Source organism: Lagopus muta, chromosome 16 (assembly GCF_023343835.1).
Source record: "Lagopus muta isolate bLagMut1 chromosome 16, bLagMut1 primary, whole genome shotgun sequence".
In the NCBI taxonomy this organism is placed as follows: domain Eukaryota; kingdom Metazoa; phylum Chordata; class Aves; order Galliformes; family Phasianidae; genus Lagopus; species Lagopus muta.
The window spans coordinates 3,245,254-3,479,138 of NC_064448.1; the positions used below are offsets into that span (position 1 = coordinate 3,245,254).

Sequence of the window (233,885 nt, forward strand, 5' to 3'; positions counted from 1 at the left end):
GGCTGATCCGTAGGGCCGGGCTCGGGCCGCCCCGAGGGCAGGCGTGGGGCAGATCCCCGCAGCCGGTACCCGGAGCGAGGTGCGCGCCGGACCCCGGGGCGGGACCCCAGGGCCGGTCCCGGGCGGGGACCCCGCGCTGCATTCTCAGAGTCTCCAGCAGAGGCTGGGCTGGGCAGGGCTGGCGGGGAAGGAGGGAAGGAAGGGAGCGAAGGAAGCGAGGGGGAGGAAGGCGGCTCTCGCCGCACATGCATCCCCAGCCACACACCCCGCCGCCCGCGCCCCGCCTCGCGCCGTGCCCGCCCGGTGCCAGCAGCCGCCGCGTTCCGCTCCGCGCGGGGCCGCCGGGAGCCGTTCGGTGCCGGGGAGCGGCGCAGGATGCCGCGGGAGGCCGGGAGCCCCGCGCGGGGGGACCGCCGCGGTCGCCGCCCCAGGTAAGAGGCGCTGCGGGCGGCGGGGCGGGCGGAGCACCGCGGGGGGAGCCCAACTTCCCCGTCCATCGCCGCGCCGCAAACTTTGGAGCCGCTCGGAGAGGCTGCGGCGGGCGCTCCCCGTGGGGCTGTGATGGTTCGGCCCTGCCCCAACCGGCCCGGGACCGCCGCGGCTCCGCGCCCCGCCGCCCCTTCGACGCGCCGCGGCCGTAGCGTTGGGCGCTTCAGCTCCGCAGGGCGGGTGAGGACTTGGATTTATGCGCCGTTGGGCATCGCTGGTGGTACCCAGGGCTCCGGCAGCTGCGTGGTTCGGCGTATCCTTCAATAAAGGGCTCGGGTTCTCACGGAGCTGCGGCTCTTTTTAAACCTGTGCTATCTTCTGGCTCCTTCCTACCCAAGAACGATCTCATTTTTCTTAGTGAGACCGGAGCCCTCCATGCCAGCTGCATGCTTAGGGACGTGTGTGAACGTGCGTCTGAGCTTTCCGAGGAGTGCTGCCCAAGTCCCTTCAGCAGGCAGGGGAGCATCTCTCTGCGTGGAGCCACGTTTGTGGTGTTTGTTGTTGTTGGTTGTTGTTTTTTGTTTGTTTTTTTTTCTTTCTCCTAACAACAAACTATAAATAACCACGCTAAAAAAAAATAACGGTGCTAAAACTGGCACTTTCCTAATTGAAAACGTGGTTCCCCAATAGCTGTGCAGGGCCCTGCTGAGGGCAAGGGCTGCAGCTGCGTCTGCCCCTCCTGCGTGCACAGCCACAGCACTCACACCAGCACCGTGTGCTGAGTGCCCTGGGAGCTCATCCCGTGGCAGCCAGGCTCCCACTGCTGCTTGCCGTGCCAACAGGGCAAGGAGGGATGTGGTTGATGCCTCCATTCTTCTTTTGTCTGAATTCCGATCGTCGTAACATTCGGTTGTTCTGTATGGGGAGATCCGCGCTGCCTTTTCTCCTAACCTCATTTTATACATGAGCAAGAACAGTGACAGGCGTGATGGTGCAGGTAGCAGCAGGGAGAGGCAGGCACGGAGTTGAGGGATAACTTCCCAAGACAGCACAGTGCATTTCAGGGAAAGCTTTGCACCTGAGAGGGGTAAGAAGGACACGCCGCCAGAGCTCTGCTTCTCCAGAGCTTCCAGAGAATCAGGGAGATGTGCCTCTCCCTGTCTGCTGCTGGCTTGGTGCTGTGCTGTTGCAGCAGCAGCCAGTCCTGTAATCTTTCATGCCACCAAGGAAATCCCAGGTAAGGAAATCCCGGGTGATGACGATTTCTTTGGGACCTGTTCAGAGGACTTACGATGCTGCTGAAGCCTGCAGAACGTGCTCCTGCACACCTGGTGCCCAGCTCAGAGCCCCGGCTGCACTCTGTTTTTCCTTATGAGACCAGTGGATGCTCTCCACCTTTCTCATGAGCACCGGTTAAGGAGTATGTGCAGCAAACACTTATCAGGGTTGGAGATTGTGATCCTGGCACATCAGTTTTCAAACGCTGGAAATAAATTGCTTGTCTGGCTTTGGGTATCGCATAGCAGGGGAAAATGGAAACAAGAGTCTGAAATGGTTTTGCTGTACTGATACTCCGTTTATTTGTGTTCAAGGCCAAAAGGTGGTTCTGCTGCTTATTGATGAAATCCCTGGAAATGTTGACAGGACTCTGAGAGTTGCACAGGGGAGAGCCCACTGAAATGGGATAAGATGGCCCAGAGCCTGTACTGACCTCAGTACTGCGTACAGCTCTGCTCCAGCTAAGTGGGGGCTGGAGCAGGTGAAACTTGGTCTCTGTATGAAATGGTGATGACACGACATTGAAACTGATGGGCTTGTGAAAGAAAAAAGTGAGTGCTGTTTCATAGGAAAAAAAGCAGCAGCTTTTTTCCTTAAAAAAAAATAAGTCCTTTGCTTTTTGGTGCATTGCCTGTGATGTGACACGGTGGTTTCATACCTAGGACAGACAAGTGGCAACTGAAACCAATCATCCTGAGAGCCCGTGTTTGAAAACTGAAGTAAAGCATGTTGAAGAAGAAGTAGAGTGGCAATAGTTGTTTTCTTTTGCTGTCAGCTCACCGAACTGCATTTGTACATAGGAACACAACCATGCATGGGTTTGCGTGGAGATCTTTCAACCACGCTGTTATGCAACTGTGTTTGAGTTTACAAGGAGTGACACTTCTCTGTGGATTGGTCCACATGTCCCAAGGCATGGCCCGTTTGGAAGGATCTGATTTTTGATGGATTGCATGTAGAAATTGGGTTTGGCCAGCAAAATGCTGCCCGTCAGCTTTCCCTGCTCTCCTGCAGACCAAAGGCATGGGGAGCTCATTTTAGGGCTACGGATCTGTAGTTGGGTGCCCACGGGACATCTGTGCCTGCAGCCACATCCAGTTTGAGCATTGGTTTCCACTTCAGAGGACTGTGGAGGGACAGTGGGAGTTGCTCTGACCCCACCAGTAGCCACTGCAGAGACCCTTCCCCCAGTTCTTTTTGCATTCATTGCTGACATTCCATTATTTGCAAAGCTTGTAAAGGGAACACAGCACACCCCAGTTATTTTCAGCTTGATCTCTTGTGATGACAGAAGGGGAGAGCTGGGGCTGTGCAGCCCAGAAGGGAGGAAGAGAGCTGTGGGGAGAGCTGAGAGTGGTCTGTCAGTGTCTGAAGGGGCTGTAAGGGAGAGGGGATGGGATCTTGAGCAGGGTCTGTGTGATGGGACAAGGGAAACGGTTTCAAACTGAAAGAGGGGAGATTTGGTTTGAATTAAAGGAAGAAGGTTTTACAGTAAGGGCGGTGAGGCCGTGGCACAGAGATGAGGTGGGTGCCCCATCCCTGCAGGCACTCGGGTCAGGCTGGGGGGCTGTGAGCACTGATGGAGCTGCGGGTGTCCCTGCGCACTGCAGGGCATTGGGCCGGATGGCCTTTAAGTGTCCCTTCCAACTCAAACCATCCTATGACTCCATAACACTTTACCTTATGTTAGCCCTATATCTCTTTCTCTTCTGTTTCTTTTTTTTTTTTTTTTCAAGTTTTATTTTGTGTTTATTCTATGCTTTGATTGAGAGTAGACAGTTTTGTGCCGTGCTGTTGGGGAAGCACTGTTGGTTGAGGCTGTGCTGCTGGTTCTGTGGTGCAATGTCTGCATAGCAAAAGCAGATGTCTTTTTCAGCACTTGCTGCCTTTCCCAACCCTCGAGGTTGGCTGGCATGCCTGCAAGGGGTGTGGGGTCCTTCTTTTTCTATGGAAGCTGTAAGATCCCAAAGGACCTCTTTGAACAAAACATGAAGGACACAGAGGTTGAGGCTGCGCAGAAAGCAGCCAGCCCATCCACCTGCAGCCCAAGGGTGAGGTTCTGGCTGGATCATTCCCTGCTGCCCTGAGAGCTGTGCTGAAAATCAAGGTGCTTCCCCGTGCTTTGGTTCACACGCTGCAGGACTGGTGCCTATTAACACTGTTGTGTGCAGGGTCTGCTGTGCAGAGAATTGCCTCACCTCTGTCCTGTGCTGATTTTGGCACTGAGTGGCTGACAATGGAGGGAAGCTGTGGGTACGATGGAGGTGATGCTGGGCCTGGTGTTTGTCTGCAACAGTCACAAGTCTGCGGCTGCAGCATTTGGTCAGGTGCTCACTGAGCAGAGCTGAGAACATCCTGGCCTTCCTTTGGGAAGCAGCGTGCCAGGGCCAGCTATTGTACAGGGTAAGCATCCCTTTGCTGCAAGGGTACAGCTGTGTGAGCCTTGCTGAATGGAAAAGCCTTCCCACACAGGGAATCATCACAGCAGAACTCTGTTCAGTCCCCTTTTGCAGATGCCTCTACCCCTTTCCTGCTCTGCCATGCTACAGTACTTCAGAGGACAATGAGGGAAAAAGGCTGCAGGACCACTCCTTTTTACATTGCTTTACTCACCATCACCACTTCAAGTCGATTTTGCTAATTTTTTTCCTAATTAACTGTGGCTGATGGCAATAAGAAACGCTGGTGATTTGCAGCTTGAAGCCCTCAACCCACCTGAAGATGCTGATGGCCAGAAGCCTTTTGCAGCCAATGATGGGAGTCTCCATAGAAACATCCTGGGCAATAAATAGAGCCTCAAAAGCACTGTATTTCTTTTGGCAGAAGCCCATGCTCAAGTAGGGGCACAGAGACACAGCACTGTGTGCAGGAATGGGGAAAGGTGTGGTCTGGTAGACTGTGACTGATATAGGGTGAGCTGTGGGGGGCTGTGGCTCATTGGGAGCAGCACAGCGAGTTCTTTATGCGCCTGAGGATGCTGCGCTCCCTTTCCTGGTCCCGCTTCCTTCCCTCTCTGTCACACTGGGATTATCTCCCTCTGCTCCTACTGCCGCTGCTTCCTGGAATTTGCAATCCTCAGAATGCTGTTTCTCTGGTAATCCTTGCTGCTAACAGTGGCTCATAAACTCTGAGCACCTCCTCTCAGCGTCCTTTCAAGAGAGATGCAGTTTGAGATGGCCATGTGTGAGAAATCAGAGATGGGACACTGCCACCCCTCATCACCAGAGACCCCACTCTGGTGTTACCCCTGGCCGTGGACTCTTCTGGATTTTCACTGTTCTGTTTCTGAACAGTACAGAAATACTCTCCTGCCTGCCGTCACAGCCATGGCCAGTGGGGCTGCCAGAAGCTGTGCTGTGTGTGGGGGGCAGCTGCCTTCCCCTGCTGCTGAGTCTGGAAGGTGAAGGACATGAAGAGAGCAGTTCCTTGAGGAGCTGGGGGTTGCAGAGCTCAGAGCTTGGCCGGTGGCAATACGGCAGAGCCTTTGGATAGCAGACGAGCATCAGCACAGCCCTTAGGAAGCGATGCCCCAGCTCAAACTTGTAAAAGTCAGCTGAGCACCCATTTCCAATGCCCCCCTGGCCAGTTCCCCAAGGATGTGCTCTTCTCCCCCGCAGAGCTGCAGCAGCGTGCCCAGGGGCAGGGTGTTTGCTCGGGAAGCCTTCCCTGGGTGGGACTCGGGCTGCGCCCCCCGAGGTGCTGCGGGCAGAGCAGCATTGGGGTCCCACTGTTTTTGGGGAGGAGAGGGCGTGGGGCTCCTCGGGCCGCGTGCCGGCAGAGGGAGCCATGCATCCTCCGTTTCTATGCGCAGCCTGACACGCCAATTAACGAATTAATTTGAAAGGTGCTCTGAGAGATGAGATTAGAAGCAGGATCCTCTAGTGGGCAATGGCTGAGGTAGGCTTGCCGGAGGCTGAGAAGCGACCACACCCTTCCCAAATGTCTCTGTGTTGCTGCCTGAGTTTGGATCAGGCAAAGCCTCAGGTGGGTTTGATCTGACTGGGCTTTGGGCAGCTGTGCTGGGCACAGAGAGCTCTGAGCAGCTGCAGCTGGTGTAGGTGCTGTAGGCAAAGCATCCAGCAAACGGGACTGCAGTGGCTGCTGCTGACCCTCACCCAGGGCTTGGTGATGGCTTAGCTGGGGCAGTGGGGCAGGCAGGAGCTCGTGGGTCAGGGCTGTGGAGTCTGACACTGTGAGACCTGCCTTGTCCTGCGTGCTGTGCTGGCAGCTGGTGCTGCTTCCTTCCTTGGTACTGCCACGCAATGGAGGTATGAATTACAAGCTATCCCTGGGTGGAGAAGCAACCACAGGTGAGTATTTACAGGCTTTGGAAAAGTTGTTGGCGTTTTTATGCAATGGAGGATTTGTGTTTGGAAGCACTGGGTTAGGCTACACCTGGCTGCCCGTACACTTCTGTGAGTTACAGATGGACTGTTGGTGCTGCTCTGGGAGGTGACCCCATCTGGATGAGCTGGTGGTTCTGGGCTGCTTGGTGACAGACACGAGCTCACAGCACTGAGAGGCTCGAAGGACTGTGCAAGCACTGTGGTGGCTTCTCACTGTGCTGCTTTCTGGTTAATGGACTGGGAAAAGGATTGATTTGTCTTCCTCCACTCTGGCTGTGCGTGCGGCCAGTGGTGATGCTGCCATGTGTTTTGGGACTCCTAAACACTTCTTACTGCGTGCCTCTTTGGAGTGCCTGCGCTGTGGGAAGATGCTTGGTGCCTTTTGTCAGGGGGCCCTTGTTAACCTGGTTAGGACAGTGGGACACTCTGCCTGTGCTCTGTGAGTTTGATGGCAGAAGCTTGTCTGGGACTGCCTGTTATGCTGCCAATCACATATCTGTTTTGATAAGACAGGGAGAAACTGAGTGCCAAAAAACAAGCCTCGGAGCAGGGCAGTGAGCTACCTCAGCTGTTGCAAATTAGCCTCGGTTTATTGCTGTGGTTGAGCTGGACAGACAGTATCTGACCTGTGACTGCTCTCAGTCTGCTGAATGTCCCTCTTTGGTTCCTGGGTACAGACTTCAGTCCAGCTTGACGCTGCTGGGAAGGCCTTTTCTGAGCCCTTTGCTGTCCAAGAACCAGAAAATCTGCAGCTGGGTCTGTATTGCTCCTGCCAAGCGCTGTCCTGGTTGTGAAAAGCTGCCTGCTGCAAAATAGCAATGAGAGGGAGGGGTTGTGAAGCAGCAGGCTGGAAGGCCCTTGCTTTGAAGCACAGCTGAGCTGGTCTGAAGGCTGGGAGCATGCTGCCTGGTCCTGGCTGCCATAAGGCAGCACGTGCATTTCCCTTGTGAGCACTCAAAGGATGGCACTGAGACTCATCTCTATCTTTATTTTTTTCCTATCTGCTCCATCGCCGTGCTATCTGGTGCCTCCCAAGTATGTTTAGAAATAGTAATGCCAGCTTTTCTTTCTCCTTTTGTATCTGGTGGGTGAGCTGGTTTTGTGTGTGTGAGGTCTGTCTGTGCACCAAGACCGGCAGCTGTCTCCTGAGCATTTGGTGTACCTGCCATGGGCTGTGGCCTGGACAGACCCAGTGCCTGGTTCATCCTGAGCTTCTTGAAGGTCCACTCTCAGCACTGCTCAAGGCAGCTGGGGCTTGTTATTCTGGTTTTGAATCACATTATGTATTCAGGTGTGAGTTTTGGTGTCAATTCACCATGAGGCCGTGATAGGTTTTGGGCAGGAGGTGAATGCAGCTCCATGTGCACCGTGGGGGAGAAGGGCTTTTTGACTGCACGCTGCTCTGCTTTGTGTTCCCAAACTCTGCTGAGGCTGCTGCTAACCCAGCAACCTGGGAAGGTGATTATATGGAGGGTAGGAAGCAAAGAAACACATCTGCCTGTGTGGTATTGCTCCTGGTTGGCTTTAGCCACGTTTACAGAGCTCAGTGTTCACCTTCCTCAGTGTTAGGATTGATGGGGGTTTGCAGATTCCCTGTAGGTGAAGGAGGCGTGCACGGCTGGAGCGGGGCATATCACACTTTTGGCTGGGAGAGAGTTAATTCTCTTTGTAGAGTCTTCTCTAATGCTGCGCTTTGGATTTTTGATGAAAATGATGTCGATAACACTGATGTTTTCAGTTGTTGCAGATTGATGCTTATGCCGAGTCAAGGACTTTTCTGCTTCTTGCACTGTCCTGCTGGTGAAGGGCTGAGGGAGCATGTGGGGATTCCTTTGGCACTGGGATGCTGGGCTCTGGGTGTCCCTGCCCCTGTTTAGGCACGCACGAGGGACTCTGGGCTTTGTGCATGAATTCTGACATGATCATCATGAAAAAAAGCTAGAGAACTGAGGAGAAGGAGGGGGGAGTGAAGCAGCCCAGGGAATAAGGGGAGAAGGAGCAAAGGTCCGCGATGCAATGATAAAGACAGCAGGAAGCGAAGATGCAGTGTGTGAAGATGACAAAGCTGGGGAGAGCTGTGTTTGCATGTGGGCAATGGGAAGTGTCTGTGTGCTGCCAGTTCTCCTCATTTCCAGCATGGAGCTCTGGGGGGAGGGGGTTCAGCTTTGGCTTGGTTGTGAGGATTGTCACTGCCATGGGATGGCTGTGAGGGTCTGCGCTGGATGCAGTGAAGTGGGTCACAGCATTCTATGTGTGCAAGGGGCAGTGCTGCAAACCCACAGAGGGTCTGAGGGGCTCAGGGCTGTGCAGGACTGCACCTGCCTGTGTGGGATTCCGTGCCCCCTCCTGTGTGCGTTACGCTCACGTGTTCCAACACGATCCTGCTTGCTCACGTGTATGCATATCTCTCCTTGGCTCTATTCTTTCACATGCACTTTGTCCATTTGCTTTTCTGTCTTCCCCGTTGCTACTGTAATCTCTCTCTCTGTCTCCCTTTGTTGCCTGGGCTGCTTTGTTGCCTTTCACCTCACCATGTCCCTCTTCATTTCTTTTGATAATAATAACATTAGAACGTACATGCAAGGCCTCAAGGTCCCTGCTTTGTGCAGATACATCAGGATAGACCCTTCAAAGCTCGTGTGTTGGAGAGAGCAGACTCCCACAGTCTCCCTGTTGCCAGGACTGGCGGAGGCAAAGGGCTCAGTAGTGACATGCAACCTGTGCAAAGCCCTGCGTGTGTCCTGTGTCCATCCTGGGATGCAGGAAGGGAAAATGTGTCTCCTGTTTGCTGGAGTTCAGCGCCAAAGCCCTGAACTCTTAGGCCTGATCGATGGATGGGTCAATTCATCTCCTTTCATTACTCGTATTGAGCCCAGTTGCTTGTTCCCAGAGCTCCCAGTCTGTCCCATACTCAGCGTGACATTGGATTGGTAGTAACACGGAACTGAAGCTACCTGTGGATGCCATTCAAATGTGCTGGGCTTTCAGAAACGTTCTGCTTTCCAACTGCACTTTGCACGTGGGGCCTCTGCAGAGAGCTGATGAACTTCAGTGGGATGCTGAAGGAGAAAAGCAGAGCTCCCAGTGACATGCTGTGCTCGCAATGCCCCTGCTGTGCTGGCAGCCCTGTATGACTGCTGGGTGCTGGGCCACAGCCTGCAAGAACAGCACTGGAGATAGGGGAGGAGGAATCCAGTTTATTTTTTCACCTGACAAAGTGGTCAGAGTTCCTCGTGGAGAGAAGGTGGGTTCTGTCTCCAGCTTGCCAAATCATATCCAGCAAGCCAAGGTATTCTTTTTGATTTGTCAGGGAGATGTGGCTCTGCCGTGGCAGTCATCGTGATGTGTCAATGATTCAGGTTTGAACTAGGAAAGGATTCTGAAGTCAGAAAACAGTTTTACACTCTTTCAGCCATCTGAGAAATGTGTATTCTGTCTGCAGTGGTCTCTTCCAGCTTTGTTCAGCTGCGCTTCACAGTTTTCAGGTGCTTCCTTCCATTCTGGCTCTGACAGAGGAGCCTTTTGCTGTGCCTGTGTCAGTTCTCGTGTCCTGAACCTCTTTGCTGACACCTGGATCTGGGGAAGAGCAAGCAATAGGCAGTAAAACCAAGATCCCTCACCTGGCCCTGGGGTTTATGGTTGTCTGCAAAGGTTGCTGAAGCTGCAGGTCGCCTTGGCAGATTTGCTTACCCTCCGCTTTCTCTAGGAGAAATTCTGCTCCCAGAACAGGTGGCCGAGGTCCCTCTTGGTGAGGTCTCATCCTGGGCTCAGCAGCCCAGGAGCAGGGCACGGTGGTGATTTGCCTTCCTCCAGTTGCTGACATTAGATCTGCCCATGGCAATTGGAGCTCCCATCTGCTCTGGGCTGCTGTGCACCTGCCTGCAGCTGTCAGAACAATTCCTCATTGCCAGAGGTGGAGGGGGGAGAGCGTTCCCCTCCTGAACAAGGCATGCTAGTGAAAAATACTGAATCTGGCCAGGTGAAGCTTTTGAGAAGCACATATAAGTATCAGCAGGGCTGTTCTGGATGGCTGCCTCCCGTTGGTTCTGTGTACCCTTGGTCTTGGCCACGAGCTGAATGCAAGGAGTGCAGTGATGGGCATCGCTCTGTCTGGGGGAGCATATGAGAAGCGTGGCAGGGCAGGGGAAAGCTTTATCTGTCCACCTGCACAAGGCATGCTCCCTGGGCAGGTGGTCTGGGAATGGAGTGGGCTCTTGTGACCTGTTGTGGGGATTGCCTGTGTGTAGTATCTGCCTTTGCTTATGGGGAGGTGAAGGCGAGCACTTCTCCCTTTGTGCATGCACGGGAAGGCAGTGGGGCTGGTGTACCTGCCTTCAAACCATCCTCTTGCTCCCGCTCCGCAAAGCCTCCTCCTATTGCTAGTTAATATTAGTATTCAGTTTGTGGAATGGGCTGTGCAATTAACACAAAGGTACAGTCATTCATTCCGACTGGAGGACTCATGGGATCAGATGTACTGGGGATAGGAAGCGGAGGCTTTCTGCTGGGAAAGAATGTCACAGCACAGCGGACACAGAAATGAAAAGCTATTAATAATGATCCCGGAACTTCACTTCCATCAGCTGTTTATTTAAAGGTGCTCCGTATTCAAAGCCTCCTGATTTATGTGGGCAATAACACTCACAGTCCTGGGATCACTTTTTTAAGCAAGGCTAATGGGGTGAAACCATCATACTGCGACAGTAGAGATCAAGCTGGGAAAATGATACTGGAGAGAAAAATAAACTATTGCCTAGATTATCCAGGAGCTACGCTGAGCTGGGAGTCGGTGTGAGCTCCCTGCTCTTCCAGCATTTATTAAGGCTTTTACTACTTCTTTTTTTCTTCTTGTTCTTTGTGAACAGAATTTATTGGGCATGGAAGGATATAAAAATTTGATTCTGTCAGACAAGATGCCAAAAGCTTCTGATTTTGCGTTAGTATGAATTTTTTTTTTGGTCTGTGGTAGGGCTGTGTTGCTTCCCTGACTCAGCCCCATATCTGAGGGACCTGTCCCGTCCAAAGAAAGGGCTTTCTGCCCTTTCTGCTCGTTGCTTGGCTTTTACATGGACAGCAGCATTTCTGGGGCACCTCTGCCTTCAGCTGCGTGCCTGCAGGGTGGAGATGAGAGGTGCGGTGGTAGCTCAACCTTGCTGTGCTCTTTCTGGAGAAGCCAGCTTTCAGGTAGACTTCTGCAGTCCTGATGGCTGACAAGTTCTTCCCAAGGAGGTGACTCAGCCACCAGGGATTCCTGCCAATTCTGGATTGTTCTGAGCAATGCCGCATCGTAACAAAACATATTTTCTTCCCCTTTGAGGAGTGAGGCTGCACGATGTTCACCTCCAGGTCCCAGACTGGTGCGGTGCTGAGATTCCTTTCCCTTCTGTGGTTGCTCAGTGGTTTCTGGAGAACAGAAAGGTTTGGTCCAAGCCCCTTCCCCATACCAACATACCCTGTCCTGAGGTGGTACAGCGCAGGTTGCAATGTGAATGTGGTGGCACCAGTCTGGACATTCCAGGGGCAGCCTGGGAGGCTGAGCAGCTGCAAAGCAGTGGATTTTGGCAGGTTTATTGTTGCAGAAATAATGTTCTTATCTGTTATACTATCTTGCTTCTAATTCTTATTTAATGAGCTCCTCTGAAAATAAGAAAAGCATTGGAACAGTTTTCTTAAGTGTGAAAGATCAGGCTGAAATTGGCGTTAAAGAGACTAATTACTCTCATTCTTCCATCTTCCTGACAGCTGTTTACTGCTGCAGAGCTTGTCCTGAGGAAGTCACTTGCATCTTCACAGGCTGCTTTCGGCCTGAGGTGCCAGCAACAAAGTCAGTGCCTGCTTCTGATCTGGGCTGCGTGCAGCTGATCATCCTATTACATGGGCGGAAAGCACTGTCAAAGCTGCGGGTGTGAGCCCTGTGGTGCAACTCCCCCAAGTCTTGTCCTGCTTTTCGCTGCTCTCTTTTTCTCCCTTATGTCCTCCTGGCTTCAATCCGTGTGACCCTGTGCTGCCTTTGGACTCACCATCTCGAAACGGCACCGTTTTGGATTGAGGGGAGACTTCCCTGCTGGTGCCGTGTGTGCTGGAAGGAGGTGACGTGCATCCTACCATAGGACAGAGAGGTTTCCAGGGACAAAATTGCTAAGAGCATCGAAGAGAATCATGGAATGGTTTGAGTTGGAATGGACCCTAAAAGGCCGTGTAATCTATCCCCAGGCAGTGCGCAGGGACACCTGCAGCTCCTTCAGTGCTCAGAGCCCCCCAGCCTGACGTGAGTGCCTGCAGGGATGGGAGACCCAACTCATCTCTGTGCCACGGCCTCACTGCCCTTATTGTGGGGAAAAAAAGAAAAAAATGCATGGGAAAGAAGAGTTGGCAGCAGCAAGACCTTCCCAAGGATGTCGTGTTTCTGCCATAGCATTTATTTAACCTGAGGACTAAATCTGCCCTTGAACCCTGGGCAATAAACAGAAGGAGTCCTTCTGGCTCAGTAATGCCCACGTGTCGTTTCTGTAGGAATTTGGGCAACTTGCAGGGGAGGTAGGGAGTCGCAGGTAAGAAAGCTGTGAACATCTTCTGTTTAACCACACGATATTGAGTGATAAATAATTCACACATCTGCCAAACATTTGATTAAAAGTACCCAATTCCCTCCACATTTGTCAAAGTCTAAGAATTCCGTTTTGTGTCTTTTATTTTAATCTGTCCTTTAATTCCTATCCAGGTGCCCACTTGTCAGGGCTGTCAGCCTTGATTCCTCTCACCCTGCACTGGGCAGCCCAGTGCTGGGGCTGTTCCTTTCTTCTCTCTGCTGGTTTGCAGGGCATGGAGGGGCAGTGGGCAGGGAGGTGCTGGGTTAATGCCCAGTGCTACAGGTAGGAACAGCAATGTCACCCTGTTTGCCTTCCCATCTACAGACAAGCATCTCCTTCATGTACTCTCTCGGCTTCACCTCTGCGTTAAGGCCAATTTGACACCGCCTTTCAGTCGCAGTTTGGCCGGTCCCTTGGCTCAGTCCAACCCTTCAGAAGTTCCTGATTGGGATAATCTCCTCTCCTTTATGGATTTTGCTACCTACGTGGGCCCCCTTGGCACTTTCTGGCAAGTCATGATTGAATTCACTGCTTGTTTTTTTTCCCTTTCTTTGTCAGATTTGTCAGATCTTTGTCAGATTTGGACTTGTGGCAATGGGATGTGTCTTTTTCGGGTTTTTTCTTTCATTGTGTTTGCCTCCCATCTGCTGCTGAGAGCTGATTCTTCTGCTCCTCAGCCTTTGGGGACCTGCAATGGGAGAAGAGGGAACAGCCTCAAGTTGTGCCAGGGGAGGTGAGGGTTGGATGTCAGGAAGAGTTTCTTCTCAAAAGAGCAGTGATGCATTGGACGGGCTGCCCAGGGAGCAGTGGGATCACCATCCCTGGGGTATTTAAGGAAAAGGTGGATGTGAGACTGAGGGATATGGATAGTGGACAGCACTGGTGGTAGGTGGATGGTTGGACTTGGCGGCCTTAGAGGTCTTTTCTAACCTTAATGGTTCTGTGATTCTCCCTCTGCCAAAGCAGTTGGTGGGTCCTAGGGATGGTTTGCCTATGTGAGGGGAAGACTAGCCATGCCCTGCCCTGAGTGCACCAGTGCCTCGTTCTGCTTTTTTGTTAGCACTTCAGGCAATTGGTCAGATCCACAGGAAGGAGCAACCAGGGGCTATCAGCTGTGTCCAACAGCGCAGGCGCTTGCAGGAGCTGTGCTGAACAGGGAGAACAAGTCTGGATACGCACAGCAATCCTCACTGGAGCCGTGGTTTCTCCTGTCCGACCCTTGGCAGTCAGTGCAGGGATGTCTGTGCTCAGCTGGGACAGCAGTTTGTGCAGGAGGTGCCTTGTTTGCCCAGCTGGGCAGTGCTGCTGCTGACTGCTCGCCTGCAGGGCGCTGGGGGGGGCACAGTGCAGCCAGCTGTGCTGCAGGCACAGAGCCTCTCTCCATGCTTTCCTCTCCCCCTGGCTTGGAGTCGGTTCCTCTCAGACGTGGGCAGAGATTGTGTATGTAGTCAGGGCTGCGGGATGCTGCCTTTGCTTTCACCTCCTCTGAGTTTGTTTTTAAAGGCAAATTAAAAGTATTGTATTCACGTAGACAAGGCATGAAAATTCCGTTTTGGAAAAGAATTGCTGCAGAGCGAAACCGTTATGGCTGTAAAACTCTCTTCCCTAAGGCGGACTTTGAGATTTTCTTTGCAATTAAAATTTCTTTGAAACTTGGACCAAAGATGATTTGGAGGAAAAGAAAAATAGAAAAAATAAATCCAGAACTTTGAAAGTACGTCCTTCCAAACACTGCTTGTGTGAGTGCTTTAAGAAATAACTGTTCCTCCCAGTGTGTCTGATAGCAGAAAGTGGCTGAGCATGAGAAGCCAAGAGGTTGTGAATAGCTCCTGCTCTGACAGTTGCTGCACTCTTTTATTGGAATTTCTCAAGGCAGCATCAAAGGGGACAATAATTAAACTGAACTTAAAAAGGAGGGAGAAAATGGATGCTTAGTCACCCGGTCCCAAGCATTGTTGAAGTAGAACCTCCTTTGGAAAAACAGCTTTACCTGAACTGTGTGTGTGCAGATTCACCTGAGAAGAAAAGAAAAGCAGAGGCTTGGGGCAGAAGATGTGCAGAAAGGCTTCTTGTCATCCAGCGTTGCTTTGCACAGTCCTGCCTTTGGGATCAGTTCATCTGCTTTACAAAGGCCTTTCACTGCGTAAGTGAAAAGGCTCCTATGGTTTTGAATCCCTTGGCCACTTATCTCCGGCATTTTTACGCACATTTATGCTGTGTGCCACCCAGATCAATATCTCCAACCTTTTCTCTATTACTTGATTGGTAAAATGCATTGAGATTCTGGAAGGGGCACCAGATTAGAGTGTGCCTCATGCATGAATGTATTCCAGCGGAAGGATGCTATGGGGCATTCCTGAGCTTGCAGTTCTAGCAGCCTCTCTAGCCTGTGGTTGCTTTCTGTGACACCACATCATTCAGGTATATAATCTCCAGCTTTGTTTCACCGGAATGCTTAAATGGACCTTGAATGGGATCTGATGTGGAATGGGGACTTGCAGTACAGTGATTATGACCATGGCCACTCTCAGCGTGGTTTGGCATCCCCCACCTTTGCTCGTATCTGTGATGATGCTCCTCATGGACTTTGCACTGCCAGTAATATATTCCAGCCAAAGACACTTGCTCGTTGTGGCATTGGTGCTGTAGTGGTATGGAGGGAATGGTGGTCGCCGTTGTGCTCAGCGTGCAGAGCGCTCGCTCCACATAGGGCTGAAGCTGATGGGTGCCCTGGCTGTGCTGTTGTCCAGCCCACAGAGATGCTCTTAAAATGCTTCTTGGAATCCTGGAAGGAACCATAGGAAGATGTCGGCATGTCGGTGGGTGCTTGGGCCTGGCACATTTGTTATGGTTGGTGTGGCACTGAGGTGGATTGTTAGAGGCAGTGTGCGAGATGCTGGTATATGGGAGGTTCTTGCCTTCTGGCCTGCTCTGGAGTTGGCAATATCTCATACATGGTGAGGCTGCCTCCTCCCTCTTCTCTGGATTTTGAGAAATTCATAAAAAAGAAAAAAAAAAAAAAGAAAAAAAAAACCAACCCAAACACTATTTGCCTCATTTTGTCTTACAATATCCAGTAGAGAAAGTGAGCTCCAGAGAGCCTGAGTTCATATCTTAGCCCTAGGCCTGGAGATTATGAACCTTCTTAAAGCTTTGCAGCAAGCTTACCGCACTTGTGTTGCTTCCATATTCCAGACAGCAGTGCTAGCTGGTTCTGTGTCCCAGGAAGGGCAGTGTTAAGGGGCTTTGTATCCTGTGTAACAGGAGGAGCTGTGGTTACTTGGCATGTGCAGAGCTGCAGGCAGTATGAGGCAAGAATTTGCTGGTAAATAACTGCAGACTTTTTGCTGCTCCATCTCCCAGAGAAGTCTGGCTGGACCAGCATGCTGCCTGCTTGTGCTCAGGGATGCTGCCTTGCTCTGAGCTGGCACAAGTGTGGTCCCCAGAGCTGCTGTGCTCCTGCTTGCACGTGGCCTCAGCTATTCCCTTGTGACTGAAGCAGCTGGTGAGTGTAGGTGGTGCTGGGCCCCGTGCTGGGCTCCCGTTCTCTGTTGTCATTTCTGCATGCAAGAGATGGCAGAGCTGTCCCACCCAGCTCTTGGGTAAGGGCACGTTTGGGCAGAGAGCGGAGAGCTCTGCATGTTGCTGGAGCTTTGCCCGTTGTTTGGAGAGGACCTCCAGCCGTGCTCTACTGCTGCTGCAGTGCTGCTGCATGTCTGGCTGTGCACTGGGAGCCCTGCAGGAGCCTTTGTCTCTGCTGTCCTGAGCTGTATCCAGGGGCTGCAGATCTGCCTGCCAGGAGCAGCACTGTGAGCTGTGTCTGAGCTTTGCATCCATATGCAGCCACCTCTTGGTGCACCTTCCAATGCTCTTCTCTCCACCTTCCCTGTGTGGCAGCTATGTGTTGCCAAAGTTAATAAAGCCCCAGGGGCTGGGGCTGAGCTGAGCTTGTTGACTGGCTGCCTCTTGCTGAAGCTGCTGCTGTCTCATGTCCTCTGGGCTGTGGAGAGACAAAGAATGCCCAGGCTGCAGAGAGCTCCTTCCCTGTGCCTGGCAGCTCTGCTTTCCAAGGGTGGCACAGCAGTGTCTGCCCATGCAGTGGAGCTGCAGCCATGGGCACAGCAGGTGCAGTGCTGGTGCGGTGGGTGATGCTCTGCCACATGGGGTGAGGAGCAGAGTGCTGCTGGGTATGCATCGCTCTGGCAGCGAGCTGGGGGAAGGGAGGCTTTCCTGCCTTGTTGCATCCTTTGTAGCTGATGGTCAACTCCGTGTTTTCTGCTGATCATAAAGGCTCATCTCGGGAGCAGTTCTGGTGTGCAGTCCTTCTGACGTGGTTGTGGGCAAAGGCAGTGCTTGGAGCTCCCTGTGTGTTTACCTGGTGCTAGCCGGGTCAGCATGCTCTGCACTGGCGTGGCACTGCTCCCCGGCTGCAGGGCTGTGATGGAGCAAGCAGTGCTGCCTCCGCCTGTTGTTGTCTGCCCATGCCTTCCCCCTCTCCTGCCTGCTTTCCCTTGCACCAGGCTGCATTTGTAAAATGAAATAAATATTGACACGGACGGGATGCTATTCAATTTGTCCTGATCACTGGGCTGCGGTGAGTCCTGACAGAGCAGAGTGTAAAACATAAGCTCAGGATGTAATTTCTACTGTCAACATGATGTACAGTACGGCTGTGCCAAATATACACCGACAAACGGTGCAAGCTCTTGCAGGGAGGAGAAGGGGAGCTGTGCTGATATTTGGGAAGTGGGGATGATGGAGCAGCAGTAGGAGAGGGGGCACGTTGGGGTGGTGTGAGAGCTTGCCTGTCAGAACAGGACCTGGGCACACAGCCACGTGAGTGCGTGCATGCTGTGCAGCTGCAGGCTGCTCGGGGTGCTGTGCTGGGACTGAGTGGTTGCAGAAAGTAGCAGCTCCCACTTTGCTGTTTGTGGCAGGAAGGAGTGGCACCTCCAGCTTTGTGGCTGGATGCTCATCAGTGATGCGGGGAAATAAATGCTGTGCTGGTCATGGTCCCTGTGCATGGGACCTTCTGTGTTGCTGTGGGGTACCTCAAATTCTGCTGTGGAACAGACATGAGCATGGGACAAGGGATGGCACACCTTCCTTACAAGCACAGACTGAGAGCTGGGGCTGTGCAGCCTGGAGGGAAGAGGGCTGTAGGGAGAGCTGAGAGCAGCCTGTAGGTATCTATAGAGGCTATGAGGGAGGGGACAGACTCTTGAGCAGGGCCTGAGAGAAATGGTTTCAAACTGAAAGAGGCAACCTTTGGATATAAGGAAGAAGATTTTTACAGTGAGGGCTGTGAGGCAGTGGAACAGGTCCAGAGATGAGATGGATGCCCTGTCCCTGCACGCACTCAGGCTGGAGGGATGTTCCTGATAACTGCAGGGGGTCGGACCAGATGCCCTTTAAGGGTTCTTTTCAACTCAACCCATTCTATGACTCTGTAACGTGGGGCTCTCAGATACTTTGCCCCTGGAAGAGCTCTGTGGAGTGATAGCCAGAAGGAAAAATGTGCACTGACACAATGCTGGCCCTAGGCATGGCCTGGAGCTGTGAGAGAAGAGGAACAGATGAAAATTTTTGGGTAGAATGCAAAAATCTTGTCTGTGGCAATGAACCTTACCAGAGATATGTCTCTGGGTATGTATTCTTAGGTGGCTCTGGGTACCAAGATCATAGGATCACGGAATGGCTTGGGTTGAATAGGACCTTGAAGATCACACAGTTTCAATCCCTGCCGTGAGCTTGTTGCCCCCCACCACATCAGGCTGCCCAGGACCCCATCCAACCTGGCCTTGAATGCTCCAGGGATGGGGCATTCCATCTAGGGCTTCTCTGGGAAGCTGTGCCAGTGCCTCCCTGCCCTAAGGTCTGGAGCTCGCAGTAGGATGAATAGAATCTGGGATCTGAGTGTCTGGGAGGTGCATTGGGACTGGGACGTGCTCTGCCACCACGCACAGCCTGCGGATCGCTCAGCCGAATGGAGCTGAACTTTGTCAGTGTGAGGTAGCCAGTAGCAAATCACGTTAGTTCAGGCATAGATGTAAGACGAGAATTCTGTTAAATGTAAAACACAGCATAATGGCCGGGACTCAGAGCACAGTGTTGTGGTTCCCACAGCAACGGCAGCCCAGCCCATGCGTGCCCAGCAGGACTCTCCCTGCCGTGCCAGAGCTGCTCTATGGAGTGCTCAGATGCAACAGGGCTGAGCAAGTTGCCTTGGGAACTGTGGGCCAGCTCTGCTGGAGCCATGCTGGCCCACTGCAGCATCTCCTACCCTTGCATAATTTGCCTTGCTACAGTACGTGCATTTAGCTTGTTCTTTTACTGCTTTGTGGATGCTGTTTTGGATTTAGTGGCTGAGGAGCTCTTCAGAACTGTTATGTCTGTAGTGCTGTTGCTGCCTAGTAAGGCTTCTGCAGGGCATTATGAATCCAGTGCAGCCTGGATGGCCTCAGGGCGCAGGGGGAGATGGCTGCAGCTGGGGATGGCCTCTACCTAATGCTCTGCTTATGTGGCAGTCCTTGAGAACACGTACATACACAGTTCTGCTCCTAGCAGCAATGTTGATCAGGTACAATCCATTAGTAGGAGGATTCTGAGCACATCTGGAGGCATTACCTGGGGAGTAGCAAGAGCAGAGATGCTGGATTGGGTGTTCTTCCCATGCATATTGCATGTACCGGGTGCTGACCCAAAGCTCTCACTCTGGCACAACTTCAGTCTGCTGACATCTCTCACTGTCAGGGGAACTCACTCAAAAATAACTACAGATTTCCCAGATATGAGAAATTGGAGAGACGCTGTTTGTGGCAGTGAAGCTCTGTGTCTTGTTATTTGTATCTTCTCTGTATCCACGCAGGAATGATAAAAACAGATTTGTACGCATCCTGTTACTTGGTGAATCTCTGCTCTTGAAGCCTGCTGCAGGTGAGGCAGCTCCTTCACATCTGTGTTTGGCCCACGAAGGGAGCAGTCGCTTTATGCTGCCAGACTCGTAACAGTGGGAGGGAACGAGTCAGCCCATCACCCATCCACAGATCATCCTACTCCTCTAGATGCAGTCTGCCTTGTAAAATGCTTCGTGATGTTTGTTTATAGGGATTCCTGCCCTTTACGTTGGCAGGAATAACCTGTCCTCGTGGGGCAACGGCTGCGAGAGGGAGCTTTGCCATCACTGGCAACCTCACGGGGCCACTGTGAATATGTCTGAATAACAAACAGCCTGGCAGGAATGTTAGCGCTTCTGCACCATGGCTCCTAACAAAAAAATGCACTGGGGACTCTGTGCTTCTTGGAGCATGAAGTGCACAGGGCTTGCACGTGTGAGAGCTGATATGTGCATGTGTGCGTGGAGTGTGGCATGTGTACGTTGAGGGGAACCTGGCACGTGTAGACCCAAATGAGGCACAAATATGGATAGAAAGGAGCGATGGCGTGAGGACTCTTAGCTGTGTGCATGAAATATGAGTGAGCCCTTGTATGCAAATGTGTTTGTATACATTGCCTGACGTGCTGTGCACAAACCAGGAGTAGGCAGCTCTGAATGATGCTTGGCATTCCTCGGGTCAGCAGCCCTGTGCTTCTCAGTGTTTGTCTGGACAGGGAACTGCGGAACTGACAGTTCTTGGATGCTGTAGGGAACCGACTTGCATCGTAGGTGCAGTCACAGGAGGGAAATGGCAAGGGCAAGGAAGGGCTATGGGGATATTTGCTGGCTGCCCATTCTCTGTGCTGCTGGGGCTGTTTGGTGTCCTGCAGGGGGCTGTGCAGGGCATGGTCCATGCAGCTGCTCAATGCCCATCACTGGGAAGCAGATAGCTATACCTGGTGCCTCACACGTGTGATCCAGGACTGACCCCCCCCTTTCTGTCCATCTACTTTCCCTCTGCTATTCAGAGTAACAGATGGCAAGAGATTAACTCCTCCAACCAGTGAAGATGAGCATGTTTTGTGCCTGGTGGGTGTTGTGGAGCTCTGGTGGAAGCTCAGGGTGTTGGTGGAGGGAGGTATGGGTGCTGCATGCCTATCCTTCACCCTTATTGAATTCCCTGTCACTGAATGCTCTCATGTTTTCATCCTCACCACCTTATGAGTGGCTTGAAGCTTACTCCAGAGGCCTTTCTATTAAAAAAAAAAAAAAAATTTGCTTTAAAGTCATCCAGGTGATGAGCCCTTGAATAGCTGCTTTTCTCCAAGCTCATTGGCAGAGAAGTGAGGCACCGGGAACACGGGACTGGTGGCAGGGGCTGGAGAGCCAGCAGCTCCTGCTGAGAGAGCTCTGCCAGCCTCCCTCCTGCAGGACCAGTGGGGCCGGGCACTGCAGTGGGGCACCCCAAGGCAGGGTGGGGGGGGAGGTACAGGGGCAACGGGAAGCACGGAGCCCCGCTCTTGCATCAGCACTGACACTTGGCCTTTTCCAGGCTCCCAGGAATGCTGCTGGCTGCCCTACACCTCTCTGTGTGAGCCAGCAGAGGATGGAAGCGACTGGCATCAGCTGGGCCAAGGATCCTTCGTCAGGTGCTGGGATATCACCCCCCTGAAGACGGGATTTACAAATGGGCTCATGAGCAGAGCGTGCAACTCGGGCCCCTGTGCTGCTGGACCCCTCGTGCAGTGCTGTAGGGCCACCGTGGGACAAGCAAAGGCTGCCTGCAGCACCTGGTCCACTTAACTCATCTGTGAACCTTTCCATGGAGAAGCTGTGCTGTGCTCCCTGCGGATGCTGGCCTGGGGCAGCGGTGTTCTGTGTGTGGCCGTGGAGCTGTCTGCCTGTGGGGTGGGCACTGAGCTGTGTGTGACCTCACTCCCAGGCACGGCTGCTGCAGCTGATCCTGGAGCCCTGCAACCCTGTCCCCAAGAGCAAATGCCAGCTGCCAGACTCTTCTCAGGAGATGCAGGAGCAGCCTGCAAGGCACCAGCGCTGACTGCTCTTGAATCAGCAGCAGGAGGAGGCCCGGGGCTCCTGTAGTTGCAGACAAGACTGCATCCAGCTGGAACAGGAGGCGTCCAGCTGCAGGATGTGGCATGCTGCAGGGATGGGGACACTGCAGTGACCAGTGAATCCCACGCTGCCAATGTTGACTTTACTCCTACTCTCCCCATAAGGATGCCAATTGCCTGTCCAAAATCTGCAGCTCATGCAGCCTCCTAGAGTGCGATGGCAAAGGGTCTGCAGGGCTGCTGCTGGACCATGCTGCTGCTGCTCTGTGCCATCCAGGAGCTGGGGGCCTGGGCCGTGCACACTGCGGCAGAGGGTCCTGACCTGGGGCAGCCGGGGGATCCCACACTGCTGGCCAGCGGGCGAGTGAAGCGTGGCTGGGTCTGGAACCAGTTCTTTGTGGTGGAGGAGTACACGGGCACAGAGCCACTGTACGTGGGGAAGGTAAGGCAACCCTGCGTCTCCCTGGGGCTGGCCGAGCCTGTGCAGAACGGGGCGTGCTGCAGCATGGCTGAGCCTGGTGAGGTGAAGGGACACTGTTAGAGCAGCAGCCAGGGGGTGGACTGGGATAGCATGAGCCTGGTTCTTTCTTGGGTGGGTTTAATGTTCTCCCATAGACCTGGGGAAGGAACGCACCCAAATCCGTATCTGTCATCTCCCTCTTTTGTGCGAAGTTCCCATGAGTGTGAGGAGGGATGCAGTGCTGGGTGTCACGAAGGCAGCAGGGAAAGCTCAGCCTCATCTCTGGGAGGGCAGGCCAGTGGGGTGAGCACCTGCTTACTCTACTCTGCCTTATCTGCATGCTGCAGTGCTGATGGAGAACCCAGGGCCTTCCTGCCCCCAGAGGCTGCTGCATACAGCATAGCCTTGACCTGCTCAGGATGGTCAATTCCCTGTCCTGTAGCTCTTTCAGCATGGGGATGGTGTGCTGGGTGCATTTCCTTGCTTCTCCCTGAGTCTCCCTGCTGGCTCTGGAAGGACTGTGCTGTTGGACCTGTGAGCTGCAGCTGTTTCCATGCTAATCATCTGAGCAGACCGGAGCTGGCAAAGTGGGTGCCCCGCTGTGGTCACGGTGTGGAAATCCTGTGGCCAGGGTGAGGTTGGTGTGGGGCTGAGGCATCTCAGGCTGACCTGCACAGTGTGGTGCAGAAGGAGCTCAGTGCAGGCATGCAGGGGCTCCGAGGGCCAGCACTGGGTGCAGAGCTCGCCAGAGGTGTGCCTGGCATGCAGGTGCTGTGTGGCACTGTGTGGGATCTGCACTGTGCCACCTCACTGACCCCAGTGCCAGAACTGCTGGGATGGGCACACACAGTGGCCCTGGCTTCCTGAAGCTGTCTGCATTGGGGTTGCTGTGCTCTGTCCTTCTCTGATAGCTCTGCTGTAGGGTGTCCCGTGGCTCCCAGGTGCTGGAAGGATGTCATCTGTGTACTAATGAAAGAGCAGCGCTGGCTGCTGGGCCCAGCCCAGGGGAGAGCTGCTCCTATGGGGGCACGGACTCTCCCCAAAAGGAAAACACCCAAGCAAGAGCCCATGCAGCAGGGCTGTGTGATGGCTTCGGCTGTCTGGTTATGAGTCTGGAGGAGGCTCGAAAATGGGCTTTTTGGCTGGAGGCCAGGTGGAATTTCAGCCATGATTTGTGTCCATTTCAGCAGACACTCGAAAGCCGCACTCCTCCGCCGCGACGCTCGATGCGGTTACAGTTAATTCACAGCTCCCCTGGGAGGTGACTCGAAGCATCAGGCCCTGTCAAACTCCAGAGGTAGCCTAGCAACAGCCTCATCTCCAAAATGAACCCGGGAACCTAAAACTAACCCATTTTACAGCCTCTTTCACATCATTCAATGCATCACCCACCCTGCTTAGAACAAGCAGCCGAGCTGTGCTGAAAACAATTCCCTTTTTGGTGATGCTCCCTGGGGCTGAAGGCAGCCAGAACCCACGGATGGGAGACACTGATGCCAGGTGGGGAGGCAGTGCTGGGAGCTCACAGTGCCCATGGGATGCGCCCTCCATGGATGCTCCTCGCACACCTCGTGTGCTCTTCCAAAGGCTGATACCGTTTCCCTGAAATCTGGGTTCTCCAGCTAATCCTTCCTCTGAACTGTAATTTCCCCTGAGGCCGCTGTCAGTTTGATGTGGATTTCTTTGTTTTATTTTTTTTTTTTTAAATAGAATTATGGGTCAGCAGTAGTTACAAACTTCTGCATGTGGACAGATCTATTTTAGATAGAGGGGAGGATTAAAGGGGAAAAAGAGCAGATTTAATTAAGTTGCTAATATTTAAAGAAAATTGATGAACTCAGGCTTTATGAGTTGGAGCAAACAAAGTGTGCCTTTATTACGGGCTAGTTTTTATTTGATTTTCTTTCTTTTCCAGCCCCAGAGTCATTTTTTATTTGTGTATCTGTGCTTTCTGTTTAATCGCTTTTAATAAGGAATGTGCACCTCTGTTCACATTTAATTTCGATTTAATTATTAGCAAGTAATTAATGGCTCTGTGAAATTCCTGGGTTCAGCTCTTTGGGACGAGGGAACTGTTTTCCCATAGAACAAATGGGTGCAATTGGACCCGTGGGTGTGCTGGTGGCTGTGGCACTGCTGTCCCTGCAGTGAGCACAGGGGGGTCCCTTGGAGGGGTCCCATGGCACACAGCACAGCCCACAGCTCCCAGGAAAGGTGCAGCAATGCTGTGGGAGCGCCCTGGGATCCGCTCTGCAGCATTCCCCCTGATGTCTGCAGTCAGTTTTCCAGCCCTCCCCCATTAGTTGTTGTTTAGCCAAGCAGCACAGATTTAGGTCTTTTAATCTTCCCTTGTAAATCAATCTGTACGGCCCCTTGAGCCCAAGCTCCATTTTTCTTCCTTGCTCTCCAGTTTGCGGGGATGCTGGTGTCTGCTCCGAGCAGTCGGCGGTGAGCAAATATGTAAAGAGGATGTGCTGGGAGCTCAGCGTGGTGCTGGGTGGTTGATCTCTGCCCTAATTATTAATCACCAGCCTGGTGTTCAGCAGGAAAGCGCAGCTTTCTGCTACCTGTGCTGAGCAGAACAGGTGCAACTTTGTCAGAAAAGCTCAGTTGCTGACGGGGTAATCATGAACTTCAGGGATATTAATAACATGGTGGGGCTGGTGAGCGCCCCCCAATCGGAGGGGTGTGTGGGTTTCTAGGGCAGGGTGCTCTGCACACCATCCCCTAGGGTGCTCTGATCCCCGTGGGACTGTGATTGGATGGCGTGGGGCTCCCACTGGTGCTGTGGGACCCCCATTGGCACTGGAAGACCCCAGTTGATGCTGTGGGACCCCCATTAGCACTGGAAGACCCCTGTTGATGCTGTGGGACCTCCATTGGCACTGGAAGACCCCAGTTGATGCTGTGGGACCCCCGTTAGCACTGGAAGACCCCTATTGGTACTGTGGGACCCCCATTAGCACTGGAAGACCCCTATTGATGCTGTGGGACCTCCATTAGCACTGGAAGACCCCTATTGGTACTGTGGGACCCCCATTAGCACTGGAAGACCCCTGTTGATGCTGTGGGACTTCCATTGGCACTGGAAGACCCTTATTGATGCTGTGGGACCCCCATTAGCACTGGAAGACCCCTGTTGATGCTGTGGGACTTCCATTGGCACTGGAAGACCCTTATTGATGCTGTGGGACCCCCGTTAGCACTGGAAGACCCTTATTGATGCTGTGGGACCCCCATTAGCACTGGAAGACCCCTGTTGATGCTGTGGGACTTCCATTGGCACTGGAAGACCCCTATTAATGCTGTGGGACTTCCATTGGCACTGAAAGACCCTTATTGATGCTGTGGGACTTCCATTAGCACTGGAAGACCCCTATTGATGCTGTGGGACTTCCATTGGCACTGGAAGACCCTTATTGATGCTGTGGGACCCCCGTTAGCACTGGAAGACCCCTGTTGATGCTGTGGGACTTCCATTGGCACTGGAAGACCCTTATGGATGCTGTGGGACCCCCGTTAGCACTGGAAGACCCCTATTGGTACTGTGGGACCTCCATTGACACTGGAAGACCCTTATTGATGCTGTGGGACTTCCATTGGCACTGAAAGACCCCTATTGATGCTGTGGGACTTCCATTGGCACTGAAAGACCCTTATTGATGCTGTGGGACTTCCATTAGCACTGGAAGACCCCTATTGATGCTGTGGGACTTCCATTAGCACTGGAAGACCCCTATTGATGCTGTGGGACCCCCATTGGCACTGAAAGACCCTTATTGATGCTGTGGACCTCCATTAGCACTGGAAGACCCCTATTGGTGCTGTGGGACCCCCATTGGCACTGGAAGACCCTTATTGATGCTGTAGGACCCCCATTAGCACTGGAAGACCCCTATTGGTACTGTGGGTCCCCTATTGGTATTGTCAAACCCCCACTGGCACTGGACGACCCCTATTGGCACTGTGGGACCCCCAGTGGCACTGCAGAGCTCACAGCCATGCTCTAAGTGAAAGTCTGAGTGCTGGGGGGGGCTGGGAAGCTGCTTCAGATGGGAAGTAATATGGTAATGTATGAGATGCATTGATTTGTCCGAAGTGCAGGCACCTCACTCATGAAATAAATATATAAACTGTATCTAACAAGACAAATATAATGAAGGCATCATATAAAAAAAGAGGGAAAGAAAAGAAAAAAGAGGCAGCTCCGGTATAAATTCTTGCTGGTAGAGCTGTGTGTCTGAAAGGTGGATTATAGAACTGCAGTTTGGAAGATTGAATGGCCCATAAACATTTTCATATTTCATTAGCCGATTAATGGACAGCTTTTTTTCTTCTTTTTTTTTTTTCCTTTTTTTTGAGTTGGTGGGAGAACTTTGCTGATTCTAAGCAGAAATTGCAGGGAGCAAATGAAGACAGCTGATGAAACCTTGCGGGTCCCTGTCCTGTTATGGATTGTCCCAATTAACGCCCGTTCTGCTCTCTGTCAAGATGCATTCTGCCTGTCCAGTTACTGTTAATAGATTTCTCATAAGTGGCTAGATTGTAAAAACCTCATAACTCAGCTTAATGCCACCAATAAAATTATCTCTGGACGTCTGGCCTGGATTCCAGTCAGCTCCCGGTCCAGGAGGAGCTTCTGTTTACCCTTTCTTTTCCTAATTTCAAACGTTGTCTTAATTAGAAAATGAAACGGAGACTGGCTACAAAAAGCACCTTCCCCAGGGTCTGTTTTTCATTCAGCACAGCCCGTCTCGCCTCATTTCACTGCAGGCTTTGCCCAGGAGCGATGTCTGGCAGCGTCAGCTCTGCCATGGGCTCCATAACGCCAACCTGAGCTGCATTCCTACCCCGTTTGCTGCACAGCCTGGGAGAAACGGCCCCGCGTTGGATCTTGGGTCCTTGCAATGGGGTAACCTCTTTTTAGGGGGCTGTTGGTGAGTTGTCCTTCCCATACATCTCCTGGCCTCACTGTGGCGAGATCCGCAGCTTGGTTTGTCGTGTGAGTGGGTACTGGCAGCGTTTGGGAGCTGCCAAGCTCAGAGTGGCAAAGGCAGAGCTGATGGTTCTGTGTGTCGTGCCCTCCTATGTGCAGCATCCCCTGCTGCTCCTACCTCTGCTCTTTCCTGGCAGATCCATTCGGACTCGGATGAGGGGGACGGCTCCATCAAGTACACCATCTCCGGGGAGGGCGCAGGGACCATCTTCCTCATCGACGAGATCACAGGTGACATCCACGCCACCGAACGCCTGGACCGGGAGCAGAAAACCTTCTACACACTGCGGGCTCAGGCCCGGGACAGGCAGACTGACCAGCTGCTGGAACCCGAGTCTGAGTTCATCATCAAAGTGCAGGACATCAACGACAGCGAGCCACGCTTCCTGGAGGGGCCCTACATCGGCAGCGTGGCTGAGCTGTCCCCCATTGGTAGGTGTCCTGGTGGGTGAGAAGCTTCCATCTCTGCCACTAAACCTTGAGCCTGCCGTACCCCACAAACCAGGCTATAAATCATAGGGATTCCCACTGAGAGCGGAGCTGAGGAGCCGAGAGGGATAAATAAATAAGGTAGCTTAAGGAAAAACAAGTGAATAAATCCTCTGAGCTGATTGCCAGCCCGTGGCTGTGTGCTCAGCCCCAGCCCTAAGCTGTGCCCTGGGGATGGGTCAGGGAGGTGCCAGATGCCCGCTGTGCCTCAGCCCTGGCTTTGTTCAGCCCTCAGCTCCCACGTGCTGTGGGTAGGGGTAGGAATGAGCCCTTATGTGCCAAGAAGCCTGTGGCTACCTGTGCTCTGGATTAACCCAAGCACTGTCTGTCCCCCTGTGTCTCAGTGCCTGCTCTCGCTGTCCCCTGCTGCCCTCAAAGCCCTGTGGCTGCCTCTCCATTCCCTTCAGCATCCCTGGGCAGTGTTGCTGCACCATCTCACCCACTTTCTGGCTTCCCTGCGAGAGGCCCAGTATTGCTGAGGTCAGGAAATTCATGCCTGTAATAGAAGTGGTTTCCTCCATGCTACCTCTGGCCTGCCCCCCCTCAACACACCACTGTCAGCCTGGTGCAGTGCTGAGCTGCAGGTGGGATGTGTGCTATAAGATCCATTGCCAGGGATGGCAGCGGGCACTGAGCTGCTCTCCCCAGTGCCGGGAGAAACACAGAGAGAGGATGCAGCACTGCTTGAGCTGGGGGTGGCTGCAGATGTGCAGGAGCTGCTGCCTGAGTTCCTGTTGGTGGATGGGGAGCAGATTCTCCCAAAGTACCCCAGGCTCTCCATCCTCTTCCATTTACCTGCACTAATCCTCTCCTGCGTCAGATGGCGACCCCTTGAACTGCAGCCACATGCTCCTGGAGCAATGAAAGGCAGCATGTGGGCAGCAGAGCAGGAGGCATCCCATTCCCAAGGGGAAGAAATAAATTAATCTATTTTGCTTGAACTACTTTTAAAAAGCAAAGAATCTTCAACTCTGAGTATTAGACAAGGATCCCAATTCTTTAAAAAACGTTAACAATTATGGAGCTGCCTGATCACAGACTGATGTGAACAAGACATATCAAAGGAGACAGTTTCTATGCGAAATTGGAGATCAGAGCGAGAAAGAATCACGGTTTCACAACATGAAAGGAGGCGATTCCTGCAAATTAAAATACTCAGAAGTTAAAAGTAAAGAGAAGTGCTGTGAACGGCGTGGGATGTGCTTCCAAGCTGCATGCTCAGAGCGGGGGGAGCTGGAGCTGAGAGTTTACTGGGCTGAAGTCTGTCTGCCTGTGGCAGCCTCCAAGCCCTCTGCAGCCTGGCCAACCTGTGAGGTGGAGGGGCTCCTCCACGGCAGCCCAGCTAACAAGCAGAGATTGCTTCTCACAGCACCTTCACCTGGTGTTGCTGCAAGCTCCTCTGCTGGGCATGGAGCTTCAGAGAACACGCCTTACTGCCATTTTGGGTGTGGATGAAGGCAACCCTCCTGTAGTGGCAAAGCAGGGAAGGCTGGAAGGCTGGGCAGCTGGAATTGGTTGTGACATCAAGGTCAAAGGCTGGGGACCTGCTGGCAGTACTTGTCCATTGCTCCATTTTCCTGGATGACCAATGTCCCTGATTCAGCTGTGCTCTTCTGGGATGGGTCACTCGGGGAGCAGGGCTGCTCTCCATCTCAGGTGTGGTTTGCAGGGAGCTGCTCTTCGTTCCCCATCTCTGCCATTCTGCAACCTGAGCTGAGAAGTGAAGGGTGACCCCTTCTTGCTCTCCCGGACCCCCGTAGGGCTCGTGCTGAAGGCTGGCCACGTGGGTGGCTTTGCTCTCTCCGGTGGCAGCAATCAGCTGCAGCTCCCTGCCAGAAGCGCAGTTCCACCTCCCGGAGGTGGGTCCCTTCCTGGAGCATAAAGAGAAGTAAAACAAATACGGTCAGATCCGCTCTGTGACAGCAGGAACAGATCAAAGGACATTATTTGCATAATGAAGGAGTACTAATTGGGAGGGAAAGTCATTTGACTTCCCGGTGCCTATGAGGGAATAACAAATAATGAGGGAATTGCACAAACTCCCGCACAGGGGCTGGGAGTGCTCCACATTGGCCCCGTGCTCTGTTCCTGCACAGAGCTCAGCCCTGAGGCTGCAGCCCTTGCTGGGTGCCCACCCTGCTGCCCATCACCCCCAAAGGGCTGAGCTGAGCCGAGTCAGTCTTGAAGGAGGAGACCCAGAGCTGCAGAGAAGGTAGGATGGACCCAACCGACTGCTGGGGAACGGCAGGAGTTTCACCTTGTAACAGGAGATGCTAAAATTAGCTGTGTTCTCCCTCAGCTCCCTGGGGTCTGCTTAACAGCTGTCTGCCGCACACAGGCATGAGCCCAAATCCACACTGCCTCCTGCAAAACATCTCTGCTGCACAGAGCAGGTTGCATAGCCCAGAGCTGGCTTTTGGGCTGGGGAGCACGCAGAGCGACTGGTAGCTGGCATGGTGGTAAATGTGGATCTTTCTGTCAGAACAGCTCTTCTCCCTCGGTGCATTTTGCTTTCATTTCTCTGTGTAGCACCAAGATTAGAGATGATTTGGCTGTGCAGACAGGAACTCGGGGTCAAACTCTGGCTCCATCGCAAAGCTGGCTGAATGCAAAACTGATTACTGTGAAGAGAAATTGTTTAATCTCCACACTAGAAGCAGAGGAAAAGACTTTGTTTAACGTGCAGCCAGAACACTTGCAGGCAGTCTGATGGGTTTTTCTTAATAGAAAATGCTCAAAATGCTCTTGTGTGCATCTGGCAGCAGCTGGGGCAGCAAGTGGGCATGTGCTGAGGATTGCACTGCCCTGGAAGCTGTGAATGGTATTGTTGGTACAGTCGGGTTTTCCCCTTCTGTAGCCTCCAGGTCGCTCAGATGGAACTGCTGCCCTCTGGCATCCGTCCAGGGTACACGGCTCTGCAGGATGAGGTGCTTCTCGTGGGGTCAGGAAACTGATATCATATGCTGTGCTGTGCCTGGAGAGCAGGGCTGGGAGCAGCATCCATGGATCTGGCCCCTCAGGAGGCTGCTGCTGGAGGTGGACCCTCATAGATCTTCTCCTTTCTCAGGGCTGTCTGTAGGTGGGATTAACAGCTTCTTTCTTATTTCTGTTGCCTTTGAGGACCTCAGCTCTTTTGTTCCTGAGGCCGTTCTCATGTCCTGGGTCCTGCTTCAGTCAAATTGAACATGATGTCAAATTAAAGCCATCTCAGGGACAGCTGGAGTGAAGCACCCAGTTTAGTGAGGCAGTGTTGGAAATCGATAACTTAATTGCAGACATTTGATGGACTTTTATCCAATTTATGGTCCTTCTGCCCTGCTACGTGTGGAGCATGACGACACGGTGCAGTGCCTGGCTCTGGACAGGCAATAGCTCTTCCTCCCCTGCAGCTGCCCTAAAATGTGAGATGACTGCTGGGAGCAAAGCTACCTGCTGATGTGGAGAGCATGCCCTGCTCTGAGGTGGCCCACAGTCCCATCCTCCTGTCACTCCGTGGGACAAAAGGGGCCGTATTTCTGGATGTCCTCTGGACACCTCCTAAGAGATCCACGTCTCTCTCCTGTTTTTGTTCTCATCCCTGCTGCAGGCACCTCTGTGATGCAGGTGATGGCCTCCGATGCCGACGACCCCACATACGGGAGCAGCGCCCGCATCGTCTACAGCGTGCTGGAGGGCGAGCAGCACTTCACCGTGGACAGCAAAACGGGTGAGCAGCACCCAGGGAGCTGCAGGGCACCTCATCCTGGGGGTGCAACGCGTGTCTGCGCTGTGAGCAGCAGGCGGAGCGTTGGGATGGGCAGCAGGGCTGGGGGGAAACTGCAGCCGCCAGACCTGCACCCCTCACCTGCACCAACTGCAGAGTGAGCAAAGCTGTGGGCACGTCAAATCTGGGGAAGGTTGAAGTGCTACCAGAGGGGCTTTACCAAAGGCCACGTTGTTATCGCCAGGGCTTTGATTAAAGGTAACACTTCAAATTAAGGAGCGGTTTATAAATGCTCTATTAATATTTAATGAAAGAACAGTGGAAGCTGCTCCATTCCTTAATAACGTATAATAGAGCCCGTTGTAAAATGCATCTCTAATAAATCCCTAGCAGATGATGCTCTGACATACTGGTTAGAGTAGACCATAACCGGGAGATGTTGGGGTATATATTCTCCTTGCCTCCCAGGAGTGTGACTCTCATTACCCTTAATGGGAACCTTGTAAGCTTTCTAAGGAGGGAAGACACTCAAATGCTAATAAGAGATATTTAAGGTACAAAGCATGCAGTAAAGTACCTTCAGTTTAATGAAAAATTGTCAAAAGACAGAGAGCACCGAGCAGCTGCAGCTTTGGTTGGAAAGCTGGGCTGCAAAGTGCCCCCACCCTATTGCTGAACCGAAGGGAACCTTGGGGAGATCTGCCCCTGGCTGCCTTCTCTCCCACATTTGCTTGGTTTTCCTTTTATTTGCGAGGAAACAACGAGCTAAATACTGAAAACTCGAGTGTGTGTGGGATCCTGCTAGTCTGAGACAGCGTTGTGTGAGTGGAGGCTGAGAACGGGGCTGCTGGAATGGAGAGGGACCACTGGGAGCAAAATGCACAAGCCGGGACGTGCAGAGGCTCAGCTCCCTGCAACAACATTAATGCTGCCGTATTAAGGCATAAAGTAAAATGCGCCCTGTGGGACTGTGGTGAGAATTAATGTCACTCCAGGAGACCAAGCTTCTGGATTCCTTGACTTTTTGTGTCTTAATTCTCAAGCTGGCTGTTCATACACTGGCTGTTTCATACACCGCCGGGGTTGATTTACGGTTCTGCTTGCGATTCATAAGAGCAAAACTGCTGACAGTCTGCAGCAGCCATCCTCAGCTCCACGGCAGTGCAGCTGTATGCCCCTCTGCCAGCAGTGCCGTGTGTGGCTGTGCTGCTGGAGGAGGCAGGGACAGGGCTGGCCGTGCTGAGCAGGCTGTGATCTCTGTGTCTGCCTTTGGCACCAGTCAGGAGCTGGAGCATCCCGCTGCTGACCCCCATCCTCCTCCCCCTCCAAACCTGGAAAGGTTTTATTGTTCCAATGGGAGTCCTGCCCTGCCCGCTATGGGTGGCCGGGCTTCTTCCCTGAGCATAAGATTTAATTATCCGTAGCAGAAGCATCACTCTTCAAAGCCACCATTGTTATTAATGGCCATAAAAAGAACCATAAAAACCTGGAATGTTACATTTCTCATAATATACGATAATGAAGAGCAATTTGTTTTCCCTGTTTGGTTTCGACCTCCCCCTCCACTTTTCCTTGCAGGTCCACACACTCCTATGCTCCCTCATGCCCTGCCTAAGCCTATGGTGCAGGCAGTGCTGCCTGGACAGCTATGGGTGATCCAGGGGACAGAGGGCAACCAGCCCACAGCAGGGGGTTGGAGCTGGGTCTTTCTATGACTCCTTCCAGCTCCAGTTCTCCTTTTCTTTGTCTTTGCCTGTACTTCATACTGAGGTTGTTGTGTGTATGGGTGTGATTTGCACACTTGGATGCAGGATGCACACTGTGTGTACGTTGCTCAGTTTGTCTCTCATTCCTGGCTGTTACCAGCGTTAGCATTCAGCAGGTGTGTTGGATTTGACAGAGCTTTCAAAGGCAGATCCTGACCTGCCAGTATACCAGCAGAGCATGCTATGCTCAGTCCTACAGCTCAGTAAGGCCTGAAATCCCGTGTCTTGTCTTGGAAGGCTTTTTGGAGGGAGATGAGCAGGACCCTGCAGGCATCTGTTCTATTTAGGCTTTGTGCTGCCTTCCCTATTCACTCTCATTGTGCCAGTAGGGTGCAGCTGATCTTCACGTGCTCTTTGTCACTCAGAGCTGCATTGCACTGCTCTGTGGCAGCAGCCACAGGGTGCCTCCTTCCTCTTGGAGGAGGCTGCAGTCATTGCACACACGGTGCTTTGCTGCTGCTGTTGGGACGTGGTCACTTCTGCTGTTACACTGGGGAGGCTGCCTCTCAGCATGCTGCAGTCTTTGCAGGGATATTGGCTGTCACAGAATGATGCTCTGGGTGACATCCCCAGCCTCGTTGTGTTTGTTGCTTCCCTAAAAGCTCAGCTTAGGAGATTGTATGTGCATCTTGTTCTTTACTGGAAATAAGAAAGCCGTTCTTAAAATCTGTCATTCTGCTGCATGCAGAGAAAAAACAGAAGGACTCTGAAGGCTAATTGGAATGCAGTCTGGCATTTCTTATTACTTAAAACAACTCCTGAGTTAGAGCCTGTCTCCTGATTTGGAGGCTCAGCCAGCAAGGGCTCAGAGGTCCTCGAGCCAGGGAGAGCAGGACGAGAAATACTGTCCTGCTGGGAGGAAGTTTGTTTTATTGCATGTAGTCATGAGTTGTTTCATCCTTAGCTGCCAGCACTGTTGCTTGGAGACCTCTGGAGACCATAGGCTCAGTCCTGGGGTAGTGCTGGTGGGGTGGGAGCCGAGCTGCTGGGAGCGTGGAGAGCTGTTCTGATGAGCTGTCACTGTGATGCAGTGGTGGGAGGCAGAATGTGTTTCTCTGCTGCTCTTGCCAGTTTGTTAACAATGCTTCTTGGTGCCTGGGAACATAGATACCAGGATAGACCTGTCTCTGTGCTCTCATGGGTTTTAGCAGGTTCATGCCTCATCCCAGAAGATTATACACCACAGCTCTGCACAGGGACAAAGAACAGGTTTTTATGATAGAAGTGGTGAGGCAGTGGCACAGAGATGAGGTGGGTGCCCCATCCCTGCAGGCACTCGGGTCAGGCTGGGGGTCTTTGAGCACTGATGGAGCTGTGGGTGCCCCTGCTCACTGCAGGGCGTTGGGCCGGATGGCCTTTAAGTGTCTCTTCCAACTCAAACCATCCTAAGACTCTGGTGGTGTGTCTGCAGAAGAGCCACCTGTGGGCTTAGTTGAGGCAATTGCTACCATCAGTGAGACTGAATGTTGGCAGTCCCTGTCCAAAACTGGTGCTTCAAAGAACTTCCCTTGGTTTGGGACAAATGGTATGTTTGGTCTCAGGGAAACCAGGGTGTATTTACTAACGTGCAATGGGAATGAATGTTAAATGACCAGGGGAATTTAGCTGCTAAAGGAAGAGTGAGAGTGCTGAGCCCATCCTCCAGAGCTCTCTGTGGGGCCTCACTGATGTGAGCAAACTGGGCTAGTGGAAGGTATCCCTGCCCATGGCAGGGGATTGGCAGTGGAAGACACTTAACCTGCTGAGTGCTTTGTCCTGCTTTATTTCTATCACCCAAATAGTGTCTGCTATTGAGCAGATTTGGTGCAATTTATGCGATGCTGCAAGTGTCCCCTTGCTTGGTAATTACACTGATTAATCTGGATCATGCTGGAAAGCCACATGTGCCTTGTACCGGAGGGTATGCCACCATGTGTCTGTATTGTTCAACTATAACAGATGCTGACAAGAACTGGGGAGATGAAGCGAGCTGGAGGTTGTTCTTGCTGTGTTGGCAGAGTTTGGGAAGGAGAATGTTTGGCAGTTTCTCTGGCTGGAAAGAAGGTGAATTTGTGGATCTTAGGAGATGACAATGAGGTTTTCCATGTTCTGTCTGCAGCACCAGAGGTCCCTCTCTCTTCTGTCTGTGCACCCAGAGAAGGGCTCTGTTCTGTCTCCTAGTGCTGCTCTGTGCATGGCAGGCAGCCCGGACTTGTTCCCCACTGGAATGAGCGACCTTGGTGGTGTTCTGGGAAGCCTGAGCTCTTCCCTCCCATCTTACACGGGGTACTCTGGGCTGTGTCATTACAAGCAGCTCAGTTAAGTCATTACCGCCTTGGTGAATACATGAGCTTTTTCTCTCATCCCAATTCATCACCTCTGTGCTGACATGAATCATTTTCATTATAAAATGCTTCAGACCCCGTTAATTAACAGAATTGCTTAAATTTCAGTGAGATAGCGCTTGCCCAGAAATAACGGCTTTATATTCATAGCAGAGACATGGGAGGCCCATAAACGTGACCAGCTGAGGCCAGCCCTGTGCAGAAGGTTTGGGATGTGCCCTGCCAGGAGCTGTGCTCCGTGCTTCTGACCCGTGTGCTGGCGTGGAGAGTGGGCTTTGGTGAGCAAGCGCCAGGAGGGCTGAGACTTTCTCCTGTGTGTTAGTAGGCAGAAGCTGGAAGTGCCCAAGGAATAGGGGACAAGCCTCCATGGGGCTGAAGATGGTGACAGTTCAAGTAACGATAGAACTGAAATGACAGACTGGAGAGAACTGGGTGAGATTGTGTCTGTCCGTGAGAGCCGGGGAGCTGCAAGCATCTGAAATGGCAGTGATGCCTTTATAATAAATCCCAACAACGATAATTGTTGGAATAATTGCTAGTTTGAGAAAGCAAGGAGAGAGAAACATCTACAGAGCAGCGTTGCCAGCTACTGCTGCACCCGTCATGTCGTGCAGAGGAGGAAAAAAGATCCTTTCTTCCTTTCAGCTCAGTGACATTTGATTGCTATTGTGCCACACCACCAGCAGCTCCTTCTTGTCACCTGTCCACTGCTTCCAGGAGGTCAGGCCCCATAGCTGCAGGCTGCACAGGGCATGGCGGGGCGTCTGCCATTCGGGCTTCAGTAAACCCAAGCAAAGGAGGCTGTGCAGGGCTCGCAGTAATGGGAGGTAAAGCCAATAGTTAATCAGAAAAGCCTGGAAGAGAGCAATTACAAAAACAGAAAGCAGTGGCTAAATCTGTGCAATGTTACGAAACCGAGCTGGAGGGGATTTTAAGCTGCTCTGGGCTGCTGCTGGGACAGTGGGGCTGGGAATGCACCACTAATGACCTTGTACTCATGTACACGTGCTTGTGTGCCCCTGGTGCCACCCCAGGGCAGTCGGTTCTTTCTTGCTTTCATTCTCAAAATGTTTCTCTGTGCTTTGTTTCCATGTAAATGAAACATCTTGGCTGACATACAAAGTCGTAACTTCTGCTTTCACAATGTTTTTTGGGCTTCCTTACTCTTTCCTTCTTGTTTTGGATTGCTGTATATTTTAGTCCTGGTCATTTCTCCTTGCTCAGATGAATGAAAACCTGAAAAGACTTTTTACACAGTGAAATCTAGAAGGAAAAAAGAAGCACCAACATACCATGCATTTTGTTTGGCTTTGTCTCAAGTGCATTCTCAGCCCCGGGACACAGACAGCTTCCCTGGTCTCCTAACTTAGAGACACATTTTAAAGACACGTTTGAAAATGAGGGGGTCTGTGCACCAATGGGAACACCCTTTGGGATGGCAGAGGTCAGATGAGTGGGCAGCTCTGCCCCACATCCCTCCTGCACTGCTCTGCAGCAGCCAGTCCTCCCATGGCTGCAAGCTGTGCTCATCCTTCTGTGGCTCCTGTCTGAGCAGATAAGGATAAGTGGACTGCTGCAGATTGCTGCCAAAGGGGCTTTGTGACTCAGCAGGGGCTTTTACATAGCATTCCTCCACACGGCGTGCAGCTAGCTCCCACCAACCCTTTACCCTGCTCCTGGCTTCCCTGGAGGAAAACACAGACCTCCTCCAAATTTGGGACTATGAGGTTTAGTTAAATGTTAGAGTGCCTGCTGTATGAGCAGAGGCTGGGAGATCTAGCTGGCCCCCTTTGGAGCTCCAGCTTGCTCTAGGTACCCCCCAGCCACCTCTCTCAGCCTCACCTGTTCTGTGACTCTGCAGATGCTCTGCCATGTGCCTGCACTCACTCCACTGCCCACTTCCAGGTGTGATCCGGACAGCTGTGGCTGACCTGGACCGTGAGACACAGGACCGGTACGAGGTGGTGATCCGTGCCACGGACATGGCGGGACAGCTGGGCGGGCTGTCCGGCTCCACCACCGTCACCATCGTGGTCACTGATGTCAATGACAACCCACCACGCTTCCCACAGAGTAAGTTCTGCTCGTGTTGTTGGGCTCCTGGCACAGCCTGCTGTGTGGCTGCAGGCTGAGCCAGCCCTGCTGCTCGGGATGTTTGCGGGGCAGCAGCACAGCACTGCAGAACACACAGCGGTGTGCCTGGGTCTGAGTGTGTCCTTGCCCAGCAGCCCCATGGGGGGACTCCCTCAGCTGAGGGTGCTGCAGCTGAAGGTGTCTCAGCTCTTTTGCTGCTTCTCCTAGAAATTACAATTGCCGAAGTTTGCCAAGAATTGGACAACACTGCTGTGTTGTGTCTGTGTAGAAAAATCATCGCTTTCTCTACCTGGCTCTTTAAAGCATTAGCTCTCCCCGGTTCCCTTCTTGCAGCCCCTGTTTTTGGCTGGGGTTTGTTTTTCTCAGGACATTCTGAACTGCAGACATTGGCAGAGTTTGGACAGTACTTGTGGCCCAAGAGTTGTCCCAAGGAGGTACACAAAGATGTGCATCAAGCTGGGGATGGTGCAGGCAGAGCTGTGACCTTGGTGCTTTTCTCTCCTCTAGAGATGTATCAGTTCAGCATCGTAGAAACTGCCCCTGTAGGCACTGCCATTGGGAGAGTCAAGGCAGAGGACTCTGATGTCGGGGAGAACACCGACATGACCTATCAGATGAAGGATGAGGAAGGGGTGGAGATGTTCAAAGTCACCACAGACAGCAATACCCAGGAGGCTGTCATCACCGTTCAGAAGGTGAGGAGAAAAGCTGGCTGTGGGGAGGGCAGGCATCTCCAGGAGGGCCCTTTCCTTTGTGGGCTTCTACTGCGTCTGAGTTGAAATAAACAAACACTCCTCTGAGCGCAGCTCTAGCAGTAGCATTTCTGTGCCTGCAGATGCAGGAAGAGACCTGTTCTGCCTAGATAGCACAGCACAGACCTGTTTCTGGGAGGGAAAACTAAAAAGGAGCAGCAGTGCAGTGCCTTCTGCTGCCTGCATGGCTCCTGGGAGAGAGCAGTGTACAGATGGAGAGGTGCACAAAGTGATGGAGAGCCGTGCTTACAGCTCTTGCTGATAGCACCTGTTAAGAGCAGAAACATGCCCACTTAATTCCCACACCTGATCAGCAACGCCAGGTGTAGCTAATGGGGGTCCTGGGGCTGGATGTGGCTAATGGGGGTACTTGGGCCAGTTGTGACTAATTCTCTCCTATTGTCTCAGCCTCTGGACTACGAGTCAAAAAAAGTGCACACTGTGGTGGTGGAGGCCCTGAACAAGTTTGTGGACCCACGGTTTGTAGACCTGGGCACCTTTCGGGACCAGACCATCGTGCGGGTGTCTGTGCTGGACGTCGATGAGCCCCCTGAGTTCTGGCCCCCCTCCAACACAATGGAGGTCCAGGAGGATGCTCACGTTGGCTCTATCGTGGGGGTGGTCACCGCCCTCGATCCGGACACAGCGAACCATCCTGTGCGGTAAAGCACTGCTCCAACTCTGTATCCCCTTCCCTTTTGGCAGCGGGGGTCACAGTGTGGGGTTCTCACGGCCACCTCGTGTGGCAGAGTGGGAGTGGAGAGGTGGTGCAGGTGATGAGTGCTTCATGTGTGTGCTGCAGAGCAGGCAGCGAGCAGCAGTCTGTGCATGGGTATTGGCAAGCTAGAGCCACCATCTCACAGGTGACAGACGTGTCGTGGGCAAGTGACAGGCTTGTGAGTGGCAGGGAGTGCCGGGGAAGGTGTCTGGGTGACGCCTGCGTGTCCTTGTGCTGACAGCCAGGCAGCCGCAGTGGAGCCTGACACGGGCCAGGCAAGCGAGCAGGAGTGACAAGCGGGCAGCGATGGGGAATGATAAATGAGGTGAGGCTTGGGAAGTGCGGAGCCAGAGCTCAGCTGTGTGTGCGCATGCGTGCATGCAGGGGGATCAAAGATCAGAGGAGTTATATTTGGGCAGGGGACATAATCCAGGCAGCGGCTTATCTGCACAGGACATTTCCCATTTCCGTTTAATTTGTAGCTAAAGAGATTGTTACCTTGTTAAATTGTTATTACCTAAGGCACAAAGCAGCCTTCTGGCTCTGCCAACTGGCCTGAGTCATGAGCAGTCGGGATGAAAAGCTGGTGTTCTGAAAACATCCTCAGCGTGTGGAGAATTTCCTTGAAATGTGTGTTCTTGTGCCAGGTGACAGCGGGGCTGCAGGCACCTTCCACACAGCCTCACTTCAAGTGAGCAGCATTGGCTCTGCATTGAGGGCTCTCTACAGAGCCCATCCCTGCCTGCAGTAAACTGGGGCAGAGCCTTGGGATGGCGGGTAGAGACCTCAGTGTGTGCATACACCAGTACCTGTGCTTTGCACTGACACGTTTCCAGCAGTGCTACGGAACGGAGATTCTATTTTGTGATCTGCAGCTGTGGGGAAGGTGTCTTGGGGACAGAAGTCTCCTCCTTATTTACTCTTGTTCTCCGTGCCCTTCCCCATGGAGCTTGTAGCAATATTTGCAGACAGAACAAAAAGAGGCAGAGGAGAGGCTTCCTACTGCTGTGCAGAATGCTGAGGACTTGGAGCAGAGAGGAGCAGATCCAAAGGAACAGCAGGAGGGTTAGAGCCCAAACGTTACCATACAGCAAGCTCGGTGCCAGGTGTGGCAATGCCATGTGCTCAGGGACAGGGCACAGCCAACAGGACTCCAGGCAGGGAATTGCAGTGTGGTTTAATAAAAGGCTTTGCTACGCCTGCAGCTTCAAAGCAGCACCCAAAGATGAAGGCAAGCATCCTGCCAGGGCGTGCCACCAGCCCATCAGTGAGAGACAGCAGCACATCACCTCGCATCTCAAGTGTGCAGCTCAAAGCACAGTCACGAGGAGCCAGCACTTGTACTTCACCTCTGGTACATGAGAGAGCAGCCGGTCCTGACAGCGTGACCAGCATTTGATCCTCAGCCCCTTGAAGTCAGTGTGAAGCCTTTCAAGTTGGTGCAGTTCAGTGGATCCCTTTAAGTTCCTGATCCTTGTCTGCTGGAGGTGGGAGCTGGAATGCGGGCTCGTGAGCTCTGCTCCATTGGCTCTGCCGCGTACAGAGGAGAAGGCCAACACCTTCTGCTGTGCCGAGATGCGCTGTCCCCTCGAGGCAGGAAAGAAGAAGGACCCCCGGAGACAGCCCAGCAAAAATCAGCACCGTCAGCGCTCCAACCCTGCTGACACCGGGCTGCTGGTAACGAGGTTTGGGAAGTATTTTAAGCCAAGTGGGACAGGAGGTGCCCTTGTCTCTCTGCATCCATCCCCAGGTGACACAGAAGGCTGTGCCACATCCCAGCTGCACGAGGATCCCGCTGCAGCTCTCCCTGGGTGCCTACAGAGCACCAACGTCTCTGGGGGAGCAGCCCCCAATTGCAGCTGTGCAGAAGGGCCACGGTGCTGCCAGGTGGATCTGGAGCTCAGCATGGGCTGTGTGTCCTGTGGGGAGCGCAGGGACCCAGCAGGGGCAGCTCTGTGTGAGAGAACGGTGCTCTTTTTTTTTCTTCCATCCTTATTTGTTGCCTGACAAAAGCTAGAAGCACTCTTTTTCAGAAAGCATTCAGTTCCCATTTGCCTTTTTGACGCTAGCTGTGTATTTCCTGAACGTAGCACTGTTTCTCATCCAAACCATTGTATTAGGTAATACAGTGATGTGCTGTGTGTGTGTGAGGCTGTTTGGATGGAAGCCTTTTGTTTTTCTCTCTGCAGTGAGCCTGTGCTCTGATTGCGTGCATCCCAGGCTTTATCAGCACTGGGGAAATGTTGCTTGGGATTTAAGGTTCTCAGAGATATTCTCGTCTGGCATTCAGCAAATCCAGAGGCACGTGTTGGACATGGGCATTTCTCAGAGTCCAGCAGCACAGCGAGAACTGCAACCCGCTTCAATACAAAAGGGAGAGGAGGAAAAAACAAACATAACAAAAAGCTTTTCACCCAGTGGTTGAAAAGCTCGCTATTAACAAAACACATGGCATAAAATGTGCTCCTCTTTGCGTTCAGAGGGAGAAGTGAAACAAACTGCTCGAGAAATGCATTCACGAGAAAGATGAGCACCGAGAAAGCTGTCTAAATTAAACAGTCGCTTGTAACATCCAGACCAACAGGCAGTGCCAGCAGGAGGAGAAGAAAATGGTTTACAAGGTCTGCATCCCAATCAGAGCTGGGCACTGCAGTTCCAGATATGGAGCAGCAGCAGCTGAGCAAGGAATATAGTGGCATCCTCCCCCTGAGCACAGGGAAGACATGGGAATGATGGTGTCCCTCCCTGGGCAGAACATCAGTGGGACAACGAAGGGGAAATGAGACTGCTGGAGGGCAGCACAGACTTTGGTTGATAAAGATCCTACTACGCAATATGGCATCAACTGAGCAGAACTGGATTCCTTCCCACTGGAAGCCCTGGTCTCTGTGGGGTTGGCCATAACTCCTTGGGAAGGGAAGGCCACGTGGAGCAGATGAAGGGCTGTAGGTCCACTTGGACTGGCCACATTCAAATCTCAGCTCCACATCAGTGATGAACGCAGGCAGCACCCAGAGCTCTGTCTCCTGACAGCATTGCACTGAGGAGTGCAGCAGCAATGACAAAGGGATCAGATTTCTGCTCCGGTTTGTGTCCTGCTGTAGGATGTGGGCAGTCAGTCCTTCCCAGCCAGCTCTGAAATGACAGAAGACAAGCTCAGCAGTGAAGCAATTAGAAGTACAAGAAGTGCTTACCGGTGACACCACGGTGCTCCCTGCACCCTCTGGCCATGCAGGCAGCTGCTGCCAGATGTGATCACGGAACAGGACGTGTTAGGGGTCAGCAGCAGTGGGAGAACAATTGGAGCAATTACACAAACGTATCAGTTGTGCTATTGGAAGGATGGCAGATTTCGTCATCCCAATTTCTGTTCCTCCTTCTAGCACAAGGTTGGATCTGCAAGGATTGCCAGACCCCTCCTGTCCCTTCACAGTGGGTGAGTGTGGAGTGGATGAGAGGCTGCAGTATGTGCCAGTGTCACTGTCCCTTGGCTCTATGTTCATAGATGCTCCATTTCCAGGTTGGAGATGGGGCAGGAAATGCAGGAGGGCTGGGAATTCCCTGGGATGTGGTTTGGTGATGCCTGGGCTTTGTGTGACAGATCCCCATCACCTCCAGGGGAAGACAGACATGCAGGTGTGGAACGTGATCATTTGTGCATGTGCACCAGTGAGATTTAGACAGCAATTTTCCCTTAACTACAAGCAAATGCTGTTGTACATTCTCACCCCCGTCTGCCTGAGAAGGAGGGAGCTGAGGAATGCAATCTGGTGCTGCGTAACAGTGAGGGCTTGTAGGCACAGAGCCATTGGTGTGCCGTTTGGGTCCCTGAATCAGGTAGGGATGCTCAGCTGTGTGGATGGGTGACCTGGGAGGTGACCTGCCCCCCAGCTGGCTCCCTCCTGGACCTGGATGTGGGAGGTAGGAGGCTGCCCATGGCTCTGTGCAGCATGGCCATGCCTGGAGTGCCAGGCACATGAGCTGCACACCATGAGCTGCACGCTGTGAGCCACAGGCACTTGGAGCAGCCGCCACGCAGCGTGCCTGTGTCACCCCTGAGCATGCTGCCAGCCTGGGGTTGCCCTGAGCCCTGCCCTGTCTGTCAGCTCTCCAGCTTGCTTTGTCCCTACATTCATCTTCCTCCTGTTGTTGGACATGTGACCGAAGGCTTTAATTTATTCCCAGCTCTCCTCTCGGTAATTTATCCTTTGTGCTCTTTGCTGTCTTGTATTATTTAATTCTGTAAAGCGCTCTGGGATGCAGCGCGTATGAAAGATGCCGTACACAATGGCATTATGCTGCATTGTTGTGATTTGTAGGCCTTCTGGATTTCTAATTCCGATCGCGGCGGCGGCGGTGGTTATTTGTGTTACGGCTGCACCTGATGGCCGTGGTTGGGTTGGGCTTCCCTTCCAGCCCTGCCTCCAAACAGGGCGCCAAGGCTCCCTTTGGCACGTCCCGTTTTTCACTTTTTCCCCTCTTGCCTGCACCCAGGTACGCCATTGACCGCAGCACGGACACAGAGAGGATCTTTGACATTGATGCCAACACAGGTGCCATTGTGACAGGAAAGGTCCTGGACCGGGAGACAGCGGGATGGCACAACATCACCATCCTGGCAATGGAAGCAGGTGAGCAGAGGAGCAGCCGTCTGGGCTGGACCACAGTTTGATGGTCATTTCCTATGGCCATCTTCCCTATGGCTGTGCCACCATAGGGCCTGCACTTGCAGTAAGCACAGGATCTGCTCACACCAGGCTGGGAGAGGCAGGAGGGAGCTGAGCGGCTGCGAGGGTTTTGTTGGTTGATCTTCCCTCTGTCTTCGTGATCCTGAGGCGATAGAGCCCAGCTTGGATGTTTCCAGCAGAAGTTCTGTTTGCCGTTTCTATTCCGGTAAAGAAAGAAAAGAACAAACCTGGTCCTGCTGCTCAAAGAAGCTTTGAATAAACTCCTCTTGAGGAATGAAAAGAAAATAATAGAAGCAAAGGGAAGGCTTTGATTCCCTGCAGGTGCTGTGCTGAGGGTAGGAAGATGGTGGGGTTGCCCTGGGCATCCTGCTGCCCTGTAATGTTTGCACAGGGCTTTGGTGCAGGGTCTGTGTTGGGTCCCCAAGGACCTTAGGGAACACTCAGATTCTCTGTGTGTTCCTTTTTCTGAGCCTTAAGATGGAGACTGACTTCCATCCAAGGCACTGTGCTGGGAAGCAGAAAGGCATTGCCAGGTTTTGTGCTTTGGCTGTACAACACCTCCCAGTTCCCGCGGACATTTGCCAAAACCTGCTCATGGGATGAAGCCTTTCCTGGGCTTTTCTCTGACACAGGGTTCCTGGTTCCCTTTTCTTTGCTCATTCTGAATAGGAAGGTGCCATTCAGATTCAATGCGCCAGGGCTTTGGCTGAGGGCCCAGCAGTTCCTTGTGGCTGCAGAATGGTCATCGTGGCAATGATCCGCTCATTTAAGGCTGCCCCAGCAAGGGCAGTCAGTGACCTGGCAGACCCCACTGCCCCAGGCTGGGACCTCTGTGGCTCCGTCACCCCACGGGATGCTCTGTGCCCAGGGGTGGGTGAGCTCTGCACGGCACTGCCCCGCTGCCGGGGGAGGAGAGCTGATGGTGCTCAGCATCCAGAGGAAACGTGAGGTGACAAGAATCAGAAGGAAAATATTTATACGCGGCATCTAAGATTTCAGAGCAAGTCAGTAAATGCTGCAGCTCCCCTCAGGCAGGAGCGCCTGTCAGGCTGCATCGCTTCAAAGCCAGGGAGACTCCAGCGCTTCGACTTCTCCCATCAGCGGGCTCTGACTCATCCATTTTAACTGCCCAGACATTCCTCCCCGTGACATTATCCTTAACGTTTTGTAATCATGAAATATTAATGACTGATATTGAATTTAAAGCACAATTTATGTCTGAATCCTCAGGCAGAAAGGGCAGTTGTAAAGGTAAGGCCTTCAGAGTGACGGGGGGGGGGACTCAGGAGTGGGGCATCGCAGCAATGCCTGGGGCAGCTGGGGGCCCTGTGCTGGCAGTGTGTGCCCCACAGCTTTGCAGCACTGCCCTGGGGCAGTTAGGGGCTCTGTGCTGGCAGTGTGTGCCCCACAGCTTTGCAGCAGTGCTGCCTGGTGTGTGCTCGGTGGCACACATGTGAATGCCCATGCTGAGGCTGGCATGGCACTGCCCAGGGGTGTGTAGCCATTCTCCGCAGCAGGTATTCATCCATAACTGAGGTACAGTGTCAGCTTTGGTGGAGATGTGAGCCTTATAGAGCCAGGTGCCCAGCTCTGAATCTGGTTGGGGCTGGAGGGAAGCTGTGCCCCGGTGAGCAGCTGGGGTGCAGTGTCCTGAATCTTGCCTTTCCATCCCTGGCAGCACTCCCCTGCAGGGGTTTAACAAGCAGCAGCTGCTGGGAACGTGCCAGCTGGCAAAATGTGCTCCTGTGGCCAGGCTGGCTGCTTAGATTTGCACAAGACCTAGCAGCAGGTGCTCCTGCTACAGAGACCACATCCAGGGGGGTATGCCCCACCTGTAGATAACGTGAGAGACTGTTTGCATCCGAGGAGCAGTAAGAGAAGCAGCAGAAGGCTCCTGATGTGCCCCTGCAGGCTGCTGCTGAGCGCAGTATTTGGCCTTGCAGCAGTGCAGCCAGTGGGAAACATGGGAACCGTTCAGCAAATCTGGGCTGGGACCAGGCCAAGCACTCCCAGAAATAAATCTTCATCTCACTCACAAGCTGTTTACCTTCCTTGGGCTAATATTAGTGATTCTCTTCCTGTTTTCCTCTTTGCTCATGTAAAATGATGAGGCCTTGACTGCTGTGTCCACTGCTGGTAATTGAGATGATAAATCTTCCTGCTGGAGACTGGCTTTAATCAGAGCATTGTGTTTGGATGCGATTTAATGACTCTCATGCTGCTGAGTCTGGGCAGGGCTCAGGAGAGGTGAGAGCCATTTGTATGTTACTTGGCTGCTCTGATGTTTCCACTTTGCTTCCCTGGAGCTGCGTCGTCAGCCCCAGCTGCTGGTGTTGGCCCTGTGTCTGAGGAGCTGTGCCCCAGCCAAGCCCCTGCAGTGTCCCTGCTATCTGTGCTGCGTTCCACAGTCCGCAGCTCTGCTGACAGCTGTAGAGCTGCCCTGTGCTTCACAGCTGGAAAGCAGCGGTCTGTCCCAGTCTGCATTTTATTCTCCCAATTTGCTGAGACGGTGAGGATTAAAATTCCACTCCTGGCACTTCTGACTTCTCCACTGATGTAAAAATTCTGAATTCAGTATTGTACCAATTTGGTCTTGATGCGGAAGAGAGCGGTTTGTGTGCTGTGCCCAGTGCAGAGACCCCAAGGAGTGCTGCAGCCACAATCACAGCCCGTGGCCCGGGGGGCTTTCCTGGAGCTGGGCTTTGGGCTTCAGGAGCGCTGCAGAGCAGCTTTCTGTCTGTGATGTGGCCACACAGCAGGGCAGTGCAAATGGTACAGCTGCTTCAGCATAGCTGGGTTTGGGTTTGCACAACAGAGGTTTGGTTGTGAAAGTCCAAAGCACTTCATCGTGAATTTGCATGAGGGTCTGAAGAGGCACCAGCTGGATCCCAGCACAGTGCAACTGTCACTGCCCTCCTTTCCTGCTGCAGAGGGGATGGTCGAGCATCTCCATAGCCTCTTCCCATCATTGCCATCTTCATCCACACAGCTCCCAGTGCTTGTGGAGCAGTGGGGCATCCTGCTGGCAGCTGTGTGGGAGCCTCTGCCTAGGGCAGAGCCCGGGTCCCTTGCATGATTGCACTCCTGGCTAACTGAATTAAAGAAGCCACTTGGGGCTGTAAGTTCAGCCAGGGCATTGATCTCAGTGTCGCTGTGCAGTGGAGCCCTTGGATGACACCCAGCCCAGAGAGTGCTCCCATGGCAGCACAGGGAGCGGAGCTGTTGGGGAGGTGCTGCAGCATGGAGCTGCATGGCACAGCTCGTGATGCAGCATCTCCCACACCATCAGGCCTAGGTTGGCAGAGGCAGCTGCCAGCCATCCACCCGCTGCGTTCCCAGCATCTCCCCTGTGTTCCGCGTGTTTTCCATGTCTCTTTCCTCAGTCGTTTCAGATTAATAGCATTCCAACTCCTGGAGGATATGCAGGAACCCGACATGTTTAATTTTAATTTAGGGAACCGTTTAGGTAGCAGCCTGGTTTCCTCGCTGCTGTCAATCAGGTTTTCTCAAGGCTGACATCAATTAGTTTAAAAATATTGAATGTAATTTTGCCTGACACAACATATTGCAGCCACTGCAAAATATAATTTATTTTAGAAGAAGAAATAATTAAACTAATTTGCATGTCAGTCAGCTGAGCTGGGAGAGACACTGCCACGGAAAATGACTTTTTTCCTCCGCGGTCGCGCTCAGTCCCTCCGCGGCACACAGTGCCCTGTTGTGCTCTGCCTGGTGGTGGTGAAGAGAGCATTCATGTGAGGGGTGGGAGCGTTTCTGTGCACGTGGAGGTGCTGCACAGCTGTGCTTTGGGGATGCAGCAGTGATGCTGGCAGTACTGCAGCGTGCTGTGCGCCTTCCATCACCGCCACGCGCTCCTCATCGCGCTTCTGACCGTCATAAATCCACTTAACGCTCCGCCAGCCGCAGGAAGGCTGTTTCAAAGATGGTTTGGAGATAGTTTTATCAAACGCATCCAAATATTTTTCGTATGTTACGCCTGTAAATTCAGGTGCTGGCTGAAAGGAAGGGGAGGTTTATAAGGAAAGCAACTGAGGAGCCTTCACATAGATCATGGTACCACTGGAATACAGAGGAGCAGATTGCGCTGCTGAGCTCGGTACTCCTGGAGATGGCTGCATCAAAGGGGGTCTGGGAGCACTTGGCAGTGCTGGGATCTGCTCCTGCACTGGGGGAATGTGAGTGGGGAGGGGAGCAGGGGGACCTGGGCTGCTTCTGCGCTCTGCTTCCTCTTTTCTCTTTCTGTCTCCTCTCCTTCTCCCAGCGGGGCAGTGCCAGATTCCTTGCACCATAGCACTGAAGTAAGGGTCTCCATCTTCCTACAGTGAGCTGAGGATGGTGAAGCAGTGCTGTCACCCTTCTCCTTGCAGGAGCTGAATTGATTTCCCCTCAGATCCTTTGCAGCCCCAGTGGGTACAGAGCACTGCCCCCGGGTCCCCACTCCCTCCTGCTCCACTACCTCCCACTGTCTCTCCCCCTGGAAGTGATGGCAGTTTGTTTCATTGCACCAACATGCTTTTTAAAATAACACGGTGTTCCAGGCTTTTAGTCACGACTTCTGCCTCCCTCCCCCAAAAGCAACCATCTAATCACCAGAGCAGCTGCTCTGGGTGAGAGGGAGTGATAATGCACGGGTGAGGTGAAGGCAGCTCCAGGAGGGGGCTCAGGTTCCTGGCTAATTATGGAGCAGTGTTAAATCTCCCCTCCCTTGGGTCCTCCTCTACTGATACATGGGGGACAGTATTAATTTTGTAGACAAACAGACAGCAGAGCTCCTGCCTGTGAGAGGAGAGGCACTGGGTCTGTCTGAGCTGTAACCTCTGGGTGGAACAAAGGAGATGGAGAGTGAGGAATTCCTCATTCCTGGAAGCATGTGAAGAGCTTCAGGAAACATCAGGCCCTCCACAGTGATTTGCTGGTAGAGAGGGCACCCTGGGGCACATGCTGTGATCAGAGCTGTGCGTGTGGCTCCAGGCTCTGCGCGTGTGCCCCACAGCAGCTGCGGTACCCACAGCTCTGACCTGACCGTGGGGCCTTGCTCCCAGCTGGGCAGAATGGGCTAACAGCAGATTGCTGGGAGTCCTGGGCACACAGCCCAGCATTGGGCTCACTTACTGGGAGACACGGGCAGTGAGGCCAAGCGGTGCTCTGCAGGAGCAGCCGACCCGCAGAGGTCACCCAGCATGACCTCAGCACTGGCAGCAGCTGCCTGACCCACCACAGCCATAGGCAGATGGGATGAGGAGGGCTTGCTCCCTACCAGCAGCAGATGGCACCTCCTACTGCAGCTTTGGTTCTCCTTTGTTTCAGATAATCATTCGCAGGTGTCGAGAGCCTCTCTGCGCATCCGCATCCTGGATGTGAATGACAACCCTCCCGAGCTCGCCACCCCCTATGAGGCTGCGGTGTGTGAGGACGCCAAGCCAGGCCAGGTAGTGAGCAGCCCCCGGCCCTTCTCCCAGGGCTCTGCCAGCTCTGTGCCACCAGCAGTGCATGCAGGGCAGGGGCTGGTTTGGTCCCTGTGGTGCTCCACTGTTTCACACCCTCAAATGTGACCCCACCGAGGCTGTGGGGCGGCTCTGGTGCTCACCTCTGCTTTCTCCCCACAGCTGATCCAGACAATCAGCGTTGTGGACCGTGATGAGCCTCAGGGTGGTCATCGTTTCTACTTCACGCTGGCACCTGAAGCCACCAACAACCACCACTTTTCTCTGCTGGATGTTAAGGGTAAGCCCTGCTGGTGGATGTGAGGGGCTGTGGCTGTGCTGGGTGCAGCTCAGGAGCCCATAGGTATCCCTACAGCTCCTGGTTCTGAGATGGGCCCATTGAGTGCATTTTCTTATAGTGGGTCCACCAGATTCCTCCTTTGTTGCAGAGTGCAGTCTGCTCAGCTCACTGTGTTTTCAGGGCTTGTGGTCCCTTCTTTGGTGTGAAATCTCCAACCTGCCTGCAGGCAAGGAGATGAACACGTGCCTGTTTGCAGCATTACCATTCATCCCTCTGCAAAGCATGCCCTAGAGTGTGGGTCAGCCCCAGATTGCCATGAGGGTAACTGGGCAGCGCCCTGCGGATGGGCAGTGGCCATGGGAGCAGCCCCAGGGATGCTGGAGGGAGCAGCAGTCAGGCTGTGTTTGTGTGGATGGAGGCAGTCCTGGAGGGCAGTTATCATGCTGTTCCCTGTCTTTAGTGGGTGTTCTTGGTGAGTTTAGGTGCTGATTTCAGGTAAGGACAGCAAGGCCCCTTGCAGCTAGTGGGGTCTTCTCCAGCCAGATGTGTGTTTGCCACAGGGACCAACCCAGGTGGGGGCCAGCAGACTGTGCAGCAAGGCTTTCTCCCTGTTTGGCATTATTAGGGTTGTTCAAACAGAGCTTGCAGCAGAACTTCCAACAAAATTGTGGAAGAACTGATATCGTTCTGTGTCCTGAAAAGCACAGCTGTCTCTGACCCACGACCCCCCCTGCACTCATAGGGCAGCTGGTCACCAGACTTTTGCTTCTTAGCATGTAAGCAAGCTTTAATCCTCCACAAGATTTTGCCCCACGCCCAGCGATTAACTTCCTTCCCTGACCTCAGGAAAACATATGGGAGCTCTGTTCCGTGCTGGTCCATCCCTTCCTGCACCCTAATGTCAGCTCTGGGGCTGCAGTGCCTGCTCTGAGCTGGGCTGTGCTGGACCCGGCTGGGATCACTGCTGGAGGGACCTGGGACTCGGCAGGGGCTGCTCCACTGCCAGCAGCATTGGGGTCAGCCCTGCTCGTGCAGTGGGGCTCATGGGCAGGGACCCCAGAGCCAGTGCTGCAGGGCAGAGCTGCAGGAGGGCCCAGGATGTGCCCCCCCCCAGAGCTGCTGCTCTCATGAGTGGGACGACGCGCTCATCACGCGGGGTAATCCTCCGTGCTAAATGATCCCACAAACCTGCATGTGGTGCAACACTGCATAAAATGAGTAAAAGCTGGCGTCACCTCCCGCCTTCTGCTCTCGGTAAACAAATGCTGTTGCTGCAGGGTTATTCCCAGGGTGTTTGGAGACCCTCCCAGTTGCCAAGCGGTGCTTTCTGCCACAGCAGGAGGCGGTGGCTGCCTGTGCAGATGGAGGCATTCCTCACTTCTGCTGTGTGTGTGCTTTGCTGTCATCTCCCTTTGGTTTCCCCCTGCCCTGACTCCTCCGATCCATAGCAAGCCCTGGTTGTGCCCCTCCTCTCCCCGGTTCCCCCACTGCACTCCGCATTGCCCCCCACCCTTGCCTCGCCCCTCTTCCACTTATCTCTCCTCCTCCATATAAATATCAGTGGTGACAAACTGCTACCACCAGCCCATCTGTTTCTTTGTACAAATTTGTAGCCAGTTTTGAAACGTGATTTATAAATATTGCTTTTGCAGCCAAAGAGTGACACTGATGGATGTCAGCACAGATGGATCCGCTAAGCTCTCGCTTAAATCCTTCTCATTTTTTGCTTTGCACCTTCTTCCCTCGGCTCCCACCAGGCAGCAGAAAGCCATCTCGGGAGGGTGGTGTCCCCAGGGACCAGTGTCCCCTTGGGAACACTCTTGTTGCAGTCCGTTCTGCAAAGTGCCTGCAGTTACCGCCTGCAGCCCCGCTCATCAGCGCCCAGTGGCACGCATTCCTGCCTGTACTGCCAAGAGCTGCCTTGGTGCCAGGTCAGGGATGTAAGAGCGAAAGGTGACCCTGCAGGACGTTCTGCATTAGCTGAATTACCGCTGGAGCCGCGTGGAGGACTCAGGCTTTTAGAAACAGCGCTGTTTCCTATTGGCATCTCTCGCTTTCTGCTCTCGACCTGTCCAAGTGAGTGCTCGAGCACTTGCTAATTCGTTAGATGTGAATGAAAAGTCGTTTGTGATAGCTGTGAACCCAATCTGGAATGCAGATGCTTTAGCAAATAAAGTGTCCAAAAGAGGAGATAGTGCTGGGGAAGCTGGCCTTGCCCAGGTTCAACCGGTGCCTTTCTAAAGCCATTCACCATGCTGTGACTCCTAACTCACCTTTTGCTGGGCCTTTCTAGCCATAGAATATTGATTACAAAAGGATTAAAGGCAATTAAATCCCGAAATCATGTTCTCCAAGAAATGCTAATTGTGTTGGAAGAGACAGTAGAGAGCATCTAAGCCCAGCAACCTGGAAGGGTGGTAGATAATATGGAGCGACACATGGAGCTATTGACTCCGGAGCTCAAGGGCTAGGCAAGCAGATGTCAGAACTCTCTGCAGGTCTCATTAAGAGCTTGTAATGGCTGATAGAAGATCTAAAAATCATTGCAATCAAAAGCAAAATGTTAGGATTTGGGGATTGCCTCAGGATAGACAAAGCCTCCTCCAGCCCTGTAGGGATGCCTCTCTCAGCATGAGCAGCGCAGATGCTGATCGGATTTGGGGTGAAAAAGAGCATCAAACCTCTGCGAGGGCTGAGCCAAAGGCAAGGGAGCAGCAGTGGTGCTGTGGTCTGGCATTCAGAGAACTGGAGAGCAGAAACAGGCAAAGGGGAAAAAGGGATTCTTCTCATAGCAGCTGCACCCTCTGGGACTGGAGGGGGTCCCAGCAGGGACTCTGCATCCCCCGGGAATGGGACACGGAGGCTGCAGAGCAGAAGCAGAGAAGGGAAAGGTGGGCACCCACTGAGATGTGGGAGAGGGCACAGATAGCAGCACCCAGGTCAGAGGTGGTCACTGTCTTCTGCTGTGCTGGTGCTGATCAAGATTGAGTTATGAGAAGGATTTATTAGCTCTGTCTTTGAAGCTGCCAAGAGCCTCTTTGGAGAGGGAGTCTGAGAGACATAATTATTTCATTATTCCTAGTCGTGTTATGCTCCCGCCAGTGTATATTGCATTCCTAAGCACTCCTCTCTCCGTGCACTGACTGGTCCCTGTGCTCTGCTACGTTGGTTTCTGCCTTTTGTGATTGCTCCTCTAGCAGGTAGAGGTGCTGCTTCCTGACCATTGCATCAGGTGAAACCGTGTGGCATGGAGTAAAATCTCTGCGTGTTCCTGGACCCTGTGCTGCCTTTCTCCTGTCAGCAGCTGGGAGGGTTGTGCAAGGAACAGGGATCCAGAAGGTGCTGGGAGGGGCACGAGGGTGACAGCAGGCGGAGGAGTTGGATGCAGGCACTGCTGGGGCTTGACGGGGGTCTGCCCATGGTGAGCAACATCCCTGGTGTGAACATGCAATTTCTATGGCTCTTCCTCCAGTAGGACGTGCTCACGTCTCCCCATGAGAAAAGAAAAATGTTGCTTTGTGATGACTGAAATAGTTTGGTGCTTGTAGTTTCTGTCTCTCCCATGCACCATTTTGAGTTGCACAGCCCCTTCCTGAGCAGAGGTTTCTCACATGGAGCTGGCTGCTCTGCTGCTTTATTTTTACTTTGTGGGTTCAGCAATGAGAATATTTCTCCCTCCCGCACTGGGCGGTGCGGAGCTCGGTGGTGCAGCGCTGTCAGAGCGAGCTGAGGGTGGCAGCTGCCTCTGCAACTTGCATGTCTATTTCCCCCTCATTGCCACAGACCATTTCTAAGCACACAGCATGCAGTGCTGCGCGGCAGGCCCTGCTCTCAGCAGGCTGCAGACTGAAGGGGATTCCTCGGCCCCCCGCTATGGAGATGCACGCTGGGGCTGCTCCCTCGGTCCCATGGGGTGGATATGGTGCAGGGGACTGGTGGGCCAGATCTGGGAGTGGTGCTTTGTCTGAGCTGCCGTGACCACATCTCCACCATCTTTGGGTGCCCCGTGCTTGCGATCAGCATGGACAGCTGGGAGCTGGTCCTGGCCTCTCGCTGAGATAGCACCATTAATGTTATTTATATCTCCCTGCTACGCTGCAGCAAGCTGAGGGAGCGGCACCGAATGAGATCGTGTTACCTTTGTGCAAACGATTAGCATAACAATTCAATTTTTCCCAGCTTAGCCTTGGTAGGGAATAGGAATCTGCTCTGCTCCTCCCTCCCACTCATTTCTGCACTGGGCTGTGCTGTGCCTGGAGTCACAGCTGTGCTGCAGCCCGAGGGCAGGGACCCCAGGCAGCCTGCGGGCATAGAAGCAGCACAGTCCTCTGCAGGCAGTCCCCTGCCCTGTGCAGGCTGCCCACACTGCAGCACTTGGATCTTTTCTGGTTTGGGAAGCGTGAGCCAGCGCTGTGTGCTGCAGCCCTGCAATATCTGAGTGCAATATCGCCTTATTGCTGCCTTGTGATCTGGGCTCTGGGGTGGTTGCCTTTCTAAAACGTGCTTTGTGGGCAGGGAGGAATGAGGTTACCTGGAAAATTCCATTGGTGGATGAAAGGTGCTACATCCAAAGGAAGAATTCTGCGAGTGAAAACCACAGCACAGCTCTGCATGGAGGGACAAGGTTTGGTTTTGAATCCTGGCTGTGTGCCATTCAGTGCAGCTCTGAACGTTGGTTGGTGTGGTCCTCTGCCCAGCGTCCACGCCTCTCCCCAGCTGGAAGGCGAGCTGAGCTCTTCAGGGCAGACCTGCATTCTCACGTGAACTGGAAGAGAAATGATGTTTTCCTGCCTCCTTTATGCCTGTATCCCAGCCATCCCCAGCAACACAGCCGTGCCAGCTGAGCTCCATGCTATGCTCTGCCCTGGCTGCAGCGCAGTGCCATGGGACCTGCCCACATCCTGCCCGCCCTGCTGCCCTACGTGTGGCTCCTGTCCCTCTGTGCCCCAGTGCTCCCAGGCTGCACCGATCCATACAGCAATTTCCGTGGTGGCAGTCGGCCCAAGAGCCACGATTAAAATAGATGTCTTTTCCGATCGAATTGCTGATTGATACAGAAAGGGGCCAGTCCAACATAAATCAGGAGCAATGAGGAGAGAGGCTGCAGACAGCAGCACCTTGCTGCAAACAGGCCGATCTACGTTTTATTAGATAAAGTCTGCAGACAGTCGGCAGCACCTTCTGACATCTGGCCGCAATCGTTCAGCCACTGTTCAGTCCTTTGCTGTCCATCTGGTTCTTCTGCTGGCCGGCTGTGAGTGGCACACACACAGGTGAGCAGGGAACAGAGCTGATCCCAGGCCCTTCTCCTATCCTCCATGCTCTGGGTGGTGCATGGCTGCCCAGGCTCACCCCTGGCCCCGGAGCCCTGGTGTGTCACACAGTGGCTGTGTTATGGTACTGAGTGGTGCTGCTGAGCCCTTGAAGCAGCCACATTTGAACAGGTGGAGCTGGTGGCTCAGAGGAGCTCAGCCTGCTCCTGCACAAGTTACAAAGGACCCAGAGAGTGCTGGGCTGGGCTCCTCCCCTCTGCCTCTTGGGCCTGGGGATGATTAGAGGTGCACAGCCCCTGCTTGGCTGAGCTGTGAGCAATGGAGTTGGTGTCTGGACAATAATTTGTGCCTCTCTGCACCCCGAGGTTTCATCCTATGAGCAGAGCAGCTCATACTGACCCTGCTGTTTTTATGATGGAAATGACTTTGCTGTGGCTTTACTTCTTCCCTGCAGACAACACAGCTGCGGTGCACACGCAGAGAGTGGGCTTCAATCGCCAGGAGCAGGACGTGTACCTGCTGCCCATTTTGGTGGTGGACAGCGGCCCCCCGGCCCTCAGCAGCACAGGAACGCTGACCATCCGGGTCTGTGGCTGTGACAGCACCGGGGCCATCCAGTCCTGCAACAGCACTGCCTATGCTATGTCAGCAACGCTGAGCCCCGGCGCCCTCATTGCACTGCTGGTGTGCATCCTCATCCTGGTCGGTGAGTGCTGCCCAGGATGCTGCATCGGCTCTGGCACTGCGTGTGCTGGAGCACCGGGGCACAGTGTGGAGAAGCAGAGCAGTGTGGACTTGTCTGTGTGTGGGAATGCGATGGGGATGGAGAGATGATGCTGCAGTGCCCTCCAGTTCAGCGCAGGGCAGCTGGAAAGCTGAGAGCTCTTCAGCAGCGGGGCTGGCCTGCAGCTGGCTGCTGAGGGCTGCCAGGGCTCAGGGGAGTCCCCTCTTCTTGGCACGGCATGGTTCCCCATCTCCTGTCACATCTCCATTTAGAAAACCCTTTCTCATAAGGGGCACTTTACGCTGGTTTCATTTTCCAGTGCAGTGCAAACAAATTTCTGCCTAATTGCCCAAAAGAATAAAGTGCACGTCGGTGCTTAAAAGGTGATGGGCTGAATGGATGATGATCCAGGACACATCTGTGGCTTGCTGCTCATGCTCCGTGCCATCTGCTCCACAATTGCCCTCACAACATTTGGCTGCCGCCGTGATTCATCCCCCCCCTTTTCCAATGCATCTTCCCCAGACTCCATCCGTTTGTCTGTCCAGCCGTGTGCTCATCCATCTGTCCCTCCCGTCTCAGTGGCTGTGCAGCATGTAAGAGGGATCTCCCGATCTGCACTGAGCCAGCACCTCTCACAGGTGCGGATGTGGCACAACTGTTGCTCTCCGGCTGGTGGGAGCCGCCGGGGCTGTGCTCTGTGCTGCCGGTGCGCCCTGTGCCAGAGGGGTTCTGCCTTTGTGCCCTGGTGCAGGTTGAGCGTGCTGCTGCTGCACAGCACGTTGCCTGCTCCGACAGTCTCTGTGCTTCCTCCCCCAGTGCTGGTGCTTCTGATCCTCACGCTGAAGCGACACCACAAGAGCCACCTGACATCCGAGGACGACGAGGACATGAGGGACAATGTCATCAAATACAACGACGAAGGAGGGGGCGAGCAGGACACGGAGGCTTACGACATGTCCGCCCTGCGCAGCCTCTACGACTTCAGTGAGATCAAAGGCGGGGATGGGGGCGGGGGGCCGGGAGAGGGAGGAAACCCGGCCTCTGAGCGCCATGCCCTCCCGCAGTGGGTGCAGAGCCCGGACCTGGACTTCTCCGTGTTCAGAGACTACATCTGCAGGAAGGTGGAGCAGGCGGACGAGGACCTCTCCGTGCCGCCCTATGACTCGTTCCAGACCTACGCCTTCGAGGGCTCCGACTCTCCGGTTCCCTCGCTCAGCTCCATCAACACGTGGTCCAGTGGCTCGGAGCAGGACTTCTCCTACCTGGGGGGCTGGGGGCCGCGGTTCCGGCAGTTGGCAGCGCTCTACGCGGGGCGCCGGGGCGAGGAGGACAGCGAGGAGTCCTAACGGCACCGCCGGACCCGCCGGGGGCAGTGGGTCGGGGGGCTGCGGCGGTGCCGGAGGGGCTGTGCCCTGGGATCGGGGGTCGGTGTGGGCGCTCCTTCGAGGTGCTCCCGGTCGGAGCTGTGCCACAACAACCGCGCTGGGCGCCCGCGGGAGCGCTGTGACCGTCATAATCTCCTTAATGCTGATCTCCGTTAAAGCACTGCACATTAATTTAAGAAAGGGAAAAAAATCTAATTCGAGAGCATTTGGAGGGGGGTTGTCCCCCCACAAATTGTCATTTAAATAGATCCGTTCAGTGAGGCCCATTCAGGAGGAGAAGAGCAAACCGGGAGCCTTTTGTTGTTTAAATTGTTTTTGTCACTTGAGTCTCAGAGCATTTGGAGCGCTTTGATTCCTTTAAGAGCTTTCCTTGCAGAGGGAAACAAGCTTTTAATTCTGTTCTGCTTTTTTTTCGCTTACGTTTGCTCACTTTTCGGAGTCCTCTCTGTGCGCAGGGGATGCTCACGCTGTGGCTCCGCGGGCTCATCCTGCGCAGAGCGACTGCTGCTCGGCAGCTCACTCCAAAGCGCACTTCTCTGCTGAGCTGCAATCGCTTCTCCTCTCAGCTCTTCCACCTTTCCTGCGGTTAACCGAATGGCGGTGACTGGATTGAGTCTCTCCTGCCTTCCTGTGCTGTAGGCACTGGCTGCAACATCCCGTTGTGTCCCGTGGCCCCGTGGTGACAGATGGGGACGCCCTACTGCTGTGGGGGCACGGTGCCGTCCCAGCGGCGGTGCCCTGTGAGCGACCCGCGTGGGCCCCTGCAGCACAGCTGCTTTGCAGGAACCCTCTGGTTCTGCCAGGTGCACTGGGAGGAGGCAGGAGGGATGTGTCGTTGTTCTCAGCTGCAGATGATGCTGGAGGAGAGCGGGGTCTGTGGCTCCTTATCTGTCCGTGTTGAAAACAATCAATGATACAGATAGGTAACTGATAAGGTCTACCAAGGTCTGACACATCTTAGGCTTGTCATTGGGTTTGTCCTTTTTGTTTAGCCACAGGCAGTGTTTTCTATCCTTGGAGAGGGTTTGAACGTAAATGTAGATGCGTGTTTATTTTATGCTGTTTTGCTTCCCGGCCATTGGTGTCAGTCCTCTGGCCTCAGCATGACTCCCAGCAGTGGAGAGGTGCAGGGATGCCCTGCCCCACAGCCCCCATCTGCACTGCTCCTCCTGTGGCCGCTGCACTCAGCTTCCTGCAGGGCTGGGAACTGCTCACTGCTCAGGGTCTCCGGTCCCTGTGAAGGAGGCTGCAGGCAGCCGCACTCGGCGTGCCGCTGGTTCACTGTGATGATGCTGGAGAGGTAGCAGGGCTGATGGGAAGTGATGCCCTGATTCCCGGTGCGGGAGTATGGAGAAAGCCCTCTTTTTCCTCAGGAATGTGTACTTGTTTTCCTTCTGGGCTAAAGAGCTGTGTCCAAACCTCTCCGGAGCCGGCCTTTCCTTTAGCAAAAGTGTTGTGCAATAGTAGGGCTCTGTCTGTAGGAGATGGGGTCTGACAGGGTACGTGTTTAGCCACTTCCCCTTGGGTTTTCCCCCATCCTCAACCAGCCTGTCCTCCCACACGCATGCACGCACGCTTGCGTCTTCATTTCCATCCCCCATGTAAATACACGGGGAGAGCAGGGCCCAGCAAAGCACTGCTCCGCTGCACCGCCCGCGCTCGGCCCTCCGGTGACTGCAGGAGGAGCTGTAGCTGCCACAGTTCTCTATCCAAACTAAATTAGGAGGTTGATTTTCTCACCCTTGTTATTTTTTTCAAGGTCTTTCATGGACCTGGAAATAAATTATTTCCTTGTCATCTAGCCTGAGTCTTATTTCCTTCTTTGCCTGGTTCTGTTTCCTGGTACCGAGCTTCCAACATGGTCCCTGATCGTGTGCCCAGAGGGCCAAGGGCAGGCTCTGCTTATCCACCTCTTCCTGTTTTTCAAAGAAATGCTCATCATAAAAAGCATCTTCATGGGAAAGGTCTATCTTTCTAGGTGAATTGGAAGGAAATGTTGAAAAACCAAAACACACTTGGCTTTCTCCATCTTTTGGACAGGAGAACGCCACTCTGCTCCCACCAGGACTCAGCCGGGACCCACCCAGCACCATCCCCGAAGCAAACTGCATGCCAGACGACAGAAGAAAACCTGATAGAGCATCCTCACCTCATCCTTCCTTAGCCAACAGCGTTCCCGAATGCTCCTGACAGCAGCGACCCTCAGCGCTGCTCTGCCGCGCGGCCCGGCGCCCCGGCGCTGTCCACGCGCAGGTGCTGAACGCGTTCTTCCCGTCGTCACCGGCACCGGGCCTCGATTGCGAGCAGGTTCTGTCACCGTGATCCATATTCGTGTGTATCGCTGCAGCATCCCGTTATCAGCTGCAGGAAAAAAAAAAAAAAAAGAAAAGAAAAAAAGAAAAAAAAAATTCTCCTTCAAACCCAGTTTTAATACTGAAGTGATGTAAATAAACGACGCTGGATCCTGACTGAGGACAAAACAATTGCTGGTGGTTTTCTTGATGGCAAGAGACTGGGAAATGAGCAATGTGACATTTTTCAACGATGTGAGATGCCCTGGCCCAGAGTGCTGCCAGGTTCTGGGTGCAGGGGAATGCACAGCTTGGTGGTGGCATCAGTGTAGGTCAGTAGATAACATGGGGAGAAAGTGAAGCTCTCCATAAAGCAACAGTCATTTAAGTAGCATCTTATGGCCTTGCTTTGGAAGAGGCTGTTGATTCCCAAGGTCTTGAAGTGTTCCATATCCACGGCCATCCCTGTGCCTCCGCTCCCATCCCGCTCCCCTGAGCATTCACTTCATAGCAAGCAAGAGACGTTGGTGGCCTTTGATGGCAGCTTTCAGTGAGATGCTGTACCAGAAGGGAGCATGGATGCTCAGACAGGGAAGGTGCGCTGCCCACTCCTGGTGTTCAGCTGTTTCTCTTTTCACAGTTGCTGCGGGTGCTTTGGTAGCTGCCAACATTGAGGAGGCCTTTTTGCAAACATCGCTGTTAATTGCCCACACGCAGCAAGTGTGTCAGCACTGCACTCCCAGCTGTGTGCTTCACAGCTTTGGACACATTGGCACCAATGGCTGTTTGCAGAGAGCTATTGACAGTTGCTGTGCATTTGCACCTTGTGTTTCCAGCCCAGAGCTTTCCTGTTCAGCTGCAACAAGAGGAAACAGAGTCCCTGAGTCCTGCTGCCCACCAGGCACCTGGACAAGCATTGTAGTTATTGTGGAACATCCTGGGGGCTGGGCTGTCCCAGCAGCTCCCACTGACAAAGGGAGCAGCCTGCAGTTGGTGTGCTCCTAACCAATGAGTGCCCAATATCGAGTGTGTTGGGTCTGGGCCATGTAGGAGGATTTGTGTCCTGATACTGTGGGGGAATGGAGAGAACTCATAGCAACGTGTTGACAGCCAGAACCAGACCCTTCACTACAAGAGGATTATTGAGAGCGCTGATTGCAGAAGCACCTATGAAGATGTTTTGAGAGCTCCATGCAATGCCCTCTCAGCACAGCTCCTTATGAAGAAATGTTTCTATAGGCATTCCTCTTTCCATAGGCACTCCTCTTTCTTCAGCAGTTGCATGGCTGCTCTGTGGTGCTGCTGTGTCTGCTGCTTTTGCCAAAGCAGTAGCTCTGCTGCTGGGGATGGCAGCATTTGCCACAGGTTTGTTCTGAGTGTGTCCTGCAAAGTTTGTGCCCCTGTGCTCACTCACCACAGTGGCAGTGGGCACTGTGTCTCCTGGCAGTGCTGAGCAATGTTATTTTAGCATCTTTTCTCCAGCAGGAGAGGTGGTAGAGCCTCCTCTGGGAGAAGGCAAAAGATAGATGTGATCTGCTGGGATTGTTTAGGGGAAATGAGAAAGACAGTGATATCTGTACCCCCAGGAGAAAAATACATCGCTTGTACCCAAGAGCAAGCAAGGCCTCAAAGCTTCTGCCTCCCGCTTGCCTGGGTAATTAGCTGCTTTTGAAAGTGATTGGCTTTCCCTAAAATCCTCCAAGTAGCTGCTCCATCACCAGCAAGTGGCTGCTTTGACCGCTTCTGCCACAGCTGATAGCATGGCTCCCCACACCCTGCTGGTTACCAAGCCCTCAGCTTCCTCTAGGGCAGGTATCAGATTCTCACTGCTCTGAATAATCTCAGTTTGGGATCTCTGCACTTCCTGCTCGGTGCAGACAGCAGCTGTGCTTTGTTTGGGGTTTCTCCTTGCAGCAGAGAGCTGAAAGGCTGCAGCTGGATAAAAAGCTGTGCTCGCTGCAAGCACCTGCTCTGCAATGTGAGCACTGCCCTGGAGGGGCCCTGCTGGGCTCTCTGCTCACCCTAACAGCTGCAAAGGTGTCCCGAGCTGCCCAAACCCCCAGCACCGCACTGGAGGGAAGCCCAGGTCTGGGATGAGCCTGGTGATTCTCTTCCAGGGCAATGTAGGTTCAATGACAATCCTTCCAGTTCTCAGGGAAAGACTTTCAGCTTTGCAGAGTGGGATCCCACACAGCTGAGCAGGATCTGTTGCCATCGGGAGATGCAGCCATTGTACCAATACAGCGAAGCAGAAAGAAAGAGGGCTCACTGCCCCAGCTGCAGGATGGCTCTCATGTTGTGAATGGGCAGTAAGGAGGGGCAAAGCAGCAGCAGCAGCAGCTGAGTCCCCAGCATTTGCTCCTCTGTTTTGTGCTGCTCGGCGCACTGCCACCGCCTCTCTGCTGCTGCCTCTGCCAGTTGGTGGTGGTGGGATGCCAAGCACTTGTTCTTAGACATCCTTCATCTCTTGCCAGGGACAGCGAGTGTTTGCAGCACAGGGCTGTAGCCACACCGTGCTGCTGTGGACGTTTTCCATCTGTCTGTGTTGCTGCCATAGAGGGGCTGCTCAGGTGAGCCCGAGTTTTGTCTGCCAATGGCACCAGGCAACCCGTGCAGGATGCATCCCCGCAGCGACTGATTTAACCATGGTGATGGGAGAGGATTTAATCCCTCCTCTGCTGGGGAAAGCACTGCTAACAGAGCCATCCATGACCATTACAGCCCCAGCAGCTCCATGCGGTCAGAGGCTGCTTACCTCCAGCCAGGAGCGGGCAGCTGCCGAAATCCCTTCACACCACATGCAAATTAGGCATTGGAAATGCTCATTACAGCCAACATGACACACCTTCATTATTCCAAAATAATTGTCTGAAAGGCTGAGCTCGCTGCTCAAGCTTCACTTGGTGCAGAAACGTGATAAAAAGAAAACAGGAAGTGCAATCAATGCTTGTAATCCTTTTAAATAAAAAAGGTACTTGCTAGTAGCTGCCAACATCTTTAAAAAGCTGTGATTTCCCCAGAGAGAGCCCTTATCAGCCATGACTGCGTGTCATTCCGGCTGTCTGTCAATCCATCAGAATCCAGTGCCACTGACATTAAGAAGCCAGGCATTAAGATTATCACATTTAGCCATAATGTAGCACAGATTGTGTTGACATTTGGAAAATATTCCACCACAGGACCCATTTGACTTCTATACTTCCTACCTAAAGAAAAGAAACGCTTTGAAAAGTTGCCGTGGGGCCCTGCCCTCTGCCTGAGAAGGGCTCAGCTCTGCCCACATTGGAGAGGGAATGAGCCAGGCATGGGCTGGGAGGTGCTTGGCCACGGAAACAATGGTAAACGACCTCAAATGAACTGATTAATCTCTTAAATAACTGTGAAACCATTTTCCAGAAAAAAAAGTTAATCTAGTCTAAATGGCTCTGGTGCTTTTGCTGGGCTCCAATCAATATGTGGTCGCTCGCTTTTCATGTGTAATTCACAGTAATTGCAAAAGAGCGTTTTCTGAAGAAAATGACATTCTGCAAGAAGAAATGCAAAGAGAGATGAGGGCCAATTAGCTTCAAATCCCAGACCGAGCCCTGCTCTTGGGTGCCTGGGAGAGATGGAGCAGCACAGCAGCTCTCTGTCCTGGGTCCTCACCAGGGTGGCTCCAGTGGTGCCAACACCAGAGGTAAAGGAGACCACGTGCAGAGCCTTGTGGTCCAGCTGTGGGTCAGTGCAGTGCTGCCCTGTGCCCTCAGTCTCCTGCATGCTGGCACATTTCCCTCCTTCTCCCCGTCTCTTGCTGTCTCCAGCCTTAATATGGGGCGGGAGGAGCACAGATGTGGGGTGGCTGGAGAGGCAGCAGATGGGTGGAGGGTGATAGAAGCCCCCATAGCCAGGGCTGCCCTAGTGCTGTGGTCTTGCCCAGGCCTGGCAGTCTAAAAGGAGAACAGGCAGGAGGAAGCCATTGCTTTCTGTCATCTGCTGTAAAACCAAAACATAATTTTCCAGGATGTCATTCTAATTCTAGTGGGAAAGCTTATTACGTGTGATTTACCCATAAAAAAGCCTGGTGACTTACGATCGTGTGTCCGTGGGTTTGCCCATCAATCCATCACGGGGCTGCGGGGTGGCAGGGCAGGGAAGCACGGTGCAGGACCGAGGTGAGCCTGCTGCTGTGATTGACATGCTGCTTTCACCATCCATAAAGCTTCTGACATATTCCTTTTGGCTCAGTGCAGATCCGCACTGCTGAGCTCCAGCACAAATGTCATTAAAACATGTTCTACCCATGGTACCTATAAATAATTGAGGCAGCAGGTCTGTGCTGAGCACTGTGTTGCAGCTCTGCTCCTGCACGGAGGGGGGCCGGGAAGATGACCTTTCCTTCTCCCATTTACCACCTTTGAATTCAGGAGGTGTGTGGGGACGGAGCATACTCACATCACTGCACTGTACCCTGGGATGCTCCCAGGGCACTGGGGGTGTGCAACCTGCAGCAGAGTGGGCGCAGGCAGAATGCAATGTGAGATAACAAGGTCCTGTTTGCAGGATGGATGGCCTCAGCCCTCCTGTACATGGCAGGCATCGCTCCTGCGGGCTGCTGGTAGGTGGGGCGAACGACAAGCAGGGCAGCAGCGTGGGCTTGGGTGTGCTGCTCAGCCTGGGAGCAGGTGCTGCTCCTGGCAACAGGGCTCCCCTCGCATCCCCATGCTGGCTCCCACTGTGCCACGAGCAAATTTGCTTCTTTTCCTCCTTCTCATGACAGCCACCAGCTGCCCCGTGTCAGTGGGAGTCATCATCAAGCCTCACGCTGAGGGAAGGCGCGGTGCCAGCATCTCTCCCCTGCCACCCAGCAGAGCAGCACAGGGCGGTTTGGGGGTGGAGCAGCACACCTACACCCAGTGATAGAGCTGTGGCCCTGGCCCCAAACTGTGCAGAACGGGGGTCCATCTGCCGCTGCCGATGCCCACACAGAGGTGGTACAGAGGTGCGTGGCCACACGGCATTTGTACACCTCTGTGCCACCTCCATGTGGGCAGCAGCAGCAGCAGAGCCACGTGGATGTGAGCACAGCCACTGCTCCACACGGCATGCAGATGCCCTGACAGATCATGAAGGTATATTAAATAGCAGCTGTCGGGCTCTTCCTGAACACAGCGGTAACACAGTTGGGACCGTCGTGACGCCTTCTTAATTTCAACTCATGTTGTCTTCCAGCCACGTGCTAACGAGGGCTAATGAGGAGATCAGCTTGCTGTTTGGCCTCATGCTTTGCCACAGAGCTGCTGCTCTCCCCAGCTGCAGGTGCCTGTCCCCTCCTTATGGCTCAGGACACAGGGAGGGATCAGGGGATGCTCCTCCGCGTGCAGAGGCAGAAAGACAAACACTGCAAAACGCTGCTGTTTGCTCACCTTTGTGTCTCTGTGCATGCAAGCATTAAAAAAAAGAGGGATAGCCTCGCTGCACAGCAGCCATAAATGCTCCAAGAGGCCTCAAACACTCACACCGGCGCTTACGCCATATTTGCATACTTGCTTAATAAAAAATTATGACTGTTCAAAGCCCGACCATTAATTACCCAGCATATTTTCTTTTAACTCCCTCCCTTTTTTTTATTACAGACTAAGCTGTTTTCCTGCTTACTCAGCAAAAACTCCTCACAATTCCACCAGGATGAGACGTGCAATAAATATGTACTTATTAAGCGTGCATTACAACTACACAAGCTGGGAGAAGTAATAACGGGCCCAACATAAAGCTGAAGTATTTATGCATGTACCTAGGGCCACTTTAGCTATTTATTTTCACAAAGAAATTAAATTAGATAGTTTGATGGCTCTCAGTGTAATTACGGTGGGAATTTACATAGGCTCCAGCCCGTCAGGAGGAGATGTGCGATGGAAGGACGGGCTGGGGGTGTCCTGCTGAGCCCCACACACACGGCGGTGCCACGGCCGCAGTGCGGGCTCCATGGGAAGAGCTGCCTTGCAAATAGACTCCTGGTAAATGACAGAGCACGGCCACGGTGCCAGCTGGGCGCAGCATCCCGCCGGGTCCTCCCGTCGCAACTCCCAGCTGAGCCGTCAGCTCCCCGCGGGAAGCCCGGCAATTACTCCTCTCCCTGATTAGCGCTGATTGCACACCCGCCGTCCCAGGGCTGTCGACCCCCCGCCCCTGCGGGACTGAGCGCTGCCGGCTCCGAGCTCCCTTCCACCCCTTTCCTCCCCCTCCTCCGGCCCGGCCCCAGGAACCTCCGCAGCCCCCGAGCGGCCGCCCCGGCCTCCAGGGACTGCTTCCCTTTGTGCTCGTCGTCCCGCGTCCCCTTGGTGCTGTCCTATGTGTTCCGACGTCTCTGAGTTATTAAAGATGGGAATTTAAAATAGCACAGAGGATGTACAGGTTTTGTGGAGTCAGCACAGGGGGTGACAGGGAGCTGCCGGGAGCCAGCCCAGCCCCTACAGCGACAGTGTCCTTTAATTACAATTGATAACCTGGCATTTCTCCACCAGCACTCAGCATCACCTTGCCGTGGGGCACCGGGCATCCCGAGCCCTGTCCTGCCCATCCCCACAGCTCGGGCAAGATCTGCTGTGCTCCTCTGTTTGCACACCATTTATCTAATCCAAACGAAACCTTGGCAAGCTGCCTTCCCAGGGAGGCAGGGGCATCTCCTGGAGCAGTGCCCTGGCGCCCGCGCATCCCGCGGCACAGCGCTGCCTGCTCACCCTGCAGCAGCTGCTTCCAGCGGGGGCTCTGGCAGCTTCCAGGCACTGGAGATGGTGTTTGCTGGCAGAGGGAGGGGTGGGAGAGCTGCCTCTGCCCGGAGCGCAGCTGGGCTGGGAGCAGGCGGGCTGAGCGCTGGGACCAACGGCGGGATGTCTGCTTGCCGAGGTGCGTGAGAACCGCTGCTCTCCGGTGAAACAGGAGGGAACACAGCTCAGCAATTACAGCACAATTAGCTCAAACAGCAGGTTGATTGTAAATTGCAGCTCTGAGCCAGCTACAAGTACGGAGCGAGTTGCAGGCGGGAGCCCTTCTGCAGCCCTGCTGCTGCCCGAGCCAGGCTGGAGGTGGAGAGACCCGGTCCCAAGCACCCCCTGCTGGGTCTTCTGGTGCCACCCCACTGCCCCATCGCATCTGGTGCTGAGGACCCACAGAGGTGGCGAGGAGCCCCACGGGCTGGTGGTGCAGTGCCTCTTTAATGCTCCTGCACCAGCTTTGGGGAGCAGCTCCTCAGGGGCAGCCCAAGCCAACCCACCCCAGTGGAGCCAGGGAGTGATGAGGTTCTGCGCGTGGGATTTGTGGGAGCTGCTGTAGCTGAGCAGAGCAGCACAAGTGCTTTGTGCTAAAGAGATGAGTGGCAATTAACTCCAGTTCCTTTTCTTGGAGTGACCCTGGGTCAAACAGCCCCTTTCCTCCCACCATCTCAGGCAGAGCTGTGGGCGTGCAGGCTTCAGTGCTGCTCCGCTGGGGGTAAAGGGGCAGCATTCACCAGTGTGAAGGAGGGGACCTCTGCAGCACAGCAGTGGGACTGTGGTTCTCAGCTCTGCAGCAGGCTCCTGGGGAGCATGGCAGGAACCCCACATGCTGGGCCGTACTGGCAGTATGGAGCTGGGGGTTGCAGGAGACAACGGCTCATCACCCACCTGTGCCAGGCAGGGGGGGCTTCTCCTAGCCAAGCTGCCCCTTCTGCCTGAGCTGCTAAGCAGGCCAGGGGCTGGCAGCAGGCAGTGCCCTGTCAGCCTGCTGAAGCTGATGCCTTTCATCTCCAAGTTACTGGCTCGTGTCAGGGCAGAACTGGAAATGTCAGGGACCGCTGCAGGGTGACCGTGCAGAGTGGCAGATGGTCAATGATGGATTTGTCACTTCGGATTCAGGCAGTTTTTAAATATTCAGCAGAATCGGAGGTGACAGCTGATGGCAGCAGGCAGAATTTCTGTGCATCTCAGTGAGACCTCCTTCTCCCCCGGGAAGGGAGCATGGCAGGACGAGCCCTGGTGCCCGAGGGGGTGGCTGGGGACAGCACAGCCTGGGATGCGGAGATGGGGCTCTCTGTGCTCCTCAGCTGTGCAGGCAAGGATGGTGAAGGGCCCAGCCTGGCCCTTGGTGCAGCCCCCCTGCAGCCCCCGTGCTGCCCTGTTTCGTGGTCGCCATCCATCCTAGGGTGCCTTTGGGGCACAGGAGACTCTCGCAGTGCCATGCAGCAATTTGGCACACCCAAGCCCAGCAATGCTGCTGTGGCAGCCCTGTCCCAAGGAGGAAACCAGAACTGGGGCACGGGGCCGGTGCAGCACGGTGCAGCCTGCATGCAGAGCCTTCAAAGCTGTGCCATCCACCCACCAGGGCGCAGACAGCTGCTCTGCAAATTCATGGTGGCAGCAGCATTATGCGGCAGGCGGCATTACTGCGGTGCTGTGCAGTCGGTGGGGCTGCTCGGGGCCAGCGAGGAGCAGGTTGTCAGAGAGATTCTCCTTCCAGAGCTGCTGGCAGCAGCCCCAACCCCGCTGAGTGCTGCGTGGGAGCAGTCACAGCCGCTTCGTCCTCGAGCTGAGGAGGACCTGATGGCACACGCTGCCTCCTGCAAGCACTGCAGCGATGTGCTGGGGCAGGCAGACTGCTCCCAACCAGTTCCAGCCCACACTCGGAGCAATTTAACAGCAGCAGAAGGGAGTGGAGGATCAGTATTGGCTGCTGCCATCCCTTCTGGGCACAGCCCTCCGGAGCACAGCTTTGGTGCGCCCTGTGCCACGCAGTGATGCTCTGGGGCAGTGCAGGGATAAAGCCTCCTCCCTCAGAAGTGACCGCTTGAATTTCCTCGCCCTGCCTTCATCACTCATTGCATCAATCCTTTCTCAGCTTTCAAACAGTGAAGGAGCTGCAATTTGCTCTGCCCAACAGCCTTTTAGAAAAAAGCATGACGACCTCATGAAAACCAGAGCCATAAATCAAGGGCAGCGGCCGCCTCCTGGCTCTGCAGGGCTTGCTGGCAGTGCGAGGTGCTGATGGTAATCCTCCTCCTGGGTGCTCCCAGTCCTGAAGCGCTCAGAAGGAGCTGCTGTGGTGCAGACCCACAACCTTACAGCAGAGCTGGGCACCCTGAGGCAGCGCCAGGAGCTGTGCTGCAGGGGGGATGCCGGATGGGGCACGCAGCTCTGGCTGGCTCCGAAGAGGTTAAATCTTCCTAATCGCTTCGTAAGACCTTCTCTAAGAATTTATCTACTTTCTGCCTTCCAAGAACATATGGATAAAATCCCCCTGAGCGGGACTTACATTTATAGCATCTATTACTGAGATCAAGGTTAATCCAGAGTAATCTAATGGGGTGAAAAGGACTTCATATAAATCTGTTTTAATCTGCAGGACATGATAGCCTGTCAGGGCCACCGGGGCAGGCAGGGGGCTGCGGGCAGTGCGGGGGCCGGGAGGAGCACACGGTGCTGCAGGCTCCATGCTGCCTTCAGCGAGATTTAGTGCCGCTGTCCCCGTGGGGTTGCAGTGCCACAGGACAGGGATGCTGTAAATGTTCTCCCACTTAGTGACTAGCCGTCCCCGCGGGGTGTGATTGATCGGCGCTCACAGAAGGACGGAGGAGCGGCGCCGAGATCTGCACGGCTCCACGCGCCGCTGTGTGTGGGGTGAGGAGCAGGGCTCCAGACCAGGCTGTGTCCCTGTGTCCCTGCACTGCCCCGTGCCTTCCCCTGGCCGTGCAGCCCTGGTGAGTCCCAGCACCACGCGAGTCCAACCACCAGAGCACGGCACGTCGCTCTACATCTGCTCAGATGGAGATGGAGTTCTCCAGGTCCCCGAGTCCCAGACCCGCCAGAAGACAGTATCTCAGCTAAACGATGCAAAAATGATTTAATGGAGGGAACTAATCAAGGAATCCAAGAGAGACTGCTCACCAAGGGCTGATGCAAGATTCAATTAAACCACAGCCTTTGTGGGCTCACCATTTTAATTTTCCACAAATTAGCTTTAAAAAGGTATGGAAATGAAGATATTAGATTTTTTTTTATTTTTTTTTTTTAAGTCAAAAGGAAAAATCCTTTGAGGATTATGTTAGCAATTTCCCTTTAACAAACATTGTTTCTACAGTCATTTTCTTATTTTAATCTCAGCTGTTGAGATGCTGCTTCCATTCTGGCCCTGGTGTGAGCTGAGAGTTCTCGGAACAAGACGAGGAATGCTGCTAGCTCTGCCAGGAGTGGGCACGCAGCCTGGGGGGCACCGGCAATGCAGCAGCTCGACCTCAAAATGCAGCTGGGTGCAGCACAGCACCGCTGTGCGATCGGCTCCTCGTGGCTTCCAGTGCACGGCTGTGTCCTTGGCACTGCAGGGACGGCCTTGGGCTTGGTGGCTGCTGGGGGCCATGCCACCTCTTGGGGTCCTCTCACTCTGCTGGGCTCCCGGTGACCTTCAGCTGCAGTTCCTGGCAGCAGCTCGCTGCCCCTTCCCGCTGTGCCTCGGCGAGCCGGAGCGGAGCATCATTTGTCACTGTCTCCTTTAAAAGGTCCGATCTCCTCCACAGGGTCACCTGGCAGCTCTGCCAGCGGCTCCTCGTGCTGGCACAGCTCGGCTGCAGGAGCGCAGCTGCCAGCCCTGCGTGTGTCATCCTCGTCCTTGGGTCCCCCACGCTCTCCCCGCAGCACACTGGGATGGAGGAGCAATGGGGCACAGGGGGGCCAGTGGACTCCTGCTGTGGGGCCACCGAGGGCAGGTTGTGGGGGCCTGGGGGGAGATTTGCTCCCATACATCACACTGCACATCTCCACTTGGCCCCATTGTGTTGAGCGGCCGCTGGAGGCTACAAATGGGGCTCAGCCGCTCCCACCGGCCCCTCCCCACTGAATGGAGCTCAATGCAGAATTAATTTGTCATATTGACACTGATCATTTATTACGGAGCAGAGTGGAGCCCATTCATTTGAACAGAAAACATTTCATCTTATCTCCTGCCTTTTCATGCCTCAGCTCTCACTCTTTAACCTTGGACAACGAGACATTCATAATTTCCTCACTGGCTCTATGGCTCCTTCAGATAAGAAACTTATTTTTTAATCTTTCTTGCTATTGAATTTTAAACATGTTCCATCACAAAACCTGATGCACGTAACGACGCATTTCACCCAGAATTAATGTGGCCACATTGTGCTGCCAGCTTGTGTCGGAGTAAGGCTCCCATCCCCACAGGAGCAATGAGTGCATGGAGCTGCGTGGTCTGCATGAGGACCAACACCATTCCCAGCCCTTGTGGCCACTGCCCTGGCAGCCAACAGCCCCACTGTGGGCCCTACAAGGAGATGCTGAGTCTGCTCTCTGCGTGCAGGACAATGGCACAGATAAGGCTCTCACCTCCAAAGCTCTGCTGAGGAATTAGGGAAGGAGGTGGGAGGGAGCAAATGGAGATAAATGAGCCCGCCGTGTGGCACCCTGCCCACGGGATGCTGGAATAAAAAAATCAGTAAATAAAAAATCACCTGTCTTTATCTGGTCAGAGCCTGAATGGGCCGTGCGATAATGGTGAAGGATGAGCAACGCCACAGCGGTTCGGGGAGGGGCCCGATGTCCTCCTGCACCACATGGGGCTGCAACGCCAGGGAACCGCTGTGTCATGGCTGCGTCAGGAGCTGCTGGGTCATGGAACTGCTGTGCCATAAAACGGCTGTGCCATGGAACTGCTGAGCCAGGAACCACTGCACCGCTGTGCCCAGAACAGCTGTGCCATAGAGCAGCTGTGCCATGGAATTGCTGTGCGATAAAACGGCTGTACCATGGAGCTGTGCCACAGAACAGCTGTGCCATGGAATTGCTGTGCCACAGAACTGCTGTGCCATAGAACTGCTGTGCTGTGGAATTGCTGTGCCATGGAATTGCTGTGCCATAGAACAGCTGTGCCATGGAATTGCTGTGCCATAGAACAGCTGTGCCATGGAACCACTATTGCATAGAATCGCTGTGCCATGGAATTGCTGTGCCAGGAATTGTGGCCTCACCCCAACACCGCAGCGATGGCTCTCCCTCTCATGTGCCGCATTGGCTGCTGGTCCTGGGAAGTGCTTGGCTCCTTCCTTGGCATGAAATGCACTTTTCCAAGTTGTCCTTCACAGCAAGGGAAAAGGCAGATCAGATTCCGAATTAGCCTGCAAGAGCTGTGTTCCCGTCTCCCTTATCTAACTCACTGTAACAAGCTCTTTGCATTTATTCCACCAAATGTGCTGCAGAATTGCGTTACAGCTCATGGCTGCGAGCCATCTGTGGAGAGAAATCCAGTTATACCTTGTATAATAAGTTCCTGACAATCTTACAGAGGACTCCGGGTCATAAAAGTCTCCCAGTTTTATCGCCAGTAACAGACACGGAGAGAAATTAAGTTGTCTTATCAAATTTAGATAATATATATCCCTCTGGAGTGGAAGGTTTCTGATGGATCTTTTACAGTATTGGAACATTTAGAGGGGCGAATCAAAATGCACAGCGAGGACGGGCGAGCAGCAGGGTCCCAGCTGCCCCAAAATGGGTCTCCCCTACCCTATCACCCCGCTGCGGCCGCTCGGAGCCCTGCTGCCACCTGTGTGTGGGTCCCATTGCTGTGGGGCCGTGGGCTGCCTGCAGGGCAGTGTGGGATCCCCCACGCGCTGCTCTTTGTTCAATATTTAGTTTTCCATAGAAGCGGAGCTCAGTAGCCATGGCAATAAGGCAGGCAGTGCTGGTGCTGTGTGTGAGGAGCCATGCAGCTCCGGCGCTGGGGACGTGGATGCGCTCCTCCCCTGAGATACCTCCACTTTTCATTAAAAAAGTGAATCCTCGCTGGCTGATCTCTGTATTTTTAAGGAGCAGTCACTCTGTTCTTCTCCATCTTTATTCACTTTTTAAAGATCCACGTTGCCCTTCAGCACGGAACCATCTCTGTTCAGCACCACCCTTACTTCGATCACAGTTTGCTTTCCCCGCTCCGTTCGTACAGCTCCAAAGTGTCGTGGGATCACGGGGTGGTGGGATGGAGGGATGGCATCCTGGAAACCAAGTGTGGAGCAACGGGGCTTCTTTGCCTGCACTCCAACAGGAGCAGGGCCCCATGGCTATGCATGGACTGAGTGCTGCCCAAAAGAGCAGGGATGCTGGGAATGAAGCACAGGAGCGGGTCAGGAGCCGGCCTCGCCTCCCCGCGTCTTTTCTTTCTGTGCATTTGGTGAACAATGCATGCAGAAGGCTTTTTATTTTTGTGTAGAAATGTGTGTCTAATGAATTAGCCACGGATTGGAGCCTAACATGGGTAATTTACACTGAACATTCGCTCGCTCAGAATCATCCATCAATTTCTTACCACATTAAAATCGACAACCCGCTCTGGGAGTGCCTGCCTGGCGCTGCACCCCGCGTCCCTCCCTGGGATCTGCTTTGTGTCAGACCTCAAACCTCCATTGTGGGGATGGAGCTGTGGTCCCACATGGATGCAAACGGGGCCGGGCTGCCCCTGGGACCCGCAGGCATGGAAAGGCCTTGTGTACAGATGGGCACTGCTGCCGTGGAGGGCTGGGAGCAGTGCAGTGAGTACCCCCTCAGCAGGAGCATGAGGCAGGTGGAGGCTCAGGGAGGGCTGGCCCCAAAGCCAAGCACTGCTCCAGGATGTTTCAGCCCCTGCCCACGTGCTCTCTCTGGAATGCAGCCTGTGGGCTGAAAGCTGCACCTTGCTGGGACTGCAGGCTGCACAGCACTGGTTTGCTCACTGGGGAAGCAGGGATGTGCTGGGGTGGCTCTGAGGACTGGTGGGGGCCGTGCACTGCTCAGAGCTCCCAGGGCCTCAGGGACACTGCAGGGGAAGGGTTATGCAGGGGATCATCAGCACGAACCTAATTGTGGAGATAACTGCTGATGGTGGAGTTCGTGGACAAAAAAAGACAACGCAGTGGTCGGGGTCAGTCATAATTGGTAAATATTTGTCTAGCTAATCAAAAGGCCTTTTAATTAACAATTTTGTTCTTGCAACTAGTTTAATTTTTTTTTTTTTTTTTTTAAAGAACTTCTGCAGGAAGTCAATTAGACCCAACAGATGGCGGAGAACATCCCGGCATCAGCACATCGTGCCATCTGCCGCCGCAGGAGAGCGGGACGGCCCCGCCCGAGCCACGCACCGCAGCCTCAAAGCGGGGACCCACAGCACTGCCCCGGAACGCGGCCTGGGGATCCCACGTGCGTTGAGAACGAGCAGGAGCCGAGCCGAGCCGGGCCGAGCCGCGCCGCACGCAGTGCCCGCGCATCCCCGTGCGCAGCCCCGCGCTCGGCAGGTGAGCCGGCAGCTCCGCACCTGCTGCTCGGCGCAATCAGGAGATGCTCGCACAAGAGGCACTGACGCGGCTCTTCCTCAATCAGCGGCTCTTCACGCCCAGCTCCGCGCCACTCTCTGCTGATTGCCCTTTGTCTCCCGCAAGGCCGCGCTGCTCCCGGCGCTGCTCTACCCTCCTCTCCCCGCATCCCTGCAGATCCTGGCGGGGCGCGATGCTGGGAGCTCCCGGGGGTGCGGCGCCGTGTCCGGGCTGGGCTCCTGCAGGGCGCCGGGCACAGCGCGGGATGGGGCGGCTCGCTGCCATCCGCCGTGCTGGAGCGCGGCCGAGCGCCGAGGAGCGGCGCACCTAAATCTCCCCTTGCTGTCCCTCCAGAGATGTCCCCCTTTATTCACAACTGCTTTTTAATTGCCTTTTGTCAATTACGGCAAGATGGATCGGGTTCCTCAGGGAGGCAGTAATTAGCGCGGGGATGAATGCCGAGGCAGCCAAGCTCCCTCTTCACACGGCGGTGGTGATTTGTAAACCTGTCACCAAACCGCTGAACCCGGCTTGGCGTGAGCAGCTCCATCTCTGCAGCACGTGGGTGTGCAGCTCAGGTGCTGGGTGAGGCTCAGGGTGAGGGTGAGGGTCAGGGTTAGCAGCAGAGGGGTCTGGATCCCAGGCGGGGTTGCCCTGCCCCACCAGAAGTGCCCAAACCTCTGCTCTACTGACTCCCTTCCACCCTCCCATTCTGCTTCATGGCTTTCATCTAATTCCCTACGCCCCTCTCCTATTTTTCTTCTTGACAGAAGAAGCAGGCTCATGCATCTAGAAACTCTACGGCCTTTCTTGTAGCTGCAGATTAAATTTCCCTGCTCGGTGCCTGCTGGCCACAAGCTGAGCCACTATAGCTGGGTGTACAGCCCATCCCCAGCCCAGGGAGAGAGGCTCTGTGCAGGGCATGGGGCCATCCAGGCACTGTGCAGAGCCACAGCTGTGTGGCAGAGCTCAGCACCAGTCTCTCCAGCTCCTGTATCTCTTGTTCTGCTCTGCCCTTGACCCTGGGGAGGGTACAGCATGTGGAGGGAGCCCGGCTGTTCTAATTAAACCATGTTTGCCAACTCCCGTGGTAAGCATTGCTAATTAAAATTAGGGAGAGCAGCACTGCCTTCCGTGCCTCCTGGAGACATGAACAAGTTCCCTGTGTGTTGACCGGGCTCGGAGGGCGCTGGGGGCTGCACAGCACTGCTGGCAGAGCCCATGGGCAGCAGGCACAGCTCCATGGGGTGCCTGGCCCATAAGGTGCCATGGGACTGCTGGTGCTGACCCCTCCGTCCCCACGTGGCGTGACTGCGCCCCGCAGCCCAGACACGCTCTCTTCATGCTTGAACCATTGGCCTAACGATTTCACGTTTTTTCCCCATTTTCCTGTATTATTATTTGTCGTTGTTCCTGTTGCAGTTCAGTGACCATGAATTATTGAATGTCTGCTCGTTCAGTAACTCTTTACTTCCACCTCGGCACACTGCAGCCTCGCAGCTGCACAGGACGGCCGCCAGCACCGCTCCCAGCCTGAAGAATCTGCAGCCCCCATCCCACAGCCCCCCCTCCAGCTGCTCTCTGCCCTGTGTGCCCTGTCCCACTGCCCCCCATTCCACTGCCCCCATCCCATTGTCCCTCACTGCACTGTGCCCAGTGTTGCTGCCTCCCATCCTGCAGAATCCATCCCATTGCTCCCCATCCTGCCGCCCCCAACCCCGCAGACCCCATCCCACCTCCCCGCATCCTGCAGACACCAACCTGCTGCCCTCTGCCCTACAGCCCCACATCCTGCTGCCCTGCAGCGCGTTCCCCTGGCTCTGCTCCCATCCATCAGCCTGGCCTCAATGCAATGGGGAGCACCAGCAGCTGGTTGCCTTGGGGAGCCCTGGAGGGGGGTGAGGGTGGCACTGGGACAACCAGGACCTGCGGGGCCTCAAGCAGTAGGGCAGTGCTGGGTGGATGGGACACACGGTGGCCAGGAGCAGCTTGGCACTTCGTCCCCAAAAAGCTGCTAATTTTTCCACGCTGCTTTTGTGCTTAGGGCAGAGCTGAGAAATCTCTGCTGGTATTGTGGGATTTCGCAGAAGTGAAGAATAAAGTCTCTGAACTCCCTACAGCTGCATTTTCTGAGCGCTGCAACACTCTGATACCTCCAAAACACTATTAAGCACCTGGTGCTGGGTTGTCTTTGCGACCGTGTGTCCTAAATAAATCCCTTCCCCATGCTGAGCTGTGCTAATGGCCTATTGTTAAGTGGCCAGCCAATGCAGAGGAATATGAAATCATTCTTTTTTTCCAGTTGTACCAGCAAAAAATAATCTGTCCGACATCTTTCTTGTAGGATGAGGCTGAAAATGGGAAGCAGCACGTCCCAGCTTGCAGGCCCTTGGCCCTTTGCACGTGTGTGTGCAAGGTGCAGCTCATGCCCCAGCCCCACTGCCTGGCACCCACGTGCTCGTCTGTCTCTGCCGCCGCCTTGCACATAAGTGGGCTCCTTGGGAGACTCGCTCCATTTTTTTTTTCCCTTTAACCTTGAAATGCAATTTCCTCCCCCAAAATACCCTTTTTCCTGTAAACAACATCTCTTTAGTGAGATTACAGCAGAAATCCCTGAGCTGCCGGGTCCCGGGCACTTTATCACCCGGTGAGCCCCATCCGTCACGGCCGTGCGTGTGTTCCCACGTCCCGCCCCGGCTGCCGGGCGATGCTCTTTTCATCATTTTTACAGATTTATTTTACAATAATTTAATTTCATCCTCAGCCCTGGGAAGACGAATTGGCCTCTGATGTGACGGGGGGATTCAGCGCCGGTCTCATAAATTTGCTGCCTCTACGCGGAGCTCTTTCCGAAGACACCAATGAGAGCGGCTGAGCGCCGAGGGACGCGCCGTCAATCTCTGGGTGGCTGCAGGGCTGTGTGCTGGGCCGGGTGCTGAGTGCTGAGTGCTGGGTGTGTGCCTGCCTGCCCCCCGTGCAGAGCCGGGCATGGCACGCGCCGTGCCAGCTGCAGCAGCTTTGCCAACGTAATTAAACTCGAGTGACTCCCCTGCCCTCAGGCACAGCCCCTCATTTCCCTTTGATTTATTATGTCTTCTTAATTCATTTAAATGAGTCTCGGGTGTTTGCACAGGCGGAGGGTGCTGGCGGGAGCTCTAATTGCTGGAGCGATGGGAAGGCAGCAGGGGGGCCCTGGGCACGGCCCCGGGATGGCGGGGTGCCCCGCAGTCCCCCTGCTGTCCCCAGGCTGGTTGCTCTGCTGCCGGTTCCCGTCACTGCGCAGTACCTCGCACTCATCCCTGTTGAATTTCATCCTATTCTTTCCAGTCCATTTCTCCAATTTGTCAAGATCATTTTGAATTCTAATCCTGTCCTCCAAGATACTTGTAGTCCCTCCCAGCTTCGTGTCATCTGCAAATTTAATAAGCGCTTTCTCTATTCCATCACCCGGGTCTTTAATGAAAACATTGAGTGAAGCAGAAGCGGGGCGAGCCCTCGGCCATCTGAGCAGCACGTCCAGATGTGCCTGGAGGAGGCAGAGCTTTGCCCCACGCTGTGTCCCCCAGCACGGGTGGGAGTGCTGGGGGTGCTGCCCCAGGGATGCTGGGGGCTGTGGTGTGACATGGGGGTGCAGGGCCCTGCCCCAATGGGGCCGTCATCCATCCCTTTAATTTAAAGCAAAAAGCAATTTACAAAATGCAAACTGCTGCTATGGTGAGCTGTGTGTGTCCAGGCATAGCTTAATTTCACAGTAAGGTTTCAGATGCCACAAATGGCCTTTCTCAGCATCAGCCCGCATCCAAGCCAAGAGCCTTGCTAGCTGCTGAGCAGTCCAGAAACAACTCTTGTGCTGCCTGCACAGCACGCAGCTCCACATGCCGTCCATGCACAGCCGGGCTGATGCTGCCCAGGTTTGGCACTGCCCAGCCAGCAGGGCTCTGCTCTCCTGCAGTAAGAGGGGCTATGGGCACCTCTGTGCAGCTGACAGCATCCTGGCAGCGTCGGCCCAGAGCTGGCTCTCCCATGCTGGCTCCTTCCACGTCAGAGTTATAATTTCATGGTCAGGGGCTAGGAGGTTTGTACACAGAGATGCATTAGTTCTGCATTTAGTGATAGTTGAATAATTGGTGTCACATCAATTAGATCTGTTCTTGGATGCTGCAGTGATAAGTGCTGCGTGGAAGCGCTGCGCCGCAGACGGGTGGGATGCAATGGGATCGGGGCTGGGGGCAGCAGGCAGAGTGCACTGCTAGGGTTGGACCTGCGTGCACAGTGCTGGCCCCACGAGGGGGCTCGGGTGGCACTGGGGCCGCATGGAGAACACAGAGCTCGTGTTGCTGCTGTGCAGCTGGGAGCCGTCAGCCTTGCTCCTGCTGCAGGCTGTAGGCAGAGGTAATTTGCAGATGACAAATATCCCCGACAGTAAATATTTTTCCCACCCTCATCTTTCTACGAGCAGATAAGGTGGCAGCACCGTGGCAATACGGTTCCTGGAGGGAGACAAACTCTTTGGCAGTCTTAAAAGTCTATTGTGTCCCCGCAATTATTTATAGATAAATAGAAGAAAGCCAATAAGCACAGAATGGAGCTGCACAGCTGCATTTGTTACAATGATGATGATGTTATCACTCCCTCACACCCACACAGTGCATGGGAGCTTGCTGCTGGCAGCAGCCAGATCCCATCCAGCACAAGGCAAGACTGCCTGCAGGTTCCCTCAGCCCCCCCACCTCTCTGCTGTCTGGCCATGGGGCTGCTTTGCCCCATAGAGACCCATAACTCTACCAATGCATCCTCTATGTGTGGCTGAGCCATGTGGGCCTGGGGATGGATGGCTGAGGGGGCCGGGGCTGCTGGTGGCACAGCATTGGTGTGACCACAGCCCACCCACAGCACCCTACATGGAACCAGGCAGACGTGTGCCATACAGGGTCTGGGATCCCCCAGCCCTGTACACCCCGACACTGCATCCATGTGGGCTGTGACCAGTGCCAAAGGCTTGGCTCCACATCTGTAGGGTCATCACCCCAACGCACAGCGGGGCCGAGCTGCACTGCCACGCACAGAGCATCACACAGCGCCTGGGAGCCCTTAACTGGACTGCAGGGAGGGACGATTTTTCATTGCTTCCGTGTAATAAGAGGACAGAAGTAAGTGACTACTACAGTTCGTTCACTCGGTAAAGATTTATACAATCACTTCATCCGGTAATTGGTATTCTGGGGAGAGAGGGAGCTGCAGCTCCAGCACCCGCCTCTATTTGTTTTCTCTCTGTCTTTCTCTCTTTCTCTCCCCTTTTCAGAATGAGTAATTTTGTCCCTCACAATCCCATTTAAACAGCATTTGCAGAGTGAATAATTAGTTACATTCAATTAGGTCTCACGCTCTCTCCCTTCTCACTTTGGGGGACAGACACACTAATGAGATGGCACATGCCCTGCATGCAGGGGCAGGCGGGGAGAGGTCAGCATGGGGGGGGAAGGGGGGGAGAGAGCACAGCTGAAGTCTGGGGCCAAGAGCTCCGTGTTTGGGTCCGAGGGCTCTGTGCCCACATGATGCCAGCCCTCTGCTGGCAGTGTCACCAGGAGTGGGGTCACTGCATCCCTGGGGTGGCTGTTGGTAGGGCTGTGCAGTGGGGATGCAGGGCCATCCACCAGCACCGCCGGCAACGCGCAGCTGATGCAGGACAGCCGCTGGCATGCTTTTATCTCCCTTATTAAACCTAACATTAGGTTTTAAGAGCAGCCTTAAATAACGTGCCTCTGCCTTTATGGAAAAAGCTGCTCCGAGTTGCAGCTGCTCCGGGCTTTGGGATTTACTGCCTTCCTGATGCCACGCTGCACGTGTGCAGGTGGTGGGTGGTGGGCTCCGACTGCAGCCCCCGCCAGGCTGAGGGTGGGTGCTGGGTTCCTTCCATCCCTGCCCGGTGAGAGCACGATGCCGGGGTCACCGCTCGGTGCAGATGGAGGAGCGGGGAGGGGCAGCCCAGGCTGTGGGCCATGCTGCTCACGCACACCGAGAGAATAATTAAAGTTTAAATGCCATCTTTTTTTGTCAACGGTGTGGTGGAGAATAATTGAGTGTAATTGTTCCCACTGTAACGGTGATGGCAGAGCTCGGAGAGGAGCAATAACCGCGGAAATGTCAGCAGCCGGCAGCATCGCAGCTCGGGCCGGGCGGTGGGGGCCGCATGCGGCGCAGAGCGCTGCGGGGACGAACGACGCGGGGCCGGGCGGGGCCGGGGGCGGCCGAAGGGAGCGGTGCCGAGCCGGGCCGCCCCCGGCAGAGCCTTCGCCTCGCGCTCGCTACGGGACACGGGGCGCGGGGCCGCCGCAGGGCGCCGCACTCGGCCGTGACCCTTCCGCCCCCCGCGCGGGGCTGTGCGGGAGCGCTCCGCCCGCTCCGCGCCGCCGGCGGCCCCGCAGCGCCCCCTGCTGGCGCCGAAACGGCCGCGCACCGCCTCGCGCAGAACCGCGCTCCGGACACGCGTGGGTCGGGGACTGGGATTTTTGGGTTGGTTTGTTGTCTCCACGCATCCCGTCCCCGCCGGGCCGGCACCGTCACGCCCTGACACCGAGCCGCCGGGTCCCGCCGTGGCGTGGGGCCTCCGAGGGTCCCCCGGGCAGAGCTGCTCTTCAGGTCGGCTCCTGCGTGGCATCCCGTCGGGCTCCGCCTCGGTCCCGCCACGGGCTCTGCCCACCTGTGGCCCTGCCCGGCTCCTCCGCAGCACGCCGCTGGGTGCCCGGCCCGGCTGCGCTGCCCACGTGCGGGCGGCTGTGCCCCGTGGCATCGCCGCGCTGGGGCCGATGCTCACCTCCCGCCCCGACTGCAGGGGGGTCAGTGCTGGCCCTGCCCGCTGCTCCTGTCGGGGGCAGCTCCCGCACTCTCACAGCTGCTCCTGCTCTGCGATGCGGCTCTCCTTGCCGTCCTCCTGCGCTACGGGCTGCCCTTCCAGCAGGGTCTCCTGCACCGGGAAGTCCACCTCCTCCGGCTGCTGCGTCTCCAGCTCTCTGGGCACCTCGGTCTCAATCTATGTGGGGGCAGGAGGTCAGGGCCAGGAGCGGGCTCAGGGGCAGGAGCAGCGGTCACAGCCCCTGCCCACAGCCACATCTCTCCACGGGAGCTTCCTGTACTTGCTCCTTCTGCAGAACAGGGGCCTCACCCCATAGAGGTTCCCTGCGTAGGTTCCTGGTGGCCCTGTCCCCAGTGAGCAGCCCTAGGATAGCCCCTGCTCTGCAGCCCACACATCCCTACCATGCCAGCAGGGACCCCAACCCACAGCTGGAGACAACTCACCTGCCTCGTTCCACGGCGCCTGAGGTCTGCAGGGAAAGGAGAGAAGGCCACCATTGGGGGAGGTCCTGCCCTGCCTGGCCCCCAGCCCTCCAACAAGCTCGGAGCTGGAGAGGCTGGGTGCCACATTGCCACCCCCTGAAGGGCCTCCCCATTGCTGGTAGAACTGCCGCTGCCTTCCCTACTTGACTCCTCACCTGTGTGCACCAGGCAGTAGATGCAGATGCCCACCAGGCAGGTGACAACCACAGCTGTGATGGGGATCAGCACCGACAGCGATGAGCGCCGGCTCGACTCTGCCAGGGGATGGGGACTCAGAGGGCTGCACAGAGCTCCAGCCCACATCAGCTCTGCAGCAGACAGGGTATGGAGCACTTACCACAGATCACATCTGAAGTGTTCGTCCCCTTCACCTTCACCACGAGCCCCTTTTCCTCACAGCTGCAGGCAAAGAATGAGACTGCGTCACCATAGTGGGAGCCCCACAGCCATTGGGCTGGGAGCCAAACACGTGCAGTCAGCATCCCCTGGGCCCTGGGGGTGTGTGGTCGGGGCACAGCAGTGGGGCTCCTGGGGTGAGATGGGGATGGAGATGCCAGGGCCCTGTCAGAAGCTGCTGAAACTGCCAGAGGTGGGCATGTGCCTTGGGTTGACGCACAGGAGGGGGACACTGGGGCTGGGATGCTTCAGCAGCTGCAGAACAGCTCAAAGATCTCTCAATGGCATGCCACAAGTGACTCAGTGGGGAGGTAATTTCTGGCCATAGACAGGAGCAAAGTGAAATCCAATGGCTGGCAGCTGAGGCGAGACTAATGCAGTCCAGAGGTAATGCTCACATTTCTACCAAGGAACATGAGTAACCCTTCAGCTGCTTTTTATAGACAGGAGTGAGCTGGGGTCTGGGCCCCATCCCCTGAGGTCTGGCATTCCACACACACTGAAGGAATGCCACAACATCTGCCACCAGCTCAGCCACCTGGGTCTCACTGCACCCTTCTGCCCTCGCTCCTGCCCTGCACCAGTCTGGGGCTGTGCCCCACAGGGGCCATCCCGGTGCCTCATCCCAGTGCCACAGGGCAGGTGGCAGCAGGGGATGTGCAGAGAGGAACAAGGATGGGGCACAGGGTGCAGCTGACACTGACCTTGTCCAGAAGTGGCACGGCTCAGTTTTGGAAGATACATTGGAGAAGGTGCCTTCTTCACAGGGCTCACATGGTGAGATCATCCGGGCTTCAGCCACGGCTGGAAGGGAGTGGAGGTTGCACAAAGCTCAGCAGCAGTGCAGCCCTCACAAAGCTCTGGTAGAGCTCCATGCAGAGGAAGCCTCCATCCCTGGGAGCACCTGAGGTCGATGCCTCCAGCACATGGGGCCCATTGCAGGGATAGGAACCGGCTGGGTCTCACCTGCCACAAAGCCAAAGCCCTGCTTGCAGGGCTCATTCTCCACGCAGGTCTGGCAGCTGGCATCAGAGCAGTGCATGCCAGCCCGGCACTGACACACAGTGTTGTGCGTTGCATTTCCATGTCTCTTCACGACGAGGCCAGCATCTGTCAGAGGGAGTGGGGACACAGTGAAGGTAAGCCTGGGTGGAGTGCAGCCCCTGCAGCCCCACACGCTGGGGACATGGAACACTTACTCTCCTCACAGATGTCATGGGGCATGCAGTGCTTCTCTTTAGTCCAGCTCTGCTGGTAGTGACCGTTGTCACAGGGTGTGCAGACAGAGCTTTCTGTGTCGTTGCATTCAGAGGCCAACTTCTTCCCTGCAAGAATGGTTGGTGAGGAGGGATAAGAGAGCACTAGTAGTTGCTGGGGCCACTGTGGCATGCTGCTCAATTGCCAAACGCAGCCCCAGCAGCCATGGCTACACGGCCCAGGGAGGAGAAGGTATTTCTGTACCTGGCTGGCATCGGTTGCAGCATTTGCCCTTGTGCTCATACTGCTTGTCAGAGCAATTCACAGCATCACCAGGCTGCCCGCACTGGAAGAGATGAGACCCATGAAGAGATGCTGCTCTCCCACACTCCTGCACAGCCGCACATCCTCCAAGCCGTGCCCCAAGGTGAGGTTTTCCTTGCACCACACTTCCCATGCCTGGGCTAACCACAGACCGCAGCAGATCTGCCTGCACTGCCTGGCACTGCCAGCGCTCTCTTTGAAGTGGGATGGCAGTGGCTCCTGTAGGGCGGCCCCGTACTTTCCCAGGTTTCCTACTAGGTGGTGACTGCTCTTCACCTTGGGCCTCTGCCAGTGCCACCAGCGCTGCAGTGCTGGGCAGGGGGAGCAGTGCCCACCGTGCCACCAGCCCCTTCCCCGGGCAGGAACATCAAACCCACACAGGCTGCTGTCTCCTCGCTTGGTCACCCCCGACACGGTCCTGTGGGCTGTCCTGGTGTGAAGGGGCACTGCAAGGCCTGGCTTGTGATGCCTGACCCTGTACAAGGGAACTGACCCCCCCACCATGTGTCTGTGACTTGAGGCAGGAAGGGGAACCGAAAGGGTGCTGAGACACCCCACCCTGCCTCTGCCACCCTCCCCAGAGCCCGGCCTTGCATCGAACCCACAAGACCCCACAACAGGGCTCAGCCATAGGCTGCCACAGCCCCTCCAGCAAGGACAACAAGCCCCATGCCTGTCCCATGCCTTGCCTCGACATGGACCGGGACTCCTGCTGACAGGGAACTGCCCACATTGCCCTCTCCAACAACGGCGACGGGGATTTTGGGGCAAGGGGAGGCAATATGGAGTAGGAAGGATAGGAAACGCCGAGCCCTTGCCGGGGGAATCTCAACCACGAGAACGAGGAACGACGAAGCTCTGCGCCCGGGAGCAGGAGCCGTGCTCGGGGCACCCAGCCAGGGGCTCCCCGCATCCTTCCCGGCACCGCGCTGGATGACGGCCCCGGGCCGCTCTCGCCGGGACCGGAGCTCAGCGGCCCGACGGCGCCGGGCGCTCTCACCCGGAAAGCGTCGCCGCAGCCCGGCCGCCCTGCGGGCCCCGCGGCACAGAGCGCAGCGGCGCAGCTCCGGCCCGGCCCCGATCCCCGGCCCCGCGGGACGCCGCACTTACGCCCAGGAGCAGCGCGCAGAGGAGCCCCAGCAGCCCGAGCCGCCCCATGGCCCGAGCCGCGCCCATCCGGTCCGATCCGAGCTGCGCCGCCCGTCCCGTCCCGAGTCCAACCGAGCCGTGCGGGGCCGGGCAGCCGATATTAACGGCTCGACCCGTTTCCGCCCAGGAAGGGGCCGCAGGGGCCGCCCATCCTGCAGTCACCGGGCTTGCACTCCTGCGACGAAGTCCCCACCGGCAGCCCCCGCCGCCCCGGGACTTTCCCGGGCCGCGGAGCGTAGCCGAGAGCTGTGCGGGGCCGGGGCGCTTCCCGCCGTCCCCCCGCACGGTGCGACCGGCCCGGCACGGCCGAGCTACGGGTGGATGTCAGCATGCAGCTGCCTCCAGCTTCTTTCTGGGTGAAGGAGGTGCGGCCGCAGGCAGGAATCTGCCATGGGAAGCAGAGGGATCTTTGTTCTGGCCCCAACAGCTTCTTCCTCAGGCAGAAGTGTGAGGTTTCACTTCACTTTTAAAAAGTCCTGAGAGCCCCTCAGCGTTCCCCACAGGCTCTGGTATCTGCATAGAGTTCCCAGAAACACAGCAACCCGATACGGGAAGAGGCAAAAGAGCAGCAGGGCTCTGAGCCTTCCCACCGCCCCGGCTCCCTTCCCTCCGTCCCACAGCAATCCCCGAGGAAGTTCCCATCCCTTAAGTTCTCTGGACACTTCCCCATATGCAGGTTTGCAGCACGTGCTGTGGGGGGGACTTTCAGGGTCTGCGCCAACCCAGCACTGCCATCACAGCCTCGAGGACACCGCGTATGGTGCCGCCATCCTCCCCGCGGGCACCGCTGCAGGAATGGCCCTGCTTCCAGTGCTGCAGGAGTCCAGCCATGTCCCTCAGGCTGACCCCAGGTCCAGCTGCAGCCCAAAGCCCTGCCTCCCGCTGTTGCCTCGTGCTGTGCCCTGGCCGCAGGCCATGCACTCCACATTCCCCGCCATGATGTCATTTCCCAGAACCGATGCACTCAGGTGCACCCAGAGCCCCAGGGAGCTGTGAGGGCAGAGCCGAAGCCGAAGGCACGCATGGGAATTTCTGGGCCTGCCACTCGCAGGCTCAGCCTGGGAAGTCCCGACCATGTCTGGGCGCTGCTGCACACCGGGACGGGCGTCCGTGCCCTACCGGCCCTGTGGCACCGGCCTCACCCCGAACCGGCACTCCCGGCCCAGCTCCCGGCGGCGCCCGCTCACCGCCCGGCGCAGCACGCAGCGCCGATCCACTCCACGGCGGCCTGAACGCGGTGGGCTTCGAGAGCGCCGCCCCGCGGCAGCGGCCCCGACGGACTACAAATCCCATGGTGCTTTGCGGAGGTGGCCGCGAGGCACGCCGGGAGCCGTGCTCGGCGCGAGGCCTCCCCCCATCCGCCGGCAGCCACGGCGGCGCGCCGTACGTCAGTGCGTCGCGCCGCACCGCGCCGTAAAGCGCGAGTCAGCGCCCTTCCGGCGGCTCTCACCTCCGCGCTTTGCGGCGGCGCCGTGCGGCAGCGGCGGTTGGCGCCTTTGTCCTGGCGGGCGGCGGCCTGAGACGGAGCGGGCCCGGCGAGGCGGTAAGTGAGCGGCGGGCCGCAAGGAAGGCGTAGCGCAGCGCGGAGCTCCGTCCGTCTCGGGGCCGCGGGGAGGCGGCGGGCGGCGCCGGTGGGACCCTGTGGCCGCCTGGGAAGGGCCGGGCCGGGCGGCTCGGAGCCTCGCGGTGCGCTGTGGGTTCCGGGCGCCGCCCGTTTGCCACCGGTAGGGTTTTATTCGTTTCGTTCTGCGGTGCTCGGGATCGCGGCGCTGGGTGTCGGAGCCGCAGTTCTACTCTATGGGGTCGGTGAGCTGCGGGGCCCGCCTCAGCACCGCGATCGCCCAGCGGTGGCTGGAGGCCCTGAGCGCTGTGTGACACCTCGGTGCCGGGCCGTGATTGGAAGGCGAGCAGCCGGGTGGAACGCTGGGGCTTCCTTCCAGCTGCCACCCCTCGAGGAAAGAGAAGGGAATCTTCCTTAAGAACTTCCATGCAGGAAGGAAAACCTGTCACACTGTGGGTGTCTGCGAGCAGCCCGAGCTGTGCTGTCGGAGCCCGTCCTGCACGGTGCCCACCTGGCTGCTGTGTCCCCATCCCGTCCTGCAGTGCTGACTCCCTGTCTGACTCCAGCCTGCTCCCTGCCCTGTGCTTCCCTGCCGACCTTGGCAGAGCGTTGGGTTTCTTTCCCCTCAGCTGCAATTGTAGGACCCAAATCTAATGCCTGTGTGAGGAGAAATGGGGCGAGAGCTGCTGCTTCTGATGGGGTGGGTGAAGCTGTGTGTGTAGCAGGGGAGCAGACTCACAGGAGGACTGAAGCAAATAAGATGTGAGCGCTGACCTTTCCTGCTGGTTTTGGGGTGTTTCTGCCCCCTTCCTGTTCTGGAGGTCCAGTTCATATTGAAACAAAGCATTACAGTGGGAGATGTTCTCTGCCTTCCTCTTCTGCAGAGCTGTGGGAAGGGGGACAAGTGATACAAATGTAAATTCAATTGTCTTTTAAAATAAAAAATCATAATCCAAGTGGTATGCCTCAAATCCTGAACATGCTCATTTCTCATGCCAAGTGTGGTAGAAGTACTCTTGTGACACCATTTTAAGCTTTTGGGTGTTTGGCGTGTTTATTTAGATAATGCTTTTAGATTGCAGTGAATGTAGATTAGAGGCTGTGTTGGTTGGAGGCATCTCATGGCAGATACCAGAAGTTTCTGTTGATTTACTCAGCTTCACAGTATTTTTTTTTTCCCCGAGTTCCTTCCTATCCTGTATTTCTGCAATGGATGCTCAGGGAGGGATTACACTTCACTCTTCAAATAGTTTTCGACCTTGTAGGTCCATCTTGTAATGGTGCATCCTTGATGGGTTTTTTTTCTTTTGCTTGGGCTGATGGGTTTGGTCTGGATGCTGCGGGTGGATTTGTTTCCTTCCCAGTGGTGTGCTGGAGCTGTGGGTGCAGTGGATGTTGCTGAGTGCTCCAGCTGGGTTTGGGGTGGTGATGTTCCCTGCTGTGGACCCGCCTTCAGTGGGAGGTGGTGGTGGTGGGGCTGCTCAGCAGTGGCATGAACGAGAAACTGCTCTCCCCTTTGGGAAAGGGATCCAAGTGTGGTCACTGAAGCGCATTTAAAAGTACTCTGTGACATCTTGCTGAAAGCCCATCGAGAAATAATTGGGTCCTGTTGTGTGATGTTGAGTGTTTCCTTTCTGCTTGTTAAAATACCGCTTAAACCTCAGCACTTCTTACCAGTGAACAGAAGAAACAGATAAAACAATGCGTGTATCAGAAAGCTGCATTTTCTTCAGTAAGAAATGAGTTTAAATTCTATTTTAGCTTGGAGATAAATCACTAAAACACATCCATGAAGTAGATCAGGCTTCCTACCTCTCGGTGTTACAGGAAGCTCACCCCAGATGCTGCAATGCACGTTTTTTCCTGCCTTCTGTGTCAGTTGTGTTAAGATTTCTCTGGAGCGAAGCTTGCGTCAAACAGACCCGGTTGGCTTCTAGTCTGCAAAGCTGTTAAGTTTAATCTTGTTCCAGTTTAATTTTAATGTCGTGGATTGAAATTATATGCGTGGCCATTTCTCTTTTTTGCGAAGAGTTGGATTTGGAACGAAAGCAAAATGGCCCGAGGACGCAAGAGCAATAGCATCAAACAGAGCGACTTCACTAACAGCACCAACCCTCAGGATTTAGAGAGAAGACTTTTTGTCGGCAATTTGCCCACAGACCACATGACTCGTGAAGAAATGGAAGAGATATTTTCAAAATATGGCAAAATCAGGGGTTAGTATTTTATCTTATGCCTCTCTGTGGCTGGGAATTCAGTCAGAAATATAACTGTCATGCTTGTCGAATGCTGCTTGCTGCTGATGAGAGGAGTGACTAATGCTTTCCCTCAAAAGTGACCTTTTAATGATAACTTTATCTGCCTGCACTTTCTGAAAAAGTAATTCTTGGAGTACTGCTGAAGCCTGGTGCGTATGTACGAGCATGCTTTATCTCTGGGGCTGTGGTGCCATGTAATATCAAGCAAATCTGCTCTTTCAAGTGACTGCGCAGTCTCTTAATCAAGTCTCGGTCACTTTGTGGGCTGATACTTTTGGTCACTGCCTTGTCAGAAGGAAGCTGGTCTGTCTTTGTGGAACTGTCTAAGAAATACGTTTCAGAGTTCTTAAGCTCTGCGTTTTGATCCCAGTAGATCTGGGTCTCCCCTAAAACCTGCCTGGGCCTTTCTGGGCAGAGCCCCTTTGCTTGTTCCAGCTGCTGGGGTGATGTGAGGCCTGGGTGTGGGATCCTTGCTGTCCTGTTCTTGTAACTGGTCTTGCCCTGCTGTTAACTTTTGCAGCCCTCAGCATGTACCATGGCTATGGGTTCGTGCAGTATGACCGTCTAGAAGATGTCCAGGCCGCTCTGGACGGTGAGAAGGGCCGCCTTTATAAAGGGTATAGATTAGGTAAGGAAAACTGACCCCTGCTCTCCTACCTTAGCATGCGTTCTGGTAGACAGAGTGCTTTTCTTCGAAAGCTCTCTGGAAAGATCATTGTGTGAAACTTGCCTGGCATTAGTCTAAAGTCACTTTTACCAGGTATGTATTTTCTTTCTGAGTTATTTGCTGTTAAGTGCTGTGTGATTCGTCTGTAGCGTTTTCTCTTGCTACCCGGGTCCCACTCTGAATTTGTTTTTGTGTTAGTGTTTGAATGGACCCATAGCTGATCAACATGTAAGCCCTGGGAAGTGTTGGGGGGGACTTCACCTGCTTAGTGCTAAAATTGGTTTGTAAACCATTACTGGGCTGCATCTTGATGGATCCAGAGGAACTGGTCACAGAATTCAGTGGCCCGTTAGATAAGGACACCTTAACTTGGATTTTCTTGCACCTGGGACATAATCTGAGTAGCCCTATAAATACAAAGTGCTTTAAAAAGGCCTTTTCAGAAAGATGAAAATAGTCCTTCTGAATCTGCTGGCAGCAAACTGAAACAAAAGTGAATGGTTGGAAGTCTGAGCCCGATCTGTTAAATGCAAGAGAAATGTAATTTCCATGATTACTTAAAGAAAAGCTGTTTGATGTAGGGAGGAACCAAAGGAGCAGTAAATAGCAAGATGGGGAAGTAACCAGTGGGAGCCTGAAGGTGGAGGTGGTGGCAAATGGACAGGAGGGGAGGAGGCTGCAAGGAGGCATCAGGGCTGGTGCTGCCCAGTCCAAGAGTCGTTACAGGAACAGCTGCAGGTGTCTCACATGCTAACATGTAATTATTTGAAAATGATATTTCTAATTAGGAAAGACCACCCAGTCTGCAGTTAATGTTTCTTCGTGCTCTTTTAGAAGTCAGGTGTTTTTCCACGCAGTTTCCACTTCAGCAGCAAGCTTTTAAAAAAAGAAGTGATAATAGTAATTAAAAAATGACAGCTACCAAAACTGGTCCTCCAAAAAGATTAAATCTGAGATTCAGTGAAACAAAGACCTTCTGGAGCTCTTAATGTTTTCCTCCGAGCTTTGGATATTTGGGGAGTTCCTGGGGCATTGCTGGGAGCACCCAGCTGGCAGCAGCCCCAGCAGCAAGTGAGCTGTGATCCCTTCTTACCGAGTGCCTGGTGGGGGAACAGCCCAGTGCACGTCAGCCCTGTCAACCTCGTGTTCTTGTACTGTGAGTTTGCTGGATGAAAGTAGCAGTGTTGATGTAAAGTGCTTTTGTAAGATGTTTGGTTTGATTAAGAAGCTAGTGCAATTAAAAGCAACGTAGCATTAAATGGTGTTGAAATGAATTTTGGTGCAGCGCGGATGAAATTGCTCAGTGTGTTGAGTGGTGTTCTGGAAGAGTTGGTTCCTGGCCATGCTGTGTTTTTGTAAGTGACTTGGAAAGAAAACACATTTTTATGGTTTAAAAGAGGGAATAAAATAATGAAGATTGAGTCACTGATGGTGAAATGATGTGGACTTCTTCCGAAGCCGAATGCAGGCAGAACTGAGCTTTTAATAAAGGCAAATGTGAAGATCTGCACCCAGCAAGAGTGCCTTTGTCATCCTTCCCTGTACCACAGTTGTCTGGGGGTTGGGGGGGTTTGGTACGTGTGGGGTTTTGCTGTTGGAAGGCTGCGTTCTGGTCTGCCTGGTTCAAAGGGAAGATGCTAGGCTGGAGAAGCCTCAGAAGAATCTGAAGGCTGAGGAGTGTGAAGAACGTGCCCTAGAGAGAGGCTCAGGGTGCTGTGATCTGTGTTCCAGGCAGACCTGGAGATAAGAGAGTTGTGGTCTGGTAGATGGAGATATGACAAGTCCGTAAATGGAAATAAATGGTTCTTCTAAACTGCAAAATAAATGATAATTGGAATCATTTATCGGATCTTTGGTGGTTTGTGTGCTGTGGAGATTCTTTGATCAGAATTGGACGCTTTGCCAAAAGATGAACTCTGGTCAATGCGCTGCTTGACTTGAGGTAGGAGTGCAGCTGAAGAGCCTTGGCACCTGTGCTTGCTCAGAGGGCTGTGCTGTAGGGTTGCAGCGGCTCTGTCACCTCCAGCTCCTGCAAGATGGAAGATTTTCCCTTTTTTCCCCCCTCAGAAGCTTTGTCAGAGTTCAAGTTCTTCATCTGTACAGACTGTTGGCATGAAATAAAATGTTATGAAATCACTTTGTGTGAGAGGAGGATCCCTGTCAGAGGCGTTTCTGTCTCCTGTGAAAATATTTTGTCCAGATCTAAATCATTCTTTTTAATTTGAAAGAAATGTATGGGATTGGGTGCAAAAAATCGCACATAGAAACCTATGGTGGCGTTTTAAACAGAACAATAAAAATCTCAAACTGAAAATGCAGATAGTGTCTTGCTTAAATATAAGAATACTTTTCACTAAAGTCAAATGCTAAGTTAAACGCAAGGAAGGTAGTGACTTCAGGAATGCAGCGTAACTGGTAGATATAGAGGCTAATAGCACGAAGTGAAGGGCTTTGAGAGTGTCTCCTCTTGGGTTATGCTGAAAGATCCCGAAGTGCTGGAAAGTGTTCTGGTATCTGCAGTGAGTGGCGCTGTGTGGGATGTGTGGCCGTTCAGCTTTGGTGGCAGTTTGTTGTGCTTCCAGGCTGGTGAGCGCTGTCCTGCTGGGTGCCCGGCGTCCCCACGGCTTTTGTGCCTCTGCTTTCTGATAGAACAACTGGAGCAAAAATGAAGTGATCCCTCCTGGAAGGATAGTTTGGGAAGCTGCATTAACACTCAGCCTGCCCGTGAGGCACTGTGTGCTGTGTGTGGCTACTTCTAAAGCTCTTGCGAGTCAGCAAAGTTTAAAAAACAAACCTGATTTAAAGTTGTAATTGTTAGGATCTAGGTTTGCTTTTTTCTTTGGAAAGTTCTCAGAATAAGCACTTAATCATTTGTTTGTCCCTGCCCCCCTAGTGCATGATTCCATCCTCACTCAGCTGTTACAGAGGGCTGTTTCCTCAGTGTGGTGGTATTGGCCCCCGTTGGTTTGGGGCAGCTTCGCTTTGGTTTAAGGACAGAACGCTGCTTCTTCAGCTCTCTTACTTCTGTGTTTCACTTCGTGGTGTTTTTTGGAGATGCTCAGAAGCCAACCAGCTGTCAAATGTCTGATCTGTTGCTTCTCTCTGCATTCAGTAGCAGTGGTGCTCGGGTGCACAGTGTTGACTTCACGAGGAGCTCGTGCTTCAGGCTCCTTGCATCCTGCTTCCTCCTGCAGGAAGCTGCACAGTGAAATGCTGCAGCAGTCCCTCAGAAGGCAGTTGCATGTGCCATTTGAGAGCCCTCACGTTTACTAGCTACAAGGGTAGCAGCATTTCTGCTGAACAGGTCTGGCTGTGAATTTAAGACTGTTGGGCACCAGCTTCCTTTCTCAGAGGTCTTCAGACTCTGCTTTTTCTCCTAGAGTCCATGAGTTGTAATCTGTTTGCTCATAGACTGCAGAAGAAAGAGGTCCTCTTATGGAATGAGGAGTCTGGATGTAGACCTGAACTTAAAGCGGTAGAACTTCACTTGAGCTGTCCACCCTATTTTGAAATCAGAGAAGTCCATGAGAATTTCCCTGCATTGTACTATCTAAACTTAATAAAAAACCTGTCAAAGTGACAATGTCTCTTTGCTGAATGAATTTTCTTGCACCATCTGGATGTTGTTAAGCTTAAGTTGCTTTCGTTTGAATTGTGCTGATGATCTTTTTTTTGTTCCATAGCATTGAACAGATGGGTTGATTATTCTTTACAGATATTAATAAAGCAGCGGAAAGAAGAAATATGAATAAGGCTTCATCAAGGTCCAGCCCGGCACGAAGGTAAAGTACCTGGAAGCAGTGAGTTATGCTAGGAAGGTCAGGCTTCTGGGGCACGAGCCCGGCTGCCTGTGCTAAATGTCTGTCTCTCTTCCCTACTGCCACCTCCCCACTCAAATGGAAGAGCTCGAGTGAGACAGCTGGGATGTGGCTGCTCCACCTTTTAAGAGCCCTTCTGGCGCTGGCACCTCAGGAGGCACGAGGGAAACCTCGTGTTTGCTGCTGTCACTGCAACTAAGTGTTACATTTTGCAGCACAGGTTGTAAGAGACTTGTGAGGAAGAATTAACTTGCTGTTTGCTCCTGGCTCGAGCATCAGAATGTGATGCACGTGTGTGAGCCACAACCGAGGGGCTGCGGTCTTCTCAATGGAGAGAGCTTCGGGATCTTGCCTCTTCTGATACCAAAAGCTTCCAGTACTGAAATGAGACTGGAGAAGTGCATGCAAGTAAAGTGCAAGGCAGTGTACGTGTCTCAATATTGCACTGTCCCATCTGTGTGTGTACTTCACTGTCAGTGTGCAGAACCAGCCCTCGTCTATGCAGTTACACCCAGAGGGTGCTTCTGCCTGCCTTCTCTGGCTTCCCAGCCCTGGATGGGAATAAAGCTCCCACACACCCCTCTGCATATGAAGTCACAGGCATGTGGATGAAGACCTCCTTTTTGGTAGCACTGATAGGGAGTGCTCGAAGACATGCTGTGGCCACCGTTTGGTATAAGGTGTGCATTTCTTCCAGTTATAGTATAAAGCTTTGCACCCGAGGAGTGTTGCATCTGGATTTGAAAATAATCAAGCTCTCACATGCCCAGTGTGTTCTACTAGCTTGACCTGATTTAAAAAAAAAAAAAAACTAACAGCAAATGGGGAAGAAAGTGTGACTTGTGACATCTGCCACCAAAACTCAGAGAAGGAGCATCTGCAATCCTTGATGTTTTGTATGTGCTGCATTTCTCCTGCATAGGGCCAAGTGCGTGGACAGCAGGCCCAGGAAATACTTCATGCACGAGGCCAGGTGTTAAGTTATGGATGAGCAAGCCGTGGGCCTGGGTACTGTCAGATGTGCTTGGCAGTGGCATGAGCACCACAAGAATGCCTCAGGTGCTGGTGACAGACCTTTGGCCTTGGTGATGCTGCAGCATTTGATGACGAAGGTACCCAGGTAGTGCTGCAAGTGTGAGAAGTAGGTGCCAATGCCATGGATGTTGGGCCTCGGGCCACGTTGCAGAAGATGCGTGGCAGGCACCAGTGCTGTGGGCATTGGGATCTGTGTGATCCTGCATGCACACGAGTCTGTGCCCCTGAGGAGCACTGAAGGCACGTGAGCACTGGGTCTGGACCACCACCGTGGCTGCCAAAGGCATAGGGGCACTGCCACAGGCACAGGACTCGGCTGGTGCTGTGGATGCCCTGGCCCTCCCGTACTGCTGGCGCTTGGTTCCAAGCAGCAGCAGAGGCACAGACCATGATAAGGATGCAGGCACTGAGTCATGAACAAGGCAGCAGAGACCGGACTCTGCACCGCACTGCAGGTGCGTGAACAGCAGCCGTGGGCCGTGGGTTTCTGAGCCCTGCCGCAGGCCTGGGCAGTGTTGTGGGCACTGCAGGAGGTGGGCTGTGGTGGTGGAGGCAGGAGGCTGCTGTGCCTGCATGCCTCTGCTGGCAGCAGGTCAGAAAGCAGAGGGACCCAGCCTGCTGCCACGTCTGTAGTTAAGCTGCAGTTGTGCACTGTTTGCTCTGGAGCTTCGTCTCTGCAGATAACGTGGCCTCTTCCGGTCACCCCCACCCCAGATGGAATAAATGTCATATTGCAAAACAATTATACTGCATCTGGCTGTTTTGCTACGTAGTCTTACAACTACAGAAAGGTCAAGTACTCAGTGTCCATCAGAGCAAAGCCCAAGTTTTCCCTGAGCTTCTGTTGTCGCTCATTGCAGGATGGGGGAGGAGGGGGTAGGGGAAGACAACATACATCTCCTCTGGGCTGTGGTTTTGTACAGATCTCAAACAAAAAGTGGATTTGTGTGCCCAAGAGTGAAGGAGAATGCACTTGCTTTTTTCTGAGCACGATGTTTCTCTAAGGGGAAAAGGCTTGGTATGCTTTCGGCGGCATCACAGTAGTATGTCCCAGTATTTGTTTTGTATATGAAATTCAGAATGTCAACAATGCTGTGTATCTCTCCCAACAGCTGGGTGTATAAGCTACCAAAGCCTGCACTTGGCTCTGCACGTCCTTCTCATTTCTGTCTGCTCTGCCTCATACTGAAATGTGAGTGCATCTGACTTGTTGCTCCTGCTGTCTTCTCCAACTGACTACACAGTCAATGCAGTGTAGTGGAAGTGGATTTATATTCTACTCATCTTTCATAATCTAGATGAGTCTGATAGAAGACTTTCTATTTACAAAACAGACTTGGAAAAGCTTTTTTTTTTCCTTTCCCTGTGGTTGCCAGTATCATGTGGAAAGACCATTCCAAGCATGTGAAGCTCAGTAGTTTCTCTGCAAGATTTGATTAGGTTTGGTTTAGGCTAAAAGCTGTGTTTTCTTTGGAAAACAAATTATGGCCTGGAGAAAAACCTACTGCTATGGGAAAGATGAAGCCTGGAACATCGCCCTCTCCTCTGAAGACGGCGCGGTACAGAGTCTGAATGAGATGGATCATTCAGATGTGACAGAGAATCCTGCTCTCGATGATGGTGTGGTGTTGGCTGGGTTTGGTACCCTTTTAACACGGGGCATCATAAGACTGACTTTCTCCAGGATCTGCCCGTTCCCTGTGGGCACACGTCGTTAGCTCGTTGTTTCTGCTCGCAGCACAGAGCCAACCACAGCACAGAGCCTGTGTGTCGCTGCTCCCAGCCAGCTCTTTTTGAATCATGTGCCAGTAACAAATTATTTCAGGGTTCTGCTGTCAGTGACTTGTGAATTTAACGGATCCTTGAATGCTCCTAGCTGTCCCATATTTCTGGGTAGCAGGATGCAGCACCTTACACTTTCTCAAGGAATTTGCAAGTGCACGTTTGATAGATGATCCATAGCTGACGGCGGAGGCCGGAGGCCTTGAAATGGTGGTTTCTGAAGTGCCTGTTCACTCCTTCCACAGGTGTTCTACAGTTTTAGTGATGCTCCAGTAGGGAGCTTTCTCGGAGTCGTTTAACTGAGATTAATGTTGTAATTAAGATCTTCTCCGAATGTGTTTGCTTTGAGAACTGTGTTTTGGGGCAATTCTTGTTATGGGATCAGAGGGAGGATTCGGTTGCTGAGAGAAGGTTCGCTTTGGTATCTCAGGTAAGAGACGTGGGGTAAGCTGTGTGGGCAGCAGTCTAACAGTTGCCCTGGTGTTTCCTCAGAGAGCCCTATGCCTATGGGGATGGCCGCGATAACAGACGCGATCGCTCCCCTCTGCGGGGGAGCCCACGGAGAGACCCCAGAGATGGCAGGGATGGTAGAAACGGGCGAGATTCCAGAGACACTCGAGATATTCGAGCCAGAGACATTCGTGATGCCAGAGACCACAGAGACCCCCGTGACCTGCGAGACCTTCGAGACCCCCGGGATATCAGAGATCCAAGGGACTTGCGGGACCCTCGTGACGTCAGAGATTTTCGTGACCCACGGGAGCCGCTGTACGATCGATACAGGGACCCACGGGACATGAGGAATCCGAGAGACATGAGGGACCCGCGGGACGTGAGGGATCCGCGGGATATGAGAGACCCTCGGGACCCTTTGTACAGGTAATGCCCACGTGTTTTCATAGCATTCTTGCCTTGTGGTTACATCGGTTTGGGTGGCGCTAGTCCTTTAACATAGGAAAATTGCTCTGGTCGAGGGGAGCAGCTGGCTGCCTCGGTAAGGAAATTTGAGGAAGGTTTGCGTGCGGCACATTGGAGCATGGGAACCAGTGCTGCTTGTGTCCATGTTGCAGACGAGACGAGCCTTACGAGCGCTACCTGCGCGTGGATGACTACTATCGGCGGAAGGACGACTCCTACTACGACCGCTACAAAGAGCATTTTGACAGAGCGCCAGTGAATTCAGAAGGTCAGTGCCTTGGAGACTGCTGGCTTTGTAGGCACAACCGCGTTCTCCTCTGGGAGGATGTAGATACCTGCAGTGCTAAGGGTGGACGTGTCCACAGCACTGCCTTCTGTGCCACTAGGTGGCTTGGGGGCTGAGCTCAGCTGTGTGCACTGCGCTGCTCTGAGCAGATCCAAAGAGCCTTGTTTGTTCTGTCTTTCTGTGGCTTGGTTTCAGACCGTCTGAAGCGTGAGGAGCGCCGCCGAGAGGAGCTGTACCGTCAGTACTACGAGGAAATCAAGAGGCGCTTTGATGCTGAGAGACCCGTTGATTGTTCTGTGATAGTGGTGAATAAGCAGACAAAGTAAGGAAGTAGTTATGACTGCATTTGTTGTCAAGTGGTGGTAGATGGAATTAAGCTTAGTCATGCCTTGAAGCTGTTTTTCATACGGTTTCCCTTGAGAAGAGTGGCTTTAGAGCCTTCAGAAAACCACAGCCTCTGTTGCTGTTCTAGGAATGCTGAGTGGTTGAAGAGGAGGAGAAATATTGTTATATCTTGCACTTTAATTACATTGCCTTCTTGTCAGCTTACAGCATGTCTTCTCCCAAAACTTTACATTCTCTTTGTATAACCCTGCTGTCATATCAAGCTATAGCAGCCTGTACTTGTATCATTCAGCCCATGAATAGCAGAACTTGTTAACGTGTGCAATCAGCAGATAGCACAGAGATGTCAATGTGGAGTCACAGGGTTGTCCATTTCAGAGCTCCCGTCAGATTGAAAGGAGCTAAAATTTGCTTCAGCTCCGTTCAGTCAGTGGTTATCTGATCTAAATTGCTGTCAGATACTGCTCAATACTGTTAATCAATGTGCAAGACATAAAATCACTGCTGGCAGTAGTCGTGAACGATATCAAAAGCATGTATGTAATTAACAAGGAAAATCTCATGCAGCAGTCTGAACGCTCAAACCTTCTTATTGCATTAAATGTGAAACTTCTAATGTAGAAATAAAAATGCAGTGCCAGTAGAAACATATGCTTGCTTTTGCTGGAAGCAAAAGGGCTGAAAGCAATTTTAGGAGTCAAATAGGCTTGTGTCAAAAATGCTGGCGTGTTCTGTGGTTTGGAGAGCAAGCAGAGTGTTGGGAGCAAGGGTTTACTGCTGCACCTGGCACAGTGCAGGGAGTGCTGTGGTGATGGCACTGGTCTGTTCATCTACAAATGGAATTATTGAGAAGTAGCGAGGATCAGTGAAGCAGGGAAAAACAAACCTGAGATGCAGCACACGAATGTGAAGGGTTTGTTTCTGTACATTTCTGACTTGTGAAACTGCTGGCTTTGCTTTGTGGCAGGGAGTACGCGGAGTCGGTGGGGCGGAAGGTGCGGGATCTGGGCATGGTGGTGGACCTGATCTTCCTCAACACAGAGATGTCACTGACTCAAGCCCTGGACGATGTGAGCAGAGGAGGATCTCCTTTTGCTATTGTCATCACTCAGCAGCATCAAGTTCACCGTTCTTGCACTGTTAACATCATGTTTGGCACCCCACAAGGTACTGAGGGCTTAGCGGATTGTGTAGGTTTGCAGTCGCACCCAACAGCACGAAGCACTGCTCTAGAATAGGTTTTCTCCAGTAGTTGTTCTTCTGTGCTGTGACTTACAGGTCTAATGTATGAGTTAATGGCATGTCATAAATGTGAACCTCATGATTTGCAAAATTCTGCAATACCTTACTGTCAGAAGGACTGTTTAATTTCTACCAGGAGAGAATCCTGTCAGAGGGTTGTGCAGGCACGCCAGTCTTAGGGCTGTGATCATAAGCCTGTTTATGCATTGTTCACTGAGGTAGATTTTTGGCTGCAGCTAGGCTTTCAAAAGTTACTTCTCTCTTATTGTATTCTCAAGTAATGCTTTGTCAGGTTTGTCTGTGGTACCTGAATGCATGCTCATTGCTTTTTGTGTGCTTATTGACTGAAGAAGCTGGTTTCTTTTAGCACCTGATGTGGCTGTGGTGGGGTGTTTCCCTCAATTCCAGTAGTCATGCAGCTTAAGCACACTCAGTGGGCTTTCTACTGCCTTTTGTTTTAGTTCTTAACTGCTTTAGTTCGACATCTGTTCCCCTGCCAAGGTTTCTCCTTCACTGCAGCAAGCAGTGTGTCAGGTCTGGTAAGAACTCTGGCAACTGATTCGTGCACAGATCTTTTCTAGGCATTAAATATTCTTCACTTGATCTTTAGCATATCCCTGTGACTGTGCTGCTCTGGGAACCAGAGATGAGATGTGCCTTGAGAGTGCAATTCTGGAGCCTGTCCATGGGCTCATCCAATTGAACAGCTGGAACTCTCTCTTCTCAGAGCACAGAGAATTTGTGTGGAAGGTAGAGGGAGCTGTTTCTCTTTATTTGAATGAGAGGCACGAATGGCCTTTCTAGGCTGGTATGAAACCTTCTAGGAGCTCTCAGCTGAGAAAGGAAGGGTTGGCCTTGCTGGGTGATAGCTGTGAGACTCCTGTTGGCTTAGGAAATGGAACTCTTGCCATGTGCCAAGGGAGCTTCCCACGTCTGTGCTTACAATCCCTGGAGGTGCTGCCTGCTGAACGAGACGTGCTGGTGTGAGTGAGGGAAGGCGCCTCCAGCTAACGCCGCTTTGGTTTGCTCACAGTGTTTCTTTCCCTCGTGCAGAACACCGTAACATGCCCCAGGCTGATGCCATGGTGCTGGTGGCCAGGAATTACGAGCGCTACAAAACAGAGTCACGGGAGAAGGAGCGTGAGGAGATCGCCCGGCAGGCTGCCAAGATGGCAGATGAGGCCGTTCTGCAGGAGAGAGAGCGCCCGCCCCCCATGGAGGAGGGGGCCAGGGGGGGCCACCCCCACCCTCCAGGCATTCAGACTCTATTGAACCTTCTGGCAGACAATCGGTATCTAACTGCTGAGGAGACTGATAAAGTAATTAATTACTTGAGGGACCGGAAGGAAAGGTTACTGAGGGGGAGCACTGATTCTCTGCAGGGTGAGTATCTCAGCCCTGAACAGCACTAGCAGTCGTATGGTTCTGTGGGACAGAATGTCAATACTGGGGTTGTAGAGGAGTCCTAGTGTTGTGACATCCTTACAGAGTGCCTTTTTTATGGAGGTGGATGTGTATCCAGGAGTCCTGAGACTATTCTGGTCTTCACGTGACAGAAGCTTTACATGGGATTCTCTCAGGGAAACCACAATGCTCCCTAACTGGCTTGGCAGCTCCACAAAGGGCAACAGTTCTGTCGAGTGGTTTGGGTTCCCCAGAGCTGTGCAGCATTTCTGATTAGAGGGTGGCTGTTTCCTGAGATCTGTGTCCTTAGCTATCTCACCAGTTTCCTTTAGGTGTCTCTTCAAGGACCTCTGCAGAGCTTTAACTCCCTTCCTTTTCTTCCCCAGCACCCATGTCGAGACCATCTCTGGGAGCACCTTCAGCGCCATCCCTGGGCAGTCAGTCCAGCCTTCCAAGCTCTCAGACTCATCAGGGTTCACAGCCTCTGGTTTCCGCTCCTTCTGTTCCAGCATCCTCTGCTAATCCTCAGCAGGAGCTCCAGGCAAAAATCCTCAGTCTCTTCAACAGTGGGGCGGCAGCAGCAGCTGTGGCAAACAGCAGTTCTGCCCCCACTGTGGGCACGTCGGGTGGCACTCCCAGCCAGAACTTCACTAACATGACCAGCAATCAGGCCCGATCGGCACAGATGAGTGCTGGAAATTTAAACCCGGCCCAGCAGAGGTTGCAAACTCCAAACACTCAGCTTCCTTCTCTCCAAGGCCCTTCCAGAAATGCAGGTCCAAGACCTGGAGCTCCTCCACCAGCTCAGTCGCTTTACGGTCAGCACCAGAATCGTCTCCCTGCGCCTGGCGCCGTTCCTGCCCAAAGGCCAGTATCGTCTGGTATCAACTTTGACAACCCTAGTGTACAGAAAGCCTTGGACACCCTGATCCAGAGTGGTCCTGCACTCTCCCACCTAGTCAGTCAAACAGTGGCCCAGGGGCGAGCGGGGTCCTCCACCCAGCAGCCTATGGGTTCCTACCAGCGACACTATTAAAGCTGAGCTGTCAAACCCTTTTCCCTACCCTTTGTCATTCCATATTTCTAGCTGTTTAAAGAGTCTCCTGTCCCTGACGTGGGACAAATGCCCCTGGATATGCATGTCCTCTCCACTTGGTTGAGAGTGTACTCCCAGTGGCATTGCTGCTGAGTGTTATAGTGCTGCCCTTCCTCACCTTGGTCTGGATAGCAGTGTTTGGAGAAGTCTCTTCTGTTTTCTCAGTGGCAGGATTTGCAGAGAGCCACTTCGGGTATTCACTTGTTCTGTCCAAGCCCAGGAGTTGCTGCAATGGCAGCCCTGCATTTTCCTCACTCCTGTGGATGGGTGCACCTTCACACTGTGGTGCTTTCTGGTCTTAGTATAGATTTGGGCCCATTTTTGGGAAAATGACACGAGACTGAGAAGAGCAATACCTGCCTGGGCCTTCCTGGGGTTGCAGGTTTTTGGAATGGTCGCTGTTTCTTTGCTTTTTTTCTTTTACTTCTGTTTCTTTCAGTGCCATCTAAGAGGAAATGCAGAGGTAGCTCTGGCAGCTGACCTCACGTGGCGTGTGGCTGCCTGCTGTTCTATGAGCCAGGCGGTGCTGTGCAGTCCTGCAGCTGGGCTGTCCTGTCCTGGCACAGCGAGGCTGGCAGAAGCACCTCACCTTGCCTGGCATATGGGAGCTGACAGTTTTGTTCTGACTGCAATGGGGGATCTGAAATGGGGAGATCCTCCAGCCGAGGCAGAGACTTTAAATGGTCTATTGATAAAACAAAACAAAATCAATCCTGCACCCAAGTAATCAATTTTAAGATCAGTCTATTAAATTCTATGTATAAATTTCCTTCTAATCTTGCTTTGGGGCAGCTGGTTACGTTGCCCAGCAGCTCAGCCACAGCCACGCTGATGTGCTGCTGGACCTGTCTGCAGCCACTTCCCAGGTGGTCGATGTCTGCTCTCTGACACTTCATCTCGGTTGGTGTTTTGTCCATCTCAGGGGGGGAGGCAGTGCCAACATGCAATACTATAATTTTATATGTTCTTTCAACACTTTGGTAGCTGCAGCAGGCAGTTGAGTGGATCAGGCAGTGATACTTCACCGTGTTTTTAACCAGTAACATACTTTGATACCAGAAAACAAAACTTCTCTAACCATGCGGTCCTTCTTTGCACAGCCTTCTTGGAGTCTGTAGGCTTCCTGCAGAACCAAAAGATGCTAGGAGAGCAATGTTCTTGGAGCAGAGGATTTTCTTGTCCGAGGTGGTTTGTGTTGTAGCATTTTTCTCTCTGTGCTGTTAACGAAAGGACGTTACTTTTTAATAAAAAGGCAGGAAAAAACATTTTTGTTGCATTTTTTTATGCTTCACGGTTTGAGTACTGCTGGAATGTGTTATTCCTCTGCTTTGCTTATTCTGCTGCGTTTGCTGCTGCTCTCTTCCAGGTAAGTGCTTCAGACATTGCCCAGTGCTGGATGCAAACCATACTGTGCCCTTCTCTTCAGAATTGTCTCCCTCTTTGCTTTGCTTTGGTTTGGTTTGCTCACAGTGTTTCTTTCCCTTGTGCAGAACACCATAACATGCCCCAGGCTGATGCCATGCTGTGTCAGTTCACCGTGCTTTGGTTTTAAAGTACTTCTCAGGTGCTTACTGTCATTCAGTGCGCTCAGAACTCTGAGTTAGAGCAGTTTGTTGGCATGCTCACAAGTTTCAACGAGCTTCAGCTGGGACAAAATCCCTGTAGGTGATAGGTATATTTCAGCAGAGCTGTTGATACTGCTTTGGATGAAAAGCACTCGTCTGCTTTTATGCAGGACATCACAAGGGTGAGCAGTCGGCTCCCACCTTGAGCTCTCAGGGTCACATCAGGCTGGCAGCCCTTGCTGGGGCGCCACCGAGCTCTGTGTTAGGGCCAGCGCTCCAGCATCTTCGCGGATGCACCGGCACCGTGCAAACGAAGTGATGCTGAATCGCTGATCGGGAGGAGCTGCTGTTGACCTCAAGGGTGGAGGGTTTGCAGCGAGATATGCCTGGTGAACGCCTGGGAGCAGCAGGAGCGCCGTGCTGCGCCCGCGTGGGGCAGCGCTGAGTCGGCAGGCAGCGGCGAGAGGTGCGTTAGTGAACCGTTAGTGAACCGGGAGGCCGAGGGCACGGTGACGCCCTGCGAGCTAATGAGAGCTTCCCAGGCAAGTAGTGAAGGGTGTAATAAAATCATTTATTGCATTTTGTGCAGACAGGAGTCTAGAAAAATGAATACAGGTAAAGCAGTAAAGCATTAACAGGGAGCATTCAACAGCTGAGGAGCCTCTCCTCCATTAATATCTGCACGGAGAACACAGGGTCTGTACTGAGGCGGCCTAATGCACAATAATACTGAAACGGTCACAGAAATTAAATGCAAACCTAATATTCTTTTTTTTTTTTCTTTTTGTTTGATTTTTTGTTTGTTTGTTTGTTTGCAACCTGTTTTATTTACAAGGTTTTAAACTGAATTGCATTGCTCTGCACACAGATATTTCTAAAACAAAGCATACTCGGTCACTACATGTCTATTGAAGTATTGCACTTGAATAAAAGTCACTTGGATGGACGCAGAACATCTAGCTACGGTGATTAAAGGGTTATCGGATGAATGACCCGGTGATAACATTCATAACAAATATATTGCACATGTAGCACGGAAAGTGGTGTAACCAGCAACTTTCAGACCTGCCGCTCCTTGTGCCTTTCCCATCCTGCAGCCCTGGCAGGGGCCTGACCCCTCCTCGCCTCGCTGCACCCCCCGGCCCTGGCAGCAGGTTGGGGATGTGGGACCCCAAGAGCTGAAGCTGCTGCACGTGGGGCAGCTGGGAGCTCGCGTTCCTGCTGCAGGAGGACGCTGCCTTCACCACAGCGACCAGCGGAAGGATGCTCCTTGGGGAAACTCAACACTCACAGAGGCCAAACGTGCAGGGCTGGGTTTGTAAACTAACATGCAGTGCTGTCTGCTACAACTGGCCCTCTCCAGACCAAAGGTGAGCGCGATCCCGCTGGGAAGCCAGCGCCTGTCCTGCTGCAGCCGGGTGCTGCCTGGCAGGGGTACGGAGGCGGCTGTGCCTGCAGCTGTGCCCTGCTCCTGCTGCAGGGCGAGGATGGCGGGATGCTTTTTTGCCTTTCTGCTCCCTGAAGGAGTCGGGGCTGTGAATGCGGTGCTGGTTGGTGCTGCTGGGAAGCGATGGAGCTGACCTGCCCGCAGAGCAGCGTGCCCTGGCCTGGCTTCATGCCTGTGCAGCAGAGATCTATCCCTGCTGCCTGAGGAAGGCATCTGCCATGCCCTGCTGCTGCTGCTGAGGTCAGGCCCTCTGCTCCATGTAGGAGCGGGCTGAGGCTGCAGGGCAAAGCTGGGCTGAGGGCAGAGGGAGACTGCATGGAGCGAAGCACCTTGCGCAGAGGCAGGGAGCAGCTGGAAGCATTGCAGGCCGAGCAAGCATGGTGCAGTGAGATGAGCGGGCAGGTGGGTGTGCACAGCCCCTCCTTGCCCGAGTGCTTCACATCATCCTGGGAGGCTGCAAACAGCACAGAAGCTGTGTGTGGCGGTGTGTAGGGGCAGAGCTGAACCCTAAGCTAAACCCGGCCTCTCCATCCCCTAACGCTGGGCACACGGGGCTGCTCTTCTGGCTCAAGCTGCTATCTGTCATCTATCCATTCATCACAGCGGTCTGTGACAGCCCCGATGCACCTGTGCAGATTGCTGAGCTGCCATGGCTGAGTGCTGCCTGCGGCCGGGGCTGCTGCTGGAGAGATGGAGGCACTTTGGGAGTGGTGCAGATGTAGGAGCAGGGTACTGACAGGCACAGAGGTGCAGCTGGGGCTTGGGTTTGGTCCGGGAGTGTGTCCAAGGAGTCTTAAAGCCAAAAAAAAAAAGAACCAACAAAAAGAAAGCAAGCCAAGAAAAGCCAAAAAAAGCCCACAAACCACTTGTTTGCTATCTAAGCAGCCTCATATAGCTTTGGCCTGGAACTGGAGGAGTAGAGGAGCTCTGCAGAGGAAGAGGGCAAGGAGCTGTTCTGTGCGAGGGCAGGGGAGCAGCACTGTGCACGGGGCACAGAGCAGCCACAGCACTGCCGGGAGAGGGCAACTCTTAGCGGGCTGCACTTGGAGTGGAAGCTCAAATCTGCTGTGAAATGAGTTCAGAAAAGTTCAGTAATTTCTTTTCCCTGAAAACTTTTAAGAAGCTGAATTGAGAAGAGCACGAGCCCCTGACCTGGCCCTTCCCTGGACCCTGTGCAGGGGCGGCCATCACACCTCCGTCCCCACAGCCCGGTGCTAGCAGAGCCCTGCATCTCTCAGTATAGATATAGATCTCTATATATAGACTTCATCTGGTTCTATTAACATAAATATGATCACTTTAAAAATACACGTACTGTATTATGTACACTATGTACATGGGCCCTCGGCGCCGCTTCCTGCACGGTTCCTGGAACCGTTCACATTTGTTGAGAGCTCCTCAGTTTCTCTGAATGAGAATTGCTGCTGGGGAGAGGGGGGCGGCCCTGCGACCGCTGCCGGGCTCAGGGCTGTTTGGGGGGCAGCTCTGGGGCCATGGTGGGATGGGGGGACCGGAACGGGGCCGGGTGCTGCCCAGAAATAGGACAGAGGGGTCCCTGCTGCTATCCCGCACCACAGGGCCTGGCACAGGCGCTGCAGTGGGGCCGGGGCCCATCGGACACATTGCATATACTGAGAACCACCCAGAGCTGAGCGTTCCGGACCCCGTGGCAGCACCTGTGCCTGGGGCCAGGGATAAAAGCCCCAGTGCACAGCGGGGTATGGGGCTGCCAGGACCGACGGTCAGCCAAAGTGGGGTCCACACAGCCCCCAGTGCTCCCAGCATGGCCGTGGAGCTTCTGTGCCAGGCCCAGAGCCGGCGGTGCCTGGGGTTAGCAGCATCCACAGTCCCACAGCCCCGGGGCAGCTCAGGCTGACACTGCACACCGGTGGGACCTCTGCTCTGCTCCGGGCACCACAGCTCCGGGCAGCAGCTGCAGCACGAGCACAGAGCAATGCCTGGACAGAGGGGGTTGGGGCCAGCGGGAAGGGGACACACAGCTCCACCCAACCCGGCCGGGGCTGCAGTGGCACCGCTGCTCTCCAGCATCCCACCCCACTCGGCTGCCCCCCACCCTCACCCCCTCCAAACCATCACAACTGCCTCTCGGTGAGCGTGGCCCACGGCCTCCAGATGGGCGGTTGGGTCTGTCCGGGCCCAGCACGGTCCTTTCCAGGGTCGTCGGGTGCTGACGGAGGTGGGGAGAGGAGCATCTGGCGAGGAAAGCATGCTGGTGGCCTCTCTCTTCTCCCAGCACCTCTGTGCGGTGCGAGCATCAGGCAGCGGTGCCCAGCCAAGCTCTGTGGGGCGGCAGTGGGGCCTGGGGCCCATTGGGACACAGTGGGCTCCTGCCCGGCCGGGGGCTGCGGGGGCAGCGCTGGGCTCTGATGCTCAGTCCGCAGAACACTGTATATATTTATATATAAACAAAGACAGCAGTGCTGTGACGTTGCAATGAGGAACAGCTGCTCAGGTGCTGGATGCTCCCGGAAGATCTGGTGCTGCAGTTCGAATGGAGAGGTCAGGGGCACGGCTGAAGGCAGGTGAAGGTTCTGTGCACCGGCTGCCATCGGGCTTCTCTCCTCCCTCCAGGAGCTCGGTGCGGGGTGGTGGGGCTCTCGGGGTGCGGACAAACCTTTCTCACGCCGTGTTTCAGGAGTAGATGGTGATGACCTCCCGGCCCCCGCCACGCACCAGCAGCACTCGGTCCAGGCGCTCTGTCAGCACCTCCAGGAACTCCATGTCTGTGCGGCCATCAAGGAGGAACGAGGAGTGGAAACAGGGAGCCTGCAGAACCCACAGCCCCGCACCACGGCTGGAGCGACCATAACGCCATCAGTCTCAGCCAGGCAGACTGTGGGGCAGGAGCTGCAGGGGGTATCCAGGCTGAACACTGGGCAGTGCCCTGCCATGCCTGCAAGGAAGCCCCCAGCCCCACAGACCCTGAGGAGGGACTCTCAGCCCACCCCCAGAGCACTAGGAAGGATACAGTTTTCATCCCCTTTCCGGTTGCGGGGTGGCCCTGGCATGTTGAGCAGGACCAGCTTGGCCTTCTGGGACTTCTTCACAATCACCTCGTTAAGCTTCACAGCCGTGTGCATCCTCCGCACGTTTGACTGGTTCCTGGGGAGACAGCACACGTGGGTGGGGGCTGGGCACAGGGATGCACATGGGACCACAGGGAGCAAAGGGCAGGGCTGGAGCCGGGCTGTGGCACAGCAAACCTCACCGGCATCAATGCCACAAGCAACCACCAATGGGTGCAAGGAACTGCCTTTGCCCATGGGGCCCACGAGTGCCACCCCCCCACCCCCCCGCTCCCAAAGCAATATACTTACAGGTTCTCCCACTCCCTGCCAGGATCACAACGGGGTGGGGAAAAAAGAGAGAGAGAAGAGGTGAGTGCCAGGCGTGCACCCAGTGTGCCCCAGCACCCAACCGCCACTCTGCACAGGGACCCCCCCACCTCCCACCCTCCCCGCTGTCAGGTGGGTGTGCAGGGACCCGGCTGCAGGCCCCTGCTCAGAGCAAGGAGGGACACGGTGACACAGCAGCAGCATGTGGGGCCGTACGGCTTCATGTTGAAGAAGTCCTTGATGCCCTCGGGGCTGACAGGGCTCTTGCTCTTGTTCTTCTCGGCCACGGACTTCTCCTTGGTCCAGGTGAGATGCACCTTCTCAGGGCCCGACTCTGCCTCTTCAGCTGGGGACTGGGAGCTGCTGGAGAAGGTGGTGGCGTTTTTGTCGTGGATGAGCTGGACCTGTGGCAGAGCAGAGGTGTGGTGGGCAGGGGCCATAGCAGCCGGTGACCCTATCCCCGCCGTCCCCAGCAGGACACAACACGCGGTACCTCACCTCTTCCTCGGGCTTCTCCTCGCCGTCGCCCACCTGCTCCTCAGGGACGTTCAGGCGCAGGCGCGTGTTGGCTGGGTTCTTGCGCCGGATGGAGCCGCGGGACTCATCCGTGATGCTCTGGATCTGTGTGGGATGGGGTCAGCGCACAGTGGGGCAGCATGGGGGCATGCAGCAAGGCCGGCTGTGGGGCTGTTCCTCACCTCCCGCTCCCGCTCGTTCTTGGTGAGGTGCATTTGCTTGAGGATCTGCGAGCGCTGCTCCATCACCAGCGTCTTCTCGTAGGTGTAGGCTGAGATGTCGCTCTCTTGCTGTGGGACAGAGGAGCGGGATGAGCTGCGGGGCCCAGCCTGCAGCACAGCCCATCCTGGCCCCGCACATCCCACTGTGCCTCCATGTCTGGATCCCCTGTATGCAGAACTCCCGGGAACAGCCCCAGCCCAGCGCTCACCATCTCCACCACCTCCACCTCCGCCGTGATGCGCAGGTGGTACAGGAATGTCGTCAGGTCCTTCTTCATCTGGATGCTGTTGTCATCCATCTGAGCCACCGTGAAGATACGCATCTTGCACTTGCGCCAGACCTGTGAGGGGGGAAAGGAGGGAGCTGTGGGCACTGTGTGGTGAAGGCTGCCCCAGCCCCAGCTCCTGCCCACCTGGGGGCACAGTACCTTGTGGTGCCGCAGGAGGAAGGGCAGCAGCATGAGCATCCCTCCATCATGCACGATCCACCAGACATCGATGTGGCCCTCCGAGAAGCGCTCCTGGTTGCCCGGGAACATGGCCACGTTCTTGGCCACCAGCAAGGCCAGGTGCCCAGCCGTGGTCTCCCGCACCAGCTCTGGAGGGAAAGGGCCGCATCAGCCAGCACCGCTCACATCAGCACCCTGTGGCAGCCATCCAGCTTGCAAAGCCCTACCGATGAAGTTCCTCCAGGTCTGGTGGTCCTCCTTCTGGCGCCAGCTGCGGGGCCAGCCCACCAGCACCGTGTTGTGCTGCAGCCCGCCCAGCCCACTGGACTGGATGAGGTGTGACATGCCGTCCCGCAGGTTGGAGGAGATCACCACCTGGCAGAAGCCCTTCACCTTCTCCGCTTCCATCAGGCGGCGGATGGACTGGCAGCGGGAGAGAAGGCATCAGGGACCGTGCATGGGATGTGGCCCCGCACAGCACCCGCTGCAGACAGCACCCAACGGGCCGGGGCAGCCAGCAGATGGGTGGGGTGCAGGGAGCAGAGCCTGTGGGGTGTGGATCATGGGGTGCAGGGAGCAGAGCCTGTGGGGTGTGGATCATGGGGTGCAGAGCCCTGCAGCAGGACGGCAGCATGGGATGGGGATGGGGGAGGCCCGGCTGTGAGCAGCACCGGCGCGTGGCTCTGTGCCGTGCCGAGCAGAGGGAGTCCCCGTGCCAGGGCTCTGACAGGCGGCAGAGCAGCAATTAGAGTTATTTACTCAGAGAAATTATAACATGTCTGCATGGGAGAGAAACTGTTTGCTTCTGAGGGCTTACTCTCATTAACGTGCTGCCTGGCTGGCGCGAGGTGCAAGGGGAATCTCGCTCCAGTTGGGAAGGTTCCTGCTCCACCTTCCCCTGCCTGCACTGTGGGGGCTGTGAGGAGTGTGGGGTGCTCAGCAGAGGGGCTGCACAGCCTGGCAGCACTGCGGCCCCTTGCTGGCACTGTGCTGTGCTGTGCAGCACCATCCAGGAGCCAGGCCCGTGCCCTGCTGGTACCTGGCATCGCTGGTGCTCTGGGGAGGAGAGTGGGGGTCCCGCAGGTCCCACTGCCTGCACTGTGCAGTACGCTCCCAGCAGCCCCGCAGCAGGGCTGGATGCACCCTGGGGCACAGCAGCTGGGAGGGCATGGGAAGCTCTCACCTCCTCGGCTCTCTGCGCCTGTGGGTGGTTGTCCAGGAAGGTCCCTTCCAGCACAGAGGCCACAATGGTGAGGCCCTTGCCTGCTTTGAGCTGTGAAGTGAAGGACAGGAGCTGTGGGTGCACCACGTTCTGCTCCTGATCCACACGGACCAGAACCAGCAGCTGGGGCCTGAAAGGAAGGTCCTGCAGTCAGCGCCCGCCGCCCTGATGGCTCCCGCTCCCCCCAACCCACGGCCTCACCTCCAGTTCTTGGTGTGGGGGGGGCCCTCCTCCAGCCGCAGCAGTGCGTAGCGGGCGGCACTCAGCGACAGCCCCCGGATCCCATCACCCCATTCCTTCTCCGCCCTGCGGCACACAGCAGAGCATCACAGGATGTCCACGGCTCCGGCCGCTGGGAGCCCCAGTGACAGAGAGCGGCCGTGGGCCCCCGGCACCTACAGCACCAAGGGGATGTGGGGACCCCCAGCCCTGCAGCCCCCGCCGGGCCCTTACCCGCGGTATTCAATGTACTTGTAGATGAGGCCAGCGATCAGCATGGCGACCAGCGCGTAGTACCAGGAGCAGATGAACATCAGTGCCAGGCACAGGCTCATACCCAGGAAGGAGAGGGTCCTGCGCAAGGCACCACATCAGCACCCCGCAGCCCTGCAGCCCCAGGCCCTGCACCACCCACTGCTCACCAGTGGTAGTAGCGGAATCGGGGCCGCCAGTTGGGCGTCCGCAGCAGCGTCTGCACGGCACAGGCCAGGTTGACAAACATGTAGCACATGAGGAAGAACCTGCAGAGGGGAGCAGCTGAGCATGGTGCTGTGAGTGTGACACGGCACGGCCCCGTGTGGAGCAATGTGAGGCTCCAACCCCCCCAGAGGCACCCGCCCAGCCACCACCACACCAAAGGTGCTGCCTACATGGACAGGATGGGAGCCACCTCGTCCAGGGATGCGATCAGGATCCCAATCTCGCAGATGCAGGCGGTGAGCAGCAGAGCCCAGGTGGGCTCCCCGTTGGCTTTGCCATGGCCAAAGACCTGGGGTGGGGGAGGAGAGGGGCGTTAAGGACGCGGCAGCAGCTCCATGCGCTTCACGCTGCCGATTGGCCCCGTGCCTGGAGTTGGGGGCAAACACAGCCCAGCTGCTGCATTCACAGGCACGGTGCTGGGGAGCAGCCATCAGAGCCCCCCAGCCTGGCCGCTTTGGCACACAGACCCCCGTCTCCCAGGGGTACCCAGGGGCAGGGTCCGGGCGTGGGGTGGGGGCCGCGCGTCCGGGAGCATGGCAGGGCGCAGGCTGCGGTCCTCGTGCGAGCGCTCGGAATGTGGCTGGCAGGGCGGAGGCGCGCGGTTAAAATTAGCCTGCTCTTCCCCGGGGGGAGCTGTCGGTTCGGATTTGGAGAGACGCAGTTGTGAGAACGCGTCTTCGGAGAGCAGATAAAACATTAAGCGGCAGAAGCTGGGGGAGGGGGATCCTGACCTTTCCCGATACTCTCCTCCCACCGACAGGTCGCGGACGAACCCACCGCAGCCCCGGTGCCCGCCCCATGGCTGCCGGGGGCGCTGCGAGGGCTGGGGGCCGCTCACCCTGAGGAAGGGCACGATCCCGTCCCTGGAGATGGCTTGCAGGAGGCGCGGGGCGCCGGTGAGGCTCTGCAACCCGGCCCCGCATGTGGAGAAGAAGGAGCCGATAACGATGACCCACGGGGACGGCCACGCCAGGGTGCCCACCACCAGGTTCCCATTGACGGCTTCACCAAACCTGCAGGGCACGGGTATCACCCACGGCCACGGGCAGCACGCGGCCAGCCCGGCCCTAATCTGTATGGCCTGGGGAGCAGGGGGACGTGGGGCAGGGGCTTCCCACCCCCTCTGACAGGAGTGGGCCAATGAAGGCCGCGTGTGGCTCGGATCCAGTTTCTGTTGGTGCTGGCGACCCAGAAGTGTCACTGCCACACAGCAAGCTGGGCTGCCCTACATACGCGGCGCTGCCTGTTGACAAACAAGAGCTGCGCACAGCCCGAGCCGCAGGGACCAGCAGTGGGGGGAAGGGGCACCCACGAGCCCCCAGAGTCTGTTGTGAGCTCTGCATCTGCCCTGGTGCACAGCCAGGCATCCTCCCTGTGGGCACGCCGTCCCCACCAGACCCAGAACACTACCATGTTACTCCAGTGGTTCCAGCTGCAGCATCCTGCTGCGTTCCCCACAGCTGTCTCTGTTGCCAGCCCTTCCCACAGCCCAGCTTGCCCCACACCTGCCCCACACAGCCCAGTGGCACTCACTTGTCACGCAGAACAACGCCTTCGATGCATGCCCCAAAGAGCACAACGGAGCTGATGTCTGTGGGGCGGTCAAGGACAGCCTGCAAGGTGCAGAGCCCCACACCGCCCTGCCCAGCTCTGGGCTCCCACCAGACCCCAGCAGACCTCTCTCCCTGCCCTGCCAGCCCACCTGCCCATCCTCACCCAATCACCCGACCGAGCCCTGAAGGATACAGACTGCAGAGGTGGTGGCAATGGCCAGGATGGTGCCTGTGGGGATGGACTTCTGTGCATCCCGCAGGTCCCCAGAGCGATTGGAGCCAGCCATGATGCCTGGGGACAGAGGGCCATAATGGGGTGGCAGAGCCACAACCCTGCTGGTAGGACTGATCAAGCTCGGCTGTGCCAGGACCCAGACAGGCACAGGGACCCCCGCCCACCTCACCTCCCATCAGCACTTTCCCACTTGACCTGCAGGCTGAGGCTACTATAGGATTAGGTGCAAAACCCACTGTCTGACTTGTTTAATCAGCCCTTAATGAACTCTAGCAAGGTGGCAGTGGCTGCAGGGTCTGGTCATGGCTGGGACAAGACATGGTCTTTTCTGACCTTCATGCTCTGATCCTCTGGTGCCATGGATCCGGCACAGCCTTGGTGTGCATCCCCGTGAGCTCAGCTGCTGTGTGCACAGCAGGTCCCGCAGCGGGGACACAGCTACCTGTGGCTCAGCCTACATTACTGACACGACACAAATCCATGCACCATCACACCATGCTGTCAGCAAGTGCCAGGCAGGAGGGTACAAGGGGCAGCACATGGGGGGCACAGGGGCGCACCCGCAGGGCCATCAGCCCCAAATCCAGCACCACCAGACCCAGCAGCGAGTGCCGAGATGGGACCAGCCTGCAGGGCTCCGGCTGAGCTCCCGCATCCCACGGGGGTCCCACAGGGCTCCGCAGCGGGACTGGGGCAGGGGAGGCCTCCTCCTCCCCGGGGAGCTATAAATACCGGCGCCGCGGCACGTCAGCACACAGCGAGGCACCGGAGCTGTGTGGGAGGACGGGCTGTGATCCACCTCCGCACAGCGCCGGGCCGGCGGCAGCGCACGTGGGCTCCGTGGGAGAGGCACAGCGGCACGTGTGAGCGGCAGCACCCACCTGTGACAGAGGGGAAGTAGATGCCCACGAGCAGAGTGAAGTAGGAGGTCATGTCACTGAAGACGTAAGGCTGGTCCATGTCCACAGGGGTGTCCGGGGGGCTGACAGAGGGCAGCCCCCTCTTTTCCACAATCACACCCTTGGTCAGGTAGGAGCTCCAGAGGTTCTCTGTGAAGAGGCACGGCTGCTGTGAGGACGTGTCCGGAGCACAGCCTGCACCCACAGCCACCTCCTTGAGCCCTGCACCACAGAGGTGCCTGGCATCATCCCATCCCCACTGTGCCACGCAGCCACAGCGCTGCTGGCATCCAGAGGGTGAGCAGCCCCAGCCCCTGATGGACCTCAGAAACATGCAGGCCTCAGGGGTGGGTGGGCGACCAGAGCAGGTGTGTCCCACTGCTGGCACTGTCCCTGTAAGATACTGGAGCAGCTGACGTGGGATTCCCGGAGCAAATAATTAAGAGGGTAATATAATTAATACTGATCAACACAGGTTTAAGGAAAGTGGATCGTGTCAAAGTAACTTGATAATGTTTTTGATGGGATTATAAGCATGGGGCTGATGTAACAGGCTTAACGTCCCTGTGCGTGCTGCCTTGGTCACAGATTGCAGCGAGAAACTGGAGCAGCAGAAAGCAGCCAGCACTGTTGGGCAGGGGCAGGCAGCATCACCACAGCATCACACTGGGGCTGCCACCCTATGCTGTGCTCCTTGCCCACATCCCCCAGACATCCCCAGGTGACAGCTAGGGTTGGCAGCCCCTGCTGCCACTGCAGCCCATCCTACTGGGAAAGGCATTGCCCGCAGACAGAGCTGCAGCCTGCCCCTGCCCTGCCCCTGCAGCACAGAAAGCCTCCAGCAGCCCCCAAGCATCCAGGACAACCACTGTGTTCCCTTGGTCCCTAGGCCTGGCAGCTGCAGCCCCAAGAGCTGTAGCCCTGAGCACCAACACCCCAAATGTGGCACAGAGCATCGACCTCCAGCACTCAGCCAAGGAATGTGAGCACCTGGGAAATGCACCAGCAGCTCCAGAAAGCAGGTCAGCAGCAGCTTCTCCCCATGCTGCCGAGGTGCTCTGTGCCCTGGCTGCCCTCCCAGCCTGGCTGCAGAGCAGCTCCTGCTCCAGTGCCTGTGCTCCAGCAGTAGCAGCAGCACAGTACCCCCAAGGGGCGATTACTCCTCGCGAAACCTCAGATCAATATCCTGCCTTCCAATGGCTGAGAGGAAACAAAGGGAGGATTTATTCCTCCCCAGCCTTTGAGCATCACTCAGAGCTGTCGGGCTTGCACCAGCTGTGGCTCACATGGCCACAGCACCGACCGAGTCCCGCAGTGCAGCCATTCCTGCCGCCTGGTGCAGCCGAGGGCAGAGTAGCCCCAGGCAGGGCTCACCACGCTCCTCATCAGTGCTATATCAGGACCGGCTTTCTGCTCCATGCAGCTCTCTGCACAACAATGCCTCCATCCCCATCACACACCCACCTTGGATGAGGCCGCTGGCAGCTCCAGGGATGCCCTCAATTTCAGTCACATTGTTCATGGTGAAATACTCATCACAGGTGGCGTTGAGGAAGCGGGAGGTGCAGAAGAGCTCCCAGAGCTTGGAGCCCACTGTTTCGTTGCCCTCCACCACCACCTTGGTGCAGAGGTCAAAGCCGTGCCGTGAGAGGGTCCTGTTGCCCAGCAGGCAGATCCTGGCAGGGGGATACAGACATCAGCAGCAATCCTCAGCCCAGCCCCCATCCCATGGCACGCCGTACTCACGGGAAGCTCGGTGGGTCGAAGGCCGACTTGATGACACCGGCGTAGATGGCGAGGATGGAGAGGATGACGCAGCCCAGGAAGACCAGGGCAAACTTATTGACATATTTGACCCCCACGAACACCACGGTAGCCATGCAGGTCAGCACGCAGGTGCCATAGACACGCATGTTGTTGAGCATCGCAGCCGCCTCCCCGCTGGCATCCTCTGCCTTGAAGATGGCCATGGCAGGGAAGATGTAGGCCTGGAGGAAAGATGTGCAATCACTGCTCCCTGAAGGCAGCTCTCCTGGTCCCCGCCACACATCCGTGCCACCCCAGCAGGCGATGGCAGAGCAGCCAGGCCACGACACAAGCCCTCAGCACCACGTGGGCAAAGCACTCACCAGCAGGATCTCGATGGTGCCCAGGATGTACATGGCACCGGCAAAGGTGGTGCCCAGGTAGAAGCAGAGCCCCACAGCCCCACCAAACTCAGGGCCCAGGGAGCGTGAGATCATGTAGTAGGAGCCGCCCGCTGTTGGAGAGAGCGAAGGTTGGTCCCAGACAGCCCCCAGTAGGCACCCCTGCACCTCCCAGTGCCCCGAATGGGGTCAGGACCCCCAGCACCCTGCTCCAGCCGGCAGCAGCTCAGCCATCCCAAGCCTCACACAGCTGAGCTGGCAGAGCTGTTCCCAGGAGCCGGGCAGCTGGGCATGACGGCCACAGGGACACCTGTCCCCTGCGAAGCCACACAGGCACTGCAGCCCCAGGGACACGGGCCATGCCCTGCTCCTTCCTCCCAGAGGAGCCCTTAGAGACAGGCGGCAGCGATCGATGGCCCCGCGGCCGGCGGCAGGATGATAAATAGCATTAATTACACCCTGCGCCGGCTTGCCAGCACTGTGCTGAGCCCCGGGAGCGGCGGGGAAGGCACCGCTCCGGCTCTGTGGAGCTGAACAGATGCTCAGGGGGCAGCCCCGGGCACCGCAGTGCTCAGCCCCCAGCAGCAGGCTCCCGCACCCCGGCACCCATCCTCCCCCTGCTCCTCGCCCGGCTCTGTTTGGGGAAGCGGATCCTCCACGGCCGCCCCAGTCTGGCAGGAGGAGCTGTGTCTGACGGCTCCCGCTGCCATCTGCACCTCACAGCTCTGGGGATGGGGTGGAGGCTCCAGCTCCGTGCTCACCCCGGGAGAACCCTCTCAGGGCTGGTGGCAGAGGGCCGGGACACGGCTGGCAGTGACAGCTGCCATCCCCTGCAAGGCACGGGGCAGCCCAGGGTCTGGCACAGCACATTTGGGGCACAAAACCTGGCAGGAGCCCACCCCCAAGGAGCCAGCTCCCCATGCCCCAAGTACACACAGGCACAGCTTCAGGTCTACCTGGCACCACGCCGTTGGTGGCAATTGCACTCATGGAAATAGCTGTCAGCATCGTCTGCAGGAGGAAACACAGTGTCAGCATCGGGCAGAGTCTCATCCCAGCTCAGGCATAGGACAGGAGAGGGACCGGAGAGCAGAGGCCATGGGGCAGCACCAGGACTTGTCACAGGGTTGGGACAGGAAGACTGGGACATGGCACTGGGCTGGGACACTGCGATGCTGTCTATGGGGGCTGAGCAGTTCAGAGGGTACACGGGCAATGGGGTCTCTGCCCACCCACATCCCTCCTACCCATGCTGCAGGGCAATGACCCAGCAGGGCAGCCAGCTCCCAGGCACAGGGGTCTCAGGCAGTGGGCACCAACACCACATCCCACCCACACCCAGGTGCAATCTGGGTCACGGTTTGAACACTGCTCCACTCCCAGTTCCTCTGGGAAGCTGGGTGGTTTCTCCTTGCTAAGTGGAGCAGGAGCACCTGAGCTTGCTGAGCAGCAGTGAGTGTTGGCAGAGGGCACAAAGCACAGCATGCAGGGGGGCAGACACTCCTGGCCCAGGAGGAGCCCCCAGGATGAGGCTGAGGGGGGGGGTTGGAGACACTCACACAGGAGCAGCAAAGGAAGACCATGCAGAAAGATTCCATGATGCCAGCGATCCCCACCACCCAGGTGAGGCGCAGGAACAGGATGACCCCAAAGATGTTCTGCAGGCAGGGCAGGTAGACGCCCATGAAGGTGCCCATCCGTGGAGCCTGTGGAGGAAGCAAAGAGCCATCAGAGCTCAGTGTGCATCTCTCATTTGTACACACTGCTGCTGGCCAGAGGGACAGGGGGCGGCTCGGCCATGAGCACCCTGCACACTTTGCAGTCGGGTGAGAGCGGGCAGGGAGACCGTGGTCCTGCTGCTGTACAGCCCTCATGGGGACTGGAGCAGAGAGGGACATCAGGGCAGCAGTGCCTGCAGGTACCTGATGCCCTGAGACAGGGCACAGCTTGGGCTGAAGGGGATGGGAGGAAGAAGCAGTGACTGCCCCGCAACCTCTCACCTGCACTGGCTTCTTCTTGCCCCCATCATTGTTCTCAGCTTCCTCATGCTCCCGGCTGCCCTGCGGCAGGTTGGTGTAGTTGGCCAACCCGCTCAGCAGTGATGAGACCATCGGGCTGGTGTCCATCTCCTCCTGCAGAGAGCAGCACCCGAGAGCTGAGGTCCCACACCAGCCCTGCCCGGCACCTGGAGCACGGCACTGCGCTGCTCACAGCAGAACAACTGCTGTGCTGTGCTGTATTCTGCAGGCTGCATGCCCCTGGCCTGTGACCACTGCTGGTCCTGCAGTGGGAGATCCTGCATGGGCTCTGCAGTGTCCCTGTCCCCATGGCCCCCTCCCCAGGTCCCATACGGCCCTGGCCCAGCCGCCTGCATGCCCTACCTCGAAGAGGGCCATGTTCTTGCCATCGTACTCTTTTCCCTTCTCCAGGTCTGTGCTGTTGATGAAGGGACTGCTCTCCTTGGGATTGCCATCGCCTGCAGGATAGGATGGGGGGGTGAACTGGTGTCGCCCATCCCTTCACAGTCCCCAGAGGAGCCACCCCCCTCTCAGAGCAGCACAGCACTGACCATCTGGGCTCACCAGAGTGCATCTGCAGTGCCAGCACCAGGCAGAGTGACTGATGTGGATCCAGGGGGAACCGGGCAACCCGGCATCCCACAGCACCTCACGGCGCTGATCCCCAGTGCAGCCCCCAGGGGGGTTAAAAGCCAGCACTGAGAGCTGTCCCACAGCACGACCCAAAGCCTGCAGAGCCTGCTGCTCCACCAGGATGGGGCTGCCGTGCTGCATAATGACCTCGTGCAGAAGACGCTCAGAGTCGAGCTTAATAGCAAAGAAAGCAGCAGAGAGCTGCAGAGCAGCAGAAATAAATCAGGCTGGAAATAAAGCGGCAGCTAGCATGGATGCCATTTGAGTGGCGCATTTCTCAGCACCGAGGCAGAGCCACCCAACAGTGAAGGGAGAGGCCGGGCTGGGTGGGCAGCGTGTGGGGCCAGAAATGCCCACAAACCAAACGGAGCAGCTTATGGTGTGGGTGCACCCATGCTGCACAGGAACCAGGGCAGGACAGCAGCAGGGCCAGGCAAGCTCTGTGCACGGAGCATCCCAGAGCCGCTCTGTGCCTACAGGAGTTGTGCTCTCTGCTGGCACTGAACACAGAGCCCAGGAAGGCCCGGAGCTGTGGGGCGGTGCATGGGCTGCCACGAGCCGGGGCGATGCAGCCACCCCCATGGCAGCAGCAGCCCGGGACAAACCCAGCATACTGGGAGCACAGTGTTGCTTTGAAGGCTGTCTGCCTCCCAACAGTTGACTCATTTTTGGGTTCGGTGGTGCAAGTTCTCCTGCATGCGGCCGTGATTCACCACCTGCAGCCCCTCCTGGCTGGCTGGGGGGCAAAACCCCCAACACCACAGTGATGCTGACCCACATGCTCCCACTGCCCCCCCACACACAGCCGGCAGAAGGGCAGGAGATGCGGTCTGCCTGGTGTCACACCACAGAGTGCAGCCCCCACCCACTGCCCAGGCACTGCTATGGGGCTGTCAGTGCGGGGCAGTGCTCCTGCCCAGCTAGTTCTGCCAAAAGCATTGTGCAAAGTGAACGTTACATAAGAACCTTGTGCACAGACGGACACCCTCCCGGCTCCCACCACCTCAAACCACAGCCTGGGCCCCGGGGAGCATGGAAATGCTATAAAAAAATGCAAACAGGGACACCTCTGCCGGCCATGGGACCCCAACCTCAGAATGGGCCCGTGGTGGTTGGGGGCTGGGGTTTTCCATGCTCTCCTCTCCAGGGTGCACACAGCCCCACTGCACGGGGACACATGGGGGACATGCAGAGGGACACAAGGGGACACGCGGGGGGCACCAGGGTGAGAGTGGGCAGCCCAGAGGGCCCTCGGGACCCCCACAGTGTGAGCAGAGCCGCGGGGCCTCGCCTCACCGCCTGGTACCCGGTCGACGACATCACCACGCTGGTTTCTATGGCAACAGCGAGCCACGGCTGCCTCTGCTCCCGCTCTTATGTAACAGCACAGCCGGACAGGCGCCGGACCCCACGGCACCGCACGGCACTGCATGGCACCACACGGCACCCCGGCACCACACCCCAGCCCGCCAGCATCCTGCAGGCACACAGCCAGGCCCTGTGACCCCACATCACCACAGCCCCATGGGGCCAACACTGCCCGGCTCGTGGTGGTGGAGCACAGCTGCACCACGGGGCACCCGCACTGCCCCACTGCCCCGACCTGCCAGCACCATCTCTGCACCCCAAGACCTCGCTGGTTGCCCCTCCCACCCTTCAGCCCCATCCCAGTGCAATGACAGCACCAGAGCAGAGCCCTGAGCCCAGGCTCTGGGGTTCAAGCTCCTGCTGCCCCACACAGCCCAGTGCCCCCATTGTGGGCAGTCCACAGCTGTCCCCCACAGCATCACGGGGGCCCCACGCTGGCTGCATTCTGGCTGCCAGGAGCCCCTCAACCAGCACTACAAACACAGAGAGAGGCCCAGAGTGGCTAAGGGAGGTGGGGAGCACAGGGATGCTCAGCTTTGCTGTCCCCAGGGCACAGCCCAGGCCCCCCTCCCTTTCTCTGCAGTCTGGAAGGGGTTAAGTGCCACAGCTGCGGGGTCCCAGGTGACAGCTATGCTCCCCGCTCCTGCCGGAGACCATTTTGCCGCAGAGGGGCTGGTGCAGCCTCTTCCAGGCAGCTGTCAGAGGATTTGTGGTCTGTGCAGAGCCAGGCAGGGGCACAGCAGCCCGTCCTGGGCAGAGCCGCCCCGTACCCAGCACCAACCACCGCAGCCCGACCCTGCCCGAGGCACGGAGCGTGGCACCTCCTGGACACTGCGGGCTGCCAGGTGACCCTGAAGCCCATGGGCCCAACACAGCCCCCATCACCCCAGCACTGCCCAGGGCCACGCAACAGCGGAGCAGAGCCGAGCCGTGCCAGGCTTCGATCCCGGCGCCGAGCCGCCCCCCTCCCCAGGGATCACTCAACATGAATCGGCCTTTTAATTTGCTGCGGCGGCTGGAAGGGCTCGCGGCTGGGTTGCTGGCAGGGAACCACGGCCCCGGCGTGGCGACCACGTAATGCTGCTCACGGCAGGGCTTACCGCCTGCCCTGCGTGTTGGGGACATCCCAGCACCCAGCCCACGCCCTGCTGGAGACCCGGAGCTGTGGGACCGTCCCTGCACGCCCGCAGCCATCCCACGGGGCAGCACCAGGCAGGGCTGCGGCACCCACCATGATGTGATCTTCTCACGGCTTCTTATTCAGCCCTCAGTTGTGTCGGGAAGCATCATGTCCCTTATCCCAAATCCTCCCTAATCGTTTTACACAGCACAGGGACTGAGCACTAACGAGGGGTGGGAGGGGGGGCAGGCAGCCAAACCTTGAGGGCTAATTTAGCAGAGCTGCTGTCAGGGCTGCAGCCAGCCTGTCCCCCTGTGGCACCCTGCCAGCACATCCAGCTCTGGGGTGGGGGCTGCAGCCCCTGGATAGGAGGAAGCAGCAGGCAAGAGGGGGATGCCGAAGGGGCAGTCCCAGCCCCATGCCACCACTTGCCCCTGGGTTTGTGCTACTGCAGTAAGCGGCACCACAGGGCCCAGATGGATGCTGCCCCCAGCCCAGCTCCAGCTGGCTTCTCCTCCTGCACTGCCCCTCTGCAGGGTTGGCACTGCACTTCCCCTACCCCTGCTTTGGCACCAGACAGTGTCACTGGGACCTATGCCTGCAGGAGGCACTTCCAGCCCTGCACTGTCACAGCCCCCAGCCCCAGGAGCAGGGGGTGATGCCTGCCTGCTTTGCGCATGCTGCCCGGGCCATGGGGCTGTGCTGGAGCTCCTCCCCAGGAGCACAGGGCACCTTGACTTTTGCCAGAGAGTTCGCTGGCACTGGCTGGCAGCAGCCTGCTCCAGCTCCCTGGGACTCTGCCCAGGGCTGTCTGCAAGGAGCAGCCCCCAGGTCACGCCAGCACTTCTGTTCATCCCTGTGGGCCGGCAAGCACATGGGCAAGCACGTGTCCTGCAGCTGATGGCCCCAGCTGCTGCCATGTCGCAGGAGCTCCTGCCCGGGGGCGGCCACAGCGCTGTTCTGTCCCCCTCTGGCCATCCAGGGCACTCGGCCATGCATGCACTGGTCCTGGCACTGACCCGCAGCCCTGGGGTGCTGCAAGGTCCCGCAGTGCCAGGATCGCTGCAGCACAGGAGGGATGCAGTGCCCACCCCCCCCCCCTACCCTGGTGACACTGCCCCTGCAGCCGGCCAGCGCGCCGAGCGGCCGTTTGGGGTGGATTCTTTCACTGCCTGACCCAAATTAGACCAACTGCTACTTCAGACCTATCCTCTTCCTTCCTAAACCCAGGATTATCCTCTCTTTGATCAGCCGGCCCTGCAGGCTCAGGATTTCCAGCACAGGCGTTTTGGCTGGCTGCATTTAAACAGCTTCCCAGATTCTCCCGTAGCCTGAGCCCTGCCATGGGAATGGCCACACAACGATGCTATAGCCAAGCTCCCCATCCCGATTCTCCTCTCCTCGGACATCCGGGGGCCTCCAGCCCAGAGCACAGGCACCTGCAGCAGGGCTGCATCTGACATCCCCATGCCCAAAGCAGAGTGATGCACACAGTCAGCCCTATGTCACGCTGCAGCTCTGCTTGCTGCCCTGCTCCTGTCCCCTCCCCAGGGCTGCTCCTGGCCCTGCTCTCACTGGGCTGTCAGCGCTGGATGCCATCCAGCCCTTGTCACCAATGTGCTCTCTCAGGCTGCCCAGAACAGGCACCTGCAGAGGGGCTGCTGTCTGGCCTTGGGACACAAATGGCAAAAGTGGAGGACCAGGGCTTCTGCAGCACCTTGTCTGCTTGTCTCAGCAGTCACCACGGCACCTAAAAGAACCGGAGGTGTCCCTGCTGGCAAGCATCAGCTCTGCCACCCTGAGATGGGACATCACCATCCCTAGACAGACCTGGGCAGGGAATGCTGCGGGGCCCCTGGCAAGGCGCAGGAGAAGCACAGCCCCCGCAGCAAGCGCCAGAGTCCTCCACCCCCACCATCCCTATTACAGGTGCGGGGGGTGAGGGCCCTGCAGTGCCTCTCCCCTGCACCCTCCTCTGCTCTCCAGCCCCACAGAGCCACACACCTCCTCCAGCCCCGCATCCGCAGCCCCACAAGAACCACCTAGCTTGGCTCAGCTCCAGGGACAGTTTGCGTGGCCCATCTGTAGCAGCACCACGTCCAACCTCACAGCCAGACCCCAGAAATGCACCCTGTGAGCAGGAAGGCAGACACACCTGCCTCCATGCAGCCCAGCATTGCTACAATGGAGACGCAATGAACAACATAGCCCCTGCTGCTGCATAGGGCAAAGGGTCAGAGGCAGGGAAGGGTTTGGCCAATGGGGCAGTGCAGCTCCACCTGGCTAGGCAAGGTGACCCCAAAAACTCCTGCCAGCCCTGATCTTGAGTGCAGCCGTGGATAAACAAGCAGATAAACAAGGGTCAGGCTGTGGAGCACATACCAAAAGCACTGTGTGTGGCAATGCCCGGAGCCCCGCTGCAGGCAGCCGGGAGCTCACACTGCAACTGTCAGCTCAGCTGCCCCCCTCGAGGCCCTCTTGTCCAGGGCTTTCGACAGACCCCTTGAGAGGACCCGGAGGTAGTGGGGGCGGTCAGAGCGATACTGCAGGGCCCCGCGCGCACACGCCTGCATTCTCCTGGCCCGTTCCCGTGCCTACCAGCAACACCCGTGAAGGAGGATGCTGCATTCGCCCTGCTGCCGGGAAGCCGGGGACTGCACCCGTGCAGCTCGGCTTTGCCGGGTATCGGGGAACACGGGCGGCCAGGGTTCCGCTTAGACAGCGAACGCTGCGGCCCGGGGGCCCTAGCGCCTCCCGGGGGCTGCAGCCCCGGCCCCTCTCCGCGGCGGCCCCGGAGGCTGCAGTGCGCACGGCTTCAGCACCGCGGACAGCGGCAGCGCCGGGCCAGGGCTGCGGGGAGCGCGGGGGGCGGGGGGTGAAAATGAGGAGCGGGACCGAAAGCGGCAGCCGGGGGTGCGGGAAGCGAGGAGGGCCGGGGGCGGCTGGGGAGGGTCGGGGGGAGGCAGGTGAGGGTGCGGGGCGGCAGCGGGTGGTGAACGCCGGGGGCGGCAGCCGGGATTGTGCCGTCGCAGAGGTCTCTGCGGCGGCACGGCCCGAGCGGGTTGGGGCAGCGCCGCCGAGGGCCGTCCGGGAAGGGACCGAGACCGGAGCGCAGCCCCGGCCCCGCGGGGGGGAGACTCCGCGGGGAGCCCGGTCCGGCCCGGCCGCTTCCCGGGACTGCGGCAGCTGCGGGCGCGGGGCCGGGCGGGCGGGCGGCGGGGGCGGCTCGGCGCGGGGGCGCCACCGCGGGAAGCCGCAGCCGCCACCGGCAGCGGGAGCGGGACCGCCCGCACCGCCCGCACAGCCGCAGCCCCGCGGGGCCCGGCGCGGGCAGCGCCCGGACCCGCACCGCGGCGTCGCGTGGCCGCCCAGCAGCAGTCGCCGTCGCGGCCGGAGCCCACCTCCCCGAGCCTCTGCGGCCCCGCGCAGCTCCCGGCTCTGCCCGCGTCCCCTCGGCTGCGGCCCCGCAGCCCCCGGCCCCCGCTCCCCGACGCCCTCGGGCTGCCCCTTACCTTGGCTCGCCCCCCCGTCGCCGTCCTCGCAGTCCGTCAGGTTATTCAGCATGGCCGCTGCCCGCCGCCTCGCTCGGGGCTGCTCTGGTCGCGCCTAGGGCGGCTGCCAGGGATTTGCTTCTTCCCAGGGGCCAGTGCCTCGCACTGCAACAAGCCGCCTTCCCTCCGCGCCTTTCTCTGCCTCTCTGGCTGGATGTAGGAGGAGGCTGCAGTGCAGAGATGCCTCAATGCACAGACTCACACGCTCACTCACTCCCAGCAGCAGCGGCGGAGCCCAGCCTGACTACTCACTTCATCATGTATTCAGGAGGCATTATCCCCTGTCGGGTTTTTGGGGAGGGGAGCGGTGGCAGGCATAGGCGAGGGAGGGGGAAGGAGCTGTAGCAGAGCCGTCCGCCGCCTCCCCGCGCTCAGCCAGGGCTGGGGGAGGAATTAGGGCACTCGAGTGGCTGCAGGTGCCCCCCCCCAACTGGCGCAGCACCGCGTTCCTTCCGCAGCTCGGGCACTGACCGGGGACCCGACACTCCCCTGCCAGGAGTGAGACAGAGCCCCGCACCAGCAGGACCAACACCTGCCCAGGGGACACGGCGAGGGGTCGGGGCAGCCCTGGCCACAGCAGCCCCCAGACCAGTGGGAAGCGGGGGGCTCAGCAAGGACTCAGTTCAGGCAGCCCCCCCCAAAGCCAGAACACCAACCTAGGGTTGTGACTTCCAGCCCAACACCACCACCAGCCTGCAGCTGTCCTGCTATGCCTGCAGCGGTGCCACCATCTGGGTGAACCCTGGCAAGCTGGGCACAGCTGGGCCACCAGGAGTGAGGCGAGCACTGGCCAAAGCTGCAGCAAGCAACGCAGAGTGGGGAAAGCTGCCCCTCAGGGGCATAGGCTGGGAGTGAGCACACCTGATGAGACTGCAAGGGCCCCAGGGGTACCCCCTCCTCCAGGAACATCCCCACATGGAGCTCCCTCCCTTGGGCACGCAGCACTGCGGACATGGAGCCAAGGGCTGCCCTGAAGGGCTGTGGCTTTGCTGACCCAGGGTCAGCATGGGATCCGGGTGGGCGACGGTTCTCAGCACAGTTTGGGCAGGGCTTTGACAGGGATGCTGCGCTGACCCCAGAGGTCATCCCACAGCCCCTTCTCTTCTCACTTGCTCAGTGAGGGAGGATCCTAGAACCAGAGCTGGCTGCAGCTCCCGGCATCTCCTCAGGAGCGAGTTGAGATCATGACAGCCCGCTGGCGTTAGTTACTTCTTGACGGCTGTAATTAATTGTTTACTTTCTCCTGGTATGGAGCCAGCTGCTCTGCAGCGCGGATGCTCCCAGCCCTCACCTTGCAGGGGTTGGCTCCGCTGCCCTTCCCCAGCCCTGCCCCGCTGTGGGGCCAGGACCCCAGGGAGGTGGGGCTCAGCATAGCCACAGCCATCAGTGCCCAGCACAGTGGGGCACATTGCAGCACTGCAAAGCCCCAGGGAGCCCCGCAGCATGGGGGCACCCCTGGAGAGCATGGGCAGGGCGCAGCCTCAGCACCCACAGCAGTGGTGCTTCATTCACCAAGTGGGAGCTGAGCAGGGCTGCCCTGAGCCCAGCGAGGGAGCAGCTCAAGGATGGAGCGGGCAGAGCTCCAGCATGTTTGCGTGGCCAGGGGGTGTGCAGGGCCATCCCACCACAGCAAGAGCCAAGCACTGAGGTGGCAGCTTTGCGCAGGAGGCCGCAGAACGTGGGCTCGACGCAAGAGGGATTTTCCTGCTAAAGCAGATGGGGGAGGGGGGGGCGAGCACGTGAAAGACCACTAATCCCCTAATCCCTGGATTATGGCTCCATTTCAGGGGCTGGGATTTGCCAGCAATGCGGGGGTTGAAGCATCGACCGCGCTCACTCCTCTCGTGCACGGGGTGCCTCTGGCATGGAGCAAGGCACAGGGCACACGGAGCGTGCTGGGAGCCCACTCCTGGGGAGCTGTGGCAGAGGGGTCTGATGTGGGCAGCGTATGGGGCTGGGACACGTGGCCCCCTGCATGCTGCACTCCACTGAGCCGTGGCCTTGGAGCAGCTGTCGGCGCCCAGAAGCAGGGGCTGCAGCACGAAGCACGGGCAGGGAAGAAGGGACGGAGGGCGGCAGGTGGCTGTCCGCAGGCACAGGACCTTCCATCAGCCACAAGTGGCCCCCGCACCCGAGCGCACGCAGGCGCCTGGCATTGGGCCAGGCATGGCATCAGTGTCCCACTTACAGCATGCTGCTGGGGAGCGGCAGGGGGAAGAATGTGCTGCCACACGGCCGCACGGCCCCGCAGGCAGCCTGAAGCTGGCACGGCACAGCCACCTCACAAACCCCCCCCCCCCCCCCGTGTGCCCTCAGCCACCCTGCACCGAGCCTGAGCTGTGTGAGACCCCGGTGTCAGAGCACAACAACAGTCACAGCCAGGACCTGCGGCACAGCCCCACACCACTGACAGCCCCAGCTCTGTGACTGGGTGGGAGCGGGAAGAGACAGCCAGGTGACTGCCAGGGCCACCAACCCATGGGCACAGTTCAGCCCCACAACCTCGATGCGTGCTGGGGAGATGGGAGCCACGGCAAATCCTGGCAATGCCTGGGCCAGGCAGCCCCCCACACATAGCATAATCCCTTGGCTGTTTTAATAACACCTCCCCCAGACCCCAGGCTCTGTGTCTTTGCTCTCCCTGCGGCTCTGTGCTGGGGCAGTGAGAAGGGGCTCCGCACAGAACTGCTCCTCACACATAGCAATGTCTTCCCCAAACCCGGTGCCTCAAGGAGGGGAAGATGGGAAACTGTGTAGGCTGCTCTGTGGGACTGGGGGTCCCTGCCTAGCTGCACCCAAGCACCCCCCAGGTCTGCAGATGGCTGGTCCGTGGCTGGGTGTCCCCACAGTCAGGATGCCACAAGGGCTGTGGGTGCCCCAGCACAGCACAGCCACCCCACAACCCCTGCCCACAGCGGGGTTGGGAGAATGGCTACAACCATCCCCAAAGCATCATGGAACAGCGAAAAGAGATGACATCGGGTCCAGTTTCCATGGCAACGAGAGAGGCTCCTTAACCAGTTGGTTGCCATAGCGACTTCCATGGAGCCCGGCTGCCTGAGGACACTGGGGGGCTCACCCCAGGGATGCCCCTTCACTCCCCAAGTCAGATGCCCCCCACACCGCCACCTGCCCCCACTTGGCCCCGTGCTGCCACCCCATAGCCCGCAGGGTGGGGGGTCGACCGTAGAGCCAGCACAACGATGAGGAGGACCCTAGGGAGCCCCCCCCCAGGACTGCACCCTCCTGGGGAGGCCGACCCTATAGCAACAGCTCAACGCCACGGCCCCGGCAGCTGCAGGACCCCGCAAAGCACCGCATCGCGCTGCGCTGCAGGGGGCGGCCCGCCGTGGGCCGCGGCCGCTCCAGGACCCCGGGATCGCCCCCGGCCCTCCGCATCCCGGAGTTGCCACGGCAACGGGGCCCGGGGATGGAGCCGGCCCCCGACCGCGCTCGGGGCTATTTCGGGAACGGCCGCAGGGCGGGGCCGGGAGGGGCGGCGTCACGTCCATCACCCCCCTCCCATCGCGGCCCCTCCCCGCCTCTCCGGAGCCAGCAGCGGCCTCTGGCGGCGAGCGAGCGCTGCGCTGAGCGACCCCTCCCGCACCCCACGGCCCCCCGAGACCCCACCGCCGCGCGCAGCCCCACTCGACGACGCACGGCCCCGCCGACGCCCCGCAGCCCCACACGCGCTGCCGACTCCTCCACGTGGAGCACCGCGCCCGGCCCCGCTTCCCGTCGGGGCTCACTGGCAAAAGCGGGGGGCAGAGGGAGTTTCCCCAAACGGCCCCCAGCCCGTGGGCTCCCGTAGCCCCGCGCAGCATTTCCTGCAGCCGGCTGGGACCCCACATGAGACTCATACTGAGATTCCCAGGCCCCACCATCCCGCTCCAAGTTGTCAGGAAGGCCGGCGGTGCTGGGGGGCTGCTCAGACCGCCCCAACCTGGTGTGGAGAAGCAGCACGGCCGGGTGCAGCCCCCACAGCTCCCGCAGGCCCCGGCACTCCTGGCCCTGCCCGGGTTGGGGGCTGCAGGGCCGGTCCCAGGCGGTTGCTGGCGGCGCTGGGCTGCGCTGTCCTCTGCGAGGGCACAAGGTCACGGCCCTGCTGGGACTCAGCGGAGGCCTCTGGGGGTCCCCAGCCCCACGCTTCCTCCACATCCCTGCACGCTCTCACCTCTGCCCGCCCTGCACCCGGTCCTCAGCCACCCGCCCACCGGCTCCCAGTTCAGCGCCCGTTGCTGCGTTCTTTCTCAGGGCCCGTCCGCCCAGGAGCTGCGGGATAGATGGCGGCTCTTGACCAGCAGCTGTGGGATGAGGCTGGAGCACAGCGCAGGGCACAGCCTGGCTTGGGCATCCCACTGCCCGCCCGCCCCCACCCACATTCGCCCTTTGCCAAGGCCGCAAGGTCACAGCCCCGCGCTGCCCTCGGTTGGGTTTCTGGGATCGATACGGTTCCGGTGACAGCTGCGGTGACGGCGCAGTCTCAGTGGGGTCCCCTGGGCACCACGAGGCGACGGTTGGCTGCAGCACCAGCGCCCACCCCACGGCCCGGCACTGTGGAGCTCACAGCATCCCCTCGCCCCATCGCCACGAGCCTCCCCTGGGTGAGGGGCAGGCAGCCCATGTCCCCCCGCCCATTATGTCTCCCCGCCGCACACCCCCGGTCCAACCCGCACGCCCCGATGCTGCCTGGTGCGTCATCCCCAATGGTCCCACTGTCCCCTGGATGGAGATGGGCACGAAGCGCACCCCTGGGGGAGGCCTTGCCCACGTTCCGATCTCTGCGCTCCACACCCCTCTCCCCCAGCCCTCCAGTCCCACTCTGAGCCTCCCGGGGACCCCGAGCCCGGAGCCGCTGAATCGGGGTGCCCCGACGACCCCGCCCCGCGCACCCCTTTGTGCCGGCCCTGCCCCGCGATCCCTCCCCGCCGACCCTCCCCACCGGCCGTGCCCCGCAGCCGCCGCCGCGCTCACCTCTACCATCGCGGCCGTGCGGACGGCTCTCCCCCTCCCCGCGGGACGCGCCCCGAGCCGCCGCCGGGCCCTCGCGGGGCAGCGCGGTGACGGTGAAGCGCCGGCTCATGGCCCCGCCGCCACAAGTGGCTCCGGGCTCCGGCTTGCGGGTGCGCGGCCGCCGCCGGGCGCTGACCGGGGTCCTAGTGCCCGCAGCACCGCCCGCCGCGCCGCCCCGCTCGGCGAGGCGCTGCCCGGCGCGGCCCGACGGGACGGACTGGGGGCCGCCCCTCCCCTCCCCGCCCCGTCCCGCCCGACCCCGCGCTGCCCCGCAGCTGCCGCCGCACGGGGGTGCTGGGACCGGACCTCGGTGCCGGGCGGCCGACGGGACGGGACGGGACGGGACGGGACGGGACGGGACGGGACGGGACGGGGGCCGCACTCCACCAGATTTTTTTGCCCGCCGCTTCTGAGGAACCATGGCCTCTAATTATAGCCCTGATGCTGCGGCCGCCCCGCCCTGCCACGGACCAGGGCAGCCCCCGCGCCGCCGGGCTCGAAGGGGCGGGCGGGGCTGGGCTGCACTTGGAGGCGCGGGGAACGGGACGGGAGCCGGGCACGGGAGGGTGGGGATGAAGGCACATCTTCCTCTGGGGTATGGCTGCAGCACCGCTCGCAGCCCCCTTTCTCCCCGCACCCCCCAGGCCCGCTCCCCGCGCTGACTGAGCACTCGGAGGCCGCTTCCAAAGGACGGTTTTTATTACAAAGGTGCAGGTTGTGGCTGGCAGAGCCGGCGATAGGCGGGAGCGGCACGGAGCTCCGAGTCCCTGCCCGCCGAGGCCGACCCAGTGTTACTGGCTCAGGAGAAGACAAAGTCATTACAAATCCGTGTGCAGTTTGCACCGGGCTAACGTCTCTGGGCAGCAGAGCTGGCGCGAGTCGCACTCCCCAGATGGGCAGCCCCTGGTGGGAGCCAGGAGCACTTGCCCCCATCCTCCCTGTAGGGAGACTACAAGCCCTGGCACGGCAGGGGGGGGCAACCCCACAGCTGACCCACGGCTGCCCCACAGCACTCCTGGGCTGTAGGGGGACCGGCTGGAGCAGCAGGCAGGAGTGTGACACCAGAGCAGCTGCTCTGCTCCTAGTGCTGGGGGCACTGCAGGAGGTCATATACGATGTAGCCCACGCGGTCCACCTGGTAACGTGGGGTCATCCTCCAGTAGAAGCTGTCCCGGCAGAAGTGGTACTTGTCTGGGGGAAGGAGGCAGCGAGGTGAGACAGTGGGAAAATGTGAATGGTGCAGCTGCTGCCCAGGCGAGGAATGGGGGAGCCCAGCCTTGGGGGGAGGCTGAAGGCAGCACGGGGGTGACAGCACCGCCATGTGGGTCCCTGCTCACCTTGGTACAGGAAGACGTTACGTGCATCAAGGGGGACACCGGTAAAGACATCATCAGTGGCACGAGGGTAGCCCTTATCCACTGTCTGGACCTTCACGTCCAGCCTGCAGGGAAAGCGAAGCACCCAGAGCTGCATTGAGCCACCTGCTGCACTGCAGGGCTGGGGCTGCTGGCCTGAGCCACTCACCTCCAGTAGTGCTCCCCACTGAAGAGCAGCACTTTGCCACGTCCCCGCTGCAGGGCCCCTGTGATGCGCCCAGCCTCCTTCCCAATGCCCAACTTCTCAATCCCACGGGGGCCCACTGCATTCTTGCCAGAGAACACCCAGAACTGCTGCCCTGTGTGGAGCACGTAGGTGTCAGATGGCCCTGGATGCCCCAGGCAGCATCCCACATGTGGTGCTGAGACACGGGGTCAGGGCAGGGCTCACCTGCGAAGAAGAAAACCCTCTTGGTGAGCACATCTTGGAACGCAGCGTCGATGACAGCCGGGAGGCCGGGCCAGGAGTCAGCAATAGAGAAGGCGCCCTGAGTGCCTGATTTCCAGAAGGACGAGTGGGTCCAGTATTTCCTGGAGGGAAAAACCACTGCCCTGACAACCTCAACAAGGCAGAGTCTTGTGCCCCCCCCGGCAACCCTGGTGAAATGCTGCCCATCACTCTGGCATTTGCTGTGGATGAGCCAGGAGCTTCTACTCACCCATTCTTGAAGAAGTGCAGCTCTCCATTGATTTCAGTGATGGCATCGAAGTTCTTCTCTATGCAGGCATCCCGGCTGGGGTCCACGGGGCTGGGCTCAGCTGTGGGCTCCGGCGTCTCCTCCTCCTCCTCTTCTGTGGTGGAGGCACTGCCAGCTTCAGTGGGCATGGGCTGGGGCTCCTCGGTGGGCAAGGGTGCTGGGGGGGTGGGCTCAGGGCCAGAGCCACGACCTGAGTGGGCAGGAGGGAGTGTGAGGGTGCAGAGAGCAGGACCTTGCAGGACCCATCCCAGGAACGTACCCAGGGCACTGCCAGCTGGGTGCCCTATGGCACTGCACTGAAGATCCATGCCAACAGTGTGCCAGCTACAGAGGGATCACTCACCATAGAGGTACTGGATGCCCTGGACATCATCCTCATGCAGCTGGAAGTCCTGCACGTAGCTGTACATGGGGTACATCAATGCCTCACGCACACTGGAGTGGTCCAGCCCCAGAGAGTGCCCAAACTCGTGGGCAGCCACCAGGAAGATGCTGTAACCTGGGAGGAAGCAGCATCCTCAGTTCCTGGACAGATGGACACGCTGCTGGGGACTGCAGCCATGCAAGGCCCCCAACACACAGGCCAGTACCTCTGTCCGGGCAGAAGCCCCACTTCTTGTCGGTGTCGTAGTTGCTGGTGGTGGCACACCAGAGCTTCCCATCCTGCCGGCCCTGACTGGTGCACGTGCTGTAGGACTGCCCCAGGAAGGTGAAGGGGAAGACACACGGGTCCCCTTGGGAGTTGCCACCAATGACTGCCGTGTCTGCAGCACAGCATCAGTAGGGTTGCCTCTATGCCTTTGCACCCACCCTGCACCACGGCTGGGACCCCCGCCGGCCCCACACCCCACAGGACTCCACCACCCACCCCACTCGCACCTCGGTTGGGGCAGAAGCCGTATTTCTTGTCCTGGTCAAAGTTGGCTGTGGTGGCACACCAGCGGTAGCCGTCAGAGCGCCCGTCCGTGGTGCAGGTGTCATAGGAGGTGCCATCAAAGATGAAGGGGAAGACGCAGGGAGACCCATCGCTGTTGCCACCATTGGTGTAGAGCACTGCAGGGGGAGAAGGGGTGAGAACAGCCGCAGTCCCACGGGGCTGTGCAGCCTCCAGCCGGTGCTACTCACGCTCGCTGGGGCAGAAGCCGTAAGTCTTGTCAGCATCGTAGCTGGCGGTGGTGGCACACCACAGCATCCCGTCTGTGCGGCCTTCTGTGATGCACCGGGAGTAGGATTGGCCCTCAAAGATGAAAGGGAAGTGGCAGCTGGCCCCGTTGGCGTTCCCATAGCGGGTCTTCACCTCTGCAGGGAGAGGATGTACTCAGTGGGACAGGGTGAGACAGGCGCCGTGAGCCCCCATGAACCCACTGCGCCCTCCTCTTACCTAAGCCAGTTCCCAGAGTCCAGAACTCATCATCATCGAAGTGGGCATCGCCCTGAATCCCGTTCCCCGGGGGAAAGGCGTGGGCCAGGAGCCCGTCCTTGCCATCAAAGGGGTATCCGTCACCGTGCTCTGCAGGGACAAGTGCCATCAGAGCCACATCACCCCTCAGGTACATGGACCACAGGCACTGCGTGCTGCCTTTACCTGTGGGTGCCTGGAGGCAGGGCCCTGTCTAGGGAGAACCCTGCAAGCACCACGAGGGGATGGGCATATTTCCAGTCCCTTCCTGGAAGCTGTGCCTGCTCCCACCCCCCACACAGCCCCAGGACATCACCTTGGCTGCCGAACATGATCATGATGTCCGCCTCGCCGCTGTAAATCTGGGTGAAGGTGAGGGGAGTGACATCACTCCACACCTTGAACGCCCTCTGGAAGGCATCATCTATCACAGCACGGTCCAGGTCGGGGGAGTAGTTCATCACCCTGTGGGTGAAGGCTGCAGCTCAGCACTGTGACAGCGGGGTAAGAGTGACCTGGCTCTGACCACATGGTGGGGATCTGTCCCAGCCCCACAGGGGACAGCAGTGCCATGCAACCCGGCAGGCACTGACCAGGGCCCTGGGGTTGGCTTGGGTATAATCTTGGGCACTGCAGAGCAGCTGCTGACAGCTGTGCTGTGCTGATCCCAGCTGGCTGACAGCACGGGGCGAGAGCGCTCCTGCCTGTCTCCATCCCCTGGTGTCCATCACCCTCTGGGCACATGGCTCCCATCTCCCAGGGCAGAGACTCACCGGTACGTGAGGTCCATATGGTCCCATTTGAGCTCCCCCTCGAAGGTGAGGAAACCCCCCACGTCAGGCACCCCACAGCGGGGGGCTCGCATGGCCTCCAGGGTGCTGGCATCCAGCTCCCCTGTCTCCTCCAGCCCCAGTTGCTTCTGCATCCTGCGCAGCGCTTTGGCCAGGGACACGTGCTTGCTGCTCCTCTTTGCCTCTGCCTCCTGGATGTAGCCGAAGCGCAGCAGATAGCTCTGGGGAGGAAAGGCAGCCGGAGGGGCTCAGCAAGGCAAGAGGGGCTCGGGAGCAGCTCCCCGCACCGCATCCCTGCTCGGTCCCAGCCCTTGCACCTCCAGGCAGGCGGCGGCCCCCAGCCCAGCCTGCAGCCCCTCAATATCTTGGGCTGGGCAGTGGAAAGGGGCTGCACTGGGGCCACACTGCCCTCACCTCCGCCAGCTCCACGTCTGATGGGGCGCTGAGCAGCTCCCCTGGGAAGGTGATGACCGCTTGAGGCTTGCTGTGAAGTGGGGCGGCGCGGCAGAGAGCCAGCAGTGCCAGGGCGAGCGGGGCCAGGAGCAGCCCCATGGTGCAGCAGAGGAGGATGAAGCTGTGCCCGGTGCTGCTGCTCCGCTCCTATTTATGCTGTGGGGAGGGCAGTGAGTCACTCTCAGACCCTCAGCCCTGAGGACTCACACTCCCTTCCCACGGTGACGAAACGCACACTCAGGCTCCTCCGTTGTCTGCTTTAACTGTTTCATCACCTTGTTTACTAAACACGCCGGTTCCGGTGGTCATGCAGGATATGAGAATGGCACAAGGATGGTGGAGGGGCAGCCATGCTTGCATGGCTTGGTGCAGCTGTGATGGGCAGTGCCCTGTGTCCCATGTCCATGGTCAGGACCAGGATTATGCCAGGACTGGAGGTGGTTGGGTATGGGGTGCCCCACAGTCGCATCACCACACACCACAGTGCTGAGCTCATCTGGCCAAGGGCAGATGCTGCCAGGGACAGACCCATGGGGACCTGGGCTGGCAGAGGAGCCCTGCCCAGATCCCTGGCACCTGCAGCCTCCTGCCTGCTAGCCCAATGCCCACCATGAGGTGAAGCGTATATGGGCTGAGCTTGGCCAGACTGCAGCCCTTCAGCAGGATGCAGCCTCCACCCCCACATTCACACCACGATCGTGTCTCCCCAGTGAGCTGAGCATTCCTGGCACAGCAGCTCCCTGCGGTTCCTTGCCCCACAGGTGCCCAGCAGAGTCTTGCAGGTTGGGCACATGCTTGCCCAGCACACGGACACTGCAGTGGTGCCCATGGGACACGGGCCTGCTCCATCCTCCCAGGCGCTGCCTACAGGGCACCGCTGAGTCAGGCTCCCAAGGCAGCACAAACCTCGCCACCGGATGGTGTTTTCCTGCTTCTTCCAAATTGCCGACGCTTGTGGGAATAGGAGTGGGGAAGGGGAAAGCAAACAGGGACAGGAGGGAGAGGAAAACAGATGGCACAGAGGAGAGAAAGGCGCAGCGTCAGCTGGGGAGCTGGGAGGCTCAGAACAGCCCCGTGACGCTGCTCAGGGCACAGACAGGCTCCTGCCACCTCCCTCACTGTCCTGGGCTGCCCTGTGGGACTGCAGCTGGAGGACAGACCCATCCTGTGCTCCCTGCTCCTCAGCACCCACAGCCTTCCCCTCTGCCTTGCTCCAGGCTCAGCTGATCTGCACAAACTGCTCTGGGCCTGGCCTGAGGTGCTAGAGACCTGCAGGACTGGATGGAGGGAGCAGAGCTGCCTCGGGGAGCATCACCCACACAAGGATGCAGCCTCCAGCACCTCCTACCCAGCACCAGCATCCCATGCTCACAACCAGCCCCGTGCAGCCAGGCTGTGGTGCTTGGTGTTATCAGAACGTGGTGCCCGGGCTGTGGGAGCCCACAGGCAGAGCTCTGGGCTCAGGGGGAAAAACCACGTCCCCCTCCTGCAGAACAGCACTGAGAAACCGCCAGGTTGCCTCACTGCATCCGCAGCCCTGCAAGAGCAACACCCAGTGACACGGCGAGGAAGTTGCCACACAGGGCAGCCCCATCCTGGAGCCCAGCATGACACATGTGCGCAGCCTGTTGTGCCCCTGTAGCAGCCCTTCCCTGGCACTGGGCACAGCAGGGCTCAAAGCAGAGCTGAAGCACAAGGGATGTTGCCATGAGGCGTGCCCAGAGGGGCTGGGTCCTGGCCAGGCCTTCCAGCACCCTGGGAGATCCCTGGGCCTTTCCCACGTTATTCCCATCCCCAGTTCCCACAGCTCCCACAGTCCAGGCACACAGCCACAGCATCACCTGCACGGCACCGCCTGGGTGCTGCAGCCCCTCCAAGGGCTGAGCCGTGGCACGGCACAGGGCACGGAACAGGAGGGGCTGAGGGCTGCAGCCTGACCCAGCTGGCTCCAGGGTGCCCCACAGGCACACATGGTGACAGCCCTGAGCATCCTCATGTTGCCAGCCGGGTACCCACAGCACAGGCGGCTGCAGCCCCGGCCCCCACTCTGGCCTCTCCCACTGACTCACAGCCCCACAACCCAGCTTCCTCACAGGGATTTTCTGGTGACTCTCTGAGGCTCCGTGAGGAGAAGGGGCAGGGAAACCCCCGAGTCTGAGTGCACCGGGAGCCTTAGGGTGGGGTGGGGGAACTCCACAGGCAGCCTCAGACTAAGTGGGGCAACTCAGGGAGCTGAGACAGGCAGCATAGAGTCCGTGTGGGCAGAAGGATGCTGGGGTGGGCTGGAGCTGGGACTGCCAGTGGGTGAGGAGGGAGTGACAGAGAACACGGCCTGGGCAAAGAGGGCTGTGGGGATGCCAAATGACCCCAGGAGCAGCTGGGAGACGTCACAGCCCATGCAATGCTGGCAGCACCCTCCAAACCCAAAGTCCTGGCCAGGATGAATGGCACGGAAAATCCCTAGCAGACGTCCCCTGTTCCTGCTGGCCGCCGAGCCACGAGGCTGTCTGTCACCACCACTTCCATCAAAAGGGGAAGGAAGAGGCAGCTGCAGCCCGTTCCCATGTCCTTACTCACAGATGCGCACCCCTTGCTGACAGGTGCTGCGTAAAGACTCCCCCATGGGAAGGTGCCCTGGGGTCCAGGACAGGGCTGCTGTAAATTGGGCACAGGCTGGTGGGACACAGCTGCTCCACACAGGCTGCAGGTCTGTAGCTAGGTGCTGGATGGAGCCAGGGATCCCAGCACAGTGCCCAGACCCTGCCCAACTCTGTCCCAGGGGCATGGACCCAGGGCAATGCACTCACAGCCCTTGCTGTGGGATGCACCAGGGTGGGAGACAGGACACACGGCTGTGAGAGCACTGCAGTGCCAAGAAGCTGGATATGGGGATGGGGGGTGGCAGAGAGAGGACCAGGCCCATGCAGGAGGCTGGTGCCAGACACCCTCCTGACGTGCACAGACTGGGGAAGCAGCACAGCAAAGCACTGTGACAGCAAGAGGAAGCAGAATGGGGGAGTCAGCGCCTTGTGCCGGTGACACAGCATGTGGGAGCACCACGGTTATGGTGCGGCTGTGGTGTGCCGGGCATGGGGTGTTTGGCACAGAGCGGGACTGAGGGCATAGGAGCAGCTCTGTGTCAGCTGCTGGAAGCCCCGTTACTCCTCATCCAGCAGCTCCAGACAGAAACAACATTCCTGCACACATTCCCGTATCTGCTGCCTGACGCCAGCCCTGCGTAGGCTGCAGCACATCCTCCAGCTGGGTCCAGGACCCTCTTTTGCAGACTGTGCTGGGGCAGCACTATTCCCCCTATGGTATGTCTGTCACCCCACACATTAGCTTGGTGCTATGTGGCCCCTAACCAGGACCCCACGTAGCTCCTCGTCCCCTGCCCTTTTATCACCCCCAAGATCTCCCCACAGCACCACAGGCCTCTGGTGCATTCTTTGCCATTCCCCGGGCAGGAGCAGGGGCAGAAGCCATGTTAGCTCTCAGCTCTGCCCACAGGTGCTGCACTGTCAGGATGACACAGCCCGTATCAGCTGGCAGCTCACCACCCCCCTGGAGGCACCGAAACCAGCACCGCCTGTCACTGCTGGCTGCGCCCAGCCCGCTCCCAGTTGCACAGGATGGATTCCCCAAACTGTTCCACTAAGACCCTGAGGAGATGTGAGCAGTAAGGGGGCTGAGCCCAGCACAGCGCCGCTCGGAGCTCCTGGGGACATGGGTGCCACTGCGGGGCTCCGCATGCTGGACATCCATCAGCACAGCGTGGGTGGCAGCGCTTTGTTCCCTGGCACTGATGGGCACAGCAGCTGCTTTCTAAAAAGAGAAGAGCTGCAATGGTGACAATGACACGCACCTGCCTGCTGTGTCCCATGAGTTAAAGGAACAATGCGGCATGAGAAACCCGCTGGCTGGTGGCAATGAAACAGCTCCAGGAATAAGGAGCGGGGGTTTATGGAAGGTGAAATATGGGTAGAACTGGTGGTATTTAATTGTAAACTACAAGAAACAGAAGGAAAAGTGGTAGATGCAACATGCTTGGGTTTCAGCAAAACATTTGACAACTGTTCTAAACGGCTGCTGCCAAATTAACTCAGACCGGCTCCGCTGTCAGCGTCGGCATATGGACAAATGCAGGCAGCCCCCGGAGCAGCGAGCGGCCGGCCTGTGCTGGGGAACTGCTTTGAGACCTCAGAGCCTGCATGGCCACACAGTGCTGAGTGTGGAGTTGGGGCAGCGAGGCACCGCTGGGGCCCTGCAGCACGCACGCCTCCTGCCCACCTTGTTTATCTTACTTATATTTCAGTAATTTGCTGATTACCCCTTTTTAACTGACCAGCAGTGATGAATCAGCAGCAGAGGGGAGGGTGGGATCCGGCGGCCTTGGACCGTGGCTCCGAGGTCTCAGGTTCTGGGAAGGAAGCCACAGGAGCACTCCAGAAGGGAAAGAAAACAACCGGCAGCAGCAGCACGAGGAGGGGCAGAGGGGCACAGCACACTGCTGCCTGCATTTTGCAGCCCCCACTGCGCCCCAGCCAGGGTGACAACGTGCCAAACCCTGCGGAGCGGCGGCTGCAGCATTGATGCAGACAAAGCTGAGTGGCAGCACCATGGCAACATGTGTGCGGGGCACCAAGAGGGCTCAGCCCCGCTGGGTAAATCCTACAGGACTGGGCGGCCTCATCCCAGGGCTTTTGTTGGTTTCTCCAGGCCGTGGACCAAGGCTCACTCAGCCACAGCCCCACTGGCCATGGGAAACACAGAGTCAGTGCAGAGCAAGGCTGCTGCTTGCCTAGGTGTGCAGCACTGCGGTGCTCAGGAGCTGGCGTGGTCTGTGCCCCAGCACACAGCTGTCCCCTGGACAGCCCCAGGTGCGTTCTGCTGCTGCTGCTGGGAAAGAGCCGAGCGGTGAAGCAATTCAGTATGAAGAAAAACCCATTTCCTGCAGCCAGGGCTGTTTTGCTCAACGTTTTACAAAATGTGCTGATGCAACCGCCCTCCCCAGGTGGGATATAAATACGAAGCTGGTTGATGTGGATTAATGCCCTCCAGCTACACAAACACTGCTAGCGATGTTTTCTTTAGAAAGAAAAAAGGAACACAGGAGGAACAAACAGCAGTGACTACAAAATCACTGACTGTGGCTGCGTGGAGGCTCGGGTTGCAGGCGGCTGGGAAGGCTCTGCCCTGGGCACTCAGCACAAGCCACCACCTATTCTGGGATGCTGACCCAAAAGATTAGGTCACGGAGAAGCTATTGTGGTAGTGCAGCAGAGCCACAGGCCAGCACAGCCAGCGAGCTGCTGCTTGGGGACAGGGCACAGCACAGCCCTGGGTCACAGCACGGCACTCCCAGCTTCGTGCCCCCAGCTCAGCTGGTGGAGCTCCTTCTAACGCCTGCCCAGGGTGAGAAGCACAGAGCTGGGACACTGACAGCCCATGAGGGGTCAGACTATCTCCTGCTGATGCTGTATGGCTCTGTCTGCAGGCACAAATGTGTGCTGTTGTCCCAGCCAGTTCCCAAAGAGCCTTTAACCCAGCACTCCCCAGCCTAGCACTTGGGCACGTGCTGCAGGCCACCCATGCTTTTGGACTCCCAAAGCTTTTTTTCTGCCCCGGGGCTGTCACTCATCAGGGCGATCCCCCCCATTAGTCCAAAAATGTGGCTGCATGAAGGCAAAGAGACCCCTGCTGGTCCCACCCCAACCTGCCCCGCTTCCTCAACCGTGGTTCCTGCAGACTGAGCCCTTCGGACAGAGCCCGGTGTGCATCCCGCAGATGCAAAGAGCTGCTGTCCCGGGTCGGACGATGAACCACGGCGAGAGGCATCGACCACCAAAGCACCCCACATCCTCCTGACTCCTCGGGCTGGCAGCCACTTCCTTCGCAGTAACTGCAGAGCTACGCAGCAGGGCTACTTGAAAGGGAAATGGAATAAGCATTTCATTGTCTGCCAGCTCCCGGCGTGGCAGTGACCCCGGCACCGCACACGCAGCAGTTTGGCTCCACGGCTCCGGAGCAGGCAGTGCGGCTGCAGCAGCAGCATTGGTACAGCACTCCCTTATCTCAGCCCAGGGATGGATTTCAGAGATGTTGTCGCACAGAGACAGATGAGGGCATAAACCTTTCAAGGATGTATTTAATTAGCTTGAAAAGGAGCTGGAATGCAAGCGGATGCACCATGCCAATGGCACAGCAGCAGCTCTGTCACTGCCTCTGCAGCACACAGGGCAGGGGCACCACGTGGGACCTGAACTGCCCCACGGAGGGTAACAACTCTGGATGGGACAGACCCCACTGCCCACCACCCGGGGCTGGGAGCACCGCAGATGGCACAGCACACAACCTGGTGCGTGCCATGCATCCAACCCGGCCATTGGGATTCTGGCAGGCTGACTCCTTGCAGACACTGTGCCAGATGAGGCACTGCACCGTCTGTCCTCCTGCAGCTGGCAGACAGCATCACCTCCTATCAACTGCCAAGGCCAAGAGCAGATGTGATCCCTGCTCACACCTGGGCCGGGCAGGGCTGTGTGCAGGGTACTGGCTGTGGCTTTAGGGGCTCGGCAGGGGGCTGAACTTTGCTCCCCATGGCTCAGCAACTGCATCCCTGATCAGGGGACAGAGCATAGAGGAGCAACTGACAACAGAAAGCCGCTTTGGTCGCGGAAAAGAACACCGGAGAGAGACGTTCAGAGCACAGTGCTGCAACATGAGAGAGCAGCTATGGGCGAGGAGCTGCACAACACGGCTCTGTCAGAGCTGCCGGCATGTCAGCTGGAGCAGGGGCCGGACAGAACAGGCATGGCTGGAGCGATGGCACGGCACGGCACGGCACGGCACGGCACGGGCAGCCTTCGAGCAGCGCAGCCCCAGCCCTGGAGCACGGCTGGGATCAGCGGAGCTCGGAAACAACGGGCGCGAGTCGCCGGTGGAGGAGCAGCCCAAAGCCCAGGGGGCAGGGAGAGCCGCGGCGGTGCGAGCACGGAAGTGCCACGGGAACGGCGGGACGCACGGGGCGGCGCGGCCCGAGAGCGGCGCGAGGGCGGGGAGCGGCGCGGGGCCGAGGCCCGGCGCTGCCACTTCCGCCCCGCGTCACGTGACGAGCGCCACCCGGCGCGACGCCGACGCTCAGGGCCCGGGCGCCGCTTCGTGACGTCACTCGCGTGACACACCACGTCGCCGAGATCCCTCCGCGGAGAAATTAGTCCCTCCGGGGCGCCGGACTCCCGCCCGGGGGCCGCGAGCGGCGCCGCGAGGCGCCGAGAGGCGGCGTGGCTGCTGCGGCGGCGGAGGCGGCGGCGGCGAAGGCGGGAGCGAAGGGCGAGGCTCCGCGGCGGTGAGCGGGCGGCGGGGCGGGGTCGAGCGTCGGAAGTAGTTCCGGCGCGGGTCCGCGGGCGGAACGCCGCGCGTCGCGGCGCGGGGCGGGGGGATGGCGGCCGCCGCGGTGCCGGGCTCGGGGGCGGCGCGGCGGAGGCGCGACGGGACGGGTGAGAGATCGCGGGCGGCGCCGCGAGGGGCGGTGCGGGTACGGCCCTGCCCAGCCCACGCCGCGTCCCGGCCCCGCCACGCTCCCGGCGCCCCATGGCCGCCCCGCGCTGTGCGCGCGCGCGGAGGAGGCGCGGGGAGGGGGGACCCCGCGGCAAAGATGGCGGCGGCCGCGGGAGCGGGGCGCGGCGGGGCGGGGGGCGCGCGGGGCGAGGCGTTCCGCGGTCGCGGGGCTGACGGCGCGATCCTCGTGCAGGCCGGGCATAGGCGGGGCGGGCATGGAGGAGAGCGAGGTGCCGAGCAGCAGCGACGCGGCCCCGCAGGCGGCGCGGGAGGAACCGTCCGAGAGCGGCGTGGGCACCTCCGAGGCCGTGTCCGTATCCGCCGACAGCAGCGACGCCGCCGCGGGCGCCGCGCTCCCGTCCCGGGCGGACGACTCCGGAGTGGGGCAGAGCTCCGACCGCAGCGCCGTGTGCCTGGTACGGGAACGGGCGGCGGGGCCGGCTCTGCCCGCGGCCGTACGGGCGCTCCGGTGCCGCCGTGCGGGCGGTGGAGGTCCGTTCGGAAGGGGGGGGGGGCGGAGCGGCCCCGAGGGTCGCGGTGCTCAGTGAGGGCCGAAGAAGCCGCCCCGACCCCATCCCTGTAGCAGAACGAAGCGCCGTGCTGGTGGCGTTGGTGCGCGGCGGTTCCCTGAGTGCCCGGCCCGGCAGGCATTTCTGAACGGAGCTCTTCTGCCTCTGCTGGTTTTGCTTAGGAAGAGGTGTCTGAGAGCAGCTCCAGCACAGATGTGGTTCCCCGGATTTACCTGCCTGATTCATCCTCCATCGCACAGTCCACTTTGGTCTCCAGCGTCTCCACCGTGAGCCAATCCATCATGGTGTCGGAGTCCCCGCAGGTCCTGGTCCACTCCAGTGTCATCAGCGACGGAGCCACGGTTGTGTCAGACTCCACCGCATCCACCTCCTCAGACCTGGGTTCTGCCATAGACAAAATCATTGAGTCCACCATTGGGCCTGACATCATCCAGAGTGAGTGCATGCCGTGCTGCTGGTGGTGGATCTGTCCCTGCGTGGGATGGGTTGAGTGGTGGGGCTGGGGAAGGGAGCTGCTAAAGACTTGGGAGGTAAGGGGAAATATGTGCCTGCGTATGCTTACACCTCATCCTTGTTTGGCAAGGTTTCTCATCTCGCTTTGCCTTAGCAGCTGATGGTTTTCTGAGCTGCTTGCTGGGTAGTAGCTCAGCCTCTGGCTTGCTGCCGCTTTGGCCACAGTGCCACAGCTACTCTGTGCAGACTCTAAGCTGAACCAGACCTCCTGCACCCTTTCCTACTCGCTTGGGAACTTGGGAGCGCCGCTTCAGCCTCTGCCCCTGGTGGGTACCCTGATTTCCTCTCCTTTCCCTCCCCAGGCTGCATAGCTGTGACCAGTGCTGAAGATGGGGGAGCAGAGACTACTCAGTACCTCATTCTACAAGGGCCCGATGATGGTAAGGGTGCACCCAGGGCATTTCAGTGGTGGCTTTCTCTGTCTTTGAGCCTGTTCCCATTCTGGTAGTGAAAAATAAAACGTGTAGGGGATGGTTTGTGTGTAAGCACGAGCTGCAGGGCGAAAACTCTCAGGACACAGGGCAGGAGTGGATGCCGAGTTCAGCTGTGTGCTCAAGGTTTATGTGCAGCCTGGGTGCAGGTGAAGATTTGCCCCTTGGCTGATCCAGTATTGTTGTTTCAGGTGCCCCCATTGTGTCCCAGATGTCCACTTCTGCTCTGGCCAATAGCTTGGCAGTAGAAGCTATTGCTGATGGGCCGACCTCCACGTGCCTTGACCAGCCAGGCCCTTCGGAGCAGTCAGAGGTGCTGGAACTGCCTGCACAGCCAGGCCAGGTTCGGGAGGCAGACGGTGGGGAGGAGCTGGACCAGCCGGACTTGGAGACCCTGGAGGAGATGATGGAAGTGGTGGTGGTGCAGCAGTTCAAGTGCAAGATGTGTCAGTACAAGAGTGTCTCCAAGAAAACATTGATCAACCACATGAAAGAGCGACATTTCCAGCCAGGTGTGTGTGGTGCTGCCACTGCTGAGCACTGAGAAAAACATACCTTACTGCAGATGGGATCGTTGTTGCCTCTGGGGAGTTACGAGGAGGAGTTTGAGTGTGAATACCTGTGCTGTTGTACAGTTAAGTAAGGAGATGTTCTGCGTTTTGTGTTAGCGGGTTCAGCTTTGGCTTTTAAGAAAGGACGTCCACGAAAGGGGGGTTCTGCTCCAAAGTCTGCAGAGGAAGAGGTCGCAGAGGAAGAAGAAGATGATGATATTATGGATGCTGGTGCTATCGATGACCCTGAAGGTAAGACTCATTCTCACCGTGTCCTACATAGCTTAGTCTTTCCCCTCATCTCTGTCTGATGTTTTGGGCCGCTTGCCTTCAGAGGACAGTGACTATAATCCAGCTGAGGATGAGCCCCGTGGGCGACAGCCCAAGAACAACCGCACAGTGCCCACGTCCAGCGAGGAGAGGCCACGGAGACGCCCAGGGAGGCCCCGCAAGTTTCCTCGCCTGGGGGATGTGCCCCAGGACATGCATGAAGGTGGGTCAGCACAGCGTGGTGTGGGAGCTCATGGGAGCTCATGGGGAATGTATGTGCTGATGTGTTGTGTGCTGTCAAGTAGGAGAGGAGGTGGAGCCCCTGGTGACGTCCCAGAGCACACCCAGCTGTGAGCTGCAGAATTCGGAAGCAGCCAGTTCCTCTGGCCTGGAGAATGGGACCGGCGAGAGCTTGGCGGAGCCCAGCATCAGCCAGTCTGACTCTGAGAATAAGGACCCTTCCTCCAACACTGGCCCTGAGGAAGCAGATGTCGTCCCCAGGAGGCGAGGCCGGCCCTCCCGCCGCTTCCTGGGCAAAAAATACCGCAAGTACATGGGGCGCAGGTGAGGGGTGTGTGCCGAGCCAGTGCTGGGCCCTCTGGCCTGCGCCCAGGGCCGGTCCAGCCTCTGTTTGTCACCACAGCTCTGAGTCCCGGCTCTGTGTGCCTGTAGGTATTACTACAAGTCACCCAAGCCCTTGATGAGGCCGTACCTGTGTCGGATCTGCGGCTCGCGTTTCCTCACGCACGAAGATCTCCGTTTCCACGTCAACTCGCACGAGGCCAATGACCCGCAGCTCTTCAAGTGTCTCCAGTGCAGCTACCGCTCCCGACGCTGGTCCTCCCTCAAGGTGAGCACCGTCTGTCCTGTTCCCACCCCCATGGAGGTGGCTGATAGCCCAGGCCTCGTGGCACCCATTCTCATGCCTTGCAGGAGCACATGTTCAACCACGTAGGCAGCAAGCCCTACAAGTGTGAGGAGTGCAATTACACCAGTGTGTACAAGAAGGACGTCATCCGACACTCCACAGTGCACAGTCGGGACAGGTAAGTGGGGTGAGTTCCTGAAGACTGTCCTGCAGCCTGGCTGAACATCATTAATATCACTTCTCCTGCCCTGGAAGCGCAGCCTGAACTCTCGTGCTTTCCAAAATGGATAGTAGTGATGTACTGGGGGGCTCAAACTCAGGATTTGGCTGACAAGGGGATTTTTTTTGTCTCTTTTTCAGGAAAAAGAGGGCCGATCCGGTGAGTTCCAGTTCCCTGATGGCTTGTCTCTCAGCACTGTTATATGGGAAGAGGCATGTCTGTGTTGTCCACAAATTCCTTGTGCCTAGTTGAAGTCAGTGTTTCTGGATCAGCTGAGGAAAGGCAGCCCAGGTCCTGTGGTGGGGAGAGAGGCAAGGAAACTGGTGACCTCCCCTCGGCCCCTACGAGCTCATCTTTCTGCTCTTCCTTCAGCCCCCAAAGCTGAACTCCTTCCCATGCCCCGTGTGCAATCGTATCTACCCCATGCAGAAGAGGCTTACTCAGCACATGAAGACACACAGCACAGAGAAGCCGCACATGTGTGACAAGGTGAGAGGCTGGGGCCTGGAGGAGAGCTGGCAGCAGTGGGGCTGTGCAGGAGACAAACGCTGCTTCGCTTGCTTCTGCTGCAGTGTGGGAAGTCCTTTAAGAAGCGTTACACGTTCAAGATGCACCTGCTGACACACATCCAGGCCATTGCTAACCGCAGGTAGGAACCTGGCCGCAGCCTGCTGGGAGAACCAGTGTCCAGGCTCCCATTTGAAGGGGGGGCAGAAAGTCCCTGCTGTCTGTGTGACAGATGGCATTGTCGTGGCAGGTTCAAATGTGAGTTCTGTGACTACGTCTGCGAGGACAAAAAGGTCCTGCTGAACCACCAGCTGTCGCATATGAGCGACAAGCCCTACAAGTGCAGCTTCTGCAAGTATTCCACCTTCCGGGAGGACTTCCTGGTCTCACACATGGCCGTCAAGCACACGGGTGAGAGAAGCTGCTGCCGCCCTTCAACACCGCTTTGCCAGGGCGCCGTCCCCTGGGGGTCCCTTCTTGACTTCCACCCCCCGTGTCCCACAGGAGGGAAGCCCTTTGCCTGCGAGTTCTGTCACTTCACCACCAAGCACAAGAAGAACCTGCGCCTCCACGTGCACTGCCGCCATGCCGACTGCTTTGAGGAGTGGGCACAGAGGCACCCCGAGGAGCCGCCCTGCCGCCGCCGCCCCTTCTTCACCCTGCAGCAGATCGAGGAGCTGAAGCAGCAGCACCGCCAAGTGCAGGCATCGGCTGAGCCGGAGGCCAACCCACCAGTGAGTGCCACCACCTGCACCCCGGCTCCTCCCTGCTCCTCAGCCCTGGCTCCCTGCAGCTCTCTGTCTCGCAGGCCCCTCTCGGCGCTGTCACCTACCAGGCAGTGCAGGCAGTGCCCGGCTCGGAGCCTCCCATCCTTTCGCAGGATTCTCTGGAGGGGGCCACAATTATCTATGAACAAGGTGAGCTCCTGGGGAAGGGGAGGAGACGAGGAGGTGGTTGAGTGCTGTGCTTAAACCTTTTCTGTGCTTCACTCTTTTTCTGACCTGCCAGGTGTGGATGGATCGGCAGAACTGGCCACACAGACCGCCCTGGATCTCTTGCTGAACATGAGTACCCAGCGAGAGCTTGCTGCAGGCTCACTACAGGTGAGCAGGGGGTGGCTGTGCCTGCTGCAAGGAGACGTCCGGGGCCTCTGGAAGTGCCCGGCCCTGCTCCCTTTGGAGGGAGCATCTGCAGAGCCTTCCTCCCGCTGACCTCTTGCACTCCCCTCCAGGTGGCAGTAGTGAAACCAGACGATTCAGGAGAGGTGCAGGACTCTTGTGAACCGCAGGCACAGGAGGAAGGGGCGGAGTTGGATGGCTCTGAGCAGCAGCAGAAGTTGGTAACGCTGCACATGGCAGACCGTGGGGAGACGTTGGTGCAGGAGGCCTACGAGGAGGCAGCCCTGGGTGGCTCAGAGCTGCAGCAGATCACGATTCCCTTTGGCGGGACAACAGAGTACAGCATCATTACACCCATCAGTGAGGAGATTCAGGCTCCGGGCACGCTGTACAGGTCAGCTTTGTGGGAGGAGCGGGAGTCAGAGGCACCTCTGCCCTCAAAGAGGAGACCTTGAGTGGGGAGGGGGATGCGATGGCTCCGCTCTGACCGCGGCTTCTGCCGGCAGTGAGGAGGAGGGCTCTGCAGAGACTTCACATGCAGTCGTGGTGAGCGAAGCTGTGATGACAGAGGTTCTAAAGGACCACAACAATCACTACATCATGTCATCCAACGTCCCGGGGAATCAGTTCCAGCACATGGAGGTGAGGAGGCTGGGCTTTCTCTCTTTTCCAGGCGGCAGGGTGAGCAGGTGTGACCGATGTTTCTCTCTTAGCCCCTCAATGGAGATGCTGCCTTCCCTTTGCCAGCAGAGGGCCAGGAGGCACAGCCAGCTGGTGTCAAGTGGCCTCTGGTGCAGTGTGTTACCCAGCAGCTCCAGAAGGACTCAAATTTGTCCCCCACCTCTGAAGGGCAAGAAGTCACATCCCCCAAGGTCAAATGGCCTGCACTCCAAGGCATAGCCAAGAAGCTCTCGTGCAAGGTTTCTACAGCCAAGAAGCTCTCGTGCAAGATTTCCACAGCCAAAAAATTTTCCTGCAAGATTTGCACAGCCATGTTTACAGGGAGAGCAGAAATGGAGAGTCACAAGAGAGCCCACATTGGGCCCAGCACCTTCAAGTGTCCTGACTGTCCGTTCACTGCAGCCCTCTGGCCGGAGGTTCGGGTAAGGTGCCCTAGAACAGCCTTGGAAGTAAATGATTTATGGAAACGGGGCTTCCTGACCCTACCTTTGTCCTTCTGCCCCCAGAGCCACATGGTCCAGCATGCCAGCCTTCGGCCACACAAATGCACCCACTGCAGCTTTGCCTCCAAGAACAAGAAGGACCTGCGCAGACACATGCTAACACACACCAATGAGAAGCCCTTTGCCTGCCAGATTTGTGGGCAAAGGTGAGTTCTGATGGGCTGTTGCTGCTTCTAGGGCTCCGCTTTAGCTCCGGGTTTGAGAGGACATGGGATATTAGCAAGGAGCTGGCTGCCCTGACTCCAGGAGCAATCTGTTAGAGAGACTGTGCTCTTCTGAGAACAGTTCCTGCTGCTGGTAGACCCAGCTTAGTCTTCAAAGAAGTTGTATGGGGGGGGGAGTTGGTATTTGAGCCAATGGAAAGGCTTTTAGGAGCTGGGACAGGCCATGTCCTGGGGTGGTGTGTTTGTGATACCTGCAGGTAAGCTCTGCAAATACATGAAGCTCATGTGCAGCTCCACCTCACTCTTGTTCCTCCTGTAGGTTCAACCGCAATGGACACCTCAAGTTCCACATGCAGCGTTTGCACAGCTCAAAGGGGAAGAAGCCGGAGGCACCTGCAGCTGCTGCCCAGCAGACCATCATACTGAACAGTGATGAAGACACGCTGGCCACCCTGCAGAGTAAGATTCCTCCCTGCTCTGATGAAGTTCCCCAGCAGTTTTTCAAGGTCTGGAAATGGTCTGGGCTGGGAATTTCCTGCTGGAGGTTAGGGTTGCCAGTGAAGCAGGACCTGGTGGGTGCAGAGACCGTGGTGGTGTCAGTGTGCCATTGCCAGCTGCAGGGGCTCGGTGCTGGGAGCAGTCCTGCACAGGCACTGGCTGCAGTGGTTCTGTATCAAACAGGGAGCCCTAATAAGATGGGGTGCATTCAGACAGCAGCTGTGCTGTAAACAGTTTGTGGCTGGGATGGGAAGTGGAGTTCACCTTCTGACGTAGAGGTCTGGGTTTTACCCGTGCTGATCTCTAAGTTCCTTCAAGTTGAGAGAGCTAGGTTTAACTTCTGACCTTTGGTGAGCAGAGCTGAGGGCCTGTCCAGGCCACAGTGCCCCACCAGCTTTCTCCCCCTTCCAGCAGCCCTGCAATCCGGGCAGGCAGTGCTGGCCCCTGAGCGGCTGCAGCAGGCACTGGGACAGGAGCACATCATTGTTGCTCAGGAGCAGAGCATCACGAGCCAGGTGAGTCACGCTGGTTGGCCTCGTTGTGCTGCCCCGTGTGGCTGCTCCCCGCGGTCTGTGCTGGCTCTGTGCTGCCGGGGGGCTCGCAGTCAGATCTGCCCACTCTAAAACAGCACCCGGCTCTGGCTGGCTTACAGGAGGAGGCAGCGTACATCCAGGAGATCACGACTGCCGACGGACAGACAGTGCAGCACTTAGTGACATCTGACAACCAGGTGAGGGCGCATTGCACGCAGCTGAAGCAGGGACAGCAGGGAGACCTGGGGAGAAGCGGCGTGGTGTCAGTGCAGGGAGTGGGTGAACAGTTCTTTGGGTCTGAATCCCTGTGTTTGCAGGTTCAGTACATCATTGCCCAGGATGGCGTACAGCACTTGCTTCCCCACGAGTACGTTGTTGTCCCAGAAGGACATCACATCCAGGTAAGCTGCAGGCTGGCTGTTCCTTTAGTACAGTGGGTGAGGTCAGGCTGGGTGCCGTGTGCTGGGGTCACCTCCTCGTCCCTGTGGCTTGCTCTGTTTGAGTCACAGCTCTGGTAGGCAGGGAAGCCTGCTGGCCCTAACACAGCCTTACTGCAGCTCTTGTCTTCAGGTTCAGGATGGTCAGATCACTCACATTCAGTATGAACAAGGTAGCCAGTTTCTCCAGGAGCCACAGGTAAGGGGGCAGGGACTCACTGCAGCAACCATGAGGAACTCGGTGCACTTGGATTCTCCTTCTTCTCTCCTCCCTGTAGATCCAGTACATGCCTGTCTCACCTGAGCAGCAGCTTGTCACCCAGGCTCAGCTGGAAGCAGCTGCACACTCAGCAGTCTCAGGTATGTCAGGGCCACACTCTGGCTGTTCTGTCTTCCTACTGCTTGCAGGATGGCAGTCTTGAGTGGGAGCTGCTGATGCCCCTTAGCAGCTGCTGCTATGGTGCCTCAGTCCAGCTCTGCTGCAGAGGCTGCTCGCTCACTGCAGCTGGTAGGGCTGCCCTGCTGCAGTCCTCAGCAGAAGGGCTGGGCTGGATGCCCCCCTGCCAACCCCTGTCCCTGTAATCCTGTGGGGGGAGATCTTTGCTGAGCCCCACGTCGTCACCGATGCCCCTTCTCTGCAGCAGTGGCTGACGCTGCCATGGCTCAGGCACAGAGCGTGTTTGCCACGGAGGCAACGGCTGAGCAGATCCAGCAGTTGCAGCAGGGAATCCACTACGATGTCATCACGCTGGCAGATTAGCACTGGTGACAGGCCTGGCTGATGCTCAGGGACATCTGTGCTGAGCAGGACAGCGGCAGCCAGCGGGAGCCTCTACAGCCAGCAGTTGCCTTATTGCTTTGGGGCTACGAGGGACGTGCCTGAGTGCATGCCAGCAAGGGTGTGCTGCCACTCTGCTGTGCACAGCAAGGGTCCTTCAAATCCTGCCTGGCACAGGAGGCTGTCTTGAGCAGGGACTGCACCACGGCCAAAGGGCCGGGACACTGAGCAGTGGCAGCACTCACGTGGCTCATCTCTGCCTGTTGCACTTGATGATGGTCTGAAATCCCTTTTCCCTGAATCATGTCTGTGCGGGCCAAACTCAGCATCTGCTCGGGTGCAGGGATCCCGGGGGAGCTGTAGGGCCGAGCGCAGCCACGTGGTGCAGGGTGAGATGCTGAGGTCGTTCAGCCTCAGCCCCCACTCCTCGCACCCGTGGGGCACAAGGGCCGGGCTGAGGGCAGCCTCCCTCCCTTGGCTCCTCCGGCCTGCAGGCGGGCAGCAGGGCTTTGGACTGGAGGAACCTGACAGAGGAAGGGGCCGTGCAGGTGGTGGAAGGAGTTCTATTTTTTCTTTGCAAGAGGGATGGACGCTGTGGCAAAGCTGGTTTGTAAGTTGTTACGGGAGGGGTTCGATTCTGACGTTCTCAAGCTTTGAATATGCTTACGAATAAAAAAAAGATTGAAAGCTGGGTGTGTGTGTGCTGCCTGGAGGCTGGGATCCGGCATGCGTGGTGCTGCACGGCACCTGGGCTCTGTGCTATGGCTTCTACTGCGGTCACCTTGACTTCTGTGCAGCTGGAAGCAGGGGGGGCTGGAGGCATGAAATTAATCGAGTGGTAAACAGCCTAAATCCCATGTAACTCTGTCCCAAACTACACACGCTGCCCCTCCCTGAGCAGATTGTCTGGAAGTATTTACATGTGATTATAACAGCTAATCTCGGAGTTTTAGTTCTGTGCTTTTGCATTCAGCTGATTATCTCTAGAGGGGAAGAAGGCCTGCAACCACCCAGGTATCAAAAGCATCCCAGGGCATGCATGGCTGTGCTGTTGGCCTCTTGGCACAGCTCTGGGGGAATGAGTACAGCAGGTGGGCTTGAACCTTAGCAGGGGTGCTGGGCAGTGCTCGAGGTCTGTTGCTGCTCCACAATCCCTGGGCAGCCTGTCTGCCTGCACATGCCCCTTGCCCAGCCAGAATGAGGGCCATTGGTGGCTGCCAGCCTCAGCATCTGCTGGCTGCTCTGCACTGCTCTGCACCCGTCTGGCTGTGCTGGGCTCCTGCTCCAGCTGTGTCCCTCAGCTGCACACATGGCGGTGGCCCTCCCTGTCCAGCTGTGCCACACTGGGTTAACAGACGCTTTCCTAGATTACAGCCCCATTATCTAATAAAGCAGATCTGCTCCACGGGAGCACTGCACTGATTGGGGCTGGCAGAGTCCTGCGGGGACAAGGTTATGGGGCCGCAAGTCGGTCCGTCTGCCCCAGCTGTCTGCTCCCATCCAGCCCTGTTCTCCCCAGCTGTGCTGCCCCACCATCCCCACCTGGCATGCAGGAGTCCTGGCAGCGCCGTGATTTCTGGTGTATGGGCAGATAGAGGTGGGGATGGCATGGGGTGGGTGGGAGTGGGACGTTGGGCTGCTGCTCGTGGGGGCTGTGGAGCCACAGGGCCCAGGTGGGCGCCTCAGCTGGAGGCTGCCACTGCCTGCAGGGAGCCCAGAGATGCTGTGGGTGAGCCCAGGGGTGCTGCAGGGCTCATTAGCTCTGGTGACCTTCCCCTTCCCGTCCCCGGCCAGCACTAAGCGGGTTTGTTACATATTTAATATCCTGAGAGCGTTATTAGTCGGTATTTAACGACAGATACAACCTGGGGGATAATCCTGCTTTGGGCGGGTGGTGTGCAAGCAGGAGATGGATGGGGGGCACAGGGACCACACTACGGCCTGCCCCCCATCTCTGGGCCTCGGTTCTACACTGCACAAAGGATCCCGGGGCTCCTCCTCCCCCTTGGACTCTCTGCAGACAAGGATCCAGCTGTGGCCTCCTGGACAGGGCCAGGACAGGGTGGCCCCAACTACTTCCTAACACGGGTGGTTTGGAGAGAGCACAGGTGGCTGAGAACTGCCCCACACTGCACTGGGGGCTCCAGGGCTGAGAAGGGGTCTGACAGGGCCCAGCACTGCAGTAGGGTTCTGCGTGCTACATCCCTGTGTGCAGCGCTCTTGTTGTGCCACATCCCATCACCACTCACGGGGTGGCACTCAGCCCCCCAGTGCCCCCACTCCATGTGCAGGTCAGGGGTGCGGGTCCTGGCACACTGCTGCTCCCATCCCAGTGGTTCTGCTCCCACCCCAGCAGGGCTGCTCCCCATCTGGCAGCGCCCATCAGGGGGGCACCACCATCCCAGATCAGCACTGTGGCTTTAAGGGACACTGCCAGGGCACTAATGCACCAATCAGCCGCCCGCCACCAAGGACCCCACCCCGATATAAAGCCCCAGAGCATCTCCCAGCTGCACTCCAGCAGCATGGCAACGCCTCAGAGTAAGGGGAACCCCAGCCAGGAGCTGAGGAGCTGCGGGGGACCATGGGGAGCACTACAGGGCCCCCCGCCCACCCTGTTGGCCTGCCCCGTGCTGCCCGGGTACCACCTGCTGCCACCACCCCTCCGCCTCTTGACGCCCATGGTAAGCGATGCCCAACAGCTCTCAGGGGCCTGGGAACCCCTCCAAGCCTGGGGAGCTGCAGCCCCCCCAACCCCAACCCCTGTGTGCCCGCAGGTCCCTCCGCCCTGCGCGGTGCCCACAGGGCTGTGCCCACCGTGCTGCCAACAGCCCTTGCCTGCTGAGCCAGGGCGGGTAAAGGCAGGAGCAGCACGGGAGAGCAGCGCAGCATTGAAAGCCTGGCTGGCCCGGCACCCCCGCAATCCTTACCCCAGCAAGGGTGAGAAAGTGATGCTGGCCGTGCTCAGCCACATGAGCCTGACGCAGGTCTCCACCTGGTTTGCCAACGCGCGCCGGCGCCTCAAGAAGGAGAACCGAGCAGGATGGGCGACACGCGGCACGGAGGACAGCGAGGAGACCCTGTCACAGCCCCCCCCCAGCCCTCAGCAGATTGGGAGTGGGAGCAGCCCCATAGGGGTAACAGGTCCTGGGAAGGGTGAGCAGCTGCACAAACCCAAGATCTGGAGTCTGGCAGCAATGGTGGCAACTGGCCCTGAAGAGAGCGGGGGGGATAGGGGCAGGAATGGGGCAGGAGTGGGGCAGGAGTAGGGCCCAGACCCTGACCAACCCCCCGCCCCCCATGAAGCCCCAGTGCCACAGCAGAAATAACTGCTTTGGTGCCCACCCTTCATCTGCCACAACCCAGGGCCACCACCACTCAGGGCTGAGGTGGTTCAGGGAGCACACAGCACTGTATGATGGGGGCAAACAGGGGGACAGGGACACAGAGGGATGGGGACAGGGGGGAATGGGAATGTGCACAGAAGGGACAAGGGAGGGAGAGGGTGACAGAGGGCATCAGGAGGTCCTGGTCAGGGGAGGGAGAGGGGACCACAGGATGTGGAAGGTGAGGGGTACGGGGCAGAGCTGAATGCTGCTTTTTAACGTTCCTGAGAACTAGGAAACAGAAATCAAACATAGACTTTGCTCTTCTTGGTAAAAGTAACACAATGGTTAGCGGTGTGAAATGAATCCTTAAAAAATAAAAACCACAATGACTACAAAACAGCTGCAAAGACGTCTTTACACACCAAAGGAATTGCTCTCCTCCGCTCCTCTCCGGTACGGTACACAGCGTCGGCCGACACGGGACTCACACACGTGGGAAGGGAACGCGGTGCGACGGGCACAGCCCTGCCGGGAGCTCAGGGACACAGACAGAACTATTTACACTATGGACACGGCGGTGCTGGCGCCAGTCCGGCCGCAGGACCCCGGGCTCTGCCCGCGCTTCTCCTGCACGCGCCGGGCTGCGGCCGCCGCTGGGCCCCTTCCAGGTGAGCACCGAGCATCGCGCCGCCCTCATCTGCAGAGCAGGAGGAGCTGAGAGCCGGCTGAATGCTTGCAGGCTGCAAGGAGTCGAGGATGGCAGCGCCGCGCACGGCTGGCGCTCAGCACCAGGACAACGCGCTCCGACGTGTCCCCAGCACGGGCGCAGGGCTCGGCCGCGCGGGTCAGGGCGAGGGGAAGGCGCAGAGCTCCCGGCACAGGCACTGGCAGAGGCTGCAGGAGACGCAGAGCAGCAGGGCGGCGGGCAGGAGGCTGACGAGCGCGAGGCCCAGGCCGTGGTGCTGGCTGAGCAGCAGGTAGATGCCGAGGGGCAGCGAGCTGCAGTACAGCAGGCACAGCGTGCCCAGCAGGCAGCGCGGGGCGGCTCGGCACCTCCGGGCGCGGCTCTTCCGCCGGCTCTGCAGCCGGACCACCTCCAGAGCGCCCAGCGCCTCCGTGGGCACCGCGCCCGCGGGCACCTCCAGGATGGTGAGCACCAGGCAGTCCGGGCCGGGCGAGGGCTGCAGCACGCTGGGGGACAGCAGGACCTCGGGGGGCGAGGGGGGGTCCCGCTCACGGCGCGTCGGAGGCGCCGGCCCCTCGCCGTCGTCCCGCGGCCGTCGCGCGTCCTCGCCGGGCACCGGGCTCTGCCGGCGGCAGAAGGGGCAGCGAAGTCGTCGGGGCGACGCGTCCCCCAGGGCCACCATCCGGCGCAGGCATCGGGCGCAGAGGCGGTGGCCGCAGAGGAGCACCGTGGGTCGGCGGGCGCGGGCGTCGTAGCGGCTGTAGCAGATCTGGCACTCCGGCTCCTGGTCGGCGAGCTGACAGCCGCCCCGCGCCTCGTCCTCGCGGGCCATGGGGACGGGACCTGGGGACGGGAAGCCCCCGATCACAGCGCTGCGGCCCGCGGCCAGAGCCCGGCTCAGCCCCGCGGCGGCCCCCTCCCCAGCCGCGGCTCAGCCCGGTTCCCAGCGCCGTCCGCACCGCTCAGCCGCTCTGCGGCCCCCGCGCCTGGGCGGGGGATTTCCCGAGGGCGGGGAGCTGCTCCGCACCGCACGGCGTGGAGCCCGGGGTCCTCGGCGCGGCTCGCCCCCATCGCGCACGGCTCCCCGCGTTCCTATGGCGCGGCGCCGCGCCCCTACGGCCCCCCCGGCTCCCGCTCCCTCCCGTACCTGCGGGGGCTCCGAGGGGACAGGGGGGACCGTCCCATAGGGAGGCGAGGGAAGCGCTGCGGGGCCGGCACAGCCGCAGGGACCGCCGGCATCCGCCGCGCCGTTGGCCTGGCAACGCGGAGCGGGAGGAGGGGGCGGGGGGGTGTGGACGGATGCTCGGCTTCTTGGCTGAGCGCGGCACCGCAGCTCGCGGGCTGCTGCAGCACGGGCGAGCAGCTCCCTCGTTTGACCATCGTGACACGGCGATTAAATACTTAATGAGGTAATTGGCCATCACCTGAGGGAGAGACACAAAGGACCCCCCCCCCCGCTCCTTCAGTAATGACACTTTCTAGCATCGGCGTCTGCAGGCGGTCAGCTGCGTTTCAGGAACAGCCTGCCCTGCTTCCGTGTAAGGAGAAGGGGAAAAGTGCTTTGTAAGCTGCTCCCTTCGCTGCTGGAGTTCTCCGGTCTCCCCTGAGTGTCACTGAAGGTCAACTACCTCACCGTAGTGGGAAGCATCCCTGGAGAACCTCATCCTCTTTGTACCTAACAGACCATACACACCCTGCAGCCATTTCCTGATCCTGCTGCCCCCAAATGCTTCCCTGCCTCAGCTCACCATGGAATTCCTCATGCTGTTCTTACTCAGGCCTTTCAGCCTCTCCTCTTTTCTATAGCATTAATCCCTGCTCCAGGACCTGCAGCTTTTTATACACTGCACAAAACCCACCCCCTTTTTGTAGGCACAGATATGAGGCATCTCAGTGCTATTCCAGCAAAGCCACCCATACTTTCATGACCAGTATCTTTTCTTGACAGCGTACCTTCTATCACTCCATATTCCAGGCAAAACATCACTCCACATTCTGGGTAAAATACTACAAGTTCCTTAAGAACTTCCCAGCGTTGTGCCATGTAGGTTCAAAGCATGGGCTATGCCAAACTAAGAACCAGAACCATTTTTCTTCTACCAGAGGGAGACGGAGGTGAAGGCAGGGGATGAGTGCAGGCCCCAGGCCAACAGATGAGGAAAGGCACTGACACGGGGCAGAGCTGAATGCTGGTTTTTAATGTTCCTAAGAACTAGGAAACAGAAATCAAAAATAGACTTTGCTCTTCTTGATAAAAGTAATAAAATGGTTAGCGGTGTTAAATTAATCCTTAAAAAACAAAACCCACGGAGGTTAAATACAACCCAGAGGCTCTGCATAAAAACCACAATGACTACAAAACAGCTGCAAAGACGTCTTTACACACCAAAGGAATTGCTCTCCTCCGCTCCTCTCCGGTACGGTACACAGCGTCGGCCGACACGGGACTCACACACGTGGGAAGGGAACGCGGTGCGACGGGCACAGCCCTGCCGGGAGCTCAGGGACACAGACAGAACTATTTACACTATGGACACGGCGGTGCTGGCGCCAGTCCGGCCGCAGGACCCCGGGCTCTGCCCGCGCTTCTCCTGCACGCGCCGGGCTGCGGCCGCCGCTGGGCCCCTTGCAGCCGCGGCGCCGGGCCTGGTGCCGGCCGTCCCTCTCGCTGTCCTTCCACCCTTAGAGCGCGTCCCAGCTCCGGCCGCCCCTTCCATCCACGTATGGGCAGCCACCGGGCCGCCCGCTCCTCCTGCCGCCCGCACGGGGGTCGCTGGCCCTCCAGCCGGGCCGTGGCCCAGCTCCTCTCCCTGGCGGCAGCCGGGCGCTCCTGGCGCTGCTGGTTCGCAGGGGAAGGCGGGTGCCATGAGCTGCTGGGCAAGAGTTCCCCGGGCCGGTGCTGCGCAGCCAGCAGTCTCTCCGCCTGCCTGGCGAGCCTCCTCGGGGCCGCAGACACCTCCCTGCTGCCTCTCACCTCTGCCTCAGTTAGCGTTGGTCTCCCGGCTGCTGCTTTGCTCCCGGCCCAGCTCTCGCTCCTTGTCTGTGGAGGAGGTGGACGAGGAGGAGGAGGACGACGAGGAGCTGAGGGTGCGGCCCGAATGCTTGTAGGCCGCCACGAGTTCCTGCAGCCGCTCTGGCGTGGGCTCCCACTTGGCAAAGCCTGCGCTGTTCTGCAGGAAGAGGACGGCGGTGTTGTGCACGGCCTTGTAGTACATCTCCTCCCTGCAAGGAAAGACAGCAGGCACTCAGCATCTCCCGGCAGCCCGCCTGCCAGTAAGTCACACCGCTACGCTTCCCTGCCACCTGCCTCTCCTCTTCCCGCAGGTAGGTTTTAGGACAAGTATTCCTCTCTGCCCTTTTCACTCATTATCACGTGGAAAAGAGGAGAGTGCCTTCCTTCTGCCTCCTTCTGAACAATACTGAATTGCTGAGCCTCTCTGGCATCTGGCAGCCCAGGAAAATGCTCAGCTGTGGCTTGCCAAATGAGAGCTGGCAGAGGGACACGGAGCATCACCGCAGCACTACATGACATAAACAGTTCATACTGGACTTGTACCCAAGAAACACATCACTCAAATCTTTTAATTAGCAAAACACCTCAGCAGTCATTAAACAAATGCGAAAATCCACAACACTGGGGATTCTACACCTCTTAACAACCCAGGACGATGACGCACTGCACAATCTTTCCTCTTCCCTTCCTTCCATCGATTCCCACTGAGATATCTCAGCACACAGCTTCCCTGAGAGGCAGCTCATCAGAAGGGCACCCTGCAGGGACCCCAAGGGAAGGCCTACTTTTTGCAGACATGCTGAGACCCGCTGCGGTACTCGTGATCGAAGGCTGACAGGATGAGCTGGTGCCTCTTGAACTTGCTCTGCTCCATGCGGGTCAGGGCGGGCGTGGGAGGGTCCCTCCACTCAGGGATGAAGACAATAAAGGACAGGGGCTCACTGGAACTCTCCAGCAGTTTCTAGTCCAAAAAGAAAACCAATCTTAGTCTCGGCTGAGCAATGACAATGCCTACTGCCTTCTATGGAAAGGAAAAGTTGTGCTTCCAGAGCAGTACAGCAGCAGTGACAGCCCTCTACTTTTTGACTGACAGCCTTGTTGTGAGCACACAGTGGGGAGCAGGTGACTGCACGGCTCCGTTCAGAACAACACAGCAGAGTGAACGTACCTCAAAGTGAGAGACCATGGCATCCATCAGCTCCTCACAGAACGGAGGATTTGCCTCAAAAGACCCACTTATAGGGAAGAAATCCAGGCACGGGCTACAGGAAAAAGACAAACATCACTATCAGGGAGGCCAGACACCTGATTGTTGGACCTTAAAAAACATTTGTTTCCTTGCAGACGACACTCATGCTCAGAAGGACTGAATCTCAGCAGTACAGGGCTGCCACTCCTCCACAGCACAGTCACTGGGACACATTCCATCTGTGGTCACTGAAGGCTGACTGCTGATGCAAGCCGACTGCCTGAGGGCCTACTCCCTCCTTTCTTCTGAACAAGGGCAAACACTGGCAGACCTATAAACTGCATCAGACAGCTCTGGCTGGACCAGTGGCACACTGCTGGTCGTTTCACCGCCGATCTGTGCTCACTCCCTGCTTTCAGTGGGCCTGAAGCACACATCTTTCTGCTCAACTACTGACTACTCAACGCGTCAGCCTGTCCTGAATCACTGCTCTGCACACGTGCACGCACCCACACAGACACACAGCAAAGGGCACCAGAACACAAGACTCACCCCCTGGATCCAAAATACCCGTCTGTATCCAAGAAGGCCGAACAGTACTGTTTAAAATAGCAATTCAGTGGCGAGGCAAAGCATTCAAAACTCACTCCAAAGAGCTTGTGGAGGGCTTCAAAGACGTGCACGGGAAGTGCCCCCTGCAGGCCAGTTCCTTCATACAGACCCACACCGAACATCATCTGAGGAGAGCAAACCCCGGTGAGTGGTGCCTGCACTTGCTATTGCTGCTGCTCCCTTCATGGAATATGGACCGAGGCCTACATGTCCACACACTCACTCCTCCAGGTATGCAGGGCCCCCTCGTCCTCTCTCAAATTCTCATAGGTCCCCTGAATGAACCTAGGAATGCTCTTTAGATACTTTCTTCAGCTCAGGTCCTGTCAAACCAACTGTCAGTTTTTACATGTATTCCCCAGGAACCTTCAGTTAGGCCTCACAAAAACGTCAATGACTACTGAAAGCTCTTCATTACAATTTATCCCCACCACTGACTCAGTTTAAGCCCTATTTTGCACCAGGCTCTGAGAGCTGCAGACCCCTCAGAGCAACGAGTTCAGTTCCCCAGGTGTTCTGATGCACAACAACAGCAACAACAAGTACCTGGTATCGTCGGAGAAGGCACCAAACCCTGGGTAGGAACTTTTCAAAGCCAGAGTCATCAATGCAACTGTACCGGTAGAGAAGCCACTGGAAGAGAAGGCCCAGCCATTAAAAACAAACAGTATCAACAAAGGTAAGGCAGCCAGAACACAAAACATATCGTGACATGAGAAGAAACACCGATGAACAAAAGGAGCAGGCAGGGTTCTGCATGAAGGCTTTTCAGCTCATCTGCTCTTACTGTGGGAATGAACTGCAAGCTATCCTCTAGCACGAATGAATGTAACACATCAGCAAGTCTCTCTCAGCAAGGGCTGCCTCGGTGGAGTACAACCATTCTGGCAGCACAGCATGTACCAAAGCAGACACACAACACCTCCTAAGTGCTCCCAGCAGAAGGCTGACCCTGACTAAGGAAAATGAAGCTGTCCTCATCCGTGCTACTATTAGGGCAACACCAGACAGCCTCCACAGGGCAGTGCTGTGTCCAACTGCTCGGTCCCTTCTTGGAGGAAAAGGAGAAATGAAAGCTCTCATGAAGGAGCACTGTGCAGCAGCAGTCATGCAGGCGTGGCAGTCAGCTCTTACCAGCTTGCTGAAGTAGTTGCGGCTCACTTTCACCATTTCCCCCTTGTACCGCACACATGCCACATTGTTTTCCATGTGCATTTCCACACTGGGGAGTGGTGGGGAGGGGATGGCCAGTCTCACTGGGTAACAGTACACGAGCCTGTCCTGGACTTCAGGAGCTTCTACCTCAGCTATGGAGAATAAAGAGCAAGGCAGCCCATTAGAATCCAGGGACAGCTGGGATAGGTCTTCCTTCCACCTCGGAACGTGCAGGAGTAAGGCTGAAGAGCAAAGTAATCTCTCCAAACCACAGGGGTGGTCCTTCACAGATCACGTAGGCAGCTACCTAAGTTCAGAACTGATTCCCAAAATTCCATCACCCACAGAGCACGGAGAGGAACCACAGCACAGTACTTCTCCATCTGTAATGCAGTCAACCTGTAGATGTCGTGCAACCATTCCAACACCATCAGGCATGCTCTGGGTGAGTAAAACAATTTCCTTGCTGTCACTGTTATTTCAGTTTGCTCCAAAGTTATTTGAAAACCAGCTAATACTCCCAGGCTCTTAAATGCAGGAGGCAAAGGAACCTTTCTGCCACCTATCTTGGACAGAACCTCACCCTCAGCTTAGGCAGAAAAAAAAGAGAGCTAAAACTAAAGATTGGCCAGAAGGAATCATGAACACATCGCTGGGTGTGAACACGGGCAGCAAAAACAAGCAGCAAAAGGCAGACATTGGAATCTGGAGGGAGAATGTCTGAGGAGAGCCAGGACCCAAAGGGAAAAGGGCTAAAGAATGGTAGCGATGAAAGAAGCAGAGACCAAGGAAGAAGGAAAAGGTTTGCTGTACCAGATATATTGTTTTCTTTGAGGATGGCAAGATGCTTCTCCCGGATCCGCTTGACATATTCGAGGGATATGTAGTAGATCTTACTGCAGATGCCTTCCACAGAGTCCTTTGCTGCAGCAGACACGTGGGGCCCACACTGCTTGCGCAGGTGCTCCAGGCGGTCCTGCAGAATCACAGAACCAGAGTCCTTACACAGCCCACCTCCTGACCCCACAGCTGTGCAGAGTCTCTGAACCTTTGTTGCTTCCATTTTGCAAAGTGGAGGAAATGCAATCACAGCCTTTCGAGGATCTTTATCTGGCCCTGCACACCCGTGCTTTCACAGCCCCACTGCACCCAGCTGCACAACTGACCATGTAGTCCTCCTTAGAAGCAGAATGGTCCCGTCGCAGCCAGCTGAAGGTGTCCTCCACATTCCATTTCACCACCTTCCTGCTGTCTGGTGATGCACTCCTGCACAAAACAGGCAAGTGGGATTAAACCCTCAGCTGCAGGGCAATATATTCCATACCACCACAACAGCCTTGTTAGCAGGGAACAGCGCTGACACCTCAGGGCCCTCGCTGCCTCTCCCCTGCAGGCACCCTGTGCAAAGTGCTTCCAGACATTTTCATGACACGATCACTGCCCTGCTCTCACCAAAATACAGTGTAACTGTGCTGTCCTCTCCTGTGACAGGAACAGCAGATGAAGGATTGGTTAGGAAAATGGCTCATTTTGATCTTGCCTCCCATTATCAAATGCAGCCATTGCCAGGAACTTGCAACTCTGAGAAAACTACCCTGTTAACAAGCTTCAGGTTTTTTTCCCTTCTTAAATTCTGTGTCCTGTGGCAGAGCTCTTCAGGAAAAATACATGTGGTGTAATAAAATATCATCTTAAGTTTGTTCTTGTTTAATAGCAGTGAGCATCCAATCACTTTTCTATTATCTGAGGGATAAATGACAAAGGCATTCCATATGCAGAATTGCTCATCTCCGCACGCATTCAGCTTGCCACTGTTTGCTTTCACTGTGACATTACCCTCAAAAGACAGCTCCAGAACTACTGTTTTTCCCTCACGTGTTCCTAACTTTGCTTTTCCTCAGTAAGAAGATGGCCAATACTGAATAAAGTGACACGACAGCTCCTCTTAAAAGTTGCCATAAACTCCTTCTCATTTCTGAAAGTGGCAGCACTGCAAGAGGAACTCCTACCTGGATTCAATGAGCCGTTTTGCAGCCTCAGCATACTTGAAGAGCAGCCTCTTGGCTTCTTCACGGAACTTAATTCTGGATAGCCTGAGGTAAGTATAAATTCACACGCATCAGTTTCACAGCTGCCACGAAGGCCAGGTCCAGTTCCCAGAATTTTACACCACCAGCACCTCACCACTTCATCAGCAAAAGTAAAACACAAAAGCAGAAAACTAAAGCAGGTAAATCACTGGACTGGCCCGAGACAAAAACAACTCCAAAATTTGTCCTGTTTTTCAACAGTACCTGATGGGAATGTCATTCATGATTTCTCTGAACATGGAAGGAGACACTACTGGCTCGCAGTCACTCGGTAAAAGAGGATCTGTCCCTTTATCCACCACCTTCCTCTCCAACATCCAGCGGTTAAAAGACTCCCTTGGGGGGTCAATCCCTGGAGAAGGACAAAAAAAGGGTGAAATTGTATGACAAAAAGAAGCTCTGACAAGAATCATTACACTGCAGGTCAGCTTAATGAGAATATAATTACCAAATAAAGAAAGCACAGCGAGGAGAGACAAGAACCAGAAGGAAGAACAGTGCAGCACTGCAGGAGTGAGAACACAAAAAGGGGAGCAGGAGAGCAACTTGCCTTCTCGCTGCTGGCAGAGCTCACGGTAATGTTGCCTCAGCTTGAGAATGAGCTGGGATCGAAGCAGCTCCACTTCAGGGTGTGGAGAAAGCACTTCAGATGGTGCCCTCTGCTTAATCACTGCATTTGTCTGAATATCCAGGTCCCAGTACACTCTATGACAGAAGGAGATGTCGTCAGGATGATCGGATCACTGGCTAATTATCGGATATTGCTTTTAAAGACGTTTCCTGGGGCTGTTTTACCAGCCAAAAAATTGAACTATCGAAGACTGCTTGCAAAGACAGACAAGCCTGCTACATCCTCCAGGTTATTCTTCAAAGACACTTGGAAGACCAGCTGTCTCTACCCTCTCCCCACCCCTGAGAACAGAAATAAGTGGATACAACTCACTCAGTTGGTCGTAGAAGAGCTGCCTGCTGCTTATCTTCAGGTGAAACACACCATGCCTTCAGAACAGAGGATCCTGGAATACTGGGAGAGCTGGGGACTGGCTGAGCAGCTGGGGTCCCCGGAATATCCGACTGGGAGAGGAAAAGATGAATTACTGCCCTCACAGAGAAAGGCAGAACGGAGGAATCACAGTATACCTAACAGCCCTGTACCAGAGCTTCACAAAATAAAAGGTCCAAGCTCTGGACCCTCTAGGTCTGAATTCTGACAACATCTTTAAGACTATTTTAACACTCAACTCACCTTGGGCTTTTTCACACTGTTGCCACTTGGGGGAACTTCCTCAGAGAATCTCCTCTTCCTTTGCTTGCTCTCCACTGAGGTCTCTACCATTCCACTTTCCAGTGGCATAGGAGCTGCATTCAATCCCAGAGGGTCTGACTAAGAGCATCCAAACAGCAGTACTCATTAGTTCATCAGCTGCTACTGCAGAGTACCAAAGGCAATAAGTCCTTTTAATTTTCCTTTGCACCACCCCCAGCTCCCAAGCGGACAAAAGTAATGACACTAACACACCTGCAGAAAGCTAAAAACTTAGCTTTTAGACTTGTGTCTGAACCATTTATTTGGTCTGTTAGTTTGAGACTTAGACAAGAAAAATGCAACACAGCTCCCCCACAGCGAGTTTGTTCAAGCAGTGCACCGGAATGAGGAACACTGCATTGTGTTTCACCAGATCCCAGCCACGCAATGGATGGGGAGAGGAGTTCTGCAGATACAGAAGGCCCTCCCACACAGGCAATGCCACGTCCCAGAGGAATATCCCAGTGTGAGCACAGCCCCTGGACACACGTGCTTACTCACAATGACATCGTGCTGTCCCAGAACAGGCATTTCCCACAGGGACTGGTTGGTGAAGCGATTGAAGTAATACGGGCGATTCTCCCTCTTGCTCCAGCACTTCTCCCAGCCAGCCTGCACCAGCTCATCTGAGCACACAGTCAGACAGCCAGCATAAGGTCAGTACTGCAAAGCTCTACCATTCAGGTCCCCATTACCACCCCTGCACACCACAACAAGCCTCGTTCCTGAACTCTCTCATTAGCCCCACTCCACCTTCCCTTCCCAGCTACTGGGGCCCTTCAGAACCCTGTGCTGGGCTTCCTCAGAAGCAGAATCAGTACCTGGGAGGTCCTGTACCAGTCGCATAGGTTTGGGGGAGCTGGGCTGGTTCTGGTTGGAGGTGCCAGGTGAGTGACTCATTAGAGATGCCTCCTCCGCAGGGCTTCCGTGATTCTCATTGGCCATTTCTCAGCAACCACACTAAAAAATCAGACAAAAAATCCACATCACAGCAGGAAAGATCCCAGAGCCACCTGGCCCACTCACAGTAAAAGTTAACTGCCAGTAAAACGGGCTTGAACCAGTACATACAAAATAAGACCTAAGTCCTGAAAAATACCACTTATCCCAGATGCACCTACCTCTGAACAGTACATCAGGGAGTTCTTATGGCCAGCACTCAAAATACTCACTTTTCAGCTACTTCCCTCTCCTAGGGCTGCAGTGTCTCATCCCACACAGCAGTGCTGAGAGCACAGAAAATAAAATATGCTTCACTGTGAACGTTTACCATCCCCTACCACACTAGTAGTACTGGCCATATCTGATCTGCTATCCCTGGTGCCAGTTTAAATTAGTATTTACCCACATATAACCATATGCAATTTAAACAAAAAGCAGTTATTAAAGAACTTCTGCTATACAAAATAGCCCTGCTGCTTCACTAATAACAGCTCTGGTGGCTCACAGGACCACAGGCTAGGAATGAACAACTATGGAATTATTTTCCTCATTATGTTCCAGACATGGACTGACTGTCAGGCTGTTTAAGCCTTCGGAATTTTGCATTTACATAACAACAGTTATGCAAAAGAAAGTCTGTTCAAAATGAAACGCTCCTCTTAATCATCGTTTAATACTGTCAGCTGCAGAAGAACAGCCAGGTTTTTCCTCTCATTCACTCTTCTTCCCCCAGGGAAGTTTCTGAAATAGCACTGTTGAGCCAATTACTACAGATTGCTGCAACCAAACCGGGGGAAACGAGGCATTTTAAATAATTACTTCTACCTCCGTTATTTAACTCTATTCAGGCCTTTGGAGATGCCCTATGCAACGTGAGAGCTGCACGCACACCATGCTGTTGTGCACACATCATCCTGCACTAAGTGTGTTTTTAACTGATCTGAACTCCCCATCCTGTCCATGAAAACATCACCAGGCTTTTCAAAAGAACAGTGAGAGCTGAGCTCAAGAATGAGCAGGTAGGTTCTTGCCAGGCTGTCTGCAGCACTGACAGTGAATCGCTGTGACGCAGGGCAGGACTGAGGAACACCTGCTCCTGCCAGCTCCTGGGAAGATGTTTCCATCCTTCCCTCAGGGTAAGCACGGAAAGGTGCAGGGTACTGCAGAAACCTGGAGTTATGACCTCTGCTCACAGCTACAGAGATAACAACATCCATACCCACAGGCAAATGCACCTGCTACAAAGACTGCACCAATGCAATCTGTACATTTAATCACCCCAGCATTGAGTGTTGTGTAATATTTGTTTACTGACACTTCCTCCTGAACTCCAGCCCTCCTGTGACCTCTGCAGTCACACTTCAGGCAGCTGCCACCTGAGCAGCACCTCATTCTCTGCCAGAAAGCTGATCTGAGGCCATGGGCTGCACATCACGAACCTCATCAAATTCCTGGCAGGAACTTTCTAAAAACGTTCAGCCTCCTTCTTAAAAAGGGAAAGTTTACCTGCATTTGCTGGTGTGTCATGCACGTTGCATAGATGATATAGTAACAGTTACACAAGGATGGGAGCAGACCTCCCAGGGAGAGCCACACATGGATTTTAATAATTACAGCTGGCACCAGGTGTCAGAAGGGCAGCAGCTCCCAGCACCTCTTACCACTGACAGCTCTAACCAGTGGTCAGATGGGGCTTCTTGTTCTTTATCTCTCCGGTTTATGGATAAACTAGGATGGGGGAAGTCCAAAGCAGCTCTACCACTTTATCAGTTTGGGTGAGTAGCAAATCCCAGCAACCTTTAACTCCGCCAAAAGAAAAGAAACAAACTAGCCTGACAGAAGGAACTCCATCTTTATGCGCCTAGTGTTGTGGCGACAGTGAAAGGGACCCAGAGCAAAGGTTTTACAGCGGTTACGGTACTGCTTTATACACCACACGACGCATACAGTGCTTTGCAAACACAGAACGCTGTCCCTGCCCAGAGAGCTTACAGCCTATAGGAGCAGCAGCACGAACAGAGAGCGCGGCCAGGCGGCAATGGACACGGAGCGCAGCACAGCCAACGTCTGTCAAGGCGGGATTTTGCACGGGACAACGGCAAACGCGGACAAAGGAGAGCAGCGACAGCCCCCGGGAACACGGCAGGGTTTTCCCTCAGCCCCGAACCGCGGCGAAGCGGAGGGCACAGCCTTTCCGTGTCAGCCGCTCTCGGGTAGGGGCCGCGCAGCGCACGGAGCTCCAGGGGCCGCCCGCAGCGCGCGGGGAGCGCGGCCGGACGGCGTGTGGTGCTGCGGGCGGAGCTCCCGGCGCGGAGTGCCGAGACCGAGCGAGCGCGGAGAGGAGCGGCGGCGACTACGCGGGCGGCCGGCAGCGGTGCGGGGCGCGGCCGCTGGGGGCGGCGCCGGGCGGTACTTACGGGGCCGCGCTGCTGCCGGGCGGGACGCGGGGCCGTCGCTCGGTGCTCGCCGCTAGCGCGCCGGGGCCGCATCCTCATAGCGGGGCGTCCCGCGCCGTGCCCGCGGGGGCCGCTGCGGAGACAGGAGCCGTTAGCGGGGAGGGCCGCGCGGGATGGGCGGCGCGTGCGGAGCGGAGCGCGCCGAGCTGCGGCTGGCGCGTTCTAAGATGGCGGCCGCGGGCCTACGCCGCCTCACCCCGACCTGCCGCCGCGCCGCAGGCCCGCCGGCCTCTCTCTCCGTTGCGGAGACCCCCGGTCGCGCGGGAGCGCCGCTTACCTGGGCGTGAGGCTGGGGGCTGTGGGCACCGCGCACCGCCGCGCTTCCCGCCGCCGCCCCACCTCCGCCTCACCCGCCCCGCCGCCGCCATCTTGCGCCGGGACCGCGGGCCGGCAGCGCGCAGGCGCGGGCCGCCCCGCCCTAGGCACTGCGCAGGCGCCGCCGCCGGGACGCCCTCTCGCGCACGCGCGTCACCCTCCGCGCCCGGGCGCGCTGGCGGTGCGCTTGCGCGGTGCGCGGCCCGCGCTTTTGTAGATGGAGCGGCGCATGCGCGCGCCGCGACAGCGCCGTCTGCCCCGGCGCCATCTTGAGTGTGGCACGCCGGCACCGCCCCGCTATGGGCAGGGCCGGGCCCGGCCTCGCGGCCACGTCCGCCCGCCGCGGGCGGTTCCCATCAGGCGGGGCGAGGCCGCCGGTGGAGCGGCTTTGAAGTGCGGCGCGGCCCGGGGCGGGGCCCGCAGCGCTGGCGGCGAGCCGCGGTCGCCCACCGCGTTCCGTCCGCAGCGCCGCCCGTCCGGCACTTAGCGGTGCGGCTCCGCCGCGTGTGGCCGCGGGGCGCGGCGCTGGTGGGGCCGGGCGGGGCCGCGGGCGCGCAGCCAGGAGCCCGGAGCTGCAGCCTCGCCTGGCGGCCGTGGCTGCCGGGAAAGTGCGGCGCGACACCTTCCGACGAGGGGCGATTCTCCCCATCCGCGGTCCCGACGCCCCGCCCTTTGCCTCCCCCTGCCCGGCCGTGAGCTCGCACAGCTTTCCTTCTGCCCGCGGCCGCCCGACCCGCTCGCTCCCGCTGGAGGCCTGCCCTCTGCACCCGGAGCACTGGGGTCAGTGTAATAGTTAATGCTGGCGAAGCAGTTTGGAAGGGATAAGTGCTGTGTAAGCACCCGGTCTCCTAAGTCTCTCTGTTTCCAGAGCGTGAGCCCCCACAGCCCGGCTGTGTGTGTGCAGATAATCGCCCCGACCACAAAGTGCTGGCTCAGACCAACTCTGTTCTGCGGGCGCTTGGAGGAGGGGGAAGGAGGGGCTCAGCAGGATTTGTCCGAGGTTCCACGGAGGGAAAGCACCAAGCCTTGTCCTTTGGAATGCAGAGGGGCTTGCGGCGAAGCATAGGCAGCGCTTTGTCTCTCCTGGGCTGAGCGGTGCCGCTGTGCTGCACATTGCTGGCAGTGCCGCTCTTCCTGGCCTCTTGGCGATGGGCACTTAATGGATCAGAAAGGGAATGTAGGCATGCTGGCTCACTTCTGCAGTGCCTCTCACAGAACTGAGCACATCTGTGTCTGCTCAGCTGCTGGAAGCAGGCTGGGGATGAGCCCTGGTGGCTGTGGGCCCTGGAGACCCTGATACATGCCAGGCTGTTAGAGTGGCTCTGTGGCTCCAGCAACCAGAGCAGCTTCCCTGTCTGATGCTCACCTCATAGATGGGCACAAAGCAGTTCCCGTTGTACCTCTGGCCCAAGGGACTTGTGTTCAGCTGCAGCCGTGGCACAGAGCCCACTGGGCAGTGCTGGAGCTGGCAGAGCACGGTGGGGAGTTGAGCACCAGCAGGACTGGGGGTCGGCACTTCCCCAAAATGATGAAGCCACCCTGCGCTGCGCGGCTGGCGTCCCCGAGCCCTTCATCCTCCTGTTTGCTGTGTCTCCTCCCAGCTGTGGGCTCACAAGGGGTGGCGGCTGGTGGGATATATAAACGCAGGGGAGCCTGAGCCAGCTCAGAAGAAACTCCTGGAGCTGCTGGTGTTCTCTCTCCCTCCCTTCACGTGATTCAGTTTCCCCAGACCAGAGAAGCCGAAGACAAGTCACACTGTAAGTATACAAACTTAGCCAGTATTGTGTAGGCGAGCTGCCCCAGTCTGAGCGTGGCCCTCCGGGACGGATGGAGGCTCTGGATCCTGAGCAGAAGGGGATCTGTCCTCTCCCTTGCAGAGAACTGAGCAGAAACATGGTGGGGAAGCCCTGTGCTGTCCCTGCCATCCCGAAGGCAAGTCTGCCTTTTCCTGCTGGATGAGGAATCTCTGGCTCTGTCCCAGCCCAGCTGCAGGGCATGGGACACGGACAGGCAGTGCTCATCCTTGGGGAGCATTTGGGGCTGCTCCCAGGGCTAGAAAGCCCATGGGAGAGGAATCCCTTCCCTTTGTGGTGCTGGGGTTCCCCATGAGGCTCACCTCACCCTGCAAGCAGGGGAGCTGGCTGTGCTGGGGAAGGGCGGGATGCTGCTGGTACCGAGGGCAGCGGCTGTCCCCGGGTGGGGCTGATCCTGCAAGCCCACGGAGTCTGTGCTGGGGGCTTGCACTTAGCACCCTGGGGTGCTTGCCCTCTCAGGTGATGGGAACCAGAATACCGTTGTGGGATTTCAGGGTGTGGAGTACAGTAGGGCCACAGGATGGTCCTCTCATCAGCCTCTGCCCGGGCTCCTGTGCTGAGAGCAGGTTGGGCAGTTAGCCATAACCCTGCCGGGTGGCTGGGCTTCCCCCGTGCGCCCTGCTAGCCCGGTGCATGCTGACCCTGCGCTCTGCCCCCAGGTGCGAGATGGCTGCCGGCAGCTGCCCCCTCCTCCTCCTGCTCCTGCTGCCCTGGCTGGCCGCAGCCTCGCACAGCCCTCCTGGCTGCAAGATCCGGATTACCTCCAAGGGGCTGGACCTCGGTAAGGGGCTGGCCAGGACCCTGATCCCAGGCAGGGCGGGGAGCCAGCTTGCACGGTGGGACCGGTAGGGTGGGCTGTGTTGGTAGAGTGCGGTACAGCCTGGCTGTGGGCAGCCCAGGCTCATTTTACATTGCAGTGAAGCAGGAGGGTCTGCGCTTCGTGGAGCAGGAGCTGGAGAACATCACAGTGTCAGACCTGCACGGGAAGGAGGGGCAGTTCCACTACAACATCAGCCAGTGAGTGCTGCCTGCTCCCTGCGTGCAGCAGCCCCTGGGTCAGCCTTACCGTCCCCTCCCTGGCAGGGTCAAGGTGATGGACCTGCAGCTGCCATTTTCCAACCTGCACTTCCAGCCGCAACAGAACCTCGCCTTCGACATCAACAACGCTTCCATCAGCCTGCGCTTCAGGCGGCAGCTGCTCTACTGGTTCTTGTGAGTTACTTTCCCTTGCCCACCAGCCTGTCCCACAGTCGGGCCGTGGCCCAGGAATGTCACAGGTGCCATGCTGCCCAGTCCTGGAGCTGATAGGATCTGTGTCCTCCTGTCTGTTCCCCTGGTTTCCAGCTACGACATTGGATCCATCAATGCTTCTGCTGACGGTGTCCACATCCATACTGTGCTGCAGCTGGCCAAGGATGAGGTTGGACGCCTCAAGATTTCCAACATGTCCTGCAATGCCTCCATTGCCAGAATGCACGCAGGATTCTCTGGCACACTCAGGTACACCTGATGCGATGGTGGCAGCCATGCCCCTGTGCCTGGCAAGATGAACTCAGGCCATGCCTCGTGTTTTTGTGGGAATGGAGGTGGAGGGACAGGGCTGGAAGGCTACTGCAAAGCTGTTGTGTCCTGCAGGAAGGTCTATGAGTTCCTGAGCACCTTCATTGTCACAGGGATGCGCTTCCTCCTCAGCCAGCAGGTAGGGCTGTGAGCAGAGATGGGCAGAGCTCTCCTGACTGCAGTCAGGAGGGCCTGACTCAGGGATGCTGGAGGCAGCCTGGGTCCTCCTCTAGACCAGGAGTTCTGGCCCCACTGCTGACTGATTCCCCACAGATCTGCCCATCCCTGGAGCATGCCAGCCTGGTGCTGCTGAACTCCTTGCTGGACACAGTGCCAGGTAAGTAGGATAAGACCAGACCCTGCTTACTGCAGCATATGCAGAGCTGAGAAAAGGACTGCAGGCCACCCTGTAGGCTTTCTTCTCACAGCACCTCTTCCTTGGCAGTAAGGAACTACGTGGATGAGCACATTGGGATTGACTACTCCCTGCTCCGTGATCCAGCTGTCTCCCCAGAAACCCTCGACCTGGACTTCAAGGTGTGGCACCAGATTCTGCCCTGCCTCTCCCAGTCCTGTTGGCACAGCTCTGCATCAACTCATGCAATGGGCACAGCAAGCTGTGCTGCAGCTGCAGAAACAGTCACTATTCTCGGCCCAGGGCATGTTCTTCTATCGTGCGAGGGAGGACCAGGAGCTGGAGAACCACGCGGTGGAGCCGGTGATCAAGGAGACGGAGCGCATGGTTTATGTTGCCTTCTCTGAGTACTTCTTTGACTCAGCCATGCACGCATACTTCCAGGCGGGTGTGCTGACCATAGAGCTTGAGGGGGAGAAGGTGAGCAGCACAGTTTGACACTGCACACAGGCCTGCGTGGAGAAGGGGTGCCGCCTGGGGGAGGTGGGGTGGGATCCACACAATTTCAGGACGTGCTGCATGGGCAGAAGCTCTGCAGGGGGCAGCAGTGCCAGCTCTGTTACCCCTGAGGTTTGTCCTCCCTGCAGGTACCCAAGGACCTGGAGGTTCTGCTGAGAGCCACCTTCTTTGGGACCATCTTCATGCTGGTGAGAGGAGCTCTCCACTGGGGCAGGAGAGGTACAGGACCCCCCCCTGGGGTGGAGCAGTTCTGCCCAGACTGGCTCCCCTGCCCTCTCCCCAGAACCCTGCTGTGGTGGATGCTCCCTTGAGGCTGGTGCTTCAGGTGTCAGCTCCCCCCCGCTGTGTGATCAAACCCTCGGGGACCTCCGTCTCTGTCTCTGCCTTCCTCAACATCTCGCTGGTACCTGCAGACCGCCCTGCTGTCCAGCTTTCCAGCATGGCCATGGTGGGTGCTGCTGCAGCCAGCTTGCCTGTGCCTGCCCAAGTACACAGGGCAGGAGCACTGCACCCCACCTGGGATGTCACCGACATCCTAAGATGGGAGCAGCACCCAGGCTGTCCCGCTGCCTGCCCATGCTGGCTGCAGCAGGGTTTCCATGCAGCTCACTCTCCCCATAGGAATCAAAGCTGAGTGCCAAGGTGTACCTGCAAGGGAAGGCACTGCGCGTGCAGCTGGACCTGCGACGGTATGGCCCACACTGGGGTCCCACCAGGGCTCCAGGGACAGTCCCCTCTGCCCCAGCTCACAGCTGCTTTCCCTCCCTGCAGGTTTCGCATCTATTCCAAGCAGTCAGCACTGGAGTCTCTGGCGGTGAGCAGACCCTGTACCAGCCTGGAGTATGGGAGGGTCCAACTGTCCTGGGTAGCTCCCAGCCACGGCAGGGAGCAGCTCTGGGAGGGCTGTGCAGGATCCCCCTTCATCCACCCTCGAGAAACACAAGCAGGCCCTACCTTGCCCAGCAGCTCTGCACTCATTCTGCCTCCCCTCCCCACAGCTGTTCTCACTGCAGGCCCCGCTGAAAACTCTGCTGCAGCTGACAATCATGCCCATCATTAACGGTAAGCATCACCACTGCCTGTGCGTGGCAAGGCTTGAGGCAGTGTCATGGGGCTTACTGCATCTCCTCCTCCACGCAGAGAGGACAAAGAAGGGTGTGCAGATTCCTCTGCCAGAAGGCATGGACTTCACCAGGGAGGTGGTCACCAATCACGCGGTGCGCGAGCAGGACAAGGACAACTCCAGCCCCTCCAGCAGACACGGGCACCGTGTCCTGGCAGCTGTAGGCACAGCTAGTCCTGTGCCAATACTTCTTTCCTTTGCAGGGATTTCTCACAGTGGGAGCTGATCTCCACTTCTCCAAGGGGCTGCGGGAAGTGATCGAGAAGTACCGCTCCACCCCTGCAGTCCCTGCTGAGCCCACAGTGCAGCCCACAGCAGCCAACACAGACCCCCACCAGCTGTAGCTCTGCTTACTTGCTCCTTCACCCTGGACAAAGGTCAGATCCCGGGCTGGACCCATAGGCTGTAGGTAGGAAGCAACATCCCCAATACCACTCACACATCCTGCAGGGCATCTGCACCCAGGTGGGCAGCAGCAAGGTGGAGACAGATGCTCTGGGAATCCCTGTTGCACCCCTTCTCATACACTAATAAACCACTGAATGCTAGCTTGCACTGCTTTGTTGCTTGGAGGATGAGCCCACTCCAGACCACATAGCTGCCAGCTCTGGGGGAGAGCTCCTGCTTTTGGGATGGTTTGTTTTCAGGAAGCCCCAGTGCCCTCCCCAGAAAGGGAAACACAAGCTCTGGCTCCCAAGGACACCGTGCACAGCACATTAGCACTCACTGCTGCTGGAGCCTCTGTTAGGAACCACTCTTGAGACAGCAAAAGAAAGCAAAGCAGGGGATAGCAGAGAGGTGCAAGGAGCTCATTAATGAGGAGCAGGACCACCTTATTCAGAGTTTATTGTGGGTTCCCAAGAGCACTGTGTGACCTAGGCAGTGAAATTGTCTTCGTTGTGAATTGCCTTTCACTGAGGTCAGGTTGGGAGTGGTTTCAAAGGGAGCAGAAAGCCCTTGCAGGGGAGCCCACGGCCACCACATCAACTGTGCTTAGCAGAGAGCAGCTGGCTCAGAGCCTGCCTAGGCCACATGTGTACAGAGGCTGCAGGACAGAGGGAAGTGGTAAGGACTGCTCCCAGCCTACGAGGGAAGTAATTGCCTCCAGAAACAGGGAGGAGGTGAGACAGGAAGCCACAGCAAAGAGACAGCTGCAGTGCCCAGCAGGGATGGCATCCCAAGGACTCCTCTCCCTGCACCCTGCAGAAAGCCTGCCTCCAGGCTAAGCATAGCCCTTGGGGCCCCGGGGAATCCCTGCCGGCTGCAGTCGTCACTTTGTTCATGACACAGGGGAGCCCTGGTGCAGCTGAGTGGCAGTGATGAGCTGTGCAGGAGGTGACTGTTGTACGCAGGCAGCCCAAGGCCCTGGGCACAGCCTCCCCAGCTCCTAGTAGGGCTCATTCTTAATGAAACGGCTGAACATGGTGAAGGCAGCGAGGGGCTGGTCTGTAGGCACCATGTGGCCGGCTCCCTGCAGGAAACAGGTGCCAGCAGTCAGTGCCCTCCGTGGCTCCACTACCGCCTGGCCCACGGCTCCAGTGTCAGCCATGAGTGACCACAGTGGGACCAACTGCAAGGCACCACCTCAGCCCTACCTTAACAGTGAGGAAGGCAATGTTGGTGAACTCTTTCACGAAGCCCCCGATCTGGTTCTCACCTCCTTCAGTGTAGAGCCAAGGCCGGCGAGCCACCTGCACCTGGGAATAGAGACAGCACCCTCGGTGCCCAGCCCCACAGACCCCACCGCTTCCCCCTGTATCTGGGCTGATCCCTGGATCAGCCAGGCCTCACTCTGCCCATTTACCTTCTGGCACAGGGAGTCCACGAACCACTCGTCCCCAAGGAAATTGCAGGCCATGTCAACATCCCCATTGTACACCAGGATTCTGTATTTCTGCAGAGCAGGAAGAGCATGAGCACTGCACGGGGCACGGCCCTATGTGGGAGGGCTGCTTCCATGGGCTGCGTGCTCCCCCACACATACACACCATGGCTCCAAGAAGTTTGAGGTACTGGTCATTCATCTGCGTGTACAGGCGCTTGTAGCTGCGGTTCACCTCGAAGCTGCAGAAGAAGCAGCAGTGAGCTCAGCAGCTGCTTGTGCCACACACTCAACCCCGCCTGTGTCTTGCTCACCTGCACACCTGCCACTCTGGGGCATCGGGGGAGATGTGGAGAGCCTTCCTCACTTCTGGGGAGTTCAGATACATGGTCGGTGCTGTGGAGTTGGTGCACGGTGGGTCCATCCGCACCTTATTGCGGGCTACAGGCATCCGGAACAGGTTCTGGGAGAGTTGGGATAGCCCTGCAGCAGCACCTCAGCACTGCCCGCAGGGAGAGCTGCCCCATCCCCTACTGTGCAGGTGGAGGGTGCTGGCAGCACACTGTGACAGGGACCCACACTCACCTGGCGCCAGGAGAACCTCATTGGCATCCGGATGAAGGAGTTCCCCAGGTCATGTGTGACGAGATAGTCACCCTCATACCTGCAGGCAGACCAAGCACGGCCACAGGGTGAGAGCTCTGGAGGAGCAAGGGCTTGGGATAACGGCCTTGGGCCCACCACCAGGAAGAAGTGGCCACAGAAGCAGTGTCTCTGCCAGCCCCCTGCTGCTGGTAGGGATCTGCATGCTGATTGTGCTTGGGGATAGCGCTGCTGCTGTCGCCACTCTCACCTCATGCTTCCAGGAACACCGCCAGCACACGGGGCGTAGAGATTGTAGATATTGAGCCCAGACTCCTCTACAATCTCAATCATCTCTGCCATCTGCAATGAGCCACAAGCAGGACGGGCTCAGGACTCAGCTTGAAGGACCACAGCACACACCGAACACCAAGCACAGTGCTGCTGCTCGCAGGAATTGGAGCAGGGCTCGGGGATTCCAGCCTTCCCTCACCTTAAGCGTGCAGTTCAAATTGGAGTTGTCATGGAAGTTGCACTTCCCTTCAGAGCAGCAGAAGGCCTGCAAGTCCTTCCACAGCCTGCAGGCAGAAACCAAGAGTTGGAGTGATCCACCAGAGCCCACCCTGCTCTGTGCCACAGGGACCAGCAGCGCTCCCCCCAGCAGTGCTCCCCGCTCTCACTGGGTGCCCAGCAGGCCATGGTAATAGGCGAAGTACACCAAGGAGTTGTCGTTGATCTCATAGGAGGAGAGGCCATTTCCCACAGCGATTCCCTGCGGGGCAATAAGAAAACAACTCTGTGGTGTGGCAGCTCCTCACAGGGCAGCCACAGAGCATCGGCGTCAGGCAGGAAGCAGATGTGGCTCTGTTTACTTCACGGGGGGAAGAGGAAAGGCCATGGGCGCCTGGGAGCACTCCTCAGTCTCACGCAGCGGAACACGTTCACCGCCAGCACCCAGGGAGATGAAAGGCTGTGGGGCTGGGGCTGCCCCAGGCAGCAAGGCCATGCCCTCACCTTGAGGTTAAGGCTGGGGTCCTGCATCACCCACTCTGCCAGAGTGGGGATGTAGATGCCGCCGTAGCTCTCCCCTGTGAGGAAGAGGTCGTTCTTGGAGTACTCAGGGAAGAGCCGCAGGAACTCCTTCAGAGCCAGGTAGTTGTTGTGTGCGACCTGCAGGGACAGCAGATGGCATCAGCGGGGTGGCACTGGGCCAGCAGCTCCGGGCTGGGCCTGCAACAGCCTCACCACTCACCTCGGTGTCGTTGGTAGCATACTTCTTGTCCTCGGAGTATGAGAAGCCAACGCCTGCAGGGGACTCCAGGTAGAGCATGTTGGCAATCTGTGAGGACAGCAGAGGGGCAGGGGAGCATGGAAGTCCAGGGAGCTCTCAGCACAGAGGGCCAACGGCCTTCACCTATGGCACCATTTGTGTGTGGCCCACCCCAGTGTTGCAATGAGAACCTCATCCCTGCTCTGCAGAGAGCTGGAGGGGGGGGGCAGCACAGAGCAGTTCAGAGCCATGGTTCCCCACAGCTTGGGTGGGGCAGGAGCCGCTCCCTGCCTGCAGCAGGGCCCATACCTTGTTCCAGGCGTAGTCATTGTACTTCAGCGTGACCCCATCGGGCTGCACCTGAGGAGGGAGTGGAGACTGATAAGTGGCACAACACAGGGCCCAAGACACCACCCGCATCATGGAGCCCTGCAGACCGCAGGCAGCTGTGACCACTGACCAGGAAGGGGCCATGCTCTTTCAAGAAGCCTTCCATAGAACTGCAGCCAGGGCCCCCGTTCAGCCATAATACCAGAGGGCTGCTCTGCGGGTTGTTCTGGGCCTCCACAAACCTGCGGGGTGAGCGATGTGAGTACCCAGTGCTCAGCCAGCACCGGTCCCACGCACCAGTACCACGTCCCAGCCCGGCCCTACATACCAGTAGTGCAGGCGCTGCGTCGGCCCGATGCACAGGTGCCCCGAGAAGTGGCGGAAGGACGGCTGCTTGGGCAGCCCGGGCAGGAACGTCACCTCATGGCCCGCGGGCGCGGCGTGGGCCGGCCCCAGCCCCAACAACAGTGCGCACAGCAGCGGCAGCATCTGCGGAAGGCACAGAAACGGCGATGCCGAGCGCCCGGACACACGCAACGAACCGCACCGAGCTCCGCCGCCCCGCACCGATGCGGCGCCTCTCGCCGGTCCCGACCCTGCCGGCACAGTCCCAGCGGGATCACTCCCTTCTACCACGCCCGGTGCCGCACGCCGCTCACCCCGCTCACCCCGCACCCCGATCCCGCAGCGCCCCACAGCACATGACCCGCGCCCATATGACCTCCGAGCGGTCACGTGCCGTTGGGCGGGGCTTCGAGGAGGGAGCGGGGACAGCCTTAGCCAATCGGCGCGTCGTTTGCGGCAGCTGGCCACGCCCCTCCCTCCACGCCGCGCGCGCACGTGTGAACGAACCGGCCGGCCGCGCCACGCACCGCACTCAGGCGCGGCGGCTGCACCGCCCGGGCGCGGATGCCGCGCGTGGGCCCACGCCGCCCCGGGGCTGTCGCAGTAACCCCGCACGCCCCCGTGCCTCGCGGACACCGCGGGGCACTACGAGCGGGCGCGGTGCCGGAGTTCCCCGACGTAGGGCGAGGAGCGGGGAGCCCAGGACCCCGTCCCTGCACAGCCCCGTCCCTGTACGGTCCCGTCCCTCGCAGCCCCGTGGGCAGCACCGGACACCCCGCGCCGCCGCCCTCCCGCGGGGCCCCGTGCGTTAGGACCGGCCCCAGCCACCGCCTGCCAGCAGCTGCCCGGCGCCGCGCGGTTAAAAATAGCGGCGCGGCCATGGCGGCTCCGGGCCACCCTCCCACCCGCTTCCACCGCGTGCACGGCGCCAATGTGCGCCTGGACGCCTCGCGCACACGGGCCACGCGGGTCGAGAGCTTCGCCAACGCGCTGTGCTTCAGCCACGAGCCGCTGGCACCCGGGCAGATCTTCCTGGTGGAGATCGAGGAGAAGGAGCTGGGTTGGTGCGGGCACCTGCGCGTGGGGCTGACGGCGCACGACCCGCAGAGCCTGGGCACCGTGCCCGAGTATTCGCTGCCTGACCTGGTCGGCCTGGGAGACACCTGGGTGTTCGCCATCACCCGCAGTCACAACCGCGTGTCGGCCGACGGGCAGGAGGAGCCGGCCCCGGCCCCGGCCCCGCTCTGGGAGCCCGAGCTGCGCATCGAGGGCGTGAGGATCCCCCGCGACAAACTGGTGGGGCGCAGCCGCCCCGGACGCTACAGCCATCTCCTGGATGAGCTGTACCGCACCAACGTGCTGCCTCCCACCGCCCTGCGCAGCCGCATCGGCGTGCTGTACGCCCCGCGGCCCGACGGCACCGCCGACATGCACATCGTCATCAACGGGGAGGACATGGGGCCGAGCGCCCGGAGCCTGCCCACCGCGCGGCCGCTCTACGCTGTGGTTGACGTCTTCGCCTCTACCAAAAGCGTCCGTGTGATCCAGGTGGAATACGGCTGTGGGTATCTGCGCGGTGACCCCGCGGTCCGGTGGGCAGCATTTGAGTGGGATGGGACGTGGGGCACAGAGATACAGGGTGGAGAGTGTGGCAGAGCATCCCGAGTCCCTGTAGAGTGCAGTGAGGCCCCACTAGCAGCGGTGCCTCTCAGAAGCTGTGCCGTGGCAGGGATGTGGTTTGGCTCCGGCAGCCCAAGGTCCCCCCTCCAGCCCTGTGCTGGCTGCTCAGTGCCCCAGCCTCGCCCAATCCAGAGCCAGGGCTGCAGCAGCAGATCCAGGGCAGACCCCCGCGGTGCTGCAGCCGTTGGGCAACATCCCGGTGTCCCCAGGCAGGGTGGGGCTGGGATTGGCAGCCCCGCACAGCCACGAGCTCCTGCGAGCAGTCAGCTAATAGGTGCTAATTAGAAGCGTATTGGAAAAATGAGCACGTGCTCAGGATGATGAGGGATGTGAACCAGAAGAAGAAATAGTGCCTGGGTACTGATGGCTGGGTCACCATCATGCTGCTGTGCCACCTGAGCTTTACATAACTGGGAGATAATGAGGTCTTGGCATAGCAGGCACAAGGCCAGAGACAAAGCAAACAAGATACCAGGACCCACAGCAGAGCGACTCCTGAACAGGGAACCTCAGCCCCGAGTTCAGCCTCTCAAGGCTGAGGTCTGGCATTCCCCGTGCTGGCTGCCTTCCTCTAGAAAGGGGAGGGAGGGGGAGAGCAGCAAGGGCTCCCAGCAGGACACAGTGCAAAGTGAGGGCCAGGCCAGCAGTGCACCAGAGGCAGTGAGCAACCTGGTGCCAGCTACCCACAGATTTCTGCAGCTGCTCTTTCTGCAGCGTTTCCCTTGGCTTTACAAATCAGTTTTGGTTTAGTTCTGCTTTTGCTGGGGTGTAGGCGGTCAAGCGAAACCCTGCAGCTGAAGGGCAGGAGACGAGACGCTGCGCAGGGGGGCCCACATTGCTGCTCACCGAACGCTCAGGGCGGCGAGCCCTGGCCTATGATAAGCATTGCAGACATCCAGGAGCAGCCCAAGGCCGGGGCACAGCGCTGCTTTGTCTGGCACTGCCCCGAGGCCTCGTGCTGGCGGCCGTGTGAGAGCAGAGCAGCTGGGCCACCACCCAGGGCCCCGCTCTGCAGCGTGACACCGCAGCCGGCCCCCCCGCCCCGCACTGCTGGGGGCTTCCCACAGCTCATAGAGGAGGAATCCGCCCACAGCCTGTGTCACAGGGGTCAGGGGGCCGATGGAAGACGCGTCCCGGGAGCATCATGTGAGTCCTCCCTGCAGAGGCTGATGGTGCAGTGTGATGTGCACACAGGCCACCGAGGGGATGAGGATGAAAGGAAAACACTGTGTGGGCACGTGGGTCCCTGGAGGAACCATATAGCAGCCCCGAGAGAAAACAAATGTAAAACACCACAGTAACACACTGTGTAGGCACATGACTGCAGGGCCACCACGCTCAGTCTGTTAAAGGAGCTCCAGCCTGGGCACAGCAGGAGGACTCCACAGGGTGAAGCTCTCCCCCAGCAGAGCCCTGCAGGAGGACGAGTGCTGCCTGCAGCATAAAATTCCCCAAACGCTGCCCAAAAGCCAGGAGCCAGCAGTGAGCCCTGCACACCACTCTCCCAACACAGCTCTCCCAGCCACCCCAGCTCCTTCTGTTTTTGCAAGACTGTTTCTCTTGCAGTCCCTTCCCTGCAGACGCTCTGCCGGCTGGTCATCCAGAAGCACGTTGTGCACCGCCTGGCCATCGACGGCTTGGATCTGCCCCCCATGCTGAAGCACTTCTGCCAACACGAGTGAGGAACTGAGGTGCTGCATGGCCTGACAGCCCCCAGAGCATGCCAGAGACTTTGTGTGAACGGGTACGGTTGGAGCTCTGAGCACCCAATGTAGCTTTAGGTGCCCCTGTTGTTTGCACAGCCTCGATGGCCTTCAAGGGTCCTTTCAACTCAAATTGCTGTACGGTTGGGCTCGTGCCCACTCACAGAAGAGAGTGAGTAATAAAGCACTTCAAGGCACAGCCTGAGCTCTCTGCGTGGTGCCAGTCCACAGAGCCCAGGAACAAAGCTACAATTTCCTGGGTCCACAGCGGGGGCGCTGAGCACTGCCTGCAGGTCCTCCTGAACAACAGCCCTGAGACTGCAGGATGGAGGCCTGTGATATGGGATGCTGTGTGCTGGGGCACTGCTTCTCAGTGCTGCGGCAAGATCAGAGCACTGCCAGAGGCAAGTGCAGGGCCAGCAGCCCCAGCCCAGGCTCCTTTCTGGCTGGAAGCAGCCTGCAGCAGTGAGAGGGCGGCCTGGGAAGCTGCGCTGCCAGCAACGGGCCCTCACAAAGGGCTGCAGGGCTCCCTGCTCACGTGGAAGGTAAATTGCAGCTGGGCCCTGTCCCAGCCACGCAGTTTCGCTCTTGGGAAACATGTTTACTGAGAAAGGGATGACTTATTTCCTGTGCTCTCTGAGAAGAGGCGGAAGGGTCGGACTGCTGTCCATACACCATGTGCAGGGAGCAGCTCCAGCAGTGGCTGCTCCTCGTGCCTGTGGCCATGAAGCCAGTCACAGCAAGCTGGGGGAGGTCTGGTGCAGACCCTGGTTCCCAGCCTTGGATCACTGTGTGCCTGTGCTGTGTTTCCCTGGGGAGACTGCTCTGGGAGCAGGCAGAACATACAGCTTTAAGCTTGCAGAAAGGTGTTTTAGGAAACACTACACTATATTTAGACAGAGGGATTTGATATTATCGCACAGCATGACAAAACCCTCAAACGAGGGGAAATTCCCAACCACACTGCAGTTCTACTGCAACAGGCAACTCTAAAATCTGAGCGTTACTGAAGCACCAACTGTGGGAAACACAGCACTAATGAACTACAGAGATCAAGAGAGGTCTGTGGTGCTTTCTGCTCCTCACCAGATGTCCCCAGCACATCCCCCAGCACACAGCCAAGGGGCTGGAGAGGGGGCTGGCAGCTCAGCAGCTGCACGACAGCTTCTAGAGGCTTGGGTGATCGCGTGTTTGTTCTTAGTGTTTTTTCCTCCCCCACCCCACACACCCAAAGCATTTGCTCTGTGCTTTGCAGAAGCCTTGTTTGTACTGCCGTGACCCCCAGCAGGCATGAGGGAGGGCAGTTCCATTTTCTGAATAATTAAGAGCAGCTGCCACAACCAGATAAACAAACGCCCCAACACAGGCAGCACTGCCAGCAGCAGAGATCGCCACCCTCAGGTCCTGCTGCTCCTTAACACACAGGCTCACTCGCCTAACGAGCGGGCAAGGAAATTAGACCTGAAAACCAAGGAAAGATGTTAAAAACCCTGCCCAAGTGAGCAGCCTCACTGCCCTCTGGCAGGGAAGGATTGCCTCAGAAACACACTCAGCTCCAAAGTGACAAAGGAGCATTTATTGGCTTTGTTGCACAATACCCTCACAGCCGGATGCTGGAAGGACCTGAAGGTGCTGGCCAAAGATCAAATAATTTTATCACATTATTAAACTATCACTTCCTACCCCACGCCACCCTCAGATCACCCCATGCATTTCCTGCTTGTTAGGTCAGCAGCTTGTTACCCATCACAGTCCAGTCGGGAATTTGTAAACCAGCTCCACAGCTCCCCCATGCAGGAGTGGATGCTCACTCACGAAGCGGCCCAGCCAGCCCCTAACTCCCGTGGGGTGCAGTCTGAATAAAGGAGCAATGAAAGCAGGAGGGATGTGGCAGAGCTGCGAGCAGTGCCAGGCGTGAGGCTGGCTCACTGTCCCATACTAGAGTTTCACCTGCATGTAGGGCCCGATCCAGCTGTCAGCCAGCGCTCGCAGCGTGCTGCACCGGAGCTCAAACTCCTCTGTGCTACAACAGGTGAGGAGCTGGCTGACCTCTTCTGTGAGCAAGGACACAGCCAGGAATTTGTCCCGAGACTCATCCCAAGGGCTCTCCAGGTCCTCCAGGAGGTGTTCAGCACTGCCTCGCGTGCTCTCGATGATGATGTCACGTCCCTTCTGCCACTGCCTCCCCAGCATCTCAGGCTGCAAGGTCTTTCTCTCCAAGTTCAGCACAGCCTGGATGTGCCGGCAGGGCAACTGGAACGTCTGGTTGAAGTGGCACGTGCAGTGGCACAGCCCTTCCTGAGTCACTTTGTGAGCATCTTCAAGGATCTGTACGTTGACAGCATCTGTGCTGCTGCCTATCAGCTGTACAGACTTCTGAACCACTGCAAGCTCGCTCAGGCACAGCCTGGCAGCAAACTCTGTGCAAATATCAGACAAAGATCGCATGATACGTTCTTCAGCCTTTTGGTTCACCCCCTCATCGCTGTCCCCCTCAGAATATTCTGTAGCCTCCTCTTTAATTGCAGGAGATGAAGGAATGTACAAGGAGCAAGTGCTCACAGACCCGCTCTGGAGGAGAGGCTGGGGAGGTGCAGGCTGGCTGCGGAGGGCCACTGGGAGTTGAGGAGCTGCCGTTGCCATGGGAGAGTCCGGGACACAGCACTGGGATGGCTGATCCTGACATGGTGCCAGGGGCTGCAGAGGGGAATTCGAGGTGGGTGAGGTTTGGGAAGCTGCACGGTGATCAGGACAGGCAGTGGAGCACACAGTATCACTGGGAGGGGTCTCAGAAACACACTTCTGGTAGTACTTTGCAAACGAGGCAATGCAAGTTTCCAAGAAGAGCTCAGCATTAAAAACCTGGCTTATGCCCTGGGTGACGGTCTCCAGCTCCATAAAATAGTCACAGCTCTTCTTGCAGCCTCTCTCCCCATGCGTGGCCCAGATCTTATTGGTGAGCAGCCAGTGAGCGTGGAAGCGTGGCAGCAGGTCTGGCGGTACCGTCTCACTCAGGACGCGGTGCATCTCCCTGCGTTTGCTCTCCGTGGCCTTGCACATGGTGCCGTGCAGGGTGTTGAGGAGCAGCTGCTCGGCCCGGTGCTCCAGGCCCAGCCGCTGAATCTGCTCCTGCAGGTGCTTGCACACATGGAAAGCTGAGAGGCGCACCTCGGCCCCGGGGAAGGCTTGGCCCAGCGCCACGGGCTCGGGGAGGTCGGGGCCCACCAGCAGCACCCGGGTGCGCCACCACGCGGGGTTGAACGCCCGGAAGGCCTCGCACATGCGGGCCAAGCCGCGTGCCGACTCGTCGCGGGGCACTGCGAGGTGCACCACCCTGCCCGCGGCCCCGCGCCCCGCCAGCCACGGCCCGTCCGCCAGAAAGACGTACAGCGCCCGGCCGCTCGGGGCGCAGGCTCGGTGCACCAGCAGGGCCTGGGGGAAGCGAGCGAACAGCGCGCCCATCTCGGCGCTCTGGAAGCTGACGGAGGCCATGCGGCCCTCGGCGTCCAGCTCGTAGGACACCAGGCAGCCGTTCCCCGCGTCCTCCGCCATGGCCGCACCGCCATGTGCGCCACGCCCGGCCCCGCGACGCGACCAATCAGCGCCGGGCGCGTAGATGACGTCACGACGCACGCACCGCCACAGCGCCCCCGCGCGGAGAAGGCGGCACCGCGCGCCCGACGCACGGGAACGCGCCCGGCCCCAGCGGCCGCTCACGGCGCGCCCGCCGCCTCCTGCTTCACCCCCAGGTCCGGGCTCGCCTCCGCACCGCGCTCCTTGTCCCCACCTTGCTCGGCCCAAGCGTCCACGATGGCCCTGAGCGCGGAGCTGCGCTCCTCCAGTTGCGCCCCGTCGCTCTGCAGCAGCAGGTTGGCCAGCTCCTTGCTGAGCGCCTGGATCCGGTCCCGCCGGTCCTCCGCCTCCCCCGGGATATCCATGTGCTCCGGCAGCTCCGCGGGCACGGCGCGCTGCTCGTATTTCCGCCGCCAGCGGTGGCCCACCATGCCGCTTTCCACGCTCCTGCGTTCGGCGTGCAGCACGGCCAGCACGTGGCGGCAGGGCAGGCGGTAGCGGTGCTGGAAGTAGCAGCTGCAGCTCCGGCAGTCGTCGCTCACCCGGTGCGCGTCTTCCAGCAGCCGCACCTCCACGCCACCCGGCACGGCGCTGATGAGCTGCGTGGACATCTGCACCACCTCCCACTCGTTGGCACACAGTTGGTAGCCCTGTGCCGTGGAGCAGTCACGCAGCTCCTCCAGCATGCAGGCCTGCCCCTCCACCACCACGCTGGGCACCGTCTGCCTGGGAGGCTCGGGGTGCTCAGTGAGAACCTGTGAGTCAAAAGGAGGATCTGGTTCTGTGGTGGCATGCACCTGCGCTTCAGGTTTCTCCTGGAAGCCTCTCTGACAGTCCTTGGTGCACGAGGGACTCCAGTTGGAGCTTTCCAGAGGTTTGGAATCGAGACACTCTGCGCACTCCAGTAAATGGAGAACGCTTGCCTCCAAGGAGGAGTGCTGGCCAAAGAGAGCAGATAGCCGGTGTGTGACGAGATCCAGACTGTCAATGTGTGCACTGCATGAATGAAGACCTTTCTTGGTATGCATGTACCACAGCAGCTCGCAGGAGAACCAGTTGGCCTGGAGGTAGGCGTACAGCTCCGCGTTAACCACGCTCTTCATCATCTGAGACAGGGTTTCCAGACTGTCAGCCGAAGTGGAAAATACTGCATTCTTCAAGGCCAGCTTCATTTCTTGCTTGGCAGAAAGTGGCATTTCTGCTGCATTCACATTCTCCTCAAGCAGTCGGACAGTGTGGTAGACAGAAAGGAGCACCTGAGCCAAAGGAAAGAGCTCCTGAAGGACAGCTTTGTGAGGGAAGGACGTGTCCACAAAAACAACCTTCACCTTTCGCCACTCAGGATTGAACTCCTTGAAAACAGCCAGCATTTTGCTGATGCTCTGTCCCGTGTCAGCTTTCAGCACTGACCAGTGCACAATCTTCCCCACTCGCTCTTTACTCTCTACTAAGAGCACGTAGAGAACATGTTCTCCCTGGCTCTGTACCCTGTGCAACAGAAGGCTGGTAGGAAACTTTGTAAATAAGCTCTTCATCTTGCTGGTCTGGAAGTTGAGCCTCTCCAGCCCCTGCTCACTGCCTACATCAAGTGAAGCCAGTGCCCCACTGTCTGCATTCAGGCAGCTTTTCACTACTTCAGTGACTCTGTCTGCTGCTGAGGGCGAATCATTTTCCTTCCCTGCCTCTGAGAGTGCAGGAACCCTGCACAGGGCGGATGTTCCATCCACAACTTGCTCAGCCTCAGGCAAATTCTCATCCACCTCGTTGGAGCTTTCGGTCCCTTCTGCCTGCTGCCTGCACAGCTTGACTGCAGGGCTGCCATCTGCTGTGGTGTTGGCTCTTCTGGTTATGCCAACACCGGTCAGGAAAAACTCCGTGTCCACATGTACATGGTCACTACACAGCTCACTGATCACCAGTTGATCTATGTCCTCATTATATTGCAAAACGAAGTAAGCTGGACACAGATTGGGCTGCTTCTTCCTTTTCTTATTGTACTTTTGGGTCCGGGTACAACCAAACTTCACCTGCATGAACCTGCAAACGTTGAGAAAAAGTTAATGGTGGGAGCAATGATGCTGTTAGTTTTTCAACATTTAGTTTTGACTTCTCTAGCATGTCAGCTCTACATTCAATTAGCAAACATAAAAACATATATCCACCAGATGTGCAAGGCTGGTCTACTCAGAAATCTTGGGATAAGCACAAACAGTGGGAACAAAGGAGCTAAGAGTTACAGCCACCATCACCAAACACCCAGGTATCCACAGGAGCAGGGCAAGAGAGGCTTTAAGACAAGGGATTAAGTTCTGTTCTAAGGAGGACTGAGCACATCCATGGGCCCGGTCCCAGCAGAGACAACGAAGGCCTGCAGAACTCAGCACTATGAAAGGGAATCCAGATAAATCCTTTCCAACACATGGGCTAAAAGCAGCCAGGGAACATTATTGGATGCCAACACTTAAGATACCACTTCAGTGGAAAAAGGCCACAGTGATAGTTAGCAACACCACAACAGCATCATCTCAAATACCAGAAAGGCAGGTTTCACCGCAAGGGTCAGAGAGAACAGAGCTGAGCAACGACCGTGCAGAGAGCTGCACGAGGGACAGCACGGAGAGTGCATGCAGGTGTGAGGGCAGCAACACAGCTCAGCCTCACAGCAGCAGGGCTGCGACGGCACCAGCATCGCCCCGCCACCGTGATCTGGCCTGCAAGCAGGCCGCCCTGCCACGTGCACGTGGGATCGCAGCCCGGGGACAGGCGAGGGCGAAGAGGCTCAGCAGCACGTGCTGCTGCCGGTGGGCCGAGGCCTACACGACGCCGGGAGACGGCCGCCTTACATCACATCCTCGCGAACGGCCGTGCCGTGCTCCCGGTTGTGGAAGCGCACCGAGGTGCAGCTGCGCAGGCTATAGTGTGAGCCGTGGGCCTGCTGGTAGGCGCACAGGGACTCCTTGAACTCCCGGTACGTCCGGAAACGCGCCCCGAGCTCCATGGCGAAATGTGAGGGCCGGGCAGCCTGCCGGCCCTTATCAACCCGATGGAGCACCGCCCCGCCCGCCGTCCGACCAATCACAGCCGTTCTTTCCCAACTGGCGGGAGGCCGACCAACCAGCGCAACGTTTTCTGCCGCCAGTCCAGCGATTGACGACTCGAAAACCCAATCAGTTGGTGGCTCCCGCCTCCAGCCGTGTGGGCGGGACTTCCTGCTGCTCCGAGCGGCTGCCGGATGTGGCTGCAGGCAGTGCCGGTTCCGGGTCGCGGCGGAGATGGCGGAGCCGGGCGATGCCGGGGCTGCGGCCTCGGGCTCGGGTCTGAAGCGGCTGGCAGCGGCCGGGGACCTGCGAAGCGTGCTGATCACCAGCGTGCTCAACCTGGAGCGCCTCGAGGTCGACCTCTTCAGGTGCGCGGTGCTCCGCCCGCCCGTCCCTCCGCGCTGTCCGCCGCACTGACGGCAGCCGTCATTCTCCCGTTAGGGGTCAGCACCACTGGGTGCCCGTGACGAGGCGCCTTTTCGGCGGGCAGATCGTGGGCCAGGCCCTGGTGGCAGCCGCCCGCGCCGTCAGCCGTGACCTCCAGGCCCACTCGCTGCACTGCTACTTCGTGCGCGCAGGTGGGACCGCGCCGCGAGGCTCGGGCGGCTCACGGATACCGGGGCCGGGTGGGCGGATCTGGGAGATGGGGGGGGGGCCGGGACCGGGGCTGCCATTCCGTGCCTGCCGCAGCGGAGCAGTGCTTCGTCTGCCCGGCCCCGGCTTTCTGCCAGCGCGGATCGGGGCCCTCTGTGGTGCATGGCTGTCCCGCGGCCAAAGGCTCCCATCCACCCAGGGGACCCCAAGGTGCCGGTGTTGTATGAGGTGGAGCGGACCCGTACTGGAAAGAGCTTCTCCGTCCGCTCTGTGAAGGCCATTCAGCATGGGAAGCCTATCTTCATCTGCCAGGCCTCCTTCCAGCTGGCCCAGCAGAGTCCTGTGCAGCACCAGTTCACCATGCCCACCGTGCCGCCCCCTGAGGAGCTGCTGACACAGGAGGAGCTCATTGAGAAGTTCCTGCAGTGAGTGGAGTGGAAAGGGCATACCCTGGGGGCTCCCTGCTCTGTGCTGGGGCTTAGGGAGGCACAGGGACAGAAGCAGATGGGAAAGGATTGCAGTGATAACCCAAGGAGTCCCCACATGCACCTGCAAAGGAAGTAGAGGCAGGCAGCAGCAGCTGTGCCCTCCTGCTTTTCCCTGTGGCCCTGGGCTGACACTGCCTTCCATGGGTACTGGGCATTGATTTTGCTTCTCCATATTGGTCTCAAGGAATCCTAACTTGGCAGAGAGATACAGAAAGCATCTCAACAGGATCCAAGCTGAAGATGTGCCAATTGATATCAAACCTGTGAACCCACCAGATATACTCTGCACAGAGCCACAGGAGGCAAAGCAGTTCTTCTGGGTGCGAGCCCGAGGCTACATAGGTGGGTACTGCCTGGAGGGGCCTTTGGCTGCCACACAAATCCAGGGCTGGGGCTCAAGCTCTCACACTCATGACAGAGGGCTGGGAGAGTTGTGGTCCCTATGCCCTAAATCTGGGGGAAATTTGGGGGTTTCAGGACTGAAGTAAGGGCAGGGGGCCAGGGTGTGAGGCAATGCCCATTTGCTGTATTCAGTCCTGCAGCCTTCAGCCTGGGCCATAGCAAGGGCTGAAGGTCTGAAGTAGTGCCGCAGTGCTGCTGGGCTCACAGCTGACCTTGGGGACACACAGCTGTTGGAGCTTTACATCGCCTACCGTGTCCAGATGTGTCCCACAGTCACCTGGCACTGAGCGAACACTGGCTTTTTGCAGGAGAGACTGACATGAAGGTGCACTGCTGTGTGGCCGCCTACATCTCTGACTATGCCTTTCTGGGCACGGCCCTACTGCCTCATCGTCAGTACAAAATCAAATTCATGGTGTCCCTCGACCACTCCATGTGGTTCCATGCGCCCTTCCGATCTGACCACTGGATGCTGTACGAGTGCGAGAGCCCCTGGGCTGGTGAGTCTTGGCTGGTTCCCCAGACACCACAAAGCAAAGGCTGATGCAACCCACACAGGGCTGCGGTCTCACGCCGTTTTCTGCAGGTGGGTGCCGAGGGCTGGTGCACGGACGCTTGTGGCGCAGGGATGGGGTCCTGGCTGTCACCTGCACACAGGAAGGAGTCATCCGGGTGGAGCAGAACCCAAACCAGAGTAAACTCTAGCCAAGGAAGCCAGATACAGCAGTTGGACTAAGCTCCGTGTGCTGGGGTTGAAGCCTGCACCAGAATACCTGTGGCAGAGGCAGGACCCCGCGCAGCAGCAGAAGGAGCAGCAGAAGAGAAGCAGCTTAGTCCCACAGGTGGAAGTGTTGGTGCCAGCACTTCAACACTGAGGTGATTCTGCATGGGCTGCAGTGTTACTGCTGTCAATTGCCAGCTGTGCAGCGTAATGGCGCGCTATGCTGAGCCACTCTTCACCCACAATAATAAAGCTATCACGTGAGCAGCTGAGCTCTGTATCCTGGACTTTGTCCCCTCAACTCTGGGTGACTGTGTGTAACTCAGATCTTCTGGTGGCAGGGGAGGAGAGGGCAGCACCAGGACACTTGGGGCTGGCCGTGCCCTGCAGCACACAGGTCAGAGAAGAAAGTGCTACTGCAACGCTCACATGGCTTCCTCTTCTCACTTCTGCTGACCTCCTTGTGCCCTTATGGTAAGCTGCTGCTGCTGCTAGCACCTTGGTCTCCTCTTTGGAGCTGAGCTGGAGAGGGGAGCACAGCAGCCACAAAGAAAGGGAAGAACACGGCCGTTCCCACCTCCTGGTTTGGGAAGTGCAAGGTCTTCCTGCTGGTGGGTGTCTTTGTGCGGTGCCTCAGGGGGAAGTGAAGCTACACAGATACTGCAGGAACCCCTGTTCTTTCTCCTGTCATGGCTTTATTAAAGTCCTTTTTATTTTCTGTTATTGGAAATTCCTGGCTGGAAGCCTTTCTGTCCCTTTAATGCAGTGCCAGTGTGTCTCAGCTAAAGTCCTGTCTGTCTTGAGAACCCCAAGGAGCAGGTGGCTCCTGACAGGTAGTGTGAGCAGCAAGCACCCAGCACAGGTGGAAAAACTGATATAGAAAGTGCATTTTCAAGAGAGAGCTCCCAGAGGGGCCAACCCTGATCCCAGCCACCACGTACAGACTGTGCCATCACAACTCTGCCTCTGTGCCCCATCCCAACCCTCTCTGCTCCCTGTCCCGCCCCAGAGCGCAAACTGTCTGCACCCCACGGCCCCTAGCCTCACTCCAGAGGTTCCTTGATGAGACACTCCTTCAGGCTGGGCTGCTGCTGCAAGGGCACGCCGGCCTCCTGCAGGCCCTGCAGCCGGGCTTCCGACCGCCGCTTGTCCTTGCCCACTTTCCAGGCCAGGTGGACGTGAGCCTGGAGGAAGGGCCCCAGCAGTGGGTGGCTGTCCTGGGCCTCCAGCAGCTGCAGCGCCTGTTCGCAGCAGCCATGGGCTTCACCCAGCTGGTCCAACTCCTGGTGGCAGACGACCAACCCGGCCAGCGTCAGGAGGAAGCGGCCAGAGCCGCACACCCCCAGGCGGTCCTGCAGCCGGTAGGCGTTGGCCCAGGTGGCCAGAGCTTCGCGGTACATGCCGGTGCAGGTGAGGCGCTGGGCGGCGCGTAGGTCCTGCAGGAAGAAGAATTCAAGGAACTCGGGGGAGCGGCGGATCTCAGCGATGGAGTGCAGGTGGGACAGGAACTGCTCGAAGGCTCGGCTCCGCTTGGCGATGGTCTCGGCCGTAAAGTTGCGCCGCAGTCTCTTCCTGGGGAAGGCGATGCCCGCCATGTCGCAGCCAAAGCGGCCGCGCAGGCGGCGGTTCAGCCGCTCGAAGTCTGAGTAGCGACGGGAGATGGCGGCGGGAGCCTTGTCCAAGTGCCCCGAGCGGATCAGGTAGATGGTGTAGAGCTGCGGGCAGGGAACGGGGGTCGGGAGGTGCTGCGCTGGGGGACGCGGCCCCTGGTGGGGCCGGGGCTGAACCGAGTGCACAGCAGCAAAGGAGATGAAGGGATGGGCACGCCGTGCCCCAAGGGCGGCATTCACACGGCGGAGCTGCGGGCCGTAGTTACCTGAGGCTCATCTGAGCCGCAGCACCATCAGAGCAGCACGGGGAGAGACAGAGAGAGGTGAGCGCCCGCCCGGACCCCCACCCGCCGCTGCGGCCCCGCGGGCGCACTCACCACGTACTTGGAGGAGCGCTCGCTGACCACGCTGGCGCTGGTGACCTCGAAGAGCAGCCGCTGCGGTACGAAGCTGCTCCGCGACCGCCGCCACAGCTCCTGCAGCTGCCGGGTCAGCAGGCTGCCGGGCCGCGCCGCCGGGCCCCACTCTGTGCGGGGAGAAGGGCTCAGCGGGCGCCGGGGCGGCGGGAGCCCAGGGCACCCATCCCAGCACCTGCCTCCGTCCTGCGCGGCATCCCCCGCCTGCAGCTCCTCGCCGCCGCCGCCGCCGCCGTCCTCCTCCTCCTCCTCCTCCTCCTCGTCCTCCTCGTGCCCGCTGAAGCTCAGGGTGCCGCTGAGGCGCGTGGACAGCCCTTCGGTGTCGTCCTCCAGCTCCGAGCTCTCGGGGCAGTCCTCGGCCTCAACGCCGTCGTGTGTCCGCTCCTCCCGGGCGCCCTCCGCGCCCAACGCGTGCCGCAGGCGGTGCAGGATGCGGGCGGCCATCCCCGCGGTGCGGCTGCGGCGACGGGTCAGCCCCGGCCGCCCCAACAACGGGACGGGCACGGGGGGGGGGCAGCGCGGGACCCCGCACCGGGACGGCCCCGCTCCCGGCCGGGACCCTCCGGCCCCCCCGAGCCGGGCGCACCCTCAGCCCCGCTGCCCCAGGAGCAGCCCCGCTGCCGCGGTGGGCGTTACGCACCGTACCGTACCGCGCTGTGCCGGGCCGCGCCGCGCCGGGCGGTGCCGAGCGATGGCCGCTCCGCCGCTGCTCGTCCCGGGATCCTCCCTGCGCGGCTCCGCCTCCGCTGGGAACCCGGATCGCGGCGGGGCTGTCACGTCCCGGCACGGCATAGCGCGGCTCTGCACGGCGCGGTCCGGCTATCTCGCTGCCCGCACAGCCCCTGCCCTGTTCCTGGGCACAGCTCCCTGATTGCCACCACCCTGCGCTGCCACGGCACCCTGACACCTCGGTACCCCAACACCGCAGCACCCCAACACCACGACATCCCAACACCACGACATCCCAATACCCGGCACCCTCACCCATCACCCCTGCCCTCCTCAGCCTCGCCACAGGCTCCTGCTCCTGGGCTGCAGCCATGGCCGGTGCCGGGCACTCACCGCCCTTATTTAGTGCCATACCCACTCTGTCCTTGCTGCTTTCTTGGGAATGTCTATTAATATCGAGGAATGATCCAGCTGCTGCCATCACTCTGTCCTTGCTCCTCGCTGTGCTGTGCTGCCCCATCCATGGGGTGCCTCAGAGCTGCCCCAGCACAGGATCCTGCAGACCGACAGTCCTGCTGCAGCCCCAAAAGCCCTTCTGAAGAGCCGCACAGAGCACAAGGGCCGTGGGCCACTTGGCCAGCCAGTTCCAGGGCCATTGGCCTGGCAGACACACAGCTGTGCCGCGCTTTTGAGGAGGCCGTGGGCATCATTCCCACTCTCCCAGAGTCACGGAGCAGACGTGCCACTTCTGGCCCTGCCAGACCCAGGCGGAGGCTGCCAGCAAAGTGGGAAGTCACTGCAAGGCCAGGTCCCACTGTAGGACCCTGCTCCTCATCCACCTGCAGCTCACAGCCAGTGCTGCTCTGGGGCTGGGGGCTGCTGCTTTGTCTCAGCCCCTACAGAGCAGAAATAAGGGGTGAAAGGAGGGGCCGATGGTTTGGGCACAGCCAAAGCAGCTGGGTACTGAGGGGTGAGGGAGGGGGCACGGCCCCAGCGCTGCCCGCCTGCCCCAGTCTGTGCTGTGGGGTTAGCAGTGGTGCAGGCATTGCTGTCCGGCTCTGTCCGTACTGTTGGTCCAACATGGGGGGAGCCCAGTCCTGGTGTTGGGGATGCCACTATTTGGGGCTATTTTTAACCCTCTCCATGCTGAGCTGTCCTGGTACAAGGAGGTGTAGATTAAGGGGCTGCACTCCTGCCAAGAGGCCGTGTCCCTCCCTGCAGGGCTTGAATTTCTATCCCGACTTCAGACCCACGTTTAATCCCCCGCTCTTGGCCAATAACGCTTTGGCTAAATTAGGTAAAATGAGCCTGGTGCCAATGAGCGGGGCCGGATTTCCACCAGGGAGCTGATAGGCTGCTGGGGCTGGGGGCCAACGGCTGGGGGCACGAGGACACTACAAATTGGGGAGCCAAGGAGTGTCTGGGGGCTGCTGGTGCAGGAGGTGGTGACTCCCTGCGGGAGGAGAGCAGCAGAGATGGCGTCGATGGTAAGTGCTCCAATGGTGCTGGGGTGAGCGGTGGCTGGGCCAGAGGTGTTGGGCACCGTGATGTGGGGCTGCCAGGCACCTCTATGGGGCGATGGCAGAGGGACGATTCCTGCAGGCTGGCTGTGGCGGAAGGCAGAAGGGACGTGGGGGCAGTGGGACATGTTCCCCATGGCGTATATCCCCCTATGGGACGCGTACCCCTATGAGACATGCCTCAGGGAGGAATTGCATGGCTGCCTGGAAGTAACTGGTGCATGGGGTGATCAGAGCTGGATCTGGGCTATGCGAAGGCGCTGAAAGCCAAGCGCTGGGTCATGCGACACCTCTGTGGCCCCAGACAGCCCTCGCCTCCAGGAGAAACTCGATCCGGGGCAAACAGGTGCCCGCTCAGCACTGCTCCCTATAAGGGGAGTTGAGGAGAGTTCAAAAATAGTGTCGCGTGCCTGGGATGCCAAGGCAGCATGGCGGCCCCTGCGTCATGGACCCCCGGTGGGCGGCTGCATGGGGCTTGGGGCAGCTGAGCTGCAGGGCCGCCTGAGGCCTTGGCTCACTCAGGGAACAGCCACGTGCTGTAGAGCTGAGCTGGACAAAGGCTTTGCAGCTGTGCCGGGAGGCTGAAGCTTTGCACTGTGCCAGATACTGCTGCAGACACCTTTATGCTGCTGACCCTGGGCAGGGGCTGTGCTGGCAGAGCAGGGGTACATGGGGCAGGAACTGACCCCTTCTCCCTGTGCCTTACAGACGGACCAGCAGGCGGAGGCCCGTGCCTTCCTCAGCGAGGAGATGATCGCTGGTGAGCAGGGAGAGGAGCGGGGCCCCATCCTGACCCACGCCATTGCCTGAGTCCCAGCACTGACCAGTCTTCCCTGCAGAGTTCAAAGCTGCCTTCGACATGTTTGATGCGGACGGTGGTGGGGACATCAGCACCAAGGAGTTGGGCACGGTGATGAGGATGCTGGGCCAGAACCCCACCAAAGAGGAGCTGGATGCCATCATCGAGGAGGTGGATGAGGACGGTGAGCAGCTTCCATGGGGGCGGTGGGTGGCTTGAGTGCACGGCCTGACCCGCATCGCGCTCCCTCCCCACAGGCAGCGGCACCATCGACTTCGAGGAGTTCCTGGTGATGATGGTGCGCCAGATGAAAGAGGACGCCAAGGGCAAGTCTGAGGAGGAGCTGGCCAACTGCTTCCGCATCTTCGACAGGTGAGGGGGGCAGTGCCTGCTGGCGCCTGTCCTTGGTGGCGAGCAGGGCCACATCCTGCCGTTACTCTCCCACAGGAATGCTGATGGGTTCATCGACATTGAGGAGCTGGGTGAGATTCTCAGGGCCACCGGGGAGCACGTCACCGAGGAGGATATAGAAGACCTCATGAAGGATTCAGACAAGAACAATGATGGCCGCATTGACTTCGATGGTGAGTGGCAGCCCTGACCCTGCAGCTTGCTCAGCCCCTTTGGGCTGCGTGTCTGGCACAGCTGGGTCTGATGGTGCTGCTTTCTTGCAGAGTTCCTGAAGATGATGGAGGGCGTGCAGTAAGGGATCAGACATTCCTCGGGCCGGCTGCGGCAGCCAGCCCTGCTCCTCTGCCCAGGAGTGGCCCCGCTGCAGCACCTGGCCTCGCTGCTCACCCGCTGGAGCCCTGCAGCAGCTTGTGCCCCTCGGCCGGCGGCTGAGCTTTTCCTTGACTCTGACAGATGTGGTTTATGGATGAGCCTCATTAAAAGGGGAAAGGCTGAGCTGCCAGTATGGGAGTGCCTGGGGGGGCTGTGGCACTGTGCCCCATGCAGGGGGACATGGGGGAGCGCGCAATGCCGTGCCATAGCCTGTACCAACCAGCCTGACCTGCGAGTGTGTGAGCAGCGGTTCCCATGGGCTGCTGGGTGGGCGCCAGCCAGCGCTGAGCTCAGAGTTTCCATCAAGAGCACTCGCTTCCCACGACAGCAGCAGCAGGGAGAACAGCCCTGTCCTCCCATGGTCCCAGCAGGCAGCACTGGGAAGTTGCTTCTGCTCACTCTTGGCAGGATGTGTGACGACACTGGATTTTGGAAAGGGAAAGGGGGGGAAAGGGGGGAGAAGGGGGACAAGCATTGCTGCAGGGTTCTGATGGAAAGGATGGGGTATCCTATCAAATAAAGTAGGGGGGCTGCTGCCCCCCCCCACAAGACAGCAGCCACCCCTCTGCACATGGATTAAGGCAATGCTGGAAAAGCCAGCCTGGTCTGTGCCAGCTCTCCCTGGGGACTTGCGTCTCTGTGCAGCCTCTGCAACTGGGGAGGAGCACAGCCACAGGGGCGCCAAGAGCAGAACATCTCAGGGCCAGGGCTCACAGGTCCAGGGAACACCAGTGCCTGTGGGAGCAACAGGACAGGCACTGTGCAGGACCCCGGCTCAGGACCCATCCCCGTCCTGCAGAGCCAGGGAGAAGCTGAGTCCTTATGGCACAGGATGGCACCAGGGCGAGGGGCTGCTTCTGGCTGCAGGGCACGGGGGGTGTGCATGGCCACCCAGACTGCGCTCTGCAAGGCAGCGGCGGGGCACCGACAGCTGGTGCTGCAATTGGGGAGCAGCGCTGATGGCCCCCAGCTGCGCGAGGAGCGGCACAGGAGGAGCGCGGAGGTGCGGGAGCTCAGTGTCGGTAAGGGTCCATGCAGTGGGCAGAACAGGGACTGAGCAGAGGGGCTGCAGCACACTCAGCATCTCCATCCTGCAGGGCTGCAGAGCGCACTGCTGGCGTGGCTGCGGCAGGCAGCAGGCCCTCAGGAGCGGCGAGAGCTGGAGCGGCTGTGGGTGCTCTTCCTCTCTGCCCTGGAGCTTTTCCTGCAGGACCTGTGCTGCGCCCACCACCTCTGCAGTATCTTCTCCCCAGGGGTGGGTGGTGTCACCCCACTGCGCACTGGGCTGGGGGGGTGGCGAGGTGGGGGTCCTGAGCTGCCCCCAGCCCCCCCATGCTTGGAGGAGGAGATGGAGCAGGTGAAGGCAATGCTGGTGGAGATGGAGAGCACGGCCAACATCCCACTATGGACAGTGGAATCCATGCATGTGGTGGGGCCAGGAGAGGGCACAGCCCCCGTGTCCTGCAGGCCAGGGCCTGGCACTGGGTCTTGCTGCAGAGTGCTGTGAGCTGCGGGCAGGAAATGCAGGGTTGACTTGGTTCAGGAGGATGGGACCCCATGTGCCCCGGGAGCTTCTCCTGCAGGGCAGTAATAAAGCCCCACACTACCTGATGTGTATTTGTGTCCTTCCATCCCTTCCATCTACCCTGTAGTCCCCCTAACACAGCATTGCAGGTAACCCATCTGTGCAATGCATGTAAGTAGATGGAAGAACCTATAGATGTGTATTTATTTATACATTAACCGTAGGTCGCACTCCAGAATTAAGTTAAAAACAGCCTATAATACAGAAAGGCGCAGCAGACAGGGGCAAGGGGGTGGTGTGGTGGGGGTCAGGTCTCCTGGCTCTTAGCCTGCTTGCTGTACATCTCCCGCAGGTACTTCTTGTAGGCTGTAGGGAAAGGAGATGGAAGCTGAGGTTGGAGCCAGGGCTGTGCCACTGCACAGCTCGAGGAGGATCCTCGGGACACTCACCAGCCTGGTTCTTCCACAGCTCTGCAGCATGCGTGTTCAACGGGCTGTCAATGTTGGGCTCTGGGGACAAGGGCAGGGTCAGGATGGGTCAGAGGTGTCCACGGCCCCCACGCCCAGCACACCCACCTGCCAGCAGGCTCTGGATGGACAGCAGGATGGTGCGCACGTCATACAGCGCCGACCACTTCTCCTTCAGGATGTCGAGGCAGATGTTGCCCTGAGCGTCCACGTTGGGGTGGTAACAGGGCGTGAGGAAGCGCACCGTGGGTGCGGTGTAGGGATATCCGCTGGGGAACTCCAGGGACAGTTTATAGCGCAGCTCCTCGTAGGCCTGCGGGCGGCAGTTAGCGGGGTGGGGGACCGGGAGGGGGGGGGGGGGCGCGTCGTGCGGTGCCGCGCGGGGTCTCACCGTGCCCGCCGCGCCGTCGATGGTGCCGATCCAGCGGAAGAGGTTATCGGACTCGGGGAAGGCGGAGATGCCTTTGTCGCCGGACATCTGCGAGGCAGCGCCATCAGCGCCGGCCCGGCCCGCACCGCCCCTCTGCCCCCGGTCCCACTCACCATCAGCGCCACCAGCTCCTGCTGCAGCCTGCGGGGACAACGCGTTACGGGTCACACCGGCAACAGCGGGCGGGGCAGCCCAACGGCCTCCGGCCCCCGGCGCGGCCTCACCTCTTCCCCACGGAGCCGCGGGCGGCCGTGGCTCCCGCCTCGGCCCCTTTGCGGGCGGCGGCGCTGGGCACGGCGGCGGGGTCGGTGTTCTGCGAGGCCATGACGGTTCCGGGCCGCTCCCTCGTGCTCTCGCTTGGCGGCTTGCTAGGCTGAACTCGGCTCGGCCCGCTCCCGGTGCGGCTCAGCTCCGATCCCGGGTCCCGGCCCCGCTTCCCCTGCCTTCCGTTCCGCCCCCGCTCCCGCACTCCGTTTGAATGTTTCAAACTCGCGACGCCTCCACCAATCAGCGCGCACTTCCGCTCCCGCCAGCCAATCGGACACAGCCAAGAACGCGGCTGCTACGGAAACGGCGGGTGGACCCGGAAGAGGCGGGACAGCGCATGCGCGAAAGATCCCCGACCCCCCCCCCCGGTCGCAGTGAGCCTTTAAAGGGACAGCCCCCCCCCACCCCCCTCCTCCCTCCCCCCAGCAGGCGTGGAAACGGGTGCGAAGCAGTGGCTTTTATTGCGGGGCCGGGGGCAGGTCTGCGGGCTCGGGATGGCCTTCGGGAGGACCCTCAGGAAGGGTCTCGGGGGGGATCTCAGGGGGCGGCGGTGGGTCCCCCCCATTGCGAAGCGTCTCCATGTACTTCTGCATCTTCTCCGTCATCCAGGCAGGTGGGACGAAGGGCTTCAGCTCCTCCAGCCGCAGGTCCACCGAGTCCCTGCGGGAGAGCAGGGTGAATGCAGGTCACAGGCACTTGGGGCAAGCGAGGCCTCACAGGGTCCCCGGCCCGGGTATCCATCCGAGTGACCCCACCGTTCGCAGGGCCCGGGGCCTCACCTGTAGTCATCAGTGGCCGCCAAGTCGCGGATGTCCTCTTCCAGCAGGAGGTAGGCCTGCAGCAAGGCGAGACACGCGCTGTGCTTCTGCTGGGGTCTGCGGTGCCCGCAAGGCAGCTCTACCACCCCATCCCTGCATTCCTGGCTCTTGCGCCTGCCCGAGCCCCGGGAGCAGCAAACGTCTCTTGGCCGAGGTGCCCGAGCCCTGCCTCTGCCTGTCCTGCCACGTGGCCCTGCCCGTGGCGTGCTGCCTGCCTCTCTGCTCCTCCGCCCCTGTCCAACCTGAGCGGGTTTCCGCACAGTTCTTGGGCTGCAGCGGGCACAAGCCCGGGCGTACTCACCATCTTGCCCCCAGTGGCCCTCATGTGCTGCTGCTCTGCCAGCCATTGCTTATCCTGCGGGTCGGCTGCGTACTGCAATAAAGCAGCAAGGACCTGGCTGAACACAGGACACAGACCTCCCACCTGGACCCCCCTCCTGTGGGGCACAGCCCATTCCAGTGCTCTGCTGCCAGCACCTCACCCCCGCGGCGCGGTGCTGGGGGCTCCCAGAGGGAGGGCTTAGCCCTGCCTGCTCTCCTCTCAAACAAAACCCTGACTCTAGGCAAAACCAGCACCTGAGATGCTGTGCTACCATTAACTTATGTTTTAGTGTGCTGGCCAGGTTGTGTGTACGTGTTCTAAGACAACAAATGGGGTGTGGGGAGGAAAAACCAAGCGAGCCAAAGCACGCATTCCCAGTTCCCATCACAAACTGCTTCTGAGCAAACCCCAAAGGAGGAGGCATCCTGCGGTGGTATCTGACCTTAAAGAGGTGGGGATGCTTGATGTAGAGTCGCCCTCTTGTTCCTCCCATCCCGAGAGCTCTGAAAAAAGAACACAAGGGGGTGTTACACTGGGGCAGAGGGGCCCTGCAGCAGAACGGGGCACCTCCTCTCCTCCCAAGACCCCAGCCCTTCCTACTGCTTTCGAGGCAGAGAAGTGAAGTGATGGGAGGAGTCTTACGGGCTCCTGCCTGGGAGACACCACCCTCCATCAACAGGGCCATTCCTTACTTGTTTGCTCGAGATCCCAGCACAAAGGTTGTGGTTTCAGTCAGTCGGGATGGATCCCACTACAGAGCAATTGGAAAAGGGGCAACATTAGAAATGAAGCTGGTGCCAGCCAATGCTCCATGAGCCTCAGCTCTCTGATGGGGAACCTTAAGAACTGCCCCCTGATTTGGGAAGGAGGGAGGTAGCCACAAACCTCTGGATTGCCACAGAGGAAGGAAACTGCATCACTTTGGGCTGGTCTAAGCTGTTCCCCTTGTGGGAAACACTTGTGGGATCCTCCTGGCTATTACTAAGGCTCTCCCCATGTCTCCTAACAGCTGTACCACACCACAGAGCTACAGTGTCTGGAGGAAGCAAGCAAAGGCTTCCAGGCACTGTAAAGACTCAGCAGGGTAGGGCACAACTTAGGACTGTCCTGTGCTGCCGCTGCAGGCAGGGCTCTGCTAGCGGAAGGGAAGGGAGGAGAGGGTGAGCCCAGCAGCAGCAGCCAGCCAATACCTTTGGTCCATCCCTTCTCACAGGCTCAGAGACTTTGAGCTTCCACCTGAAGGGAAGGAAAGTGAAATGAGAATAGGTCCTAGAAAGATCAATGCAGACAGAAACCTCCCAGTGGCAGGAATCTGAGCTTGAACCCTTCCAGATCCACCCTCTCCCATTTTCCACCTCGCTCTGGACCCTCATCTCTGCTGTGTTCCCCGCTACCATCTGTGTCACACACAGCTCACTGCATCATCCACCCGGTTCTGTGCATCCCGTGGCCCTGTTTAAAGCTGTTTCCTGGAAGGCTTTCACCTCCTGTGACTCAACCTCAGCCAAAACTTTCTTGCCCTCTGACATCTCTCCCTGCACCTCTCTTGTGCAGGGGGAAGGAGACCACAGGTTTTGGTGCCCCTTACTTGAGCCAGTTTTGCTTCCCGCTGCCCCCTGAAGCACAGGAAGCAGCTTGAGGCCAATACTCACGCAGACATGCCTGAGGCCCCACGATCATTTGACAGGCTCTGTCCTGGAGGCCGTCCCTTTCTCTGCATGGAAGAAATCCTTCAGTCATTCAGTAGTGCAGTTAGAGAGGACCCTTTTAATTATCTGTTCCCTCCTACAGAAGCAGCTGTTTTTACCAGGAGCACAATACCAGCATGAGAGCAAGCAACTCTGAGCCTTCACAAGAGTCATTCACACTTGCACATGCTCATACTGTGGTAATAACCAGGAGCAAGAAACAGGTCTCCCAAAAGCATAAAATCTCCCATGTGGAAAACCCTCCTACCTTTTTGGGAAGGGGGCTTCCTCGACGATTCAATTCCTCATCTATCAGTCGGGCACGCTGGAAGAGGAATGGTGGGAGGATGGAGACGAGCCCTTCTCCCATCCCAGCCAGGCAGGACCCCATGCACACAGCCCACAGCTCTCATTTGCTGACTCAAGGCAGAGAAGCACAAGGGCACAGAGAAACTCTGCAGCCACCCCATAGCAGTGTGAAGCACTCAGATGCTATGCCCGTGGTCTGCATTGATCTGCAGGTTACTTTTTCCCACAAGACTAACATTTCCCAGCTCCATCTCCTCACTTGCACGGTTAATGGATAATTCCAACCCCGTCATTCTATTCCTCCCAGCTATTACAAATCATTTAATCTTCTGGGAACAATAACAACTTTTACCTTTGGTCCCATCTGCTCATGGGGCAACCTGGACACAACTTTTTTGCCATCAGAGAACAGCAGCTTGGCCTGTAGGAAGAAAAGGAAGGTTACCTGATTCTGGGTGGAAAGGGGGTCTGGTAGCAACCCCTGCTTCACCCTGTGACAGAGGATCTGTGTGCAAAGGCACCTGTGCTGATAGGAAAGCCCCAGGCCACGTGAAATGTATAAGCCACATCTAAGGATCAAACTCTTTGTTGACAGCTGGCCACTACAGACTCTAAAGATTTGGGTATATCTGCCCCCAAGCCTTGTCCCAGAAATAGTTTCAGAGCACTTTCACGTGTGCTTGTGCCCACCTGCTCCAGGCAGCTCCGACACGTCTCCTGGATGAGCTGCTCTGGGTCCACCTCCTCCCCAACGTTGTCACGCACATTGAGTGCTGCCTTCTGGAAAAACTGGGGAAGGAGCAGCAAGGTGTCAGCAGCCAGGTGAGCTCTGGCCTGGGTGCAACGTCCAGCTCCCCTGCTGCACCCAGAGCAGGGTGTTCAGAGCCGGGCCCTGGCTCCCAGTCCTCTGAGGCGCTGTGGCTGTGCCCTGTACAGCTCACCTTCATGTACTTATTGAAGACGCCCCGGATCTCCTCGTTGATGCTGGGTTGCAGCACGGCTCGCAACAGATCCATGGACACGACCGGGTCAGTGAAGCTGTGGGAGCAGACGGGGAGTCAGGCGAGGTGCTGGCACCGGCCCGGCAGCCCCACTTCGCTCCCCGCAGGCCCGGCCCGGCTCCACCCCTGTGCAGCCCGCTCCCGGGGTCCCAGCTCGCCCGTACCTGGTGGTCATCTGGGAGCGCCGGCCGCGCCGCTGCACCTGCCGATGCTTGATCATGATGTTCCATGGGCTCTGCGGGACACAACCGTCAGCCCCGAGCCCGCCGCCCGCCCACTCGCCCGCGCCGCCGCCTCCCGCCCGCCTTACCGTGCCGCCCGGCTGCTCCTCGCCGCCGCCCGGACCCTCCTCGCCCGGCGGCCCGGACTGCTGCTCCCCGTCACGGGCGGCGCCCATCGCGCCCCGCTCCCGGCCCGCGGCGCCGCTCCCGGAAGCGCCGTGCTCATTACGTCATCGGAACGCGACCCTCTGCGCGCGCCGGAAGTGGCAGCGGCTTCCGGTGCGGGCTGCGGCCCGGGGCGGCTTCCGGCAGATGGGTCCGGCGGGGCGATCCTGCCCGCTTCCTGCCCGCCGCCGCTTCCTGCCGGCCTCCTCCTCGCCGTGCTCCCCGCGGCCCAGCGCTGAGTACCGAAGCCCGGTTTCTCACCCCGTGTTCCCACTCGAAGTGTGGAGGACGCACGGTGACTTCCCCACACCTTGCTGGCCCCCAGCAGCGCTGCACAGCAGCGGAGGTTTTTCTGTTGGAATGACAATTGTAGGTTTCTTTGGTAGGGAAATCCGTTGTGTTGGTACTTGGATGCTTTCAAGCCAGTTATAAAATAAAACTAAACGAACTGGAATTTGGAAGGATGGGAAGCATCGGGTGTCTGTGACAGTCTTCCATTGCAAAAACCCAAACCAGCGATGCTCTCAGCAGCAGCACACAAACAGCAGTGTGACACTGCCCTGCTGAGCTCCTGGGGCACAGCTGGTGCTGCTGGCTTTGACCAGACCGGCCTCCGTGTGCTGCTCCATCGCTGTGCTCCAGCGCCAGGGGCACGGAGTTGCTTCCTGTTCACTGTTCCTGCACTGTAGTAGAACAGCCATGTATGGAGGTGCAAACTGGGGAGTCAAATCTGTGCAGAGCAGGGCCTGTGAAATTCACCTTACCAAAATGCTTATTTCTGTAAACAAACATGCTTATAAAACATTTGACTTCCTAATTCTCTAGATTGTGACCATTTGGATCTACAGAAGTGTAAATGTGCCGTAGTGACAGCTCTATTCCAAAGGAACCTGGGGTTGCAGCAGAGCAGTGTGGCAGTGCCCTTGGAACTGCATGGTGGTGCCCCTGGGAGCTCCCAGTGGCTCTGGGAGCTGTGCTGTGCTGCTCCTCGGGTTGTGCCCTGAATCACTGCCACGCGCACCAGCTGAATTCGTCCCGTGCCTTCGTCATTTTTGAGGTAGAAAGGAAGTAGATAGTAATCTGCGGTTAAAGACTAATGGAGATAATTGCACAGTTATCATCACCAGTGCCAACAACACCTCTCCTGTGGGGTGTTTGGAGGACAACGTCAGTGCCACCTGCAGCAAGTGCACCGCTGGGTACCGGTGTCTGCTCTCGCACCGGGCAGAGACCCATAAGAGGCAGCACCCAACACCGTGCAGAGCTGCTCTGCATGCTGTGGCTTGGAGGGCTCAGGACAGCACAACGGGTGGCAGGGAACCATGGTGAGGTGGGTCCTGGGGGAGCTCTCACAGTGACACCACCGTGCTGAGATGTGGGGCACAGGGACTTCAGCGGATAGGGGCGGTTCACAGGGAAATAGCTCCAGAATTGAGTCATAGCCACGAGGAGTGGAAGAAACCTGTACTTCGAGCTCATTTCTTGCAGTAAGCCTTCTTCCCACGCAGGTTTGGTGGCATGCAGGCCCTGCACCTTCCCACTGCCGAGCACATGGCCCCCGTGCTGCCCATGTGTGGCCTTTGCCACCATTTGGATGAAGCTTTCTGGAGCAGGAGCTTTGCCTTCTGAGTTTTCAAACAGAGCGGTGTGCACTTGCAGTGGTAGAGATGTTCTTTGTGCAGAGCAAAGAGACACAAACATGGTGGCACACTGAATTCTTTGTTCACTCTCAGTGCAAGCCCAGGACAGGGGCTGGCAGCATGGAGCTGAGCTGAAGTGCCTGCCTTGGGCAGCTCTCCTCCACGTAGCACTGTAGTGTAGCACGTAGCACGTAGCACCTCCGCGCTACACGGAGGTGTTCTGTCTGCCAGGAGACATTTATTCCCGCTGGTTTTAAAGTACAGACATTCAACCCTGCACAGGTGGAGCTGAGCTCCTCCAGGGCGATGGAGGGAGGGTCATCCCCTCCCTGCAGCTCCTTCACAAGCTCGTGGAACTGAGAAAATGCCCCCGGGCGTGAACGAAACTCTTTGACGTCACGAGCGCCCATTAAGAGTTTATGGGCCGAGAAGCGGAGCAAAGGGAACCTCGAGGAGGGCTGACCGCAGCCCGGTGTTCCGGTGTCTCCTCCTGTCCCGCTGCTGCGGGTGTCCCACGGTGCACGCAGGACGTGGGAGGTGCCCGGGGCCGCCTCTCTCTTAAATCCCGGCGCTGCGCCGGGCGGGCAGGGTGCTGGCAGCATGAGGGCGGGCGGTTGGCTCCTGCTCGGGCTGCTGGCCCTCGGCGCCCCGCTGCACGCCGCGCCCGCTGCAGGTGAGCACGGCCCCGCGGCCAGGGCGGCGCTGCGAGGTCGGTGAGGCGCGCTGTGCGGACGGCTCTGCTTTGCTCTTTGTGTCTGAGCACTTTCTGTGTGTTCAGACCTCCTAAGCTTCGGGTTCTACACAACGCTAAATATCATGCAAGTTCGGTTCAGAGCCCACCGGCTGCAGACGCTTCTCTTGCTTTCTGTTACTTCCTTCTGACGCTGCTTTTCTGGCGCTGTTGGCTGGGACCGGGGCTCCCCATACCCGGAGCGCTGGAGGATGCAGCCCGGCTCTGCCCGGATGGGGCTGGTGCCAGGGGGGTTCTTTGCCTGGAGGCTGAACCCCGGTGAGGACAGAGCCCGCAGTGGCACCAGCACACAGCCGCAGTGCTGGGGAGGTGCTTCCTTCACCCCGACCTGTGCCATGGACTATATGCACGTTCCAGCCATGCTCCCAGCAACCCCTCCGAGGCTTTCAACCTGCGAGCGCATTTGCAAGAGGGAAAATTCCCATGAAAGAATCATTTTTCCTCCTTACTTTTCTTTTTCCCTCAAGAAAAATGGCCAACTTTCAAAGAAATGGAAATCACATTTCTGTCTGTATGAGCAGCAAGCTGATTTTAGAGCAGTGTTTAAAATTCTGCCTGTCTCCTCTTCCAGAGCACTCAACTTGCAGCTCACTACAAGTTGGGCTGTTTGATGTTTAAGCCCAGACTAGCAGGCAGTAACTGCTCAGTGTCAGCCAGACGTGCTGCTGCTCTGCAAAGAGGCTCTGGGGCCACTGCACTGCGATGAAAATGTGTCTGCAGAAATACCTTCATCATCTCCTAAGTGTTCTCCTTTAGAAACTTGAATTTCTTTAGGTCTCGGATAAGTAGTGACTTGAAGCCTTTCGGCTTGCCAGCTGTCAGTGGCTGTGATGCCTTCCTTCCTAACGTTTTGGTCCCATTCCATTTTAGAGAGGAGCTGTGAGGCAGGCAATGTATGTCAGCAGTGTGCTGTGCTATTTCTGTGTGTTTTCTTGCTATTGCTTAACAAAAAACCATGTGCCCTTGCTTCACAACTATGCTCAGTGCCGTATTTATGCCCTGGTTAAATAATACGCAGCATCTTCATTTCATTTTGCTAAGAACTTGCTGCCGTCGGTGTTTCATCTTTCTCCATTTCCTCCATCAGGAAGGTGTAGCCCAGGGCTGCACGGAGCAGCAACCATCCTCCCCGTGACCCAGCCACCGGTGGCGGTGCCAGCAGACACCCGGTGCTGGCAGCAGGACGGCACCCAGAGCCCATCTGTGCAGCAGCAGCCGGGGGCAGAGCAGGGCAGTGCAGAGCAGCACCTGCATGAGGAGCGGCCGGCGGTGAGACCTGAGCCTGAGAGTGGAGAAGGGAGCAGGGAGAAGCCAACAGCGGGCAGCACACCTGCAGCGAGGGAAAAGCAAGAGATCACAAAGAAACCCAGCGTGGGGAAGAAGCCAGGGTGTGAGGGGAAGGGAGGGGCGGGGGAAAAGCCAAAGATAACGCCAGGAGCAATGGCAAAACCGGGGAGTGGGGGTGGGGGGAAATTGGAGAGTGGAGGGAAAACTGAGAGTGGGAAAAAGCCAGGGACTGGGGGAAAGCCAGAGGGTGGAGAGAAACCCGTGCTGGGGGAGAAGCCGGAGGTGGGGGGAAAACCAGAGGCTGGGGGGAAACAGGAGAGTGGGGAGAAACCTGAGTCGGGAGAGAAACCGAAGTCTGAGCATGGAGACGGTGAGAAGGGTGATGACAGTGATGACGATGATGATGATGATGACAGTGATGACGATGTTGATGAGAAAAAAGAGGATGAGGATGATGAGGACGATGACCATGATTATTACTATGGCTACAATGATGATGAGGGCTATGATGATGGCAATAATGGTGGTGGTAACGATGGCAGTGATGACTATGGTGGAAATGATGAGAATGACTATGGAGATGACGGTGGATACGGTGACAGTGATGACTGAAGATTACAGTGGTGAAGATGGCAGCGATGCTGGCAGCAGCTGCCACAGTGATGCTCGGTGACCAGCACTGCAGGATGTGTGCAGGGCACAAGGTGCGAGGACAGCCCAGGGCAGGGGGCACACGGAGCTGCCCCCAACCTCCCTTCACCTCATTCTGCCAGGGCCAGTCCTGAACACCAGCGCTGTTTTGGGCAGGACCTTCTATTTCCTAATAAATCCCACAATGGGCCACTTGTTCAACTCTACAAGCTGTCCCTTGTCACAGTGCCTGGCATCTCCAAGCCATCTGCGAGCTTGCAATGGATGTACCATTCCCAGCTTCTTCCATAAACCCAGAGATGGCCCTGACACATCACAGCCTGGGTGAGCAGCCTGGTGTGAGGGCTCCGGGCAGGACGTGTGTGCTGGCCTCAGAACCAGCTGGCTGCCATGGCACTTTTCTCCCACAGGGGCTGGGGGTACAACCAGCGTTCACCAGGAGGCTGACACCACAGGAACCAGCAGAGCTCATTGCAGATGGGCTTTAATAGTAAGGAAGAAGCACAGAGACCCCCATGCCCAGTTCTGAGCTGAAGGTGGAGGGGTGGATTTGGGGTGGGGGATGATGGGTGCTCGCTCTGCAGTCGATGGATGAGTCCATGTCTGGCTGCCCAGCTATCTGACACGAGGCTGCACAAGTGGGGTCCTTGGTCCAGGTCCAAACAGAGGCTAGGTGAACCCTGGGGAGGGATAGGAGCACCCTAAGCCTTTGGCACACTGGGCCATTCCCGAGTTTGCTGGTCATGGTGCAAGGGTGTTCTCTGCTGTGGGGACACAGCATCCCAGGCCCTCCCCGTAGCCCCGTCCCTACTCACCTGCAGCCACCAGCCGGGCCCAGAGGCAGCAGAGCCCCAGCAGCAGCAGCAGCGACAGCACCCGCATGATGCAGGGATGGCAGTGTTGGGGCCACGTCGAGTACAGGCAGGGCTTTAAATCCTCCCCAGGACAGAGGCTGGTGCCAATGACCGTGTCCCTGCCACAGCTTCGTCCAAGCGTGACCCTCACATCCAGGGGCTGGTGCTGCTGGACACAGCAGGCAGGGAGCATAGAGGTAGGGGATAGGGGCTGGCTGCTTTGCTTTGGGCTCTGAGCAACCCCAAGAACTGAGCTGTGCCATGATGTGCTGCAGCACCCAGCATGCCAGGGATGAGTAAGGGGCCAGGTGGGCAGCGGGGGCTGGGGACCCCACTTGGGGCTGGGCACTGCAGGGCAGGTGGAGGAGGCTCCTGGGCCAGGCGGTGTGGAGCAGCCCGTGGTGCCCTGGCAGCTCTCAGGGCATTGTTCTGCCACCAGGAACAATTGCTGGCTCCTGAGGGACGTCCTGTGACCGGACATGGTCCATAGCCTTGTTTTGCCCGAGCCTGGCTCTGTGGCTGGGGGCTGAGCTCAGCTGGTGGCCACCAGCCCCCCACTCTGGGGTGCCGGCGGGTCCCAGTGCTGAGGATGGGGATTGGAAATGATGTGGGAAGCCAGGATGGGGGCCTGAGTGCCTGTCACACTGTGCTGGAGCTGCCTCTCACCTCCTACTCCATCCTCAGCCACAGCTCTGACTGTGCCTCAAGCCCTGCAGTGACAGCTCAGGTCCCGGCTCTTCCCACTGAAGCCCCCCAGCACTGCAGCCGTGCTGTCCCAGGAGCTGCTGCTCCACCATATGCAGGACACAAAGTGTGGGCATGGCAATGCTGGGGCTTCCCCTGCAGCACCAGGTGCTGGCAGCAGGATTGCTGTGTCAGGCTGTGCAGGCAGGCTGCTGGCACGTGTGTGTGTGCGTGTGCGATGCCAGCTGGGCACGTGTGTGAGCGTGCAAGCCACGCTCTGTAAGCACATACATGCAGCCCGAGCTGCTTGTGTGCTGTGTGCCCAATGAACCGTGCACACACGTGTGTGTGTGTGTGTGTGCTGTCTGAGCTGCCTGCATGCACAACTGCACGTTTGCTGTGGGAAGGGGAGCAGCTGGGTGCAATGACACTGCTCCTCGCCCCTGCCCAGTGTGGGCTATGGGGACAGACCCTCCCCACTTGTGTCCTCCCCAGGGAGAGTCGGTGCTGATGGGTTCAGTGTGGGGCCAGCGGGCGTTGCTGCACTGCAGCACTCACTCTGCCCTTGGCTCTGCCCTGCCATGCCCAGGGTGGCACAGCCCTGTGGCCTGGTTCCTGCCGCCCTGGGAGGTGCCACATTCCTGGGTGCTCTCTGAGCTGGCCCGATCGCTATTCCTGCTAAGGTGGAGGTCTGCCCAGCACTGCTGTGAGTCAGGCCGAGTGTCCCCAGGGCAGGGCAGGATGGGGCTGTCCATGCAGCTCTGCAGCTCTGGGCATTCCCCTGTGTGGTTCCCAACTTCTCCCTGCCTGGAGCCCCCCGGTGCTGTGAGCCCCATCATCCCCCACTCGGCCCACTGGACAGAGGAGGCCATTCTGGAATATGATGTCGGTGGTTGTAATGACTGCCTGGGTAGGTGAGGTACTGCAGAGAGATAGTGGTGGAAAATTGTAGCCCTGTGGATTTTGGTTCTGTGGCGTGGCCCTGCTGCTGGGTGCTGGGCTGGAAGGTCCTGTGCAACTGGGGGATTTCTCAGATAGCCCAGGACAGTGGGAGAGGCGTGGGCTGAGCTGTAGTGGTGGGGAGGTGGGGGCCCCAGCTTGTACCACTTCTCTGGTATCCTGTGCCCAGATATTGCTGGGGGTCTCAGTCCCCTGAGATTTGGGGGAAAGCTGCAATGGGGCAGAGGCATGCGGGTGGCACCTCCCTCTGGACCTCACCTGGGTCCAACTTTCCTGCCTCTCCCCGCAGAGCTTTCCTCTTCCTTGACTTCCCCATGGGACAGTAATTACAACAGTAATTAGGAAGACAATTATTCCTGCTGAATGGGAAGAACTTAATCTGCTTCTCTCTGCCTCTGCTGGTTTCACCTCATGCACACCCACGTGCAACAGGTGCTGCTGGGTGCTGGGGTGTGTGCACTGCCCCAGGTCTGTCCTGTTGGTGTCTGTGCCAGGGCTGCAAGGAGCTGCAAGCAGGTGGGGGGCAGTGTCCCCATCCCAATTCCATCCCAATTTCCACCCCCTTCCCCACTCCTACTCCCACTCCCACTCCCACTCCCACTCCCACTCCCACTCCCCTTCCCTTCCCGTCCCATCCCATCCCATCCCATCCCATCCCATCCCATCCCATCCCATCCCATCCCATCCCATCCCATCCCATTCCCACTCCCACTCCCACTCCCACTCCCACTCCCACTCCCCTCCCCTCCCCTCCCCTCCCCTCCCCTCCCCCTCCCCTCCCCTCCCCTCCCCTCCCCTCCCCTCCCCTCCCCTCCCCTCCCCATCCCACCACAGCCCCAACATGCTGCTGGGCACCCTGAGGGCTGCACTAGGGCATCCTTCCCGTCCTACCAGTCCCCCCGGCTTTAGGGCTGTGGCCGAGATGTCGCCGAGGAAGCCGGGCCGCTGGGTGCGGCTCGTTACCCGCACGGCAGGAATTAGCAGTGCTGCGGCGCCAGCCCCATACCGTCCGCCCTGCCGACGCACCTTAAATCCCAGCCCACCACACCCGGGGCGCAGAGCCGGCAGCCGTGGGCACCATGGAGCAGCAAGCCTGTCTCCTCCTCCTCCTCCTCCTCTTGCTCCCCATTTCTGCACGGTCAGTCCCGGCCCCACACGTGCCTGGAAGAGAGGAGCAGATGGGGACAGGTGAGTGTGTGGGGGCACTTCCTGAGGAGGGGATGCTCAGGGAGCCCAGTTGGTGCAAGCAGCCGTGGGGCTGTGGGGGTGGGGGCTGTGAGGTCTGACCTATGAGGCTGCTCAGCCCTGGTCGCTGTGTCCCTCAGCAAAGCCCGGGTATTGTCACCACATCTCGGAGGTGGAGAGCCCTCTGGACCAGGACTGCAGCTCGTGCCACAAGAACGCCTCCTGCTCCCACTGTGCTGGCGACTCCGACTGTCCTGGTGCCACCAAGTGCTGCCCCGGCAAGTGCGGCCACATGTGCCAGCAACCGGTGCTCGGTGAGGGCCAGCAGTGTGTGGGGGTCTCGGTGAGGGGGGGGGTGAGATGCCAACCCTGAGCTCTGCCTGCGCCAGGGATGAGGGATGTGGTTTCCTGGGGAGGTGGGTGCAGACCTGGCTCTGGGCAGGGAGGCGTTCGGTGCCACGGGGACCCGGAGCGCTCTCCCCTTGAGCCTTGTCCTCGGCTCACTTCAGCCCTTGGGACTGCCCAGACTTCTGCTACCTGCCCTCGGTCTGCGGGAACTGCAAGGCGCTCTTCATCCGCTTCTTCTACAACGCGTCCAGCCAGCAGTGCGAGGAGTTCATTTACGGCGGCTGCGGTGGGAACAGGAACAACTTTGAGACTGAGCGGGAGTGCTCCCAGGCCTGCTCCCACCTGCGCTCCCAGCCACGCCAGCGGGGCTCCCACCGCCCCCTGCCCCGTGGGGAGACGCTCCCCACAGCCCTGCTCCCAGCCCCACACCTCTCAGCTCCGGGTGCCCAGTAACACCTCCCCGCCATGCACAACCCCAGCCTGGGCAGATATCCCTGTCCCCATGGCTGGGTGGTGGTGGTGGTCATGGTGGCTGTGCTGGGGCCGTGGCTTGCCCAGGAAGCATGGCACAGGGCTGAGGTGCCAGCAACAACCCGGCTGCCCCTCTATGCTGTGCCCTGCCTGGAGGAGCCCAGCCCTGCCAGGAGCCGTGCTGCTGTCAATACAAGGACGGGTCATTGAGCAGGTCTGGCTCCTGTCCTTCCTGCCCCAGGTCTCGGATCCAGCCATCCCAGCACAGCTCCTGCTTACATCTAAATTGGTTTCCGCTCCCGGTTCTGCCCTCAAGCTGCAGATGTGACCTGGCCAGGTCCTAAAGCGATGGCGAAACATCCCCACTTTGATGGGGGTCCCAGAGCTACCCCCAGCCGCAGGGCTGTGCTCACCCTGCATTGCTGAACCCCTGCAGCCCCACATGTGCTGTGCAGACGCCCTGCTTGGTGCTGGTGAGGGGGACCCCAACCTGTGTCCTCCCTGGGCAATATGGGAGCTGGGCCCTGCAACACAGAGACTCAGAGGCAGCTGGAGATGGCATGCACTCGCTTTATTGCCGGTGATGGTGAGAAGGGGACAGTCCAGCTCGGGGCTGTCAATGTCCTGTGTCCCCAGATGAAGGAAGGCACCTTCCTGCCACAGAGCTGCTGTTCTCACATCACGCAGCGCCTGGAAGGGAAATGTGCTTTTAGGGAGGTCTGACTGATGGGGATGAGGAGCAGTGGCCAAGGTTGTGGACAAGTGCTGCTGGTTTAGCATGGCCAGGTCTGGTGAGAGATCCCTTCTGCTCCTCATCCCTTTGGGTGCCCTCACCCTAAGGTCAGTGTCTGTGCCAGGAGCTGAGCCTGGACCAGATGAACTGAGCCCCTTTCCAGAAGGCTCTGCCTCCCCCGAGGGCCTGAAGTTCCCTTGTGTCCCCTGGATCTGGTCCCGTCCCTCAGTCTCCTCACCGCCAGGTATCTGCGTACAGACATGGCCACAGCCATTGCTGCAGCACTTCTGGCCCTGGGGACACTCCTTGTCAGAGCTGCACAGGTCCAAGCACGTCCCGCTGCCCCTGGGGATGGGGCACTCTCCCTCCCTTCCTGCAAGGCAGAACGCTCTGTGGGGCACCCATCTGTGGGCACCCACCATGGAGTACCCTGCCATCAGGGGACAGGGCTGGACCACGGTTCTCACCTCTAGGCATGTCCATGCAGACATGGCCACAGCTGCTGCGGGTGCATCTCTGTCCTCGTGGGCACTGCGAGTCGGCATCACACTGCTCTGGGCACTGGCTGGCACCGTGCTGTGGCACAACGGCAACATCGTGCTCTGTGGCAGAAGAGGACACTCACCTGGTGCTGAGCTGGGGCTGGGCATGTTTGTTACTTGGGTAGAAAGAGGGGAAGGCACAATGGACAAGGGGGTGAGTGGATACAGGGCCAGAGCAGGCACAGCCTTGGCAGCCCCAGCACACAGCTCTGTTGTGAGGTCCCTATTGGTGCAGGACGGCCACGGTGCCGCTGTGGGCTCAGAGCACAGCAGACCCCATCTCTGTCCCTGCTGCTGGCTGACATCCCAGCCCAGGGGCTCACCTTTGAGAGAGGCAGGCATGCAGACATGGCCACAGCCATTGCTGCAGCACTTCTGGCCCCAGGGACACTCCTCATCCAAGCTGCACAGGTCCAAGCATGTCCCGGCATCCCTGGGGATGGGGCACACTCCCACTCTCCCTGCAAGGCAGAGCATGTGCTGCAGGACTCCCACCTGTGGGCACTCATCCACGGGCACCCATTCATGGGACACTCAGCCGTGTGCACCCTGTGGTTCCCGGGCACTTAGATAGTGCTCACCCCCAGGGATGTCCACGCAGACATGGCTGCAGCCCATGTGGGTGCACCGCTGTCCCTGGGGGCACTGTGCATCAGTCTCACACTCCTCTGCACACTGGCTGGAGGCACCACCGCTGCTCTCTGCAGGCACAGCCACCTGCGGTCACCATCTGTCCCCAGAAAAGGTGGCTGCTCCCCTCTGCCCAGCTGCTCCCCACTACCTCTGGGTACAGCCACGCAGCCCCAAGTGCATCCTGTGTTGCAGCACTTCTCATCCCTCCTGCACACGCTGTCATCTAGGCACTGGTTCCTGCGTCGGCGCCGGGGGTCCCAGCAAGGCTCTGCCCGGGGGCACTGCCCAGGGTGTTCTGTGAGAGGAGGGGCTGAGTCTGAGTGCAGGGGGTCCCCCACACCGCCAGCACTGCTGCCACTGCTGCTCCTTGCCCATGGTGCAGCTGAGGCCCAACTGCCTGCCCTGACCTCTGGCTGGGCGGGAGCAGCGCATGGCGCAGCCAGAAAAGCAGCACTTCTCCTGCCTGGGGCAGTCCCGGTCGTGCAGGCAGTCATCCTCCTCCGTGCATGGCTCTGATGTCAGCTGCAGCCTCACCTTTGGGCACTGCCCAGGTTTGTCTGAGAAAAGGGAGGGAAGGGGGTAGCAGGGCCACAGGCTCGCCTGCAGGGACTGAGCTGCAGGCATGGCAGTCTTGGCACCTTAGGGCCACTCTGGTAGCACCCTATGTGCCTTCTGTGCACCCAGCTGTGGCTGTGCCTTCCACAAGCTGCAAGAGGCTGGGCACTGAGCCTGGCTGTGTGAGGCACTGCAGGCACAGCCCCATCCTGCTCCCTCACCTGGCTCTGGGGCCATGCAGACGTGACCGCATCGACTGCTGCAGCACTTCTCATCTCCTGGGCACTGCCCGTCTCCTGCACAGGGGTCCTGGCACTGGGATCCCGCTGCCTGCTCGCTCAGGGGGCAGATCCCTGGTTTCTCTGGAAGGCAGGAGATGTGCAGCTGGGGATGGTTGGGCATCACCACAGATGCCCTGGGGGGGCTGTTCAGCGGCTCCAACCTTGGGCCGGGCGCAGGCACACGTAGTCACAGCCCCGCAGGCAACACTTCTCCTCACCGGGGCAGTCGGAGTCACGCCGGCACCACTCTCTGCAGTCGTAGCTGGGGAACAGCCCAGCACTGGCCGGGCAGAATCCATCCTTCCCTGCAGGTCATGGTGTGGGGTGAAGTGGGTCCCACTACAGTGCAGCAGCCCCATGGGGACACAGCCCAGCGCACAGGGTGCATTGCCTGATTCATCACTGCATCCCTCCGTGTTGGGGCCCCCTATCCTGCAAGGTGATCCCCCATCCATCATCCCCTTGCTCCCAGCTGCACTCGCTGCGCCCAGGCTGGCAGCTCTGCTGTTGGTGTGGCTCCAGCTGGCAGGGGCAGGGCTGGCAGAGCTGAACTACAGAGCAGAGCTTGGATGGTGGGGTCACTGGGTTGGAGGTGAGAATGGGATGGACCAACTGCAGGGTGTCTTCAGTGTCCCCACCACATCCCTGCTGCTGTGTGCACTGCTCCCAACCCAGCCCCTCTCTGCCTGTGGTGGGTGCTGTGGGCACCCCTTGTCCCCAGGCCGTGGCCCCGCCTGTAATCCACGTCCCACCCCGTCCCACCCCGTCTCACGGGCTGGCGCTGCAGGCAGGCACTGGAGGCCGCAGCTGCTGTTGCAGCACTTCAGCGCGTTGGGGCAGTCGCTGTCACCATCGCATTCCTCCCGGCACGGCCCCTCCAGCTCCGGCAGCGCCACGGGACACTCCCCGGTTTTGGGTTTCTCTGGCGGAGCAGAGCGATCAGAAGCAGCCCTGAGCACCGCTGGAGACCGGGGGACATCGCATTGCCCCCGATACCCGGAGCTCCGTGCCCTCACCGTGGCTCAGGCACGCCCGGCGGCACGCTGCCCGCGTCCCGAAGCGGTTGGCGTTGCCCCCGCAGCCGCTGTAGGGGAACGTCTCGCAGCGCCCGGAGGTGACATTGTAGAAGAAGCTCAGCTCGTGGCCGCCGCAGGGCCCCGGCATGGCGGGGAGATGGCAGATGTCTGCAGCACAGCCCTGAGCGCCCCGCGGAGCCGTGGCTGTCCCCGTGCACGTGGCTCCAGTAGCACACGGAGGCCTTACCCTGCGCCGGCTCCACGCAGGCTGCGCCGCAGCCCAGCGGGCAGCACTTCTGGCTGCCCAGGCAGTCTTTGTCCTCCTGACACCGAAAGGAGCAGGGGTAAAAGAGCCCCTCTGGGGCCGCAGCGGGGCAGGCACCGGGCTTCTCTGCAACACCGAGTGGCATGGCTGGGGGTGAGGTGCGCCCCGAGGGCACCAGTGGCAGCACCGGTAAATCTGCCCTTGTGGCCCTGTGTCACATCCCACAGCTCCCCCTGCTGTGTCTCAGACCTCCCACACCCCATCCCAGATGCCCTCACCTGCCCCATCCCAGCCTTGGGAGATGGGGGCCACAAGTGGTGCTGGAGCTGCTCTGGGTAATGGGGACAGGACAAGGACAGGGATGGGGCTGGTGGACAAGGGGTGCTGGTGGTGGTGCTGAGGCTGTGCCGGTGGTGCCATACCTTCTGCCGGGGGTGTGCAGCGGAGGCGGCACTCGTGGGAACAGCACTTGAGCCAACCAGGACACGCTGAGTCATTGGTGCAGAGAGGGGGCTCCTGGTGGAGGCAGCGTGTGAAGTCCCGGGGACACAGACCTGGTTTTTGCAGATCCCCTGTAGCGGGATGTGGAGTCAGGACAGCACCCAGCATCGCCCTGCCTGTGGAGGGGATGGCTGCAGCCTCTGCAACCCACTGCACCCCTCCCTGCCACGTGCACCCCAATGCTACGTGCACCCGTTCCCTACGGCCTCTCCCCTCCCGGTGCAGCCCCCTGGCATGAAGCTCATCCTCTTTGCATCACCCTGGTGCGTGTTCTCAGCCTGGCTGAGGCTCCAGTCCATCTCTCCAGGAGGAGGGAGGTCACTGCTGCCATTCCCCAGCGGTGTCACACAGATGAAGCCGCAGGCAGTGAAGCAGCACTTCTGGTCCTGCAGGCACCCTCTGTCGTCATCACAGGCGTTGGGACACGGCATGCGCTGGGGCTGAGATGAGGGTTGGGGGCAAACGCCGGCGTGGGCTGGGGAGTGGGAACATCTGAGTGGGGAGCTCTGGGCACTGTGCTCTCCCTGCAGCTGGGAATCCCCCTGGCCCACAGCTGAGGCTGCTGTTCCTGTGCTGAGCCGAGGGATGCCATGGGAGCACCCCTTCTGCAAACACCCCTCGTCAGAGCTCTTGGCAGCGCTGTGCTGTTTGAGTTGCAAACAGAGACACTGCTGGGAAGGTTTTACTGCAAACAGCAGCTGTTCCACTCAAACAAAAGAAAGCTCCCATCGCTGCGGAGGCGGCAGTAGTGCAGAGCTGGGCTGCTCTGGTGCAGCTTTGTCCCACGCAGGGTGGGATGGGGCACTCGATGGTGTGTGCCCACTGTGCTACCCATTGGGTCATGGGGTTGGATCAGAGGATCACAGAATCACAGAATTGTAGGGGTTGGAAGGGAACTCTAGAGGTCATCGAGCCCAACCCGCTGTTAAAACAAGTTCCCTATAGGAGGTCACACTGATAGGTGTCCAGACAGGTCTTGGATATCTTGGATATCTCCAAGAGAAGGAGAATCCAGCACCTCTCTGGGCAGCACCCATCTGGATGGATCTGCATGAGTCAGGTGCTACATGCAGGGCTGAGGAAGGGAGGTATGGTCTGAGGAGGAAACTGATCCAGGGCTGCAAGGGAGAGGCTGAGAGCAGCTGTCAGCCCTGAGACCCCACAGCAGCACTGTGTGCACAGCACCCAACTGCTGCCCTGCACAGCCCCCGTGCAGCCCCTGGCCCTACCCAGCATCCCTGGTGCTGGGCCCTGTGAGAGCAGCAGAGGATAGCAATGTCCCAGCTCAGAAGTGCCAGCACCGAGGCATCCTAGGGCAGGAGATGCACACGGGGTGCTCCTGGACAGAGCTGGTTCAGACCCCCCTGCCGGTACTCACCATCTTCCTCCCCCAGTGCAGTGCTCTGCTCCATCCCGAGGAGCAGCCCCAGGAGGAGGCAAAGTCCCAGGCACATGGTGCTGCGGGGATGCTGCGTGCCCACAGCTGAGGCAGTACTGGGTTTAAAGTCTCCGGCGGAGCTGCCAGGGGTGCTGCAGCACAAGTGGTGGGGAGCGGGCAGAGAACAGGAGGAGGGATCGTTCCCAGAACCGCAGGCGCCCTGCCAGCCGGCTGCTTATCTCCGACCTCACTGCGCTTTTGGGTCAGGATGACCCATGGGGATGGGGCAGCGACAGGGACAGGGCAGCGAAGGTCACACAGGCACCATCCCTGCAGTACTGCACAGCTGAGCCTGGACAGCCCCCAGGATGGAGCACAGTAACGGGTTCAATCAGGATAGGAATGAGTGGAGCTGCATGGCTCCCAGCACGAAGGCGCTGCTCCTCTCCCTGTCCCCAGGGTGTGCTCCATCTGCCCCTGACTGTGCTTCCAACCTGAGTTTCACACTTTGGGATGCAAATAAACCTTTTCTTGGTGCAAGGAATCTGAGTCAACAGGTTTCTGGCACTCCTGTTGGGACAGCAGCAGTGTTTCCCCAGGACCCTGACAGTGTGGTGCTGGTGCCTGGGGGGCACAGCATGGAAACAGGGCCTCCTCTCCCTGCCCCGGGGCTGCCTGCAGCCACGTGTCCACCCACAGTGCCTGCACCATGGAAAACCCCCAGCACACCGCAGGCAACAGAAAGCACTCACTGCAGCCCAGCTGCCACATGCTGGTTTATTCTGGGTCCATGTTTCCAGGTAGACTGGGGGTGTCCATGCCATGCACAGGCTGGCTCGAGCAGAGGGGCTGGATGTGGGGGTTTGCCTTTGTCCCTGCAGCACAGCTGTGGGAGGTGGCAGAGACTTCAGCCAGAGTCAAACATTGCTTATCGCCCCAGCCAGAGATGCTGCCAGAGGGATGAGAGCAGTGGGGCAGTGGGTGCTGCAATGGCAGTGGGGTGGAATGGCCCTAAAATGGCAGCTCCCAGAGCCACCCCCACAGCCAGGGCTAGGCTGTGCCTGGAAGAGATGGATGTGGTGGTCAGAGCAGGACGAGTGCTCCATCCTGTGCCGTCCCTTGCAGGCAGGGTGTGGGGTTCGTCTTACCCGGCAGTGGGGGAACGCATGTGCGACCGCAGTCCTGCAGGCAGCACTTCTGGCTTTGTGGACAGTCCTTGTCCTCCAGGCATAGGACAAGGCACTCACCAGCCCTGGTGGTTGTGGCAGGACAGAGCCCCGGGCGCACTGTGCACGTGCAGAGAGAGGGAACGGTGTGGTGAGCCCCTGGCCTTGGCTGCTGCCACCTCCCCAAGCCCCCACTGGCCCCCAAAGGGGCACAGTGCTCCAGGGCAAATGGGCACTGGCCCTGCAGGGAGGGTGCTCAGCCAGGGAGGGGATGGGGGAGCGTGGCACGGTCTCTGCCCCATGGCTCAAAGCTTTTACCTTCGGTGGGCAGTTTGCAGATGTGGCCGCAGCCAGTGGTGCAGCACTTCTTGGCCCCAGGACAGTCAGCATCGCTGTCACACCGATCCAGGCAGGGGCCCAGGGAGCCTCGCAGCACCACAGGGCACGCACCGGACTTCGCTGCAAGAGAGCAGCCCTGAGCATCACAGCCCTGAGCATCACAGCCCTGAGCATCACAGCCCCACTGTGCCCATGGGAGCTTGGCTGCATTGGGAACTTGTGCCTTGTGCATGGCTTAGGGTTGCAGCGTGCCCCTGCCCCAGCTCCCCTCTGGCCTCCATCCTGCCCCCATCCTGCGCCTGTGGCATGCATGGGGAGTGCACAGGTGTGCATGGGGTGTGCACACCCATGGAGGATGCACGCCCGGAGAGGAGTGGGGATGGGGGCAGCGGGTACCTGTGTACGGGGTAGTGCAGGTCAGCCCGCAGCCAGAGAAACAACACTTCTGGTCCCCGGGGCAGTCCCTGTCATCGGTGCACAGGTTGGGGCAGGCAGCATCACGCCGGGCTCGCTTCCGTGGGCAAAGGCCGGATTTGGCTGGAGAGGACAGGGGGCTCAGGGTGCAGCTCAGAGCCAGCCTGCCCCTGCAGCAGTGATGCACTGCTCTCACAGTGACGAAATTGCCAACCCGTGGCTCTGCCCTACTGCATCTCTAGCCCAGCACAAGCACAGCCCCCCGACTCGGGCAACCTTACCTGGCTCAACTCTCATGCAGCGGGCGCAGCACCTCTCCCCATGGCCACACGCAGTCTCATTGCAGCAGCTCACCCCACAGCTCACCCCCATAGGGCTGCCCAGGCTCTCTGTGAGGGAAGCAGTGCTGTGTGCTGGGGAGCACGGTCCCCCCCCTGGCACCCATCCCCTGTCCAGCACCAGCAGCTCCACAGCTCCCCGTACCTGCAGTAGGGAGCAGGCAGGTGCGCACATCCCGGAGAAGGCAGCACTTCTCAGCGCCGGGGCAGCTGTGGTCAGACAAGCAGTACCTCCTGGTGGGGCGCGTGGGGCTGCTCCCCACTGCCGGGCACACGCCTGCTTTGCTGGGGGCAGGGAGGGCGGCTGGTGGCCGCTGGCCCCTGTGTGCCCGGCGTGGTGGGGGGCTGGCAGCGGGGTCATCACCGCGATCCCCACGGTGCTGCTGGGCTGGGGCAGGCGGCAGAGGCAGGGCCAGGAGCAGCAGCGCGAGGGCACAGGTGCTGGGCATCGTGCTGTTGGGGCTGCTGTGGCACTGCGACTGCCAGTCGGTATTTAAGTCTGCTGGGGGGCACCAGCCCATGGCAGCGCGTGTTTCCAGGGCTGTGGGAGCACTGAGCATGAACAATTCGTTTCGAGGGAGACTCCCAGAGCAGTGCTGGGCTCTCAGCCCGTGGCTGGCGCATCCCCTGCAGCGCTCCCTTTCCAGGTCACCAGTGACCCGCAAACAGCCAGGCCAGGGGATGTGGGAGGTGCTCCCCAACCCTGCTCCCTGTGCTCCCCAATGTGGGCACCTGGGAGAGCCTGGTGAGCCTGTGCATCCCATCACTGCTTCCCAGAGCCCACCCCATTCTGCCCGGGAATCATCAGCATCACCTCCTAGCATGCATGGAGTGGGAAGCGATGCTGCAGAGCCTTGGTGGGATGTGAGTGGGGACACATCCATGCTGCAGGCACCAGGCTGTATGGGGCAGGCTGCAGGGTGGCTGTGTGTGCCTGGCTCAGCTGTGCTCTATGTAATCCTCCAGAAGGGCCTTCAGAGGTCCAAGGGACCGTTTGCTGTGGCCCTTGGGGTTCCTCAGCTCACGTTACCTCTGGGAGCTGTGGGGCTCCTGGGAAGAGTGGAAGAGCAGCAAGAGCAACGGCTGGGTCCGAGCAGGGTGGGCAGGGATAGGGCAGGGACATGCAGGCTTCGTTGCCCATGGCTCCCTCAAGCAGCTGCCATGGGCGCTGTGCTGCTGGTGGGCTGGGAGTGTGTAGTGCAGGGGGTGCTTGGAGAAATGCTCTGCCATTGCACGCAGCAGCAGCATTGTTGTCCCCCTAGGCCATCACAGAACTCATGGATGCAGCTGCAACTGCATATCAGGCCCCAGTTGGAGCACATCCCTTAACTGGCTGAGGAGCAAACGTCAGAGCAGCTGAGACTGTGGGACAGCACTGAGCAGGAGCATGGGCTGGGGAGCCTTGGGGAAATGGGGCCTGGGATCAGCACTGCAGGAACGGTGCTGGCTTGGGGTGGGCATTTGTCTGGTGCAGACCCTTCCAGACACTGCCTGCTCCAGCAGCCATTTGGGCACACTGAGTGCACTGCAGTGTGCAGCTGGAAGCGCATCAGGATGGAGACGCGGCCAAAAACAGGGCAGGGAGTGGCTGCTTTATTGGCGAGAGTGCAGGGGGCTGTGGCACACCCCGAGTGGGGCCCTCGGATGGGAGTTGAGGCTGAAGGCTCCATGCTGGGGTCCCAGACAAGGCCGGGGCAGGAGGGCACCAGGGCCTGGCCATGCAGCGTCACATTGGGCAGCAGCTTCCCTACAGCTGGGATGAAGGAGGCTGCACCTGCAAAGGGAGCAGAGGGCTGTGAGCAGGATGGGGCAAGTGGGACAGGAGCCCGGGGCTGGGTGGGTGCTGACTGACCTCAGTACAGTGGAGTCACACAGGAGACCTTCCCGCAGCCATTCCTGCAGCACTTCAGGCTCCCAGAGCAGTTGGAGTCCATCTTGCACTGGTTAATGCAGAGCCCCAGCATGGGGATCCCTGGCTTCACGGACGGGCAGGTGCCAGGTTTCTCTGCAAGGCGAAGGACATGGTGTGAGACCCGCTGTCCCCAGCAAGGTGTGCAGGGCTGTGCTGCAGCTCCTGAAGCTGAGTGTGGTGAGCACCCTGCAGCAGAGCGGCTGTGGGGCCATGCCTGGTGCAGAGCTGGTGAGGGCACTGCTCGGAGACCCTTCTTGAGCTCATTGCTGGATGCAGGACAGTACCGGGGCTGATGCATTGTGCAGCTGGTACGTCCCAAAGAATGTGAAGTGCAGTGGGTGTGTGCTCTCTGCCCCCGGCAGCAATCTCAGCAGCACCAGGGATGCTCAGAGCCAACCGAGCTGCAGGCAGGAGGAAGAGGTGAGTGTGGCCAGCACCACCCAAGGCTGTGTGGGCAACTGCTCCATTGAAGCATAGCCCAATCCTGTGGGGCTCCGTGCAGAGCCCCATGACTGTGCTGCAGGCAGAACATAGAGGATGCCCAGGACCACACCGCTACCGAGCGCTGGGAGCCCCGGAGGCACTGGCTCATGGGAGCAAGACTTGCACCGACCCTGGGAGCGTTACCGTTGGGCTCCTGGCAGGCCTTGCCACAGGCCGCCGGGCAGCACTTGAGGGTGCTCTCGCAGTCGCCATCGGACTGGCACCCCATCGTGCAGTTCGCTTCTTCTGCTGCTGGCTCCGGGCACACGCCGGCTTTTACTGAAAGGCAAAGGCACACGGTGTGGGTGGGAGGGCTGTCTGGAGGCAGGCGATGCTGTTCCCAGTCCCGGCGTGGGCTCAGGGATGCTGCAGAGCGCAGCCACGCTGCAGAACGTGTGCCTGGAGCCCATCCCCAGCAGGCCCCAGGCCAGGAGTGATGCCGGCTGCTGCCGCGGGGCCGTGCGCTCATACTCACTCGTGACATTCAGGACGGATGCTGGCAGCAGCTCTGCCCAGAGAACCAGGAGCCCCGCGAGGAGGAGCGCGCTGCTGGCCTTGGGCATGGTGCAGGGGAGCTGTGCGTGTGCGGGGCCACCCGGCTGGGCTTTAAGCTCCTCTCCAGGTGGGGCGGGAGGGGACTGCCTTCCGGGTGGCTCATAAGGAACTGGCTGGGCCAGGCTCCCCCTTCGTGCCATTGCACAATCCCCAAGTATCAGGTATCTGCTCGCTGCTGGCAGCTGACCAGGAAGTGGGAGCCTCGAGGAGCCCAGGCGTCTACACAGAAAACTTGCCCGGCAGGAACAGCAGCCAAGCACCGTGCATCGCCATGCTCAGCATGCCGGGAGCCCCCAGCCCACAGCCCGTGGGGCACAGAGCCACGGCAGGCCCTCTAATGGTCAGCTCAGGGTTGGGGCCAGCAGTTCATGTGGCACATGTGACAACTGTGCTCAGATCTGTCCGGTCCCTGGGCTGGCAGCCATCGCGCATGTGAGCGCAGCCCCTGCCCTGGTGAGCTGCCTGGGGATGCGGTGGTGCTCAGGTCGGTGGCAGGCAGGCAGTGAGCTGCTGTGTGCTCTGGCTGTGTGCCCTCTGCTCCATGGTACCAGGCAGTCCTGCAGCCTGCGCATTGGGTGCCTGGCAGTGCTGAGCAGTGCCAAGCCGGGCTGTATTTGAGCAGACCAAGCAATCCTAATCACCCCACGTGGCTGCTGGCTCTCATCACTGTTTGCCGCTCCACCAGTTCTTGCTCATCTGCAGGTGCTACCAGCAGTGGTTTTCATTCCTTTGGGTTTGCTGACGGAAGCAGAGCGGCTCAGCACCGTGCTGAGGGACCTGAGGGGCCTCAGCCCTTCACTCACTTCTCCAGGTTTGGCTCAGTGCATTTGATCACTGCGTGGGATCCAGTGCTCTGCACGGTGATGGTGCTGCCCAGCTGCAGGGCTGGGGCTGGATCTTCTCTGCTGGGCAGAATCCAGAGCATCCCTGGCCCCAGCCCTATCCTGGATGTATGCCCAGGCTGAGCCTCTCCTCTGCAGTGTGAGGGTGGAATTGGGGCCCTCCTTCATCGCTGAGTCCCCATCACTGCACCCGCAGCCCTCACAGCTTTGGGCTGCAGCATCCTGGAGCTGTGTGGGCTTGGGGCTGCATGGGTTCAGGGCAGGCAGTCCCCGCTCTGAGGTCACGAGCTGTTTGTCTGCTCGGCCAGCATCTATTTCCAGGTAATTTAAGCCCACAGTCAACAGCGCAGTGAGGCACGGAGCAACAGTAAATCAGTAACTGTTTGCATTTGCCGCGGTCCCCTCCCCAGCGCGTGTGTTTATGCAGTAACAGGAGCCGGCGCTGACACCCGCGGGACACTCACTGCATTTCATTGCTGTGCAGCATGGTGGGAATGGGGCAGCAACGGGGATAGCACTGGGATAGCATCAGGATAGCATCAGGATAGCATCAGGATAGCATTGGGATAGCATTGGGATAGCACTGGGATAGCATTGGGATAGCACTGGGATAGCACTGGGATAGCATTGGGATCACCCCACACCCTGCAGTGCCTGCTGTGTGCCAGGAACTGTGCTCTGTGCTGGGAAACTACTCCAAGCTGGTGCTCCTGGCCCCGGGGCAAATAAAGGAGCTCCTGCATAAAGGCAGCCTTGTTGCACCAGGACATGCTGCTCCAGCAGCGGGCTGGGCTGAACATCAGGCTGGGCTGAGTGCACGGTGCTGGGCTGAGTGACAACGTGTCCCCACTGTGTGCTGCACAGGGACAAAATCCATCCTGACCTAATGCTGCAGCAGGGCTGGCACCTGGCAGTGGGGCAGTGCTGCCCACCCCACAGCTCCGGGATCAGCTCCATGTCCTGCCATGATCTGTGCTGCTGCACCTGCGCCGGTGCTGCCAGCAGCACTTGCCTTTGAGGTTCATCACTCTGCTCAGATGGCTGATCTTCTAATTGCCCTTATCAGTCCCTTTGGCTTGTAAAATCTGTAGAGTGCAGCATTTCCTGAGCACTGGTGTGAGTGGGATGGGGCCGGGGGGGCTGCGGACGTGCGGATTCCCGCAGCCAAGCTGCACCACAGCAGCCAGCAGCAGGGAAACTGCAGAGGGTGGGAGCCCAGAAAGCCCTCCAAGGACAGCACTCATGGAGAGAGCAGTGCAGAGCAGGGCAAGGTGCCGGGCTTTATCCAGGGGTGACACCGTGACCCCCGTGGGACACTGCTCAGCTCCTGTTCTGCCTGGATCTGCCTGCAGCCAGCAGGAGCAGCTGGGGAGGCACAGAACCTGCCGGCTGCAGGGCCTGCAGCTGTGCCTGGCTCAGCCCACGCACTCACCATCGCTTCCCAGAATATGCTTTGGCTCCTATCACCCACACACAGCATTCAGGATGCTACTGTCCTGCCCTGGCTCTGCCAGGTGCTTCCCTACCAGAGGGCAGGGACAGCCATGGCTCTGTGAGCCGCGGCAGCCAGCTCTGTGCCAAGGTATGTCATGGGCAGGACCCTGGCCCAGGAGGCCAAACTGATGGGTGCCCTTCCCCCAGCAGAGGAACAGTGAGTGCACTGCGCCCGGTGACCACAGCTGACCCACAGGTGGCAAGAAAGGAGCTGAGGTCACAGCCCCTCCATGAAGAGCACAGCAAATGCCCAACAGGCAGTGTGGCTGTGCACCCTGGCAGGCAGGGACACTGGGAGAAATGGGGACACCCCTTCCTTCAGGCTCAGGCACTTTCTGAGCTCAAATCATGACATACAGCCTCATTCATGGGCTGATGTTCTGGGAATTCTGACCACTCTGGGGGCTGTCCCACCCCTCCAGGCATGTCCCATGTAAGCGGAAGTGCTCTGCTGCTGTCCCCAAGCTCTTCTTGCCCCCATGCTACCTGCATGGCACGGATCTCAGTGGCACCGCTCAGGGCTGAGGAGCTGTCAGGCAGTGCCTGGCCCTGTGCTGTTGCAATGTGTCCCACCGAAGGGACAGCAGCCCATGCCAGCCCTGCAGTGCCCTGGGAGCTGCTGTGACCCTGTGCCCACCTCATGCACTCACCTACGGTTACAGCGGCCGTGGCAGCTGGCTGCAGCTGTGTGCACAGTGCAAGGATAACCACAAGCAGAACACCGGCGGCCTTCATGGTGCTCCCGAGGATTCCGACAGCTGGCGTGGGTCAGCGGGGGTTTATATCCATATGAGGCTGGGGAGGGGCCACCACACACATAACCTTTGGGTGCTGAAACTCCTGCTGCATTTCAAGGCTGTGCCCGAGGCAGCAGCAGCCCTGTGTGATGTCATTAACTGAGAAATCATTTACCATGGCCCTCTCCCACTCCCAACAGCCAGGCTGGGTGGGGATGTGAGCACTGTGCCTGGGTGGTGGCAACGTGGGCGACAGGCCAGGGAGCACGAAGGAAGGGGCTGGAGTTCCCTGGTTTGAGGACAGCAGGGTGGTCAACAAAGGGGTGGCAATCTTCTCTCCACAGCCACTCTCCATAGCCATGGGACTCATCACCACACATGTCAGATGCCGCCCGGGCCTGGAGAGAGATGGGACAAGCTGTGGGTCAGGGAGCAAGGGTGGGAGGCAGGAGGATATCTGCCCACTGTGCTGTGCCCACACCTCGGTGTTGGCTCCTGCCTGCCCCGTCCCCATGTCACAGCCCTGGTCCCCAAGGGTGAGCATGGCCTCAGGGGGTGCAGAGTGTGGGAAGGCGCTGTGCCGTGCCCCCACCCGCCTTGCACCCATTCCTCTGCAGGGCCAGGCAGGCTGGGTGCGTCACGTCGGCAGGGTCAGTGTGGGGCTGCCTCCTGCCTGCCCCATGCCCCACTGCACCCGATCCCTGCGGGTGCTGCAACCCCCAGACAGGGTGGGGAGCTCATAGGGGGTGAAGGGTGAGCGGTGCCACGATGTGCCGCTCTGTGCCACGTGGCCCCAAGGTGGGTGACGCAGCCAAGGTGACCCAGACACTTAGCAATGCCTTCGTGTCCCCACGGGGCTGCGCATGCGGTGCCATGACCCATCTGCTCCAGCTGCCTCTTGCTTCAGGGCCTGTCTCGTGGGCACTGCGCTCACTCGGCAGAGCCACGTGGTGGAAGCCAGATGCCCCAAGGAGTGGCTGTGGCTGTGGGTGGTGGGTGACAGATGTGGTGCAGGGCTAGGTGTGGGGTAGGGGGCTGCAGGGTGGGAGCTGCATGGTGCTGGGGCTGGTGAGGAGGAGCAGAGCAGGGAACGGGGAGAGGTCATGGCTGAGCACCAGGCAGGCAGGGACTGCTCGTGGCGGGGCTCCTTTCAGCCCACCTGCAATTGGGTGCCAACGTGCCGGGCCGAAGGGATTGCTGCTGTCTCAGAGGGGGGATTGTACACCTCGCCGATCCTATTTCCCTGCTCGGAAATTCCTGTTTGCGTCATCCATGCTCCCAATAGCCAAACGCGCTTGTTGCTAGAGAGACTGCACCTGAAACAAAGGGAACCTTCAGCAAGAGAAACAAAAGGCCCCAGAACAGTCCCATCCCCGCAGGGCCGCTCAGAGAGGCGCCCCGATGTGAAGACGAGCAGCGCCGCGACGGCACCGTGGGGATTCATAGAGTCACAGCATCACAGCATGGCTGGGCTGCAAGGAACCCCAGCGCTCCCCCAGGCCCCCCACCCCGTGCCGTGGGCTCTCTATCCCACCTCCCACCCCACATCAGACTGCTCCGGGCAGCTTCCATGGCCTTGGGCACCTCCAGGGATGGGGCACGCACAGCTATCGCCGGGTCCCCTCGGCCGTGGGGACCTCCTGCTCGGTGCGCGCAGCCCCCTCCTCTCCGTGCTCCGTCCCGGTCGTGCCGTGCCGCGCCGTGCCGCCAACGGTGCGCGTTGGCCGGCAGGGGAGGCTGTTGCTCCGCCGAAGCACGGAGCTGAGAGCGGCTGGGCGCTGCCCGGCACTGAACGGAGCCGAGCCGAGCCGAGCCGTGCCGAGGAGCGGAGCTGAGCCGTGCCGAGCCGTGCTGTGCTGTGCCCAGCCGAGCCGAGCCATGCCGTGCCGTGTAGAGCCGTGCCGTGCCGTGCAGAGCCGTGCTGTGCTGTGCCCTGCCAAACAGCGTCGTGCCGTGCCGAGCCGAGCCGAGCCCTGCCGTGCAGAGCCGTGCCAAGTGAAGCCAAGCAGTGTTGAGTCGAGCTATATAGTGGTTAGCCAAGCTGTGTCGAACCGTGCTGAACCAAGCCGGGAGGAGCCCCGACGTTGCGCAAGGCCCAGGGCAGGGCACCGGACCGTACATAAGGTCGCCAGGTGTGGGCGTTGTGAGGGCAGTGCCATGGAGCCGGGTTTGCTGCTGCTGCTGCTCCTAACGGCCCCCTGGGGCCGGGGCTGGGCGACTTCGAGGCACGCATCGGGGGAGATGGCACGGACAGACCGTCCCTCCGTGCGACCCGGTGAGTGCCAGTGTGTCCCGGTTAGGGCATGGTCACAGAGCCATGGGATTCGAGGCCGGACATCACACGGCGAGGGGAATAGGAAGAAAAGCCAGCACAGCCCCAGGGCCATGATGCAGATCTGATGCACACAGAGCTGGGGGTGGTGGCAGGAAAGCGTTACTTCTGTCCCAGGTTCAGTGCATCCCAACAGCAGTGGTGCTCCTGTGGGCACTGTGATGCTCCATGTGCCCACACTGCTGCTGGGCTGTGCTGGAGGAAGGGGCACTGGGGATGGGGCAGTGGGTGTGAGGGTGGCGTGGGACCTGCGGCAAGCCTGAGCAGCTCTGGGATCTGCTGCCCATGCTGAGCTGTAGGGGCCATGCGGGTGACTCTGTCACTCCTCCACTGTTCTTCCTCCCAGAGGAGCCTGGTAAGTGCCAAGAGACCAGCATGACCACCACGAGCCCCCGTAACAACATCTGCTCCTCAAAGTGTGCGGGGAGCACAGGATGCAGACAAGAGTGCCAGCAAGGTGAGGGATCCCGTCCTCCCAGCAGCCCCACAGGCCCCACAGAAGCTTGCACTCTGCTGTCTGGGGGCTGAGCTGGTGGTCCTGTGTCCATTCCTGGCACAAGGATGGGATGCTCTGGTCTGGGCAGGTCTGATCACTGTCCGCTGCCTGTGCATCATGCACAAGGGCTGTTGCAGGGCCCCTGCACCCCACCTCTCTTACCTTTCAGTCCCTCTGGTGCAGGGTCTTGTTGTGCCCCCTGCTCCCCACCCGACAGATAGGACAGGGATGGGCACGGGAAGGGGCTGATGGGGCCCTGACCCCCTGTCACCCCCAGCGAATGAAGATTTCCAACCGCGGATTGACCCCGACCCAATGACCAACTGTGTGAACAAATGCAGAGATGACGGCAACTGCAGGGGCAGCAGGAAGTGCTGCCGCATCAGGTGCCGGTTCCGCTTCCCGCCGCCAGTACCAGGTAAGGGCAGTCAGGACTCTGGGCTTGGTACCATGGCTGGGATGCACCCCATGGGCATGAGCCCTTCTTCCCCATCCACAGCCAGACCGGACACCTTCCCCAAGAAGAAGGTGCTGCACGCCATCGGCTGCCGCAACAGCACCTGCAGCGGTGACACCGAGTGCCCCAACCAGCTGCCGTGCTGCCCACCCCTGCGCAGGAGCTCCAGGCTCAGTGTCTCTCTGTCCCTGCTGGGCTTGGGCTGCCGCTGGTGCTCTGACCCCAGGGAGCTGTGCCGCCTGGCCCCGGAGCGCGGCCCGTGCAGGAGGCGCATCTATCGCTACGCCTACATCCCTGCCTTGAGGTCGTGCCGCGTGTTTGTGTACAGCGGCTGCGGGGGGAATGCCAACAACTTCCGTACGGCGGAGGAGTGCCGGCAGGTCTGCCAGTACGGTGAGAGCCGGGCACGGGTGGGAGCACAGAGCGGGGTGAAGGATGCACAGGGCAGCACGTGCTGAGGGAAAGCACCCAGTGCTGCTGCGGCTGCTGCTGGCGGGTCTGCCCAGAGCCCTGCCATGCAGAGCGGTGCTGCGGCGGCCAGGCAGCAGCAGCCATGGTTGCTCGGCCGCTGTGCATGTGGGTGCCACGCGGGGACTGGAAGCGTTCCTGCTCAGTGATTCCAATCAGCACACGGCTCCATCCTGGGAGCTGGGTTTGTCTTCGGCATGAAGCAGGCGATGCTCTTAGCAATAATAATTGCGCCTGATTATCAAAATATTAATCCTGCCACGCTCTCAGCCTGCACGGGAAGAAATGGCTCTCTTTGCAGGCGGCTTCCCTTTTCTGTGTGCACATTTAGGAGAGCAGACTGGGGGGACTGGCAGTGCCGCCGCAGCCCTGCGGTGGGCAGCAGCACCCGGCAGAGCCCAGCCGGTTGCAGCCCTGCTCACTGCTCTGCCTTTCTCCCCAGGGCTGGATAAGCGCTGACCTCAGGACATCACAGCCGCCCAGATCTGCAGAGCCGACCGTTCTGCCCCACACAATAAAGCCGCCAGGACGCCTGGCTTGGAGCAGCACCACTGCCTCTGTCTTGCCTTCCCAACACATCTGCGGGGACGCTGGGGCAGGGATGGGGCCGGGGCCACAGGGCGGCAGTGGGAGAGCTGGGCATCGCTCGCGGATGCCGGGCTAATGACGGCAGCGCTGTGGCCACCTCCGCAGCGCGGCTCAATACAGCTCTAATAGCGCCATCCGTAATGGCCCCAGCCGGATGGCACAGAGCCGGGGGGATGGGGCAGGTCTGGCTGCAGCTCCGGACCGTGGCACAGCCTGGCTGGCAGCATAGGAAGGCGGCCTCCCAAAATGGGGTTTTTATTACAGCCATACATCACGGCAGCAGCCCGATGTGGGCAGACGGAGGTGATTTTTCTTCATGGTTTACAGACAAATGAGGGGAAGGAGAATTGATGTGAACTTTGCTATAGCAAGAGGTTGGCCATGCGGGCAAGGAGATGGCTGTGCTTGTGTTGGGCACTGTGCAGAGGGGCTCTGCCCCAGCCCGCTCACACAGCCTGGTGTGCCCTGCCCCAGGAGCAGCCCCAGCCCCACAGGTACTCACAGCCACCAGCCCCTCTGCAGTCCCAGTAACTGCCCATCTCCTGCACAGGTGGATGGGAGCATCACGTCTGACCCGAGCAGCGGCTGTGATCCTCCTCCTGGAGTGATACTCAGTGGCTCTGAGCAGGGTTATTAATTGCGACTGATGTTCATTAGCACTGCAAATGTGGTGTGGATGTGCAGCTCCAGGCTGGTTGTTTTTTGGTGAGATCTTGATTGCCCTCGCCACAATTAGAGTTGCCTCCAAACACCACGGTCCTGCCTGGTGTAAGATAACAGTTAATACCCACAAATAGTGACTATCAGCTTCTCCATAAGGTCCATAAATATTAATGCAATTCTAATTAGTTCCTTTAAGTACATTGCCTAAATTAAGCATTTCCTCAGCAATAAATCAGCAATGCTTTGGCATTCTGCTCATGCCCATTCAGCTGATCACAAGCTCAGGGCTCCCACTGGCTGCCTGCACGGGGGTCAGACCCGCAGCCACCTGGGGCTGCGCTGTGCCAAGCAGTGCCATGCTACACTGTGCTGTGCCATGCTGAGCCATGCCAAGCTGTGCCATGCCGTGCCCAGGTGGAAGGCTGACAGCCTGGCTGGTGACACTCCTTGCTGGCTGTTCCAAGGCTGCTGGCTGAGTGTCTGCAGAGCTATGCAGGGCTCCATGGTTGTGGAGGTGCCACCTGCCATCCCCGGTGCAGCGTCACTTGGTGACCCCAGGCTGCCACCAGCAAGGTCTGTGATCCTGGTGCTGGAGCCGGGAGCCCCACGCTGCAGCCAGAGCTTTGGCACGTGGTTGTGAGAGAGTTTTCAATGATAAAATATCTCCTAAGGACTCCAGTGTCATTGATATAGAAATAAACCCAGTATTAGATTCAGAAGAGGAAAGGGAGCCTAGACACCACTGAATAAGCAGACAGTGCCCTGTGACCTTAATCAGGAGTAATATTATTAATACATTTTTCCCCAGGTGCACCCAGAGATTTGCATTTCCAGCAATTTGCACAATAATGAGGCAAGCTGACCACGCATCACCTCTGCAGCGATCACCTCTGAATCAATGGCAGTGTGCCGGCAGCTCGTCATCTCCAACTGCAGCTGTGCATCCCTGCACTGCCCCACTGCCTCCAGTGCAGCTCCTGCTCCTCCTGGCAGAGGAGAGGGTGTGGGATGGGATGGAATTAAGGGGGGTGGAATGGGATGGGCTGGAGGGGATGGCTCTCCTGGTGCTGCTTTTCCCAATCCAGCTCTCAGAAGGAGGTGCGTGTGTCACACTCAGCTTTGAGCAGAGGGACAGAAGCGCTGTGCATCTGCTGTGCTCTCTGGTGCTGATGCTACTGGAAAAGAGCAAATACCAAACTCATTTGCTTGAGGAGAAATTAATACAGTGTGAAGCCTGTAGTGGGTGATTTAAGAACTGGGTTTAAAATCGCAACACAAATAGATTTTTTTATAAGGTCAGAAGAAAGATTAAATGCTACAGACAAGCACAGCGATTGCCATTTCAAGCATCACTTTTCCATAACTATTTGGGACTGAGCTGTGTCCTGGCTCTGCCCACATGGCTCAGAGCCCCCTGGCATGGGGCTGTCCCCAGGCTGCATCACAGGGAGGGGACATGGAAGTGCAGGTGATGGCAGCAGGCACTGTGTCACCCCATGGGACACAGCCATGAGTCCTGCACAGTGCCCAGGCTGTGGGTACCTGCATGCAGGAGCTGGGGCTGGGGGGAGGAATCACATCCCCCAGCAGGAAGAATTGATGCCAGGAGACATGATGGTGTGAGGTTGCAGTAGGAAGATGCCCCCATCCATCACGAGGTGCTCGTTATTGGGTAACACCCCACACGCCGGGCTGATTTCACACCTTATCTGAACCCAGCAGCTGTGCCCTAAATCCTGAGTGCCGTGCCTGTCTGGAGGAATTCGGCTGCCTGTGTTTAAAATTAGTGTTAGCATCTATCATCTCCCCACACCAAATGGCTTCTGTGTCGACACTTGGCAGCGCTCATCCGTCACCGGGCACGGCGCTGCCCGGCTCAATGCCCTCTCCATCACTGTCACAGGACCCCTCATTGGCAAAATGTCACCCAAAGGACACGTGTGACAGCCTGGCTTCTCCCTCTGCTGGCACTGCTGGTGGTGACGGCCCCCACGGCCCCCGGCTCTGCACTGCTATGGCCTTACAGCTTCAGCATTGTGGGTGCAGCTTGCTCCCTGTGTCCCTGTATCATCCCCGGTTTCGGAACCACAGCTCCACTGCCTGCCCCAACTCCTGCCCCCTGCTGTGCCATGCAGTGTAGGGCACAGGGGGCGATGCCTGGCAGCGGGATGCACCGAGCTCCCGCGCCGTCAGCGAAGTGCCATAAATAACATCCCATTAACGCAGCGCCGCCGCTGTGCCTAGTGACTGATTTTGCTGGCTCCATTATGAGCTTCATAAACAGAGTCGTTTATTCCCAGCCTTTGCTCCAGTGCCTCCGGGGATGGGAGCTGTGCCTGCTGCTGCTCCGAGGTGCTGCGGCCCCGGTGCTGAGCTGTGTGATGGGTTGTGCCCAACACATGTGTTGGTGAGGCACAGCCACAGGGACCTCGCAGCACAGGGAAGGATGGGTGTCTATGCCCAGGAATGGATGGGTGCTGTGCCTGGAATCAGAGGCAGCCCTGCACAGACACTGCATCTCCTGATGCTGTGCGGCACAGGGCTGGCTTCTCCCCATGACATGGGCACGGCTGGCTGCTCCCCACAGCCCATACAGAGGAGATGGAAGTGCAGGTGGTGATGCCATCCGTGCTGGGCATATGGAACAGCCTTCCCACGCTGCAGCTCACCGTCTCTTGCCTGGTGCTGTGGTGGCACCGCAGCTGCATGGCTGCTGCCCAGCGAGGAGCTCTGCCAGGCAGGTGATGGCGGAGCTGTCGGCGTGATGAAAAGCCTCCTGCAGCAATGCAGATAACATACAAGCACAGGTCAGCTGAGGCCCGTGTAGCCCATCCATCAGGCGCAGCAGCTACAGGCGCTTCCCGTGCCACCATCTGATGCATGCTATCCACCACAAATGTGTTTCTTCCCCCAAGGTTAAACGGATGAGTGAGGTTCAGGCAATGACAGCTCTGCTTGCCCTGTGCAGGCGATAAACGAGCTGAAAGAGCCAGAGGGAAAAAAATGGTTTGTTTGCTGTCAAATGCTCCTTCTGATGGTGCTGGGCCAGGTGCTCCCTGCAAAATGCCAGCAGCATGGAGACGTGCGTGAGGATGGGACCTGTGCTGGGGATTGCCCCCAGCTCAGCCGCCAATGGGGGCAGCCTCTGCTGCACTGGCTGCTGCATGTGGGTGAGCGCAGTCGTGGCTGAGCTGCTCAGCTCCGTGCAGGAAGGCAATGTGGGATGATGGTGCAGGCGGAGACATCCCTGAGGTCTGGAGATGAGACCTTCAGAATGCTACGCTAAGGGCTCAGGGCTGCACCTCGCATCCTTTGAGCTGTTCCAGTTCTCTGCATTGCGATACAGAGGGCTGGCCCTGCCAGACTATGCGGGCACCATGGGACCCCCATGCCCCAGGCACTGCTGCCCCCAGCCTGGCTCAATGTCACACCCCTGGGCCTGTCAATGTGAGAAAGGTTGGCAGCCGATAAGCGATCGGGCTGTCAGCCGTGCCGTGCCTCTCGCTCGTGATTTACTGCGACGCCGCTAACGGAGCACAGATTTTTCTTAATCTAAATTGAAAACTACTCAAGTAGAAAAATAATTTCATTGCCTCATCTGGAAGGATCGGGGGAGGCAGACGCGTTGTTCCGGGGCCGGCTGCACCACGTTCCTGGCCCTTTGTGCCACGCAGGAGCCACAGCAGCAGCACGATGGTCCCTGCGGGGTCAGCGGTGCCCGATGTGGGGCAGAAGTCAGTCACTGCAGCAGTGGGGTAGGAGAGATGTGGGGACACGGACGTGGATGGAGGATGGTTTGGAGTGAGTGCATTCCAGGAGTGTTTGCTGAGCCGGATAATAACGCGCCCAGTGAGCTGCATCCCAAGCACGCCGCCAAATTAAAGAATTTTTTTTCCCCTTTAATTTAAAAGTCACCGCTGGGAAATCTCCACCGGCCTCGCCAGCTACTTCCCCCAGGCTGACATTCTGGAGAAATCCTTAATTTTGATTGTCACACTTTGTGGAGTTTAACTCAGGGAAGCAGAGCCATAAATAAAGTGCCACTGCAGCAGCTCCAGCTGTGCAGGGCTGTGAGCAGTGCTGTGGGGGCTGTGGGGGGAGCACAGTGCTGCTTGGCCGTGGCACTCCCAGCACTTCTCTCCTGCACACCCATGCTGCCCGGCCCTGCACACCCTGCATGATTCCATGGCTTTGCTCTGTTCCATCACATGCTATCCAGCTCCAGGGAGCCCCGTGGCAGAGCTGCCATTGCCCCATGCAGGGCTCTTCCTCTCCTTGGTATTGGATGGTTCCCAGCTCCGCCAGCCTTTAGGAAAGAGGAAAAATCCACTCACACCTCCCTGCCAGTGCTGAGTCCCGCGCAGTGCTGAGCTGCAGAAAGGTTACAGCCCATCTGCATTTTACCCTTCAGTAATTTCAACACTTATGGGTGCAATTAAGAGGCAAGTCTGGAGTTATGAAGCCATCAGCGTGGAGAGACCTGAATACTAACAAACTCCTGCGTGCAGTTGCCATCCAGGGCCGCCTGATTTATCCGTGATAAAGTGGCAGTGATGCTGGCGGATGGCATCAGCCACAGCGTGGCTGCGTTAAGCATGCATTTTTGAGCTGCTCGCTGGCACAGCCTTCCTCCAGCACTGGAGGGGTGGGATTGGTACAGGACTGGCTGCAGGGCTGTGGAATTTGGACACCACACACCTTGACCTGATTGTGGCTGCAGGGAAAAGCGTTGGGATGGGCTGACCCCGCAGCACTGACAGGCTGAGACCCCCTGTGCCCTCCCTGCAAAACCCCAGGCCCCTGTCCCTCCTGTGCATCATGGCGGGCTAGGGGCAGGGCAGGCTT

The 233,885-nt window shown here is 58.0% G+C and overlaps 22 protein-coding genes across 54 annotated transcripts; 10 read left to right on the forward strand and 12 right to left on the reverse strand.

The window, feature by feature from the left end:
* The first annotated feature begins 318 nt into the window (after positions 1-318).
* CDH22 (cadherin 22) lies at positions 319-59,025 on the forward strand. 2 transcript variants are annotated; one of them, XM_048962525.1, is made up of 12 exons: positions 319-431; positions 21,073-22,034; positions 27,186-27,480; positions 31,124-31,243; positions 37,236-37,403; positions 37,932-38,119; positions 38,585-38,838; positions 43,389-43,525; positions 48,911-49,032; positions 49,210-49,327; positions 55,055-55,306; positions 56,144-59,025. In XM_048962525.1, the coding sequence occupies exons 2-12, from the start codon at positions 21,810-21,812 to the stop codon at positions 56,671-56,673; spliced, it is 2,409 nt and encodes an 802-aa protein (XP_048818482.1). In that variant the 5' UTR covers positions 319-431; positions 21,073-21,809; the 3' UTR covers positions 56,674-59,025. The 2 variants fall into 2 exon arrangements, with proteins under 2 accessions (XP_048818482.1, XP_048818483.1); XM_048962526.1 differs by lacking the exon at positions 319-431 and adding an exon at positions 5,574-5,691.
* Positions 59,026-79,323: 20,298 nt separating this feature from the next.
* CD40 (CD40 molecule) lies at positions 79,324-84,830 on the reverse strand. 2 transcript variants are annotated; one of them, XM_048962531.1, is made up of 9 exons: positions 83,659-84,830; positions 82,489-82,570; positions 82,227-82,352; positions 81,994-82,137; positions 81,732-81,831; positions 80,969-81,030; positions 80,787-80,885; positions 80,593-80,618; positions 79,324-80,326 (listed from the first exon to the last, which is right to left on the reverse strand). In XM_048962531.1, exons 1-9 carry the CDS (start codon positions 83,722-83,724, stop codon positions 80,183-80,185), a joined length of 849 nt encoding a protein of 282 aa, XP_048818488.1. In that variant the 5' UTR covers positions 83,725-84,830; the 3' UTR covers positions 79,324-80,182. The 2 variants fall into 2 exon arrangements, with proteins under 2 accessions (XP_048818488.1, XP_048818489.1); XM_048962532.1 differs by lacking the exon at positions 80,593-80,618 and having other exon boundaries at positions 80,243-80,326; positions 83,659-84,829.
* A 258-nt stretch (positions 84,831-85,088) lies between these two features.
* Positions 85,089-101,374, forward strand: NCOA5 (nuclear receptor coactivator 5). 3 transcript variants are annotated; one of them, XM_048962528.1, is made up of 10 exons: positions 85,089-85,240; positions 87,288-87,474; positions 88,037-88,144; positions 91,899-91,965; positions 95,311-95,697; positions 95,889-96,004; positions 96,218-96,344; positions 97,335-97,534; positions 98,663-98,992; positions 99,400-101,374. In XM_048962528.1, the coding sequence occupies exons 2-10, from the start codon at positions 87,312-87,314 to the stop codon at positions 100,047-100,049; spliced, it is 2,148 nt and encodes a 715-aa protein (XP_048818485.1). In that variant the 5' UTR covers positions 85,089-85,240; positions 87,288-87,311; the 3' UTR covers positions 100,050-101,374. The 3 variants fall into 3 exon arrangements, with proteins under 3 accessions (XP_048818485.1, XP_048818487.1, XP_048818486.1); XM_048962529.1 differs by lacking the exon at positions 85,089-85,240 and having other exon boundaries at positions 85,292-87,474; XM_048962530.1 differs by lacking the exons at positions 87,288-87,474; positions 88,037-88,144.
* A 1,864-nt stretch (positions 101,375-103,238) lies between these two features.
* Positions 103,239-128,249, reverse strand: SLC12A5 (solute carrier family 12 member 5). 4 transcript variants are annotated; one of them, XM_048962522.1, is made up of 27 exons: positions 128,083-128,249; positions 116,800-116,894; positions 116,419-116,550; positions 115,978-116,124; positions 115,375-115,429; positions 114,401-114,531; positions 114,018-114,259; positions 113,736-113,947; positions 112,254-112,421; positions 111,331-111,429; positions 111,118-111,175; positions 110,423-110,597; positions 109,755-109,873; positions 109,527-109,625; positions 109,339-109,458; positions 109,087-109,191; positions 108,847-109,015; positions 107,891-108,086; positions 107,643-107,812; positions 107,424-107,555; positions 107,176-107,283; positions 106,976-107,098; positions 106,694-106,881; positions 106,460-106,474; positions 106,111-106,244; positions 105,757-105,865; positions 103,239-105,622 (listed from the first exon to the last, which is right to left on the reverse strand). In XM_048962522.1, exons 1-26 carry the CDS (start codon positions 128,189-128,191, stop codon positions 105,774-105,776), a joined length of 3,393 nt encoding a protein of 1,130 aa, XP_048818479.1. In that variant the 5' UTR covers positions 128,192-128,249; the 3' UTR covers positions 103,239-105,622; positions 105,757-105,773. The 4 variants fall into 4 exon arrangements, with proteins under 4 accessions (XP_048818479.1, XP_048818478.1, XP_048818481.1 ...); XM_048962521.1 differs by having other exon boundaries at positions 103,239-105,865; XM_048962524.1 differs by lacking the exon at positions 128,083-128,249 and adding an exon at positions 127,283-127,445 and having other exon boundaries at positions 103,239-105,865.
* A 647-nt stretch (positions 128,250-128,896) lies between these two features.
* MMP9 (matrix metallopeptidase 9) lies at positions 128,897-132,943 on the reverse strand. Its single transcript, XM_048962822.1, has 13 exons — positions 132,800-132,943; positions 132,368-132,606; positions 131,911-132,059; positions 131,577-131,705; positions 131,321-131,494; positions 131,075-131,248; positions 130,786-130,959; positions 130,539-130,694; positions 130,157-130,385; positions 129,889-130,028; positions 129,646-129,796; positions 129,459-129,562; positions 128,897-129,312 (listed from the first exon to the last, which is right to left on the reverse strand). The coding sequence occupies exons 1-13, from the start codon at positions 132,935-132,937 to the stop codon at positions 129,203-129,205; spliced, it is 2,067 nt and encodes a 688-aa protein (XP_048818779.1). The 5' UTR covers positions 132,938-132,943; the 3' UTR covers positions 128,897-129,202.
* A 7,335-nt stretch (positions 132,944-140,278) lies between these two features.
* Positions 140,279-149,679, forward strand: ZNF335 (zinc finger protein 335). 12 transcript variants are annotated; one of them, XM_048963198.1, is made up of 28 exons: positions 140,279-140,337; positions 140,592-140,814; positions 141,090-141,363; positions 141,744-141,821; positions 142,064-142,384; positions 142,541-142,675; positions 142,758-142,916; positions 142,999-143,257; positions 143,366-143,543; positions 143,627-143,739; positions 143,922-143,940; positions 144,154-144,270; positions 144,354-144,430; positions 144,539-144,699; positions 144,793-145,022; positions 145,082-145,205; positions 145,297-145,391; positions 145,520-145,800; positions 145,913-146,048; positions 146,120-146,509; positions 146,594-146,736; positions 147,074-147,213; positions 147,664-147,767; positions 147,881-147,982; positions 148,103-148,186; positions 148,356-148,421; positions 148,501-148,582; positions 148,864-149,679. In XM_048963198.1, exons 2-28 carry the CDS (start codon positions 140,614-140,616, stop codon positions 148,980-148,982), a joined length of 4,188 nt encoding a protein of 1,395 aa, XP_048819155.1. In that variant the 5' UTR covers positions 140,279-140,337; positions 140,592-140,613; the 3' UTR covers positions 148,983-149,679. The 12 variants fall into 12 exon arrangements, with proteins under 12 accessions (XP_048819155.1, XP_048819165.1, XP_048819154.1 ...); XM_048963197.1 differs by lacking the exon at positions 140,279-140,337 and having other exon boundaries at positions 140,550-140,814; XM_048963200.1 differs by lacking the exon at positions 140,279-140,337 and having other exon boundaries at positions 140,550-140,814; positions 148,867-149,679.
* A 2,982-nt stretch (positions 149,680-152,661) lies between these two features.
* Positions 152,662-155,063, reverse strand: LOC125701122 (E3 ubiquitin-protein ligase RNF182-like). Of its 2 annotated transcripts, XM_048962716.1 has the most exons (3): positions 154,968-155,063; positions 154,162-154,438; positions 152,662-153,857 (listed from the first exon to the last, which is right to left on the reverse strand). In XM_048962716.1, exons 2-3 carry the CDS (start codon positions 154,433-154,435, stop codon positions 153,175-153,177), a joined length of 957 nt encoding a protein of 318 aa, XP_048818673.1. In that variant the 5' UTR covers positions 154,436-154,438; positions 154,968-155,063; the 3' UTR covers positions 152,662-153,174. The 2 variants fall into 2 exon arrangements, with proteins under 2 accessions (XP_048818673.1, XP_048818671.1); XM_048962714.1 differs by having other exon boundaries at positions 154,162-155,063.
* A 128-nt stretch (positions 155,064-155,191) lies between these two features.
* PCIF1 (phosphorylated CTD interacting factor 1) lies at positions 155,192-166,163 on the reverse strand. The gene is made up of 17 exons (XM_048962704.1): positions 166,055-166,163; positions 165,739-165,850; positions 163,201-163,339; positions 162,881-163,005; positions 162,320-162,457; positions 162,017-162,147; positions 161,624-161,778; positions 161,278-161,425; positions 160,993-161,076; positions 160,150-160,249; positions 159,797-159,959; positions 158,963-159,135; positions 158,375-158,461; positions 157,769-157,953; positions 157,196-157,289; positions 156,813-156,988; positions 155,192-156,236 (listed from the first exon to the last, which is right to left on the reverse strand). The coding sequence occupies exons 3-17, from the start codon at positions 163,322-163,324 to the stop codon at positions 155,996-155,998; spliced, it is 2,124 nt and encodes a 707-aa protein (XP_048818661.1). The 5' UTR covers positions 163,325-163,339; positions 165,739-165,850; positions 166,055-166,163; the 3' UTR covers positions 155,192-155,995.
* LOC125701119 (phospholipid transfer protein) lies at positions 165,315-172,011 on the forward strand. 4 transcript variants are annotated; one of them, XM_048962708.1, is made up of 17 exons: positions 165,315-165,695; positions 167,694-167,849; positions 168,566-168,687; positions 168,824-168,923; positions 168,990-169,118; positions 169,251-169,406; positions 169,542-169,605; positions 169,740-169,803; positions 169,912-170,003; positions 170,125-170,301; positions 170,469-170,528; positions 170,624-170,788; positions 170,962-171,029; positions 171,112-171,154; positions 171,339-171,402; positions 171,481-171,557; positions 171,667-172,011. In XM_048962708.1, exons 3-17 carry the CDS (start codon positions 168,573-168,575, stop codon positions 171,805-171,807), a joined length of 1,515 nt encoding a protein of 504 aa, XP_048818665.1. In that variant the 5' UTR covers positions 165,315-165,695; positions 167,694-167,849; positions 168,566-168,572; the 3' UTR covers positions 171,808-172,011. The 4 variants fall into 4 exon arrangements, with proteins under 4 accessions (XP_048818665.1, XP_048818667.1, XP_048818666.1 ...); XM_048962709.1 differs by lacking the exon at positions 165,315-165,695 and adding an exon at positions 166,667-166,872; XM_048962710.1 differs by lacking the exon at positions 167,694-167,849.
* A 268-nt stretch (positions 172,012-172,279) lies between these two features.
* CTSA (cathepsin A) lies at positions 172,280-176,221 on the reverse strand. Of its 3 annotated transcripts, none has more exons than XM_048962711.1 (15): positions 176,127-176,221; positions 175,796-175,956; positions 175,598-175,709; positions 175,447-175,497; positions 175,120-175,206; positions 174,882-175,037; positions 174,548-174,639; positions 174,361-174,445; positions 174,139-174,230; positions 173,871-173,949; positions 173,600-173,748; positions 173,452-173,527; positions 173,268-173,357; positions 173,059-173,160; positions 172,280-172,934 (listed from the first exon to the last, which is right to left on the reverse strand). In XM_048962711.1, exons 1-15 carry the CDS (start codon positions 176,181-176,183, stop codon positions 172,851-172,853), a joined length of 1,473 nt encoding a protein of 490 aa, XP_048818668.1. In that variant the 5' UTR covers positions 176,184-176,221; the 3' UTR covers positions 172,280-172,850. The 3 variants fall into 3 exon arrangements, with proteins under 3 accessions (XP_048818668.1, XP_048818669.1, XP_048818670.1); XM_048962712.1 differs by having other exon boundaries at positions 176,136-176,213; XM_048962713.1 differs by having other exon boundaries at positions 176,035-176,142.
* Positions 176,222-176,509: 288 nt separating this feature from the next.
* NEURL2 (neuralized E3 ubiquitin protein ligase 2) lies at positions 176,510-179,617 on the forward strand. The gene is made up of 2 exons (XM_048962717.1): positions 176,510-177,373; positions 179,059-179,617. Exons 1-2 carry the CDS (start codon positions 176,692-176,694, stop codon positions 179,172-179,174), a joined length of 798 nt encoding a protein of 265 aa, XP_048818674.1. The 5' UTR covers positions 176,510-176,691; the 3' UTR covers positions 179,175-179,617.
* A 1,132-nt stretch (positions 179,618-180,749) lies between these two features.
* Positions 180,750-182,856, reverse strand: ZSWIM1 (zinc finger SWIM-type containing 1). The gene has a single exon (XM_048962706.1). The coding sequence runs from the start codon at positions 182,745-182,747 to the stop codon at positions 181,134-181,136; it is 1,614 nt and encodes a 537-aa protein (XP_048818663.1). The 5' UTR covers positions 182,748-182,856; the 3' UTR covers positions 180,750-181,133.
* Positions 182,857-182,907: 51 nt separating this feature from the next.
* ZSWIM3 (zinc finger SWIM-type containing 3) lies at positions 182,908-185,811 on the reverse strand. Its single transcript, XM_048962705.1, has 2 exons — positions 185,612-185,811; positions 182,908-184,805 (listed from the first exon to the last, which is right to left on the reverse strand). The coding sequence occupies exons 1-2, from the start codon at positions 185,764-185,766 to the stop codon at positions 182,909-182,911; spliced, it is 2,052 nt and encodes a 683-aa protein (XP_048818662.1). The 5' UTR covers positions 185,767-185,811; the 3' UTR covers position 182,908.
* Positions 185,812-185,977: 166 nt separating this feature from the next.
* On the forward strand, positions 185,978-188,283 carry ACOT8 (acyl-CoA thioesterase 8). Its single transcript, XM_048963344.1, has 6 exons — positions 185,978-186,174; positions 186,248-186,384; positions 186,600-186,825; positions 187,073-187,230; positions 187,599-187,790; positions 187,877-188,283. The coding sequence occupies exons 1-6, from the start codon at positions 186,041-186,043 to the stop codon at positions 187,993-187,995; spliced, it is 966 nt and encodes a 321-aa protein (XP_048819301.1). The 5' UTR covers positions 185,978-186,040; the 3' UTR covers positions 187,996-188,283.
* A 595-nt stretch (positions 188,284-188,878) lies between these two features.
* Positions 188,879-191,350, reverse strand: SNX21 (sorting nexin family member 21). 6 transcript variants are annotated; one of them, XM_048963339.1, is made up of 4 exons: positions 190,688-191,349; positions 190,217-190,494; positions 190,006-190,147; positions 188,879-189,583 (listed from the first exon to the last, which is right to left on the reverse strand). In XM_048963339.1, the coding sequence occupies exons 1-4, from the start codon at positions 191,224-191,226 to the stop codon at positions 189,055-189,057; spliced, it is 1,488 nt and encodes a 495-aa protein (XP_048819296.1). In that variant the 5' UTR covers positions 191,227-191,349; the 3' UTR covers positions 188,879-189,054. The 6 variants fall into 6 exon arrangements, with proteins under 6 accessions (XP_048819296.1, XP_048819295.1, XP_048819294.1 ...); XM_048963338.1 differs by having other exon boundaries at positions 188,879-189,726; positions 189,999-190,147; positions 190,688-191,346; XM_048963342.1 differs by having other exon boundaries at positions 189,379-189,583; positions 189,999-190,147; positions 190,688-191,350.
* Positions 191,351-192,071: 721 nt separating this feature from the next.
* Positions 192,072-193,931, forward strand: TNNC2 (troponin C2, fast skeletal type). The gene is made up of 6 exons (XM_048963382.1): positions 192,072-192,193; positions 192,935-192,986; positions 193,066-193,209; positions 193,283-193,397; positions 193,473-193,609; positions 193,700-193,931. Exons 1-6 carry the CDS (start codon positions 192,182-192,184, stop codon positions 193,729-193,731), a joined length of 492 nt encoding a protein of 163 aa, XP_048819339.1. The 5' UTR covers positions 192,072-192,181; the 3' UTR covers positions 193,732-193,931.
* Positions 193,932-194,444: 513 nt separating this feature from the next.
* Positions 194,445-195,419, forward strand: LOC125701382 (regulator of G-protein signaling 9-binding protein-like). The gene is made up of 2 exons (XM_048963380.1): positions 194,445-194,830; positions 194,906-195,419. The coding sequence occupies exons 1-2, from the start codon at positions 194,641-194,643 to the stop codon at positions 195,313-195,315; spliced, it is 600 nt and encodes a 199-aa protein (XP_048819337.1). The 5' UTR covers positions 194,445-194,640; the 3' UTR covers positions 195,316-195,419.
* A 96-nt stretch (positions 195,420-195,515) lies between these two features.
* UBE2C (ubiquitin conjugating enzyme E2 C) lies at positions 195,516-196,792 on the reverse strand. The gene is made up of 6 exons (XM_048963381.1): positions 196,455-196,792; positions 196,344-196,371; positions 196,192-196,278; positions 195,909-196,113; positions 195,783-195,842; positions 195,516-195,699 (listed from the first exon to the last, which is right to left on the reverse strand). The coding sequence occupies exons 1-6, from the start codon at positions 196,553-196,555 to the stop codon at positions 195,641-195,643; spliced, it is 540 nt and encodes a 179-aa protein (XP_048819338.1). The 5' UTR covers positions 196,556-196,792; the 3' UTR covers positions 195,516-195,640.
* Positions 196,793-196,937: 145 nt separating this feature from the next.
* On the reverse strand, positions 196,938-201,090 carry DNTTIP1 (deoxynucleotidyltransferase terminal interacting protein 1). 3 transcript variants are annotated; one of them, XM_048962689.1, is made up of 13 exons: positions 200,946-201,090; positions 200,800-200,870; positions 200,576-200,672; positions 200,325-200,423; positions 199,987-200,055; positions 199,594-199,650; positions 199,290-199,351; positions 198,828-198,873; positions 198,330-198,388; positions 198,080-198,140; positions 197,617-197,688; positions 197,277-197,332; positions 196,938-197,157 (listed from the first exon to the last, which is right to left on the reverse strand). In XM_048962689.1, the coding sequence occupies exons 1-13, from the start codon at positions 201,030-201,032 to the stop codon at positions 196,956-196,958; spliced, it is 1,038 nt and encodes a 345-aa protein (XP_048818646.1). In that variant the 5' UTR covers positions 201,033-201,090; the 3' UTR covers positions 196,938-196,955. The 3 variants fall into 3 exon arrangements, with proteins under 3 accessions (XP_048818646.1, XP_048818647.1, XP_048818648.1); XM_048962690.1 differs by lacking the exon at positions 199,594-199,650; XM_048962691.1 differs by lacking the exon at positions 197,617-197,688.
* A 1,845-nt stretch (positions 201,091-202,935) lies between these two features.
* On the forward strand, positions 202,936-205,536 carry LOC125701191 (translation initiation factor IF-2-like). Its single transcript, XM_048962845.1, has 2 exons — positions 202,936-203,334; positions 204,500-205,536. The coding sequence occupies exons 1-2, from the start codon at positions 203,262-203,264 to the stop codon at positions 205,309-205,311; spliced, it is 885 nt and encodes a 294-aa protein (XP_048818802.1). The 5' UTR covers positions 202,936-203,261; the 3' UTR covers positions 205,312-205,536.
* Positions 205,537-219,584: 14,048 nt separating this feature from the next.
* Positions 219,585-224,114, reverse strand: LOC125701173 (WAP four-disulfide core domain protein 2-like). 2 transcript variants are annotated; one of them, XM_048962812.1, is made up of 4 exons: positions 220,884-223,899; positions 220,553-220,687; positions 219,866-220,018; positions 219,585-219,787 (listed from the first exon to the last, which is right to left on the reverse strand). In XM_048962812.1, the coding sequence occupies exons 1-3, from the start codon at positions 221,101-221,103 to the stop codon at positions 219,867-219,869; spliced, it is 507 nt and encodes a 168-aa protein (XP_048818769.1). In that variant the 5' UTR covers positions 221,104-223,899; the 3' UTR covers positions 219,585-219,787; position 219,866. The 2 variants fall into 2 exon arrangements, 1 of the variants encoding a protein (XP_048818769.1); XR_007380166.1 differs by lacking the exons at positions 220,553-220,687; positions 220,884-223,899 and adding an exon at positions 223,950-224,114.
* Positions 224,115-226,032: 1,918 nt separating this feature from the next.
* Positions 226,033-227,779, forward strand: SPINT4 (serine peptidase inhibitor, Kunitz type 4). The gene is made up of 4 exons (XM_048963575.1): positions 226,033-226,311; positions 226,715-226,825; positions 227,142-227,282; positions 227,364-227,779. Exons 1-4 carry the CDS (start codon positions 226,194-226,196, stop codon positions 227,777-227,779), a joined length of 786 nt encoding a protein of 261 aa, XP_048819532.1. The 5' UTR covers positions 226,033-226,193.
* Positions 227,780-233,885: the final 6,106 nt, after the last annotated feature.

Coding starts and splice junctions, on each gene's coding strand:
- DNTTIP1 (XM_048962689.1), bottom strand. CDS start 201,032: ATGGGCGCCGCCCGTGACGGGGAGCAGCAGTCCGGGCCGCCGGGCGAG. Junction 197,689..198,079: donor AGCATCCCCACCTCTTTAAG/GTCAGATACCAC, acceptor GCTTTATTGCAG/TACGCAGCCGACCCGCAGGA. Junction 197,158..197,276: donor GCGGCCACTGATGACTACAG/GTGAGGCCCCGG, acceptor GCTCTCCCGCAG/GGACTCGGTGGACCTGCGGC.
- ZNF335 (XM_048963198.1), top strand. CDS start 140,614: ATGGAGGAGAGCGAGGTGCCGAGCAGCAGCGACGCGGCCCCGCAGGCG. Junction 141,364..141,743: donor TGGGCCTGACATCATCCAGA/GTGAGTGCATGC, acceptor TTCCCTCCCCAG/GCTGCATAGCTGTGACCAGT. Junction 145,023..145,081: donor AGCCGGAGGCCAACCCACCA/GTGAGTGCCACC, acceptor GGCTCCCTGCAG/CTCTCTGTCTCGCAGGCCCC.
- LOC125701119 (XM_048962708.1), top strand. CDS start 168,573: ATGGCTGCCGGCAGCTGCCCCCTCCTCCTCCTGCTCCTGCTGCCCTGG. Junction 168,924..168,989: donor TTCCACTACAACATCAGCCA/GTGAGTGCTGCC, acceptor CCTCCCTGGCAG/GGTCAAGGTGATGGACCTGC. Junction 169,804..169,911: donor CTTGCTGGACACAGTGCCAG/GTAAGTAGGATA, acceptor CTTCCTTGGCAG/TAAGGAACTACGTGGATGAG.
- LOC125701122 (XM_048962716.1), bottom strand. CDS start 154,435: ATGGCCAATTACCTCATTAAGTATTTAATCGCCGTGTCACGATGGTCA. Junction 153,858..154,161: donor TCCCCTCGGAGCCCCCGCAG/GTACGGGAGGGA, acceptor TCCCGTCCCCAG/GTCCCGTCCCCATGGCCCGC.
- MMP9 (XM_048962822.1), bottom strand. CDS start 132,937: ATGGGGCTGCTCCTGGCCCCGCTCGCCCTGGCACTGCTGGCTCTCTGC. Junction 132,060..132,367: donor CATATGGACCTCACGTACCG/GTGAGTCTCTGC, acceptor CTTCACCCACAG/GGTGATGAACTACTCCCCCG. Junction 130,386..130,538: donor GGGCATCCAGTACCTCTATG/GTGAGTGATCCC, acceptor CTGCCCACTCAG/GTCGTGGCTCTGGCCCTGAG.
- SLC12A5 (XM_048962522.1), bottom strand. CDS start 128,191: ATGAGCCGGCGCTTCACCGTCACCGCGCTGCCCCGCGAGGGCCCGGCG. Junction 109,459..109,526: donor CGATTCCGCTACTACCACTG/GTGAGCAGTGGG, acceptor TGCCTTGCGCAG/GACCCTCTCCTTCCTGGGTA. Junction 107,556..107,642: donor TCCTCCTGCGGCACCACAAG/GTACTGTGCCCC, acceptor CCCCCCTCACAG/GTCTGGCGCAAGTGCAAGAT.
- SPINT4 (XM_048963575.1), top strand. CDS start 226,194: ATGGAGCCGGGTTTGCTGCTGCTGCTGCTCCTAACGGCCCCCTGGGGC. Junction 226,826..227,141: donor CAGACAAGAGTGCCAGCAAG/GTGAGGGATCCC, acceptor TGTCACCCCCAG/CGAATGAAGATTTCCAACCG. Junction 227,283..227,363: donor CTTCCCGCCGCCAGTACCAG/GTAAGGGCAGTC, acceptor CCCCATCCACAG/CCAGACCGGACACCTTCCCC.
- UBE2C (XM_048963381.1), bottom strand. CDS start 196,555: ATGGCCTCGCAGAACACCGACCCCGCCGCCGTGCCCAGCGCCGCCGCC. Junction 196,279..196,343: donor AGGAGCTGGTGGCGCTGATG/GTGAGTGGGACC, acceptor GCTGCCTCGCAG/ATGTCCGGCGACAAAGGCAT. Junction 196,114..196,191: donor TCGACGGCGCGGCGGGCACG/GTGAGACCCCGC, acceptor TGCCGCCCGCAG/GCCTACGAGGAGCTGCGCTA.
- PCIF1 (XM_048962704.1), bottom strand. CDS start 163,324: ATGGCCAATGAGAATCACGGAAGCCCTGCGGAGGAGGCATCTCTAATG. Junction 156,989..157,195: donor CCATGGTCTCTCACTTTGAG/GTACGTTCACTC, acceptor TTTTTGGACTAG/AAACTGCTGGAGAGTTCCAG. Junction 156,237..156,812: donor TCTCAGCATGTCTGCAAAAA/GTAGGCCTTCCC, acceptor CTTTCCTTGCAG/GGAGGAGATGTACTACAAGG.
- TNNC2 (XM_048963382.1), top strand. Junction 193,398..193,472: donor TGCTTCCGCATCTTCGACAG/GTGAGGGGGGCA, acceptor ACTCTCCCACAG/GAATGCTGATGGGTTCATCG. Junction 193,610..193,699: donor TGGCCGCATTGACTTCGATG/GTGAGTGGCAGC, acceptor GCTTTCTTGCAG/AGTTCCTGAAGATGATGGAG.
- ACOT8 (XM_048963344.1), top strand. CDS start 186,041: ATGGCGGAGCCGGGCGATGCCGGGGCTGCGGCCTCGGGCTCGGGTCTG. Junction 187,231..187,598: donor GCGAGCCCGAGGCTACATAG/GTGGGTACTGCC, acceptor GGCTTTTTGCAG/GAGAGACTGACATGAAGGTG. Junction 187,791..187,876: donor GTGCGAGAGCCCCTGGGCTG/GTGAGTCTTGGC, acceptor CGTTTTCTGCAG/GTGGGTGCCGAGGGCTGGTG.
- LOC125701173 (XM_048962812.1), bottom strand. CDS start 221,103: ATGGCACGAAGGGGGAGCCTGGCCCAGCCAGTTCCTTATGAGCCACCC. Junction 220,688..220,883: donor ATCCGTCCTGAATGTCACGA/GTGAGTATGAGC, acceptor TTTGCCTTTCAG/TAAAAGCCGGCGTGTGCCCG. Junction 220,019..220,552: donor GGCCTGCCAGGAGCCCAACG/GTAACGCTCCCA, acceptor TTCGCCTTGCAG/AGAAACCTGGCACCTGCCCG.
- CTSA (XM_048962711.1), bottom strand. CDS start 176,183: ATGGGCGCGGGTCATGTGCTGTGGGGCGCTGCGGGATCGGGGTGCGGG. Junction 175,710..175,795: donor ACGCAGCGCCTGCACTACTG/GTATGTAGGGCC, acceptor CTCACCCCGCAG/GTTTGTGGAGGCCCAGAACA. Junction 173,749..173,870: donor TGAGGTTCTCCTGGCGCCAG/GTGAGTGTGGGT, acceptor CAACTCTCCCAG/AACCTGTTCCGGATGCCTGT.
- CDH22 (XM_048962525.1), top strand. CDS start 21,810: ATGGCAAAGGGTCTGCAGGGCTGCTGCTGGACCATGCTGCTGCTGCTC. Junction 27,481..31,123: donor GGCTGAGCTGTCCCCCATTG/GTAGGTGTCCTG, acceptor TCCCTGCTGCAG/GCACCTCTGTGATGCAGGTG. Junction 49,328..55,054: donor TTCTCTGCTGGATGTTAAGG/GTAAGCCCTGCT, acceptor TCTTCCCTGCAG/ACAACACAGCTGCGGTGCAC.
- NCOA5 (XM_048962528.1), top strand. CDS start 87,312: ATGGCCCGAGGACGCAAGAGCAATAGCATCAAACAGAGCGACTTCACT. Junction 88,145..91,898: donor TTATAAAGGGTATAGATTAG/GTAAGGAAAACT, acceptor TATTCTTTACAG/ATATTAATAAAGCAGCGGAA. Junction 96,005..96,217: donor AGCGCCAGTGAATTCAGAAG/GTCAGTGCCTTG, acceptor GCTTGGTTTCAG/ACCGTCTGAAGCGTGAGGAG.
- CD40 (XM_048962531.1), bottom strand. CDS start 83,724: ATGGGCGCGGCTCGGGCCATGGGGCGGCTCGGGCTGCTGGGGCTCCTC. Junction 82,571..83,658: donor TCTGCGCGCTGCTCCTGGGC/GTAAGTGCGGCG, acceptor CATCTCTTCCAG/TGCGGGCAGCCTGGTGATGC. Junction 80,327..80,592: donor GGCGCCGTGGAACGAGGCAG/GTGAGTTGTCTC, acceptor GCCCCCACATAG/ATTGAGACCGAGGTGCCCAG.
- LOC125701382 (XM_048963380.1), top strand. CDS start 194,641: ATGGCACCAGGGCGAGGGGCTGCTTCTGGCTGCAGGGCACGGGGGGTG. Junction 194,831..194,905: donor GGTGCGGGAGCTCAGTGTCG/GTAAGGGTCCAT, acceptor TCCATCCTGCAG/GGCTGCAGAGCGCACTGCTG.
- NEURL2 (XM_048962717.1), top strand. CDS start 176,692: ATGGCGGCTCCGGGCCACCCTCCCACCCGCTTCCACCGCGTGCACGGC. Junction 177,374..179,058: donor GATCCAGGTGGAATACGGCT/GTGGGTATCTGC, acceptor TTTCTCTTGCAG/TCCCTTCCCTGCAGACGCTC.
- ZSWIM1 (XM_048962706.1), bottom strand. CDS start 182,747: ATGGCGGAGGACGCGGGGAACGGCTGCCTGGTGTCCTACGAGCTGGAC.
- LOC125701191 (XM_048962845.1), top strand. CDS start 203,262: ATGAGGGCGGGCGGTTGGCTCCTGCTCGGGCTGCTGGCCCTCGGCGCC. Junction 203,335..204,499: donor GCACGCCGCGCCCGCTGCAG/GTGAGCACGGCC, acceptor TTCCTCCATCAG/GAAGGTGTAGCCCAGGGCTG.
- SNX21 (XM_048963337.1), bottom strand. CDS start 191,226: ATGGGGCAGCACAGCACAGCGAGGAGCAAGGACAGAGTGATGGCAGCA. Junction 190,495..190,687: donor GCGCGGCCCGGCACAGCGCG/GTACGGTACGGT, acceptor CCGTCGCCGCAG/CCGCACCGCGGGGATGGCCG. Junction 189,727..189,998: donor AGCGCTCCTCCAAGTACGTG/GTGAGTGCGCCC, acceptor CCCTGCCCGCAG/CTCTACACCATCTACCTGAT.
- ZSWIM3 (XM_048962705.1), bottom strand. CDS start 185,766: ATGGAGCTCGGGGCGCGTTTCCGGACGTACCGGGAGTTCAAGGAGTCC. Junction 184,806..185,611: donor GCCGTTCGCGAGGATGTGAT/GTAAGGCGGCCG, acceptor CAACGTTTGCAG/GTTCATGCAGGTGAAGTTTG.